Source organism: Balaenoptera musculus, chromosome 6 (assembly GCF_009873245.2).
Source record: "Balaenoptera musculus isolate JJ_BM4_2016_0621 chromosome 6, mBalMus1.pri.v3, whole genome shotgun sequence".
Lineage (NCBI taxonomy): Eukaryota > Metazoa > Chordata > Mammalia > Artiodactyla > Balaenopteridae > Balaenoptera > Balaenoptera musculus.
In genome coordinates, this window is record NC_045790.1 from 10,123,927 (window position 1) to 10,412,284 (window position 288,358).

The window sequence follows — 288,358 nt, forward strand, 5'->3', positions numbered from 1 at the left end:
TGAAAATTTACCTTCTTTTATCTTTATGGCAACAAAATTTTTACTTTCTAATTAGAGATCACAGAATAAGAAAGATGCTTAATAACTTATTATATTAAATCTTTATGAATCAACCAAATAGGAATGTCTCCAAAGATGGCTGGTTTTGGATAGACCTTAACATTTTCTTTCTCAGAATACTTTGGATCCTGAGAGAAAATTATAATCCTATATCAATTTGGCTATTAAAGAAATATAGAATTTACATTAGAAAAAAACCCAGGAGACTAATTATAGTCAGATGGAAGGTAAAGGTTGCTTAGTCTTCCTACTCCTTTCTCAAAACTCATATAATTGGAACAAAAAAGAAGGGAAGAGAATTAAAATATTAAAAGATGTCAACACAATTTTTTCATATAAAATAGATAAAAATGATATAAGAATAATGTATAAAATCATACAGCTACCAAGAAACATAGCTGAATTAAATATAAACACTTTTTCTTATTTTAATCAGTTGTAAAAAAGGCATAAAAGAAGTTTAAAAGAATCATGAGTTCCTTTGTAAATCTAGGTTCTATAAAAATGCTCTTTTGTGTGCTTATGTGTGGAAAAGAATGGAAAAATCCTTACTTTATGCAGGTTTAAAAATTATATATGCAAATATACAAACAAGATAATATTATCACTTAAAATGTAAAGTTTTGCTACGATGAAAACCAACAAGTTACAGTAATCACATTTTAAAAATTGTTCTTAATTGGAAAGAACTGGGCACATGAAAGTCCTCAAAGAAAGAAAAATAAGGCTTACACTTCTCTTTATATTTTTCTTATAAATTTCATTGAAACCAAGCTAATGTAGTTATATCATTCTGTATCAAAGAAAACATATAATGGAGATCCCCAAATTTCTGATGAAAGTGACCTACAAATTCAGCTATATAAAATTTGAAAGCATATTCTGGTATAACATATAATAAAGAACCAATACAATCTAAGGGCATAGCCACTCTTGAAAAAGAACCTAATTTTTAAAGGATTAATTGGATTGCTGATTTAAAGGTTATACCAAATGAATACTGGTCTAATTGCCTATTCTGTTGTCACTGCTAAATACCACTGAAGACCATTATCCTTGCTTTCTGTAATCCCAAAATTCTAACAAAAACAAATACTATCAGCAGGGGAACTTACAGGTTAAAGAGTACTATAATTCCTGTTATCTCATTTGATCCTCACAATGTCCAGTGAGGTAAGTTTCGGGGCCCCAAATTACCTTATCCTTATTTTACATCAAAGAAATTGAGACCAAGAGAAATTAAATGAGCTGTCTAGTTTACATCATAATTATGGGTCTTTTGATTCCAAGTATGATAATATGTAAATATACCTTTGGCATGTCAAAAGCAATATAAATATCATCACAGCGAAACTTTGGTATATTAATGTTTTCTAAGCTCAAGCCAATGATCCACTATTTTATCAAAAAATTTTAAGTAGTTCCTTTTATTTCATGGGGATATAGCCTAAACCAATACAGTTACAACTTCAGTTATTGCCAACTATTATCACAAAGAAACTAATGAGGTAGGTTAAAATGTAGTAAATTTTTCTAATTTGAAGAGATTCTTAGAATTTTCATAAATCTGCTCTAAGAAACAGCTTTTAGAAAATCATCATTAATCAAGGTTTACTTGAATATTCATTTACCCAACTACTACACAAAGATCTAACTTCACATAAAACCAACAAGAACCTAAATACTTACTTCTAAGAATTGCTCATCACCTTTTAAAATTAATATAAAGTGTTGGTACAAGTTTGTATATATATTTCTTTAATTAAAATAGTAATATGGACTGTTACTCTAGGAGAAGTACACTTTATTTGGTGCAATTCACATATTACTAATTGCCGCATATTATTCTGGTAAAGCAGAGACTTCACTTCACTTAGTTTAAATTTAGACTCTTCAAATTTCTTTGAAGTGAGACTTCACTGCTAGAGTGAAAGTGAGTTGCATAACATGAGTTATTCATTCATTTAAATATTTATTGAAAACCTACTATGTACTATGCCCTTTGCTAGTTGTTGAGTTATTAATCAATTGTTCTTTGAAACTAGCTACTGTTTCGAGCTTAATATTGTCTTGAATTGTTCGCTTTAATCACTGAAAAAATTCAATACAATGTTGCTGAAATCAGAGTACTTCTCAAAAACCTTTCAGTTGTATATTAACATTTTAGAGAGAACTATTATTTTCTCAGTTGTCAACTGAACAAATAAAATACTAAACATTATCATATGCCAATCACAACACAAATTAAACATATGGTAAGAAAGCTGTCCAGACTTGCTCATGTTGGTTTAAGCTAGTTGAGACTTGAAATTGTTTTGCTATAGTTCTTCAACTGTTTCTTTAAAGAAAAAAAATCTTAATTTGGAGCACTAGTTTGATAAATAACACAACCCAAATGAAATACGGTTATTTAAAACAATAGATTAACAATATTAAGTAAATTTTGTGGAGCGAAACTAAGATACTGAAAGTAACTGAAAGGCCAATATAGCCTTTACAAATACATCAACAGTTTAGTAGAGAAGATACAAATGAATATATAAAAATCAGGAAGCACAAAGTTAAGATTTTCATAATGATGTTCACTTAACTGTCTATACTTGGCCCACAAAGAAATCAATTAACATTTTGGCAATTGATAATATAATGTAGATGGCGATGGATGACAACATCTTTGAGCTGAAACTGGTACCTTCTATATTAACTTCTTATTTTTCTGTCTGAATGTTTGTTTTGGTCTCTCATGCTGTTCTCAGGGGAAATCCTCAGACAAAAGCCTCAAGAATTACTGATTTATTTATAAATGAGTTGTTATAAGTTTGGCTTTCAGAGTAAAGGTTTACTAAGTGTCAGATGTGAGGGAATTCAGACTCGACTTGTCTTGAGTATTAATTCCAGTTTCAAGGGAAAAGACAATGAAGATGGAGGAAAAAGTAAAGCATTTGAGCCAAATGTTCAACTATATCTTAAGAAGAATTAATAATAAATATTAAGAAATACATACTTTGAAAGAAAAAACATGATACACAAATTATTATTATCAGAAAACTGACTTCTGTGCCTGATGAAAGCTTCTGTCAACACCTAATTTCTTGGTACTTTTTGTTTTAAAGAAGGAGAGGAAAAAGTACACATGAATTAAACACGTGTCAAGGAATGTACTATAGTAGCCCTCAAACAAATCTCTTAAATCCTCAATAATCTTAATCCCTTATAGTTCATAACACTTTAAAATTTTCAAAGAGCTTTCATATGATTTTCCATCTGATACCTATTTGACAACTTTGTGAGGTAGGTATTTATCTTCTGTCTTCATTTACAAACAAGGGAACTGAGGCTCAGAGAAATTGACCTGTTAAAGGTCAAAAATTAGCATATGGCAAAGCCAGGCCTCTTTAGAGTCTAGAATATTTTTTGAAGTGTGATTCTTGGATACTAGCATAACAACCACCTGTGGTATTTTTTTTTACAACTACAGATTTTAAAGGCCTACCATCACCTTTGACTTAATGAGTAAGAATCCTTAGAAGTGGGGTCCAGAATTCCAGTTGTATATCAGGTAATGATATAAAAGCATAACACTGAATCCAGCTAGATTTTCACGTGATACAACATGATGCCATCACATCATCATCAGGGGCAAGTCAGCTTAAAACACCTTGCAGCCAGCTTGCAGATTAGAATCACCTGGAAAGCTTTTTAAAAAACTACCAGTTCTCATCTGAATGAGAGGAAGGTGTCGGGTATCAGAGGTTCCCCAAGTGATTCTTATCTGTAGTCGGGGTTAAGGATCCCTTGTTTAAATATACTTTTCTATAAAACACATCCAGCATTTTCCAGAATTTTTCTTTCCTTTCCGATCAGTTTCATGCCTAATAAAGTTCACAGTTTTTATTATAAATTATTTAAATTTTACAAGACAAAATGTCAAACATTTTTGAGTTGATATTTTTAAGATTAAAAGATACTTCACAGCAGGACTAATCATGCTCCATTTAGCTACAATGATTTTCAAATACCCCAAATTAATCACCTCTTTGGACTTAGGTTATATATATTTCAGCTATAAACAAGAATGATCCAGAATGTGAAAATAAGGGTGTGGGGCAAAAGCTGTAGCCTATTGGCTACTGGGAAATGCAAGTGCAGACAATCAACTCACTGATAGGAGGGGCCTGGATACCAAGATCTGGTGGCTTTGGTAAGATCACATCTCACTGTAGAAAAATACAACAACAAATACAGAGGAAACATTTTGCCATTTTGTAATTATGGTTACCACAAAAAACCTTATAATGTGTGATGCTTATTCTATTACATGCTTTCACAGAACATATCTGAACATGAAGTTCTCTATGAATCAATACTACTACATGGGAAAACATGGCTACAAAGTAAAAATTTTCCATCATGCATACGGATAAGTTATAAAAACACAGCCAGTAAAAGTAATATTTACAAAAGTAATAAAAACAGTACAATTACTGGGAAAAATGCCCATCTCCGCTTTTACTCCGTCGCTAATCCTGCTCCTGTATTTCTCTGAATAAAGATTATTTTGATAGAATTTCAAAAGAGCCTTCAATAGACTAATCAGATTCTTCTGTTGATTTTATATTCTATTAGCTAAAATACTCTTGCTGATTTATTAAATTCTCCTACAGTTTAAAAACACAGTTCTTTTTCACTTAGTGGAAACTACAAAGTCCTACTATTCATCTGAGAAATAAACCTTGCATAGAAAATTTCTTTAATTCTGAAATTTTGTTTTATTAACAGAACTACCAGAATGTTATCTCACAACTAGTTGATATTATATGAAAGTTCACTATAAAGCAGTCACCACACATTTAGGATTTTTCTAAATATAAAACAAGTGGGTTTATAAAAATGCTTACCAGACAAATAATTATTTCTTCATAACCTAGAAATAAGAATTATTTATGCGATGATATAATTCTTAGCATTGTGGATGCCTTGATGTTCCAAGTTTGTTGCATTATAAAAAGCAAAAATTTACTTTTCAATGGACACAATCTGCACCTGACTGAAAGCGTCATAACAGTGAGTTATGGCAATCAGTCATGCAAAGGCAAAGAAGAAAATCTGCTTTTCAAACAACACAAGTTTTCCATCTTAGGACAATTTAAGCACTGGTTCCATCTTCTTCAATAACCCGATTCATGCTGGTGCCATGTGTGATGTGAGTCATAGGATTATTACTGAGATCTCTGATGCTGCTATGTCGTGACTGTTCATTGAGCCGATGAGAACTACTGTGCCTGGAGTGATCCGTGAGTCGTGACATGCTGCCATGAGGTAGTCTCTCCTCCATTCCTCTGTAACTGCAGGGAGTGTACCTAATATAGGAGAGTTTATTTTGAAGTAGGTAACAGAACACACTAGAAAATAACACTAAAAATTTTCATGAAAATACCTCATCAAGTGAAATAATTAGGAAACTAACAAGTGAAAAAGTAACAACCAACTTTTGATGATTTACACTCTTGAATTATTCAAGTGGCCAAACAGAAGGGAGAGAAAATCTACTAATTAGGCTCAGAATTAAGGTATGCTTTGCAAAAGGACAGAAGCTGAAGTTAAGTAGAGCTGACTGATCTGGAGCTATGCTAAGTAAGGATACTTTTCTCATTCAAATAAGTTTTGGGTTATGAGGTGGGTTCCAGGAGAGGAAGAACAGCAATAGAAGAAATATGGCATTGTCCCAGGAGTTTAGAAGAGTGGTTATAATCAGTAGGACAGCAAACTCCAATTTTACTAAAAGAGTAGCATTGGAAAAGCAAGCAAATGAAATTAGAGGAGAAATTACCATGACCTTAAAAAAAAAAAAAAAAAGTGAGGGAATTGGCAAGCAATGATGACAGCTAAGTGCCGACAGCTTCTTTCCAGAGAGCCCAGCTAACAGCTGAATTAACTACCTGTAAATGGTCTTAATTACTTTTCATTAGGGCTTCAGGCTGTGAGAATGCTATTTTGTAAAAGCTACATCAACTTAAATACACAAGTAACAAACGCCTAACACTTTGTAACCCATATTCCTGCAAAAGCAAATTCTCTCCTTATCCCTAGCCCAAGACACAGCTTTTGAGTATGTCAACTGGGCTACATTGCTTATTGCAGGCTGTCTTCTCTGTCATTCTACTTACCTTGAAAGGCAGCAGTGGGAGCTGTTAAATTTTCTTTTGTTGCAATTCTGACTCACTGAGCCCCCATCAGAGGTAAGAAAACTAGCATTCAAACATACTATACACTTTTTGTAAAGAATATTTAATTTAGAATAACAAAGATCAAAGAAAACAACTGAAAATAATTTATAATTTTAATTAATACATTAAATTTTAAGTAGTATTTCTAAAAATAAAAAGGTAGCAGGCCATTCCTTTTTCAAATAGTCATCAAAACAACTAATCACAAGCAGCTGAAGACCTATTGGCTGTCAAAAAGCATTAATTTATCATTTCCCTCATTTAATGATTATAACAAATTTCATGACACAATATGAATCATTTGTAAAATTTAAAGATTTTAAAGATTATTCATATACTACTGAGGTGATCTAGTATTATAGCAGTGCTTGTCAAATAATGTTTTCATTAGATCACAGAGTTTAAAAATTAAGTCCTTTAAAATTATAAAAGAAAGCATGTCTTTTTTTCCAGTTTGCATAAAGCAAAAAAGAACATTTAAGAATAAAAAGCTACATTTAAAATATTTTTTAAATTCCTCATGTTAACAGAATGGATAAAAGAGCATTTAATTCTTATTTATTAAAAGAATTCACATTCAGAACACAAAGGTTTTAACTTTGGTTTGCAAGTTTTGGTAAAATAATTACAATGTTTGCAAATGAAAATATTTCATAATAAGCCTGTTATTCTAGTTAATTATTTTACATAATAATCATTGCCCTAAACTGAGTGAAAGATTTCTCCAAATATGATTTGCCAGCCAATTTGGAGACCTTTCACCTCTCAATGACTTCGTATCTATTTCAAACAAATATGGCAAATGAAAAAGAGCAAAATATGATGCAGTGTTCTAGGAATGATATCAAGGTAATTAAAAATATGAATTGAGTATTTTCTAAAATGAAATCTGTCTTTGAGTTTAATTTAATGAATAAGACTAAAAGAATACTTTTTTTCATAGAAAAAATTGAGTTTTTATGTCTAATTATTTAAGTGAAATATATGGCTATCCACAAAATTCTAGAATATGAACCACCTGCCCATGGATAATTAGGACTCAACTACATAGTAAAATGTAACCTACTTACCAAACTAACCACTCTTTTTCAAACCTCCCCCTACCTACTCATCCACTTCCTTTTTTATATCCTCTCATCTAACTACCAATTACTTATTCTTTGAAGTTGACATACATGTGAAGGTATATTTACCCAAGTCTATTTTATTTTACGTAGCACTGAGATCAGTAATTATCCATCAAGGAGTCTGGACTAGAGTGAGTACTGAGAAGCAGGAATGTGTGTATACGTGTGATCTCATAGCCAAGATACCACGAAATGTTGAGAAAACCATGGCCAAAATATAGTGTTCACGTGTAAACTTAAAAACTGATGCCGAAAGAAACCACCATGAGATGGCATGCCCACATTATTTCTAAAGTTGTTTGATAGATTTATTTGTCTCCTAATATGCACCGGGCTAGATACTGTGGGGGAATATACAAATGTCTGTCACCAAGTTCACATCCTCCAGAAACTGCAAACTTAGCCAAGGAAAAACGACTGTATTGAAAATAGGTCACACTGAAAGAATGATTAAAAAGCAGTTAAGTAACTGCCATGGATATGGGAATCAAGCAGGCCTTAAAGGATGAGTATGATTTTAATTAATCAGAGATAAGAAAGGCCATTACAGGAGGTCATAGTCTATCCCCTAGTTTCCATGACACTATACTTTCATAGATTCCTTCATGTCTATAAGCACTTTCTCTGAATCACATGCTAGGTTATTCTTATTGTATTATTATTACTTTTTTTTAAAGGCACTTTATTTTTTTTTTAATTTTTAAAATTTTTGGCTGCATTTGGTCTTCGCTGCTACGCACAGGCTTTCTCTAGTTGTGGTGAGCGGGGGCTACTCTTTGTTGTGGTGTGCAGGCTTCTCATTGCAGTGGCTTCTCTTGTTGCGGAGCACAGGCTCTAGGCACGTGGGTTTCAGGAGTTGCGGCACACAAGCTCAGAAGTTGTGGCTCGCAGGCTCTAGAGCGCAGGCTCAGTAGTTGTGGTGCATGGGCTTAGTTGCTCTGCGGCATGTGGGATCTTTCAGGACCAGGGATCGAACCCGTGTCCCCTGCATTGGCAGGCGGATTCTTAACCAGTGTGCCACCAGGGAAGTCCCTCTTATTGTATTATTATCATTACTGTATTTACCAAGGTCTTGTTCTTGGTCTGTTCTTTTTTTTTATTAAGATTCAAGGAATTCTATCTCACAATTTTAATTACCAACTACCTTATATTAAAGATTATAAACTTTCTTATCTAAACTCCCATTCCATTCAGATTACTGATGCTGAAATCCCCCTATATTTAATTGCCTTCAGAAATTCTCTACTCATTATGAACTTATCTTGTATTACCATTCATCACCCTACTTATCTCCTCTGAGATGTTTTCATGGGCCAATCTGATCTTCCCCTTTTCTGAAGTTCTATAACACTGATCATCTCTAATACTCACTGTTTTAATTGTATGCTGGCTTGCACTGTTTTTTAGTGGTTCTTATGTATATGTCCTATCTTTCTCATAAGGTTATATTCTCCTAGAGCGCAGAAATTATACTTTAGCTTTCTTCTATATATCTCTTTATACACAGAATGCCACATGCATAAGAGCTGTATTCTAACTGTCCATTCCTTATTGAAAAGGATGAGGCTAATAATGTCAAACATCACATAATGCTGAGAGTCAGTTCATGGAGGGTGGTGTTGACAAAACATACTCTGAAAGATTCTCTGATTTCCTCCCTCTTTATGAGTGTCTTAAGTTAAGACCTCTAAATTACTCTAGAAACTTCCCAACTGGGCTTACTTACAATCTCCTCTCCTATGCTGTTGTCAAAGTGATCTTCCTAAAATACAGATCTGATTTTATCACCCCAATGCTCAAAGTCTTCTAATAGTTTCTCATTGCTGAAAGGGAAAAAACCCCAAACTTCCCAGCATGTTTCATCTCCTACAGTTGCCCTGGTACTTAACTGCCCAAGTTTGTCCTCCTTCCCTCCTCATATGCTGTTTCCTTGTCTGAAATTTCCAACTGCCTCCTCTGAATCCTATTCAAATTAAAGTGCTATCCTGTTTGTGAACAAGACTTTCCATGGTGACTTAAATGGTTTTCTTCTCTGGAATCCCAAAGCACCTTGTACATGATTTTATCATACCCATTAAAGTATATTATAACTGACTGTTTACTCTTCTGTCTTCCATCTCTGTGTCCCTAGCACTTAGAAGAATGCTTTTTATTTAGGAGTGCTGAATGGAAGGAAAAGGCAGGAAAGAGAAGATCTTTGAATGTGATTAAAAAACAGGTCATTGGTGATGTTAGAAGTGGGCAAGAAGGTGAAAAAGACTAGAAATACAAGGAATGAAGGATGCAATTGGCAGAACGGAAATATTCAGAATATTCATTTCAAAAATCTGGCAAGGAAAAGAAAAAGAAATGGATAAAGATAGAAAATATATGATAGTCAAAGAAAGGCTGCTCCTTTTTAAAACATAGGGTAGCTGACCAAGTTAGAAGGTGAAAGAAAGCAAGTTGAGAGGACAAACCAGAAGGACTAAAAAGACAGTAAGTATAGGAATCATATCCTATACTAGGAGGACAGGGAACACTGAGAGAAAGGCTGGAATGAGACTGGAAGGATACAGGACAGCTGTAGAAACAGAGATGTTTCAAAGTGAACAAAGAATTTCAGGCATTATAATTTTCATTCTTTCAGTTTCCCAAACTAGAAATCTTAAAAAAAAAAATCTTTGGCACATTCCTTCTCCCCAATTGCTTTTAGTCCATCTCCAATTCCTATCACTTCATTTCTTCTTTTTAAATATCCTTCAGATCAGCTCTTCCTCTCTTGCCACTGCCACTGTTCTTCCATAAGCCTTCATCATCTCTCAGCTGAATTAATGCAAAGCTCCTAAGAAGTTTCTAATTCTAGTGTCTCCACCATCAAATTTAACAGGAAAGCACATCCGGCCCACTCTCAAACATTCCCTGTGAAGCTTTTTCCCATCCCCTTCCCCACCAGAATTAATCACCCCCTCGTCCAAGCTACTAAACAGGGGTTGGCCAACTATGGTCTGCCAGTCAAATGAGGCCCCTTGCTATTTTTGTAAATAGTTTTACTGGAACACAGCCATTCCCATTTTGACTACATATTGTCCATGGCTGCTTTCATGTTACAACAGCAGAAATGGATAGTTGCCAACAAAGACCATATGACCCACAAAGACTAAAGTTATTTATTATGTGGCTCTTTATAGAAAAAGTTTGCCAACCTCTGGACTATACCATTATATTTGCATTTTACTTTAATTATTAACTTATAATAATGATAATAAAAGTTGATATCAGGCACTTACTGAGAAGGGCACTGTTCCAAACAATTAGGTACATTATCTCATTTATTTTTTACAACATTGCTAAAGGGGCAAATATTATTACTATTTCCATTTTACAGATGAGGAAACTGAGGCTTATCATTCCAGACTCCATGCTTTTAACCACAACACGAGTAATGACTACACTATCTTTCTTGAGCTTATTAAGAACAAAGATCATGCCTAAATCATCTTTGTATTCCCAGAGCCTAGCACAATGCCTGACATGGTAGGTATTCCATAACTGTCTGCCAAATTAATCTTACTAAAATAACCATTTTTACCCTGCCTTCTCCCTGATCAGTAATACCCGTCAATGACTCCATATTGCTTGCTGCATCAAGTCTGAACTCTAAACTCCTCTGACTGGCATTAAGTCTGACCATAATCTGGGACAACTGTACCTAGGAAAGTTCAAAAATGTTAATAATGATCAACTTCTTTTTCAGAATTGGCTACTCTTCCAATAGTAGTAGTCACATTGGCTACTCGCCATGTGACTCTAATTCAGCACACAAAATAAACTAAGCTACCAATAAAACTCACCTGCCATCACGGGATCTGTGGAGGCTGCCATGGTAGCTGCTCACTTTGCTGTGGACACTCCCTGCTTTGCTTCTCTGATCATCCACCATGGCCAGCTGAGTTGAAGAAGCATGTGTGGATGTTCCTTGAGTGGAAGTTCCTCTTGATTTTCTTATAATAGGAGTATTTGGATCCCTCAGGAGGGACTGAGCAAAATCAGGTTCCTGGAGTACCTGTCGACTCTCATTCACTATCCTAGACAACAAAATACTAAGTTTAAGATACAGACTAACATCTCTACTTTTTTGACAAACTGATGTTATCCTTGAAATTAATTTCTTCCCAAATAATGTCTTTAGGACAGATATAAGGTAACATTGTTGACTGAAGAGAGAATATAACAAAAATCTGTGTCAGTCTGTTCCCAAAAGTGGTATGATAGAAAGAGGTTCGTATTAGAATAAGGAAATCAGGATTTTAGTTCCAACTCTGTCAATAAATATGTAATCTTAGGCAAGTCACTATCCCCTTTTCTTAATTTTCCTCATCTATAAAATGAAGATATACAATTTCATCATTTCTAAAAAGTCCCTTTCAGCTAAAGAAATTTATCATTCTCAAGGACACTGAAATATTACAAAGGTACTACTATAAAGTAGAAATACTATTTTCTTGCATGGTTTATGGAAGTAGTAGAGGCCTCATCATAGCATAGACACATTTTTTAATTTGTAAGAGCAGTTGTTTTAAGGTTACAAGTTGACTTTATGACAGAGCATTTGTCTAGTGCTGGAATAAACATGAATGATCATAACTAGAACAAAACATATGAAAAATTAATTTAAGCAAGCATACAATTAAGTCCCAGACACATTAAAGGCTTAGGAAAAAAGAATTAAGGGGATGAATTATGTCCAGAGCAAAAGTTTTTAACTGCTATGAAAGGGTTAAAAGCAGACAGATGTTCATGATGATGAACAAAGTGGTAATTAATAAAAAAGCCAATTAAATAGTTACAAAGGTCAGTGTATCAGTTTGTGTAAATAATGACTATGAGAATCATACATAAAGTTAAAATTAGACAATTTCATTTAAAAAAAACCCTCCAACATGTAAAGATTGGATCATAAATTGCGGAAGTGCATATATTCTAAGTTTTCGAATTACAAAAAGATCATTGTTGTTACTGCCGTTGTTGTTTTTAGTGCTGGGGTAGAAGGGCTGAAAGAAGACTAATATTTGTTGAGTACCTGCATTGTGACAGGTATTTTACATATACTCTCCTTTAATCTTTCTTAATAATGTTTTTATTATAGAGATTAAGTCCTAAAAAGATATTAGATATCCATTAAGAATAAATATTGTGATCCCCATTTTATAGATGAAGAAACTGAGGTTCTAAGGGATTAAAGGACTTTCCAAAAGTCATACAACAAAACAGCAGTTGCGGGTGGGAGGGAGGGAGATGCAAGAGGGAAGAGATATGGGGACATATGTATATGTATAACTGATTCACTTTGTTATAAAGCAGAAACTTTGACACACCACTGTAAAGCAATTATACTCTAATAAAGATGTTTAAAAAAATAAAACAGCAGTTGGGGATCAAACCTAAGTTTAAATGGCTTCCAAGACAATCATAAAGTAATGATAAAACATAATGTTTACGTATATGATAAAAACAAAATGTCAAAAACTAAATAGAAAAAAGAACAACTCAAAGATAGTTAAAACAACATTTGTTCTTGTGTTATCAATGGCCCTATTCATATATACATACATCCCAAGTCACTCTGGATTGCTGAATTTGTTTTCTAAACTTATTTTTAAAAATTGGTTCAAACTGACTTCTGGTCATTCCAAAAATTTAATCCACCTTCAAATGGTGAAGGTCTGTCCCCTCATTTTACAAATAAGAAAACAGAGGTCCAGAGAAATTAAGTGCTGTCACCCAGATAATTCCAAAAGATTTCTAAAAATATTTCAATCAGTGTCAGAAATATTAGCATAAGCACAGTCTTAAATGTGGCCTCACTCAGAGGAAGAACACTAATTTGATTGGCATAATTTTAGAAGCCAGTCTTTTGACACACAGTATAACACAGGGGTTAAGAGCAGACTAGAGGCTAGAGTCAGACTGCTTGGGTGTGAATCTCAATTCTGCCATTCACTAGCTATTAAACCTTGGTTCTATGCCTCAGTTTCTTATCTGTAAAATGACGATCTCCCTCACAAGGCTGTTTAGAGGATTAAATGATTTAATAATACGTAAAATGCTTAGGACAGTGCTTGGAGTATTAAGTGTGCTCAATTAACTGGTAACCATTATTATGATTACTCTATAGTCATTTCTCAAAGGCTCAACCAGACAAATGCTAGAAATGGCTGTAGGGTGCTCACACTCTTGAAGAGTGGCACTCTAGCCCAGAGCACAGTCCCAGCTTGGAGGGTCACAATGACTTTGTTGGGTTGCGGGGTGGTCCATGGTTCCAGAAAACCAAATAGAAGGGTTCTTGGGAGTTCTAACCAGTTTCAGAAGGATTCTGACCCAACCAGGATCCCCCAAATAACTAGGAAAATTCCCCAAAAGGGTAGCTTGGGCTTAGCTCTATCTGGAGTTTCTAGTACAACAGAATTGTTGTATTACAGAATTGTTTGTGTATGGTCCGGAGGTGACCAGGAATGTTTAATTCAAACCCTCAGAATTATGTTTTACTGTGATTAAAATATATTTTAAAATTTCAAAAAATATACAGATAAATCCCCCAAGGAAGGATGTTCCACAAAAAGCAAGGACTTGGCCTGTTTTGTATGCTACTGAATCCTTGGCATCCCAATATAGTTCAATGCACACAGTAAACATTCATTAAAGACCTTCTCAAAGGATGAATTCTTAGGAAATACATTTTTGTTGCTGAATTCATCTTTCCCCTTCTTTCCTTCTCTGCCCTATGAAACTGTATTTAAAGGGGTAATGCATTATCTGATATTACTAGCAGTAGTCTCAGATATGGTAATAAGAAATGTACATTTTAAAACTGTGATTTTTAAAAATCTCAATCTAATCCGTGTAACAGAAGCTGCTAATTACTGGTATTTTAGAAAATACAGATCCTGCTAATGCAGTACTTTAAGTTGTATTAAAAAAAGTACATTAACCCATACAAGACACAATAACATTTTAAATATAATCTTAAGAGTTTTACAGACTATCCCACCAAATCCATTTTCCATGGAACTTAGGTTAAGTAAAATCATAAGAATATAGACTCCACTAACTTAGAATTTGTGATAATTCAAATACAGTATACATATAATACTTATACTTAGTAAAAACTTTGAAGTCATTTGTTCCTTTGTGAATGCTGCAGGGTCTTATTTTGTTTTGTTTTGTTTTCTTAATTATGGGGTCAAATAATTTAAGATTCCTCAAATATGCCCTGAGAAGACTGCTTTGGCAAATCTTATATTTTACCATGACACTCTAATATGCAATGTGGCCAACTATGAATTAAAATAATTTCTTTAACATATTCCATTTTATCTACTAATATCATTTTACTATTTTGGCTTTAACGTGTACCACATGAGAATGGAATAACATGCTATCTCTTTAAATAATTTATGGTATAACCTGGAAAAACGATGGACAGTTGGAAATGGAAGTCTAATCTAATACCTATGTGACTTCAGCCAAGGCACTTAACCTCTCTGTGCCTCAGTTTTCTCATCTGTAACACTGACATGATAATACACACCAGTCCTCAGAGAAATGTCAAGAAGATCAAATAAGAATATATATAGAATCATTAATTTGTTTTTAATTTTAAGAAGATTATAATTTGGATTTTTCAAAATAAAGATTGGTCTTCCCTCAAATATTCTGAATTAGTAAGGAATAGGCCTTAAGCCTGGTTCTACTTGGCTATCTTTTCTGAATAAGTTTTTAACTGTGATTTAAGTTTTAATCATAACTGTTGGAAGCTGAGGTTACAATCTTTTTGGAATACTTCCTTCAAATCCAAATTATTTTAACACAGGAAACACAAAAAAATTGCGTAAATGTGAAGTTTGTGAACACCATGATAAGTTACTTCAACTTACTCTTTTTTCCTACGACCATGAAAAAAACTGGCCCATTCAAAGCATGTCTTTTTGCTTCCAACCCAAAAGATGGAAGGAATACCAACTATGAGAGCCATCAGGTATTTCATCAGAAAGACAATCAGGTCTGGACGACTCATTTGAGTAACCTACAAGAAGAGAAAGAAAAATATCTTACATATATAAATAGAATTTTCTATTAAAGGCCATTATAAAATCTTTTAAACAAAATAAATAGTAAAATAATTCTACAAGTCTGATATTTTCACTTACACAGTTCTATAGTTAATTTTCTTGCTGTATGGAAAAGACACACTACTGAAAATTTGACAACAAATTTATGTTCTATACTTTGAGTTCTATAGTCTTATTAGCTCATATTGGATACCTTCTAAAGAAAAAGATTACTAATATAGAAAATAAACCATGAATAGGAATAGAGGCTCAAATAATACCTATATTCTTCTTGGCCAATTTCACTCATCCTATCATTGGTCATCACAATATACAATTAGGAAAGTGTTAATCTTTCCCCCCCATTTTATTAATTTCTGTTTTTATATTTAATATGCTCTTCCTTCTACCTACTTTCATGTTTACTTTGCTGGCTGTTTTCAAGCTTCCTCGTTAACCTATGAGTGAGTTTTTTAGTTTCTATTCAGATGAGTTTTTTTAAAACTTCTCTTTATTGTTGATTTCAAGTTTAGTTACTGTGGTCATAGAATGTGGTCTATTTGATTCTGGTTACCTTAAATTTTGGGGACTTCTTTTGTGATTTAGGACACAGTCCATTTTTTAAAGTATTCCTTGTGTGCTCAAAAATAATGCTTACTCTCTATTTGTTGGGTACAAAATTTTCTATATGTATTAGATCAACTTTATTAGTTGTGTTGTTCAAATCTTCTATATAGGCATCCTCAGAGATATTGTAAGTCTAGTTCCAGACCACCACAATAAAGCAAATACCACAATAATGTGAGTCATGGGGATAATTTTGTTTCCCAGTGCATATAAAAGTTATGTTTACACTATAATGTAGTTGAATAAGTATGCGATATTTACTCATAAGTGTCTAAATAACAATGTTCATACCTTAATTAAAAAATACTTTATTGCCAAAAAGTGCCAACCATCACTTGAGCCTTCAGTGAGTTGTACTCTTTTTGTGTGGAGGGTCTCGCCTCGGTGTTGAAGGCTGCTGGCTGATCAGGGCGGGTGGCTGCTGAAGGCTGGGTGGCCGTGACAATTTCTTAAAATAAGACCACAGTGAAGTGTGCCTCATCCATTGACTCTTCCTTTCATGAACAATTTCTCTGTAGCAGGCAATGCTGTTTGATAGCATTTTACCCAAAGTAGAACTTCTTTCAAAACTGGAGCTAATCCTCTCAAACCCTGCCACTGCTTTATCAACTAAGTTTATATAATATTCTAAATCCTCTGTTGTCATTTCAACAATCTTCACAGCATCTTCACCAGGAGTAGATTCCACCTTGAGAAATCAGTTTGTTCATGGTCACCCATAAAAAGCAACTCCTCATCCATTAAAGTTTTATCATGAGATTGTAGCAATTTAGTCACATCTTTAAGGCTGCACTTCTAATTCTAGTTCTCTTGCTACTTCCACTATATCTGCAGTTACTTCCTCCACTGAAGTCTTAAAGCCCTCCAAGTCATCCATGAGGGTTGAAATCAACTTCTTTCAAACTCCTGTTAATGTTGATATTTTGACCTCTTCCCATGAATCATGAATGTTCTTAATGGCATCCAGAATGGTGAATCCTTTCCAGAAGGTTTTCAATTGATTTTGCCCAGGTCCATCAGAGGAATCACTATCTATGGTAGCTATAGCCTCAAACAGTGTAATTTCTTATGGGAATTCCCTGGTGGTCCAGTGGCTAGAACTTGGCGCTTTCACTGCAGTGGCCTGGGTTCAATCCCTGGTAGGGGAACTAAGATCCCACAAGCTGAGCAGCGTGTGACAAAAAAAAAAAAAACAAAACAGTGTATTTCTTAAATAATAAAGACTTGAAAGTTGAAATTACTCCTTGATCTGTGGGCTGCAGAGTGGATGTTGGGTAGGCAGGCATGAAAACAACATTAATCTTGTACATCTCCATCAGAGCACTTGGGTGACCAGATGCATTGTCAATAAGCAGTAACATTTTCAAAGGAATCTTTTCTTTTCTGAGCAGTAGATCTCAACAGTGGGCTTCAGTAAACCATGTTGTAAACAGTTGTGCTGTCATCCAGACTTTGTTTTTCCATTTAGAGAGCACAGGCAGAGTAGATTTAGCATAATTCAGAATGGTAAATGAACATTAGCTTCAACTTAAAACTCACCAGCTACATTAGCCCCAAACAAGAGAGACACCCTGTCCTTTGAAGCTCTCAAGCCAGGCACTGACTTCTCCCCTCTAGCTATGAAAGTCCTGGTGGCACCCTCTTCCAATATAAGACTTTCATCTACATTGAAAATCCGTTGTTCAGTGCAGCCACCTTCATGAATTATCTTAGCTAGGTCTTTTGGATAACTTGCTGCAGCTTCCACATAAGCACTTGCTGCTTCACCTTGCACTTTTATGTTATAGAGATGGCCTCTTTCCTTAAATCTCATGAATCAATGTCTGCTAGCTTCAAACTTTTCTTCTGCAGCTTCCTCATCTCTCGGCCTTCATAGAATTGAAGAGAGTTAAGGCCTTGCTCTGGATTAGGCTTTGGTTTAAGGGAATGTTGTGGCTGGTTTGACCTTCTATCCAGACCACTAAAACTTTCTTTATATTGGCAATAAGGCTGTTCCACTTTCTTATCATTAGTGTGTTCACTGGAATAGCACTTTTAATTTCCTTCGAGAACTTTCCCTTTGCATTCATAACTTGGCTAACTGTTTGGTTCAAGAGGCCTAACTTTTCCCCTGTTTCGACTTTCAACATGCCTTCCTCACTAAGCTTGATCATTTCTAGCTTTTCATTTCAAGTGAGAGATGTGCAACTCTCCCTTTCACTTGAACCCTTACAGACCATTGTAAGGTTAGCTGGCCTGATTTCAATATTGTTGTATCTAAGCTAATAGGGAGGTCCAAGGAGAGCCTTTTATATGCACATGGAAACCAAAAAATTTGTGTGACTTGTTTTATTGTGATATTTGCTTTATTGCAGTGGTCCAGAACCAAACCTGCAATATCTCTGAGGTATGTCTGTAATGTGAGAATTACCAAAATGTGACACAGAGACAGGAAGTGAGCAAATGCTGTTGGAAAAATGGTACCAATAGACTTGCTCAACACAGGGCTGCCACAAACCTTCAATTTGTAAAAAATGCAGTATCTGCAAAGCACAATAAAGCGAAGTGCAATAAAACGAGGTACACATGTTTTCTTGACTAATTTTCTGTTTACCTATCCATTTTAATAGAGGTATGCTAAACTGTGGGCTCATCAGTTTTCCTTCTAATCCTGTCATGTTTCTCTTTTAAGCCTATGTTAGGCATTATATAAATGCTCTAGCTGCCCAATTTACTTTTTTAGTGCTCTTCACCTTTAACAGTATTTTATGTGACGTTAATATTGCCACATCAGCTTTTTACTTCATCATACCAGCACATCTTCAAGGTGTATCTTTTCCTATTTACCAATGTATTTCTTTCAAGTCTGTTTGGGTTATACTGTTGCTTTTAAACAATATATAGTTTACTCCTTCTAAAGTATAAACTCCATGAGGAGTTTTTTTCCCCAATGGTTTTATCCCCAGAGCCTAGACCAGTGTCTGGCACATAGTTAAGTGCCCAATAAATACTCACATACATTACAATATATACTTATACTTCATTTTATGAGAAAAAAATTACATTGAAAATTATTCAGCACTGCTAGAGACTGGTTCAAGATGGCAGAGTAGAAGGACGTGCACTCACTCCCTCTTGCGAGAGCACCGGAATCACGACTAACTGCTGAACAATCATCGACAGGAAGAAACTGGAAATCACCAAAAAAGATACCTCACATCCAAAGACAAAGGAGAAGCCACAATGAGATACTAGGAGGGGCGCAATCACAATAAAATCGAATCCCATAACTGCTGGGTGGGTGATTCACAAACTGGAGAACACTTATACCACAGAAGTCCACTCACTGGAGTGAAGGTTCTCAGCCCCACGTCAGGCTTCCCAACCTGGGGGTCCGGCAACGGGAGGAGGAATTCCTAAAGAATCAGACTTTGAAGGCTAGTGGGATTTGATTGTAGGACTTCAACAGGACTGGGGAAAACAGAGACTCCACTCTGGGAGGGCACACACAAAGTAGTGTGCACTTCGGGACCCAGGGGAAGGAGCAGTGACCCCAGGGGAGACTGAACCAGACCTAACTGCTAGTGTTGGAGGGTCTCCTGCAGAGGCAGGGGGTGGCTGTGTCTCACCATGAGGACAAGGACACTGGCAGCAGAAGTTCTGGGAAGTACTCCTTGGCGTAAGCCCTCCCAGAGTCTGCCATTAGCCCCACCAAAGAGCCAGGTAGGCTCCAGTGTTGGGTCGCCTCAGGCCAAACAACCAACAGGGAGGGAACACAGCCCCACCCATCAGGAGACAAGAGGATTAATGTTTTACTGAGCTCTGCCCACCAGAGCAACACCTAGCTCTACCCACCACCAGTCCCTCCCATCAGGAAACTTGCACAAGGCTCTTAGATAGCCTCATCCACCAGAGGGCAGACAGCAGAAGCAAGAAGAACTACAATCCTGCAGCCTGTGGAACAAAAATCACATTCACAGAAAGAAAGACAAGAAGAAAAGGCAGAGGGCTATGTACAAGATGAAGGAACAAGATAAAACCCCAGAAAAACAACTAAATGGAGATACAAAACCTTCCAGATAAAAGAATTCAGAATAATGATACTGAAGATGATCCAGGACCTCGGAAAAAGAATGGAGGCAAAGATCGAGAAGATGCAAGAAATGTTTAACAAAGACCTAGAAGAATTAAAGAACAAACACCTCGAAGAATTAAAGAACAAACAAACAGAGATGAACAACACAATAACTGAAATTAAAAATACACTACAAGGAATCAATAGCAGAATAACTGAGGCAGAAGAACGGATAAGTGACCTGGAAGACAGAATGGTGGAATTCACTGCTGTGTAACAGAATAAAGAAAAAAGAATGAAAAGAAATGAAGACAGCCTAAGCGACTTCTGGGACAACATTAAATGCAACAACATTCGCATTATAGGGGTCCCAGAAGGAGAAGAGAGAGAGAAAGGACCCGAGAAAATATCTGAAGAGATTATAGTCGAAAACTTCCCTAACATGGGAAAGGAAATAGCCACCCAAGTCCAGGAAGCGCAAGGAGTCCCAGGCAGGATAAACCCAAGGAGAAACACGCCAAGACACACAGTAATCAAATTGATAAAAATTAAAGACAAAGAAAAATTATTGAAAGCAACAAGGGAAAAACGACAAATAACATACAAGGGAACTCCCGTAAGGTTAACAGCTGATTTCTCAGCAGAAACTCTACAAGCAAGAAGGGAGTGGCATGATATACTTAAAGTGATGAAAGGAAAGAAACTACAACCAAGATTACTCTACCCGGCAAGGATCTCATTCAGATTCGAAGGAGAAATCAAAAGCTTTACAGACAAGCAAAAGCTAAGAGAATTCAGCATCAAGACCCATATATATGCTGTCTACAAGAGACCCACTTCAGACCTAGGGACACATACAGACTGAAAGTGAGGGGAGGGAAAAAGATATTCCATGCAAATGGAAATCAAAAGAAAGCTGGAGTAGCAATACTCATATGAGATTATTAAAATAGACTTTAAAATAAAGAATGTTACAAGAGACAAGGAAGGACACTACATAATGATCAAGGGATCAATCCAAGAAGAAGATATAGCAATTATAAATATATATGCACCCAACATAGGAGCACCTCAGTACATAAGGCAACTGCTAACAGCTATAAAAGAGGAAATCAACAGTAACACAATAACAGTGGGGACTTTAACACCTCACTTACACCAATGGACAGATCATCCAGACAGAAAATTAATAAGGAAACACAAGCTTTAAATGACACAATAGACCAGATAGATTTAATTGATATATATAGGACATTCCATCCAAAAACAGCAGATTACACTTTCTTCTCAAGTGCACACGGAACATTCTCCAGGATAGATCACATCCTGGGTCATAAATCAAGCATCAGTAAATTTAAGAAAACTGAAATCATATCAAGCATCTTTTCTGACCACAACGCTATGAGATTAGAAATGAATTACAGGGAAAAAAACGTAAAAAACACGAACACATGGAGGCTAAACAATATGTTACTAAATAACCAAGAGATCACTGAAGAAATCAAAGAGGAAGTCAAAAAATACCTAGAGACAAATTACAATGAAAACACAACGATCCAAAACCTATGGGATGCAGTAAAAGCAGGTCTAAGAGGAAAGGTTATAGCAGTACAAGCCTACCTCAAGAAACAAGAAAAATCTTAAATAAACAATCTAACCTTACACCTAAAGGAACTAGAGAAAGAAGAACAAACAAAACCCAAAGTTACCAGAAGAAAAGAAATCATAAAGATGAGAGCAGAAATAAATGAAATAGAAACAAAGAAAACAATAGCAAAGATCAATAAAACTAAAAGCTGCTCCTTTTAGAATATAAACAAAATTGATAAACCATTAGCCAGACTCATCAAGAAAAAAAGGGAGAAGACTCAAATCAATAAAATTAGAAATGAAAAAGGAGAAGTTACAACAGACACCACAGAAATACAAAGCATCATAAGAGACTACTACAAGCAACTCTATGCCAATAAAATGGACAACCTGGAAGAAATGGACAAATTCTTAGAAAGGTATAACCTTCCAAGACTGAACCAGGAAGAAATAGAGACTATGAGCAGACCAATCACAAGTAATGAAATTGAAACTGTGATTAAAAATCTTCCAACAAACAAAAGTCCAGGACCAGATGGCTTCACAGGAGAATTCTATCAAACATTTAGAGAAGAGCTAACACCTATCCTTCTCAAACTCTTCCAAAAAATTGCAGGGGAAGGAAAACTCCCAAACTCATTCTATGAGGCCACCATCACCCTGATACCAAAAGCAGACAAAGATACTACAAAAGAAGAAAATTACAGACCAATATCACTGATGAATATAGATGCAAAAATCCTCAAAAAATACTAGCAAACAGAATCGAACAACACATTAAAAGGATCGTATACCATGATCAAGTGGGATTTATCCCAGGGATGCAAGGATTCTTCAGTATACACAAATCAATCAATGTGATACACCATATTAACAAACTGAAGAATAAAAACCATGTGATCATCTCAACAGATGCAGAAAAAGCTTTTGACAAAATTCAACACCCATTTATGATAAAAACTCTCCAGAAAGGGGGCATAGAGGGAACCTACCTCAACATAATAAGGGCCATATACAACAAACCCACAGCAAACATCATTCTCAATGGTGAAAAACTAGAAGCATTTCCTCTAAGATCAGGAACAAGACAAGGATGTCCACTCTCACCACTATTATTCAACATAGTTTTGGAAGTCCTAGCCAGGGCAATCAGAGAAGAAAAAGAAATAAAAGGAATCCAAATTGGAAAAGAAGAAGTAAAACTGTCACTGTTTGCAGATGACATGATACTATACATAGAGAATCCTAAAGATGCCACCAGAAAACTACTAGAGCTAATCAATGAATTTGGTAAAGTTGCAGGATACAAAATTAATGCACAGAAATCTCTTGCATTCCTATACACTAACGATGAAAAATCTGAAACAGAAATTAAGGAAACACTCCCATTTACCACTGCAACAAAAAGAATGAAATACCTAGGAATAAACCTACCTAGGGAGACAAAAGACCTGTATGGAGAAAACTATCAGACACTGATGAAAGAAATTAAAGATGATACAGACAGATGGAGAGATATACCATGTTCTTGGATTGGAAGAATCAACACTGTGAAAATGACTATACTACCCAAAGCAATCTACAGATTCAATGCAATCCCTATCAAATTAGCAATGGCATTTTTTACGGAACTAGAACAAATCATCTTAAAATTTGTAGGGAGACACAAAAGACCCCGAATAGCCAAAGCAGTCTTGAGGGAAAAAAACAGAGCTGGCGGAATCAGACTCCCTGACTTCACACTATACTACAAAGCTACAGTAATCAAGACAATATGGTACTGGCACAAAAACAGAAACATAGATCAATGGACCAAGATAGAAAGCCCAGAGATAAACCCACGCACCTATGGTCAACTAATCTATGACAAAGGAGGCAAGGATATACAATGGAGAAAAGACAGTCTCTTCCATACGTGGTGCTGGGAAAACTGTACAGCTACATGTAAAAGAATGAAATTAGAACACTCCCTAACACTATACACAAAAATAAACTCAAAATGGATTAGAGACCTAAATGTAAGACCAGACACTATAAAACTCTTAGAGGAAAACATAGGAAGAACACTCTTCGACGTAAATCACAGCAAGATCTTTTTTGATTCACCTCCTAATGGAAATAAAAACAAAATGGAATGGAAATAAAAACAAAAATAAACAAATGGGACCTAATGAAACGTAAAAGCTTTTGCAAAGCAAAGGAAACTACAAACAAGATGAAAAGACAACCCTCAGAATGGGAGAAAATATTTGCAAATGAATCGATGGACAAAGGATTAATCTCCAAAATATATAAATAGCTCATGCAGCTCAATATTAAAAAAACAAACAACCCAATCAAAAAATGGGCAGAAGACCTAAATAGACATTTCTCCAAAGAAGACATACAGATGGCCAAGAAGCACATGAAAAGCTGCTCAACATCACTAATTATTAGAGAAATGCAAATCAAAACTACAATGAGGTATCACTTCACACCAGTTACAATGGGCATCATCAGAAAATCTACAAACAACAAATGCGGGAGAGGGTGTGGAGAAAAGGGAACCCCTCTTGCACTGTTTGTTGGTGGGAAGGTAAATTGATACAGCCACTATGGAGAACAGTATGGAGGTTCCTTAAAAAACTAAAAACAGAATTACCATATGACCCAGCAATCCCACTACTGGGCATATACCCAGAGAAAACCATTAATTCAAAAGACACATTCACCCCAATGTTCACTGCAGCACTATTTACAATAGCCAGGTCATGGAAGCAACTTAAATGTTCATCAACAGACGAACGGATAAAGAAGATGTGGTACATATATACAATAGAATATTACTCAGCCATTAAAAGGAACGAAATTGCATCATTTGTAGAGATGTGGATGGATCTAGAGACTGTCATACAGAGTGAAGTAAGTCAGAAAGAGAAAAACAAATATCATATATTAACGCATATATGTGGAACCTAGACAATGGTACAGATGAACCGGTTTGCAGGCAGAAATAGAGACACAGATATAGAGAACAAATGTATGGACACCAAGGGGGTAAAGTGGCAGGGGGGGTGGTGGGTGGTGTGATGAATTGGGAGACTGGGATTGGCACATACTAATATGTATATAATGGAAAACTAATAAGAACCTTCTGTATAAAAAATAAATAAAATTCTAAAATTCAAAAAAAACCAGTCTAAATGAGCAACAACAGCAAAGGGGACAAGTAAATACGGATTATTTTGCAACCGCTAAAGATCGTAAATATGGAAACTATGTAGCAACTTGGAAAATAGCTTATAGGGTAATGTTACTTGACGTAACCAGGATACATATGTATGCATACACCATGATTCAACTATTTTAAATTATGTTTTCAAAATGAGACAAAAGGAAAACTAAAAACAATATGGTTAGAGTGAGACTTTGAGGCTTTCATTTCTTTTTAAAGTTTGCTCTAATGTACTATTTTGTTTGTGCTATAAATAAAAATCAAGGTGGAGTAGTATAAAAAAAAAATTATTCAGCACCTCCATCTCCTTGAACAAGATTATGTTCCTAGCACACTTTAGCTACCTATACTCCTTGTTATTATGTTCCAGACATTCAGAACAACCTTTACAAAAAGAACTGGTTCTGTTATTATTATTGTTAATTAACTTTGCCAAAAAGTACACTCCACTCCTGTCTTTGGGGTTCTCTTTTCTTCTTGCTAAAGGATGCCCTTTAGAAATTCTTACAGATAGGGTATGCCAGAGATAAATTATTTTAGTCTTTCCTCAAAAATGTCTTTATTTTGTCCTCAATCTTGAATGGTGGTTTAGATGGATAAACTCATCATCTCTCAGCATTTTAAAGACATTAGTTCATTATCTTCTAGCTTCTATGGTTGCTGTGGAAAAGCTTGTGTAATTGATAATCTTTTTGAGATTTATTTGTTCTCTCTGGTAGCTTTTAAGTTTGTCTCTATCCTTCTGTCTTATAGTTGCAATGAATGTTTCTCATTGTGATTGGTTTTTATTTGTCCTGCTTAGTATGCAGACTGTACTTTTAATCTGAGAACTCAAGTTTTCAATTCTGAAATATTCAGACATTAGCGCTTTAGTTATCACTTCTTAGTCATTCTTATGGCCCCCTGTTCTAGAACTCCCATAAGATGTATATGAAGTCCCTCAACCTAATTTTTTAAATATCTTTTAATGGCATAATTAGATAACTTTGAGTATTTTATGTCTCTCTACATTCTGCATTCTGGGTGATCTCTTCAGGACAATTTTCCATTTCACTAATTTGCTCTTCAGTCATGTCTACTTTAGAGTTCATTCCATCTATTGACTTAATTCCCATAACTTCATTTCTAAGCTAACTGGTTTTTATATTTGTCTATTTTTATTTCATTTCTGCTAATTTATCATAATTTCTTATTCCTTTAAAGTGGTTTTTATTATTTACCTTTTGAAGAATCCTAAACATACTTACTTTAAAAATAAGTCTTTAAAAATTTTTTTTATTATTTTTATTTCATCTGGGAGTTAATCCATCTTCTGATTGTTTTTATTGGACGTCTTTCTATGTTTTGCTTTTTTGTTTCATTGTGCTTTGGAATTTTAGTTTACAGATCTTGCATGAGAGAGTTCTCCCTCTGTCTTTCTGTCTCTCTCACTCCCTCCATATATCTCACCTGTTTCATTCCTTTTCGTCTTCACCAGTACCCATGAGGCCCTAGTTAAAAACCAAGTCTAATATTCTTGACTGCACACTCCAGACATTATCAGGTACTGCAGGTTCAGGTACTGAGTCATTGCAGTTTGGCCCTCCCACATCTCTAGATAAGTATTTTAAGTATTTTTATACTAAATACAGCTTCAGGGAACAGTTGTACCTTTTAAACAACTTCCTTTCATGAGCAGGAGAGTCCCATTTCCAATTCCTACTTTTAACCAGTGCACCTTGTTCTGGTCCTGACTCCCATGTGACACTTTTACCTCCCTATATCCCATAAAAACTGAATGCCCTAGCCACCTCCAGCCACTTCAGAGCTAGATTCTAGTAGCCCCTGTTTTTATCTCTAGTCATCATTTTGCATTTCTACTCTACAAATTAGTTTATTTTGCCTTTTAGCCTGACTCTGTTTAAAATTTTTTCTTATTACATTTTATCTCTAACTGGCACATGATTATAGTTGGACTGGTAAGTTCAAAACATGGAACTTAAACCACAGTCATAACTGGCAGCTAAGGTATAGTTCCTCTAGGATTTACATAAAAGTCAAACAACAAATATTTATGGACTATCTACTACTCTAAGAATAATGCTATTCAAAAAGCCCCATGAGACTTATAAACAGAAGTAAGGTTTGACAAGTGTTCACATAAGGTTTGACAAGTGTTCATACCAAGCTGATAATCTAGATGAAAATACAAATTAAAGAAACCATAGAATAGTTAAGAACCAAAATTAAGAAGAGTCACTAAAAGCATGATCACCTAATCTATGACAAAGGAGGCAAGAATATACAATGGAGAAAAGATAGTCTCTGCAATAAGTGGTGCTGGGAAAACTGGACAGCTACATGTAAAAGAATGAAATTAGAACATTCTCTAATACCATACACAAAAATAAATCAAAATGGATTAGAGACCTAAATGTAAGACTGGATACTATAAAACTCTTAGAGGAAAACACAGGCAGAACACTCTCTGACATAAATAGCAGCAAGATCTTTTTTGATCCACCTCCAAGGGTAATGAAAATAAAAACAAAAATAAACAAATGGGACCTAATTAAACTTAAAAGCTTTTGCACAGCAAAGGAAACCATTAACAAAATGAAAAGAAAACCCACAGAATGGGAGAAAATATTTGCAAACGACGTGACCGACAAGGGATTAATCTCCAAAATATACAAACAGCTCATGCAGCTCAATATCAAAAAAAACAAACAACCCAATCAAAAAATGGGCAGAAGATCTAAATAGACATTTCTCCAAAGAAGACATACAGATGGCCAAGAGGCACATGAAGACATGCTCCACATCACTAATTATTAAAGAAATGAAAATCAAAACTACAAAGAAGTATCATCTCACACCAGTTAGAATGGCCATCATCAAAAAATCTACAAACAATAAATGCTGGAGAGGGTGTGGAGAAAAGGGAACCCTCCTACACTGTTGGTGGGAAAGTAAACTGGTACAGCCACTATGGACAACAGTATGGAGATTCCTTAAAAAACTAAAAACAGTGCTATCATATGATCCAGCAATCTCACTCCTGGGGATATATCTGGAGAAAACCATAATTCAAAAGGATATATGCACCCCAATGTTCACTGAAGCACTATTTACAATACCCAGGACATGGAAGCAACCTAAATGTCCATCGACGGAGGAATGGATAAAGAAGATGTGGTACATACATACAGTGGAATATTACTCAGCCATAAAAAAGAGCAAAATAAAGCCATTTGCAGTGACATGGATGGACCTAGAGATTGTCATACTGAGAGAAGCAAGTCAGACAGAGAAAGACAAATATATGATACCGCTTATATGTGGAATCTAAAAAAATGGTACAAAGGAACCTATTTACAAAACAGAAACTGAGTCACAGATGTAGAAAACAAACTTATGGTTACCAAGGGGGAAAGGGGGGGGAAGGATAAATTGGAAGACTGGGATTGACATCTACATACTACTATATGTAAAACAGATAACTAATAAGAACCTACTGTATAGCACAGGGAACTCTATTCAATACTCTGTAATGACCTATATGGGAACAGAAAATGAAAAAGAGTTGGATATATGTATATGTATAACTGACTCACTTTGCTGTACAGCAGAAACTAACACAACATTGTAAATCAACTATACTTCTATAAAAAAAATAATTAAAAATTAAAAAAAAAGAATCACTAAAGTAGATCACAAATAACCTTCTCATTAACAAATACAATGGCTTCTTTTTGGCTTGCTTTTTTTTTTCAAACACTTCTACATAGTATCAGTTATTGATGACCATCTCATACTTTACAAAACTTTCATCTTCCCAGCTTCTACGATACTGCATAGTCGGGTTTAATCTCCTAACCAGGCATTACCCTTTCTTCTTGACCTCTTACTCCTGCTCTACTATCCTTTTGTCCCCCACTACCCTCTATATAGGTGTTCTTAAAGTCACTCCTTGATTCTCTCTCTTTATACTTTCAACTTATCATTTAGACTTAGAAGTCATCTAGTCTTACTCTTTACCTAACAAATTAATTTGCTTTTAATTTAGTTTTCTATGAATATAATCAGTACAGTGGTTATGATAAAATACAAAGTTGTCTCTTCCATGTTCAAACAGCTCTAGCCATTCTGCCCATCTGTCCTAGTTCTGTCCTCTGGAGCTATAGAGAGTAAGATTAGTCAATTTAATAAGATACCCTTAAAAGAAAGAAAATTTAAAAAAAAACAAAACACTAGTATAATAACTGGGAACAAAGAGACAAAAAGACTATCCAGAAAATCCAAGAGAAACTGAAAAACAAAAAGAAACAATCAAAGGATTCAGTAACTAAGTTGGACAAGATTAATATGCAAAAATTGAATGTTTTCCTATATACCACCAATAACCAGAAAAGAAACATAATGAAAACAATTTCATTTATAATATCAACAAAAACTATAAAACACCTAGGAATAAACCTAACAAGAAAGAAAAAGAAAATAATAAAACGCTATCAAAGGACATAGAAAAAAACTGAAGTAAATGGATAAATACTCCATATTTCTATATGGAAATATTCAATGATTTAAAGATGTCAATTCAATTTTCCCCCAAATTAATCCTATAAAGTTGATGCAATCCAAAAAGATCAGTAGGATTTTTCACAGAACATGGAAAGTTAAGTATATGATAAAAGTATTTCAAATAAATGGGGAAAAGATAGACTATTTAATAAGTGACGTTGAAATGGTTGGCAGTCTACCTGAAAACAAAACAATTTAGATGCCACCTCACACAATAAAGAAAAAATAAATCTAGACGATAAAAGCAAATTATAAAAGTATGAAAAGAATTAAGAACATTTTTATAACGGGTGCAGAAGGCCCTTTTTAAAGAGTAATATGAAATAAAGAAGTTAAAAAAGGAAAAGATGGACAGTTTTGATTATTAAAAACTTAAAACTTCTGCAGAACAAGAAACCATAAGTCAAATTAATAGACTAATAGTTATCTAAGAATATTAACTGTGTTATCCATCAATAAAGTAAAAAGAAATGGAAGGAATTAATGAAGATAAAAGAAGAAATTAAGTAATTTCAAGACCAAAAAACAAATTAATAAACCCTAAACTTCAATATTTGAAAAAAAAATTCTCTAGCCTGATCAAAACAACAAAGGGACAAAAACAGCAAATACACACACACACATGCACACACATATACACGCACACACACACAGAGAAATGATAATAAGTACAAAATTACAAAGAGAACAAAACTAAAATAATCTTAAGAGATTACATTGCTCAATGCCATTTCAATAAACTTAAAAATTAATGAAAACAAATGACAGAAAAATATTTTAAAAACTGATTCCAGAAGCAAGAACACTGCACCTAACTCAACATACTCTATAAAACAATAAAACTATATATGTCTCATTTATGAACTTGTATGCAAACAGAATTCAACAGCAAATTCAAAGAATAAGTCATGACCAAATACAGAAATGCAAGGACAGTTCAATATTAGGAAACTGATTTATAAATTCAACACATTGTTGGATCAACAGGAAAATATATACAGTCATTTTCACGTATGCCAAAAAGGCGTTTGATAAAATTAAGAATCTATTCTGGGCTTTTAAATACTGTAATAAAATACATACAGATGATGAATAAGCTCTTAAGGTGACAAAATAATTCTATCATGCTTAACGGGAACACCAAAGGCACTAAATATTTGCATTAAAGTCAGGAATACAAGAAGAGTATTTACCACCACCACTCTTTCGTTTTTTTCTGGTGAGCTTATTTTCTTTTTCCTTTTTAAAATTTTTGTTGGAGCATAGTTGCTTTACAATGTTGTGTTAGTTTCTACTGCACAGCAGAATCAATCAGCCATATGTATACACATATCCCCTCTTTTTTGCATTTCCTTCCCATTAGGTCACCACCACCACTCTTAACCTTGTTTCAACAGTTCTAACAGACTGCAATTAAACAAAAGAAATAAATTAAGGGTATAAAAACTACGAAGAGGGAGATACAATTATTATTATTTATAAATAATAACAATTTTATTCCTGGAAAAGCTGAGAATAAAGTAAAAACTATTATATATCATAAGCAAGGTCACTAGGTAAAAAGTAAAATACAGAAATCATATATACATATATACGATCATATATATATCAGTTAGTAGGTAAAAGAAAGAAAAGTCTTCATTTGCCATTGTTATGGGTCCTCCTAAAATTCACATGTTGAAACCCTAACTCCCAGTACCTCAGAATGTGATTTATTAGAGATAGAGCCTTTAAAGAGGTAATTAAGGTTAAATGAGGTTATATGGGTGAGCCCTAAACCAATCTGATTGACGTCCTTATAAGAAGAGGAAATTTGGACACATAGATACCAGGGATGCACCATGTGAGAAAAGATCATGAGGAAAAAAACCAGCAGAAAAAACCATGTGAGGAAATACTAAGAGAGTGGCCCCCCACAAGCCAAGAAGAAAGGCCTCAGAGGAAATGGACTATGCTGGCACCTTGATCTTAGACTTCCAGTCTCCAAAACTGTGAGAAAATAAATTTCTGTTGTTTAAGCCACCCAGTCTGTGGTACCTTGTTATGGTAGCCCTAGCAAACGAATACAACCATAGTAACAAAAGAGATAAAACACCTAGGAATACATTTAATAAGAAAAATAAGTGATGTATTTGAAGAAGCTTTAAAACATATTTCCTTTAAAATGTTCTTTGCTAGAAAGAATCACTATCATAAAAATGCAAAATCTCCTTGATTTAGTCATAAATTTGAACACAATTCCAATAAAAATACCAACATAGTTATCTGAATTAAACAGGATGATACTAAATTTCATACAGAAAAACAAACAAGCAAGACTTAACAGGAAAATGCTGAAAGAGAAGAGAAATAGATCATTAAGCTTTAATAAAATTGTGTTATACTGGGGCATAGGCAAACAGTTTTAGTATTTATTTTATGTGATATTTCAAACCATTCAGAAAAAGATGAATTATTCAACAAACGGATTCTAGATAAGCATCTAGAAAAAAATAACACTGAAGCCATACCATATCTCATACCAAGATGAATTCCAAGTAGATCAAAAATTCAAATATAAAAAAAAAAATTAACAACAAAAAAGAAGCCATTAAGTTCAAGATGAAAGCACTTATATACTTGGGGTGGAGAATAACTTTCTAGGTATGACACAAAATCTAGAAGCTGTAAAAGTAATCATAGCCAAATCTGTCTACATAAAGTCCCAACATTTCTGCATGGCCACAACACTCAAAAGACAATTTAAAAGCTCACATAAAATTGCTGTGAAAAATTGTTGCAAAAGATATATTGTTAAATTATGGTAGATAAAAGGGCTAATTTTGTTAATAAATAAAGAACTACAAATACAGTCCCCTCCCTTGGTATCTTTGGGGGACTGGTTTCAGGACCTCTCATGGATACCAAATTCCGCAGATGCTCAAATCCCTCATATAAAATGCACAGTATTCTCATTTAACCTACACACATCCACCTGTGTGCATTAAATAATTTCTAGATTACTTATAATACCTAATACAATATAAATGTCATGTAAATAGTTGTAAATACAATGTATTGATAAATAGTTGCTGGTGCACGGCAAGTTTAAGTTTTGCTTTTTGCAACTTCCTGGAATTTTTTTTCCCAGATATTTTTTATCTGGGGTTGGAGGAATCCACGGATGCAGAAGCCATGGATATGGCGGGCCGACTATAAATATAAGTCCACCACCTAAAGAAAAATAGGCAAAAGATATCGATAGCTTGCAGAAAATGAAATCTAAATATAAGAGCTCAGTCTCACTCACAGTTTAAAAAAATTAAAATTACATGCTAATTCTATTTTTTAGCCTATCAGATAAGTCTCATAGGCCATTTTATTAGCAAATGTGTGGTAAAATATACAGTCGACCCTTGAACAACACGGGTTTGAACTGCACAGACCACTTATACACAGATTTTTTTCAATAAATACATACTACAGTACTAAAGAGTTATACAGAGATTTTCCACTACATGGGGGGTCAGCATCCCTAACCCTTGCATTGTTCAAGGTTCAGCTGTATTCTCATATATTGGAGATGGTAACAGAAATTCATACAACCTCTATAAAAAACAATTTAGTAATGTTTATCAAAATTATACCTTTTATGAAACTAATACATATCAACTATATCTCAATAAAATATTACAATCATTGATAAAGCAATCCTTCTAAAAATTTATCATACAACTATATCACATATATGTAAATCTGTTCATACATAAACAGATTGTTTGCAATAGCAAAATATTAGAAACAATGTGGTTTATTCAGTCAGTGGCATATTATGAGGTCATAAAAAACATTAAGGAAGCCTTTTCTCTTTAGGTATTGATCTCTAACATATACTGTTAAATGACAAAAGCAAGATGAAGTGTGTAAAGTAGTTACTACTGAGTAAAAAAGAGGGAGACAAAGAATATACTTGCTTTTCAGAAACAGAAATATAGATCAATGGAACACGATAGAGAGCCCAGAGATAAACCCACGCACATATGGTCACCTTATCTTTGATAAAGGAGGCAAGAATATACAATGGAGAAAAGACAGCCTCTTCAATAAGTGATGCTGGGAAAACTGGACAGCTACATGTAAAAGAATGAAATTAGAACACTCCCTAACACCATACACAAAAATAAACTCAAAATGGATTAAAGACCTAAATGTAAGGCCAGACACTATAAAACTCTTAGAGGAAAACATAGAGAACACTCTATGACATAAATCACAGCAAGACCCTTTTTGACCCACCTCCTAGAGAAATGGAAAAAAAAATAAACAAATGGGATTTAATAAAACTTAAAAGCTTTTACACAGCAAAGGAAACCATAAACAAGACGAAAAGACAACCCTCAGAATGGGAGAAAATATTTGCAAATGAAGCAATGGACAAAGGATTAATCTCCAAATTATACAAGCAGCTCATGCAGCTCAATATCAAAAAACTAAACAACCCAATCCAAAAATGGGCAGAAGACCTAAATCAACATTTCTCCAAAGAAGACATACAGATTGCCAACAAACACATGAAAGGATGCTCAACATCACTAATCACTGGAGAAATGCAAAACAAAACTACAATAAGGTAACACCTCACACCGGTCAGAATGGCCATCATCAAAAAATCTACAAACAATAAATGCTGGAGAGGGTGTGGAGAAAAGGGAACATGCTTGCACTGTTGGTGGGAATGTAAATTGATACAGCCACTATGGAGAACAGTATGGAGGTTCCTTAGAAAACTAAAAATAGAACTACCATATGACCCAGCAATCCCACTACTGGGCATATACCCTGAGAAAACCATAATTCAAAAAGAGTCATGTACCACAATGCTCACTGCAGCACTATTTACAATAGCCAGGACATGGAAGCAACCTAAATGCCCATCAACAGATGAATGGATAAAGGAGAAGTGGCACATATATACAATGGAATATTACTCAGCCATAAAAAGAAATGAAATTGAACTATTTGTAGTGAGGTGGATGGACCTAAAGTCTGTCATACAGGGTGAAGTAAGTCAGAAAGAGAAAAACAAATACCGTATGCTAACACATATATATGGAATTTAGTAAAAAAAAATGGTTCTGACAAACCCAGGGGCAGGACAGGAATAAAAACGCAGACATAGAGAATGGACTTGAGCACATGGGGAGGGGGAAGGGTAAGCTGAGACGAAGTGAGAGAGTAGCACTGACATATATACACTACCAAATGTAAAATAGATAGCTAGTGGGAAGCAGCTGCATCGCACAAGGAGATCAGCTCGGTGCTTTATCCCACCTAGAGGGGTGGGATAAGGAAGGTGGGAGGGAGATACAAGAGGGAGGGGATATGGGGATATATGTATGCATATAGCTGATTCACTTTGTTATATAGCAGAAACTAACACAACATTGTAAAGCAATTACACTCCAATAAAGATGTTAAATAAAAAAGAGAAAAAAAAAGAAACAGAGACACAGATGTAGAGAGCAAACATATGGACACCAAAGGGGGAAAGCGGGGGGGGGGGGCGGCAATGATGGTGGTGGGATGAATTGGGAGATTGGGATTGACATATACACACTAATATGTATAAAACAGAATAAGAACCTGCTGTATAATAAATAAATAAATAAGAAAAAAAAAGAACCTATTTGCTTTTATATACATAAACATCTCTGAAATGATACACAGATTCTTTGTAACATTCAAGTTACCCTTGAAAAGGGTACTGGTAAACTGGGAAATACAGGTATAAACAGAGGGGAGACCTTTTCCCATATACTTATGTAACTTCGGGGTTTTAAACCACATGAATATATTATCTTTTTAAAAATTTTAAGAATAAAAGAAGTACAGAGAACTTTTTTTTTTTTTTTAAGTATGAGCATTCCAAATACAAAAATAAGAGTTGGGTGGCATATGAGGAAATATCTTCATTGTTGGGGAGGGGGAATACAAATTGGTATAATCTTTCTGGCACATAATCTTGTAATACTTATCAAAAATTTAAATGTGTACACCACTTAATCCAGAAATTCTATTTCAAGAAATACACCCTAAAGAAATAATAGATTAATAATAGGGGATTACTTAAATATGGTGCATCCAAATAACCAAATAAGTAGCCATTCAGAAATGATAATGTAAAGTGAAAAAAGGAAGTAACAGACAGTGGTGTGCTGGTAAATGTTTAACTGGCTTTCTAGATGAAGGGAAGCCCTGGTTTGTAGCATCTGCCACTTTCTGTGGTATAAATACACCAACCATGGCTATTTCAAGCTACCAAAGTGATATCACTGAACGTGAAGTCATGTAGAAATGTGCACAACTGTCTCTTGTGAGCCAGCCCTAGTATGCTACTAGGTGTCGACTACTGTATCAAATATAATCACATTTTTGTTTTAAGATTATACGTAATATCCATAACACAACATATTATTTATACATATATCAAATATGACTTTTTGGTGTGTTTTGTTACATACCACCATGCATTGTTCTGGTCATCTATTGCTGTGTAAGAAACCACACCAAAATGGTTTTAATGGCTTAAAACAAAAATTTATTATCTCTAACAGTTCTGTGAGTTGACTAGGCTCAGCTGGGTGACTTTCACTTGGGTTCTCACATGTAGTTGCAGTCAGACGACAGCTGGGGCTAGAATCATCTGAATGTAAGACAGAGCTGGACATACATATAAAGATGACTTCTTCACTCAAATGTCTGGCATCTTAACTAGCACTGCTGGAAAGGTGGGAGCTGGCTAGGGATCTCTCTCCATCCCTCCCTCCCTTCATGCAGCCTTTCCATATATGATTAGATTGGGAGTCCATACATCTTGTGGTTTAAGAGCAGTCTGACTTCTTACTAGAAGCTGGTTTCTCCCAGAGCAAGCATTCCAACAGACCTGGCAAAAGCCGAAGTCTTTTTATGACTTAGTCTCAAGGTCATGCAGAATCACTTCTGCTGCATTCTACTAATCAAAAGCAAGTCACAGGGCCAGCCCAATTCAAGGAAAGGGACCACACAAGAGCAAGAAGTGTGGTTCACTGGCTGGAGGCAAGGGGTGGGGTGCATATATAAACAGTAGCCACCAAAATGATACAAAAATATACAGGAGGGGCTTCCCTGGTGGCGCAGTGGTTGAGAATCTGCCTGCCAATTCAGAGGACACGGGCTCGAGCCCTGGTCTGGGAGGATCCCACATGCCGCGGAGCAACTGGGCCCGTGAGCCACAATTACTGAGCCTGCGCGTCTGGAGCCTGTGCTCCGCAACAAGAAAGGCCGCGATAGTGAGAGGCCCCTGCTTGCCACAATTAGAGAAAGCCCTCACACAGAAATGAAGACCCAACACAGCCATAAATAAATAAATTAATTAAAAAAAAAATACAGGAAAATGTAAATATTGATGGGGAAGTGTGTTTTTCCTCTGAGCATGTTCTTACAATAATTTTTCCTGATATTTTGAAATTTCTTAAAGTGGAGAAAACCATATATATATAATCAACATTTACAAAACATATTTAACCAGGAAAAGTTTTATCATATTAACAGAATGCCAAAAGCTTATGATACAATGTAAATTTGGATTAGCAGATATCAATAAATGTTCTGCAGATGAATCACCCTAAAACTATCAAAAAATTATATTGATATTTAATACATAGTATACAGTGAGTATCACAAATATTTAAAGTAAGCTATATAAACAGATCAATGATCAACTGGATGGAAAACATGATGAATTAACTGTAAATGAATCAACGCACAGGACTTATATTCTGCACTGACACACACACACACACACACACACACACACACACACACCTTCTTGTGATTTCTTGCATTCTCTGCTTTGGCACACTGCTTCTTAAAGATAGATTTTCACATAGTGTTAAGAAAGAACAAATACATATAGTATATAAAATGGGTTAAAACATGTAAAGTACTTAGAACTATGCTTGACACCTCATAAATGCTCAAACATGTGGTCCTACATGAAGCACTACTGTCCCAGAAGATACTAAAAGGTAATCCATAATAAGATAGTCTGTGGTAAAATAAAATTTGGATATTATAACCCCCTCTTGGAGATTCACATGTACATTCATATAATATTAAAGGCTCTGAGAAGTGCTGAAGGAACTGTTTATCCTTGTTTATCCTAGTGTTTCCTATGCCGCTATACACTTAAATTTCCCCATCTGAAAATTAAGGGGTTGGAATAGGCAAAGTCATTCATCCTATTAATCTTGAAAAAGCTTCTAGGGGAATTAAAGACTAGTTTTTATTATGTCCGATTTTACTCCAAAAGTTATTTTCCTTTTCCATGATTTAAAAACCTGCAGTACTAGCTAAGATGTACATGTGAACATGATTATATACATTTTTTTTTATTGTAAACATTTTTTTGACTCACAAAAAAGAAAAACTTCCTATAAAAGTTGAGGGAGGGGGAATTCCCCAGTGGTCTAGCGGTTAAGACTCCAGGCTCCCAAAGCAGGGGGCTGGGGTTCGATCCCTGGTCAGGGAACTAGATCCCGCATGCCGCCAACTAAAGACCCAGCGCAGCCAAATAAATAAACAAATATATACTAAAAAAAAAAAAAGTGGAGGGAGGAAAGGGGAAGAATGTGACCATTGAGAAGCATTCTTCAAATCACATCTGCTTATATTCAATGAACAGTGATAAAACAATGAATGAGTGAAGAAAAACAATTATTTGTAAATGTAAAGATGCGGCTTACAGAAACAATATAATGAAAAGGAACGTCAAGAATCTAAAAATTAAAGCTAGTAAAGTTGTAATCAAAGAAGTATAGAGGGAGATTTAATCAGAGTTGAGCACTGAATTAGAGGTACTGTGTGATGTGAAAAGAGCACTGTCCAGAGCAATGTGACCTCTATATATTAAATAGGGGGTCTGAACTTAAAGACTTCGGGGTTGCCTTCAATTCCAGATGATTGATCATCTGTAGTCTAAAACACTCTTCTTCAGAGATCTTATAGATACAGTCAAATCCCTTTGTTTTATATACGTGGAATCAAAGTCTAGGGAAGTGAATTGATTTGCTCAAGGTCACGTAGCTAATTAATATAGTCACTTAAATACTGAGTGCCTACAATGTCCTGGTAAAGTGATATAACTATAAATGAGTCAGAAAATTCCCTGTCCTTTAGAGTTTACATTCTAGGGAGGGATGGGGGCAGGGTGACAATGGAATGTTGTCAACAAACAAGGAAATAAAGAAATCTTTTAATTTCAGGTAGTAATAAACTCAGAACTAAAGCAGGGTAGGGAATAGCATTTAGGATGCAGTATAGTAGATGGGGCATGTATCAAAGTGGTTAGAAAGGTTTCTCCAAGGACTTAACAATTAAGCAGGGATTTGAACTATATTGTGCAGTAAGAGTATTTCAAGAAGGAACAGCAATAACAATAATCCTGAGAGAACAAATTTGTTGTCTCTGAAGAACAATAACATGGAAACCAGCGTGACTAGAGCTGAAGATGCAAGGAGGAGAACAGTACAAAATAAGTCAAGGAAGTAGGAAGGGGCCAAATTACATATGGCCCTGCAGGCAACATTAAGAATTTTGGGTTTTATTCTAAGACTAATAGGAAGCCCAATATTGGAGAGTTTTGTTTAAAGGTGCAACAAAATCTCATTTATGTTTTTAAAAGATCGCCCTGGCTACCGTGTTGGAAATAAATTGTAAAGGAACAAGAAAAGAAGCAAGAAGATGAATTGGAAGGCCACTGTGGAAGTATCAGATAGCTTGGACTAAGGTAGAAGTGGAGGTGGTGATAAATTAATGGATTGAGTGTGATGAGGTATGTGAGAAAGGGAGGCTCAAAGATGGCTCCAAATATGAGTCTGAGCAACTCATGAATGGTAATACCATTTACTGAATGGAAAGAACTGGGGATAGGATGCAGGAAGCAGGTTTAAGGAGAAAAATTAAGAATTCTATTTTAGACATGTTAAGTTGGAAATGTCACATAAATAGATATACGTCTGGAGCTCAGAAACAAAGTTGAGCTATATAATCTAAAATATGGGACTGGATAAGTTTACCCAGAAAAGGAGGAGGGGAGAAAAAGAGAGCCTAGGGAAAAACCGCATCTTGTAACTTCTACAGTGCTTTTAAACTGCACTGCATTGTCTTTCATAGATTAGAAATACTGTCCACATAACAGAAATGCTTGAATTACAGGGAAGGAGTGCTAAAAACAAAATCAGTAATAACAGCAACAACCAAAACCATCAATTAGACAAGACAGTACAGAGGAGAATTGGAGGACACAGGGTTGCAACATGGAACATTTTGTATTATAAGGTTCTGGTTAAAGTCAAACTCCTAGGGAAGACAAGTCAGTACCTGCCATGATAAGGATACAGTGAGAAAGCAACTCAAGCAACACCTATTTTGTGAATGTGCTATTGGTAAAGAGTGTTGGAGCCAGAAGGCCAAGATACTGGGGAAGAATGCAAGTTATTGCTATAAGGAAAGGAGTTTTGCCTTATAAATAAGGAAAAAGAAAGAGGAAGGAGAATGCATTATTATCTGGTTGTAAGTCACACAAGGAACACACAAAAATGCAGGCAGTTGGTATGTAAAACAGAACGTGTACTAGCTAGAAAGGCAAAACCCACTAAAGAAAAATATTTAAATAAAGGAAAAGGAATACAACATTCAGTTTTTATTTTAAAATATCCCTATAATGAACTGAATGCCTATAGACCTTTTTTTGGGGGGGAGGGGGCAGAATCCACTAAATATCTTAGTTCCTTATATAATTAATATGGACAAATGAAAAACTTCAAAGTATTCTTTTGTAACTGTCCTTTGAAAATACTATATTCCTATTGATGTTAAAATATACCACCTTGCACATGAAAAGATGCTCAACATCACTAATTATTATAGAAATGCAAATCAAAACTACAATGAGGTAGTAGTTCTCACACCAGTGAGAATGGCCATCATCAAAAAGTCTACAGACAACAAATGCTGGAGAGGGTGTGCAGAAAAGGGAACCCTCCTACACTCTTGGTGGGAATGTAAATTGGTACAGCCACTATGGAGAACAGTATGGAAGTTCCTTAAAAAACTAAAAATAGAACTACCATATGATCCAGCAACTCCACTCCTGAGCATATATCTGGGGAATACCAAAATTCAAAAAGATACATGCACCCTAATGTTCATTGCAGCACTGTTTAAAATAGCCAAGACATGGAAGCAACCTAAACGTCCATCGACAGAGGAATGGATAAAGAAGAAGTGGTACATATATACAATGGAATATTATTCAGCCATAAAAAAGAGCGAAATAATGCCATTTGCAGCAACATGGATGAACCTAGAGATTATTATACTAACTGAAGTAAGTCAGAGAAAGACAAGTATCACATGGTATCACTTATATGTGGAATCTAAAAATATGATACAAATGAACTTATTTACAAAACAGATTCATAGACTTTGAAAATAAACTTATGGTTACCAAAGGGGAAAGGTGGGAAAGAGGGATAAATTGGGAGCTTGGGATTAACATATACACACTACTATATAAAAAATAATCAACAAGGACCTACTGTATAGCACAGGGAACTCTACTCAATATTCTGTGATAACCTATATGGGAAAAGAATCTGAAAAAGAATGGATATATGTATATGCGTAAATGAATCACTTTGCTGTACACCTGAAACTAACACAATATTATAAATCAACTATACTCCAATATAAAATAAAAATTAAATTAAAAAAATACCACCTTAACAATTGAAAAAACTCATCTGATATATTTTTTTGCTCTATTTACTGGGAACTGAAGGAGAATCCCAGGCAGAGAAAGGAGACAATCAGCATCCACCACAAGCCCTATACTTGATCACTGTCCTTTTTCTACAACAGCCTGGCTAGCTGTGAACAGCCTATATTCCCTATCTTCTGAACAACGGATCTTCACTAACACCGCTCTAATTTTAATCAGCAGAATTTTGCAATATGACTTTATTCTGTCACAACATGGAAAATATTTTCCTGACTTTTGTTTTCCCAGTTTAGATCCATAATCCACCAAAGACCCTGGGGCTTAAATTCTTTTTAATTAAAAAAAAAGTCTTGCAGAAGAAGAAAACCACCAAGGGCATATTTATGGTCACTGTGGTGCCCCAATTATTGTTTCTGAGATTCTGGCTTTGCATCAGGTCAGCAGAGTCCCTGGCTTCTTCCCCTATCAAGTGGAATCTATCCTTTACTAATGGAGACACATATTGTATTAGATTTGTTTTCATTAAAAAAATTTTTCATTACAAAATGTTGTCTTATATTGAGGCTGTGGTCATCTAAAGCCCACATAAAAATAAACTATTGATCGGGCTCATGCAGAGTCTGTCATGTTGATAAGTGACAACAGTTCTGGAATGGAGGTCTTTGGATTCCAAATTTTGTGCCCTTATTACACTATATAGGCTTTATCTGCCTTTACTGTTATTCTGCTTTGACAACTCACATACTCACCTTATCAGATATAAAGACCTATCAGAATTAAGACCTACAGTAATTAAGACAATGATAGAAGATCAAGACAAGGATAGAAAACAGACTGTAGAACAGCAAAATAAGTTTCACAGATGGAAACTTGATACTGTCTGACAGAGGCAGCATTACAGATCAGAGGAGAAAGGATGGACTAGTCAATAAATAGTGCTAACTACACATCTACATATTTTAAAAATGATATTGCCTCCTCACTCCAGATCTGAAAATAAATTCTATAGACTAAAAATCCAAATCTGAGAAGAAGCAAATCTTTAAAACTGTTAAAACAAAGGAGAATTTTTTTTTTAACAAGGTAAGCTAACTCACCATCTATTTTTAAAAATTTATTTATTTATTTTTATTTATTTATTTGGCTGTGTTGGGTCTTCATTGCTGCATGCCGGCTTTCTCTAGTTGCAGTGAGCTGGGGCTACTCTTCGTTGCCGTGCGTGGGCTTCTCATTGCGGTGGCTTCTCTTGTTGTGGAGCACGGGCTCTAGGGGTGGGGGCTTCAGTAGCTGCGGTACGTGGGCTCAGTAGTTGTGGCGCATGGGCTTAGTTGCTCCGTGGCATGTGGGATCTTCCCAGACCAGGGATCAAACCTGTGTCCCCTGCATTGGCAGGCGGATTCTTAACCACTGTGCCACCAGGGAAGTCCCAGAGGAGAATATTATTTACAACCTTTGGGTAGAGATTTCTTAAATAAGATACAATTAAAAAAAAAAAAGAAAAAGAATAAATAATATATATATTAAAATTGTAAACTTCTGCACATCAAAGGACACCATTAAAACAATGAAAAACCAAAGTTATATGGTATCTGTAATGCATAAAACTAAGAAATTATAATCCAGAATATATGTGTGTATATACAAGCAATTCACAGAAGAGGAAATCTAAATAGCTAATAAGTTATTTAACTTATTGTAAGTTATATAAGAAAAGAAGTTCAATCTCACTAGTAATCAGGGAAATACAAATTAAAATAGCAAAGAGGATTGTCAATAAGACTGACAAAAATTTAAAAGTCTGACAATTGGTATCAATGTGATGGTGAGGATGTAGAACAATGAGAACTCACTGTACTTTCATATGAGGTTCTAAATTGGGACGACTTTGGGAAACAATTTAGCAACATCTGGTAATGCTGAAGATTCACAAGATCCAACAGTTCCATTTTTAGTTATACATTCTAGAGAAACTCACATGGATGCACAATACTCACAGCAGTATTATTTATAATAGAGTAAAAACAATGTGCAACCTAAATATACATTAAGAGTAAAATAAACAAATGTGATATATTCATACAATAGAATACTGAACAGCAAAGACAGCAAATCAACACATACTGTACATATTACCATAGATAAATCTCACAAAAAGAATGAATGACAAAAGCAAGCTGCAAAAATACATACAGTTTTGACACTGTAAAGTTTTTAAATACTTCAACTAATATATTGTTTAGGTAAATATATATATGAGTAAATATATAAGTAAATACACAATAACACCGAATCCTGGATAATGATAGTTTAGAAGGGAGATTCAATCAGGGAGGGGGACCTGGTGTTTTGTTATTGTTTTATTTATTAAATGAGTGATAAATCTATTGTTGTTCAATGTATTATTCTTTATAATATACATGTATATGACATACAAAAATACATATAAATACCTGTATGTCAGAAACAGTTATAATACCTTTTAAAAATAAAGGACAAAAAGGAAGTCAAGGCTCCTATAATTTCAAAATACTTTGTTCCTTTCAGAGAGGCAATAATTTTGAAATTAAAGAGGCACTAGGTAGGGTAGAGAACTAATTAGTAATTCACCCCTTTAACTAGATCTTTATCAAGCTATCTTCCTTTTACTTCTAAGTTTATCTTCTGCCATCCTTGGCCCACTGATTTATTTGTAACCCTGTGAAAAATATGTATAGTAAGCTGGTATTTCAATTCCCAAGCTTTCCTTCAATCAATAGAGGAAATGATAAAACAAACTCCACATTTCAAATATTTTGCAAATAATCTCATTTTCTTTTCCAAACACAAAGACTACCTTAAAAGAATGCTTTCTTCTAAATTCAAGAATGGCTAATGGCAATGAGGAAAGGTAAACAATTTAGATCCTAATTAACTTTACCAATGACCGCTGTAAAACTCTGGGTGATGTCAACTTTTAGATAAATAAAAAATAAAATTTAATGATTAAAGAACAAATTTTTAGGGGCTTCCCTGGTGGCGCAGTGGTTGAGAATCTGCCTGCCAATGCAGGGGACACGGGTTCGAGCCCTGGTCTGGGAAGATCCCACATGCCGCGGAGCAACGGGGCCCATGAGCCACAACTACTGAGCCTGCGCATCTGGAGCCTGTGCTCCGCAACAAAAGCGGCCGCGACAGTGAGAGGCCCGCGCACCGCGATGAAGAGTGGCCCCCGCTTGCCGCAACTAGAGGAAGCCCTCGCACAGAAACGAAGACCCAACACAGCTAAAAATAATAAATAAATAAATCTATAAAAAAAAAAAAGAACAAATTTTTATCCCATTATTTAAGGGACACACAACTTTCCAAGTGACAGACTGGTCAGGGAAAAAGATGAGAAAATGGCTTCAGTAAACTGACAGGAAATAAAGGAGAGCATGTCTGGTTAGAAAGGAATTGGTACAGAGCACATATACTCAGAAGAATAACCACAGAATATTAACATCTCAAAGATTTATCATGACATCTGGATATATTGTGCCTATTATTTAATTAACCTCATGGAAAACTCACATATTAGGTAAGAAAAGGCTTAAAGCCAAAATTCACTCAAGAACTTAAAATGAACACAGAAATAAGTTATCTCAATTCTATTCCTTTGCTTTGATGACATTATGAAACAGAAAATTCTACTTCTTCAGAAGTTACATTTGATTAAGCAAAGGACAACATCTTGAACTTTCATCCTAATTATACTGAGGGAAAAAATGATCATTACTCTTATGTCACTTTAATCTTAAGAACTAGAAATAGCTAGAAAATGCAACAGTATTCTGCACACATATACTTTACAATAATGGATGCAATAACTGGGAAACAAATAATTTAAAACTCCGTAGAATTTATGCTTAATCTTGATGCACACAGAAAACTCTTAATCAGAATTCACAGGATAATGATGCTCATTCATCTGTGAAAAGCATAACCTTTTTTTTTTGGATTAAAGTAATAAACTATCTTTTTTTCTCAAACCAAATCAAATTAAAGGTAAACCATATTGAAAAGTTCCATTCTTTCTTCTATATATGAACTGAAGAATAACCAGTAAAAATTTTAAAAATTAGTTTGTTATTAAGTATAGAATAATGAAACAGAAAACATGGCTTAGACTTTCCTAAGCATTACAACAAAAGATCAACTTCCTCAGCCTGGAAAAACTATTTAGGAGATAGACCATGTTCAGAAATGAGTTCTTTGAAACTCCACAAAATTGTCCTGTAATCTCATGATTTACAACAAGAAAATAAGATATTAAATAAAAAAATCTGAAGACAAATAAATGGAAAGATAGTCCATTCTTATAGATTGGAAAAACTAATACTGTTAAAATATCCATATTGCCCAAAGCAATCTACAGATTCAGAGCAGTCCTATCAAAATTCCAATGGCATTTTTCACAGAAATAGAACAAATCCTAAAATGTGTATGGGACCACGAAAGACCCAAATAGCCAAAGCAATCCTGAGAAAGAAGAACAAAGCTGGAGGCGTCATTCATGCTGTCTGATTTCAAACTATATTACAAGCTACACTAATCAAACAATATGGTACTGGCACAAAAACAAGACACATAGATCAATGGAACAGAATAGACTCCAAAAATAAACCAGTGCATATATGGTCAATTAATTTCTGATAAAGGAGCCAAGAGTACACAATGGGGAAAGAACAGTCTCTTTAATAAATGGTGTTGGGAAAACTGGACAACCACATGCAAAAGAATGAAACTGGACCCCTATCTTACACCACACACAAAAATAAACTCAAAATGGATTAAAGACTTGAACATATGAGCTGAAACCATAAAACTCCCAGAAGAACACACAGGTGGCAAGCTCCTTGACATCAGTCTCAGTAATGATTTTTTGGATCTGACACGAAAAGCAAAGGTAACAAAAGCAAAAATAAACAAGTGGGATTACATCAGACTAAAAAGCTTCTGCACAGCAAAGGAAACCACCAACAAAATGAAAAGGCAACCTCCTGAATGGGAGAAAATATTTGCAAATCTTACATCTGTTAAGGGGTTACTATCCAAAATATATAAAGAACTCAAACAGTTCAATAAAAAACCCCAAACAATCCAATTAAAAAATGGGCAGAAGATCTGAATAGACATTTTTCCAAAGAAGACATACAGATGGCCAACAGGTACTTGAAAAGATGCTCAACATCTCTAATCATCAGGGAAATGCAAATCAAAACCACAATATCGCCTCACAACTGTCAGAATGGCTATTATCAAAAAACAAGTGTTGGATGTGGAGAAAAGGGAACCCTTGTGCACTGTTGGTGGGAGTGAAGAGTGGTGCAGTAACTATGGAAAAGAGTATGGAGATTCCTCAAATAATAAAAAACAGAACCACCATATGATCCAGCAATTCCACTTCCGGGAATTTATTCGAAGAAAACAAAAACACTAACTTGAAAAGATACATGCACCTCATGTTCACTGCAGCATTAGTCGCAATAGCCAAGACATGGAAACAAGCTAAGTGCCCACTGATGGTTGAATAGATAAAGAATATGTGGTATACATATACAATGGAATACTATTCAGCCATAAAAAAGGATGACATTTTGCCATTTGTGACAACATGGATGGACCTTGAGGGCTTATGCTAAGGGAAATTAAGTCAGACACAGAAAAACAAATACCTTATAATCTCATTTATATGTGGAATCTTAACTGCCCCCCCCAAAAAAACCCACCAAACTTAGAACAGATTGGTGGTTGCCAGAGGCAAATGGTGGGTGATGGATGAAATGGGTGAAGGTGGTCAAAAGGTACAAATTTCTAGTTACAAAATAAATAAGTCATGGGAATTTAATGTACAGCTTGGTGTCTGTAGTTAATAATACTATATCGCATTTCTGAAAGTTGCTAAGAGAGTAGATTTTAAAAGTTCTCATCACAAGGAAAAAAATTTTTTTAACTATGTATGGTGATGGATGTTAACTAGATTTATTGTGGTGATCACTTTGCAAAATATACAAATATTGAATCATTATGTTGTATACCTGCAACTAATATGTTATATGTCAATTATACCTCAATCAAAAAAAAAAGAAAAAACTAATCTCACATTCTACAATACTTGAAATAATAAAACAATTTGCATCTTAGGAAATATAGGCACAACCAAACTTTCTAATTTTATGAATATCATATTCTGAAACACCAGAATCACTTTTCAGAAAACACACAAGGTTCTATTAATCATATTCACTTTAAAAAATATTTTGCCTTTTCAGTTTCAGTTTAGCCCAAGGCTAGGAAAGCTCTATGAACTTTTCATTAAGGATATGACATGTATGAAAACATGGTTTTATGGTTCTAATTTACGTTTATGGACATAAAGCAAAAAATATGACATTCAGCCGCAAAATAATTGCACAACTATCCTTTCTGGGTCTTAAGGTCATAAGATGGTTATGGAGAGAAGGGAATTAAATTTAGTGACCTCCTAGTGTGTGCTGGGCTCTTTTAAGTATATTATGACTTACTTCTCAAAACAACCTTATGGAAAAACAAACTCTGGAAATACATACAAGAAACCATATATGGCAGTTACTGGTAGAGATGGAGAGGGGGTGAAAATTGAGAATACGAGGAACAGGAGTAGGAATAATGCTTCACAATATATATTTTTAACATTATAAACATTACAAGTCACCTATTCAAAAAATTAAATTAAAAAACAGAATCAGAATTTTAAAAAACCCTAAAGAACAAGAGGCCTATGAGAAGAGCAATAAAAGGGGGTGGGGAGGGCATCTGTCAGGAGTTCTAGATCATCAATTCATATCTGATGCAGCTGATTATAGCATTAACCCAATTCTGGTCTATATATACATTTTGCTGTATTTTTTTTTCTACAGGATTTTAGATGTCTTTCCAAATTACACATTGTTATTGGTATTTTATAGAAACAATATTTGTTTAGTTGTATATATATGTTCACAACTTTATTTCCTCATCATTCCTTCTTGCATCTCCTACTATCTATGAGGTCATTCTTCCTGAATTTATTACATCTCTGTTTTTGAGAACAAATTTGAGTTTTCCAGAACATGCAAAGATGAAGTTTGCAGTGCAAGATCTTTATTAGGGAACAGTATCTGTGAAGAAAAGAGTGGAAGCGGGATTGGGCAGAAGAAAATGACCTGCTGTGCATTCTCAGAAAAGCCTTTTGCCAAACTGGTAGGGAGTTGTGGAGTGAATAAGGACCTTCAGAGGGTCCCATGCTGGGCCAATGGCCAGGCCTTCTTAGCCCACCTAACAATCGCTGGTTGCAGGCCACCCCAGATACGGCCTGACCTCAGATAAGGCAGCTCTCTGCACCTGAAGGGTGTCTGCTGACCCCACTCCCTGCAGCTGAGCAGCATGCCTTTCTTTAAAGGGCATCTGGCAATGCATCCCCAGGTCTACCACAACAGTTTTACAAGGTACAAAATTCTGGTTGAAAAGTTTGTTTTTGTTTTTGTTTAAATATTTATTTATTTGGTTGCACCAGGTCTTAGTTGCAGCAGGCAGGTTCCTTAGTTGTGGCATGCGAAGTCTTAGTTGCGGCATGCATGTGGGATCTAGTTCCCTGACCATGGATCGAACCCAGACCCCCTGCATTGGGAGCGCGGAGTCTTATCCACTGAGCCACCAGGGAAGTCCCTGAAAAGTTTTTTTTCTCTCAACATTTAAAAGATAATATATCATCTTCTGGCTTTCACTGTTATTGTTAAGGACTCTGCTGTCATTCTACCTGTTGGTCTTTTTTAGATGATGTCCTTTTTTGAGACTGTTTTCAAGATTCCTGTCTTTGGTGTTCTACAGTTTCACTAAAGTGTGGATTTCTTTTTATTTATCCTGCTAGTGGTATATAGAACCTCCTTGGTCTGTGAATGCGCATGTTTAGCAGTTGTGGAATATTTGCAGCCATTATCTCTTGAAATATTGTCTCTCCTACATTTTCTCAATTCCCTCCTGGAACTCCCTCCTGGGACTCTATATTCCTATTAGGACTTCTCATTCTGTCCTCCATTTCTCTTAACATCACTTTCATATTTTCCTTGTCTCTCTTACTGCATTCTGGATACCTTTATTTTCACCTACTACTAGTTCATTAAATTTCTCTTCAAACAGCAGTCTAAACTGCTGTTTTATATTTCAGAAATTCATCAATTGAGTTTCTATTTCAAAAATTATCTTTCTGGATGCTTAATTTTTAAAAAATCTTCTATTCCAAGTAATTTCTTGTAGATTTGTAATCTTTGTGACTGTATCTGTTATTTCCATAAATGTTAAACACTTATCTATTCTATTATTCAGTTTTGACAATTTCAGTATCGACAGTTCTAAGTTTGATGTTGCTATATCCAATGACTCTCAGTCATAGTGGCTTGTTTTCTCATGTGTTTGGTGTCTTTATATTGTGAGCTATTTGGTTAATCAGTCAGTGGGAATCCTGGAGAAAGAATTTGTTCCAGCTGATTGCCAGGAGGTACAACTAACCTGCAAACACTTCAGCCTATGACCCTGATGATTTAGGCTAGCAAGGGAGTTCTGGCTCCCTTTCTCAACTTCCCAGCTGGCCCAAGTCTCAACTTCCGCCAACAGCAACCACACTTAGGTTACCTTTCCCGTCTCATCCACCTAATTGACTCTGTTTGACGAGCCCTAGCCCCTTATTGTGCTGGTTCCAATTCATAATAATTTTTGAATTGGGGGACTCTTTGGAGATCTCCCCAAATATGTAAGACCTGTGATGTCTCAAAGAGTGTGTTCTTTCCAGATTTTACTGGTTCAGACTTTAATTGCTGATGTTCCTATTTAGACATATTGTCAGAAGTCATATTGTCTGAAGAAACCTGAGTGTATTTTATTATTTTCCTAATGTTCTACGTTAAGACAAACTTCTTAGCTCTTTAGCAAACTTACAATATTAATGAACTCAATGACCTTAACACAGCTTAAAAAGTCACTGATAGAATGTTTGTGATTCAGTAGAGGAAATAAAATGGAAGATTTCACATTTGACATGATCAGGTAGGTGGTTAGTAGTCTCTGGAATCAGAAATACAATTCACACCCCAGCTCTAGCACTTACTGTAAGAATTTGGATAGGCTGGGGCTTCCCTGGTGGTGCAGTGGTTAAGAATCCGCCTGCCAATGCAGGGGACACCAGTTCGAGCCCTGGTCCAGGAAGATCCCACATGCCGTGGAGCAACTAAGCCTGTGCGCCACAAATACTGAGCCTGCGTTCTAGAGCCCACGGGCCACAACTACTGAGCCCACATGCCACAACTATTGAGCCCGTGCACCTAGAGCCTGTGCTCCACAACAAGAGAAGCCACTGCAATGAGAAGCCCTCAAACTGCAATGAAGAGGAGCCCCCGCTCGCTGCAACTAGAGAAAGCCTGCGTGCACCAACGAAGACCCAACACAGCCAAAAAAAAAAAAACGAATTTGGATAGGTTGTATATAATTATGAGACTCAGTTCCTCATTTATAAAACTGAATACAGTCTAACTTAGTGGGTTATTGTTAGGATTAAAGGAAATAATGTGTATAAATTTGCTAAGTACAGGACCTGATACATAGTATATACTTAATAACTAGAAGCTTCTCGGATTATTGCTTCTGTTTTACTATTCCCATAAACTAGTCAAATTATTTCTTTAAACTGGTGTGGTGATGACTTCAAAGACAACTGGAAATAAGATTTATTGGCATGTCTTTATTACAGTGATGTACTAGAATTTATTTTATTATCATGATATAATACCAGATTTTATTGAATATTTTTAATACCATTATGTGATAGAGTAAAATGATGATCTTCAGAACGCCGTAATGAGAATGAAACAGTGACAATTTCCATGGGACAGAAAAGTGCCAGAGGTTATGAAAGAATTCTCAAAAGTGATAGAGAACCACTGGTATGAAGGAATTCTCAAAGGTGATAGAGAATAATGTTTGCTGTGGTTCACGGGTTGGCAAACTACAACCTACAGACCAAATTTGCCCCAATTACGTTTCTGTACACAAAGCCTTATTGGAATACTTCCATTTGTTTACGTATTGTCTCTGGCTGCTTGTGCATTGCACCAGCAGAGCTGAGTAGTTCCAACAAAGACCACATGGCTGGCAAAGCCTAAAATATTTACTGTATGACCTTACAAAGGGAGTCTGCTGTGCCCTGCTGTAGACTGTGGAAAGTACATTGAATTTTTTCCTAAACATGTGTAAACCATTTTATACCAGATATATCTGCAGTTAAGACTTAAATTGAACTCATGGCTTAGGCTATTTATTGTTTAGCAGATGCCAAAATAATAGCAACCTGTATATTTGAAAATATTAGTATTTATCCAAAAGTGCCATTTGACAGCATTTTACAACCTGTACATAATAGTATGAATAGTTTTAAAAATAAATTTAATATTCTATATTTCTAAAATATAATATTTTAAAATATTTTCCTACAAGAGACTTAGAATATTTTTTCAGGAATTCTCACTCTTTCCCTCTATTACAGACACTAAAAAATTTTGAGGAAAAATCAATTTGGTGCTAGGAAGTCACAGGCAGGATATTTACCACTTTAAAGATAAGTAGCAGAAAACAAAGATTAGTAGTATGTACTATATATTTTATACAGAATTATTTGTTGCCAGTAATGTTGGAACTGCAAAAAACATACCCATTTCCTTATGGTCCTTTCATAAACAATGCTGATTCCTTTTGGAATTGTCTGGTAAAAGGAAACACTCTTATCAGAAAATGAAGCTAAAATCGTTAAGTTAGATTTGATGTTATTCTGCTATTTTTGTATGTTTCTGAATCAAGATTAGATAAACAACAGATGGGTTGCCTTGTGTGGCTGAAAGAATACAAATAATGTTTTTTTGTTTTCTACACAAATAATTTTTTTTTAATTCTACAAATGGCTCTAATGTGAATTTGACAGTCTTAGCTCGGCTGCTTCTATTATGCTAACGCATTTATTTATATTTTGAAACACAGGTTCTAGTGTTTGAAAATCAATGTTTAAAGAAAAAAATGATGATTCTAGTACAGAATTTAAGAACAATCCTTTTTTAAACCTCAGGAATTATGTACTTGTAACAAGAGAATACTGAAATTTTTCTTTGTGCAAGGCACTCTAGTAGGAGGTTTAAGTTTATTTTCTCATTTAATCTTCTCTGCCACCCATGAGGTAGATATTACTATATTTAACATATTATTTCCTACATTTTACACGAGGAAACTGAGGCTCAGAATGTTAGAGACAGGACTTTAAAGCCCATGTTTTTAACCAGTATTTTACATGTGAATGGTTTTCCAGAAATATCAACAAACTTTGAAACTTGTAAACTCTTTCATAAAATGCTTTGAGCCTCTTAGAAGCCCCTGAAATAAATAAAGGGAATTACTTTTAAAGAAAACAAAAAACAAAAAACAAAACGCTAAGTACCTGTTAAATTACTAATGTGTTATTTAAATAATACATAAAAATAAATAAATAAATACATAAATAAATGATTAACACATAAGATGAAACATAGTCTAGGAATAAACTTTACTGATTTTAAACTGTAAAATATACATTATTCTGAAAACTCAAGCTATATTTCACAATTAATTCTTGATTCAGGCATTAAATATTACTTTCTCAAGTTTCATTTAATATGCACTTTTTAAATAGACTGTTCTTGAAAAAACAGTTGGTATAAAGTATTTTAAAATCCAAACAGCAAATTTCTGTTTTCAGCAAGGACACTCATTTTAAATATTTTAAAATACTTCACACAAGTCCATTTTTCTTCAAATTATGGACTTAAATACATGCAATTTACATTAAACCCAATTGGTATTTTTAAACAATGTGATCAGCTACTTCACAAGCTGATTTTTCAAATGTTTTAAAGCTTCAGTAATATAAGAAATGACTATAACGCAACCTCACTGATTTTCAAGTGAATATATATTCAAATATTACGTTCTCTAAGTAACCTGAGGAGGCTACCTCAAGTATAACATCATTGCTTAACACATTTTAAAAACTTCTCATTAGGAATTATCATCAGAACCTGCTAAGCATTCTTTTAGGTATGCTCAGTAATAGCAAATCTTGTTCAATTATGTGTGGATATTACTTCAAATAGAAATTTAACATCTCTAATGCTCAATTCACAAGTCTACATAAGATTCCCCTAAAGTAAAATTCTGAATGAAAGTTAGTATTAAAATTCTAGTATTTGAGGGCTTCCCTGGTGGCGCAGTGGTTAAGAATCCGCCTGCCAATGCAGGAGACACGGGTTCAACCCCTGGCCCGGGAAGATTCCACATGCTGCGGAGCAACTAAGCCCGTGTGCCACAACTACTGAGCCTGCGCTCTAGAGCCCGCGAGCCACAACTACTGAGCCCATGTGCCACAACTACGGAAGCCCACACTCCTAGAGCCCGTGCTCTACAACAAAAGAAGCCACGACAATGAGAAGCCCGCGCACCTCAACGAAGAGTAGCTGCCGCTTGCCACAACTAGAGAAAGCCCGCGCACAGAAATGAAGAGTAGCTGCCGCTTGCCACAACTAGAGAAAGCCCGCGCACAGCAACGAAGACCCAATACAGCCAAAAATAAAAACAAATAAATAGGGGCTTCCCTGGTGGCGCAGTGGTTGAGAGTCTGCCTGCTAATGCAGGGGACACGGGTTCGAGCCCTGGTCTGGGAGGATCCCACATGCCGCGGAGCAGCTGGGCCCGTGAGCCACAATTACTGAGCCTGCGTGTCTGGAGCCTGTGCTCCGCAACAAGAGAGGCCGCGATGGTGAGAGGCCCGCGCACAGCGATGAAGAGTGGCCCCCACTTGCCACAACTAGGGAAAGCCCTCGCACAGAAACGAAGACCCAACATAGCCATAAATTAAAAAAAAAAAAAAAAAAAAAACAAAAAAAAAAAAAATAAATAAATTAATTTATTAAAAAAAAAATCTAGTATTTGAGTTCCACTTATAGGAGGTACCCAGAGTAGTCAAATTCATAGAGACATAAAGTAGAATAATGGTTGCCAAAGGCTGGGAGGCAGGGAGGAATGGGGAGTTACTGATTAATGGGTGCAGAATTTCAGTTCAGAAAGATGAAACTTCTCTCTCCTTACTTCAAAGATACCATGACAGAGGGTTTTTACAGGGGGATATACCAGCCCTTTCAAAGAGCAGACAGACCCTATTTATTGTAAAAACTGTTTCAATGAATAGAAGAAAAAAACCTCATTTTATGAAGCTATTATAACCTTGACACCAAAAAGGAAAAAGACAGGGCAAGAAAGGAAAAATGATCACAATCTATCTCACTCATGAGTATAGATGGAAAAATCTTAAATAAAACATAAGAATTGGAAAGCAAGCAAGATACGATTTGTCCTTACTTGAAGACAACAGGATTTCTACAAAGAATATCTAAGAGAACCGATATGCAGTTAGAACTAATACAAGAGTGTAGCAGGGATGCTCAATATAAGGTCAATATGCAAAAATCAGTGGCATTCTTGTACACCAGCAATAACCAAATGAAAAGTGTAATACAGAAAAGACCTCATTCACAACTGCAACAAAAACTGTACGGTACCTATGAACAAATGAATGAATACATACATAAAGAAAGAAACTAAAAGATACTAAAATTCAGTATTACAAAGATAGCAATTTCTCCCAGATTCATTTAAAACCTAAAACAATTTCAATAAAAATCCAAACAGTGTTTTTCATGCATAAATTATTCTAAAATTCATATAGAAAAGTGCCAAGATGGTTAAAATAATTTTGGAGAAGAATAAGGTAGAGGAAATGTGGAATTGTTACAAGGCTATACAAACAGACCAGTGCACAAAAGAGAGAGCCTAAAAATGGAACTTGTATGTTATAGCTGTTGCCTTACAGTTCAGATGGGCTATTTGATAAATGGTACAAAAAGCATACTGCTTATTCACATGAAAAAATAAAATTATGTTACTCATAACATACATAAAAATAAATTTCAAGGGATTAGAGCTATGAATCAAAACATCAAATTTTAAAATCTGCTAGAAAAAATATGGCAGACCATTTTTATGACTTTGAGAGGCAGGGAAGGACTTCTTAAAAGACAAAAGGCAAAGAAAACACAAAGTGAAAAGACAAGGTACAGAGCACAATAAGATACCTGCAATGCGAACAACTGACAAAGAATTAAAACAACAATGACAACAAAAGGCAAATAACCTAACAGAGCAATGGACAACAGTAGCAAATTGGCAAATCACAGAAGAGAAACCCCAAATAGCCAATAAACATATGAAAACATACTGAACCTTATGAGGAATAAGGGAAATAAAAATCATGATAGACTCGAGATATTGTTTCAAAGGTTGGCAAAAACCTAAAAGCCTGAGAACACCAAGATGGGGAGAAATGGGGAATTCATACTCTATACTGGGAGTGTAAATTAAAATAACCACTTGAGTTGAAGATGCCTATATGTTACAATTCCACAATTACACTTTTGGGTATACAGCCCATGGAAACTCTTGGTCATGTACAAGGAAGACAGGTATTAATTGCAACAGCAAAAAAACTTGAAAACTATATGTCTGTCCATGAACAAAATAATGAGTGAACGGGCTTCCCTGGTGGCGCAGTGGTTGAGAATCTGCCTGCCAATGCAGGGGACACGGGTTCAAGCCCTGGTCTGGGAAGATCCCACATGCCGCGGAGCAACTGGGCCCATGAGCCACAACTACTGAGCCTGCGCGTCTGGAGCCTGTGCTCCGCAACAAGAGAGGCCGTGACAGTGAGAGGCCCGCGCACCGCGATGAAGAGTGGCCCCTGCTCGCCACAACCAAAGAAAGCCCTCGCACAGAAACGAAGACCCAACACAGCCAAAAATAAATAAATTAATTAATTAATTAAAAAAAAAATGAGCGAACAAACAGCAGTATATTTATACATTAGATTACTGCAGTTAAAATGGACAAGTTAGTGGTACACATATCAGCATGTATATTCTCAAAAACTTAAAACAAATATAGCATTTCCTAAAGTTTGGTATTGGATGGTTTAAAAAAAATTTATATATGTATGTATGTGTGTGTGTATACATAACAATAACAGCAGCAACAATAAATGAAAAAAATGAATAATAGAGCTAACATTTGAGCCCTTATTATGTAGAAGGCACTCTTCTAGTGTTTGCATGTAGACTCCTAAATACAACCCTAGGAGACAGATTCTACTACTATTTGTATCTAATACGATTACTCTTTTATTACTATTAGATTCTATTACTCATTTTACAGATGAGGAACTGAAGTAGAGAGAGATGAAGTTGATCTAAGGTTATAAAACTAGTAAACAATGAGAGTTAGATATGAAGCCAGGATTCCTAACCCAGACTTTACAGCTTAATAACTATGCTACTGTTATTATACCATTCTCTATTCTTTTTAAGATGTTGGAAATCCAACATTAATTCTGTAAGTTGGAAATAAAAAACTCTTTTAACCTGACTATAAAGAGATGCATACACACAATCACACACGTTTTTGTGCAACTCAAACTGGTTCTAAAGATGCTAAAAGAATTCTAGGAATGTCTTGAAAATAGCAGCAGCCCAACTACTCTAATTCACTAATTCACATGTTTGAGGTTTGGTATGTTTCAGATCATTATTTCAGAGCCAAACATTATTTCTTCAATAGCCCTAAGACAATATATATTTGGAATCCTAGAAACCTTATATGGAGAAGCGCACAATGTAATTCAACCATCTCTTTCTCTCTCGTTAGAGGCAAAATTTGATTACTTAGCTTCAGGTCTGAAACCTCACATTAAGAGTTTTTAATAAGTAATTCTGTCAAGAAGTGTAATACAATTTCCATTATTCATTTTTTCTGGTCTTTCAATTATAAGTTGGTTTTTTTAAAAGCCAGTAGCTAATATTTATACAATAAAAATATAATTTTGTATTGGACTATTTATACCACAGAATAAAAAAGGGGGAATTGGCATTCTCAGTCATCAAATATTTATGAGCATTGACTATGTGTTAATCACACACTCCTTGTCTGCAGTACCACTGTTACCATTTCTTAAAAATGTCTTTTCGGGGCTTCCCCGGTGGCACAGTGGTTAAGAATCTGCCTGCCAATGCAGGGTACACAGGTTCGATCCCTGGTCCGGGAAGATCCCACATGCCACAGAGCAACTAAGCCCATGTGCCACAACTACTGAGCTTGTGCTGTAGAGCCTACGAGCCACAACTACTGAGCCCACGTGCCACAACTACTGAAGCCCGCGTGTCTAGAGCCCATGCTCTCCGTGACAAGAGAAGCCATGACAATGAGAAGCCCACGCACCAAAACGAAGAGTGGCCCCCACTCACTGCAACTAGAGAAAGCCCACCCACAGCAACGAAGACCCAACACAGCCAAAAATGAAAACAAATAAATAAATAAATTTATAAAAGTAATATATGTATTTAAAAAAAATGTCTTTTTGAACGTCCCTGGCGGCGCAGTGGTTAAGAATCTGCCCGACAATGCAGGGAACACGGGTTTGAATCCTGGTTCAGGGAGATCCCACCTGCCGTGGAGCAACTAAGCCCATGCACCACGACTACTGAGCCTGCGGGTCTAGAGCCCGCAAGCCACAAGTACTGAGCCCGCGAGCCTAGAGCCCATGCTCCACAACAAGAGAAGCCACCGCAATGAGAAGCCCGCGCATCGCAACGAAGAGTAGCCCCCGCTCGCCGCAACTAGAGAAAGCCCGCATGCAGCAACAAAGACCCAACACAGCCAAAAATAAATAAATGAAATAAATAAATTTATTTTAAAAAAGTCTTTGCTTCTCAATCTACACATTCACATTCTCAATGCCATCATCTACTAACCTACAGAACATGCTTTCAAAAAATATGAAAAAGTTCTTGCTTTCAAAGAGTTCACTGTCTAGTAGGGAAAAGAGACAAGTAAACAAAAGTTATCTATAATGCATAAGTACTTTAATAAAGGTATTTAAAAGGTATTAGAGAAACATAAGGGTTGGGGGAGATGAAAGGGTGGCTGGTGCACTTCGAGAACAGGGAAGCTGGAGCACAACGAACATGAGACACCAAGTGGAGGCAATTCTTTCAAGAAAACTTGTCTTAAAAGAAAGAAGAGAGGGTAATAGCTAGGAGCATAGGTTCTAGAGAGGTTTTAAGATGAGAGAGAGAAATACTTAGCATCAATCCCTCTAAACTGCTTTCCTTGTTCCACTCCTCTCCTAGAACTAAATCCAAGCAGAGTGTGAACAAGTCACTTAGTAATTCTAAGCCTCAAAAGAGATAGATGTTTAAGAACTCTAAATTATAGAGGGAACCTGAATAAATGATCTCTAAAGTCCTCTCTAGATCTAAAATTCTATGATTCTATGATTATCTGATCTCTTTAAACTCAAAGGTAGAACACTTCAGTATGCAAAAAAGAAAAACCAAGACTAATTAAGAGATGAACTTGTTTGTATAACTGTGTCCTTTTTTTGTTTTTTGCAAAACTGTTAAAACAATCCTTACTCTGAATATCAGTAAAATTTCCACAGAAAGACACTGCCTTTTAATCAACAACTTCCCCATAAACCTGCAGACTTCTAAATAATCAACAAGCAACTATTTTGCGATAATAGAAGTAAAGTGCTTAAAAGCCCACAGCTTGGACTTGTAAAAGTCATCTTTTAAAAGGAAAATGTTTATAGAAACATGTGTGTGACATTCTTACTACAATAAATTTGTTCATTATCTTCACTTTAAAATTTTAATGTACAGGTCGTTCATGAAAAAAAAACAAAATAACAACAACAAAAAAACAATCAGCTAAGGTTAGCTCTTTTCACTGTCACATATTCTGAAATTTAGAACAAGGTTTCCCTTACCTGATATGGACATGGAATGTGATATTCTCTGCAGCGTTCTTGTATCCATGTTGTTTCCCAGATGCCACGGTAAGCTTGCTCATAAAAGTAGCATCCAATTACAACCAAGAGTGGTACAAGATAAAGAATGCTGAAAACACCAATCCGGATCATAAACTTCACCAGTTTATCTTGGTTCTCCTTTTCTAATGGAATCTCAATTCGAACTCTGTTTAGGGATATGATGCCAGCTAAGAGAAGTGAAACCCCAACTACCACATACAGGCAGAGGGGTGCAAGAACAAAATACCTCAATGAATCAACATCGTAGAGGCCAACAAAACACACGCCACTGATATTGTCACCTTCAATTTTATTCATCGCTAAAAGGATGATAGTTAGAGTTCCAGGGATGCCCCACGCGCTGGCGTGAAATAGCAATGCCTTCTTCTCAATAGCTTCACTACCCCACTTTGGCACAGCTGCCAAGAACCACGTGATGGTAAGAATTACCCACCAAACGCTGCCAGCCATAGTAAAAAAATAGAGTACCATAAAAAGCATGGTACAGGCTTTATTATGAGATCCTTGGGTCACTGTGGAAGCCTTATACTGTGCAGGGCTAGATGCATTGCAGGCTACTCGGTCCTCAAGCAAAAACCCAATAAAGAAAATTAACGATACCATCATGTAGCAGACTGCATAAAATATAATAGGTCTTTCAGGATAACGGAATCTTGTGACATCAATCAAAAAAGTTAAAAAAGTAAATAATGTGGCAGAGAGGCAAATGATTGAAATCAATCCTATGAAATATCGAGCAAATGAAAGTTCTTCTCTCCTAAAGTACATATTTGGACAAGGAGGTGAACAATCACGCACGTGCAAAAAAGAATAGCCAAGATCAGGATCAATTTTCAACTCTCGGGGACACCAAAAACCATAGTCCCTCTGCACTGCCACTGGGGCTCCTTCAGTAGGATCTCCAGCTAAATTCAGATCCACAAGTCGAGGATACGGCTCATCACAATCTGGGAACCTAAAAATACAAGATGAGAACCATTTTTACTTATTGGGAACCTAATGACTTGGATTTCCAAATTTAGCACCTGTGGTTTATTCTTATGTCCTTGGAGCACATTACAATTAAGTGGAAGAAATAATGCAAATGGTGATATTTTGTTTGCGGGTCATAAAACTAGATTTTCCACAGCTGACCAAAAAAATGAAAAATTTATACTTAATTTTGTTTTGGCTTCAAAAAGATTACTCTTTATTAAAGCAGTGAGGCATAGACATCAATAAGTAGTGTATTTATATACTATTTATTTAGGACACACAGTTTAGAGTAAGATTTCAAAATATAAATTAAAAATATATATATATATATAATAAATATACATTAAAAAAAAAGCTCCAACAGAATAGTAGCTAAAAGTTACTTCTTTCTAAAGTTTAATTACAATATAGTCCTCAATTTACCCTAGACTCAAATAGAACTTTCTTAAAAATAAGAGTTAAAAATCTTCCCTAATTGCATGGCCCAAAGTGTTTTGAGTTAGATTAGCACTAAAAATCCTTACAAGTGGCTTAGTTTTAGATCTTTTCCTCCCATTTTAAATTCACTCTCTGCTTACCATATTGGTTAATTAAAGTCCTCCTAAGGTCTCTAATGTCAACTAGTTCTTTCCTACCATTACTAATGTCTCTCCAATCCACTGCATTCTCTATTCCAGTTATTCTCAAACACTGACGTGCATGAGAAAAACTTAAGGTCATTTTCAAATACAAATTCTTGGTCCTCACCACCTCAAGTCCTATTTCAGTATGCCTGTGTTAGGGCCAAAGAAATCTGCATTTTGACAATTTTCCAGACTTGGGAAAGCGTCATAACCATAGTACAGAAAAAACAGGGCTGTGCTGCAGACATACACTATTGAGAGCACTAGTCTCATGAACTTCCTGCATCTTCAATTTTCTTGCCAGCATCAGTTTCTAAGCCTTCAGACTCCCACCAACTAGATATTTAGCAGTTATATGCATCAAATAGTTTCCAAGAAACTATCACTGATATTAAGTTTGCCATATATATGTATAACCTTACACTGAAGCTGATTAATCTTTTATTTTCTAATACAAACCATTTTCTTCACAGGGCTTGGATTATAAAGCCAAATGACAGAAACTTATTGCATGTAGGCATTTACTGGAATTCTACAGTATGCCAGGGCTTTAACAGAAAAAGACCCAAAAAACCAGGATCTCCATCCTTGAGTCCAAAAGGAGGCAAAAACTTGTAAACACAACACAAAATACAGCAGTGTGATATATGAAGCAATCAAAACCTATATAAAATATAAAAATGATATAAAGAAGGATTAATTATTTCAGGGGAAGAGGTTATGAAAGACTTCATGGAGTAAGTCCCTCAACACAGGATCTCTGAATCAGTATTTGCCAGTATTGGCAGTATGGCAATCAGTATTCTAAGCAAGAAATGGGAACAAAGGCAAGGAGGTTTGAACAGGGTGTGTTTAGCATTGCTGGGGCATGAAGAGTACATGAATTGTGACAGGAGATAAGGTTTGGAGAGGTAAGCACATTCCAGAAATATATGTGCATGTGTGTGTATGTATGTATGTATAAACATTGATATAAATATATCAATGGCTGTATCTGTATATCCAACTGCCAATTCACCATATACACACTCCTCACTCTTTAACCGTCCCAAAACCAAACTCTTGATTTCCACTCCTTAGTTTCTCCATTTCCACAAATGGTAATCCCATTCTTCTAGTTGCTCAGGCCAAAAACCTTAGGGTCCTCCTTGAAATCCCTTCTCCCTCATATCCACCTTACAACCTACCAGCACTTCCTGTCATTCTATTTTGCGATGTATCCAGAATCTGACCACTTTCCATTTCCTCTACTGCGGCCACCCAGTCTGAGCCATTAGTACCTCATCCCTGGACTTCTGGAGTGGCTTCCAGTTTATCTCCATCTCCACACAAGAGCCAGAGTGATCCTTTAAAGACATACCACTCCTGTGTTCATGATCATGTCTCTTCTGCTCAAAATCCTCTAATGGCTTCCCTTCTCACTCAGTCAAATCCAAATTCCGTAAGAGAGCTCTAAAGCCCTACCCCCAGTCCTTTTCTGATCTTATTTCCTTCCCTTCTCCCTTACTCACTTGGCTCCAGCCTCTTGGGTGTCTTGTGAATATACCAGCATGCTTCCACTTCACAGCCTTTGCACTTGTTGCTCTGCTTCTTCTGCCTGGACTGTTCTTCCCTAGATATCTACATAATCTGTTCTCTCATTTCATTCAGATTCCTGTCCCACTGCCTCCTTATTAAAAAGGACTTCCTCATAGAAAATAGAGTCCTTCTGCTTCCCCATATTGTATCACTATCACCTAACTCTATTCTTTCTTATTAGCATTCATTACCATCTGACATTATCTATTTATTTATCTCCTACCACTACCACCACAACTAGAATTTTAACTCCATAAGAACAGAGACTATGTTTTGTTCACTACTCACCTTCACTATCTACAATAGTGTCTAGCACACAGAACACATCCAATTAATATTTACTGAATTGATGATAAATTGAATACATTTATCATATAGCCCTCATATAGTTGAATAAATATTCATATAGCCCTCACCTAACTAATTAGAAAGATGACTAGAAGGAGTGTGGAAGACACTTGAGCTGGGCAAAAATGAGAGCAGAGATATCAGCTGAGCCATAACTAAAACCAGATAAGGCAGTGAGAATGAAACAGCTATGAAATTATTTAGATAAAACCAAGAGAATTTATAACTGACTGGATGTGGGAGCTTAGGTCAATGAAGGAGGACTATGCCTTCCAGGAATAAAAAAATGAGCAAGGAGTAAAATCAATTTTAGACATGTTAAAATTGAGGTATTTGAGACAAATTCAGGTTACCAATGGCTGCTGGATATGCAGATTTGGAATTTAGCAGAAAGATGCCAAGGCTACAGATTTAGATTTAGGAGCCATCAGCATATGAATAAGAACTAAAATCAGTGAGATGGGATTATCCAGGGAAAGCATGCAGAATCAAAAAAAAAACAGGAACAGAACTCTAAGAAACACCAGAAAGAGGAAGAGGATGCAAGAAAAGAAATTGAGAAGGACTGGTCTGAGATGTAGCAGACCACAACAGTTTGCACAAAATGGCCTAACGGATTTTCAGGAAAGGAGGACAGGCTAAGGTTGAGGGGAATAAGGGTCAAATACAGAATAAAGGTGAAATATGGGTTTGAAATGAGTGACATAGATTTGGCATAAGTGCTGAGGAGAATGAGTAGAAATTTTCCTGTTGACCAAATTGGAAACTGACGAAAGACAAAGAGCAAATAGAGTTGCTATGGTTTAAAATGTCTATCAATAGGAAAATGGATAAGCAAAATACAGTATATTTATACAATGGAAGACTACTCAGCAAGAAAAAGCACTACTGATGAACACAAAAACATTAATGAGTCTTGAAAATAGAGCAAAGAAGGGCAATCTCAACCTGAGCAAAAGAAGAGTTACACAACAAGTACATATTGTATGACTCCATTTGTATGAAGTTCTAGAATAGACAAAGTAATTACTGATACTTTGGAAGGATGTTAAACATCCTTCTAGAGGATGTTCCTTCCAGCGTTCCTTCCAGAGGATGGTATAGACAAGGACTGACCAGCAAGGAGCATGAGAGCATGAGGTAATGGGAATGATGATGTTCTACATCTTTCTGAGGATTTGGCTTACTCAGGTGCAGGCACTTGTCAAAACTCAGATATCTTTAGATTTGTGCATTTCCTTGTAAAGTTTTAAACTGAAAGAAAAAACTGTAGACAAATGTTGAATTCTAGTTAGTGAAAGACCTGATAAAATATTTGTAAGGGCAATAACTGTTGTCTCTAATATACTTTGAAATACACACAAAGAATAAGGTAGATTAATGGATCAATAGAGGGATGGACAAATGTGAAAAGCAAACATAAAACAATGGTAGAAATCTGGGTGGTAGTTAAAAAAAAAAGTTGCTATGGTTTAAATCATTAAATATGCAGCATAATTAATTTGTAAGAAATTAGTTGAGCTGGAGAGCTGAACAAGTACAGTGGAAGGAATGAGTTGAAACTGCTAGCAAAAGTATTATTTTATGTGATGGACCACAAAGCTTAACCTAAGTAAGAAAATAAATAAGATCAAGAAGGGAGCTATTAGGAGAGGGGGGGAAAAAAACCCAAAAGTCTGTGGGTGTCCATGAAGTTGAAAAACAGGTACAGTAGGAACAAGGATATGAGAGACGTGGAAGAATGAAAGATTATGAAAGATCTGTTTGCCAGAATTTAAGATTTAAGAGTTAGACAATCCCAGGCAATACTGAGGACATAAAACAGATTTAACCCTATCAAAACCAACAAAGATAGATCATAATGACACCTCTATACTTGTATATAACCTATTAAAATAAAAAGACCACTAAACAATAGGAGTTAGATACAAAAAACATAAAATAGGGTTCCTGCCCAGGTAATTCATAACTGTTGTTATAAATACCAAGAAATTTACAAACTTCTGAAAGAGGGACTATAAATATTACCAGGTTTTGGGGAGAAAGTGGATGAATGGTTTGATGGGGCTAGATAAGAGAGTATGTTAAATAGGTAGGAAATAGAGGAGACAAATATGAGAAAGCCATAATGCCAGTGAACTGACTACAAGTAACTAATACATGTTTTATTAAGTTCTTCCATCTGTCAAATGAGAGTAACAACACCTGCCTTTCACCTGTCTCCAAGGGCTACTGTCATATGATAAACAACTTAATTTTAAACATGAAGGAGAAAAAAGTGTTCTGTGCAGCACTGCCCATAATAGCAAAAACCTGGAAGTAACTTAAATGACCATCAGTAGGAGATGGCTAAATATCTATAGGATGGTAATACAATTGGCCATTATATAGCAATTAAGAGGAATGAACCAGAGTTACAGATATAAACACAGATACATGTAAAAAAATTTTAATGTTGTTTATGGATATGTATATATGTAGTAAGAGTATAAAAACAAAGATAGGAATGATTAACAAAAAATTCAACATAATGATTATCTCATCTCTAGGGAGAAAAGGAGGAAATGAAATCAAGATGGGTACTAAGAAAGGAACCTTCAACTCTATCTGTATTGTTTTATTTCTTAAAAAAAGAAATCTGGGGACTTCCCTGGCAGTCCAGTGGTTAGGACTCGGTGCTCTCACTGACAGGGCCCTGGGTTCAATCCCTGGTTGGGGAACTAAGATCCCAAAAGCCATGTGGCACAGCCAAAAAAAAAAAAAAAAAAAAAGAAAATCTGAAGCAAACATTGCAAAATATTAAGATTGGACAAAGCTAGGTAATAAGAGTTATATAAGTGTTCATCTAATTCTTTATCCTTGAAACATTAAGAATACAAAAGGCACAACATTATTATATAAGAAATGCAGTATTACTACTGTATATGTTATTACTAATAATAATGTTCTCTCGTACAAATCTGTAACACTGTCTGGTAAATATCCTCAAACCTTTAGGAAATGCTTACAATCTATATATTGGAAGTGATTTGAAAAGTATCTGACATTTTCTGGGTCTGGGTATGTTAATACATGACAAAAACGGAACTGACAGGACTACTGTATTCATTAATGCATTTAAATCATAAAGATATTTGAGTCCCATTAAAATCATTAAACATATTTAATAATGAGGTAACAAATGATTATGTTCTCTATATTTTCTAATTTTTTTATAAATGGCATTACTTTTATAACCAGAAAAAATCTGTAAGGGAGAGAAATCAACAATCAATATCTTGATTACGTTTTTCTTAATTTGATTATTTAAAAAATTTCTTCATAGAATGTTTTTCTTTTCCCATCTTTTTCATTTAGTGCTTCCAAATTCCTAAGGAAATGAACAGCTCTGAGGCCATGAAACTGCTGTTCACAATTATGACTAATATACACACTTCAAAAAAGTTCTTAAAAACTGATGAACAAGAAGACAAATAATTTTAAATATACTGCAACATAAGTAATGGTCCATGAAAATCTATGATTTTCGCACCTACTGCATTCCATATCTTCAGGCCAAGGAACACCAAACATCTCCATGAGCTTCGAACACTCACTGTAAGCCCGCTGACAGAGCCTACGGCAGGGAAGTGTGACACGTCCGTATTCCATACAAATAGGAGCGTAGAGTGCACAAAGAAATGGCCGGAAATCCCGAGAACAATCCAAATTCACCATAGGGTGGAATGGCTAGGAGGAAGTTAAAATCAAATCATTAGATAAAGAGTTGCATACAAGTTAAAGATTTCTACATATAATACGGCAATATTCTTTTTTTTTTAATCTGTTTTAAAAGATTTCTGAAGGCAATTAAAATTTTCTAAAGGGGAGTTTTTGTTTTTTTCAACAAAACCCTCTTAGCCCTATCCCTGGAGATTCTGATTTGGTTAAGTATGAGGTGTATCCCAGAATCTACACGTATATTTTAATTGTTACAGGTGATATTAACAAAAAGGCCTGGCTGAGAACCATTAACAACAATATGATCCATTTTACATAGAAAAATCCACAAAAGATATGTGTCAAACGCTCAGAAGTGTGATTAGTGCTTGGTGATGGGATTACAAGAGATTTAAATTTTCTTCTTTTTATGTATTTCAATTTCTATATTTTCTTCAATTAACGTGTATCAATAGGAGAGAGAGGACAAGAAGTGAAAGGAAAGGGTGGGGGAGGAAGAGAAGTAGTTATGCACAGTAGTACATATTTTGAGGGTGGGAGGTAGGGAAGAGATCTCACTTTGGTCTTACATTTTCTTTTTCTTTTTACATTAAAAATTTTTTTTAAAAAAAAACGGAGTTCTTTCAACTCTGAAATCACATGATGTAAACAGAGCTCACAATGTTAAGCTGATATTAAGGAAACAAAAAGAAAAAACAGTGGCCCCAAACATAAAACCATACTAAAATCATCATTATAACCATAGGAATAGATCAGTTATCCCAAGAAATGTGCATTTGGGCTTTTGACTACCAAATATTTTTTCTACTTGTTTATATAACAGTTTCAGAGTCACTGCTGATTTTGAACTGATAACAGATGTTCTCACCACCAGGCCTTTCCATTAAGACTCAATCAACTTATTTCTACATCGATATAAAACATTTTCCAGAGTCCTTCTATACACAACACAGTCAGAAAACCAAGTCTCTTAAAGAAACTGGTGTCAAAGAAGTTAACTATAATGGATGTGATAACTGATATATAACAATAAACTATATGTGACTATCACTTCCAAGTATAAAGAGGTAATTTGTGTTAAATCAATGTTTCCATCAAGAACAACTTCAAAATACAAGAAAGAAAGTTTTAAAAATACTATTTAAAGCTATTAAAGAAGTAGTGAAGGAAAAGAACTAGAGAGACCAAGAATCTAGAGAGCTCGGAAGCATGGAGTGGTGCCCTGATAAGTGCAGCCACTTTTCCAAGGAGCTATCTGTTGAATCTGGGTATAAGGCAAGAGGCTGAGAATCAAGCTTTGCCTAGGCTGGTGCTAGAGAACCAAGAAACCAGCAGAGCTCTGGTAGTCTTGCAAGACTAGAGACAATACATGTACATGTGTAACTGAATCACTTTGCTATACACCTGAAACTAACACAACATTGTTAATCAACTATGCTCCAATTAAAAAAAAAAAAAGACTACAGACAAAATTAGAAACAAAAGGAACAGATGGGTGAAAGGGGAAGTACCTAGAATTGGGCCTGACAAAGAGCCAGTTTTCCCTTCAAGATATTTGAAAATTCTGAAGCTACACAGGGAAGGAGGCTAGAAAGCTAAGAAGAAAGCCTCTGAAAAGCAGAGTGGAGATTTTGGAAGTTTTATCAGTATGAGGAAACGTGGATTAGAGGTTCAAGTCTTGCCAGGGGAAATGGGAAATGAACATACCACACTCTCAGCTGGAAGCCCCTGAGTGACTACACTTCAGTAGCAGGGGCAAATGACAGGGAGACAGAGACCTATGAAAAATGAAACCCAGCCTCAACTCAGCTCAGTCCCTCACTGAATTAAGGTGATCAGCCCCCATTTATCTGCTAAGCAGAAGAAAGGGTGAGCTTTCTCTGGAGTAATAATATAACATCATGTAGAACCTCACCAATATTTTGTAATGTCTACTACTCAATAAAAAATACTAGGCATTCCAAGAGACAGGACCATATGACTGAAAAACAAAAGAAAAAATTACAGTGGTTTGGTAATCCCAGCTATTGGACTTAGTAGACAAGACTGTATATAAGAAATATGTTCAAGAAAATAAAAGATGAAGAATTCCAGAAAATTGGAATCTATCATAAGAGGAACCAAAGAGAAATTCTATAAGTGAAATACATAAATGCTGAAATTAAGAACTTATTAATATGTCAGAAGATAGAACTGGCAGAATGGAAAACAAGGCAATAGGAAATATCCAAACAGAAGCACACAGATCAAAAAATACTGAAAAATACAGAAAAGAGCATAACAGACATGTAAAACACATGAAAAAAATCTAAAATATGCATAACTGGAACCTCAAAAGAGGAAAGAGGGAATGAGAAGAGGCAATATATAAAAAGATGATGGCCAAGGATTTGTCAAAACTGATTAAAGACAACAACCCACAGATTCAAAAAGTTCTGCAAATCCCCAGAAGAATAAATACAATTAAAAAAACACACCTAAGCATATCTCATTTAAATTGCTGAAAACCAAAGAAAAACTTCTTAAAAGCAGCCAGTGGAAAAAAAGACACCTTACCTTCAACAGAACAACTGTTGTTGGACTTTTGAATACTATAAAACAATAGAATGACTTACTTAAAGAGCTGAGAGAAAACAACTGCTCACCATAATTCTATGGCCAGCAAAAACACCCTTTATAAGTGAAAGCAAAGTAAAGACATTTTCAGACAGACAAAAAACTGAGAAAACTAGTCACTAGCAAACCTGCACTAGAAGACAAAAGAAAAATAATCTAAGATGAAAATTCAAAAGGAATTAAAAGCAAGAAAAGAGGTGAATATGTGGGAAAATATAAATAAATATTCTCTGTATAAACAAAAAATAATGGGGGTTTCCCTGGTGGCGCAGTGGTTAAGAATCCGCCTGCCAATGCAGGGGACATGGGTCTGAGCCCTGGCCCAGGAAGATCCCACATGCCACAGAGCAACTAAGCCCATGCGCCACAACTACTGAGCCTGCGCTCTAGAGCCTGCAAGCCACAACTACTGAAGCCCGTGCACCTAGAACCCGTGCTCTGCAACAAGAGAAGCCACTGCAATGAGAAGCCCGTGCACTGCAATGAGAAGCCCGTGCACCGCAACGAAGAATGGTCCCTGCTCACCGCAACTAGAGAAAGTCCGCGTGCAGCAACAAAGACCCAACACAGCCAAAAATAAATAAATAAAATAAATAAATTTTTTTAAAAACCCTATGCAGAGACAAAAGTATGAAAAGTTTAAAAAATAAACAAAAATAATATCTTAAAATACATACAAAATACATGTAAATTAATATGAGTAATAATAAAATGATAAAGATGGGGGTCAGAGGAACACTAATGGGAGAGTGATCAAAGTTATTATTTTACTAGAATATTACAAGTCAAGGGTACATATAATTTCTAGGGTAAGCAATAAAAGAATGCACAACTAACAAGGTAATAAAGAGAGAAAAAGAATAATACAAAAGAAGTCAAGATAGGAGAGAAAAAAGAATGCAAAACAGTTTGGAAAAATTGAAATCAAGTAATAAGATAGTAGATATTAAACCAAGTACATCACTAATTGCATTATATATAAATGGCCTAAAGACTATGTAAAAGAGTAAGGTTGTTGGACTAGGTACAAATAAAAACAAAACAAAACAAAAAAACCCTATGCTGTTTACAAAGACACGTTTTTCAATATAAGGACAGAGATAGGTTAAAACTAAAAAGATGGCAAATAAACAATGAAAGAACCAACCAAAAACAAGACTACACTTTATGACAAGGAGTGTTCCCAGAGATAAAGAAGGTCATTTCTTAAAGACAAAATAAAAGAATCAATTCACCATGACTAAAAAGTAAATCTAAACATGTATGTACCACTTAACACAGCTTTAAATTATTTTAATAAAAAACAGAAGTAAAAGGGGAAATACACAAATCCACAATCAGAGTGAGTTTGATACACTTCTCTCAATAAGAAGAGTGAGACAAAAATTCTATGAGAATACAAAAAATCTAAACAAGTCAATTACAAACTTGACCTAAACAACATATTTATAATCATGGCACCCAACAATGAGTGGAACCTATTTAACATACACGTGGAATCTTTACCAAAAGTGGCCATATTGTAAGTCCTAAAATAAGCCACAAAAAACTTCTTAGTACTAAAACCAGACTGTTCTATGACTAAAATGGAATTAAGGTAGGTATCAATTACAAAAAGAACCCTAGAAAATCCCCAACTGTTTGGCTGTTTGGAAATTAGACAAAAAAACTTCTAAATAACCCATAATCAACAAAGGAAATCATAACTGAAATTTAAATTGTATATAATTATATACCATATGTATTACATTTTAATGTTTATATATATATGTATAATCTACATATAGAATTAAGTAGTAAAGACAATAAACAAAATGTCAGCAAAAGCTATACTCAGAGGAAATTTATGACCTGATATGCATATGTCAGAAAATAAGAAAGCCTGAAAAACAATCAATGGTAAGCTCCAGCTCAAGAAGCTGGAAAAAGAATGGCCAATCAAACCTAGAGAAAGTAGAAAAAAGGCAATAACAAGTAAAAGAGGAAAAAACCCACAAATTACCAATATCAGGAATGAAGGACAGAAAATTACTAGAAATATAATGAGGATACTATAAATAATAAATTCGACATGTTAGGATGAAATGACCTAATTCCTTGGAAAAAGATCACAATTTACCAAAAATCATAAAAGAAGAAATATAAAATCTAGTTTTCTATCAACATTTATGAAGAAATTTAAGCCACCATTAGAAACTATCCCCCCAAAAAAACTCCAAGCTAAGATGGTTTCACTAGAAAAAATTTATCAAACGTTTAAGGAAGAAGTTACAGCAATTATATACAAACTCTTCCCCAAAAAAGGAAACTTTCTCAACTCACCTCACACCTCACAAAACCAGCATAATTTTTATAACAAAACCCAACAGGGACTATATAAGAAAGGAAAATCACATTTCATGACCATAGATGTAAAAATCATATCCCAAATTAGTAAATTAATCCAGAACAATATAAAAAAGAATAATATACCACACCAAATAAAGTTTTGTTCCAAGGATACAATGCTGGTTAACATTTGAAAAATCAGTTAATGAAATTAATGGCATTCACAGAAAAAGGGCGGGAAATCACACAATCTATTCAACAGAGGCAATAAAAGCATTTGATGAAATACAACACCCATTTATTATGAAAACTCTTAACAGACTAAGAAGGGACTTTCCTCAATCCTATAGAAAGCGTATATATCAAACCACAGCAAACCTCATACTTTGTAGTAAGTGACTGAAAGCGTCCCCTGAGATCAAAGATGAGGCAAAAAGTACCTGTTATCACCACCCCATTAAACACTGTATTGGAAGTCCTCGCTAGGGCATCAAGAAGAAATAAAAGGTAAAGGATTAGAAGGAAAGAATTATAGAGAGCAGTTCTCCCGGGTTCCCTTACCCTGCTGTTCTCCACCCAGGAGCCCCTTCCTAATAAAGTCTCTTGCTTTGTCAGGGAAAAAAAAAAAAAGAAAGAAAGAAAGAAGAAATAAAAGGTATTTGAACTGGAAAGAAACTGTCATTATTCACAGATGACATGTGCTCCAGTTACCAAATTTGTATCTCTCAGTTCCAAACTCACCCTTCAATACATGCTCTATGATAATGGATGGGACTCCTTTCACCATTTCTTCTTTACAGTGAGCATGATTTTAAACTTTCTCAATAGTGTTGGAGAAATACTGCAGGATGAAGGGGGCTTCTCTTGTTGGTTGGGGCTGCTGCATAGCCAGCAGTGTAAATGTGAGGAAATCTATGCCCATGTGCCTAGAATGATCCTTCAGCAACCTCACAGTATCAGCCCAGCCTAGTAAACACCTTCCTGTAGCCCCCGCAAAATAGACACTGTAGGCTCAAGGCCTCCTGCCTGCAGCAGTGCCCTGACTCTCTCTATTTACCCAATACTTGCCTATGCCCTGAAGGGTTGCGTCCTGCTTGCCTGGTAACTGTGGCCCAGCTCTGGCCCAAGCAACCCTGTGATGTTCTCTGCTACCTAGTGAGCTGTAAGTATATCTTGTACAACTAAGGTCTTAGCCTTGGGGTGTGGGCCCCTTCTAAGATTGTCCCTCAGCCCTAGAGAACCCTGTAGAGCTCTCTATATATCTTAAAATTATTCTTCTTTAATAGTTTATTAATTCTTCATATTACACTTCCCTTGTTTAAATCACTGAGTGGTTCTGTCTCCTAATTGAACCAGACTAACAAAACATGGTTGTTACAAAGAAAATCTAAAGTAATCTATAAACCATCAAATAAATAAATTTAGAGTCACTGGATACAAAGTCAATATAGAAAAAAAAAATCAACTGTATTTCTACATTCCAGGAGTAAATATATTAAAAATAAACTTCAAAAAAAGCCAAAAGAAGAGGAAATTTAAAAAGTTCCATTTATAAGAGCATTAAAAAGAATAAATACTTAGGAAAAAATTTAACCAATGTGATGCAAAACAGAAAACTACAAAATACTGTTGAAAGAAATCAAAGAAGACCTAATAAACATAAAAACTTCCCATATTCATGGATTGGAAGACTTAATGTTGTTAAAATGGCAATACTCCATAAACTGATCTACAGATTCAATGTAATCCCTTCAAAACTCCCAATGGTCTTTTTTTGCCAAAATGGAGAAGCTGATCCTGAAATTCATATGGAATGCAAGAAACTCCGAACAGCCAAAACAACCTTGAAAATAAAGAACAAAACGTTCCCATTTAAAAACTTATTACAAAGATATAGTAACCAAAACAGTATGGTACTGGCATAATGCTAGACATACAGACCAATGGAATACAACTGGGAATCCAGAAATAAACCTTCACATGTGTGTCAATTAATTTTCACAAAGGTACCAAGACCACTCAATGGGGGGAAAATAGTCTCTTCAACAAATGGTGCTGAGACAACTGAGTATTCACATGCAGAAGAATAAAATTGGCTGATTGCCTCACATCATATCCAAATTAACTCAAAATGGATCAAAGGCATAAATGTAAGAGCAAAATCTATGAAACCTGTAGAAGAAAGCATAAGGGTAAATCTTCATGACCTTGATTTGTCAATGGTTTCTTAAACACCAAAAACACAAGCACAAAAGAAAAAACAGATAAATTGGACTTCATCAAAATTAAAAGTTCCTATGCAAGAGGGAAGAGAAATGGGAACATATTGTATATGTATAACTGATTCACTTTGTTATAAAGCAGAAGCTAACACACCATTGTAAGGCAATTATACTTCAATAAAGATGTTTAAAAAAAAAAAACAATTAAAAGCTCTTGTGCATTAAAGGACACTATCAGAAGGAGAGTGAACAAGACAATCCACACAGTGAAAAATATTTGCAAATCATATATCTGATAAGGGTCGAGTGTCCAGAATACATAAAGAATTCCTGTAACTCAACAAAAACAACCCAATTTTTTAGATGGGCAAAAACACTTGAACAAACATTTCTCCAGAGAAGTCATGCAATGACCAAATAAGCACATGAAAAGATGATCAATGTCATTAGTCATTAGGAAATGCAAATCAAAACCACAATGAGATAAAACATCACACCCACAACCCCATCTAAAAAACAGAAAATAGCAAGTGTTGGTAAGAAATCAGAACCCCCATACATTTGCTGATAGGAATGTAAAATAAGGCAACCACTAGAGAAAACAGTTTGGCGATTCCTCAAGAAGTTAAACATAAAATTACCACATGATCCAGCAATTCCACTCCTAGGAATATACCCAAAATAATTTAAAATCATGTTCAAGCAAAAATTTGTATATGAATGTTCATATCAGAGTAACATTATTCATAATAACCAAAAAGAGCAAAATAAACCAAAAGTCAGCAAAGGGAAGGAAATAATAAAGAAGAGAAATCAATGACACTGAAAACAAAGAAGGGCAATAGGAAAAAAATAAATAAAATCACTCAACCCAAGAGCTGGTTCTTTGAAAATATCAGTAAAATTGATAGGCTTCTAGTAACAATGATTAAAAAAAAGAATGAGAGAAAGGAACACAACTTACCAATATCAAGAATGAAAGAGGATATCACTAGAGACTGCTGACATTAAAAATACAATAAGGAATATTACAAACAACTCTATGCACGTAAACTAGACAATTTAGATGAAGTGGACCAATTCTTCAGAAGCCAGACTACCAAAACTCACCCAAGATGAAACTGATAATCTGAATAGTCTTCTAACTATTCAAGAAATTGAATCTGTAGTTTAAAACCTCCTAAAAAAGTTATCCAGGCCAGATGGTTTCACTGGTAAAATCTAACTAACAATTTTAAAAGAATACCAATTCTACACAATCTCTTCCAGAAAACAGCAGAGAACTAATCCCACCAAATTCTATGAAGTCAGGATTACTTAATATTAAAGCCAAAGATAATACAAAGGAAGAAAACTACAGACCAATACCCTCAGTGAACAAAATGCAAAAATCCTTAACAAAATAGTAGCAAATCAAGTCCAAAAATATATTAAAAGCATTACATACCACAACCTAGTAGGGTTTGTTTCAGAAATCCAAAGCTGGTTCCATATTCAAAAATCAATCAATGTAATCCACCAAATCAACAGGCTAATAACAAAGAAAAAAACCACATGATCATACCAAATGATGCAGAAAAAGCATTCATGATTTTTAAAAGTTTCCAGCAAACTACATACAGAAAGTAACTGCCTCAACTTGATAAAGTACATATACAAAAACCCTACAGTTAACATCATACTTTGTGGTGAAACACTGGATTCCTACCTTTAAGATTGGAAACAAGGGAAGAATGCCTGCTCTCACCACTCTTACTCAGCATAGTACTGGAAGTCCTATCAGCACAATAAAACAAGAAAAGGAAATAAAAAGTAGAGAGATTGGAAAAAGAAAACTGTCCCTATTTGCAGATGACATTACTGTCTACATAGAACATCCCAAGGAATCTCAAAAAACACTTTTAAATTAGTAAAAAATAAATAAATAAATAAATAATGTATTCATCCTAGAATTAATAAGTTCAACAAGGTTGCAGAATACAAGAAAAACATACCAAAAAATTGTATTTCTATATACAATTGCATTTTTATATATAATGAGCATGTAGAAACTAAATTAAAACAATATATTTATAATCACATTATTTTTAAAAAAAGAAACACCTGGGTATATATCCAACAAGACATATATAGGGCTTGTATGCTGAAAACTATAAAATGCTGATGAAATCAAGGAAGATACAAATAAATGGACAGATACACAGTTATACTGGTTTGCTAGGGCTGCTGCAACAAAGTCCCACAAACTGTGTGGCTTAAACAACAGAAATTCATTGTCACATTTCTGGAGGCTAAAGGTCTGAGATCAAGGTGTTGGCAGAGCCATGCTCCCTCTAAAGGTGCTAGGGAAGGATCTGTTCCAGGTATCTCTCCTAGCTTCTAGTAGTTCCTTGGCTTGTGGCAGCATAAATCCAATCTTCACACAGCATTCCCCCTGTGCCTCTTCACATATCTTCCCTCTATGTGTGCCTGTGTCCGAAATTCCCTTTTATAAGGACACCAGTCATACTGGAATAGGAGTCCCTCAGTACTCCACTACTCCAGACCCTATTTCCAAACAAGGTCACATTCTGAGGTACTGGGGGTTAGGGCTTATTAGGGGGACTCAAGTCAATCCATAACAACACTGTTCATGGACAGGAAATTCAACATGTAAGGGTGTCAATCTTCCCCCAAATGATCCCTAGACTTAACGAAATTACTGTCAAAAGCCAGCATGCTTTTAGTAGCTAAAGACAAGCTTATTCTAAAATTTATATTAAAAAAACAAAAGAAGTAGAATAACTGAAACAATTTTGAAAAAGAAAATGGGAAAAATCATGCTCTCCAATTTTAAGGCTTACTATATAGCTAACAGTAATCAAGACACTAATGGTTGTAAAATAGACAAAAAGATAAAACAGGACAGAATAGAGAACACAGATATAAATCCACACAAGAATAGCCAACTCATTTTTCACAAAGAAGCAAAAGCAATTCAATGGTGGAAGGATAGTCTTTTCAACAAATAGTGCTAAAGCTAGTGGATATTCACAGCCAAAAAAATGAAACTTACTTTACACAAATTAACTCAAAATTGATCATGGATTTAAACGTAAGACATAAAGCTATAAAACTTAAAAGAGAGAGAGAATCTTCCAGACCTAAGCTGAAGAGTTCTTAGAAATGACACCAAAAGCACAGTCCATAAGAGGAAAAAGAAATTGGTAAATAGGACTTCATTAAAATTTAAGACTTCTGTTTTCCTAAAGACCTTGTAAAAGGATGAAAAGGCAAGCTATAGACTAGGAGAAACTATTTACAAACCATATATCCAACAAAGGATTTGTGTCTAGAATTTATAAAGAACTCTCAAAACTCAAAAGTAAAAAACAAATCAATTGAAAAATGAACTAAAGACATGAACATTTTATCAAAGAGAATATATGAATGGCACATGAAAAGATGTTCAATATCATTAGCCATGAGGGAAATACAAATTAAAACCACATGAGATACATTACATTATGAAAGCTGAATGAAAACTAGTGAAAATAGCAAATGGCGGTAAGAATGCTGAGAAAGTAGATCTCTCAGGCATTGCTGGTGGGAATGTACAATGGTACACCCATTATGGAAAATAGCTGAGCATTTTCTTAAAAATCCAAACATATCAGGGCTTCCCTGGTGGCGCAGTGGTTGAGAATCTGCCTGCCACTGCAGGGGACACGGGTTCAAGCCCTGGTCTGGGAGGATCCCACATGCCGCGGAGCAACTAGGCCCGTGAGCCACAACTACTGAGCCTGCGCGTCTGGAGCCTGTGCTCCACAACAAGAGAGGCCGCGATAGTGAGAGGCCCGTGCACGGCGACAAAGAGTGGCCCCCGCTTGCCGCAACTAGAGAAAGCCCTCGCACAGAAACGAAGACCCAACACAGCCAAAAATAAATAAATAAATAAATAAATTACAAAAAAAAAAAAATCCAAACATGTGCTTATCATACGATCCAGCAATTACACTCCTGGGCATTTATCCCCCCAAAAGGAAAACTTATGTCTGCACAAAAACCTGTACAGGAATGTTCATAGCAGCTTTATTTGTAATAGCAAAGAGCTGGAAACAACTCAGTATCCGTCAATGGATGATTAAACAAATTGCAGAACATCTATATAATGGAATACTACTCAGCACTTAAAAACAATGACTACTGGGGCTTCCCTGGTGGCGCAGTGGTTGAGAATCTGCCTGCCACTGCAGGGGACACGGGTTCGAGCCCTGGTCTGGGAGGATCCCACATGCTGCAGAGCAACTAGGCCCGTGAGCCACAACTACTGAGCCTGCGCGTCTGGAGCCTGTGCCCCGCAACAAGAGAGGCCGCGATAATGAGAGGCCCGCGCACCGCGATGAAGAGCGGCCCCCACTTGCCGCAACTAGAGAAAGCCCTCGCACAGAAACTAAGACCCAACACAGCCATAAATAAATAAATAAATAAATAATTTTAAAAACAAACCAATGACTACTGATACATGCAACAACTTGGATGAATCTCAAGGGTATTATGCTAAATGAAAAATAGCCAATCTCAAAAGATTATATACACTGTATGATTCTATTTATATAAATTCTTGAACTGACAAAATTATAGGGCTAGAGAACAAGTTAGTGGTTACTTGGAAATAGGAAAGGGGGGAGGGAGAAAGGAAGCACAAGGGAGTTCCTCGGTGGCGCTAAAACAGTTCTGTATCTTAACCAAAGTGATGGCTACATGAATTTATACGTGTGATGAAACTGCAAAGACAATATACACACAAGTACATATGCATTCACAGACACAAAAATGACTACATGTAAAAACTGGTGAAATACAGGGCTTCCCTGGTGGCGCAGTGGTTGAGACTCTGCCTGCCAATGCAGGGGACACGGGTTCGAGCCCTGGTCTGGGAAGATCCCACATGCCGCGGAGCGACTAGGCCCGTGAGCCACAATTGCTGAGCCTGCGTGCCTGGAGCCTGTGCTCCGCAACAAGAGAGGCCCGCGCACCGCAATGAGGAGTGGCCCCCACTTGCCGCAACTAGAGAAAGCCCTCGCGCAGAAACGAAGACCCAACACAGCCATAAATAAATAAATAAATAAATAAATAAATAAATAAAATTTAAAAAAAAAATAGGCAGAAGATTTTAAAAAAAAAACAACTGGTGAAATATGATAAGGGCTATAGATTGTACCAATGTTAACTTCCAGGTTTTGATACTGTATAATAGTTATATAAGATAGGAAGACTGGAGGAAAACTAGGTACAGTACAAAGAATCTCTCTGCACTATTTTGATGTATGTACATATATCATACATATATGCATATGTATGCCTTAAGTAAGTCTCAAACTTGCCTGGTCTTCAGCAATGCATACAATACCAACTAATCCAATATCTGATGTTACTATGTTAGTAAAACCTCCATTTGTGAGCCCCATCATGAATTATAAAATTGACTTGAGTGACTATTTTGTGCTGCTTGCACTGAGTCTAAAGCTGTAAGTTTATGCTTCTGCCACTTGTTAGCTATAAGTACCTTGTGCTGTATCTCAGCTAGCATTTACTGACACTTACTACAGGCTAGGCAGTGTTGTAAGTGCCTCACACATCTTATTTAATCTTCTCAACAATCCCGTAAGGTAGGTACTATCATTAGTCACCCCATTTTATAATACACATGAAAAACAATGAGACACAGAAAGTTAAGTAGCTTGCCCAAGATGACATAACTACAAAGACAGTCCCAAGAGTTAAACCTCTGCATTCTTATCCAGAACCCTTGAGCTTAACCAATTTGTTCTATGTAACCTCTGTAAGTTTCAGGTTTTTCCTCTGTAAAATGGTCTTATTACATACAAATAAGAATAGGGACTTCCTTGGTGGTACAGTGGTTAAGAATCCGCCTGCCAATGCAGGGGACACCAGTTCGAGCCCTGGTCTGGGAAGATCCCACATGCCGTGGAGCAACTAAGCCCGTGCGCCACTAAGCCTGCGCTCTAGAGCCCGCAAACCACAACTATGGAGCCTCAGTGCCACAACTACTGAAGCCCACATGCCTAGAGCCCGTGCTCTGCAACAAAGAGAAGCCACCGCAATGAGAAGCCCGTGCACCACAACGAAGAGTAGCCCCCGCTCGCCGCAACTAGAGAAAGCCTGCGTGCAGCAATAAAGACCCAATGCAGCCAAAATTTTTTAAATTTTTTAAAAATTAAATTAAATTTTAAAATATACATATAAAATAGAGTACAGAACCCAGTAAATGACATTTTAAAAGGAGATTAGGAAAGAGTTGCAAATGAATAAAGCTGCAGAAGGCCTATTTGATGGGCATGAGGAACCCTGCTGATTTCCCATTCTCAACCCCCAAGTGAGAAAGTCAATTGTCAATTGGAATGGTGTTTTTAAAAAGCAAAACAAAACACGCATGAATCTCTAAATCACTATGCTGGGTGAAAGAAACCAGACATAAAAAAGTAGATACTATATTAATTACATTTATATAAAACTCAGAAAATGAAAACTAATCCATAATGACAGAAAGCAGATCAGTGGTTGCCTGGAGCAGGGAGCCAACTCAGGGAGGTGGACTACAAAGGGACACAAGGAAGCTTTTGAGGTGATGGAAACGTTTTATATCTTGATAGTGGTGATGGTTTCATGGATATATACATCTGTCAAAACTCATCAAATTGAACACTTTAAATGGGTGCAATTTATTGTACACAAATTATACTTCAATAAAGCTGTTACATAAAAACAAAAAAAATTAATATTTTTCAAATAAGCAAACTGCCTTGATTTTTAACCCTAACAATTTTTAACCTCAGCAAAATCAAGACTAAATGAGCTAGCCTGAATACTGCAAAGTTGAGAGTATGTTATGACAAGGAATACTATCAAAGCTCTATAAAGGAAAAAAAAGGAACTTCAGCTGATTAAATTTTTAAAAGATTCTTACTGAGTACTTTCCTAAGCAGTAATACTTTTATTCACTAAATTAAGACCAGGGTATACAAAGTTTACAAACTGAAAAGTAACTTTCTAAAATGAAATTTCTGCTTTCTTCAACAAAGGTGCAAGACATGGAACCTTCTATTCTTTGTTCAGATTCAAATCAACCAAACCTTTGTGCTCTCATTCTCTTTCTTCTTTGAAATTTCCATTCCTGTTACCATAGGAACCTGCTAGCTGACAAGCCCTCAAGCATAGCAACAGCCTAAGCTTATCAAGGAGTGTGAAAAGGGGACAGAGTCAAAGGCCAAAATTTGACTCAAGAGAATCAGAATTCCAATCTTTGTCACTCTACAAAGGGTCTGATAACCATAGAAACTGTATCCTACTAGGTTTGGGAATATTATGACTAAATTCACTAAATGTGAAACCAAATGTGGAATGGCATTGAAAATTCAAAAATGTATTCATTCTATTTCAGATCCAAATTAGAGTGAGAAATTATTAAAAAACAACTTTTTAGAATAATTTTAAGTGATTAAAAATAAGATCTTTTAAAAACTTTTTGGTAACAATAAAATTCCTAATGAGAAAAGGTCTAAAACTTTAAGAATTATACTTTATATATACATATTAAAAAAATTCTAGGTTTGCAATAAAATACCTTTAATCCCACAGATTTGCTTTTCTTTTACAAATCTTACTTTTTAAAATGTCTTATGACAGCATATTAAATACTTTCCAATACTCTTTCAGTGCGTTGGTTTGCAGAAAGATGACATTATCACAGGTGTATATTTATCTTAAGTCAAAGGGGAGTTTCCAGAGCAGCCCATAAAATTTGACTTTTCTTCAGGAAGTAAACTTTTTTCAAATATCATGAACAGTTGTGAATTATGGTCTGTCTCAAAAGATAAAACTTTACAAACCAAATTCCATCACACTTAGTAATTTAATTTAAAGTAAGTATTTTTAAGGCATTCCTTTAAAGTGATTTGTCACACAAGAAAATCAATTAAAATTTTAAAAGCTATTTTTTCCTATAGTCAGAAATAACTAAATGCAATTAACTCTCCACTACTTGTGTGTACATTTTTCAATTTAGAAGTTTCTTAATTCCTGGTTGGTTTCCCTGTCACACAATAGGCTTCTCAATCCACTTCACTAGATTGTTGTTTGCTTAGGGAAAACCACCTTCTTAATATTAACCTAAACAAAAGATAATAAGAGAGGTAAATCTGCTGGATAATGCATATATTCTAAAGATATAAGCAATGAATTTCAAGAATAAACATAATCAAAGAAATTTCATTTCCTAAGAAGCCTATCCACAAAATGTTAATTATTGGTACAAAGGGGTATATTATTCTCTTAAAAACAAACAAAAAATCCACCTGTCTTTCAAGGTCAATTCAAATATGATCTGCAGCTAATCTCTTCCACATATGATCCTTCTCTCTTTTGAATCCTCTTAGCACTTTATGCCTATTTATGGCATTTGCCAAGTTCTTCCTTAAGTTTCAGTCATTCAATCAAAATACACTTAATAAATACTAAGTCTTAGACACTGCAACTGGGAGCTAGACAAAAAAGGACAGCTGAGATTTTTAAAAATAAAGTTTCTGTACTAATTTTACTATTTTGAAAACACAATGTGTTTCTTACAGAAAAATCAGAAAATACTGATACAAACATTAAATGAAAAACATAGAAAACACAAATAAATTGTGCTAATTCAGGAATAATCACTGTTGGCCTTGGCAAAAATCTCTCCAGATCACTTACTCTACATGAACATGTTTTTCTTCAACAAAACAGGATGATACTACACGAAATGTTTTGTTATCCACTCCTTTTTTTCCTACTTATTAATGCATCAAGTACAACCATTAGAATATGACAGGCAAAGATGGAGATGAGACTATTAAGGCAGAAAGAACATGAGAGGTCTAGAGATGAGAGAGTTGGTTTGCTTTATTTTTTTCTTAATTACCCCACTTACAAGTGTAAACACAATGTTGAAAGTTTCAAGTCATTTTGATCTCCCCCCCCCCCCCCCGCCCCCCTGCGCCAAAGAAGGGCAAAGTAAAATACTAGTGTTCACAGGAAAGTGGTATCTTTGGTACTGGTATGAGGATTACCATTACCATCACCAAAAAGCCCATCACTATTTATCAATTACAACTCCAAGAGATTAAGTGCTTAGGTACAGCACTATAACCACAACCATGACTACCAACACCTCTTACGGAAGACACAGTTTATAAAGTTCATTAACTCACTCAAACATTTTTTTACCAATTATTATGTGTTAGGCATTATGTTAGCTGCTGGCCCTACAAAGATGAATAAGGACATCAACAGCAAGCTCTGCTTTCAAAAGCAAATGTCCTTCAGTAAGAACTGAATTTAAAAAATGAGGACAGGGGCTTCCCTGGTGGCGCAGTGGTTAAGAATCCACCTGCCAAGGCAGGGGACACGAATTCGATTCCTGGTCCGGCAAGATCCCACATGCCGCGAAGTAACGAAGCCCATGCACCACACTAACTGAGCCTATGCTCTAGAGCCCGCGAGCCACAACTACTGAGCCCACGCATCTAGAGCCCTGTGCTCTGCAACAAGAGAAGCCACTGCAATGAGAAGCCCACGCACCGCAATGAAGAGTAGCCCCTGCTCGCCACAACTAAAGAAAGCCCATGTGCAGCAACGAAGACCCAATGCAGCCAAAAATAAAATAAATAAATAAAATAAATTTATTAAAAAAAAAAATGAGGACAATCTCATACCCATTAGAATGGCTATTATTCCAAACAAAACAAACAAAAAAACCCAGAAAATAACTAGCATTGGTAAGGATATAGAGATATTGGAACCCTCGTGCACTGTTGGTAGAAATGTAAAATGGAGCAGCTGCTATGCAAAACTGTGGTGGTTCCTCAAAAAATTAAACATAGAATTATCATATTATCCTGAAATTTCACTTCTGGGTGTATACCCAGAAAAAGTTCAAAGCAGAGAAACAGATATTTATACATCATATTCATAGCAGCTATATTCACAACAGCCAAAAAGTGGAAGCAACCCAAGTGTCTGATGAATTAATGGTTAAACTAAATGTTTTGTATATACATACAATGAAATATTATTCAGCCTTAAAAGGGAAGGAAATTCTGACACATGCTACAACATGGATGAATCTTGAAGACATTATGCTAAGTGAAATAAGCCAATCACAAAAGGACGAATATTGTATGATTCCACTTAAATGAGGTACTGGAGTAGTTAATTTTTTTTTGTTTTTGGCCAAGCGGCCCAGCTTGTGGGATCTTAGTTCCGCGACCAGGGACTGAACCTGGGCTCGCAGCAGTGAAAGCACAAAGTCCTAACCACTGGACCCCTGGGGAGTTCCCTGGAGTAGTCAAATTCAGAGAGAAAGAAAAAAGAAAGAAAGAATGGTGGTTGCCAGGGACTGGGGAACGGGAGGATGGGAAATTATTGTTTAATGGGTACAGAATTTTAGTTTTGGAAGCTGAAAAAGTGCTGGACAAGGATAGTGTGATGCCATACCAAGGCAACTGTACTTAATGCCACTGAACTGTACACTTAAAAATTGTTGGGATGGGGGAATTCCCTGGCGGTCCAGTGGTTAGGACTCTGTGCTTTCACTGCCAAGGGCAGGGGTTCAATCCCTGGTCAGGAACTAAGATCCCGCAGGCCACACGGTGCGGCCAAAAAAACCCAAAAAAGATCGGAATGGTAAATTTTATGTTATGTATATTTTGTCATAATTAAAGAAATCTTTTTGAGGAATATCTATAAACGCTACTATGGAATATCCAGGATATACTGTTAAGTGAAAAAAGCAAGGTAGAGAAAAACAAACAGTATGACACTATATCAAAGGAAAGTGAAAGAATATATAAATATAGACAGATATTGTATAAACATTTTATATAATTGTTATATTTATAATTTTTAATGGAAGGATAAACAAAAAAATCTTTAAAAAAAAGACTACTCCCTAAGGGAAGGAAAGAATAAGGTAGAGGGGAGAGGGCCAGAAACTAGACTTCTCTGATTGTACCTTGTCCTATATATAAAGTTCTGAACATAATTATAAAAACAAACTTAAGCAAAAAAAAAATTTTTTTTAAGTCATTCTTTAAAATCAAAATGAAACACAACCTAAATTGTGCATTGAATTAAACCAAACAGAGAAGTACTTAAGTAACTTAAAACACAGTAATTTGACTGTACATCCTTGGTGAAATACATCCCTAGGACTAAAGAAGTAGAAAGAAATCTAAAACTGTTTCAGTTAATTACATTGTTAGTAATAATATTGCTATTATTCTGAAATTACACAATGTCTCTATATAATAAGGTTTCAGTATAAGAGAAGAAACAAAAATAAAATTTAAAACTGTTAAATAAAAACTCTGCAATATTATTTAATTGCAAGTATCAGTATAAACTCATGATGTACTTTCTTTTTTTTTTAATTAATTAATTAATTTATTTATTTATTTATGGCTGTGTTGGGTCTTCATTTTCTGTGCGAGGGCTTTCTCTAGTTGCGGCAAGCGGGGGCCACTCTTCATCGCGGTGCGCGGGCCTCTCACTATCGTGGCCTCTCTTGTTGCGGAGCACAGGCTCCAGATGCGCAGGCTCAGTAGTTGTGGCTCACGGGCCTAGTTGCTCCGCGGCATGTGGGATCTTCCCAGACCAGGGCTCGAACCCGTGTCCCCTGCATTAGCAGGCAGATTCTCAACCACTGCGCCACCAGGGAAGCCCTGTACTTTCTTTTTAAAAAAAGTATTTCCTAGCTCTGTCTATGAAAAGGCCTAAAAATGACTAACCTAGTATCAATCAGTGTAACACCCAGATAGCAGTCCGTGAAAATCCTTTCCAACTAAAAGGAACCAGTGCTCCCTAAAGAAACTGATAATTCAAGGTCTAAGGCAGAATTTTATGAAATGAGGTTGGATCATACCAGAAAGCAAGGAAGCTATTAGAAACCACTAGGGTAGTGTCAAATACACTTAGGAGCTACCTTGAAGCGGCTCCCACTACCAAAGACAGAACAATTTGAGCCCTAATAAAATAATAATTGCAATGGACTGAAACACATCAAATATGGTAAAAATCCATGAGTTCATAATGATACTTAAAAAGAAAAAAAAGACCTCATTAGTCACTTTTGAAAGATTCTTGTGAATCAATTTATTATCCTAAAAACTAATAAACAAAGGAAAACAATCAAATATTTATCCTGTCTTTCTTATAAAAACTGAACACAAGAGTAACTTAATAGTCCAATAGTCAAAAAGAGGAAGTTTCTGTTTATAAAGTAGTCTGGCTGAGAAATAAAGAATGACAGAATTAGAATATCGCCATTTTGCAAACCCGTAATAAAATTATCGACCTAAGAAATGATCGATGGCTGCTAAAATTACAAAGAGTAACAAGCAGACATTATGTGCCTACGAAGTATTCTTCCAAAACAAAAACAAAAACAAAAACAGAGACAGAGGAACATGGTAAATAACATCACAGGGATGCAATCTGCAAAATAAAAACTATGAGAAATAGGGCAAACATATTACAAGAAAAAAGGGAGAGGGGTAAGGGAAGGAGAAACTATAACTGAGACATCAATTGAATGCACTGCATGAACTCTGATTTGCAAAGTCAACTATAAAAAAAATTGTGAAATTCTAAGAGTAATTTAAACATTAATTGTATATTTGATGATACCAAGGAAGTGATACAGGTATGATGTTTACATATTTTGAAAGAGTCCTTACTTTATAGAGATATATATGGAAATATTTATGGATGAAATTACGGTGTTTGGGATTTGCTTTAAAGTAACCCAGGTGGGTGTGCAGTCATAAATGAAACAAGACTAGCTATGTGTTGATAATTTTTGAAGCTGGATGATGGGTATATGGTGTTCATTATATCACTCCATACATTTCTATCAATATATAACTGAAATTTTCCATAATAAAAAGTTATGGGGAGGGACTTCCCTGGTGGTCAGCCCAGTGGTTAAGAATCCGCCTTCCAACGCAGGGGACACGGGTTTGATCCCTGGTCAGGGAACTAAGATCCCGCATGCAGAGGGGCAACTAAGCCCGTGCGCCACAACTACTGAGCACACGGGCCACAACTAGAGAGCCCAAGCACTTTGGAGCCCACGCACCACAACTACAGAGCCCGCGCACCACAAGGAGGAGCCTGCGCGCCAAAGCGGAGGATCCCACGTGCCACAACGAAGATCCCGCGTGCCGTAACTAAGACCTGATGCAGCCAAAGATAGAATAAATAAATACATATTTTTAAAAAAATGTTAGGGGGAAACAAAAGGCTAAAATTTGAGCTTGGATAACTGGGAGAATGGTTCAAACATGCTTTGTTCTTAATGAGCCATAAAGGATACCAAGAATGTTCAGGCTTTTAGGCTGTATGTTCCCACTAGGATCTATGCCCCTGCCAGTTTCCCATGCTATAAGAAAATCTTTAATGAGAATTACAAAAGAAAACAGGAAATGGAGGCAAGCAAGAACCATCCAGGAGTTTTTCCTCTGATTATCCTACAGTGGTTTAGTTTCAATTAAAAAAAAAAAAGGACAAGCAATCAACCCCTCCCAAAGAAATTAAAGATTGCTTATTCCACAATCTAACTGAAATTAAACAGGGTGACAAGCAACAAAGAAAAATGCTCTGCATTCACACAGCACTTTAACTTTTCAAAGTTCTTTAATATACACATCACTTGTACCATCTGACCTTAAAACAACTTTGAAAAATGGACAGGAAAAATATTCACTTCCTAGAAGAAACTAACACAAAGGAGTTACAAAACTAGTTAGTGGCAGAATACAAGTCTTCTATCCCTGTTTTAGTGCTTCTTTCACTAAACTGTTCTTTCCCATTCAACTGGGTTTAATTATTCAATATAGGGGAAAAAGCTGCTCAGATCTCTTTTATTACCACTAAAGTCATAAATACCTGATAACGTGTAGGTTCGTAAAGATAGTTACTGACAATCTGCTGACAATTCGTTGTCCGTGCTGGACAGCTCCCAAAAATTTACTTAGTCATTTGGACAGTTCAAAATGGTTTGGGAAACTCAGGAATGAGAAAATATTTTTTCTATCAAAAGCCACAATACTCAGAGGGAAAAGAGAGATATCAAGTTAAGAACTTACAAAAATTTAATGTGTGTGTTTGTGTACAGATGTACATGTTTTGTAAGGTAGGGTAGAGAAATAAACATACTAACAAGGATCTTCTTTTACAACTTAATAAACCCATTTATTTGAACATGCCCCAATTTCAATGAAAGTACAGACTAGGAATTCTCTATATGCAATGAAAGAACATCTAACTTGTTGATTGTGAAAAATAATAAGCAAATTTGAAATAACCCAAATTATGCTGTTTCTCTCATCTGTGGCATCCCTAGCTCAATACCATATGCTGTTTCATTCCAAGCACTCATTCTGACTCACCAAACATCAGTAAAGGAATGGACGCTAGGCAGGCTTGAAGCCTGGGTCTGCTGAAAGATGCTACACCTAGGAAACTGTCTTTCAATTCATCCATTCCCACAGTAAACACTCAAGAATGTGCTGGGATTACTTGTTCCAATTACTCACTCCCACTAAAAGTTGGCAAGCTGATCCAATTTCCTGGATCAGAGATGGAGGGTGTCATCAGCAGATATAAGTCCTTGTAAGGACGCAAGAATCCTTTCTTCCATTTGGAAGTATGCTGTGTTGACTGAATTTCCACATCCTTTGCAGTTACAGAAACTTTACACTCTCAAACTGTCAGATGATTCTGTCAGTGGCATCACTGTCCTGATGTGACAACCAAGCAACTATCCCCGACATTAATTACTTCATATCACTAGAGCCTTCTCTTACAAATTATTACTCATTTAGGCTCTCTCCCTAGAATGCGTGGAATTCAAACAGATGCAATCTCACTACCAGTAAAATATCTAGACTATATGGGCATGTTTGAGAAGAGAGCAGAGACAGCTCACCATGCCATCATTATGAATGCCCCAGGAGCCCACAACTAGAGATGCAAGTTCCTCTGAAACAAATACATCATCTTTCTAGTACTTTCTCTCTAGGGTCACTTAGAAATGAAATTTGGAATAGAATTAACATTTGTGGATCACCTATTGTGTGTCATGCATTGTGCTAGCTACTTAAATCTCTCATTTAATCCTAACAGCCCTTGAAAGTATTTCTGTTATTAGTGCCTTTTCACAAATGATTTTCACAGGGATGTTAGGTGACTTAAGCCCAAAGGCTGAAAGCTACTATATGGCAGAGCCAAAAGTTAAACCCAAGTCAGTACATATATGTTTATGACTTATTTCTTACAACTCTATTTGCCTTCCAAAGGAGTTCTACTGACTGATAATGATACTAGAAACAAAGGTATTCCTACTTCAGTTTTTTTGTGAGAGAATTGATAGCTTTAACACCCAACAGGGACTACCATGCCTGGAACCTAATTACTATATTAAACCAATATCCATTTTCATATATCCTAATCGGACAGTCTATACCAAACCTCTCTTTACCAGTTAGACTTTGTGTGGTCAGAGGAAGAGCAGAAATGTTTTATTCAACCTCTATAATATTTTCAAATATTTGGAATATATAAGATGCCCTCCACATTTCAAAATCTATGAATAATAATCTTTCTACAAAATTTCCCAGACAGATTTATGTTAGTCTACTTGGATGTAATGAACCTTTGAATTTTACTATAAAATGAAGAATTCCAAAACACGTAGTCTTCAATTTGTTAAAAGCACTGTAACAATGGATTAAAGACTAAAGTACAAAAAACATTCTCTCTAAATTCTATGTATTATGTAGCCACATTAATATTAGAATATGGGAAAATGGTAAAAGTTATCACCTTTAAGAGAACTTACTCCAAAAGTACTGTGCCAAGTACGTTATACATGCTTCATTTTGTACCTTACGAACTGCTAACTCTATTTTACAAGCAAAGTAACTACGGTAAGCAAGTTCACATAACCTGCCCAAAGTAATACAGATAGAAAGTGGCAGAGTTAGAATTCAGACCCAGGTTTGTACAACACCAAAGCCTTCACCTCTTATTGCCACAGTTTACTGCCTCCTAGTTCTTATCTGGTAAACGTATCTTTGTCCATAATTCTAAAACCACTACTGAAACATATATGTACTTACTTAAACCTATTATTAACTATATCCATTAATTTGTCATAGTTTCTAAAGTAAAATAATTAAAAAGTGCCTAAAGAATTATCATTAGAAAAATTCAAGTAAGGCAACCAATTTTCATAAAGTCCTGACGCGTCAAGAACAGATAATTCACACAAGAAAACCTTTTTCATTGCTCGGAAGTTACTGTTCTTAAATTGATGTGAACATGGTAAGACCAGGAAATCATTTTAAGTATTTAAGAAAATTCAGATACTGTAAACCACCAGCCTTAAGGCTGAACAAAAGAACGCATTTTCAAAATCATGTTACCTTCAACGTTTAGTAACTGAATTATGAGTACTATTAGTATAGTCTGTTCTTTAAAGTTTTATTATCAAATAATAGAAAAGATGTAATCATATCATAACTTGGACAGTTTTTAAAACTTCTGAATGGCTTATTATCGCCCAAGTTCCAGTGTTTCAAATTTCTTTATAAAAGAATAATGTCTGAAAAACTAAGATGAGTAACATTCCCCCAAACATGAAATTTTCAATCCATTAGAGTTTGAACCTAAATACATAACTTTGTAATGTACAAGATGTAGTTAAAAACAACATTATTTTCCTGCTGTCTATCAGACACATTCATTAGATTGGTTTAACAGGGCAATACAGAATCATTTTCTACAACATGTCAAATAATAGATCAAGTCTTACCTCCATTGCAAAGCTGCTGTCTGTTGGTCATAATGATTCAGAAGATTAGGCATGAAGGTAGTATTATAAGGCAAATCTTGCACATTCTCAAGGTAATAGGTTCACAAGAAAAACAAACTGTGCCCACCTATATGCCCCACAAACATAGTCAAGGGCCACAGAATGAAGACGATCCAACTCATAGCCATGCTTCCTCGACTGAATGAGACTCAGATGATCAGGCCTTCTCAATATGTATTTTGGATCTTTGTACACTTGCAGGTCTCAACTTGAAAGTACTTCTTCTATCTTTCTGTTAAGTTCTTCAAACAGAAATACTCTTTGCACCGTCAGAGGTTTGTTAACTTGGTCTCACAAAAGGCATTTGTTTTTGGTTTCACAATATGGGAAAATGACATCATCTTGCCTCTTCTTTTCATTTTATTACACAGGGCACCACTTGGCCAACATATCAAGTTGATCAACCACATTCCCAAACAACAGATTCCATCTTAGGAGAAGAGCTATTTCTTCCTTTGATTGAAATATCTGAAAGAAATTTTTTTTAAAAATGGGAGAAATTAGTCATTTCCTCTCAAAATATTATGGACTTGATAGTAAAATCTTTGATTAGCTCAGTAAAGTTGCAGGATACAAGATCAGTACACAAAAATCAGTTGCGTTTCTATACACTAACAATGAACTACCAGAAAGAGAAATTAAAAAAAAAAATCTTTGATGAGAGATATAATACTGACCTAACAGATAAAATACATGGGTATTTCATAAAGATATAGTATAGTTTTTCTACTTTATCATTTATGGTATAGATATACTAACATAATACATAACCAAGGCAAATTTTCTTCCCTCAGTTGCCTATATAACATATAGTTTAATTTCCCATCTATGATGGGAAATTTCCCATCTATGATGGCAATTTTTCATTTGTCACAAGACATAATTGATCCATTTTGAAAAATCTGTATGCTGTTGTCCTAAATTTTATTTAAATATCTGCCACACTTATAACCTAAGTTATTTAATTTAAATTTTATTATATGTGTTTTAATCATTAATAGTGCAGTTTTTACATTAAATGATTTGGCAGATGGTATCTGTGAAAGATGTAAAATATAAATAAATAGAAAGATATGGATTCAAGCCTCTTTATAGCTCTTTGAGTCGCTTAACTTCTCTGAGCTCAGAACTTTCCTTCCCGAAAATAGCACCTCCCAAAGATGATTTATGAGTGAATTATGAAGTAATGAATGTAAAAGTACTCTATAAAAGGTAAAGCAACATCAAACATTAGGTAGTTTTATTGCTGAATAACAGCTGATACAAAGACTACTATCAACCAATACTGAACTGGCAAATAGAAGATTCTAAAAGTAGTATCAGGACATTTTCCCAACGTTACTTCATCCTTTTAGACAGTACAAAAATTTAGTACCATAGATGTAGAAACATTTGACCAACAAATGCTTCATTACACACAGCCAAGTTGCAGAGAATAGAAATCATCCCTAGAAAGTTATAGCAGGAACAGGAATGATTCCCAGTTATAGTTTCTTCCAAGTTTTAGAATCTTTGACTTGACACTACTTTTCCAGGGGCAAAAATATGCATCTCATTTGGGGCTGGAAGGGTATAGGTGGAGTGGAAGGCAGGTCTGGCAGGAAAAAAGCATATTCTAAGCTATCATACTTTCATTTGGTTTCATAATGGTGTTAAATTTGCTTTTATTTCATTTTGTTTCATAGATATTAGATATTTCTGTTTGCGGTAGACAGCCTAGATTGGGAAAACATGAAAAAGAAAGGTTCAGAAATTCTCAGAGACCCGGGTTAACAGACAACTTAAATATATACTACGGCCCGTGACAGCTTAGACCTTGAGACCTGGAACTGGTTTGGCTTAAGCAGGGAAGGAAACTGTCCTTTGTGCACTGACTATCGATGACTGGGACCTCTGCAACCCAAGCTTTAATTACTAGGCAGAAAAAACTATTTGGAGAAAGTAAAGCAATGGCTGAATCGTCCCAATTTCTCCCCCTAGTATATGGTCTTGAGTAGTGGAAGGGAAAAGGAAAGTCTGTGGCCTCCAGAATTAGGAACACTAAAGATACGAGCAATCCCGGCCCCAAACATCTAATCTCTCTAATACTGAAATCTCTAAACCAGAAATATTTGCAAAAGCTTCTTGGCCTGCCATATATTTTCCTCCTTCAAGCTGGTCCCAAAAATGTGATGTCTGGCTATAGAAAACTGATAATAAACACAGTCATTCATATTTAAGCTTAATTACCATGCAGCACAGTAACAATTATGCATATCATTAAATGTGTCAAATAGCCACTGAAAGCTTTATTTGGTTACAGTATTAAAACATCCATGTAAGTTCCATCTTTGTAGTTTGCTGCTTATGCAGCATGTTCATCTGCTTGCATCTAAAAAAAAAAAAATTAAAGGGAACATTGCTCCCTACTGAATATGTATATAACAATAAGAATTTCAAAAATTTCATTTAGACTAATCTATTTTTCAAGCAGTATGGGTTTCAAATATATGGTTCAAAGAAGACTACCACATAAAACTTGAGGGAGAAACTAAGCAATAGCTCACTGAGTTTTTGAAACTAGATGAGAAACCCCCTTATACTTCTGCCTACTCTATTTACTTGTTTTTCTCTCAATTAATCCTTTTGCCTCATTTACAAGCAAGGCTTCCCACCACCTTACAAAAGTGCTTTCCTTTATGTACTACGACATTCAAATTTCCATATATCAGGACTTCCCGGGTGGCACAGTGGTTAAGAATCCACCCGCCAATGCAGGGGACACCAGGTTTGATCCCTGGTCCAGGAAGATTCCACATGCCACTGAGCAACTATCCCGTGCGCCACAACTACTGAGCCTGCACTCTAAGGCCTGCGTGCCCCAACTATTGAGCCCACATGCTGCAACTACTGAAACCCACGCGCCTAGAGCCCGTGCTCTGCAACAAGAGAAGCCACCACAATGAGAAGCCTGCGCACCACAACGAAGAGTAGCCCCTACTCGCCACAACCAGAGAAAGCCCGCGCACAGCAACAAAGACCCAACGCAGCCAAGAAATAAAAAAAATATTTCCACATATCAAAACATTTTTGTAAAATTATTATGTTAGGCTGGGGTATAATCTTAACACATCAAGAGTAGTTTATGATTATTAAAATAAATAAGAAAAAAAAAACAGTGGAATGCCGTGAGACAAAAAGAAAAATAGGAATAGTAAAAATCTTAAAGAATTTATATTTCCCCCAAATCAGAGGTGCCCTAATCTTAATGTGTAGCAGATTCATAGATTCCCCCATAAGTCTAAGAAATCTGAACCTCTGGAAAATGATATGCATTCTAATGATTATCTCAGGTTCTGTTACAGGTGATCTATAAGTCATATTTTGAGAAATGCTATCCTAAAATTGAGAAATTTAAGAGTATAGGATATTTGTACGTAATTGTGTACTTAGCAAAAGTAATACATACAATGAATTTTTTAAAAAGCAGATAAAGAATACTTTAATAGAAAAATGGGAAAAAGACATAAATTTACAAAATACAAATAGCCAACAAACACATGAAAAGATATTCAACTTTACTACTAAAAACATGTGAACATGATATATAACATTTTTGCCAATCAGATAGGCAAAATAAGAATAATAGAACACAGTATAGGAGAGGGTGCAGGGAAAAGAACATTTTCAACATTCCAACACTTTCAAACACTATGGGTTTTTTTTTGGCCGTGTGGCTTGCGGGATCTTAGTTCCCCCACCAGGGATTGAGTCCAGGCCATGGCAGTGAAAGTGCCTAACCTCTGGACTGCCAGGGAATTCCCCACTTTCAAATACTACTGGTGGGAATGTAAACTAGTTGGTATTTCAAAAAAAACAGCTACGTACATCAAAAGCCCTTAAAATGTGTACAATCTGATAAAGCAAACCTATTCTATAATTTATTCTAAGAAAGTAATAAACACAGGGACTTCCGTTGTGGCGCAGTGGTTAAGAATCTGCCTGTCAGTGCAGGGGACACGGGTTCGAGCCCTGGTCTGGGAAGAACCCACATGCTGCAGAGCAACTAAGCCCGTGCATCACAACTACTGAGCCTGCGCGCCCTAGAGCCTGTGCTCCGCAACAAGAGAAGCCACCACAATGAGAAGCCCGCGCACCGCAAAAAAGAGCAGCCCCCAGCTCGCCACAACTAGAGAAAGCCCGCGCACAGCAACGAAGACCGATGGAGCCAAAAATAAATCAAAAAAAAAAAAAAAGTAAACACAAGTACACATGATGTATAACCAAAATGTTAGTGCAACATTGTTTATAAAATAAAAACCACAGGCAACCTATAAGTCTACCAATAAGTAACTGGTTAAACTATGGTACAACCAATACATGATATACTCACTAAAAATGATGAGCAGGATCTGTATATGTTGACATGGTAAGACAGTAACAATAAGTAAAAAATAAAATTTAAAAATGGTTTGCAAAACAGCATATATATATATATATATATATATATATCCCACTTTTGTCAAAAAGATACATACACAGAACAGAATAAAACTATTTCAGTTGTTTAAAAATAAAATATTATAGGGAATTCCCTGGCAGTCCAGTGGTTAGGAGTCCGCGCTTCCACTGCAGGGGGCACAGGGTTCCATCCCTAGTTGGGGAACTAAGATCTCGCATGCCGCGTGGCCAAAAAACGAAAACAAAAAATAAATAAATAAAATATTATAAATGCTAAAATTTTATTTAAAAATCTGTCGTATATTATTTGTGTATGGGATAATTTAACTCTGCTAAATCTATAAATGTGTGCTGACTAGCTGACAAGAATACTAGCCGAATCACTGATTTATTGGCTGCTAATTAAGCAACAAGCCAAGGGACACAAAACTGTCCTACTGTAGGTAGTAAGGAAAGCAAAAAACTGATGATCAACATAGTATGAGTCAAAAACTGATTTTCAATATTGAAAAAAATCAGATCACTTATCAGCTGAATCAAATGTTGTTATACACAGTTTTAAAAAAAACTTTTGATATGTATTCTAAACTGCTTTTAAATAACATAATGAAATACCTGCTTCTAATCAGGATCATGTGAGTATGGCTAGCAACAGTCATTTTTCCTAAGGTAGAATCATCCTTGGAAAAGCTGTAAGTTGAAGTTCCAGACAGCAGGACACAGAGAAGATTCGGGACCCCAAGAGATACTGCCAAAATATAGCAACTCATTAAATAAAGGTTAAAAGTCCTTCTGGCATTCTTACTGATATTATATTTTTTTACTGTAAGAATCTGCAGAATCTCCGCTGAATAAAGGGAACTGTTGGATTAACATAACTGGAGTGAACAGCCTCAGGAGGCAGGGCCCAGTAAAAAGTGAGCGATATGGCAACAGTTGTTCATGCCCTAACCCTGAGAAAAGAGGCACATTCCCTTCTCTACAGAGCAATATAAGATAACATGGAAAACTGATTTCAGATTAAGCTACTTGATTATCATTTCATCACAAAACAAAAAGGAATAGATACATTTAAACATACACTTCAATTTTTATCAATGTGTAACATCAGGAATCTGGTATTACCCAATTTACCAGTTTTCTTTTGATGATAGAAAGTAAAAGCCCTTAAAATAAGCTGAGTATTTGTCCTGAAGAACAGCAATAAAGGGGATGCAATCTTGGAAGACTGTCTTCCCAGGCTGGCTACAAAGCCAGACCCAAAGAACTCAAGTGGGAAAAGCAGGAGATGGCAACTGTGAAGAGGAAAGCAGGCTGAATCCCTGAAGAAACAATGACAACAGTGGGCCCTGAGGGCTTGTCAAGAGGGTCCTGCAACAAAAGATTATGTTCAGCAATTCTATTCCAATTCACACTTTCTGTACAGAAAGTGATCTGGTTCATCATTCTCAGCTTAGATTTAATTTTCTTGACACTCTATAAATGTAGATAACATTTTGCATTTCCAATTCAGAAATACCATCTAAAGGTTGCCTCAAATACAGTGGCCACAATGGGAACATCCTTTTCCTAAAACCCATGTAGTTTTTGGCCTTTTGTTTTCCATATCTTATTACTTAAAAAATAAATTCATTCTCGAAATACTGTTTCCTGGTTGCAAAAAGAAAATTTATACACCTCCATATTTAATTCATAGGTCCTAGATTCCTATTAATCTCAGAGTATCTCCTTCCTACTTCATCTCTGTAATTTTTAAAGTTCATCTTGTCATCTACTGATTACAACAGATAATCTAATCTTCCAGTGTGCTGAGTGATAGGGCTTAGAAAGAAAAACAAACACAGGAAAAACAAATACATCTAAGTTCAAAATTAAAATGAATGGTAGGCATCAAAATCCAGTCCATTTTACAAATTATACATTACTTTTAAGACTAGAGAAAGCAGAAGATCTTTTAAAACTAATCTAAAAACAAAACTGGAAAGTTAAAAAGATGGCCAGATTCTGGACTAAAAAAAAAAAAAAATCAGGTGACATTCCAGCCTGGCTTCCCTTTTCAATTAAAATTTGTTCAGAAAATGCTCTAATATCAAGCCCCTGATTTTTTTTTTCCCCTTTAGCGTGGTTGTATGCTTTGACTATAAAATTAGTTCAGTGAGATAAAATTTGGGGACCAGAATTTTTTTTTAGCCGACTAGCCTAGTTATATTTATCTCAACCTTCATTTGCAGTGAATTCCTTGGATCCACCAAAACTGTCGCTAGTTCTCAGTATAACAAATTGGAATTCAAAGAGAGATCCATGATTTTTGATGCAATAGTCAGTTAAAACTGCTTCCTAGCCAATGAAGAGTTGTTACTCTTCAAACATTTATTCCTAGCCTTATGGAAATGCCACTATTAAAAACTTTCATTTCTTTTCTCAAGACCCTGCTACACATCTTTTCGCAAACCTACACTGAACAATCTCTCGTACATATTTCAAAGTCTTGCTTTACATTTGCACTATTGCTCTTTATGTGGGCAGCTGCAGCTTTAAGCAGCCCTAATTCTAGAGTTTTAGGGGTTAAAAAAAAAAACAAACCTGAGGCCAACACTGCTCTCCCCTGCGAAAGAAGGTAAAGATGTGGTAAGAACTGTTTCCTACCACCTGTCTCTTAAAGAAAATAAAGTCAATAGCAGCCTAACATCAACAAACTAATATGCTCAGAATAAGTTTTCAGTATAAAATCTCATAGTTTTACTAACAAATATGAAATTTAAGTTGGGGAGAGACATTTTTTCCTGTCAAGTGGGAAACAGAGGACTTATTGTGAGTTAAAAACTCCCCTCTCTTTGCCCAATGATGAAGCTTTCACATTGTACTATACAAAGAAAGAATGTGCACTTTACTATTATATTCCCCTCAACCCTCCCTACTTCAAATATCTCAATTATGGGACTCCCAAGAAAAAGCCACCTAAATGTTCACAGCACAGAATAAAGCTCAGAGAAATACAGTAGCTAAGATGAAAAAAGGAATGAAAGAGCCTACGGTCCTTTCTTCTTTTATTAATGGGACACTGGTAGATTCAAGAGAGATGTGGAGGTAGAGAATATTAGTGGATGAGAAAAAAAAAGAAGTAGGAGGAAAGAGAAGGTAGGATGGTAGGCTTTACTAATTACCTTCTTATGTTCCTGATAGTTTCAAAGCCCTTGGGGGGCAGAGGAGGAACACGTTATTCCACTAAATAAAAGGCAACCCGGTAAGAGAAGGGCTGCATCTCAATTATCTTTTATCTTCAGCTCTATCCTTGCAAGCCTGCCCCCTTAAGCTTTTACACCACTTTCCTGTCTTATTACCTCTATGTTGTGGTTTGGTAGGTAGTTCAAGTAAATGCTTTTTTTTTTTTTTCCCCTGGAGGAAAAAGATGGTATTGATTTGCTTAAAAGTACGGATGGAAAGCGTTATCTTGAGGAGTAAATGCTTCTTAATAACAAAACTACTGATTTATCTATTCCTTTGACTGTCAGCACACCACTAAAGGCTAAAAGAAGGCTGAAGAGGGAGGTAACATCCCCAATGTCAGGTCTTTGTTTCCTTGCTCTTGCGGTACTGGCTTTGCCAAGTAACCCAATTCCTGTAAATAAACATGACAGGTCTATGAGAACTACTTCTATAAAATAAGATCTTGCTTGGCTGTTTCTATATAGCAGTTATTCATTTCCATAGCTGCTAGTCTGCTCTGCTGCTCCAACCGATTAAATTTAGAAGGAAACCAAAATTCAAATTCTCATTTTAATTCTGGGCCAAAAACCGGACCTCCTTCCAACAGCAGATATTTTGCAACTTTAAGTTGACTCCTATGCCTGAATTAGTGGCATGTGCTTTTGTTCTAAAAAAAAAAAAAAAAAAGAAAGAAAGAAAAGAAAAAGAAAGAAGCAGCCGTCTTTCTCTTATTGAGGAGGCACCTAACTCTTCAAAAGCCTCTAGGAAGCTGCTAAAACGTCTTGAAGTATTTTAACAGCAGCTTTATTTCAGAGGCTATGGATGAGCTGCCCCGCGGTACCCCAGGGCAAACACACGGAGCATCAAAGCGGGCAGCGGGGGAAGCTTCGGGGAGGGAGCAGCAGACTTTGCGAACTGATGGGAGGGAACAACTTTTAGGACTGGAAACAGGAGGCCGGTCAGATGCTGAGACGCCGCCCGGGCCCGGGGAAGCCTCGACGCGGGTCTCGGGCGGACCCCCGCGCCCCGACGCGCAGCCCTCGGTACATTGTCCTCCCAGCCGGCGGCCGCGTCCTCCACCCACGCCCCGGGCGGCCCCGGAGCGCCACACGCCCCCGCGGCGCCCACCGAGGCGGAGGGCTGGGCCGGGGGCGGCGCGGGGGGAACGCGGGCCACACTCGCACAGGTTGCCCAGCGCGAGCTCGGGACCGAGAGGGTTAATCCTGTCCGCGAGCATCTGTCCGCCTCAACCCCCAGCCCCAAACCCCGATCCCCCGCGCCCCGCCGGCCCGCCGCCCACCCCGAGAAGCCCCGAGACACCCCGCCACAGCCCGGCACCCAAGGCTTTTGTTTTGGCCGCGACGAGAATAACGATCCCTGAGGAGGAGCTGCCGGGGCTGCTGGTGGCTCCTCGGCATAGGGTTAGACAGAGGAGCGGGCAGCCGCGGCGGCACCTCCTCAGTCCCCACACTCCCCGAGCCCTCTTCCCGCTGAGCCGGACGGGGGAGCCGCACGCTCCGGGGCTCACCTCACACCTCGGGGCCGGGCTCCTGGGGGGCTGCGGCGCCGGCCGTGGGTGGCCGCGGGTCCCTCAGGTAAACGGAGCGAAGGAGGACCGCCTGCGCGCGCCTCGGAGCGACCGCGAGCTTTCGCGAGCACTGGGGCGCGCGGCCAGGGGAGCGAGCGCGCGCGCGCACGCACGGCGCAGGCGCGCTGCGCACGCGCGACCGAGCATTCCCATTTTGAGCCCAGCTGCCTGAAACCCGCTCCGCTCCCCTCGTTTTTCCCGGCTTCGAGCCGCGGGTGATGCCTGGCGCTTCCTACCCCCCGCGGAGTCGTTCCGAGCTCTGGAAGCGTTTTTCTTAAATAAACCCCTTTGCAAAGCCATCCCTCTCTTCCCTGCTGAGACAGCGCGCCGACTCTCATCTCTCAAGCCTGGGATGCTAGTATTGGGAAACTACCAGACCTGTTTTTGAGAAACCAGTGTGCCCCCGGGGATCCGAGAATTGGAGATGGTTAAGAGGCGGGTCACCAGCTGCTGAGGGTGGCACTGGGTTCAGGTGGAGGTAGTCAACTGGCCTGTTGCAGAGCTCCAGGCTGAAACAACAGAGCAGACAGGATACCTGCCCGTGAACAGTTTATATCTTCTTTACCAACACCTTAGAGAGCAGGTGGAGCTTGTGGTTGATTGGTGGCATTCCCCCATCTTTTGCTGCTTAGGAAACGTTTCTCCTCGCTTTTTCTACATAAGTAATTTTAGAACTGAAAGATTTCTTAGAAGTCATCTAAACCCAACCTCTCATTTTTCAGACGCGGAAAAGAACGGTCCCGAAAGGTTAAATGACTTACCCAAAGTCACACAGCGTTTGAATGGCTGAGTTTGGATTCATTTCAAGCCAAAACCGTTCTTCTTTTTGCCTACATTATTTTACCTACCTTTCTCTTCCTTTTCGTCCGTTTTCAACCTAGACTTCACAGGCATCATTTTGATCTGTGGTAGCACACAGGGCAAAGTAATATTTTGATCTGTCGCACAATATGAATGTACTTAACTGTACACTTGGTTAAGTTGGTAAATTTTGGTTCGTATACTTTAACATAACATAATTTTTTTAAAAGTATTCCATAAATGATAAATAAATGTTGAGCTGAGGCAGCCGTAATAAGTTGAACGTCAGAAGATGAGCTATGGGAAAGCGCATCATAGAGAGATCTGAAGAGACATTTTCAACTTCGTTAATAAATAACGACTCGTGCAGTAACATTTGAAAAAAAAAAAAAAGTAGTATTGATCCTTAGGCTGATCTTATTTAGCAAGTCATTGTGTCCTGTGGAGCCAACACTGCCTCTACCGAGAGTGAGTGAAGCAGCTAAGAGCGTTTTGTGAAAATCTGTGTGGACCTGCTTCATGTACTTTTCCAGATCCCTTGTACCTGCAGATCTTCTGGAGATGTGCTGCTAGCACATTTTGTATGCAAATTTTACACACGGACACACTGAAGCTGTCAGGCATAGAACATATCTTGGTTCACACCGGGAGGTGGGAATGATGTAGAAATTATCACCGAATGTAGCAACATGATCACATCTCAGAAATAGAACACTGAGTGGTAAAACCAAACTACAAGATATGTAAATTATGATAGCTCTCTAAAACCGACGTATTGTTTATGAGGTCAACCATGTATATACAGTAAGCATAAAAAGTGGATTAGTGGGCTACACACTAATTTCACGATAGTGGTTGCCTCTAGGCAAGCAGGGTGGGGAATGAGATCTGGGAAGCATGCAAAAGGGGCTTCAACTGTTAATCACACCAGGAGCAAAATGTTAACATTAAAAAAATCTCTGTGGGGAGACAAGGGTGTTCTTACACAAGTCTCTAAACTTTTCTTTGTGGTTGAAATGTTTCATTTAAAAGTAATGTTGAATTATCAAGGATATTGAGCCAATGCGCTCACCATGAACACAGCGTGAATGGTGGTGTTCAGCCTTGGAGGGTCAGAAGTCAGACTGATGAAGGGCTGATCAAGGAGAGGTCTAGAGGGTGCTGGTTGAGAGGATCGAAGAAAGGGACCTTATTTTCATGGATAAAAATACTCAGCTCTAACAGGGATAAAATGTTCTGCTCTCTTTAAACCCATCTCTCTTTTCATTCAATGCTGTAACCACCAGTAGAAAATCTTTAATGAGCGGGAACTTCACCGAGACACAGCACTCTACCAGCATGTTGTTAAAACTGGTCTCTTTCTGGATGAACCCGTCTTGAAACCATACATGTTAACTGGTAATACACGGTGATTTAGTACTGCATCTACCTACCTCCCCCAGGCCTCTGCCCCTGCAAAAAAGGCTTTGTTTATTCATTTTACATACAACCTGATCATGTGGAAAAACCACTAGGCTGGAATTCAGACAACCTAGGTTCTAATTTCAGTTTGGCCACTTACTGATCCTTTGTCAACTCACGGAAAGCAACAACCTCTATGAGCTTCACTTTTCATTTTCTTTTTAAATGGGAGATATACAAATGCTGCCTATTTCAAAACTATGAAACGATACAAACAGAGTTTACATTTGTTTGCATAGGAGTACATTTTTATCTATTTTAGGAAATATTAGTGAAAAAGTCTTTTTTGTTTTTTTATTTGGTTTAGCTGCTGCCCATAAGAACTGCTTTACGTTTACCAGAGAAGCTCCGTTCTGAAATGTTGAATGTTTTGTTTTTCTCTAACACTTGTTTATAGTTCTATCACAGTAGTTATCACTGTGGTCCTTACGGTAGTTATTTCTACATTGCATTTTCCAGGTTTCCTCATTAGATTTCTTTTTTTATCCTTGCATTCTCACTCCGCCTCTCATTACATGGTGGATGCTCCACAAATTTAAATTAGACTGATCCTAAAATTTCCCAAATTTGGAGCTATTCTTATTAAGGCATGCCATCTGCTGGTTCCCTGGTGTATCCGTCAGTCGGCCTGAATTCTTTAATCCAATAAATTAAAAGTCATGGTGAAGCATTTGCGAGTTTGTGTGTTGGGCAATTTTCCCACGTTCTTCCACTTCCTGTGTGCAGGTGCTATTCTTTCACTGAACCTCTCTAGAATTCTTTTTCCTCCAACCTTCTTTTACCTGTTGGCCACTCTTAAAACCCGGAGAAATGGAGTTGACATTTTGGAACCCTGGAGCGACCAGAACGATATAACTGGGCATGCTCAGTAGGTTGGCCTGATTTGGAACACACTTATGTCTTGAATGAGGGCTTTTAAGGCTGTTTATTTCAGGATCGGCTGCATCTTCGTACTAGCATTATATCGGGAGATTGCAGTCCCTTCCACCCTCTTGGCGCTCACACTTTTTCTTTTTATCCGTGTGCCCAATTTTGGAGCCAGCCCTCCAGGATCTCCTGGCCAATCAAGAGATCACACATTGTTGCCTAAGAGACCCCGGGTGCCAGCGAAAAGATTTATAGACGGTGATTGGACTACTGAAAGGGGTGGGGGCTAGACAGAGTCAAAGAAACAGCAACTACGGCAACACCAGTGCTGGAGGCTTGAAGAGAAAGACGAACCCAAAGAGGTGAGAGCAGTGGGCAGTGCATGAAAAAGATGGAGGCTTTCGTTTGAGAGCTCCGCTCTCAGATCCTCCTGGGTCTCTCACAAGCCTTGGCAGTGCCCCCCGGGAATTACATTTTGCTTCGTTTCAGCTGCAGTTCAAGTGACAGATGCTTCATATTTCTGAAATTAACAACCAACAAATAATTGTTTCTATGCCTATCAAGCACTAGCTCTTTGCACGGTATTACAGTTTTTCTTTGTTTCTACCTAGTTGAATATCAGATGAATTCATATTTAAGTCTAACCATACCCTCTTTCCTGATAATTTCCTGATAATATCTGATCTCCTCTGACGATACTGCAATGTACAATGGGTGAGATGTATGCTAGTATAGAAACTCAATCCTCTTCCCCTCTGTAAACTCCAAATAAAAATCCGATCGTCCTGAGTTTAATTCCAGTGCTCAGTTCCTAATGTTGAGTTTTATCCTTCCTTTCCACTAGTTTTAAGCCTTAAACCGCCTCCCCTCCACTGTTGTATTCATTCATTCAGTTGACCTAACAAATATTTATTGAGCACCCATTACGTACTACTGAGATTAGGATTCAGGTGAGCAGTGTCAGGAAACCACCTAAGCAAAGAAACATCAGTTTTGTACCATGTTCTCTGATCTGAAGTTCAGCGTGTCTGGGCAGATAGTGCATGAAGGGAGAGAAAGGAGGATGAGGATGAAAAGGTAGGTGGAGGTAAATTCATAGTGGACCTAGATTTGCATGCTGAGGAGCCTGGATATTCTGTAGCCATTATCAAGCCTCTGAAGGTTTTTGAGCTGAAAAATGACAGGTATTTTTAAAAAAATACCTCCCAAGGAGAGTGGTGATTAGCAAAGGTTGGGGGGTGGGGAAATGGGGAGATATTGATCAAAGGGTGCAAACCTCTGGTTATAAAATGAGTGAGTTCTAGAGACCCTATCTACAGCATTGTGACTATAGTTAATAACAATGTATACTTGAAATTTGCTAAACGAGTAGATCTCAAGTATTCTCATCACACACACACACACACAAACGGTAACTATGGGAGGTGATGGATATGTTAAATAGTTTGATTGTGGTAAGCATTTTACAATGTATACATGTATTAAAACATCACGTTGTACACCTTAAATATATACCTTTTTATTTGTCAAAAAAACAACAAACAAACAAACAAAAAACCTCTCTAGCAGTAGACTGTTAGCTCCATTATAGCCAAGACTCTCGTCTTTGTACCTCTAATACAGGCCTAATAAGGTCCTTAGTGAAGTTGAATAATGGTGACAGTGTGAAGAATGGCTTAGAAGATGGAATTGGAGGTACGTGGCCACTGGAACTTTACCAGAGGACCTATCTTTGCCTTTAAACATGGAACTAGAACCACACACTGGGGGCAAGGGCCATAAGCCCTTTTTCTTCCTTTTTATCCAAAGAAAAATTAAAGATGAATGTTCAAGGACAGCCATTAAGGGGAAAACAGGTCATAAAAAAGCAACAGCAAGCTTTGTATGTTGAAGGAGGGAAGACAACTTGCTTTGTCTTGTTACTTTTATGTATGTTGTATAAAAGTGTCTGAGTGGTCTATACTGTGAACCGGTGTGGGCATGCAAATATGCACGGTGCCCATCATCTAGAATGGATGGAGGAGGAAAAACTGTAAAAGGATAATGACAAAAGACAGAGCAGGGCACCTCCATCTGCCTGCTTCAGCAAGACTATTACCAAGAGGGCTCTTTCTCCCGGCCTGGCCCAACTCCTGAAAACCAAACTTTCCTCAAGTTGATTTGAAGAAAGCCTAATTCAAATAATTTCTAGCTCTGAGGACCCAGGAAAAAGAAACCAACCAGCGTAAGGCCTTGGGGAGGCCCTAAAAAAGCTACTTTGTCCTAATCAGAAATTGTGCCTAGAATCAGTCAGATTGTTTCCTACACAAACTGGAAAGAGAGAGAGAGTTTCTCAGCTTACAGCAGGAGTTTTCATCATATTCTCAAAGAGTTTTATGGCCCTGAAAAGAAAAGATTAAAAACAATCGGTTTAGGGAATTCCCTGGTAGTCCGGTGGTTAGGGCTCCGCACTTTCACTGCCAAGGGCCCGGGTTTATAGAATTTTTTGTTTTAATTTTATTTATTTTTGGTGGCATTGGGTCTTCGTTGCTGAGTGTGGGCTTTCTCTAGCTGCGGCGAGCGGGGGCTACTCTTCGTTGTGGTGCACAGGCTTCTTATTGCGGTGGCTTCTCTTGTTGTGGAGCACTGGCTCTAGGCACGCAGGCTTCAGTGGTTGCAGCACGTGGGCTCAGTAGTTGTGGCGCACGGACTTAGTTGCTCCACGGCATGTGGGATCTTCCCGGACCAGGGATCGAACCTGTGTCCCCTGCATTGGTAGGTGGATTCTTAACCACTGCGAGGGCCCGGGTTTAATCCCTGGTCGGGGAACTAAGATACCACAAGCTGCACAGAGCAGCCAAAATAAATAAATAAATAAATAAAAATTTAAAATAAAACAAAGAAAAAACCAATTGCTTTAAAGAGAAGAAAGGTCAAACATGAATAAATAACAATAACAAAAAAGAAATATGTGATTTTTAACTGGGCAGATCTAGATTCAGTGACCATGCTTTGTACCTATAATTTGCCTGCTCACGTACTTTTGTAGCTGCCAATTAATAATACTGTAATGAAATCATTTCTTACACCTTTTGCAACTTAGCTGTTAAGAGCTAAGAATATGAGAACTGATCTGAGCCCCCTTATTCCCCCTTATGCCAGTGGAGTGGTGACAGCAAAAAACTGTAGGAAGATACTGTCTACTGTTTAAAACCCTGAGATTTTAAAACATTGGCTTTATCTTCAGCTCTAACTTAAACCTGAGAGAGAATATTACATGTCAAGTGAGAGCCTCAAAATTTCAGATCTAGCATTTGGGGACTCCTCTATCAGCTAAAAACTAGTGATTTTTTTTAAAAGAACTGTCCAGTATTTGTTGCTGTAATTTTCGGAGGCCAGAGGTCAGGCAGGCAAGTAAGTCCTAGCCCCCTCACTCAGCACCACTTCCTTGGATATGAAACCTACCTACAGAGAGGAAGAAAAGCACAAATAAGCAGAAACATTGAGGATACATACTGAAAATACCATCAGTCTGCTTTAAATATTTTTCACCTTAAAATATTTTGTTGTGGGCTTCTAAAGGACAGGCTTTGAGGCACTCTGTAAATGACAGGAAGTTCTAAGAAAGGCTGCAGGGATTCTACTTATCAAGACCACTCATCTGTCAGGCATTCTGCTTGAGCCTTTTTTCTCTAACCTTTGCAACAGCAGTTGAGGGTAGATATGCACATCCTTATTTTACAAATAAGGAAACTGAGATGGATTAAATAACTTGCAAAAAGTTACACAGCTAGTAAGTTTTAGAACCAGGATCCAAACTGTATAAGGTAAAAAGTTTTGGTTGCAAACAACAGAAATAGATTCTAGCTAATGGAAGCGAGAGAGGAGATTGATTTATTGTATCAGCTGGCTTACAAAATGAATAAGAAAGGACAAGGGGCTTCTGAAGGTTGAGGCAGCAATAACAGCTTATTAGCCTGCTCAGAGCACCTATGGTACTTTGAATGACCACCTCAGCTGTAAAGTAAGGATAAGCCAGCATCAGTAAACTGGCCTAGGGGAATTCCCTGGCAGGTCCAGTGGTTAGGACTTGGCTCTTTCACTGCTGTGGGCCTGGGTTCAATCCCTGATCAGGGAACTAAGATCCCACAAGCTGAGTGGTACAGCACCCCCCCCCCCCAAAAAAAAAGTAAACTGGCCTAGCTTGGTCTCATGACTGGGGAGTGGGAGGCCACCTTGATTAACCGACACAGCAGACTCTAAATAATGAGGGAAAAGTAATTCCTAATGGAAACTAGAGTGCTTTAATCAAATGAAGGAAGATATATTTAGTACTGGGCATCTAAAAACAGCACATTTCCCCCATTAAACCCAAATCTGTCTGTATCCAAAGTCTTGGCTTTGTCTGTTGTACCATTCTACCTCTTAAATATGGTATCAAGCTAGAACCCTTGTTACCTAGATGTCAGAAAGATAAGAGGGGAGGAAGAAGGTCACAAGGGACAAAGATGGAGTGGTTTTATATTGCACTGTGATTTTATAAGTACTTCTTCTTTCTGGCCAATATGGTATGTTCTTAGCTAGGAGTGATTCTGGATTTCCCCCCATGGTTCAATGAAAATCAAGCAGAGTTAAATAGACCTGGGTCTGATTTCCAGTTCACCGCTTACTGTCTGTATAAATTTGGGCAGAGAGTGTTATTTCAGTGAGCCTCATTTTCTTCATCTGTAAAATGAGCTGAAACCCACCACCTCATCAGATTGTTATGAGGTTTATTTATTTATTTATTTATTTATTTTTGGCTGCGTTGGGTCTTCCTTGCTCTGCGCGGATTTTCTCTAGGTGCGGTGATCGGGGGCTACTCTTCGTTGCGGTGCGCGGGCTTCTCATTGCGGTGGCTTCTCTTGTTGTGGAGCACGGGCTCTAGGCACACGGGCTTCAGTAGTGGTGGCATGCAGGCTTCAGTAGTTGTGGCTCACGGTCTCTGGAGCACAGGCTTAGTAGTTGTGGCACATGGGTTTTGTTGCTCCGTGGATGTGGGATCTTCCCGGCCCAGCGCTCGAACCCGTGTCCCCTGCATTGGCAGACGGATTCTTTTTTTTTTTTTTTAAAGACACCAATTGTACTTGAACATTTGTTACTTTTTAAAAAAAATTTTGTTTATTTATTTATTTTTGGCTCTGTTGGGTTTTCGTTTCTGTACGAGGGCTTTCTCTAGTTGCGGCAAGCGGGGGGCCACTCTTCATCGCGGTGCGCGGGCCTCTCATTATCGCGGCCTTTCTTGTGGAGCACAGGCTCCAGACGCGCAGGCTCAGTAGTTGTGGCTCACGGGCCTAGTTGCTTCGCGGCATGTGGGATCTTACCAGACCAGGGCTCGAACCCGTGTCCCCTGCATTAGCAGGCAGATTCTCAACCACTGTGGGCAGGCGGATTCTTAACCACTGCGCCACCAGGGAAGCCCTGTTATGAGTTTTAATTGAGCAAACATAAAAGTTCCTGACATAAAATGTTCCCAGTAAATGTTATCCCTCCCATTCCCTGGTCCCAACGTACTAAAAGATTATATGGTATTAGTATTTTTAGTATTCTGAAGATTATATGATTCATTTCTTCTGCAGGTGTAGTTTTTCTTATGGAAGAATATCCAGTTATTTCATGATGGCATTTGCACCTCCAAAAAACATAGGTGGTCCCAAAATGCAGACAAAGATGAGTACCTGGACACCCCTAAACCATCAGCTTTTGAATAACCGGGTGAGTGATAAGAGCTATTTTATCAGTTGGGTCCACGCCTTAAAGAAAAAAAAGTATTAAAATCTTGGTTATCAAAATATAAACATTAATTGTTTAGGACTGTGTAATGGATGAAAAAACAAAATGAAGGACTTTTTCAGAAACTTTAACTGAACGCTTGCTACATGGCCAGGGTTGGCAGTAGACAGAGTTCCTGCCTAGAAAGAAAGGTCTTAGATTTGCTCTTTCCTCCACTGTCACTCCTCCTCTCTCTCACCCCAAATGCCTTTTCTTTGCAGGAACCACTGGAAATGAAAGAGGAGGGGGTGATGTGTGAGGAGTTCCCCCCAAAATAGGTTTTCTTGCTAGAGTTGAGGTTACTGGATAATACTGTACATTTACCCAAGTAAATAAAACGAGTCAATGTCAGCTGATTACTCACATTACTCAGATTCTCCTAAGAAGTTTATTTGCCACCTGCATTCTGGGGAGGTGCCAGCAGAATACACCAGAAAAAGCATTGCAAGGGTGGAGTGCTGGGTATCATGCGGGCATGTGAGATTGCCAACCTCTGGGGATTTCTACTCCTGCTTCAATTAGGGGCAGAATTTCCAACAGGTCTGTGAGCTCCTATATCAATACTTATATACAAGGACCATATCTAGTTCACAGTAAATTACAATCAACATCAATAAAACTGACCTCATTATCTTGCTCCTACACACCGGTTCCTCCCCCTAAGGAAGGGCATCACTTTACACCAAATCACTCAAGCTGAAAATCTTCCTTCTCCCTCTTGGGTCCAGGGTTTGGTTTTCCCCAACTTACAGGCTAATAACTTAGCCTGTTACTTATGGCAAAGTCACTACTGTTTCACAGTAGAAGACAAGAGATGCTTGGGTCAGAGACAAAGAACTTTCTTACAATGCAGCAAGGGGCGTGAGCATCATGTTTGCACAGGTTCTCCTGGCCCACCTTCTGCCACAGGGGTGACGCAGAGACCCAGATGAATACTACACACACAGTGGGTTTGCACCACAGCTGAGGAACAAGGAGCCCAGGGAATCCACTGCTTTCATACTGAGCATTAGCAAGGCTGCTCTTGGTTCTAAAGGGAGTTAGTACCTCACCCCTCAAGGTTCCTTGCTGCCAGCACAACCTGGAGTAATGGCCCAAGAAAAGGGCAGTCAGGACCTTGCGCTCCTGGCATTTCAAGCTATTTAGGAGATGAGAAGCTCAGGAAGGAGTGTCTCCCAGTGCTCCCCCTCACCCCCACATCCAATTCGTTTTGAAGTTCTCTGAGTCTTCCTCCTAGGTCTCTTCATCCGGACCCCTTTTCTCCTTTCACCTGTGTACCTCCAGCTCCACATTCTCAGTTCACGCCCTCATCACCCTTTGCCTGGCACATTGTAGTAACCCCCCCCAACTGGTTTCACTGCCTCTATCCCTAGCAATCCATCCTCTCTTCTGGTCCCAGAATGATCTTTCTAAAATACCAAACTAATCCTATTAAGTAAGACTGATAACACGCTGCTCCAAATGGTACATTCCAACCCCCGCCCCACACATTGCACTGAGGACCCTTCATGAGTTGACTCAACCAGCATCGCAGTTCAAGCCCTGCCTCTGCCTCCTCTCATCCTACATCTGGGCCAAGCTCTCTCATCCCCTCCACGAGTCATGCTCTCTCATCCCCTCCACGCCTTTGTAGGGCGCTCCTCACGGCCTCCTGTAAGAGTTATCTGAAATGACATTTCTCGGGGAAGCCTAATCCCCCTTGCTTTTCTTTCCTCTCATCACTGTTTACCGACTTCCCCACTTGACTCTAATGTGTTTTTATATGATTTTTCTTTTTTTTTTTTTTAGGCCGTGCCATGCGGCCTGCGAGATCTTAGTTCCCCAACCAGGGATCAAACCCGTGCCCCTTGCATTGGGAGCGTGGAGTCTTAACCACTGGACCACCAGGGAAGTCCCGACTCTAATGCGTTAAGGGTTGCGATTCTGTCTTTTCTCTCTGCATCTCCAGAGGCTGATGTGTTTCCTGAAGCACAAGGAATAGAGTCAGAGGTCAACTGTACTCCCTGAGACCTCCTTCATTGACTCTGACCTTCTTGTCCCCACGTCTCTCCTTCCTTAGCCTGGATTTGACCCTTTGCCTCTCTGAACTAACAGATATGCTAATCGCTCTGGCAAAGCTGGAGCATCCATCCTGACCCCTTCTGCTCAGGACTTTCCTGTTTCTACTCATTTGATGCAGAACATGAGCAAATTTGGGAGAGAGACAGAGGAACCAACATAGCGATCAAAATACTCAGAAGTAAAAGGGAGAGGTACTGGAAAGGAAAAAGATAAAGGAAGTGAGGAAAGGAGATCGAGAAATAGGAAAAAAAAAAAGGAGGCACCAGGAGAAACAAAAGGAGAAGCAGAGAAAGAGAGAAATCCAGGCTTCATCCAGCCATGAGCAACAAGCAAGTCTATTGACAGTCTTTTTAAATTCAGCTCAACAATTATTTATTGAGCACCTGTTTGCAATGCTCTTAGTTCTCCAACAGTTTATATAGCAGCTTCTCTGCTTTCTGCCCCCAGAAACTTCAGTGTTTAGTTTTGAAGTATGTTTTCTCATAGAATTGTAAAGGTTTTACGCACGTGTGAAAAAGTGACAAATTGAAATACGTATTCGTTGGATGTCTTGATTTTCAGAAATTTTCTTTGAAAAATGAGAAGTCCTCATCGATTTAGCAGCCATGGAGAAAAAGTATCTTGATTGTCTGATTGTCTGATTGCCTGTTGCAGGTTGGGTTACTGGAGAAGCAGACTCTGAGATTGGCATGTAGGGCGTTGATGGGGGAAGGCTCTCAGGATCGATACCTGGGGAGGTGTGGGGAGGGAAGAACAGGATGTAGGTTTAGGGCAGAAGAAGAAGCTGGGCTGTCAGGCAGTTGCAACAAGGCCTCCATGGACCCTGTAGGACACCCGAAGATCCTTCAGAGTCTTGCATTGCATCAGGGGGCCTGGCCTTTATACTTCCACACTGAGCATTCGGTGGATGCGATCTTGGTCAGGGCAGATCTCTCCAGCTCATGGCTGTCAGCCAGCAGCATTCCCAACAGTTAGGGGGAATAAATCCTTCAATCCTGGAGGGGGATCTGGGCCGCGCATCATAGCAAGCACGACACAGCCTTATCTTGGTTCCTGAATCGCTTTTGTCAAATTTCATGATAATTTCTAAAGATGATATTTATTTTGTTGTTCAGAACTCCCATTTTATTCCAAAATTGTTTTATTTTGGTTTGGTTAGGTTCTAGTTTGGAGTAAAATTATTTTTAAAAATCTTGGGGGACTTCCACTGCAGGGGGCACGGGTTCGATCCCTGGTTGGGGAACTAAGATCCCACATGCCGCGGTGTGGCCAAAAAAAATTAAAAAAAAAAAAATCTTGGCATGTGTATATACCCATATGTCTGTGTATTAATGTACATAGACACACCCATGGAATTTGGATATGTATATACCAAACTATTAATAGTGGTTTCCCCCAAAGAGTTGGATGGCATGGGAAGGTGGGAGGGAGGCCTGTTAGAAGAGTTTTTGGTTTTTACTTTATACAGTGCAATAATATTTCAAATTTTAAAACAATTTAAAAAACAAATATAAATAAAAGCAAACAAAGAACAAAAACTCTGAGAATTGAAAACACAGGTTCCAGATCAGCTGTACTAATAATCTCCTGCTTGACTTCAGTGAGTCACTTTCATCTCTGGTCTTTACTACCTTCCTTTGGAAAATGAGTGGGTTGGGTCAGATGACCTCAAAGGTCCCTTCCAGATCTAACATTCTGACTGTGTGAAAAGGTTTAAAAATAGATGGCCAAGGATACAGCTCGGCAGAAGATGTCCATACAATAACTTCAAGGGCTACTGTGTATTTCTAAAACAGGGCGTTTGTCACCAATGATCAGCGTAATTTTGAGGTTCTGTTTTTGGTTTTTAATTTTGCCTTTTTTCTACTCTGTAGTAAAATGTGAAATACGTAACTGTCTCAGACTGAAAGTCACAGGGTTTTAACTTCACAGCAGGCTTTAAGCATGGAGATTGAATTCAATGTAGACGCCTAAAAAAAATAGCATCATCAGTTTAGGCAAATATAACAGATTATAAAATAATTCAGGCATTGTGAACTTTGAGAGAAGGAATGTTTTCAAAGTATGTATTTCTTTGCCATCCAGTGTTTTAATTGAAAATGATCAACATTTCTTTTTGAGTATGGTTCACACATGTAGTACAGTACATGTTAAAAGGGTGTTCTGAGAAAAAGCACCTAACTACCATACATCTGTCATAATTTAGGAGCCCCGAAATGTCTTATTCCTAACTTTAATGATGTCACATGGTAAAATATGCAACTGCAGTGTCAACAGACTAAAATAACAACCGTGGGATTTTGACTTAACAGCAGGCTCTGAGTAAACTGTGATGTGTAAACAGACTACAGCACTCTGCAAGGAAAGAAGACCCACTTTAACGTTTCCACTTGAAGCGATACGTTTCCCAGCTCTTTTTTTTTTAATGGAAGTATGGTTGATTTACAATGCTGTATTAGTTTCAGGTGTACAGCCAGCTGATTCAGTTATACAAATATATATATATATATTCTTTTTCAGATTCTTTTCCCTTACAGGTTATTACAAAATATTGAGTATAGTTCCCAGGGGTATACAGTAGGTCCTTTTTGGGTATCTATTTTATATATAGTAGTGTGTATATGTTAATCCCAAACTCCTAATTTATCCCTCCACCTGCTTCCCAGCTCTTAAAGATGAAAAACCTGATTGCAAATCCTTGGAATGAAGACTTGCTCCAAACCAGAGAATATATGATTCTGAGTCTGACTGAGGACCTGACAATTAAATAATTTGTCCCCAATTACATTTCTTGTCAAGGGCAGAGTCAGAACCAGATCTGAGTTTGTCTAGTGTTTCTCCTCTGCCCCTTTACTCCCATCAGTTTCCACTTGGGTCTAAATGACTTTTGGTAAAGAACTGGATTTGCTTGGACCCTGCTTAGACTTGGTTGTTGGCTCTCTATAGACTCCACCTCCCACCCTGTTCCTTTCCTGCCACCTTCTTGCTGACTCTCCTCTCCCCTTCAAGTCAGTGGCCCTTTCTTTCCAATGCCCCCTGTTACCATTGGACACCACGATGGTCATCCCAACCTCCTTTTGAAAGGAGGTTGTGGTCTTGGGACCTGATCTTTTTTCCTTCCCACTGTCAGGCTGAAGTGTGAGCAGCGGTTCACTGAGAATATAGGGCTGGGACTTCCCTGGTGGTCCAGTGATTAACACTCCACACTCCCAATGCAGGGGGCCCAGGTTCGATCCCTGGTCAGGGAACTAGATTCCGCATGCTGCAACTAAAAGATCCCACGTGCCACAACTAAAGATCCCACATGCCGCAACAAAGATCCCACATGCCACAACTAAGACACGGCACAGCCGAATAAGTTTTAAAAATAAATAAATAAATAAAACATGTATCAATCTGCCCAACTAAATATAAGCTAAAAAAAAAAAAAGGAGAATGTAGGGCTGGAGGTCGGGATAGGGAAGACCAGGGATCTAGTGAGGAACCAAGTATAGAGTTGAGCTGAACAGACAGTCTGGAACCAATGATTAACTCTTCGGGCCTCTGCTTATCCCCTCTAAAATCAGGGAATTGAACAAAAAGATCTTAGGATGCCTTTTAGCTCTAAAATTCTACGACCTCCGAAACTTTTGTTGTTGTTCCATCAGCAGGTGTTTGTTGAGAGCCTGCCGTGGAGCCTGTGGAGCGTATAAGGGAAAGTGGTTGTAATCTACATGGGAAGATGGAATGAACAGAATCACCTGGCAGGCAGTAGCAAACCCTAGAAAGTCCAGGTGGAGCACGGGCTGCAAGTGGGGGAGGAGCTGGGAGAAGCGAGGTCAGTGGGTGCCGGAAACGTGCTGGTGCCAGGGACTTGGGCTGGGAATTAGATGATTGATAGGATTTGGTTAGACACAAGAGAAGGGTTCAGGAAATATTTGAATCCTGATTTTTCAATCTTCTGTATTCTATAGGTTCTTTTCTATTTTTGTTGTTGTTTTGTGTTGTTTTGTTGTTTTGGCCACGCCTGGGGCATGTGGGACCTTAGTTCTCCAACCAGGGATCGAACCCGTGCCCCCTTGCAGTGGAAGTGCAGAGTTTTAGCCACCGGACCTCCAGGGAAGTCCGCTCTTCTATTTTCACTTAGAAATTCTGAGTTTATCTGTTGCCGTTATTTGAGGGTCCTAGTAGCCCAGGTGGCAGTTAATTAGGGGGAAAGGGAGAATGGTATTCTTTTTCTTCTTCTCTAAAGTATAAAAAGTGTCTGCCTGTGATGTATGAGGTTCTGTGGTTAGTAGCAAAGATGACATTTTACAGACCTGGAGGTTGTTGTTGCACCAGTTATTTCAATCTCCGTTTCGTATGCCCTTTGAAAGTAGAGTTCGAGAGTCTGAAAAAGGAAGGAAAACATATCTGCTGGAAGAATGAAATTAGCTCCTCGTCCTCCTCCACAAAAGGGAAGAAATAGGCCTGAGCTACTTTCCAAATAGGAACGATCTTAACAGTGCAAGAGAATTTAGATAGTGCCAAGAGGAAGGGAAAAACATCAGGCCCAATTTTGAAAGCTGACAGAGGGTGTAGTGTAGGAGTGAGAGAGACATTCACGTCTGTTCACTGCTGTCTCTTCTTCTCTCCCCAGAACTCCCTCCTCCGCCAAACATTCTCACATTAGTTGTCCCTTCCTCACTCATTCAAATATACAAATGACTGATGCTCAGAAAAACACCTCTTCACCAGTTTAGAAATACACTCACATTGTACCAATACATCCATAAGGATATTCATTTGTCACGATCACTTTCATTTAGTCCGGCAAACATGAGTCCCTGTAATATGCCCTGTACAGCACTCTGCACTGGAGAAGGTGACTAAGACATGGTTTCTATCCTAAATAGTGTATAACGACAAACCTATACGGATAAACACTGAGCTGTAAGCCCAGAGGCGCACATATGCAAGTTTCTAATCCTACAAACATATAAGTCACGTACACCCCCCTGATATGTGAACTCATGGAAATATAAAAACAGAGTCGCTCACTCATAAATTTCACAGGTTCTTATACTATTGATGCTGAAATATTTGGGGGAGGTTCTCCATTTTCCTGTTTTTCCTTTGTCAGTTTTTTCATCTCCTTTCAAATTCCAAAAATGATTTCACTTCACAATTCCATTCTTATTTCTTTTTTTTTTTTTGGCCATGCCGAGTGCCTTGTGGGATCTTAGTCCCCAACCAGGGATTGAACCCGTGCCCCCTGCAGTGGAAGCGTGAAGTTCCAACCACTGCACTGCCAGGGAATTCCCAGCTTTTCTTATTTCTTGCCTTTAAAAAATTATTTCTTCTTTAAGATGAATTATTTCACATGGAGAAACTGAGAAAAAAGAAACTTTGCCCAAGTTAAAAATAAGTAAAGGTATTTCCCCAGTGGTCCAGTGGCTAAGAGTCCTCACTCCCAATGCAAGGGGCCCGGGTTCAATCCCTGGTCAGGGAACTAGATCCCGCATGTGGCAACTAAAAAAAGATCCTGCATGCCGCAACTAAAAAAAAAAAGAAAAGGTCCTGCGTGCGGCAACGAAGATCCCGTATGCCATAACTAAGACCTGGTACAGCCAAATAAATAAATAAAATAAATATTAAAAAAAATAAGTAAAATACCTTTTCAGGTACAAAATCTGTTTTATACTCAGTAGATATAATGAAAAGCCTGTCAATATTTATTGATACTTTAATGATGTCTTTTTTGTAACGGGTATTTTGAACCATGAAATATGAAATCATTCCATTCTTCTTTTTATTTATTGTAGGTATTTGAAGAAAGAAGAGCTCTGCTTGGAAAATGGGTAACTATTTAAAGTATACTTACTTCTCAGTCAGAAAGGGAAAGACAAATACCATATGATATCACTTATATGTGGAATCTAAAGTATGGCACAAATGAATCTACCTACAAAACAGAAACAGACTCAGAGACATAGAGAACAGACTTGTGGTTGCCAAGGGGGAGGGGGGAGGGAGAGGGATCGACTGAGAGTTTGGGGTTGGTAGATGCAAACTATTACATTTAGAATGGATAAACCACAAGGTCCTACTGCATAGCACAAGGAACTATATCCAATCTCCTGGGATAAACCATAATGGAAAAGAATATAAAAAAAAAGAATACAGGTATATATATATATATATATATATATATATATATGTATAACTGAGTCACTTTACTGCACAGCAGAGATTGGTACAACATTGTAAATCAACTATACTTCAATAAAAAAATAATTTAAAATAATTAAAAGGTGGGACTTCCAGTGGTTAAGACTCCACACTTCCACTCCAGGGGATGTGGGTTCAACCCCTGGTTGGGGAACTAAGATCTTGCATGTTGGGTGACACTGCCCCCCACAAAAAAAACAAAGTATACTTACTTCTATATTGTGTTATGTTATCATGGAGCCCAAAGAATTCAGTTTGGACATAAGGTAATGAGCAATTGCTCATTCCCTCAGAAGTTTGACTGGTACTTTCTGTATGTATCAGTTAGGGTTGAGTCAGAAAAAAAGAAATCATGCCAGTTATTTTAACAGACATAATTTAATAAATAGAACTGGTTTTAAAAATACTAGAAGACAGAAAAGACAAAAAGGGAACACTGAGGTACCGTGGAGCTAGAGATGCAGGAAGTAGCTACCACCAGCTTCACTGATACATCAGGAGCCCAGAGAAAGGACTCTGGAGCTGGGACCATCCCTGTAGGGGACGTCTACAGAATAGAATAGAGGATATCATGGCCAGCTGATTCTTTTTTTTTTCTTTATTTTTTATTTATTTATGGCTGTTTTGGGTCTTAGTTTCTGTGCGAGGGCTTTCTCTAGTTGTGGCAAGTGGGGGCCACTCTTCATCGCGGTGCGCGGGCCTCTCACTATCGTGGCCTCTCTTGTTGCGGAGCACAGGCTCCAGACGCGCAGGCTCAGTAATTGTGGCTCACGGGCCCAGTTGCTCCGTGGCATGTGGGATCTTCCCAGACCAGGGCTCGAACCCGTGTCCGCTGCATTGGCAGGCAGATTCTCAACCACTGCGCCACCAGGGAAGCCCCCAGCTGATTCTGATATATCTGAGGAAGCATGATGGTTCTGGGAGTGTGGAAAAAACAGGATTCAGGAATCAACTGCTACTGCCAGGGTGAAGACCTAAGGTGATAACTGCCAGGAATAGCAAGGAAACAGAAAGGAGTGAGGTTCTTCTCCCTCAGTTTCCCTCTAGTGACCCCTCCCCATTGGCAGTATTTAACAGGGAGCCCGCCGTCAAAGGAGAAATTTGGTTTGCGGAGCCCTAGCCTTCCATATTCACAGAATATGGGGTGGGTTTGGATCTGAGAGATGATAGCTTAGAAACCAGCGCAGCTTATCCACTTAACTCCTTAGTATCCATATACACCCCTCTACACATACTTAAACTTCCAAAGGAAAACTGTAACAACGTTATGCTTCTACCTAACAAGATATGACTATCCTCAGCACAAAGACTTTCACACTCTTCCTCAAAGGAAACATGGTCTCAGTGACTATTGTCCCTCAAGATCAAAGTACCCGTCTCTGAGCAATGCGTATGACTCCTCAAATTCCTCTTCAGTCTCACCTGATAGTCTGTCTCTTCACCCAAGAGAACTGAAAACACGGCTATGCAAAAACTTGCGCTTTTAGGTGAATAGTCTTTTGTACCTTTTGAAGTTTTAACCATGTGAATGTTTTTAATCATGTGAATGTATTACCTATTCAAAACAGTACTAAAATTTTATAAAATAAATTCACTAAAGGAACTTCCCTGGCGGTGCAGCGGTTAAGACTCCGTGCTTCTAATGCAGGGGACGTGGGTTCGATCCCTGGTCAGGGAACTAATATCCCACATGCCGCGTGGCGTGGGCCAAAAAAAAAATATATATATATATATATTCTAAAATAAATTCACTAAAAATTAATTTTAAAATACTGCAATCTAGCTAAGTTTTTCTCATATTCTATTTATGTTTTTAAACTAACTTTGCATCTGTTACCAGAAACTTAAAAAAGACATTTATTTAGAATGACTATATTTGCACTGTCATTCCACTTACTATTAGTGGAAGTCCCTAAGTTAATATAACCAGGGCTAATGTTCAGCCAGTGCTCAGTGGTATGGCTGACCAGCTGCTGTCTGTTTTGATTGGTTGGTAGCATTGCCAGTTGTTAAGTATTTTCAATATCACCCTGGATGAAGTTCAAGGTCTTCAAACTTTTTAAAAGGTCCTGTTTATTCTTTTCTTTTACCATAACTAATAGAAACATATATTTGCAAAGATCACTAATTATCTATCTACTGCAATTGGCTAAACTACAGGGGGTAGGCATGGTTCTATCATACTCCTTGTTATACATTTCTTGATGCTATCAGACATTTAATAAACATTTTCTAAATGATACTCACTGGTTTTTCTCTTTTGCCTAACAACAAACTTATTCCTTAAATTCACTAGATCACATAGTAATCTTTATACCTCCATGAAAGCCACATCAATTAAGTTTCAAGGGGATATTTCCAATTTATTTTATTTTATTTTATTTTTGCCTTGCCCTGTGGCATGCGGGATCTTAGGTCCACGACCAGGGATCAAACCCATGCCCCCTGCAATGGAAGTGCAGGGTCTTAACCTCTAGACTGCCAGGGAAGTCCCTCCAATTTACTTTTATTCAATTTTCTCTCTCCATTTTAGTTTTTAAGTTTTTTGTTTGTGTACTTTACAAACAACATAAGAGATTGATAACATAAGAAATGCATTTTCCAAAAAAAGAAAGGAGAAATAAGGATGTTGATTTAAACATAACATTACTTGGGATGTTCATTGCAGGGACTAAGTATTGGTTTTAAAGCTCAATCTAGTATTAGAAATAAAGTCATTTTTTAAAACAATCTGGATAGTAAGAGGCAAGATGTAATATGAGACCTATTCAATGATAAACAATTCAAAAGTATTTTATATTTAGCCATAGAATGTCATTTTTGTTCATACATTTGCACATGGCAAATGTCTGATGTTCTGTACAGTTACAAACAAGATGATTAAGAGAAACTGAAAAAAAGCTCTTCAACTTTGCTGTTCCGTGCTATTACTTAATCCATTTTCTCTTAAATCTTCTCTGCCCTTCAATCCCTGTTAGAAAAGGCAACTACTTCCCAATGGACAGAAAACACCAGCAGAAGTATTTTAGTTGAAAAGATAGTGTTTCAGACTTTTTCTCAGCTTCTGCTATGTTGTTAGAAATAATTGTAATGTTATAAAGAATTTGATTAAAGTAGATGGCATCACTTTTAACTTGCTGGAAACAACCATAATCAGAGTTAAAATTCAAAAGAGAAACAGGAAAATATTTTGCAAGTTGCTTGATGAAGATTAATATCTGATGAATGGATAAAGAAGATGTGGTGCATAGATACAATGGAATACTACTCAGCCATAAGAAAGAATGAAATAATGCCACTTGCAGCAACTTGGATGCAACTAGAGATCATCATACTAAGTGAAGTAAGTCAGAAAGAGAAAGACAAATACCATATGATACCACTTATATGCAGAATCTAAAATATGGCACAAATGAAACTATCTACAAAACAGGAACAGACTCATAGACATAGAGAGCAGACTTGTGGTTGCCAAGGGGGGAGGGGACAGGGAGAGGGATGGACTAGGAGTTTGGGGTTGGTAGATGCAAACTATTACATTTAGAATGGATAAACCACAAGGTCCTAATGTATAGCACAGGGAACGATATTCAGTATCCTGTGATAAACCATAATGGAAAAGAATATAAAAAAAGAATGTATATATGTCTATAACTGAGTCACTTTGCTGTACAGCAGAGACTGGCACAATATTGTAAATCAACTATACATCAATAAAAAAATTGAAAAAACATTAATAGCTGAGATATATAAAGTTACTACAAATCAATAAGAAAAATACAACTACCCCTACAGAATAATGGGCCAATAGAAGAATGAGAAATACACAAAAATATATGTGGCCAATAAACATGGAAACTATATTCTTTTTACTAAAATTAGAGAAATGCAAATTAAAATAATGAGATTCCCAACCCCTCTCTTGGTCTATGGGGCAAAAATTGAAGAGATAAATAATATCCAGTGTAAGTAAGCATTCAGTGGGGAGTAGTAGGATATGCTTAAGACACAATTAGAGGGAATATAAAATAATAAAGACTTTTAAAAGACAATTTGACAGGATCTATTAAAATTTTAAATGCAGAATCTTTGAACCTATAATTCCAGTTCTGTTTATCTGGACTAGAGAAATATTCACATGGGACATGAAAAAATGTGCACAAGAATATTGCAGTGTGTGTAGGCACGTGTATGTGTGTGTGTGTGTGTGTGTGTGTGTGTGTGTGTGTTGGAAACAACCTAAATGGTATCAGTAGTATATTGAATAAATAGATCATGGCATATGTGTACTTCTATGAATGACTGTAGAAAATATCATGCTCTGAAGTTCATTGCATATCTGTATGTTTATGGCTATATTTTGTTTGTTTTTAAAACTGTTGTGTAGTATTCCATGGGGTGGGTATACTCTAATTTATTTAACTGCTTCCCTATTTTTTTAAAATAAATTTATTTATTTAATTATTTATTTTTGGCTGCTTTGGGTCTTCGTTGCTGCGCGTGGGCTTTCTCTAGCTGTGGCGAGCGGGGGCTACTCTTTGTTGCGGTGCACAGGCTTCTCATCGCGGTGGCTTCTCGTTGTGGAGCACGGGCTCTAGGCGCGCAGGCCTCAGTAGTTGTGGCATGCAGTCTCAGTAGCTATGGCTCACGGGCTCTAGAGTGCAGGCTCAGTAGTTGTGGCGCATGAGCTTAGTTGCTCCGCAGCATGTGGGATCTTCCTGGACCAGGGCTCAAACCCATATCCCCTGCATTGGCAGGCAGATTCTTAACCACTGCGCCACCAGAGAAGCCCCTATATTTTTTTTTAAATTTTATTGACGTATAGTTGATTTACAATGTTGTATTAATCTGCTGTACAGCAAAGTGATTCAGTTATACATATGTATATATTCTTTTCCATTATGGTTTATCACAGGGTATTGAATATGGTCCCCTGTGCTATACAATAGGACCTTGTTGTTTCAACTGCTTCCCTATTGATGGCTGTATGTATATGTAAATGCATAGAAACGCATGAACATCAAACTGTAAACAGTGGTTATTACTGGGGAATGGAGTGAGATTTGATGGGAAGGAATAAAGAGGATTTTCATGTTTAATTCTACAAGTACCTATTTGAAACTTTTAAAACAATAATGTATTCATGCTTTTATTGTGAAATTAAGTGTTTGATAATAAGATTCAGAAACTCAAGCAGATTAAGATAATATAACCAGTAAGCAAAAAATAACAAGCCTCTGTCTTCGTCTTGCCCCTCACTCCCCGGGAACTTTCCTTGCTATTTGGTGTAAGATGAGTGGCACTGACGCTCTAGCAACTGTCCTCACTTCCTGAAAATGCAGCAAGAATCGTTGTAACAACTACTCTGAAAATAGGACTTTCACAATTCTATTGTCAAGAAAGCCCTATAAAAAGGCATTAAAAAATTATAAAATATAATATGATATGATATAAGATAGTATAGCATAATATAATATAGCATAGTGTCATATAATATATAATGTTAAAAAGGAACTATTTTAAAAAGGATTATTTACTTTTTGGATTATTCCTAGCACTTTTAAATTCCAAAGGGATTTTCCCCAACTGTTAAGCATTCTTCTGAGTCTTCTACCCACCTTCAATTGGTAGGAGTTCAAGGAATGCAAATTAGTTTTCTTTTAGCCTAAATAAACACAATTAGAAAGGAAAAATCCCTCGAGGCAAAGAACACCAATCAAAGCCAAATATAAATTATCTTTGTTGTAATCAGGGAAATAAATGAGGAACCAATGTAATGATCTTTTTAATCCCTAGAGGAAAATGTTTTAATGTTTTCTTTTATAGATTTCTTCAGCATTTTATAATCCTAATGTTCTTTTATATTCATTCTAAATCACTTGTTCTTCAATCTGAGCTCATTCTCTTTTTGTGGGCGTCCATGAAAGTAATTGAGCTAACCTCAGTGATTTGAAATGTACTTCCCGTCCTTGTCAATGTACAAACGTGGTAATTTTATGCTTTGTAATTTAATTGTTTGCATATCTATTCTTTTTACATTGATTTACCCCACATACTTATTATTTTTAACATCACTATGATATTTTATAATATTAACTGCCATGACTACGAATCATGCACCGTATTAGGAATTTTATACATATTTTATTTAATCCTCCGACAATCCTGCAATTTAGATATAATTATTCTTAATGTGTAAATGAAGAAATTAAGAGGTTGTTAGTGAGACTCAAATGGCCTCACTCCCAAATCCACCATCCATCTGTAATGCCATACTTTCTCTTATCATGCTGATATATTAGTTTGCTGAGCTGATCCACTCTTGTTAGGCATTTGAGGTTATTTCTGATTTCTTGCAGTGCTAATAATATCCCATAAAAATTATTTTGTAAGCATAATCATCCTGGGTCCCCACGTAGCTCAGTTTCTACAGAGCCACATAGCACTGCCCAAAAGTAATTTAAAAAATGATTACCAATATTCATTTGGTCTCTCAAAGAAAAATCACAGGGGATCCAATTCAAAACTCATAACAATACTTCCCACATCTCCTTCCTTCATTCCCCAGTTCTCTCATACTCTATAACTGCTGCAGAGGCAATTACAGTCTGAACCCCCCAAACTCCCTACAAGCCCAAGCCCTGCAGCTCTTCTATCTCCATATGCCTCCCCGTTGGCTCTTTATTTTATAGATCAAAGCAGCTTCTTGGGCCTGATCCTTCCCCTGGCCCTGGCCATTCTGGTCCGACTTCTCTATATTCATTCTAATAATCCAACCCCAAAGGAAAGAAGTCTCATTTTGTGGGAGTTGGAAATATGGACTGTGCAGAAACAAACATAGAAGAAATCTGGGAACACTCACACGTGAATACATTTTATTCACTTATTTGTAAGTTAAGGTTTTTTTGGGGTTTTTTTTTTTCATTTTAGGATTCTCCATCCCCCCAACCCCACCCCCTGCGCATGAATTATAGTCTCCAAAGTGAGATTCATGGGTCACTGAATAGATCTGTAACAGTGAATAGTTTTAATCAAGAAGTATTCCTACTAATTAAAAAGATACATCCTATGATTATAACAAAGTTGACTTGTCATAAGGCTTATAAAAATACATTTTTACTTTATATGCCTTTTTAGGTGGTCAATGTATTTTATGATTACAACTAAGGTTTATTATAAAATTCTGATTACTTTATAATAACTAATAAACCTCTATATGTTAAATGCAATAGTATACAAAATACAAGTAGCCCCAAACTTCCCTGTTTTCTCTTCTCTAATGGCCTAAAGAAGAAAAGAGATTTAGAGTCTGGTAATGGCCCCTTCAGCTGCTAGGTGTTCCCCTAAGAGGCTTTCTTTTGGTTTTGGCCAGCCCTCAATTTCTTATCTCTGATCAGTCACTGGTCTTGGGACTGGTTTGGGGTTATCTCTGAGGAAAACTGTGAAGTAACCAAAGCTTTTGTTTGGCATGCCCCAGATGGCTTTGGCATCTACTTCCTATCTCTGGTACTTTTTTCCCAGGTCCCCCTATCAACTTTTCCTTTGCAATCATATCAATCATTTACATATTAGTAGAACTTTAACCCTGTATATTCCCCTTCTCAGGGATATTTGCTTGCTATACCTTATCTCCGATTGTGAACACAAAGGTTTGTTTCTCGTCCTGGCGTTTTAATCTCTAACGAGTTAATAGAGAAACTGTTGGGGGAGTGAGGCTGCCCAAGTGTCTTCTCTTGAGGTTGTACAGACGGTCCCGACTTAGGGTGATTCAACTTAGTGAATTTTTGGCTTTATGATGGTGCAAAATGATAGACATTAGGCAGAAACCATATTTAAAATTGTAAATTTTGGGGTTTTTTTTCAGGCTAGCTGTGTGCAGTAGGATATTCTCTTATGATGCTGGGCAACCAGCAAGCCACAGTTCCCAGTCAGCCACGTGATCACGAGGATACATAATGAATACACTCACAACCTTCTGCACCCAGACAACCATTCTGTTTTTCACGTTCAGTCTAGTATTCAATAAATTACATGAGATAGTCAACACTTTATTATAAAGTAGGCTTTGTGTTAGATGATTTTGCCCAACTGTAGGCTCATGGAAGTGTTCTGAGCACGTTTAAGGTAGGCTGGGCTAAGCTAGGATGTTTGGTAGGTTAGGTGTATTAAATGCATTTTCGACTTATGATATTTTCAACTTATGATGGGTGTATTAGGAAGTAACTCCATCAGAAGTTGAGAAAGATCTGTATTTTATAAGTATATATATTCTCAGTTTATGAATATGGCCAGCTCTCAACTTACTGTTTTTATGTAACTCCAAGTTTTGAGGTCAAGTGCACTTCTGTGTCCACACCCCAGTCTTGCACGGGCTCACCCACGCAAACATGAGAAAGGACAGATAAGTGGTAAAACGTGGAATTTACTAGTTAGGGAAAGAAATACATGCTATTCATTAGGAATAAATTCCTAAACTCACTTTCTATGCCATTCTTATCTCTTCTTTTTACAATGCATCTCTGGTGTCAGACTAAACCTGGAGCTTTTTTTTGTTTTCTTTTCCTTTTTTTTTTTCCCCAGTTTGACAAATGGACAGACTCTCAAAGGAGAAGAATCCTGACAGGGCTGTTAGAACGCTGCTCCCTGTCACAGCAAAAGTTCTGCTGTCGAAAGCTTCAGGAAAAAATTCCAGCAGAAGCTCTGGATTTTACTACCAAGCTTCCAAGGGTGTTATCTTTATATATCTTTTCTTTCCTGGATCCCCGAAGCCTTTGTCGTTGTGCACAGGTAAAGACAAAGAAGCAGTGTATGGCATCTTGTAAAGACAGCCTAGAAAACGCTGAAACTTGAGGAAAAAAACAGCACGTACACAAAACTAAGAAGTAGATGAGATGCTTAGTATGACTAGTCTGTACAGTTTGAATTAACCCTCATCTCCTTTGTGTCTGACTCTGCATTTAGTGCTCAAGAGCGGGAAAAAGTGTAAGACACTACTAAGTGTCCACAAAATAGTATTAACTAGCTGGGGAAACAAATACACATATATGTAATGGTTCATCAGCAAAATAGTCTTATATTGCACAGCACAGAACTACAGTAAAATCCTAAACTGTGGAGTGCAGGCCATTCATAAATAGAAAAGCTTAAAATAAGGTGCTCAATAATTACAAAAGAATATGAGACTAAAAGTCTTCAGAGTGGGCAGATGTGCTCACAGGGGTGAGGTTGGGAAAGGATCTGACCATTATTTTCTTACAAGTAATTCCATGGTGTATTAAAGTATATTATTTAAGATATAAAACTGATAGTCATTTTGTTGATTCTTTTCATAGTCTAGTAAGACCAGAAATTACCTGTTACTTTGCATTCATATACGTGTAACATGGTAACTTTAGTTTTTAAGATTAAGAAAATGAATGCAGTAAGATATGTGAATTATTCAATGAATGGTGTTGAGACAATTGGGCAGCTATCTGGAAAAAAATTCTAGAAGGATAAAAGATTGATATGAAATTAAAGGAAACCATTAAAGTACTCAAAGGAGGGAATTCCCTGGTGGTCCAGTGATTAGGACTCTGCACTTTCACTGCCGAGGGCCCGGGTTCCATCCCTGGTCGGGGAACTAAGATCCTGCAAGCCAAAAATGTACTCAAAGGAAACATAGGGGAGGAGGCCTTTGTGAGTATTCTATAATATTCAGGGCCTCAAAAGAAAATATATAACTTAAAATCTTTATTTATTTTATATATTTTGTATATATATTATATATGTTTTATAAATAAGAATAAAGAAAACAGATTTTAAGTTGTGACTATAAAAATTAAAATTTTCTCCATGGAAAAGAACACTATAAATAAATCCAAACAGTAAACAAGAGGGAATTCCCTGGCGGTCCAGTGGTTAGGACTCTGTACTTTCACTGCTGAGGGCCCAGGGTTCAGTTCCTGGTCAGGGTTCAGTTGCTGCAAGCTGTATGGTACTGCCAAAAAAACCAAAAAAAAAAGTACACAGGGAGAAAAACATATGGCCAGCAAAGAGCTAATTTCCTTATTTTTTAAAGAACTACTATAAATCTACATTAAGAAAAAAAAAAAAAACAAACCCAGCAGAAAAATGAGCAAAGGAAGAGAACAAGTAGTTTACAGAAAGAAAAGCAAATATTTCTAAAATATGTAAAATGCTTAGCCTCATTATCATACCATCTTTCATGACTCAGATGGATTGAGTCATTTTTTTTAATGATACTATTTTATATTGGTGGAGGTGTGGGCAAACAAGCACTTTCATATATTGTTGGTAGATAAATTGATGCAACCATGACGAGAACAATTTGTAGTATTCAATTTTTACATAAAGATTCCCTTTGCCCCAGCAGTTCCACTTCTTGGAATTTGTCTGATGGGTATACTTCAACACATGCAAAAATTATGTCTGTGTAAGAATATTGCAGCATAGTTTGTAGTAGCAAAATGTTGGAAACAATGGAAGTGTCTGCTAATAGGGGACCGGTTGTAACCATCTCCACAATATATCATCAGTGAAAAAAGCAGAGGTGCAGAGTTGTCTTACCATTTTGGAAAGAAAAAAAATAGTATATCCATATCTGTTAGTATTCTGGAATGACACACAAGAAGCTGGTAACAATGGTTACATCCAGGCAGGGAAATGAATGGCTAGATGACAGGGATGAGAGAGAATTCTTTTTTACCGTGTGCCCCTTGGTATCTTTGAATTTAGTATTAATGTACACATATTACTTATTCCAAAAATGAAACAATTTTTTAAAAAAGCATAGCGGGACTTCCCTGGTGGTACAGTGGTTAAGACTCCGTGCTCCCAAAGCAGGGGCCCCAGTTTCGATCCCCGGTCAGGCAACTAGATCCCACATGCATGCCACAACTAAGGAGCCCACCTGCCACAACTAAGGAGCCCACCTGCCGCAACTAAGACCCGGCACAACCAAATAAGAAAATAAATAAATAAATATTAAAAAAGGAAAAAAAAAAAAGCATAGCATTTTTTAAAAATAAATTTATTTATTTATTTACGTATTTTTGGCTGTGTTGGGTCTTTGTTGCTGCGCTCAGGCTTTCTCTAGTTGCAGCGAGCGGGGGCTACTCTTCATTGCGGTGCACGGGCTTCTCATTGCAGTGGCTCCTGTTTGTTGTAGAGCACTGGCTCTAGGCATATGGACTTCAGTAGTTGTGGCTGGCAGGCTCTAGAGCGCAGGCTCAGTAGTTGTGGCACACAGGCTTTGTTGCTCCGCAGCATGTGGGATCTTCCCGGACCAGGGCTTGAACCCGTGTCCCTTGCAGTTGCAGGCAGATTCTTAACCACTGCGCCACCAGGGAAGTCGCCAACATGGCATTTTAAATGCCCAATAATAGGAGAGTATCATACAGTCATATGATGAATTACTATGCAGCCATTAGAAAACATGTTTTAGAAGAACAGAGATGCTTATTATGTGTAAAATGAAGAAAGCATGATTTTAAATTGTATACAGAGTTTCCCAGTTTTGTTTCGTATATGCCTAGAAAACAGATAGCAAGGAAAAGAACTCTACCAAGTTGTTAATAATGGTCATCTCTGATTGATGGGGTTATGGGTCTTGTTTTTCTTCAAGCTTCTCAGAATTTTCCAAATGTTTCACAATGAGAATGTTATCATTCCAGGGAGATGTTATTTTAAATAACTAATCCTCTCATCTATGTGCACCATATGTCAGTCTTGCAAGATTTCAGCATCGTATTTTATTCCCAGAACTGAGTGTGAAGCAGTTGTTCTTCAGCTAGATTTAAAGTAAACAGTAAAGTCATTGCACCAAAATGAGCTTTGAGCTGTTTAAAAATATGGTGGGGGATGCTTTATAGTTTTTTGTTTTGTTTTGTTAACTTTTTTTTTTGTGGCTGCATTGGGTCTTCGTTGCTGCGTGCGGGCTTTCTCTAGTTGCAGCGAGAGGGGCTACTCTTCGTTGCGGTGCGCGGGCTTCTCATTGCGGTGGCTTCTCTTGTTGCGGAGCACAGGCTCTAGGCGCGCGGGCTTCAGTAGTTGTGGCACGTGGGCTCAGTAGTTGTGGCACACGGGCTTAGTTGCTCCTGGCATGTGGGATCTTCCTGGACCAGGGATCAAACCCGTGTCCCCTGCATTGGCAGGCAGATTCTTAACCACTGCGCCACCAGGGAAGTCCCTGTCTTATAGTTTTGAAAGCTCTTACCTACCCTTCTCCTCATTCCTGTTTAGTTTAAAAAACAAAAAACAACGAAAAGAAAACTTTATTTACCCCGGTGGGGGGACCCCCAACTTAAATACCCAGGTCTAAACCAGATCTAAGGTTCCTCTTTTCAGAGGAAAAGAGTGAGAATTGAGCAACTTTTCTCCCCATCCCCTCCTTCCCAAACCTCACCTCTCTATTGAATTGAGTTAACTAACCACATGGAGATTAAGGTCTGCGTAGTTTCATGTCTGGTTGAACAAAGTAGATGTGATTTCTGTTTCTGCCCGCAGGGCTCTATCAGATCCTCTAAGCTTTTTCCTCCTTCCAGCTCCTGAACCTGTCATTACTTCTAATTGTGCCCTCTCCGGCATGCCTCTCTCCTGCACGTCTCATCTTCAGCGCGTAAAACAATCCTAGACATGATAGGACGGAAGGAGGGAGGAAGAGAGGGATAGATAAATGGATGGATGGGTAGCAAGTTCCATTATAGAGTGTCCTGCTTATTTTTGGGGCACTCAAACATTATTCATTATTTAGTTAATCTTGAAAAAGAGGCCAGTTTTCCAAGGATGAAATTTGAGTTTGAAGGTTAGCTGTCATCTTTGCAACTCTTGATAAGAGACATAGAATGCCTAGTCTCAACTTTATATATGGACTCAACTCTAGTTTCTAACAAGACTTACTCAAAACCTGGAGTAAATTATTGTAAGTACTACTACACATAGTAGGGTCACCTCCACTATTTGCTGGATGTGTAGGATTGACACGAAAGCTATGGAAATGGAATGTATAGAACAAACACTTAATGCTCTATTGAATCTTAAAGGCTATTTAGGACATTCCAATATAGTATTAGCAATGGTGTTCCCTTTATAAAATTTATATTTAGTTAAATCATAAGAATGGAGGGAAAAAAGGAAGCATATCATGAAAAGAATAAGCAATGTGCCAACTGGAGTTTCTGTAAGTTTCATATAACTTTCATATGGAGACCTTCAGGAGCCTTTAGGAAGTTCCAAAGTCTATCTGAGCCTCAGTTTCCTCATTTGCAATATGAGAATAATAATTATACTTCCCTCCTTAGATTGCTATGAGAATGGTTAATAGGTGCTCAATAAACATTAGTTGACTCTGATTCTAAGTCTGAATTAACATTAAAAAAATCCTTCTGCCTGGCTAGGCAGCACTTGAGGCAGGAGGTAACTAAGCTGTGATTTGGAGAAAAGGGACAGCTCAAAACCTAGAGAAAGTGAGCATGTAAACTGAATAGTTTTTTGTTTTTTAAAATTTTTGTTGTTTTTCCAGGTGAGCTGGCATTGGAAGAACTTAACTGAACTGGATCAGCTCTGGATGCTCAAATGTTTACGGTTTAACTGGTACATAAATTTCTCTCCAACTCCCTTTGAGCAGGGTATATGGAAGAAACACTATATTCACATGGTGAAAGAACTCCATGTTACCAAGCCCAAGGTAAATTTGGGGAAAGAAGCAACAAAATTACAAACATCCACTATGTAGGAATTCTAGAACTAAGACTAAATGATCAATCTGGAAGTTGGGGAAGGCAGTTGACTCAAAGGAAATATACTATTGATGTGACTTTAAAATTCTCCTTTTCTGAGAACTTGATGGCGCTTTTCAAGGTATCCATGTGAGTTGAGAACTGTCACCTGACACTGCCAAACCACAGTTCCACCCAGGTTAGGACTGGGAGCTTCTCACTCTGTTCAGATTCCTGGATTTCTGTGTCTCTGACGCCTATACCACAGAGTTCTGACACTGGGATTCTGGGGGAGTGTGCAGTCCTTATTACCTGTGGGTCATCACACTTTACGTAACGGATTCAAATTTTCTGTGATTCTACCAGACGAGCTGTAGTTTATTTTTGTATCATTTATAAAGAAGAGTTTTGCAATAAATTAGTAATTAGGGAAGGGCACAATGGGCATGTTAAAGTTCTCTTTACCCTAGAAACTAGCAATGTAAAGCATTTACATATAATCATAAAAAGTAAATAATGTGAGCATAATATTTTCTAGGGGTTTTGCATGCATTATAACCAATGTTTATGTTCATTCTTTTAGTCACAGTTAATTAGGTAACTTATGGGAAATTTTTATGAGCTTTTTCTTTATGGCATGACCTAATATATACTTACAGAGTTATGCATTGTTTTGTACAGTAGATGAGTTCCTGAAAAATTATGTGTAAATTAAAAATTTTGAATGATTTTAAAAACCACAGGGGTTTTCTGTAAAAAAGCTGCCGTGAATCCTTTTCAAATTGAAGAATCCGTTTGAAATATGAATAGTCAGCTCCTGAGCTGACTATTTAGCGTGCTCATTTAGGTTTCGTTTTATTGTTTGCTCGAAGAAGAATCCATCTACATTTAATATAGTAATAAACTATGCATAATTAATATTGTTATAATTGCAATGATAAAACTAGTCTTTCTGAGTTCAATAATTGTTGTTCTCCCTGAGGATTTCTTTAAAAAAGAAATTTTTAAACTGAACTGGTAGACAGGTTATTTTAAAAATTACAATAGCTATGACTTTTTTTATCAAAAGACTTTTTTTTTTTTTTAATTATTTATTTTTAGTTTTGGCTGCGTTGGGTCTTCGTGGCTGCGCGCGGGCTTTTTCTAGTTGCCGCGAGCGGGGGCTGCTCTTCGTTGCCGTGCACGGACTTCTCATTGCGGAGGCTTCTCTTGTTGCGGAGCACGGGCTCTAGGCATGTGGGCTTCAGTAGTTGTGGCTCGCGGACTCCAGAGCGCAGGCTCAGTAGTTGTGACGCACAGGCTTAGTTGCTCTGCGGCCTGTGCGATCTTCCTGGACCAGGGCTCAAACCCGTATGCCCTGCAGTGGCAGGCGGATTCTTAACCACTGCGCCACCAGGGAAGTCCCCATGAGGCTTTTCTTGACTCTCGTTCTCAATTGTAGGCAGGAAATGGCATTCAATGGCTGAAGCATAGGCTGGTCTGAGGCAGAGGAGAGAAAAGTGATTAACCAACTTGTAGAATGAAAAAAGGTTTTGAGTATTATATATAATACTGACTTTAATGCTTCGACTTCAGCAATAACTCTTTCTCCACAAAATATTTATGCATAACTATATTTTAAAATAATGAATAGTTCTGATGCAAGAAAATTGCCACATCTTTGCTTAGTATTAAATTTCTGTAGGTAGTACTTTTTAATATACCAATTTTAATACCAGTTCTACATAAACTCTTTCAGAAAATAGAGGAAGAGGGAGCACTGCCTAACTCATAACCTTTATACCAAAACTAGATAAAGACTTTACAAGAAAACAAAACAAAACCACAGACCAATACCCCTCATGAACACAGACATAAAAATCCTTTAAAAATATTGGCAAATTAAATCCAGTAATATATTAAAAAAAAATAATAAATGATGACCAAGTGGGATGTATCCAAGGAGAATAAAGTTGGCATAATATTCAAAAATCAATCCATGTAATTCACAGAATAAAAGAGAAAAGATGTATGGTCATTTCAATATATGCAAACAAAAGCATTCAAAATTTTTTCAACATTCACGATTTTTAAAATTCTCAAAAAGATTTTGGGTAAAGGGAACAAGATTTTTGTTTACTTAACAGAAAAGTCATCAGTTTTCTTTATTACCTATTCTGTTAATGGGTCAAATATTGTATACTTTTCAGAATTAATGATGCTTATTTATATATAGTTACTAGCATGCACGCCTAAATTTTCTCCCCTGAAATTGCTTTTTATTATCATGTATTATTTATTCCCAGTGGTGTTAAACAAGACCTCGTCCAGCAAAAACAGATTTCATTCAATATGAACTCAGAGAAATGAAATGAATGTCCATTTTATTTACTTTATTTTATTTTATTTTTTTGTCCGCGCTGTGTGGCTTGGAGTTTTAGTTGCCTGACCAGGAATCGAACCGGAGCCCTAGGCAGTGAAAGCACAGAGTCCTAACCACTGGACCACCAAGGAATTCCCTGAATGTCCATTTAAAATGAGATCTGCACAAAATATTGAATACTAAACCAGTAATGAGTCATCAGTTATATAAATGTAAAATGTCTTCTTACTCTATTAATTACAATCACTCACTAAATGAGTAAATATTTATTAAATACTGTTGTGTGCTAGGTGCTAAGAGTACAGTGGTCTTAACCCTGCTTTCTGGAAGCCTAGTCTAGTGGCCCAGGACACAGACAAGCAAATAATTACGACATTGAATACTAAGTGCTATCTGGTAATAGAAATATATACAAAGAACAGTTGAAACAAGGATAAGAAATTAACTGATTTTGCTTGGAGGGACTAGGGAATTTTTAAATTTTCACAAACAAGTCGAGCAAACCAATTTACTGAGCAAAGCTTCCCTAATCTCTTAAAGAACAAAAATTAAACCTTTAATGGCTTCTCAGCATACCACTACCACTTCCCTTAGGCTACAACCACATAAAAACCTTATGAATTTTATACACAAAAAATAGACTTTCATTTTGGGCAATTAAAGCAGAAGTATTCTTTGCGAATGGCTGAAGTTTTGATAACTGATAAAATCTATGAAGTCTGCCCCTACATAATCGAAATTGTCTCTGTGTTTTAGGTATACTTAGGGCTGGGGTACTTTTTTTTTTGGAATGTGTATATTTTTATGAATAAATTAACTGCAGTTGTGGAAAACTGTACAATGATATTGTAGGAGAGGGGGCAGTTCAGGATAGAGAGGTTCAGTGTGTGGACTTGAAGCAGGATAGTCCTGGATTCAAATTCTGACCCTGTGTCAATACTTATGTAGTAGTAGTGAGCAAATTAATTAGTTTATCCTATTTCAGTTTCCTCTTCTGTAAAATGGGAGTAGTTACAATTGCCTTTTAGAGTTATTGTGAAGGTTAAATAAAGTAACGCATGAACACTTCTGAGACAGTGCCTGGCACATAGCAAGTAGTCCTGGGTTGGTGGCTGCTATAATCATTGTCACCATTATCATTGCCGTCATGGTAATGATGATGTTCCTTGTTTTACTTCTGTTATTATTATAGTATTTTGAGAACAGAAATAATTAATTTTCTTCTTCTAGACACCTCCAAAAGATGGGTTTGTGATCGCTGATGTTCAACCAGTTACAAGCAGTTCTCCAGAGGAAAAGCCGTCCCCTTCATCAGCTTTCCGGTCCTCTTCCTCTTTAAGAAAGAAGAACCACCCAGGGGAGAAAGAACTCCCACCCTGGCGATCCTCTGACAAACATCCAACTGATATCATTCGCTTCAATTACCTGGACAACTGTGGCCCCATTGAGCAAAGCTGGCAAGGGTGAGAGTCATGCCCTTCTCCACTTCTTTGCTTTTATTTATTTATTTATGTTTTATTACACAGCCATTTTATTTATTTATTTATGTTTAACATCTTTATTGGAGTATAATTGCTTTACAATGGTGTGTTAGTTTCTGCTTTATAACAAAGTGAATCAGTTACACATATACATATGTTCCCATATCTCTTCCCTCTTACATCTCCCTCCCTCCCGCTCTCCCCATCCCACACCTCTTTGCTTTTAGAAACAATCGACTGGCACTTCAGTCTATGAAAAGATGAAAACAGAACTTACTGTGAAATACAAATGCTTTTCACTACGTAGAAGCAAAAAGTAATTGAAACGTAAATGAACTATTATTGGTAATTTTGCCCAGTTCTTTAGGATTTGTTTGCATTTTGTAGCTGTAATGCTTTCCTTACAGCTTCTTTTAATATTTTAATACCTCAAATTCCAATCCAGTACCGTAAGGTTCATTCTAGTCTTTTCCTTTTCCTTTTCCACATTTGTATCTCCCTTCTGTGATAGAGGGAGGGATATACAAATATGTACATCTCCATATACATATCTCCATATATATATACATATATAATTTTGATTATATATTATATGTACATATATAATTTTATATAAAATGTATTATATATAGTAAATACACAGAGTATATATTTACTTAACAAATTCTGAAAGTAATTTCAGAATTGCTAACTCATATCATTATTGAAACAAATCTACTAACTAGAATTCAATATTTGTTTCTGGTTCTTTTTGCCTTTAGCCTGGGTATATACTCATACTACTGTGTTCAAAAGTCATGTGGGTTCTTTTCTTTAAATATCCCCTTCAGTGTGAGTATGTTACGTGATTCTAGAGTTAAAACTATGTAAAACTATACAAAAAGCGTACAGAAGGTGGACTCAGAGAATCACCCCCTCCATCTCCTCCACTCTACCATACACTCATCTTTTCCACCCCATTCCCACTTACAAATCTCATGCGTTTCTGGTTTATCCTCCCAGTGTTGCTTTTTGCACAACGTTACAAAATATGCCGTTTTTCAACTCTCTGATCGGCAAAACTTCAAAGTTTGACAATATATTCTGTTGGTGAGGCTGTGGGCAAGCAGGCACCCTCATACACTGCTGGTGGGAATACACATCGGCGCAAACCTTGTGGAGAAAAATTGTACAACATCCAGCAAAAGATATCTGTATTTATTTTGACCCAGCAATCCCACTTCTAGGAATCAACCTTGAGTACCAAAAGTACATCAGCACAAGGATATTTATTGCAGTATTGTTTATGATTTTGAAATATTGGAAATAACTTAAGTGCCCATAAATAGGAGAGTGTTTGTTGAATAAACTATGTATGGCCCATTCACACAATGGAGTATTAGGCAACTGTAAAAATGAATGAGGAAGATCTCTATGAACTGGTAAGGAGTGATTTCCAGGGTACATAGTTAAGTGAGAAAAGCAAATTGCAAAAGAGTGTCTCTAGTATCCTACCCACAATGTAGAAAGAAAAGAGAGTAAGAAAATATACATCTGTATGTACATATGTATCTGTTCATTTGTTCACACACACACACACAGACACACACACACACGCACACAGGATAAACAAGAAATTAAGGAAACAAAATTTGAAATTTTTGAAAATGTTTTAATGCATTTTTCATAGTCTGAGGTTCTATTTCAACAGATTAACATCAAGGCAGCATAAGATAGTGACAGTGTACAGGCTCAGGGGCCATACTGCTTGGGTTCAAATCCAGACTCCCACACTTCTAGCTGTGTGACCCTGGGGAGTCCCTTAACCTCTCTGTGCCCATTTCCACCTCTGTAAAATGGCAATAATAGTAATACCTAAGTCATAGGATCACTGTGAGGATTAATATATGTAGCATGCTTATAATAGTGCCTGACACATAGTAAGTAAGCATTTTGTTTTAGTAGGATGGCTTCTAAAAGGATATTATTTGGCTAAAAAAGGAAAGGGTGATCCCAGAAGGCTTGCTGACTTGGCGACATTCAAATTACATTGGGGTCCTTTGGAGGTGAGATGAGAGTGGTATCCCTAATTCAGCAAGAATTGAGCTCTTTGAGAGCACAGACTATGCCTTACTCATCTTTGTTACCACTGACTATCATTGCAATACTCATTAAATGGTTGATTTCAAAGGAAGTGTAGCCTTTTGATTCATGAACTTCACATTCATCTAGTTGTATCAGAAAAAGTCTAAATAGTTTGCTGAATAATTTAGAAAGTTTGAGGGGGGTGGCGGCGAGACAAGGTACAAAACAGAGTTTGAAAGAAATACTACTGTTTACATTTAAATGGGTGGAGGAGGAAGATACATATATACACATTCATATTTTTATATACATACAATATCTCTGGAATATACACAAGAAACTGATACTACCATTTGCCTTCAAGGAGAACGGTAAGTTGGAGACAAGGATGGATAGGAAAGTTTCACTGTATATCTTTTTGAACTCTTGCATTTGGAATCACTGTGAATGTATTAACTGTGTATTGGTCAGTGTATCCCTGGAGATAGTGTCTAAGTTTGTATGTGGCCCTTAGTCTGGACTAGGTTGGTAAATTAGAGAGAGGCAAATTTAGATACCTAGGCATATGAATGGTACATTAACCTGAGAAAAACCGATAGTCTCCTGAGTTTTCTGTGAGACTCAAATACTATTTGTGAAAGGCAATAATTACATTAAATGTACTTAACACTCCAATTAAAAGGCAGAGATTATCAGAATGGGTAAAAAAGGCAAGAACCAACTATATGCTTTTTTTACAAGAGCTACACCTTAAATACTAAGGCACAGTTAGGCTTAAAAATAAAGTGATAGAAAAAGAAGTACCATACAAAGAGGAAGCATAAGAAGGCTAGAATGATCATTAATACCAGTTAAAATAGACATCAAGACAAAGAGTATTCCCAAACAAAAAGAGGGACATTTCATAATGATACAGGGATCTGTAAACTAAACAGAAAGGCATAACTGTTGCAAATGCATATGTACGTAATTACAAAGCCTAAAAGTACAGAAGGCAAAAACTGAAAGATTTTAAAAGATAAACATACAATTCCACAAACATTTTTTTTCAAGTGCAGATGCTACATTCACCAAAATAGACCGGATGCTTGAACTCTTCCAAGAGTCAGTGCCAGAGGGGGAAAAAAGAGGTGGGGGAAATGTTCTAGACATAAGAGACATAACAAACCAATGCAGTTGGAATCGAGGCAGGATCTGGTTCAAAAAAGAAAAACTATAATGGGCATTCTTGGGATAATTGCAGAAAGTTGATATGGACCATATATTAAAATGATGTTAAAGAATTACTGCTCATTTTCTAAGGTATGATGGCACTAGTGTGGTTAGGTAGGCAAATGTCTTTATCTTAGGAGATGAGTGAAGTATTTGGGGATGAAGTGTCCGCAGTTTACATTTTTATGACCCAGGGGAGGGGAAAATATATATACACATACACAGAGATGAAGCAAAAATAGCAAAATGTTATCAGTTGTTGAATCTAGTTGGAGAGTATATGGGTAATCACTTTACTGTTCTTTCAACTATTCTGTATGTTTGAAATTTCTTAATGAAAAGCTGGTGGAAATTTTTGAAGATTAAGTATCAGGAAATATTTGGGCAAAGCTGGTCTTCTTTTGTTTTGTTTTGTTTTTTGGCCACGCAGCTTGAGGGATCTTAGTTCTCCAGCCAGGGATTGAACCTGGGCCCCCTGCAATGGAGGTATGGAGTCTTAACCACAGGACTGCCAGGGAAGTCCCAATAAAACTTTTTATAATGAAAATTCAAATATATGCAAAAGTAAAGAGAATAGAACCTCTTATAACCACCATCGAGCATTAACAGTTTTCAACACATGACCTGTCTGGTTTCATTCATACCTCACCCACTCTGCTGTTCCCCCTGTTTACTTTGGAGACAAATCCAAATGTCATATTATTTCATTCATACATATTTCAAGGCCTCTCCTTAAAAGATAGACTCTGTCTAAAAATCATAAGATGATACCATTATCACTTCTAAGTCAGTGAATGATGCCTTAATATAATCAATCAAGTATCAAGTCAGTTTTCAGGTTTCCTTGAATGTCTCATAAGGGTTTGATATTTTTAAACAGTTGATTTGTTTAATCAGGTCCCAAATAAGGTCTACATATTACATTTGGTCCATGTGTCACTTAAGTTTTTTGGGGTTTTTTGATCCATAGGTTTCTTCTCTGCCCTCTTTTTTTTCCCCTTGCAATTTGTTTGTTATAGAAATCAGGTCATTTATCCTACAGACCTTCTCACCTTCTGGTTTTTGGGGACTGTACTCCCAGCATGTTCCTCTGTCTCCTGTACAAGTACCAGTCGTCAGATCTGGAGGCCTGAGTGTATAATGCTCAGGTACTTCCATCATGAGGCACATGGTTTCTGTTTGTCTCTCTTTTTGTGATGTTAGTGGCCATTGATGATCATTGCCTTGGTCCATTATTTTAGGCAAACTTTTTCCGGAAAGGGCTGAACAGCAAATACATTAGGCTTTGCAGGACATATCTCTGTCATAACTGCTCAACTCCAACATTGCAGCCTGAAAATCGCCATTGATCGTATGTAAGAAGTAAGCATGACTGTGTTTCAGTAAAACTTTATTTACAAAAACAGGCATGGGTCTGCATTGGCCTCTGGGCTGTAGTTTGTGGATCCCTACTTTGTCCTATTACATACAGTAGTTTTAGAAAACAAATATTAGTATTAATACAAACAACAGGATTACTAAAAACAGTTTAAGATTTCTTTGCCTGTGTTTTTGTCCTTAGGATATATTCTACTAAGACTATTCAGACAAATTACTATGTTAAAGTCCCACGAAGTAATTCCTTTGTGTGGGGTAATGCCACCAACTGGAGAGATAAGATCATTTGTTTCATTTTGTTTTTAGATTTTTAGGAATTTTCTTCCTTCATTTTATTTTATAATTTTGACATGGTTCCAAAGTCAGATACACAAAACAAAGTGTATTTGGAGAAGTCTAGCTTCTGTTCCGACCCCTCCATACTGTTCCCTGTTCCTAACTGGACCACAAAGGAATCCTGCTGATAGGTAACTATTTTTCAAAGTGTCGTGGTGCAGTCCTTCCATTTAAAAATATATAAACAAATACACACACACACATCCCTTTCTGAAAGAAATGGTGTCACACAGTACATACCACTTTATCCCCCTTTCTTTTTTCATGTAACAATATATCCTGGAGATCACTCCACAGTTATATAAAGAAATATTCTGCCTTCCTTTTTTTTTTTTTTTTTTTTTTTTTAAACCTAATGCCTGCCTTGGTAATCTCATTTCTTTTTTTCTTTTTTAATTATTTATTTATTTATTTATTTTGGGCTGTGTTGGGTCTTTGTTTCTGTGCGAGGGCTCTTCTCTAGTTGCGGCAAGTGGGGGCCACTCTTCATCACGGTGCGCGGGCCTCTCACTATCGCGGCCTCTCTTGTTGCGGACCACAGGCTCCAGACGCGCAGGCTCAGTAGTTGTGGCTCACGGACCTAGTTGCTCCGCGGCATGTGGGATTTTCCCAGACCAGGGCTCGAACCCGTGTCCTCTGCATTGGCAGGCGGATTCTTAACCACTGCGCCACCAGGGAAGCCCCTCTGCCTTCCTTTTTACAATTCACAGTCCTCCATTGTGTGGATGTGTCAGAGTTTATTGTACCCATTCTCTATTGATAGATATTTGGCTTGTTTCCAGTTGAGTGAAGACAATCTTTTAAACCAGAGGTACAACAAAATGAAATGGACAAACAGCTATGCCAACCACCAAAGCTTTAAAATGATATTTATAATTTTTCCAATGCTTTCCAATTTACAGAAGAAGGAAAAGACACGAAATGACCCCAGATTTCAACCGACAGTCACATGATAAGAAAAATAAATCACAGGACAGATCTAAACTCAGAAAAGCACAGTCACTGGTAAGTATTTCTTACAAAAGATTCCCCAACATAATGTTAATGATAATTGCTGGATCTCTAATCCTATTCGCAAGATTGAATTTGGTTTTTTTGTTTTAATTTTTTTATTTTTAAAATTTTTTATTTATTTATTTTTATTTATTTATTTGGCTGTGTCGGGTGTAAGTTGCAGCATGCGGGGTCTTTGTTGCGACCTGCAGGATCTTTCGTTGCAGCGTGTGGGCTCAGAAGTTGCTGCGCAGGCTTAGTTGCCCTGGGGCATGTGGGATCTTAGCTCTCCAACCAGGGATCGAACCCGCGTCCTGGGCGTTGGAAGGCGGATTCTTAACCCCTGGACCACTGGGGAAGTCCCTGAATTTGTTTTTTTTTTAATCAGAATCATCAAGTGGTGGTTTAAATCCTAGTCTCTGACACTGACTGACTAACTGTGTGACCTTGAAGATGCCCTTTATTTTATCTCTCTGAGCCTCTGTTTTCCCACCTGTTTAAAAAAAAAAAAAAGAGAAAAAAGCTTGGATGAACTGATGTGTATGAATCTGCTTTGAAAACTGTACAGTATAAAGGGAGCATTATTATCATTGGTTCTTTCTTCTTCTGTGAGGCCTTTGGGGTGGGGGGGGGAGGAGAGCCTATAGAAATTTCTCTATAGAAATTACTTATCTGTAGAGTAAAGATTCCACTAATCTAAGAAAAAGGCATGATTTCCATAACTTTCCTGCCACCAATGGAAGATGATTATAAAAGTGCATTTCAAATAACTTCAGAAAAAATGAATTAAGAACTTTTCTTTCCCTAATTAAAAAATAGCTAATTGACTACCTAATAAAAGTCAGTGATTGTGACTAGGGAGCATTATTATTTCATAGCAGACTTTCCCAAATTGTGGTTTTGTACCCCCAATAGATCCCTTTCAGCACATGTGAGAATCTTTGGAGCAAAGTTGAAGGGAATAAGGGTGGAATAAACAGTTTCTATTAGTAGTAAAGATTTAGAAAAAGGCTGTGGATACACACTCAAGGAAAATTAATATAAAATGGGTGTCAATTGGGAGAGGAGTAAGTGTGTACTCATGAGTAAATCACTTTTATAGTTCTCCTTTAAAGCTCAATTACTTTCTGTCTAAATGCATTTTCAAGTGTTATGTTCCAAAAAGAGAGATGAGCATTTTAAGATAGGGTAGTCTGTATTCTGAGGAGCCAGTTTTGTTGGATTGGATGAGGCTTATCACAGACATATGTACAGATGCCCAAGGGAGTGGGGAAGCTTAAAATAGAGCAGTAAAATTGTCAGTGAAAACCATTAATTGAGAAAAATAACTTTATGAGGCTTATCACCCAAGCCATTCAGGCATGCTTCTGCCTAGTTCCCTGGCCCCTCCTAGGCCAGAAGTAGAAGAGATATCTGGGGGAGAACAGGGAATTTGAAGGAAGATGAAAGTTGGTGATGTATGCTTACAAATTATCAGCACAATCGAAGCTTTCTCTGCCTTAATAAAAACAAAACAAAAATCAAAGGCTAAACAGAAACCTTCCCTCTGGGTTTTTGATGTTCACCATCTGGCACACACTAGCAGGGCTTGCTTAAGTGAAAATAGTCATTATAAATTAACAACTTCAAAAGTTGTGCTAATTAAAGCTGAAAGGGAAACCAGGGCAAATTAAACAATGATGGAGAACCATTAAGCTATTAATAAGTGAAGTGTACAATTGTATCGATCTACTTGTATTGTTTCTGTAAATGTGCTAATTAGAATCACTATTTCTGGGGACTTCCCTGCTGGTCCAGTAGTTAAGACTCCGCACTTCCTCTGCAGGGGGCGCGGGTTGGATCCCTGGTAGGGGAACTAAGATCCCACATGCCTCATGGCGAGGCCAAAAAAAAAAAAGAAAAACAAGGTTAAAAAAAAAAAAAGAGAATCCCTGTTTCTGCTTAGGAGTTCTGAGTAGCACAAGGCATAATTAAACCCTCCAAAAGTGAGCCAGGATTTTTGACTCTGTAATGGTGTCCGCGATAAGCCTGCTGTTTGGACCACAGGCTGCAGCTGGCTAAGGCCCCCTCCCCCCCGAGGTGCCAGTTTGCCCCACTGCCCACCACATCCCTCAGAGGAAAAGAGCAACCTCCTAGATGAGGCAAGGTGATTGTGAAAATGAAGAAATAGTGGCAGTGGGGCCTGAGAGGAGAGGAAATGGGTATTGAGGAAATTCAGCTGGGGACATAAGAAAAGTAGGGAGTAAATAAAACTCCGACAATTGCAGCTGTAGAGAGAGTGTGGTAGACACAGCCTGGGTGTGATTGCAGTGGAGAAAATCCCGTATTCATTAGATAGAAAATCCTTGCATCATTTAGACAGGTTTATCTAGGAAGATTCAGGAGGAACTCGAGAAACAGGTGACTAGGCAAACTTACGGGAACACGTTATAAAGCCAGGATGAGAAGGACAGATCACCAAAGCCCAGGAAGGACCTGAGGCCTGAACACTGAAGTATTCCTTGCCCCTCTAAGTGTCAAAGGGGTATGTGATACTTGGAGAAGTTAAAACTTTGTGAAATGCAAGGGTTGGGGACTTCCCTGGTGGCGCAGTGGTTAAAAATCTGCCTGCCAATGCAGGGGACACGGGTTTGAGCCCTGGTCCGGGAAGATCCCACATGCCACGGAGCAACTAAGCCCGTGCGCCACAACTACTGAGCCTGCGCTCTAGAGCCCGCGAGCCACAACTACTGAGCCCACGAGCCACAACTACTGAAGCCCGTGTTCCTAGAGCCTGTGCTCCGCAACAAGAGAAGCCCCCCACTAGCCACAACTAGAGAAAGCTGTGTGCAGCAACGAAGACCCAACGCAGCCAAAAATAAATAAATAAATGTATTTTTCTTTTTTTAATGGAAGGGTTGGAAGAAAAAAAAAGCACGAATGTAAAGTACAAAGAATATTCCTTAGGCCGTCTCTCCAGGGCATGGCTGTCAGGCCACTGAGACATTTTCCCTTTTTGCCTGTCATTACTTATAGCCTTCAGATAGGAGAGTTCTCCCCCATATCAGAAACATTCTCAAGGAAACAGTTTCAAATCCACGTATATTGCTGTGAGTTGGTGATGTTTTCCATTCTCATTAGGCTTGAGTTCTCAAAGCCTGCCCCTCACAAGGGTACCTGATTTCCCTTTTTTTTTTTTTTAATTAATTAATTTATTTATTTTTGGCTGTGTTGGGTCTTTGTTTCTGTGCCAGGGCTTTCTCTAGTTGCGGCGAGCGGGGGCCACTCTTCATCGCGGTGCGCGGACCTCTCACCGTTGCGGCCTCTCTTGTTGCGGAGCACAGGCTCCAGACGCGCAGGCTCAGTAGTTGTGGCTCACGGGCCCAGTTGCTCTGCGGCATGTGGGATCTTCCCAGACCAGGGCTCGAACCCGCGTCTCCTGTATTGGCAGGCAGACTCTCAACCACTGCGCCACCAGGGAAGCCCCCTGATTTCCCTTTTAATTCTAGCACTGCCTCATCATAGCTGCTTCATTGAACCACCTTTTAGTGTGAATCACTGATAGAAGATGGGAATAAAGCCTAGATCTGATCACTAACGCTTTGTAATTTTGAAGGTGGTTTATTAAAATTATATAAATATCAGGAAATGCCCATTACCATTAGTTATTATAACAAAATTCCATACAGAACAAAGCAATGAAAAAATATAAACACCACAGGACAGCCGGGTACCGTCTTAAACTTCAGAGATGTTCCCATCTTGTGTAAAGACGTGAAAAAAAAATTTTGTTTAAATCTTAACAGCTGACCCCACGATTCCTCTTCGGGAAGGGGAAGGAGGGAGCTGTCTCCTTGGGGGAAAGCCGCTGAGGGGCTTGTAGGGAGGGATGACACCTCGAGGGCTTGGATACTGCAGGCACCTGGGCTCCAGAGGAGGAAAGCCTGCCGAGGCTGGAGGTTAGAGGAAGACCTTGTTGCTTCTGCTTCTGCAAGGGGAGCGGAGGGGAGGAGAGAGAGGGGAGGAGAGAGATAAGACCAGGAAGGAGAAGCCAGCCCGATGGAGAGAAGCTGAGACAGGGAAGGGGAGAGGGGCCAGGTTAGTGCTGGATAGTAACCCATCCATTCCCATCAAATTTATTCCCTATTACTGGGATGTAAACCCCGCCTTCCATCTCTCTAGTAAATTCTACTCAATTTACACATGGAAGCAAGGTCTCAAAAGTCTAGAAACTGGGGACTTTCCTGGTGGTCTAGTGGTTAGGACTCCACACTTCCACTGCCGGGGGCACGGGTTCGATATCCCTGGTCGGGGAACTAGGATTCCGCATGCCGTGTGGCACAGCCATAAGAAAAGGGGGGCGGGCAAGAATGGAAACAGGGGAAGAAGTTAGGAGAGATACTGGTAGCTCAGACCAGCATGTTAGCAGTAGTATTGGTGAGGAGTGACCATATTCTGCATTGTGGTAGATTGGATGTGGCATGTGAAGAAAAGAGGAATAAAGGATGACTTCACTTTCTAATATTAGAAAGAAAAAAAAGAAGTCTAGAAACCTAGAAAGCCCTTCAGGACAATTCACAAAGACCAAGGGGGTGAGCTTTGGTCTTCCCAGGGCCTGGAATTGGGACCCCAGGGACCCCAGCTGATAACTTGTTTCTCATCTGTTTTTGTTTTTGTTTTTTTCTTTTTTCTACCAAGTTAAGTATACAAACAACTACCTTTTGTCTCACACTCAACCTTTTCTTGGAAGTTAGAAGTCCTCACTTTCTGGGTTCTGATTTGGCCAAGAATTTCAAACAGCTTGCTATTCACAGCATTCAGCTAAATACAAGTAATAAAAGCCTCTAATTGCCAGCTTACTGTTAATTGCTTTAGATAAGACCTTATCTTTTCCTGCGCTTTGCTAGCTCCAGCCTCTGCAGTTACCTTCTTGACCTCTTTCCAGGAGAACTTGATTCTTAGTGTCTTGATAGTTTTGGGATTTTTTTAAGGCATATTTTACATAACATTTAATTCACCCATTTCAAGTGTGCAATTCAATAATTTTTAGTGAAATTAGCAAGTTGTGTATCCATCAACGTAAATCAGTTTTAAAACATTTCATTTTAAAACCCCAATAAGATCCCTTATGCCCATTTACGCTTTTTTTTTAACATATTTATTGGAGTATAATTGCTTTACAATGTTGTGTTAGTTGCTGCTGTATAACAAAGTGAATCAGCTATATGTATACATGTATCCCCATATCCCCTCCCTCTTGCCTCTCCCTCCCACTCTCCCTATCCCACCCCTCTAGGTGGTCACAAAGCACCGAGCTGATCCCCCTGTGCTATGCAGCTGCTTCCCACTAGCTATCTATTTTACATTTGGTAGTGTATATATGTCAATGCTACTCTCTTACTTCATTCCAGCTTACCCTTCCCCCTCCCTGTGTCCTCAAGTCCGTTCTCTACGTCTGCATCTTTACTCCTATCCTGCCCCTAGGTTCATCAGAACCACTTTTTTTTTTTTAGATTCCATATATATGTGTTAGCATATGGTATTTGTTTTTCTCTTTCTGACTTACTTCACTCTGTATGACAGACTCTAGGTCCATACACCTCACTACAAATAGTTCAATTTCGTTTCTTTTTATGGCTGAGTAATATTCCATTGTATACATGTGCCACATCTTCTTTATCCATTCATCTGTCGATGGACACTTAGGTTGCTTCCATGTCCTGGCTATTGTAAATAGAGCTGCAATGAACATTGTGGTACATGACTCTTTTTGAATTATGGTTTTCTTAGGGTATATGCCCAGTAGTGGGATTGCTGGGTCATATAATAGTTCTATTTTTAGTTTTTTAAGGAACCTCCATACTGTTCTCCATAGTGGCTGTATCAGTTTACATTCCCACCAACAGTGCAAGAGGGTTCCCTTTTCTCCACATCCTCTCCAGCATTTATTGTTTGTAGACTTTTTGATGATGGTCATTCTGACTGGTGTGAGGTGATACATCATTGTAGTTTTGATTTGTATTTCTCTAATCACATAATGATTAGTGATGTTGAGCATCCTTTCATGTGTTTGTTGGCAGTCTATATATCTTCTTTGGAGAAATGTCTATTTAGGTCTTCTGCCCATTTTTGGATTGGGTTGTTTGTTTTTTTGATATTGAACTGCATGAGCTGCTTGTATATTTTGGAGATTAATCCTTTGTCCATTGCTTCATTTGCAAATATTTTCTCCCATTCTGAAGGTTGTCTTTTCATCTGGTTTATGGTTTCCTATGCTGTGCAAAAGCTTTTCAGTTTCATTAGGTCCCACTTGTTTATTTTTGTTTTCATTTCCATTTCTCTAGGAGGTGGGTCAAAAAGGATCTTGCTGTGATTTATGTCATAGAGTGTTCTGCCTATGTTTTCCTCTAAGAGTTTGATAGTGTCTGGCCTTACCTTTAGGTCTTTAATCCATTTTGAGTTTATTTTTGTGTATGGTGTTAGGGAGTGTTCTAGTTTCATTCTTTTACATGTAGCTGTCCAGTTTTCCCAGCATCACTTATTGAAGAGGCTGTCTTTTCTCCACTGTATATGCTTGCCTCCTTTATCAAAGATAAGGTGACCATATGTGCATGGGTTTATCTCTGGGCTTTCTATCCTGTTCCATTGATCTATATTTCTATTTTTGTGCCAGTACCATACTGTCTCGATTACTGTAGTTTTGTAGTATAGTCTGAAGTCAGGGAGCCTGATTCCTCCAGCTCAATTTTTCTTTCTCAAGGTTGTTTTGGCTCTTCGGGGTCTTTTGTGTTTCCATACAAATTGTGAAATTTTTCTAGTTCTGTGAAAAATGCCATTGGTAGTTTGATAGGGATTGCATTGAATCTGTTGATTGCTTTGGGTAGTATAGTCATTTTCACAATGTTGATTCTTCCAATCCAAGAACATGATATATCTCTCCATCTGTTTGTGTCATCTTTAATTTCTTTCATCGGTGTCTTATAGTTTTCTGCATACAGGTCTTTTGTCTCCTTAGGTAGGTTTATTCCTAGGTATTTTATTCTTTTTGTTGCAATGGTAAATGGGAGTGTTTCCTTAATTTCTCTTTCAGATTTTTCATCATTAGTGTATAGGAATGCAAGAGATTCCTGTGCATTAATTTTGTATCCTGCTACTTTACCAAATTCATTGACTGGCTCTAGTAGTTTTCTGGTAGCATCTTTAGGATTCTCTATGTATAGTATCATGTCATCTGCAAACAGTGACAGTTTTACTTCTTCTTTTCCAATTTGGATTCCTTTTATTTCTTTTTCTTCTCTGATTGCTGTGGTTAAAACTTCCAAAACTATGTTGAATAATAGCGATGAGAGTGGGCAACCTTGTCTTGTTCCTGTTCTTGGAGGAAATGGTTTCAGTTTTTCACCATTGAGAACAATGTTGGCTGTGTGTTTGTCATATATGGCCTTTATCATGTTGAGGTAGGTTCCCTCTATGCCTACTTTCTGGAGAGTTTTTATGATAAATGGGTGTTGAATTTTGTGGAAAGCTTTTTCTGCATCTACTGAGATTATCATATGGTTTTTATCCTTCATTTTGTTAATATGGTGTATCACATTGATTGATTTGCATATAGTGAAGAATCCTTGCATTCCTGGGATAAACCCCACTTGATCATGGTGCATAATCCTTAATGCTTTATTAAGCTTTCTCACTTTTTCATCCCTGTCTGGGTCAAAAGAGGAGGAAAAAGGAATATTCTCTAAAGTGATTCCTGGTTCATGTCATGGAAAGAATAATGGTTTAAGAATCAGGACACCCAGGTTTCTAGCCTCAGCTCTACTGTTAACTAGCAGTCACTCAAGCTATTTGAGTTTTCATTTCCCCGTTTATAAGTTTGAATTACATCTTTAAAGTCCATTCCAGGCTAAAGTCTGGATCTGTGGGCCCCCATAGTTTCCTACCGCATTTACTCTCTGCTCTCTCCTTATACCAAAAAAGAAGCCAGTATATTCATGAATTCTGATTGTAAACCAATAAAAACTGGTTTCTGTTTCCCATCTTTCTCTTTGAGCTTTAGAAAATTAATTAAAACAGAAGAATTTACAAAACACAGTTTATGCAGTGGCTTCCTTGCAGGCAATCTTTAATAGATTCCTTTCAAATTCTGACGAAACCCCCAGGTATTCGTTTTATAACATCTGTTTGGTTTGGATGTGCAGAGGTGAAAATATCTAAAGGAGAGATTTTTATTCATTTAGTTCAGTGAAATTCCTGAGAATTCCATTTGGAAGGAAGAATAAGAAAGAGTATGGGCTTTGCGGTCTGAGAGACCTGGGCTTTTTTACTTAACAGTGCAACTTTAGATAAGTTACTTAACCTCTCTGAGCCTCAGTTTCTTCATCTATAAAATGGGAATAATGATACCTCCCTTGCAGGACTGTGGTGAGGACTAAATGCTGCCAGGTATATATTAAATACTCAATACATGTTCGTGTTCTCCCCCATTAAATACCATCTTATTTTTCACTTTGCTGAACAAGAGCACAGGCTAGGGACTGAAACAGCCTAGGTTCAATGCCTGATCTCACAGTCTTAGCAGCTCAGTGATTTGGGCCAAATTGTTAACAATCTCAGAGGCTCTGTTTCCTCGTCTGTAGAATAGAGTTAGTAACAACAGTGCTCAGCTCAAAGTAAGCGTTCAGTAACTAGCAGAAGCTGTCAGAGTCACACCAAATCATCATGGAGACAGCAGGGACCAGTGAGAGAGTACTGATGGTGAGCAGCTGCTGAGACGCTGATGAGCGGTCAGCCACGTGGCCAGGAGGAGGCGCCAACCTGTGGAATAAGCTTTGTTTCTCGCTTTTACCTTACTTTCCCCACTTTTCTTTGTCTTCTTTCTCACAGTTTCCTCTGTGTAAAAGATAGTTGCAGCCAGAGCTACATGAAATGTAAGCCATATATTTTCTTTTCCTGCCCGGCCTCCATAACATCTTCTGCCTGCTCATTACTCCTCATTGGCGTGGGGTTGTTTTTTGTTTTGTTTTTTGCTTTTTTATTTAGCTGCGCCGGGTCTTAGTTGTGGCACGCAGGATCTTTAGTTACGGCATGCAGGCTCTAGTTCCCTGACCAGGGATCGAACCCGGGCCCTCTGCATTGGGAGCGCAGAGTCTTAACCACTGGACCACCCGGGAAGTCCCCAGTGTTGGGTTTTTGATTCCACGCTCCCAGATGGAATAGTGTGTGTTAAACTCAGTGCTGTGAATTCTGTCTTGTGCGCCCTCAGCTGCCTACTAACTACAATATGGGCTTTTGTTAATTTCTGATACGTACAAGACCAAAAGGCCTAATTGCTAAGAATCCTGGGGGCAAAATTAACTCTCAGGAAGGGCCACTGCTTAGAGTCTTTGCATTTCTCCTTTGCCTCTGAAAGAGCATAGTTTACTTGTTCTGTCTTGTAGCCTCTTGTTTGATCATGCTACTCATAATAAATTACCCTGGCATTTCCAACAGGAGTGATTCTACCTGCTTCTCTTGCCCTGGGGCCAAATGGCTGCTTGTTTTTACTGAAGAGTTAAACACAAAGTATTTGACAAAAACGGGCTTCTCTTGAGGATCTACCAGAAAAGAAGAACCGTGTTTATGAGTTATGTGATATTTTTAGTTATATACATATTAGTTATGACGGGTATTTTAATCACTGTTATTACTGGGGTTTAAAATATATATGTGTATATGTAGTATATATGTATGTGCACGTGTAAAACATTTTGTAACACGGTATTTTACCACAAACTACAGTAGAAGCCAATATTCTAAGACATGGATGTTTTGAAGTATGAATTCATGATCCCTACTAACAAACAACCATTGGAACGTTTTGGAACACATCCCTACTTTATGCCACCTACTTGGGAGGCTGAATGGTGCCATCACATAATCTTGGATTTATTTATTTATTTTATTTATTTTTTAAGTTTTTGTCCACCCCATGCAGCCTGTGGGATCTTAGTTCTGCCACCAGGGATTGAACCCATGCCCCCTGCAGTGGAAGCATGGAGTCTTAACCACTGGCCCACCAGGGAAGTCCCACAAAATCTTGGATTTAAATTTCAAAACCCTGGCTACAATTTTCTGCCTAGCCTTCCTCCACAGCTGACAGTTTCACCCCGAGTTAAAGACAAACCAAGAACAAAGACAGGCCTGTGGCTTCTTTAAAGCTGTGTTGATTATTTCTCTCTCACACCTTCCTCTCTTTCTCATAGAAGCAGAGTAAGCTAGGAGGAAAAGAGAGCAGCCTCTTCGTCGGTGTCACCTGGAGGGGTGATCAGACCGTCTGCGCAGTCTTCTGGGCTCCTAGGCAGACAGAGGAGAGCAGGGGTTTTCTGCACAGAATCCCCAGATGGAAAAGTCCAGGGAGCAGCTCAATCCTGGGGGTGAAGCATCCACTCAGCTGAAGCCAGGATGAGCAGTCACCCCGCTTAGACTCTCCTCCTGGAAGGAAACCCTTCTGGGGGAGGTCCTCCCCAGACTTTTTTTTTTTTTTTTAATTATTAGCACCTTTAATTATTATTTATTTATTTATCCATTTTTTTGGCTGTGTTGGGTCTTCGTTTCTGTGCGAGGGCTTTCTCTAGTTGTGGCAAGTGGGGGCCACTCTTCATCGCGATGCGTGGGCCTCTCACCATCGCGGCCTCTCTTGTTGCGGAGCACAGGCTCCAGACGCGCAGGCTCAGTAGTTGTGGCGCACGGGCCTAGTTGCTCCGCGGCATGTGGGATCTTCCCAGACCAGGGCTCGAACCCGTGTCCCCTGCATTGGCAGGCAGATTCTCAACCACTGCGCCACCAGGGAAGCCCCCCAGACATCTTCATCCCCACCAGTGGCCGTTAGTTGTCACTCAGCTCCCAGCCTACGCTTAGGCAATTTACAGGGGTGAGTCGAAGCTGTGTTTATATGACTAAAATGAAAAACTCCTGATTTTATGACTTTCAAACACAATAATCCATATTTACATACAGTATTACCACATCACCCCTGAACTGGGAGTCATCATAAAGTGTTGAGGGTAGATTTTTTTTTTTAAGTCCTTATTGAATTTGTTACAATATTGCTTCTGCTTTATGTTTTGGTTTTTTGGCCACGAGACATGTGGGATCTTAATTCCCCGACCAAGGATCGAACTTGCACCCCCTGCAGTGGAAGTGCAGAGTCTTAACCACTGGACCGCCAGAGAAGTCCCTCTTTACCTTTTTTTACCACATCACAGGCTTGGGAAGATTAAATGAAGTAATATAATGCCCAGCAACCAGATATTTGCAATTATTATTGGTGGTGGTGGTGGTGTTTCTAGAAGAGTGATTGGCACCCTGCAGGGCTATCATTGTTGTGATTCTATTTATCTGTTTTCCATATCCACCTACAGTACTCCTTTACGTGATCTAGTCTCTTAAGTGATCCATGGGTTTATCGAGTGGTGTTGTTTGTATCAGTGATCATTTGCAAATGTCTGCAAATAACATAAATGGAGAACAAAAAATAATTCAACTGGGGAGCGACAGACACAGGTGTATAGTGTACACGCTGGTATGCAAATTGTTCCCTGTAACAGCCCTTCTTGAGCCTTAGCCTCCCGAGGGGCCCCCCTCTTTCTGGGGTCACTCAGCCTCAGTAGCCTGTTGCCTTTCTCACTCCCTTCTCTGTGCCCAATAAAATGACATCCAGCCGGAAGATAGGAATTTTCTCTTCCTGCTTCAAAGTTCCCCTGCAAGGTGGTTTCAGCCATTGCCCTGAAATGAAAGAGAAGAAGTCATTCTTATGTGTATTCATTTATCCAACAAGTATCTTACAGCCACTGGAGGGGGCTCGAGGGATGTGTGACCCTAACAAGACCCAGTCGTGCCCTGGAGGGACTTAACAGGCTGAGGGGGAGGCTCCAGCCGCGTAGGGTTGACTCCTGGGTATCTGGATTGGGCGATTGTGTAAAGGTTCATGTCATCTCCTAATGAGACTGGACATGCTTGGTGTGAAGTACCTGCGGGATAACAAGTAGGCACATTGAGAAGGGAGCTGAATGTGTGAGCCAAGAGCTTGGCGGGGAGAGCGGGGCGAGAGATATAAATCCAGCAGTTGAATATTTAGGCATTGATTGCCCAGGAAGTGGGCTAAGAACAGAACCCCAGAGAGTTCTGATGTGTAAAGCATGGCCTTCCATGCATCTTCTCCCATGTCCTTCCATTTAAAGACGTGAGAGGAACATGGAGAGAAACTATTGTGTAAATATCTCTAGAAAAAGAACAGTAAGTTCAACTGATGAAAAAAATACATTTAAATTACCCGATTCTGTCTGTCTTTGTAGGAGCAGGTTGAGGAAAGGAATACTCTATGTGAAGATTCTCTGGTACTGGGATTACTGGTAGATTGCATGGCTGTCGACACCCTTAGCCCATCAGAAAACAGGCGACGGCAGACAGACCTGCACATATGTAAAGATAATTTATATCAGGGACTTCCATGGAGGTCCAGTGGTTAAGACTCCACACTTCCACTGCATGGGGTGCAGGTTCAATCCCTGGTCAGGGAACTAAGATCCTGCATGCTGTATGGCACAGCCCAAAAAAAAGAAAATTTATATCAGCATCGTTTCTAAGAGCAAAAGATTGTGAACAGCTCAAATAGCTATAAATTTGGCTCATCTATAAATGGACTATAATACAACCCTTGAAAGATTGAGGAAGTTCTTTTTTTTTAAGTTCCCTTATGCTTCTTTCTTTTTTAAATTTTATTTATTTGGTTGCGTCGGGTCTTAGTTGTGGCAGGTGGGTTCCTTAGTTGCAGCTTGTGAGCTACTTAGTTGCAGCACGTGGGCTCTGTAGTTGTGGCAGGCAGGCTCCTTGGTTGTGGCTCCAGGCTCCTTAGTTGTGGCACACAGGCTCTGTAGTTGTGGCATACGAACTCTTAGCTGCGGCATGCATGTGGGATCTAGTTCCCTGACCAGGGATCGAACCCAGGCCCCCAAGGAAGTTCTTTAAGTACTGTTCATACAGGCGGGCACACACACACACACACACACACACACACACACACACACACACACATACACATACGCATACTCTCATATATATAGTGAACAGAAAGTGATGGTATACTACCAATTGTATGAAAAAGGAGAGGGGGAGAATATATTTGCATTTTATGTGTATATTTGCTTGCAATGTATAAAATATCTCTGGAAGGATACAGAGGAAAAAAAGATCATCTTGGTTGACCTTGAGGAAGGGAACTGGAGGGCTGGGAGGTGAGGTGGGGGGAGATTTTTTTCACTGTCCCTTTTTGTATCTTTCCAATACTGAACTATGTAGAAAAGGACCCTGTTCAAAAATAAACAATTATTTTAAAAAAGAGAGAAAAGGGAAAAAAGTCAGTGGAGTTGTAGGCAAAAGCTCTTAAGAGAAGAATCCCATGTAGGATAGAAGTGTAGTAAAATATGTCTTGCCTGGTCTCCAAGTGCTCAGAAGTGAAAATAAACCACTTGAAATAGGGGTTCAGCTATCCTGCTAAGATAGGTCCTTGTTAAGTCTCTGCACTGAAAAAATGGACTTTTCTGGGGGAAGGACCGAGACGGAGTTTCACAGCAAGGCAGCAGCGAAAGATGAGTAGGAAGTAAAAGGTTTGATGAGCCCCAATGTGAAGGAAAACCCTAGTCTTTCCCTCCTGTTGTAGGAAAAAACCTCAGCTCTGTCTATCTCCTAAGTGCTTCTTTTACTTCTCACACAAAACACACGTTTCTGGCACTTCTGGTCACCAACTGTGTGGGAGTTTTCCCCACACCAAGCAATTCTCTGCAACACCAGCTGGGTGGCCTGCAATTTAACTCAGTTCTGGCACCATCTACCTGGAGACGGCATCAGAGCCCACAGGATAAGGGCTCAGTCCCACAGGACTGCTCTCCGCCCTCCTCCCCCGCATTTCAGTCACCAGTGTCACCTGTGCTTCTGACCAAGCAGCTAGAGATCAGAGGTTCCAACGACCCCCTCCTTGGGTTTGGTTAATTCGCTAGAGCGGCTCACAGAACTCAGGGAAACACGTTCACCAGTTTATTAAAGGATGTGATAAAGGACACAGGTGAACTGCCAGATGAAGAGACACATAGGACGAGGTCTGGGAGGGCCCCAAGCACAGGAGCTTCTGTCCCCGCAAAGTTGGGGTGTGTCATCCTCCCGGTGTGGATGTGTTACCCAAAAAACTGGATTTGCCTTTTGGTGGGTGTCGAGCCAAGAAACATGGCCAAACCAAAGAATGGGAGAAGGAAGGAATTATTATCTGCAGCAAGGAAGGAGAGGGACTTCCCTGGTGGTCCAGTGGTTAGGACTCCATGCTTTCACTGCCTGCTGAGGGCCCAGGTTCAATCTCTGGTCAAGGAACTAAGATCTCACAGCACCACCAAAAGAAAGGAGAACACCAGGGATCTTTCCCAAGCTGTGCCTCCCCGAATAGCAAAATTGGGGAAGTTTGAAACTAAGGATACACACATATTCGTGAAGGGTCTTAAGCAGTGGAAAATTCAGTGTAGAATTGGGGCAAAGGTTGACAGAGTGCAAGCTTCAATTGATTGAAGTCACGAGGGTCAGAAAAGGTCAACATCATCATTCCATCCTCCACCTGGGTGGCGGCCTTACTTTCTGCCCCCAGAGATATGTATATACTCAACGATATGTATCAGATTGTTATGTACATCTTTTTTTTTTAACATCTTTATTGGAGTATAATTGCTTTACAATGGTGTGTTAGTTTCTGCTTTATAACAAAGTGAATCAGCTGTACATATACACATATCCCCATATTTCCTCCCTCCTGCGTCTCCCTCCCACCCTCCTTATCCCACCCCTCTAGGTGGTCACAAAGCACCGAGCTGATCTCCCTGTGCTATGCGGCTGCTTCCCACTAGCTATCTCTTCTGCATTTGGTAGTGTATATATGTCCATGCCACTCTCTCACTTCGGCCCACCTTACCCTTCCCCCTCCCCGTGTCCTCAAGTCCATTCTCTACATCTACATGTATCTCTTGAGGAGAATCTAGGACTCTTCTATCACAGAACCATTGTTTCTTGACTGCTTTTTCTTTGTTCCTGCATTCTTTTGTTCCCTTAAGATCATTAATTACTGAGACCTGTTCAAGGGCAAGCATCGTGGCCAGGCTTAGATCACAAAATGGCTTAGGCCAAAATGGGTTCTCTTGTGTCAAGAAAGCCATGCCTGGTTCTCTTTTCTCCGGGGACCCCCTACCCTTTCTGCTTATAATACCCAATGTTGGTGTAAAAGAAATTTCCAGTTATTTCAACCAGATCATCAGATGCTCTGGACCAAGACCCAAGACTGTCAGATTTGTACCCTTTTATATAACTTCCCCATATTTTGCCCTTAGATCTTGTCTTTTCTCTTGTAATATGGACATTAAAGTCTTAAAATGAAGAGGGCCTGCAAACTTGCTTTCAGGGACAGCAAGGAAGCCTGTATAGTCAGGCCACTCAGGATGGCTGTTCTCTTGCTCTCCGTATGTCCCCTGCCCTACCAGGGACTGCGTCACCTATTTCTGACGCATGAGACTGACCTTGCTATGTACTTGCCTCTGCCCCAGCTAGTGATTGTTCTTATCAAAGGGGTGGTGAGGGGCGTGCCCCTCTGCTGGTTTCCCTGGTAACCAATGAGCCCACCTGACGTCATTTCCCCTATAACTGGTAATCTCCCCCCCCACCCCCGCCCTGGGAGCAAAGACTGCTGCCATGTCCTGTCTGCCGCCTGCTGCAAATGGGGGGACCTTGCTTCAGACATGTAAACTCCCCCATCCATTAAACCATTGATGTCTCTGTTGTTGACTTCGGACTCTTTCTTCAGTCTTGAACCTGGGCCCATAGGCTTGTGGGGTGCAGCCCAACAGGTGGACATAAGGAGACCATCTTCGGGAACCCATCTAGGAGGGATGAGAAACCCACAGTCTGGGTAGGTGGTGACGGTTACCAGGGGGAGAGGAGGGGGGCGGGGGAGTCCCTGGGACCTGCCAGGGCGGAAGAGGAAAGCTTGAGGGGAACCTGCCTGGGCCTGTGAATCTCCCTGGGGGACTTAGGAGAAAGGGTTCCTCCAATACAGTGATAAATTATGCTTTGCACTGTAATAGGATTAAATTTGGAACTGTTACAGGTAAGGTGTTACTAGCCCATTCTTGTATCACAGAAAGCTAGGCTTTGTCTCCATTCAACAGGTATTATTTTATTTTCATTGTTCCTAAAATGATACAAAGGAAGGCTTCTGTTTGTTCTCTTACCTTATGCTGATGTCAGAACAACACAAAAATGCTGACTGTACGCTGATCTTGAAACAACACTGAAAACTTCAAACACGGGAAGATGATTTACTCCCCATTCCTTCCCCCTTTCCTCTTGGATTCGAACAACTGGCTATGTTTAACCCCAGTTTTGCCTACTCTTTCCCAGAAAAGTCACCAGCAAACATGGATGGATCTACTAAAGGCAGGACTGTAGACTCAACAGGGTGTGGGATTCCAGCTTTGTTCTCGGAGACCTGACAGTCTCATCAGGAGACAGATCATTATTGGGTTGGCCAAAAAGTTCGTTCAGGTTATCTATGTCACGGAAGAACCTGAGCGAGCTTTTTGGCCAACCCAGTACATTCAGAAACGGGTACTAACGCCCGAGAGCGTACGTTCAGTGCTAAGTTAGGGGTCTGGATAATAATGGCTTCAGGAATGCAGCTGAGGCAGAAATCCCTGAGGGTCAAGACACTGAAGCTTCTAGGAGAAGGGGGGGCCTCCAAGGACAGATTTAGAGAAGGAGTAAAGAGCGCACCTGAGGCAGGTGGAGGGTGTGGGCGAGACCAGCCCCTGCGGCACATCTCTGTGGAGGAAGAGGGACCTGGTTCGCTGGAGGCAGCAGTCATGGCGGAAGCAATTTCTGATTCAATGACAGTCTAAAGCAGGATTTTCCCCGGATTAATAGAAACCCTGTGCGTTGCAAACACAGCCGTCAGAGCATCAGAGGGATGGAATGGATGATCTGACTGCTGGGACTTGGCCGCTGAATGTGGAGTCGGGGGGCGGGGGGACCGTGTTTGAGGAGGTTCAGCATCGGTACATCTGCCAGCCCTCCTATGTCGCTCTGCACACAGCCGGGGCCAAGGTAAGGGTGAGTGTACATCCCTCCTGCTCCCTGCAAGCTCAGCTCGTATTATTTCTCTTGCTCTCTCCATTCTTTCCTCTTTCTGCTTACGGCCAGATGTCGAGGAGAAATCCTTTCTCGCTGTGAGTTTTGGTTGGAGTGTCAACCTGTGACATTTGCCCTTTGCGTGCATGCCCAGATTAGTAGGGAGGATAAACGATGGGAACTCTACCGATACCCACCTGGTCTAAGAATCACGAGTCTCCCGACTCAGCTCTAATGCCTTTCAGCTCCATGAACTTGAGCTGGCACTTAAACTACCTGTTCTTCGGTTTCCTTTATTTGTAAAACGGAGATGTTAATACCTCCCTACCTACCTCGCAGAATTTTCTTGAGAGTCAAATGAAATATAGTTGTAAGAGCACTTTGGAGACTAAGGAACTTATTATTAGTAACTCAAGGTGAAGATGGTGGGAACGGGGGGAAGGTGGTGAAGTTGGGAAACTCAATACATCCCATCCAGCCCGGTGATTTTATAGAATCGTTTTTTATCATTTAAATAATGTTAACTGTATAGCTTTTTTGGATGTTTTAATGACTCTCACTCTAGTGATATCTTTTTCCTCCCTAGATATCCCTAAATGCAGAACCCAGCACCCCCCTACACATTCCAGCTCATCTTGCTTGCCTTCCACATCGACCAGTGGGGCTCCCAGCCACTGAAGCAGCAACGAAAACTCTCATGCAGCATCTCCAGAGACACTCTGGGCTTCAATCATTACCCCAGGCCTTCCAGCCAAAGTTGATTTAAAAATGTGAAAGGATTTTTCTAGAAATGACAGGCTGCTCTACATGGAGAGTTGGATGTTACTTGGCTCCTTGATTAGAAACAGTTTAGGTACCTTATTGTGAAAGTGAGTCCTACAGTATTTCGGTAAAAGGTATTCATGGCACAGATGTTGACGTATTTACAAACTGAGAAAGAAATGTGATGATAGATACCATGCGGTTGATCAAGGGACATATGATAGCACCGTTGGTGAGACTGGGTGTGTGAGGCAGGGTCCCAGAAGGATACGGCCAGCACATTCCCAAGGCTACTTGAGCAGTTTAATGACGGGAGCGTTTACCATGGTGTCTTAGTTTTCTAGGGCTGCCGTGACAAACTACCGCTGTCTGAGTCCACGCAGGCTGCTATAACAAAAATAGCATTGACGAGTGGCTTATAAACAACAGATGTTTATTTTCTTACAGTTCTGGAGGCTGGGAAGTCCAAGATCAAGGTGTGGGCAGGGTTGGTTTCTTCTGAAGCCTCCCTCCTTGGCTTGCAGATGGCCATCCTCTCCCGGTGTCCTCATGTGGTCTTCCTTCTGCACGTGTCTCTGTCCTAATCTCCTCTTATTATAAGGACACAAGTCAGATTGGATTAGGGCCCACCCATATGACTTTGTTTAACCTTAATTACCTCTTTGAAGATACTCTCTCCAAAGACAGTCACATTCTGAGGTCTCAGGGGTTAGGACTTCAACATAGGAATTGGTGTGGGGCGGTTACAATTCAGCCCTTAACCCACACTGTGGGCGGGGTTAAGAGAATCAAGACGAGATGGTGAAGCCCCTGGAAACTAACAACAGCAGAAGCCTTTATCTTCCTTTGGCCTGAAGAAGCAAAAGAGAAAGGGCGTGCTATTCCTAGAACCCAGTGAGAGCTGTAGCCACGGGAGAGGGACTGCCCAGCCTATGGTATATGGTGGAGGAACGCAGCCATGATGGAGACCGGGGCCTAGCAGGGAGGGAGGGAGAAGACCCACCCCTCTCTCTCACCACTCTTCACACTCCAACAGCGCTTCCCTTTGGTCAAACCCACCTGGAAGTCAGAGAACAGAGAAGCCTGGGGGATGCAGCTCGCAGGTGTCAGCCTTTGAGGCAGGGAACAGGCCGACAGGTGTGGCCAGGAGTGGGCGGGGAGGGATAGGATGTGAGTGGGACGATGAAGAATCACCAGCACGGTGGCGGAAACGTAGACATTTCCAAAGGAGGAATTATGATGCATATTCAGGCAACGTAAATGGGCTTTAAAGAGTTACTGGAAAACAGAAAATGCTACTTAACTGCAAAAATATTAGTCATACATTCTAAACTAAACCACCTACTCATGTAACCATTTCCAGGTCCCAAAAGTGACCATTCTAGGATACTTATTTGCGTAAGTAAAGCAGGATGGTAGAAAAACAAATATGTTTGTCAATCTTGTCACGTTGAACACTTACGTTCTTACTTTATATACTGTAATATAGGTATTTTCGAATGGTTCAAAATGGTGACCTGGGGCTTCCCTGGTGGCGCAGTGGTTGAGAGTCTGCCTGCCAATGCAGGGGACACGGGTTCGAGCCCTGGTCTGGGAGGATCCCACATGCCGCGGAGCAACTCGGCCCGTGAGCCACAACTACTGAGCCTGCGCGTCTGGAGCCTGTGCTCGGCAATGAGAGGCCGCGATGGTGAGAGGCCCGCGCACCGCAATGAGGAGTGGCCCCCGCTTGCCGCAACTAGAGAAAGCCCTCGCACAGAAACGAAGACCCAACACAGCCATACATACATACATAAATAAAAAGAATGTAAGCAGACAAGAATAGCATTAAAAAAAATAATAATAATTAAAAAAAAAAAATTAAAAAAAAAAAAAAAAAATGGTGACCTGGCAGCATGGCCCCAGATACAGTGGTTTGGATGCCCAAATGATCGGTGGGGGACAGAACATGACCAACTTACAATTGATTGGTTTGCATCACCCAGGATGAAGCCAATATGTGGCTCTGAGGCAGGGAAGAAAGAAGACGCACCCAGGATGAGACCTTGTGTTCTTCCCATGGGCAAAGCAGATGGCTGTCAGTTAGGGTTTCCTCTTCCTGGGGCCTGAACCCTCATGGTCAGCCCCCAGGAGCCAGGGGCAGCGGTGTAAGCTGGGGTGGGGGGATCTGCAGCTCCAGGATCCTGCCCCGCTTTGTCCCAGTGAACGCCTGTGAATATGTCAGGAACCAGTCATGTGGGAGGCCTATGTTTGAATGGGCCAGTCTGGAGTAAGTCCCCAGCCCCTTCTGGAATAAACCAGGATATCCTGGGGCAAGGACATAATCAAGAGAAAGAAGGGCTCGTCCAGTACAAGTGGCTCCATCTTGTCTTAAGCTGTATTGGGTTATCTATTCCTGTGAAACAAACCGACCCCAAACTTAGTTGCTTACAGCTGTCTGTTATTCTCCTTTTGAATCTGCCTGGGGGAGAGCTTGTCTCTGATCCACACGGCATCTTCCCCCCAGCAGAGGGCTGGAAGGTCCACCTCCAAGATGGTGCAGGGACATGGCTGGAAAGTTGGTCCTGGCCGTCCACTGGGCACTCAACAGGGCTGAGGGTTGGGGGCCTCTGCTCCTCTCCACATGGGCTGGGATTCTCATCGCATGGGGGGTGGGTTCTAAGGCCAAAAGTCCCAAGAAAGCCAGGTGAAAACTGAATCACATTTTTATCCTAGCCTTGCGTTGGGCTGCACCCCACAGGCCTGCAAGGCCTGCACTTGCCAACTTCAAGACTGAAGAAAGAGTCCAAAGTCAACAACAGAGACATCGGTGGTTTAATGGATGGGGGAGCTTACACATCTGGACCAAGGTCCTGGGGCAACACCTCACCGTGTGTGGTGCACGGCAGGCAGGATGGGGCGACAGTCTTCGTTCGGGGTGGAGGCGGGTGGGGAAGTGGAGATAACCAGTTATAGGAGAATTGATGTCAGGTGGGCTTATCGGTTTCCAGGGAAACTAGCAGTGGGGCACGCCCCTCACCACCTCTTTAATAAGAACAATCATCAGCTGGGGCGGAGGCAAGTACGTAGGAAGGTCAGTCATGTGTGTAAGACAGGGGTCCGCAACCCCCGGGCTACAGACCAGTACCAGTCCGCCGCCTGTTAGGAACCCGGCTGCACAGCAAGAGGTGAGTGGCTAGCTAGCGAAGCTTCATCTGCTGCTTTCCATTGCTCCCCATCACTCGCGTTACTGCCTGCACCGTCCCGCCCCCTCCAATACGTGGAAAAATTGTCTTCCGTGAAACCGGTCCCTGGTGCCGGAAAAGTTGGGGGCCGCCGGTGGAAGATATAGGTGAAGCAGGCACTGGTCGGGCAGGGGGTGTACAGAGAGCAAGAGAACAGCCATATTGAGTGGCCTGACCATACACCTTGGAATTCTCCAAGTCACCCCATCATCCCCTGGTGATCACGAGGCTTGTCCAATTTCAAGCAGAGGGGTTGTAGACTGAGGAGAGTTGCAAGGTTCTGGAAGAACACGTGGGATGGGAAATATTATTAAGGCTGTTTCAGAATAGAAACCAAATCTCTGCCTCAGGATGGTACCTGTGTGACCCGTACCTATCATTGGTCACAGCATAGTTATGTGAACTAGGTACATCCCCTGTGTTAGTCTGCTTGGGATGCCATATAAAATACTATAGACTGGGTGGCTTAAACAACAGAAATTTATTTTCTCACAGCTCTGGAGGCTGGAAGTCCGAGATCCAGGTGTCAGCAGGGTTGGTGTTTGATGAGAGCTCTCCTTGGGTTGTCTTTTTTCACTGTGTGCTCACATGGCCTTTCCTTGGTGCCTCTGCAGAGGGAGAAGGAAAGGGAGAGAGGAAGAGAGATGTCTCTCCTGGTGTCTCTTCTTATAAGGACACGAATCCTATCAGATCAGAGCGCCACCCTTATTACCTCATTTAACCTTCATTACATCCTTAGAGACCCCATCTCTAAATACAGCCCCTCTGGGGGTTAAGACTTCAACATATGAATTTGGGGGAACACAAACATTCAGTCCCTAACATCCTCCATAGTGATATGAAATAGATGACACTTGATAAATTTATATTGATATTCATTAATTCAAGAAAACTTCATTGAGCACCTATTGTGTGCCGGACTCTCTACTAGGCTCTGGGAATACAGGTAGGAGAAAAAAACTGTTCCTGTCTTTAATGAGTTTATAACTGCGAGGGAGACAGAGCAGCCGTTACAATACAGTGATCGCTGCCAGGAGAGCTTGCTGTGACAGCTGCTGGAAGGAACAAATATACCGCTCCGTGAGGCTGCAGAAGTGATGTCCAAGCAGAAACCGAGGATGAGGAGTATTGAGTAGTAAACGGGGTGGGACAGACAAGGGGATTAAGAAAGAAGATACACGGAGGCCTGAGGTAGAACTAGGGGAACCACGATCCTGGTTTGCCCAGGGCTGTCCTGGTTTTAGCACTAAAAGTCCCATGTCCGGAAAACGCCTTGGCCACTGTGCCTTCTCTGTGGAACTGTAAATAGTCCAGTAGAGCTGGTGCACAGAGGAGTGGGTGTTGCCACAGGATTGGCGGGAGAAACGCTGGAAAAGTAGGAGGAGCCCAAACAGGAACTGAGACACACTCAGGAGTTAAGACTTTCTCTTGGAAGTAGTTGAGGCATCAATAAGTGATCTTAAATAGGGGAGCAACTTGCTGAGACTTGCATTTAGAAAGAGCTCTATCTGCTGGATGATGAAGAAGAGGGACAATACTGAAGGCCCGTCAGGAAGCCATGGTGGTTTTCCAGGGGACAGAGATGGGGACTTAAAGTAAAATAATGGAGGGAGATGGAGAGACCCAGAGGATTCAGAATGTCTTAAGGAGAAGTAACAGAACTTAGAAATATACGTGTGGGAGGTGAGAGAGAAGGAGAAATCAAGGATGACTCCCAGATTTCTGGCTTGGGCAACTGGAAAAAGTCTTGGGAAGTCATTAAGATGGTTTGGAAATACCTTCCCCACTGCACCTGACATGAGAATACAAACAAAGCAGCCCTTCTTCTGCTTCCCATACAGCTCTTGTTGACCTAAAATCTCTGTTATTGTGCAACTGCCCCAGAAATCTCAGGTCCATACAGCCAGGAGACTGTGGGAACATCGGGATAAGGAGGAGGCTTGGGGCGAGAGGGGGAAGGAGAGGGGGCTTTATGACACTAGATTCTTCCTCAAGGTTTACGTACACTATCTTTTTTAAGCTTCACGAGAATCTTACGAGGGAGGTAGGTGGAGACCATTATTCCCATTTCAGAACTGCCGGATGGGGATAAAGTAGCATTCCCCCGGGGCCACTGCCACAGAGCTGCAGAGCTGGGCTCTACAGTGAGCTGTGTCTGACTCTGAAGAACTGCTCTTTCCACCATGCTGCTTCCCTAATTAGCGCACTAGTTTCTACCGATTGGATATGTGGTCACATCTACTGCCATGCCTTCATTCTATCTTCATTCAGCATTTGAGAAGGATGCAGGGAATTCCCTGGCGGTCCAGTGGTTAGGGCTCCACGCTGCCACTGCAGGGGGCATGGGTTGGATTCCTGGTCCGGGAACTAAGATCCCGCGTGCCTTGGCGTGGCCAAAAAAAAAAAGAGAGAGAGAGAGGAGGATGCAAACCAAAGTAAGGGCTCTACCTCCTTCAGGGCCCTAAGAGGCTAGCTGAAGGCTGCTTGCAGGAGCAAAGTTTGCAAGAGAGCTTCTTAATCCTCTGTAACTGGTCCCCGTGCTGATGATACCTGCAAAACTCCGAGAGCCATACTTCCTGTATAATTATCTTTGTGAACGTCAAGGCCAGACGAAGCTTTGGAGACGGTGTGCCCGTCAACAGCCTGTTTAGGGAGGGAGGGATGGGGGGGGGAGATGAAACTCAAGGGATAGGTAGCCATGGGCGGGACACTACAGGGGAGAAAGGAACACAGGAGGAGTCCCCAGGGCCTCCCTCCCAAAGATGGGAGTGCACAGTGAGCTTGTCTAAACCTCAGAAGGGGCTCTGGAAACCTGACAGCCATGTAAGTGGCCCCTACATGGAGGCTGCCCTCTCAGGTCCCTCCAGGACCCTGGAACTGGAGCCTTAAGAGAAACCTGAGAGCCGACTCAAGCTCCTTCGTAACCAGCCACGTTTACACTTTGATGCGAATCTTATCTCCTGTGGAGTCTTAATAGATAATCTATTCATTTTGCTTATAGTAAGCTAATCCATTTTGCTTTTAGTCTTCTATTGTTATTTCTGCATGGATTTTGTTCCCATCCCCCTTCTAGATTGGTAATTCTTCAAAAGATCCTAGTTTTGCTCTCTCCATGTTTTCACGTTTTCTTTTATGCGGTAGGCATGTGTCTGGAGTTTGTTGTCATTGGAAATGTCATCAGAAGATCTGAAATGTTCATTTCTCAGCTGGCTTCTTTATTCACTGACACTGGCACAGAAAGGACACAAGAGGGCGCTCCTTCCCCTCTTATCTGAGTTCAGGGAGCTGCACGTTTTCTGCCCCTTCAGATCTCTCTTGAAAACTTAGACACGACTGACGTTGGTGAAAACATGTTTTTTACTACTACTGGGGAGAGGCTTTGGGGAATTTTGAATATTTATATTGACACACTTAGGGAAATATTTATTCAGCTCAAGTCTTTGATTCCATTTGAATCAAACAAATATTCACATAGTCAGTTTTGGAAGAACTTATAGTCTAAGGAAGAAACATCTAGTTTAAAAATTAACCAACCACTTTATACCCATTGGGATGGCTATTATGAAAAATGCAAAATAACAAGTGTTGGCAAAGATGTGGAGAAATTGGAAGCTTTCTGCATTGCTGGTGGGAATGTAAAATGGCAGCTGCTATGGAAAATGGTATGGTGGTTCCTCATAAAGTTAAACACAGAATTACCATAAGATCCAGCATTTCCACTTCTGGGTATATTCCCCAAAGAACTGAAAGTGGGGACTCAAAGAGATATTTGTACACCCATGTTCATAGCAGTATTATTTGCAATAACCAAAAGGTGGAAGCAACCCAAGTGTCCATTGACAGATGAATGGATAAACAAAAATCTACTTAATTCTACTAAAGCATACCTTTAAAGATGGAAGAAAAAAAAAACCCAGACCGAGAGAGATGTATCTTTAAGCCCTGTTTCATATACAGCCTTATCTCTTACCAAGGTGCCTTAGAATAGTGAAGAACCTCATGGCCGTGCATCGCCATGTCTGTCAGGGAGAGAGCCGAGGTTTCTGAATATGGCCCCTGCTAAGACCAGTGTCCCACCCACCTGGGCTCCTGGTTCCATCCCCTTTGGTCTCCTGGGACCATGCTTTCTCAGTTTAGCATCTTTCGGATGCCTACATTTTTCACCCCACAATTGACCACTGGTCTTTAAAATGTTATCATTTAACCCAGCCTTGTTCCTCTCCTTCATTTCGCTAAACACTTTCCTGCAAGTTACATGTGTGTCTTTCTTTTGTTCTTCAATAACTACTCTCCTTAACCTGGTCTCAGCCTTAACCTCATGGCAATTGTACTCTCATGGTGTCTTAGTCCATTTGGGCTGCTAAAACAAAATACCATAGACTGAGTGGCTTAAAAACAACAGACATTTATTTCTCACAGTTCTGGTGGCTGGCAATCCAAGACCAAGGTGGGGGCAGATTCGGTGTCTGGTCAGGCTCCTCTCCCTTGTTCACAGCCAGCGCCTTCTTCCTGTGTCCTCACCTAGCAGAAGGGGTAAGGGAGCTCTCTGGGGTCTCCTTTATAAGGGCACTAATCCTACCAAAGAGGGCTCCACCCTCATGTATTAATCACTTCCCAAGGGCCCCAGCTCGTAACCCCAGGATTTCAACATGAATTTTGGGGGGACACAAACATTCAGATCATAGCACATAGGTTACCAGGACCCTCCTCATTGCCAAATCAAATGGACTTTTCTATGTCTTCATTCGACTTGACATCTCTGTAGCATTTGGTCTAGACGAGCATTCTTTTCTTACTTTCTTTTTTTTTTTTTTTAATTTTTTGGCCCCTCGGCATGTGGGATCTTAGTTCCCCGACCAGGGATCAAACCCACACCCCCCTGCTGTGGAAGCGCAGAGTCTTCACCAATGGACCGCCAGGGAAGTCCAAGTTCTTTTCTTTTTAGAAGTCTGTCCCCATCTTGGTGACTGCTGCCGAAGCCTGTTCTCTCCTCTAGCTACTGTCTTATTTGACTTCTACCCACTACTGGCTTCTCCAACCCTGGTTCTTCTCCGTCCCTTAATCGACATTGTTGTGGTCTCGCCTTAGAGGTCATCAGATCTGTGTCTACTTTACCAGATTATGATGATGACTGCCAAATCTCTATCCCCAGTGCAGACCAACCTCCCTCATTTAATCCCACTCTTTCCCCAGATTTACAGGGTGTTTGCGCTTTGGATGTTCTGCCAGTACCTCATACTCAGCAGCCAAGGATGTTTCGTTTATTTCTTTTTTATTTATTTATTTATTTGGCTGCATTGGCTCTTCATTGCTGTGTGGGCTTTCTCTGGTTGCAGCAAGCGGGGGCTACTCTTCGTTGTGGTGTGCAGGCTTCTCATTGCGGTGGCTTCTCTTGTTGCAGAGCATGGGCTCTAGGCGTGCAGGCTTCAGTAGCTGTGGCTCATGGGCTCAGTAGTTGTGGCTCACGGGCTCTAGAGTGCAGGCTCAGTAGTTGTGGCGCACGGGCTTAGTTGCTCCACGGCATGTGGGATCTTCCCAGACCAGGGCTCGAACCTGTGTCCCCTGCACTAGCAGGCAGATTCTTAGCCACTGCGCCACCAGGGAAGTCCCTCGTTTATTTCTTTTTTTTAAATTTATTTTTGGCTGTGTTGGGTCTTCATTGCTGCGCGTGGGCTTTCTCTAGTTGTGGTGAGCGGGGGCTACTCTTTGTTGCGGTATGCGGGCTTCTCATTGCGGTGGCTTCTCTTGTTGCAGAGCACGGGCTCTAGGCGCGCGGGCTTCAGTAGTTGTGGCACACGGGCTCAGTAGTTGTGGCACGCGGGCTCAGTAATTGTGGCTCACGGGCTCTAGAGCGCAGGCTCAGTAGTTGTGGTGCACAGGCTTAGTTGCTCCATGACATGTGGGATCTTCCCGGACCAGGGCTCGAACCCGTGTCCCCTGCATTGGCAGGCGGATTCTTAACCACTGCACCATCCGGGAAGCCCCCCTCGTTTATTTCTTAAACATAAAATGAGGCGGGAAGGATCTTAGACACTTCTGACAGGGCTCCCCCACTCGGCTTCATGATTGTGGGGATCATTTAACTTCTGTGAGTCTCAGTTTCTTTACTGGGGAAGAGATTTACTTCCCCAAAATCCTATCTGTGAGGAATAAGAAAAAATATCTGAGTGCGTGTGTGTGTGTGTGTGTGTGTTTGTGTACTAAGGTAAAATAGGGACTTTCCTGGCGGTCCAGTGGTTAAGACTCCACACATCCATTGCAGGGGTCACGGGTTCTATCCCTGGTTGGGGAACTAAGATCCCACATGCCATGCAGCACAGCCAAAGAATTAAAAAAAAAAAAAAAAGTAAGGTAAAATATATAGGTGCCAAGGAGTGTCAGAGCAGGGAACGAGAGGCCGTGCCTTCTCCTGATCGCACCATCGCACACAAATGGAATCTCAGGTGGGCTAGAGATGCTTGTACCTGAGCAGGTGCGCTGTCAGGGTGGTCTGCCCTGCCTGCTGGCATGGAAGCACATGTCATTCCTAGATCCGGCATATTCTTCCCCACTTTGTCTAGCAGAGTCTCTTACTCATCAGTTGTCAAGGAACTAAGAACTGATATGCTCCCAGAAAGATGCAATTCTAACCCAGTACAATCGAAATAATCTTATTTTGATAAATACCACTGATACCTTCAATTTTCTGTCATGGTGGTTCTCAACCCCAAAACACTTGAGGGAAATGACTCTCCTATTATATCAGTGGCTCTCTGTGCTGATGATTCTGGGAGACTGCATAAATATCGGGGCGTGTCATGAGTGTGATTTAGAACTCGGGAGAGCATGCACCCTGAGTTGAGAATCGTGGCTCTATTATAAGACAGTCTTACAGAAAAGCCCAAATAAATACTCCCTTGCTAATATCATTGAAACACCAATAACTGATTTTTCATGAGACCCCATCCGCTTGTCATCGGTGTGTTTAACAAAGATAGCAGCCTTTTGTACTAAAAAAAAAAAAAAAAAGTTGTTTCTCTTCCAGATTCCATAAAGGATTCTAAAGGCTGTAAGACAGGATCCCTGCAATCAAGGAAACTATAATGTAGCAGGAAGGTTTCTTATAGAAAAGAAACAACTGGAGGGCCTCAAAACTCTAGTCTTCATTTTAAAGGTGTTAAGCGTAGTTGTAGTTCAAAGAATATAGTCGGGGGGCTTCCCTGGTGGCGCAGTGGTTGGGAATCTGCCTGCCAATGCAGGGGACATGGGTTCGAGCCCTGGTCCGGGAAGATCCCACATGCCGCGGAGCAACTAAGCCCGTGCGCCACAACTACTGAGCCTGAACTCTAGAGCCCGCGAGCCACAACTACTGAAGCCCACGTGCCTAGAGCCTGCGCTCCGCAACAGGAGAAGCCACCGCAATGAGAAGTCCGCGCACCACAAGGAAGAGTAGCCCCCGCTCTCCGCAACTAGAGAAAGCCCGTGTGCAGTGACATAGACCCAACACAGCCAAAAGTAAATAAATAAATAAGTAAATAAATGTTAAAAAAAAAAAAAAGAATATAGTCGGTGTGGGCCGGGATCATTAAAGACTTTTGTGACAGTGAATCTTGCCCCAAGCCCCAAAGGAAGGGTGAGGCTTGGATAGACAGAGAGGAGGAGACAACAGTAGGAGCATGAAGACAGAGGTAGGAAAGTTTGCTACCAGGAGGGGTGTAAAGGCTTGACCCTTACCCTGTGAGGGCAGAAGAGGAAGGGCGGATGGGGAGTGTGGGGCTAAGGGTAGGCAAGACCTGAACAAGATGCAGTAAGGAGCCTTTGTGGGTTCTTGCATGGAGAAATGATATGACAAAATAAGTAAAACGTAGAAGGTGAGATATTGGTCTGGGGAACGATTTTTTGGATTTGACACGAAAAGCAAGGGCAACAAAAGTAAAAATAAACAAGTGGGACTAAATCAAACTAACAAACTTCTGCCCAGCAAAGGATACCATCAAGAAAATGAAGAAGCAACCTACAGAATGGGGAAAATAATTGAAATCATATATCTGATAAGAAGGGGTTAACATCCAAAATATATAAAGAACTCATACAACTCAGGAGCAAAAAAAAATCTAATTTTAAAATGGGCAGAAGAAGAATAAAATAAAATGGGCAGAAGAACTGAAGAGACATTTTCCCAAAGAAGACATACAAATGGCCCAAGAGGCACATGAAAATGTGCTCAACCTCACTAATCATCTGGGAAATGCAAATCAAAACCACAGTGAGATATCACCTCATATCAGTTAGAATGACCATCATAAAGACATTAAGACAAGCAATAACAAGTGCTGGGGAGAATCTAGTGAAAAGGGAACCCTTACACACTACTGGTGGAAATATAAATTGGTGCAGCCACTGTGGAAAACAATTTGGAGCTGCCTCAAAAATTTTAAAATATAACGACCATATGATCCAGAATTCCACCTATGGGTATATATCCAAAGGAAATTAAACAGAATATTAAAGAGATGTCTGCATTCCTGTGTTCATTGCAGCATTATTCACAATAGCCAAGATAGGGAAACAAAGTGTCTGTAAACAGATGAATAAAGAAAATGTGTATATAAACATGGAATATTATTCAGCCATGAGAAAGAAGGAAATTCTGACATTTGTGACCACGTGGATGGACCTTGAGGGCATTATGCTAAGTGAAATAAGGCAAAGAAAGAAAAACAAATACTGCATGATATCACTTATATGTGGAATCTGAAAAAAAAAGTCAAAACTCATCGAAACAGAGTAGAAAAATGGTTGCCAGGGGCTGGAGGGGGGATGGGGGAAATAGGAGAGGTTGGTAAAAGGGTACAAACTCAGCTGTAAAATAAAAAAGGCCTGAGGATCTAACGTAAAACATGGTGATTATGGCTGATAACACTGTGTGTATAATTGAAATTTGCTAAGAGAGTAGAATTTAAATGTTCTCACCAAAACAAAAAACTGCGTTTTAAAAAGATTCCCAGGTATTTCTTATGCACTTTGATGTTTGAAGAACACTTTTCACAGTAACATAGTGAGTTAGAAGAGATTATTATGATTTTAGAAGTTTTCACCAAGTAGAGAGTTGATTTGTTCCTTTAAGGCTGGACGGGGTTTGTATGGATAGGTGTGGGCCTAGACAGGGTTCCAGGGAGATAAAATTGTTTATGCAAAGGAGGAAAAAAAAAAAAGCGAATGTGAACAGAGATTAGACAACTTTTTCTGAAGTCAAGGATTCATGAAGGGGAGTAGTAGTGATAAGATTGGAAAAACCCTGAAGAAGAGGCCTCGGTATTTATTCGGGAGTGCAGTGTTTTCTCTAACGTGTTCATGATGAAATTTTGATATATTTCCTTCCATCATCCCAAAGAGAAACAATTTTAAGAAAGAAAATGACTATACCTTTAATATCATAATGATTACTACTACCAGCACGTGTGCCCAGGAGAAAACCAAGCTGTTAAAATAAACACGATGCGCAATTGCCAAATCTTTGTTATTATTTACTTGCTGCTGGTTCATTCAGTTTGTCATCTGCTAGTGCTAGCAGATAAAAGTTTGGATCCTTACTACTACGGAAAAACAAATATCGGGGGAAAAAAAAACATTACAAGTTGAGGAAATTCTACCTGTTAAATGTTCTTTTCTCTATGAATTGGGGAAAGGTCAAGGTTATTTGATACGAGGGCAGACCACCTTGGTTCAGCTCATAGAACATCAGACTTCCCAGGGAATATGGATTAAGTCCCACTGTCAACCGTGGGAAGTAAGGACCTGAAAGGATAAATGTGTGCTTTTAGGCAGATTACTTTGGTAACTGTATACACGCTGGGTTGTTGAAGGGAGCAACCAAAGACAAGAAGACCAGTTAGGAGATTAGAGCAGTAAACAGCAGTAATCCAGACTTGAGATGGAGTAATAGGACCTTATATTTACCCTACTTTATGTTATACACATTCTTTTCACAGGCACTCCTTAAAATGATTATGTGAGGAAGTGTCATTAAAAACCAAAAAAAAAAAAAAGTGGACATTTAATTTAAAAGGTGGTTATGTGAGCAATATTTTTTTTTTTAATTGACAGGACTTAGTGAGTGGTAGGTTGGTGGGGGAAGGGATGGCAGGGAAGAGAGGAATCAACGGTGATCCCAAAGTTTTTGAACTTGGGCACCTAAAAGAATGTTATTGCTACTAACAGAACCCTAGAGGAAAAGCGAATTTGGAGGGGGGTTTGTAACGGTAAATTTTCTTTTTTCTTTTTCTTTTGAAATAATTTCAAACGTAAGAGAAAAGTTATACCAAAATAGTACAAAATAACTACCACATTCCCTTTACCCAGAAACTCACTCAACTGTCACCCGTCTCAATAATGTCCTTTTCAGCAAAAGGATCCAAAATAGGACCACGCAGCGCACTCAGCTGTCACGTCTTTCAAATCTCCTTCCGTCTAGAAAAGTGCTGTGATTTTCCTTTACTTTCATGGCTGTGACTTTTTTGAATATTACAGGCCATTTTGTAGGTTTGTCCCCCAGTTTGGGTTTGTGTATTGCTTCCTCCAGATTAGACCCAGGTGATGCACCTCTGATTGGACTGTCACAGAAGTGACCAGTATTCTCACTGCATCAACAAAGTGATTTATCTCATTACTTGTCATGTTAACTTTCCTAGTTTGATTAAGATGGTATCTGCCAGTTTTCACCATGGTAAAGTGACTCCACCCTCCCTATCTAATTACTAAAATATGTAGTGAAGAGATACTTTCAGACAGTGCTGACAAGGCTGGCTTCCTGGCAGTACCACCAATGAAGTTGTACTGGGCCCTGCACTTAGAAGGGTCCCAGGTTTGGTTTACTTTTTGCTCAGTTCCCACAAAGAAGGAAGGAAGGAGGGAGGGAAGGAAGGGGCAAAGAGGTTCAAGTTTAAAATTTTTTTAAATTATTTATTTATTTATGTTTTGGCTGTGCTGCTTGAGGGATCTTAGTTCCCCAACCAGGGATTGAACCCAGGCCCTGGGCAGTGAGAGCTCAGAGTCCTAATCAGTGGACCGCCTGGGAATTCCCTACATTCAAGTTTTGACTTGTTACCTTTGAGTTGCCCGGACACCTAAGCGTTAGAAGAGCAAGGCTAGGGCTTGGGAGTGAAATCTGGGCTGAAGATAAAGGCTGGAACGTTACATGCACAAAGGTGGTGATTGAAACGGGGAGGATAATCTCTCCAAAGGAATGAGAAAGAAAAAGAACTGGGGACCTCACCTTAGGGAACGCGCACAGATGCGGTACAGAAGGAAAAAGGGAGCCCGCAGAGGACCTAAAGGAATGCATCAAAGAGGGAGGAAATCCAATGGTGCCGCATCAGAGAAACCAAAGGAAAGGGGGGTTTTGTAAGGAAGAGTAGTCAGCCATGTGAGTACTGCAAAGAAGATAAAGGAGACGGCTGACCAAGGAAGGATCCCTAGTTCTGATAACCAGCCACAAGGAAGACATTATCCGTCTGTTCTTGTATGCATCCGACAAACTTTGGTGGCGGAGGGGGGATGGTTAGCGCATAGGCTTGATAGAAAGGGTGTTGGCAAGACCGCCGTCCTGGGGGTACCACCTGTGTAGGCACACAGGTCCCGCGCTTAGAAGAGTCGCAGGCTTGGTTTAATGCTCTTGAAATTCTTAATTTCTGAGCAAGAGGTCCTGCATTTTCATTTTGCACTGGACCTTGCAAATTACGTGGCTGCTCCTGAGTGACCCCGCAAGTGTAATCTATTCTTTGGGAATCTGTGTAGGTGACAGAGAGAGGTCAGTACCTTGTCCCAGGGGCAAAGCGCAGGTCAAATTTCACTTAGCCTTGGGCATGTGTGTTGCGAGAGGGTAGTGGACAATGGGAGGAGATTACCGAAGCTGCCGAGTGAGGGCGGATTTACAGGAAAGGCGAAAGAGGGGTTCGAGGCCTTTGGGGCGGCAGACTTAGCCTTGGTCAGGCAGCGGGACGCGAGGAAAATCGAGGTAGAAAGACAGCCAAGGCCAGAAAGGTGAGGGGACAGACTGAGGACAAGCCAAACGCTGCCTTAAAACCTTGTCCGGTGCCTAGGACTGAGCGGGCCTTAACGATCGGGCTGGTGGAGAGCCCGCAGGACCCGACGGCGGGGCGCGGGCGGGGAGAGGCCAGCCACCCCGGCGCAGAAGCGCGCGCACGGCCCGGGGACGCGATTTCCATCCGCGGGCCGAGCACGACTCGGGGACCAAGAGGCCGCGCAGGCCGCGGGGAAGGCAGCGCGTCCGGGCTGCGGGGCTGCCCGGCCTCCACGCTCCTCCTCGCGTCCCCTCCGCTCTCCCCGCCCGCCGGCCTCGCGCCCGGAGCGGCGCAGGGAGGCCTCCGTGGGCCGGGGCACGTCCGCGCCGCCGCCCTCCTCGCCCCGCGCGCCCGGAGGCTGAGCTGGCGGGGAGGGGCCTCGCGCTGCCTCCGGGCCCGGGCGCTTCCGCCGGCCGCAGCCGGGGCTTGGGCGTTGCGCCCGGGCAGAGACGGAGCGGGGACGCCGGGCGGCCCAGGGCCTTGGCAGCCGTCGCCCCGCGCCGTCTGGGGGCGTCCCGGGCGCAGCTCCTCCGAGCGCTGACGAGCCGGGACGCACGAGGCAGGACGGCCCGGGCGCTGCTCGCGTCTGGGAAGGAACGTGCAGAAGCCCGCCTCCCCGCTTCGCCCCGGCCTCTCGAATCTTCTTTCTCCAGCCTCGCCGAGCTCGCCTGAAGGGCCCTGCGGGGGCTTCCACACTTTTAAGAGGGGGAAATTAAACTGGAGGAAATTAACCTTATTCAAAGAATTGGGAAGGAAACTGAGAGGGTTTGAGGTCGGTTTCAACCTCCGCCTGCCACCATAATTACAGAAGTGTAACTTAATTAGACCAAATAGAAAAAAAAAAAAAAAACCAGGAGCACCCATCGTTCCACTAACCACAAGAAACACTTGACATATTGGGATATTTCTTCATATGAGGCTATGTATATTTTTCTTTACATAATTGATAATTCTGTGCAAATTATTTAGTATCTTGCTTTTTGTGCTTAATAACCTTACAAACATTTCCCATTTCCTTGAACACATTTTCTGTGCTAACATAGAGCTGTAGCAAAATGTAACCATTTTCCTTTTTTAAAGGTCCAAAGGATAAAAATATTTTTAAAGTTCCTGATTCTTAATACTAAATTGTTCTCCACAAAGACTGTACTAATTTATTTTTCCAGTCGCACTGAATGAATGGCCAGTCTTAGTACACCGGTATATGTTGATCAGAGAAAGACACCGGGGCCTTGATCAGGTAACCCCATCTCTCCTCCGCACCAAACCTCTGCTCTACCTGCCTCCTTTCGTTAAAAATGTAAAGAAAAATACAAAGCCTTTTGGACTCAAACATTGACTACTGGGGACTTTGGCCAGTTCTTGTTTTTCAGTTTCCCCCATCATTTTCTATTCCCCTAAAGCTTTGAAAGGATACCACCCAATCAGTATCTTAAAGATGGAAGAGAAATCAGCCAGAAGTCTCTCTTCTAGAACCCTGCCCTCCTGCCTCCAAGTGAGGTTACTTCAGTGTGTTTCCTCAGGGTCTCAGCCTGCTAATAGATGCAGTGGCTCCCATAGGATCAGGTCAATAAGAAGTCAAAGCTCAGGTGTTAAGTAATTATTCCTATTAAGAATTCTCTGATTCCCTGAGAAACAACCTAAGTACCAGTAGAGGGATGAATGGCTAAAGAAGACGTGGGATATATATATCACATAGATACCAGATATATATAATTTGACCTTGAGGGCATTATGCTAGGGGGGATAAGTCAGACAGAAAAAGACAAATACTGTATGATATCACTTACATGTGGAATCTATAAAAAGCTGAACTCATAAAAACAGAGTAGAATGGTACTTACCAGGGGCTGGGGGATGGAGGAGTAGGGGAGATGTCATTTAAGGGTACATACTTGGAACTAGCACACTGGGGATAAGTCCTGGGGATCTAATGCTCAATACAGGGATCATAGACAACAATATTGCATTATAAACATCAAACTTGTTAAGAGACTAGATCTTAATTCGTCCCACCACGAAAATGAAATGATAATTTTGTGATGTGCTATGATCAAAGTGCTAGCTAATGCTACAGTGGTAATCATATTGCAAATGTATCAAATCAACATGCTGTGCACTTTAAACTTACACAATGTTATATGTCAAATGTATTACAATTAAAAAAAAAAAGTCCCATATAGCGGGAGACCTTAGAGAATAAAATAGAGAGAAAAGAAGCAACATTGTGCACAGAAATGACCTCACTCTCACCTCATCCCATGAAGAATTAAAATCTAAATGGACAAGTGCTATAATAAAGGTGAATGCAAAATGCCAAGAGGGGGAAAAAAATCTCGAAAACTGAGTGCCTCTCCATTCAGGACTGCTTAGCAAGTCACAGTACTAGATTCCCCAAATCAGAGTGGCTGAAGGGACTCTGAGTGACTTTCTGGAGCTTTGGCATTGCATAATAAATAATAATAGAATAAATAATAATAGCCACTCTATTGAGCATGAGTTTGCATGCTCTGAGTGTTAGGTCATAATCACCCTTTGAGGAAGGTAGTATTATGGCCCTCATTTTACAGATGAGGAAACTGAAGTCAGAGTGGTTTGTCTGATTCCTTGATACTCTGTAACTGATAGCATATGTTGCTTTCTCTTTTTTTTTTTTTAATTTATTTATTTTTATTTTTGGCTGCGTTGGGTCTTTGTTGCTGCGCACGGGGTTTCTCTAGTTGCGGTAAGCGGGGGCTACTCTTCGTTGTGGTGCGCGGGCTTCTCATTGTGGTGGTTTCTCTTGTTGTGGAGCACGGGCTCTAGGCACGCGGGCTTCAGTAGTTGTGGCACACGGGCTTAGCTGCTCCGCAGCATGTGGAGTCTTCCCAGACCAGGGCTCGAACCCGTGTCTCCTGCATTGGTAGGCAGATTCCTAACCACTGCACCACCAGGGAAGTCCTGTTGCTTTCTCTTTTAACCCTTTGCACCAGTGGAGAGAGAGAGTGAATATGAACAAGATCTGCACTTTTTCTTAAATTCTAAACCCTTGTGTACCGTGTCAATCCAATCATAGTACAGCACTGATGGGAGCAAACCACAAAGCTGCAGCAACCACTTTTCATGTTTACTTCTATTTGGCTGCAAATTTGTCATCACGTGGTTTTACCATATTCTATCCACTAAGCTGGCCTGCATTCCCAGCCCCATAAATTTAGCTCACTCCTGCACCCAGAGCCTCCTGTTCTGGCCTTACCTTTGAAGTTAGTTATATTCATGTATTTGCCTTGCATCTCCCATCTGGGCCACTGGCCTTGTGATGTTCTTTTTTTTTTTTTTTAATAAATTTATTTATTTATTTTTGGCTGCATTGGGTCTTCATTGCTGCGTGCGGGCTTTCTCTAGGTGCAGCTAGTGGGGTCTACTCTTCGCTGCGGCACACGGGCTTCTCATTGCGGTGGCTTCTCTTGTTGCAGAGCATGGGCTCTAGGTGCACGGGCTTCAGTAGTTGTGGCACGTGGGCTCATTAGTTGTGGCTCGCGGGCTCTAGAGCGCAGGCTCAGCAGTTGTGGCACACGGGCTTAGTTGCTCCGCGGCATGTGGGATCTTCCCAGACCAGGGCTTGAACCCGTGTCCCCTGCATTGGCAGGCGGATTCTTAACCACTGCGCCACCAGGGAAGCCCCCTTGTGATGTTTTTAAAGACTGCTTTAACTATTCTTTCCAGAGTGGATGTGTTGCTTACTTCTTCTTTGGGGTTTCCTTAAGACAATTAAACATTCTCTTAGCATCACTAACTCACAAAATGATTGAATCTTCAAGCTAGAAGAGACCTTATCCAGTGTCTACTCATCATTTTCAAGAGGAGGTACTCTCTGGCCACTCTGCTAGTTGAGTCACCAAGGCTAGGACACAGGCATCCCATGCTCTTTCCTGCAGCCTCTGATCACTGACTGTTTCCTTGGCTCCAGGCTCTCCTGAACTAGCTTCACAATGAGAACAGGTAACCCATCAATGCCCTTAGATTGAGCAGAGGCCTCTGCCTCTTGGCTACTCAAGGTGATTGCTTAGCCAATCCTGAATTCTTGAGCAATGTGGATTTTGCCTATATTAACTCTGCAGAATATCCTGATAAACTTTTTTTTTTTTTTTTTTTTTTTTTTTGCTGTGCCACGAGGCTTATGGGATCTTAGTTCCCCGACGAGGGATTGAACCCAGGCCCTCAGCAGTGAAAGCGCAGAGTCCTAACCACTGGACCACCAGGGGATTCCCATAATGGGTCTGCACTGGACTGGCTCAGCATCTGACCCTCAGTAGCATGACAGGGAAAAGAGCAGGGACCAAAGAGGACCTTTCAAAAATCCCACTCTTTCATGCAGAAGGAAAGGAGCACCCCTACTCCTGGCCCAAGGCTTAAAGCTTCTTTGGAGCTGGCAAGAGTTTTATTTTATTTTGTTTTTCAAATGCTTTAAAGTTTATTTTAAAACCTTACCACAAACATACAGCATACTAACACCTTTACAATTTATTCTCAGGGTTTTTTTTGTTTTTGTTTTTAATTTTAAAAGCATTGTTTGGGGACTTCCTTGGTGGTCCAGTGGTAAAGAATCCGCCTTCCGATGCAGGGGACGCAGGCTCGATCCCTGGTCGGGAAACTAAGATCCCACATGCTATGGGCCAACTAAGCCTCGCACCACAACTCCTGAGCCTGCGCACCTCAACTAGAGAGAGAAAACCCGCACAACACAACTAGAGAGAAGTCTGTGCACCGCAACGAGAGATCCCGCATGCCTCAACGAAGATCCCGTGCGCTGCAACTAAGACCCGACACAGCCAAAAAATAGAAAATAAATAATGAATAAATATTTTTTAAAAAAGCATTGTTTGTGTTATATTTTTATGTAAGTTATATATCACTTCAATTCTGCAATTTACTTTCCTCCCTTTTTGTAAATTATTTATTTATTTATTTATTTATTTATTTATTTATACAGAGAGATGCAAATATCAAAAGTCTATAGCTTGATGAACTTTCCCAAACTGAACACACCCAGTTACTTGTATTCAGATCAAGAAACAACATTTCCTTCACCTCAGAAGCCCCCCTGTATAGAGCTTCTTATTGTTGTTCTTTCTTCCCTCTTTTCATAAATTTGCCTGACATGAAAATGGATTTTTATCTGATTTAAAGATGGCACATTCCCCAGTTTCCTTGCATGCAGCACGTGTACAACAGAAGAACTACTTCTTTCCTTCCTAGTCTTGAGGCCAAGTTAAAATCAAGTGCATTAAAAACTCTGGCTTCTCAGGAGAAAGCCTGAGGGTAGATTCATAGATTTATACATACTTAAACCTGGAAGGGACTTTGGTAAGAAGAGGTTATGGTCAAGGTGTTGGACCTCTCAAGTGGCAGATCTAGAACTGGAGCCCAGGACTCCCAACAAACCACCATCATTCCTTGCATTGTTAATGTCATGTAAATAGCCACAAGGCAGAGTGGAAAGGCAGCAGGAAGGGCAACTTCTGGAAAATTCCCTGTGGATAGCTGAGTAATAACACTGTGGCAAACCTTGAACAAGGGTATGTGAGTCCCCCTCCCCCATTCTCTGGGAGAGGACTCTGCTGCCCTCTGGCTGCTTCCTTAAATAGTCTCTAACACAGTCCTCAGTCCCAGGTTCCCAAACTGTGTGCCATCTCACCCCAGGGTGCTGCAGAAAATTCACAGGGGCACCTTGGGATATTTTACGTTGTTGAGGGAAGCACACTGATGGGTAACACCGGTTCCACACTGTATGCGTTACTAGTTAAAGGAAATCCACAATTTCAACATAAGGTTGCATGACATTGTTTCGATGACATCCTATGTTTATGGAGTTGGGTTTTCTGCGGCTGCTGTGTTAAAAAGAAAATTGACGAGGAAAAGGAAAAGAGGGTGTTGTGCACATTCTGATTCCAAGGTTTGAGAAGTTTGCAGAGCTCCACGGGTGAACAAATTTCATGAGTATGTGATTGTAGCTGGGGAACTAACATCCTACATGCCGCACAGTGTGGCCTGAAAAAAATGAAATAAAAGAACACAAAAAAATTGAAGTGTTAAAATCAGAAAACAAGAAGCTAGAAAGACAAAAAGGAGAATTAATGATAGGGTTCAAGAAACAATTAAAATTAATTGATGTTTTAAAAAGGCAGAAGATGCATATTGAAGCTGCCAAGATGTTGTCTTTCACTGAAGAGGAATTTATGAAGGCACTCGAATGTGGAAATTAATAAGTGATCTACTTTTTAACCTATAGTGCGTGGTGGATATACCCTTTATTTAACTTAAGTTGTAATGGTTTGAATTATTTTTGCTCTAAGAAATGAAGATACTTGATAATGAAATCAAAATAATTCCAAATTCCCTGTGTAGATCTGGGGATGTAAAATTGATATCTAATATTACAAAATGGAAATATTTTATAAAATAAAGCAATAGGAATTAAAAAAAAATAGATAGGCCAGAGTCTAGGATGATTTTTATATAGACAAGGAAATTAAGTCTCAGAAAGTAACTTGATGGAGGTCATCCAGATGAGGCAGATCCAGGTTTCACAGGCTCTGAAGCGCATACAATTGTTGAAGCTCTCTGTACAGACAATAATGCACAATTAGGGGTTCAGAACTGGGTAGAGGGCTTGCCAGGGGCCTATGCAAGGAGGGGTCCTGATGCTTAAGATAAGAATAAGACTCGAAATGATCAGAATAGGAAGATAAGAATGGAAAGATAAAAATAGAAAACCAGGGATGTGAAAGCACTCCTAGAAATGTCAGCCTAGCTGGGGCATCTCCGCACCTGACCCTCTGTAAGAAGGAACCTGAGAATGGGAACGCAATTTCTATATCCTCTCACTGGAAAGTTGTGACAGGGGACTGGAAAGGGCTTTGGCATCAAAGCTGAGTTTGAATTCCGGCTCCACCACTTCCAACTCTGTGATCTGGGCAAGTCACTTACCATCTCTGGTGTTACTGGAGCAATAAAACCCACAACCCACAGGACTGTGAGGGTTACATGAGATATCACAGATGAAAGTCCCTGTTCTGTGGCAGGCACACAACTCAATCTCCCTCTCTTTCCTCTGCTCCCACACAGATATCATGTATATTTGGAGACAAAACAAATATAGACAAGCTAGTTGGTGGCGTTTCCCTTCTTGTGTGGGTAAATTAAGTAAATGCACATATATGGCAAGCAACTGTCTACGAAAGATGCAAATCAGACCAAGTTGGCAGATATTTGTCTGGTGTCTTGCCTTGGTGCAGCGCCTAGCTCAGTGTCTATTTTCAGGGGTTCCCAATCATCCACAGAGCAAGGCTGAAACTCCTTATCCTGGTATTTGAAATTTCCCCACATCTCAAGTTAACCTTCTGGGAATTCCCTGGCGGTCCAGTGGTTAGGACTCTGCCCTTTCGCTGCTGAGGGCCCGGGTTCAATCCCTGCGGAGGGGCTGGGGGGGAACAACGATCCAGCAAGCAGTGCTGCCAAAAAAAAGGATTCAACTTAAACTTCTAGCATCCCCCCCCTCCCCCCCACCGCCTTAACCCAACCCAAACCTGTCTTCTAACCAGAGTGGTTTCTTCACTGACCTTTAAATATCCACCACGGCCTCAGGGAAAGCCAGGAATTGTCTCTCGTCTCCACAGTCCTGAATCCTACCCATTCTTCAGGACTGGTCCCCTCTCTTGGAGTGAGCATTTTCTGACTGACCCCAGGCCCTGGGGATTGCAGTCGTCCCAACCCCTACCACTCCTCCGATTTGAACCCTGCATTCAGGAATTAACCACACACTGCCTTATTTTGTTTTATAGCTTTTAGGGAGTTTGTTTTTCCTTTCAATTGCGTTGTAAGTCCAGTGCAATGTCATGGAAATAACATCAGACGGAAAGCAGAGACTTGGCTTCTGTTTCTAACTTTCTGTATAACCCCGGGGCAAATTAACTCAGAAGAGAGGGGGTTGGATAGCGAAACTCTAAGACTCCTTTTCTTAAAATTAGGACCCTCCGGCCAAGGCCCAACTCAGTGATAGGCATGTTATACTTTCATTTAAAAAACATTCAAACATTTGTTGATCACTTCTTTCCAAAGCACTGAGCTAGGTGCTAAAGGATGAAAAAAGGAGACCAAAACACAGAGCTTGCGCTCAAGAAATTTACAAGGGAGGATTAGATGCACATATTCACTTGCGGAATTTATTGAATGAGGGGTCAGGAGCTAAAAGGTCAGCAACTGGTGGAGTATCTATCTGACATTCTCTCTGGGAGTGGCCTTTGTCTCCCCACTGCACTGTTTGAATCCCACCTCTGAATCGCAGCGTTCCCCCTATTCCAGCACCCCACCATGTACACCCTATAAGGGCAGAGCTCAGAAGCTCCCTGCCTCTGTGCTCACTCTGCCACACATCCTGTTCCCCTCCTCAGAAGTCAGCGTGCTGCTCTTAACCTGGGGCGGCCCCAGCCAACATGGCTCCCCTGTCTCTGCCCTCCCAGTCACTATCTGCTGGCGCCTGAAGTCACTCCTCTAAAGCTGAGCCTGGCCTGATAGATTAACCTGCCTGCAATACATAGAGGGAGGCATCGGGAAAGAGAGCTAGGACGTAAAGAAACCCAGCACAGTGGCTAGCTCAGAGTGATTTCTTTGATGGCTTTATTATATGACAGGCGCTGTCCTAACTCTACTTATATTAACTCATTTAATCCTCACAGCATCTCTATGAGGTAGGTAGTGTCATTATCCTCGATTTACAAGTGAGGAACTAGAGGCAGAGAGAAGTCACATGGCTTGCCCAAGATACCTAGTAGGGGGAAGAGCTAGGACTGGAATTCAGGCTGACTGGTTCCAAGTCCACGCTCCCAACCTCGAGATGAAACTGCCTCTCGGTAAAGGTTTTCTTTTTTGCCAGCTCTGATCTATTTCCTGAGCTACCCTGAGACGGACAGAAGGTAGAGGGCGGATACATTTTCCCCGGGGGGTGTGTGTGTGTGTGGGGAAATCTAGAGGGTATTAACTGATAACCAAGGCTGGAACTACCGGTTCAGGGTAGTCGGTTTGACCCTGAATTGCAGGAAAGGATCAGGGCAGAGAAGGCCCTGGCCACAGGAGGTCTGGTCTTGGTTCCGGATCTAGGAAATCTTTTCACCTTTTTGAACCTCAGGTTTCCCCACCTTCAAAGTAAGAGGAAGGAAAGGGAGCTGGGCCGGGATAGTTAATGAATGGAGAGGTGTCGGAAGGCGGTACAACACAGGTCTGTGTGTGCAGGAGGACTTCTCTGCGGGTGGAAGCAGGAAGGCGGTGTGTCTGTGCAGCAGGGGGCTTGTGAGTACGCAGGGCGCTGCGGACGGGGCAGGAAACTTCAGAGGCTCTGCCGAGTGGGGACTTGGGGGCGAGGAGTCGGGAGCGAGCCCAGCGGCCGGGCTGCACGGGGAGACTGCGCGAGGAGGAGCAGTCACAGTGGCAAAGTCACTGGGAGGCCTAGCGCAGCGCTCGCCGGGCGAGGGGCCAGAGCGGGGCCCCAGCCCGGCCGGAGGAGGGGCTGGCGGCAGGCCGCGGCCCAGGCGGGCTCGCGGGAGTGTGAGAGGCGAGGCTGGACCCGCCCTCCCGGCCCCCGCGGCCGTCGCCGCCTGGGCCCACGCAGGCTCCGCCCACAACACGAGTCACGTGTGCGCCACGCACCCTCCCTCGGCGCGGGCTGGGGGCTCGCGGGCGGGCGGGGAGCGGGGTCCTGAGGGAGGCGGCTCCGGGGGCGGGCCGGGGACTGGGTCGGCAGCCCGGACCCGGCCGCGACCGACGGACGCCGAGAGGTGGAGGGCGGGCGGTCCGGGGCGGGGCCTGTCGCGAAGGGCGGGGCCTGTTGCTGGGGCTGGCGCAGGAAACGGGGAGAGGGGGCCGGTCCTACCGGCTGCCTGTCGGGCTGCTTGTTTACTCCTGGCGGGGGAGCTTTAACCCGAAGGGCGGGAGGGCGGCTGGGAAAACACGGAGCTGGATCTGCGAGCTCCCGGAGCGGGAGTGGGGCGTAGGAGGGGCGAAAGGCGGGACTGCAGCGAAGGTGCCAAGGCCGCTGCGTTCCTGGAAGGGTCCAGCTAAAGACGCCCAGGACAGTTTTGTTTTTTGTTGTTTTTTTTGGTGTGTGGGTGTTTTTAAATTTCCTAGCCTGTACAGCTCCCGCCCCCCCCCGCCTACACACACACACACACACACACACACACACACACACACACACGTTGGTGAAGGGTGCTCGCCCGCAAGCCTTTCGGCCCTGAAATTCCTTAAACCTAGAATGGGCTCCCCTCCCCGGAGGAGAGGGCTGTGCAGACGTGCTCGTAGGGCTCCCTGCCTTACGAGGTGGATGTCTGCGTGCGTGTTGTCTCGGAGTGGGTCTCTGCCACTTTTCTTAATCCAGGAAATGATTCAGTTGCAGGATCGTCATATATTTTTGCGTGTCTGCGTGTGGCTACAGTTACGCAAATAAGTTAGTTTATATTCTAGGCATTCCAGCCTCTTGAACTTCATTTTCCAATTTGCACGGTAGATGAAAAAGCTTTTGGTAAAATGTAAAGTGCTCCATAATGTATTCGTATAAAATGCCTTCCTCAACTAAGTCAGTTTTCCATTATCTGAAAAATCACCTGGTACCACACAGAGATACTGTCACATATAATTTGATATTGTACTAGTAACTACCATGTAACCATTTTATACCTGAGGAACTGTGGCTCAGAAAGACGAAGTGGCATGTCCGAAATCACCCAGCTGGTAAAAGAGCACAGGAACATGAGTCCTTTGTCTCCTAAATGCTATCCTTCCTTCCCTCCCTCCCGTTTGTGTAGTGGACATACGTGATGTCTCTCTCCAGCGTTCATTCCTCTGGGACATCAGTCCTCTATTCCCTGTGGTTTTACTTAGGCTCAAAATCATAGTAACCCATCCCTCTGGCAACAGTAGTCCAAAGTGGGGCATTTTAACTAAGCAGAATCAATTAGAGTCTCTCCCTGGAACTAATATGTGAATAGTGAGAGAGAGAATTTTGTTTTCTGCTGGTGTTGCTAAATCGGGATGTCATAGTTGGTAGTTGCCAGCAACAGGCTTCCCAAGTGTATGAAGGAAGCTCTTTTTTTTGCGGGGTGGGGGTGGTTCTTTTGAAATAGGAAAGAAGGGGACTCGTAAAAGGGGGCAAGCAGAAAGGAGAGATTTAGAGCACAAACCCTGACAACTTTGTTTAAACCTGAGGTCTGGCTGTGTCTGTGGCCAGTATAAACTCCTGGATTTCCCAGTTAAGTGAGCCAACAAATTCATTTTTTTGCTTAAGTTAGCATGAATTCAGTTCCTGTCACTTGTCTCCAAAGAGAGGGCTGACTAATAAGTTTGGCACAGGATTATTTCTTTATCCCTCAGAAAATAATGGAAGTTGGGTTCTGGCCACAACTATCACTTCTTAAGTATTCTAGTTCCCATGAGTCATACTAAGTGTCCCATGGATATGGGTAGACAGAAGAAAATAGAATTCTTCCTCAGTATTATTGTATGGTAAACAGGACACCAGCCAACAAACCCAAATTAGAAGTTGGATAGATAACATTTAACCTTGGGCTATTGTAACAGTCTGAATCATGAAGAGGATAAGACTGAGATTTTTGAGATGAGATTATTAGAAGGCTTTTAGTGAAAGGGTAAAGAAAGAGGGTCCAGTAACGACTACTCTATTAGTGGATTCAAGCTGAAGTGTGGGAAGGGGACCGGTCGGTTTCAGAGATGCAATGAAAAACGACACTGAACTACAAGGAGCAGGGGCCTTAGGCATCACGGGATCTTAGAGACAGATGGAGTCCCTGACAGATCATTCTTCTTCCTCCTGAACGATTCTGGTGATGGACAGCTAAGTAGGCCATTGAGCAAAAGGTGGTCAGTGGTCCAAGGAGAGCAGGGAAGTATGAGCAGGTCCTTCACATACTTTTTCAGCTACTCTAAGGGTCTGGGGATAAAACTATAGAGGCACCAGAGAGACTGGAACTGGTCTGATACTGATACTGTTGTCATGAGAAGAAGAAAAGAAAAACATTAAAATTTCAATATATACGATACCAATCCCTTGCCACTCCCTGGCTTCCACGGGGAGGATTCTTGGCTGGCTCAGTCAGCTGCTAGGTCTTTGACAAAGTTCAGAGACAGAAGTCAGGAGCAGGCTATTTATCCATTTGAAGAAGGAGGAGAAAGAGAGGAAGGGGTAGTAAGGAGACGAAGAGAACAAGGTGAGGACAGTGGAAGACAGAGGAGGAGGAGGAGGAGGGGAGAGAGACAGCTGCTAACGGGGGTAGGATTTTTGGGGACAGAAACTTGAAGAGAGGATTTTTGGAAGCTTTGTTATGTGTGGTGAGATGAAATTCCTTCTTGGCTTCCTCCTAAAGAAAATGTCAACAAAGACATATTATTTTTAAGGGTTTTTTGAACTGAATTGGTTTTTCTCCTGGCTGTGTCACCCAGATTTCACAAGTCTGCCATCAGCATTTCATCACCCCTCTAACTCTCTGAAGGTGCTATAGCATCTCACCTCCTGCACCTTTCCCAATGCATAGAAGAAATCAGTGACAATGATAACTTTCATTTATCAAGTGGTGGGTTAGCATGTTGGCCGTGGGACCAGCGGATGCCAAAGTATGTGATAGTAATGATTTCCCAGCCATTTTGGCTTTTAGTATTCATGTCAAAGAAGCTTGGCAGGTTATTGGCTAGTGAATTTTCTCTTTGGGTGATTAGTTTGGATTGGGAGGTCAGCCGTGAAGGAAGAAGAGAAATATCAGACAAATAACAACCTAGGGTGGTCTGGGACTGGATAGAAATCTGGTTCCTATATATGGCAGATCTTCACTCCCACGTTTGGATGCTAAATGGCTGAAAACCTAGGTGAGGTGCCAGCCACTTCTCTTGCCCTCAGGAATCATTTAAAGCTTATCAGGGGTGACCTGAGAGGCAATCAATTATACTGTCAGATGGAGAAAGTTGGGATTTGGTGATTCAACAATTTATAAGTGAGAAGATTGTGAGTGGCCATGTCGAAAACAAGTACTGGCAAATCGGAGTGCTCCCAGGTGGATAACGCAAAAGGGTAATTGAACAGGATTTTGTTAACTCACAGGATTTCTACTCTAATGTATTTTTTTAAAATATTTATTTATTTATTTTTGGCTGCGCTGAGTCTTCATTGCTGCGCGTGGGCTTTCTCTAGTTGCGGCGAGCGGGGGCTACTCTTCGTTGCGGTGCGCAGGCTTCTCATCGTGGTGGCTTCTCTTGTTGCGGAGCACGGGCTCTAGGTACGAGGCTTCAGTAGTTGCAGCACTTTGGGCTCAATAGTTGTGGCTCGCGGGCTTTGGAGCACAGGCTCAGTAGTTGTGGTGCACTCGGTTGGTGGCTCCGTGGCATGTGGGATCTTCCTGGTCCAGGGCTCGAACCCGAGTCCCCTACATTGGCAGGCGGATTCTTAACCACTACGCCACCAGGGAAGCCCCTACTCTAATGTATTATAAGGATTATTAAGGCAGGATGTGCCCTAAAGCTAGATGAATTGTAGAGAATCACCGTGAAAAAAAAAAAAAAGAATCACCATGGTGACTATATGGATATATTATCAAGGTAAGTTATAGGTTTCCTGGGCAAGCATTTGACTGACTTTCTTCAGAAAACCAAAGATCAGGAAGGCTCACTCTTTTCATCTAAGTTAGTTTAGGCAGGTCTATGGAAAGAGGAGAAATTTTTTGTCCGTAAATGATTTCAATTTGAAAAAATTAAATTTGAAGGAGAAGCTAAGTTTCAGACCTTATGTAGGGCTAGTGAACAAAATGGCATGTATTTGAGGGGGTTAACAGCTTGGCAAAATGAAACTCTGGCAAGTTCTCCAGAGAAAAGGCCACCAGCCCCTTCTCTGGGAAGCTGTGGACTGGGGAGAGTACTACCGCCATGGGAGGGAAAACAAAAATAGAAGGCTTAAGAGCAAAATCACATGACAAAAAACACAGGGCAGGAAAGTAATTATTGTTTTTGTGGGGTTTTTTGGCCATGCCACATGTGGGATCTTAGTTCCCAGACTAGGGATCGAACTCTCGCCCCCTGCACTGGAAGCACGGAGCCTTAACCACTGGACTGCCAGGAAAGTCCCAGAAAAGTAATTATTGTTGATTGGAACCTAAGAAACTAAAATAAGGGGTGGCATGGAGGTGTATTCACAACGCACACTTTTCTGGCGCTGCTTTGCTTCTTACTGGCTGTTTTGCCTTTGCTTGATCTCTCTTTTCTCCCAATCTGCTTTTCTCATCACACTTGTTATCTCGGGGGTGAGATGACTTCAGCCCCCAACCCCACTGGGGTGTGACCCAGTCCCCTTCAGTCTCACAGTCTAAGTTCTCCCGTCTGTTTCCACCTCGTTTAATGTTGCGTATCTCTTAAACAGCTCTGTGTCATCTCCTGGAGTAGGAAAGCTGCTTCAGCCCATTGTAAGGACTTTTATGAGAAGACTGTTTTTACAAAGGTTACACTGGGAAAGCCGAATGGAGAAGGACTCCCAGTGAGATTGGGAGCGGTTCCAATAGTATTTGTTGAGTTGACGGAACTGGTATTTACACCACGTGGTATTTTCCTGTACCTGGTATGCTTCAGCGTGAGAGCCATGCCTAGATAGTCTTAAGCCTGGGCAGAAGTTTTTTCCTAGGCCTCTCGTTCCTGTGTCTCAGTTACTAGCGTCTCCCCTGGGGCACCATGTAGGATGAAGCTGGAGTTGGTCCACCCTCAAATTGGTACTGTTCTGGATTTTATCTTCCTGCCCTGAACAGTGAGAGGAACATACTTTTAATCCTCATTTTTTATGTCCTCACTAGAAAGCAGACAGGGTTGTTCCAGAATGGATTTCCTGTGTCATAGAAATCACAGAAGCATAAAAGGAAAAACCAGATGTGCACAGAGAGCCTGCCTGGGCTTACACATTCTTTCATACCCAGAGTTATAGGGCTTTATGATCTGTCTTCCCAAAGTCAGCTCATTTTTTCCCCTTGTGAATATGCACTCTTTCTTGTATTCCCAGTTTCAGAGCTAGGAAGAAGTAAGCAAGGATCTGGGTGTTTATGCACTGGGGTGTGTCTGTGAGTATCCTTACACATGTGGGAGCTTGTTTGTTAAAAAGTATGGCTGTGCAGATCTAAGCAACTACTCCAGGGATACCCTTAAGCTTTGAACAGCCTACTTGCAACCTGTCAATCCTTTCTCTTCAATGAAATGCAAAGCCCACCTTCTCCAGGAAAGCCTTACAGATTGGGTAGATCAGAGAGAAGATGCCAGTTGCCTCAGGCATAACTGCAACCGACTTTCTCTTTATTATTATTTAAATTTTTTTTTTCTTTTTGGCTGCGTTGGGTCTTCATTGCTGCGCGTGGGCTTTCTCTAATTGCGGCGAGTGGGGGCCACCCTTCTTTGCCGTGCGCGGGCTTCTCATCCCGGTGGCTTCTCTTGTTGAGGAGCTTGGGCCCTAGGTGCGCGGGCTTCAGTAGTTGCAGCGCGTGGGCTCAGTAGTTGTGGTGCACGGGCTTAGTTGCTCCTCGGCATGGGGGAATTTTCCAGGACCAGGGATCGAACCCGTGTCCCCTGCGTTGGCAGGAGGATTGTTAACCACTGCGCCACCAGGGAAGTCCCTGACTTTCTCTTTAGAGTTCCTGAGTCTTGTGCCTTTTAGAATGAAAAGCTTCAACTAGGTGTTGGGTCTGTTTTGGTCACTAGGACACATTGTACTTTTTCTAAATCAAAAGAAAAGGATAAAGTCTGCTACAAATGCAAAATTTGCAGTCTTATCCTTTTCATTTGAACTCATAGCCTGGTTTGAGGTTGTGATATGGAAGCTGTGTTTCAAACTGTGTATCATAGAGGTAATAGATGTCCCTGGTCTAAGTGGATAAGAAGCAGGGTGGCAAGCCATTGGGCTGCTGGTGTCCTGATGCCCTAATGTAGGAGAGCTAAATTCTGGAGGGACTAGTTGGGATTAAAGCAGTGGATAGGAACCTGTTCAGGGATAACTTTTTGGTAGTCTAACCAGATCCTTGATTCGTGATTCTTTCTTTCTTTTTTAAAAATATTTATTTATTTGGTTGCACCGGGTCTTAGTTGCGGCTCTCAGGCTCCTTAGTTGCAGCACGTGGGCTCCTTGGTTGTGGCATGCAAACTTTTAGTTGCGGCATGCATGTGGGATCTAGTTCCCTGACCAGGGATCAAACCCGGGCCCCCTGCATTGGGAGCGTGGAGTCCTATCCACTGAACCACCAGGGAAGTCGCTCGTGATTATTTCTTGAATGTTTACCATATGCTAGACACTGTTCTAGAAGCTGGGGATACACAGTAAACAAAACTACAGTCTCTACTATCCTTGAACTTATAGTCGAGTGGGTGGAAACAGGCTGTCAGGTGGTGATAAATGCTAAGAAGGGAAATAAAGCTGGGCCAAGGGATGGTTGGGTGGTGCTATTTAGATAGGTTAGTGAGGGAATGTCTTTCTCATAAGAGTGCTTTTGAGCAGGGACCTGAGTCAAGTGACGGAGCTGGCCATGTGGATATCTGGAGGAAGATCATTCCAGCCCAAAGGAACAGACTTGAAAAGACTGAGTTGGAAGTGGGTCTGAGGAAGAGCAAGGGGGCCGGTGTGGCTGGCACTGGGGGACCCAGGGGAGAGTGGTGGGTGGTGGGACCAGAGAGTTGACTGGGGGCCTTGCAATGAGGGAGGTGGGAAGCAGTTGAAGGTTTTGAACAGAATGGTAATGTGATCTGACTTAGGTTTTAAAAGGATCATTCTGGCCGCTATGGTGTTGAGCAGAGTGTAAGGAGGCAACAGTAAAAGCAGGGAGAGCCGGTAGAAGTCTATTGTGGAAATCCAGCTCAGAGAGATGGTGGTCTGCCTAGTGATGGAGGGCTGGAAATGGAGGGATGTCACTGATTCTGGATATATTTCCTAGATGGAATCAACAGGATTTTCTGGTGGATTCGATGTGTAGTAAAAGAAAAAGAAAGGAGTTAAGGATTAAAGAAAGGACTCCAAGGTTTTCTTGTTTCTTTGTTTCCTGAGCAACTAGAAAAATGGAATTGCCATTTACCGAGATAGGGAGAAGCCGATTTGGGAGGGAAATCAAAGTCTGGTTTTGGACGTGGATATTTGAGATCCAATCTGACATCCAGGTGGAGGCGTTAGGTAGATCACTGGTGTTCAAGAAGCCAGGTTAGGTATAAAGTGAGGCTCTGGTGGAACCTGAAAACTCAGTTCATTCCATAGACTGCGTCCTGTTCTAAATAAGTGGTTAGAAAGTCTTCACCAGCCCTGACATCTTCTGAACATCTGAGGCACGCTTCCAACTAGGGATTGCCTGGACCATGGATGGAAAAGCTCTAGTCACTCCCCAGGTTTCAACCAGCAATTCATTACCCACCAGTGTTTATCAAGTGCCTACCCCACGCCCAGCACTCTGCCAAATGTTGGGTATTCCATGGAGACAAGACACACTCCTTGTCCTACTAGGATGTTCAGTGTTGTGGGGAATTAGGACAAGGGAAGGGAGATTTCGGTACAATGCACTGGGCGGGGGAGTGAGTATAGGTCCTACTGGACGTAAAGGAGAGGCACCTAATCCAGCCTTGGAGGCCAGAGAAAGTGCTATCTAAGCTGACTCTGAAGGCTGGGTAGGGATAGCCAGATAAAGACATGAGAGAGGGGGCGGAGGGTGTTCAGGGCGGAGAGAAGAGCATGGGTCAAGCAACGAAAACGTCTGTTCAGGCAAAGGACAGAAGTTCAGTTTAGCATGCGTGGAGTGCAGAGTGAAGGGGCTGGAGGCTGAGAGCCGCAAGTAGTGGCTGGAGAACTAATTAAGAGCCCCACCATGAAGGATCTTAATGAGCAATGCTGGGACTTTATTATAAAAGCTACAGGAAGCCTTGGAGGAGTTTGAAGCAGAGGAAGGAGGCTGGTGTAAAGCATGGATTGGAGGGAGGCAAGCCTGGAAAGGGTTACATCAGGGGATGGGAGACTGTGGCAATTTCAGACTCACAGTGCCCTGAAAATCTCCTCTAAATGTGTCCATATAACATGAGACGAGGCCTGGGTCTGCTTTGCTGAACCCCAGCTTAATGGGAGATGCTCTCTGAGAAGCTAATGACTTTGATGGAAAGGAGGTACCAGATGTCTACATTTTAATAGGGGGCCACGGTAAGGGGCAGTTCTAGGATGGGACAGCCTCCAGGGAGGACGAGCTCTACTCTGGGGGGTGGGGCTGGAGCCAAGATTGTAAACCAACCAGTTAGAGTTTTCTAAGCACCTCCTGCTTTATGTCCCGTGTGCTGCGCAGTATGTGTTTAGGACAGGGCCTGGAGCCCCTGTGAAGGTTCTGAGAGCCGGGTGTGTGTTTTGGGAATGGATGTTTGTGAGGGAAAGTTCTCAGTCTGTGTTAATGTGCAAAACTCTGGAATGCATACTGACAAGTACATACCTGCAGTCAAAGGGGATATTCATTCAATATATGCTGTAAGAGAGCACGTGCCTTTTGATGGCCTGTCTCAGACAGAACAAGCTCTGGGTTCTGTTCAAATTTAGAAACTCTTTCGGTTCACGCTGCACACAGCAGGCACTCACATAGTTGTCAAACGAATGATTGTTTCCATTTTATTAAAGTTTGATCGTTTTAGGAAATATATAGGTTGGGTTACAAGTTTGAACTGGATGTTTTAAGAAAAATAAACTCACAGCCAGGCACCAACATCCATTTACAAAGTCTAGCAGTTTAAATCCTGGAATGGAATTTATATACTAGCTGGAGTCCTATCTCATGTCAAAAGCTTTCGCTATTTCATTTCATTCAACAAACATTTACAGAACACCTCGGCCAGGCGGCACTGGGTGTTGTTGCTGGAACTCATTTCCCTTGCCTCTGTGCCACATTAGTCTGGGTGCTGCAATTAAAGCTTAATTATATGCTATCTTGTATTGTTCCTTAATTGTTGCATGTGCATTCATCTACTTCCAACTAGGCTGGATGTTCCTTGGGGGCAGGGACTATGTTATAAACTTCAGGATAGGTGAGGGACTTAGCAGAGAGCTGAATCTGCGGAAGTGAGTAAACACCCACTCTTTGAGGAAAAAGGGAAACAGAACCAAAAGCTATTTGTGACTTGTAGTAATACATAATATATCATAAGATACCTTAATAATTAGGGCACATACATTGGTTGTTAATTAAGTAAAATATGCCTTTAATAATAAAATGTAAAATTCGAATCTGCATTTTCATGTTAAGGGCAGGCTTTGCATATTAATATAATTGCTGTGGTCCCCCAAATGCTTTCATTCTTGTGCTCTTGAATGTAAAACAAGAATGTTTCCTTGAGGATGAGAATTAAAAGGTAGAACCAGTCTTTGGTGAATTATTCGATGGCAGAATTAGCCTATAGCAGGATTTCTCAACGATGTCACTATTGACAATTCAGACCAGGTAATTCTTTGTTGTATGGGGCTGTCCTCTGCATTGCCGGACGTTTAGCAGCATCGTTGGGCTATACCTATTAGATGCTAGGAACACCACTACCCCAAGTTGTGACAATTAAAAATGTCTCCAGACATTGCCAAATGTCTCCTGGGGGCAAAATCACCCCCAGTTGAGAACCAATGTCCTATAGGAATTTTTTTTTTTTTTTTTAGATTTTTTTCTTTTGTAACAAATGGTGGACGTGGGGGAAGGGAAATAATATCTAGTGTTTATTTGGTGTGAGCTAGGCACTATACCTATGTTTTTTATTTCATCTTACAGATAAAGAAACTGAGGTTCAGAGACATAAAAGAACCTGCTGAAGATCATAAAACTAGTTCAGCAGTAAAATCAGGATTGCAAACCAGTCTTGTCTGACTGCAAAGCCTTTAGTCCTTTCCTACACACTCCCCACTGCCTCTCTGCAGGAAAAACAGCATACCTCAAATTGAAGGTGAACGGACTGCAAACTCAACAAGTATGTCCAAAAATATTTTAAAACTTCTGGGGGGAGGGGATTTATTTCTTTTATCCATTAAACTTATTTGAATATGACTCTATATGCTCACACATATAGGTACTGGGGCTCCTCACTACCGTTGGGGCTCTGGTGTTATCTCTGAAAAACACAGAGCAACACAATGGATCAGCTTCAATTCTCCTTGTTACAAATTATACAAAAGCCAGAGCCTAACGGTGCCAAAAGCAACTGGTATTGTTTACATAAGGGCTGAAGGCTAATAGTTAACTTTCTCTCAAGTTAATTCCAGAAACAGCAAATAACGCCTCACTTTACAACTACAAACGAGTGAGATCGAGTAAAATGTCATAAAATGGAGAAGACAACATTAAAGCAAAGGAAGATGGAAAGGTTGGTTCCAGCGTTCCCTCCCTCTCGCCTTTCGCTCATGCTCGGCGGGTTGGGGCGGCGCGGCCTGGGTCTCGATCGCCCCCGCCAAGCGCCCGTCGGAGGCGCCCGGAGCCCGCTGGCGGCATTTCCCGCCTTGGGGCGAGCTCGGCCTCTCTCGGAGAAGCCTGTCCCAGAGCCCGGCCTGGAAAAACAACAGCAAGAAACTTTGGCTCGGTTGCCGGTTCAGTGAAAACAGGCTAAGACTCAAGTTTGGTTCGGGGCTGCAGCCGCCGGGTCCGATTTGGGGGTGGGGGCGGGGGCTTCACCACTCGGTCAGGTTCAAGTGCGCATGTGCGCGAGGAGTCGCTCGGGCACTTATTGAGCGCCCACTGTCTACGAGCGGCCGGGGGTGTGTACGCCGGGCGCGCGCTGGGGGGGTGTTGGGGCGGGGGACGCGGGCGCGCGTGGCCGGCGAGGCGCGCGCAGGCGGCGTGCGCGCGCGGCGCCGGGGGAGGGGGGCGGGGGACGGGGGGCGGGGGGCGGGGGGGGGGGAACGGAGGGAGGGCGGCGAGGGGGTGTGTCCCCCGCCTCGCCCCGGCGCTCGCTGGCTGGCGCGCGCCTCCGCTCCCTTCCCGGGCGGGGAATCCGGGCCGGGTTGTGGCCGCGGCCGCGTACGTGAGCGCAGTGTCCCGGAGAGGGAGGGCAGGCCGGCCAGGTGGGCGCGAACGGAGCCTCGGCGGGCGGGCGGGCGACCGGAGCGGAGCCGGGCGGTGGGCCGCGCCGGGTGGGCGGGGGCCGCGACAGCCGCAGCCCCGAGCCGAGCCGAGCTGTCCGAGCGGGAGCTGCCCGGCCCGCGCCACCGCTCGTGGCGGGGCGAGGTGAGCTGCGCGGGGACCTCGCGGCGCTGCAGCCCGGGGACGGGGGCGGCCCGGGAACTTCCCACGCTCCGCACGCCCACGGGGGCCGGGCAGGCGACAGGAGGGCCCGGGAGGCGGGCGCCGCCGGGGCAGCGGCCGGTCAGGGCGCGGGGGCGCTGCGGCAGTGGCCGAGCCGGCCGGGAGAGGGTGGCCGCCCGCCCTCCCGTGCGCCGCCTTGTTTATCTCGCCCGCCGCCGGCGCTCGCCGAGGAATCCCCTCCCCAACTTTGAGCGCCGGCCGGGAGTCGCCTCTCCGCCGGAGGGTGACCTGCCCCCTCCCTGACCCTTTCCGGCCGGGCCGCCGGCCCAGTTCTCCCGGCGCCCCGCGCGTTCCTGCCCGCTCCGCCGGGCGGCCGGGCGGGCGAGTGCCGCGCTCCGGGACGCGCGGCTCGACACACCCTCCACCTCGGGGGCTGGCCCCCACCCTCCCGGTCCCCTTCTGCCCACCCCCGCTTCCTTCTGCGCGCCTTCACCCTGCCTCTCCTCGCCGGCGGCCCCTGACCCTCCTCAGCACTGGCACTGTGGGCATGTGGGGTGCCCGGGTGGGGACCTGGACGGGGAGTTTGTCATGTGCAATTTCAAAGGCAGCATTTTCTTTCCTGCCTGGGAATTCAGGGCTCAGCGCCTTCACTTTGGGACGGACGCAGTAACCTAAAGAAGCCCACCTGCCAGGCGGCGAGGGGGGTCCCGCTGCCCCCTTGATTGCAGGCAGCCTGGGCCAATGTTCGGTGGCTTTGGAGCGCTTCTCGCAGGCCGGCGTTCTCCTGATGCCAGGCGGCCAGGTGCAGGGGTTACCTACAGGCCACCGGTCCGTTCTTTACACTCCCTTTTCTAGAAAAGTGTATTTGGTGCATTTTGCCTGGAAGTGAGTGATCCACAGGTATTGAAGGCCTTTTTGACACCCTCCTAAGATGTTGTGTAAACAGAGGTTCTGGGTCTCAGGGAACTTGAAACACCAGGAAACATAGCAATTAAGTTCAACTCCACAGGTACCTCTGGGGGGCTGCTGCGTTCTCAGCACCATGCCAGCTTCTCTGGGAGATAAAAGACACTCAAGAAATCTAAGGCCTCAGAAAGCCTACTGACCAGGTAGAAGTGATTTGAGAGCTCAAGTTCAAATTAATGTGCGCAGACTGCGTAAGTGACTGCAAATGCTGGGGGACAGGGGGACTATCAAAGGCAAGGTCAGAGTTGGGGAATGGACTTAGAGTCCTAAGTTAGGAAATAAGTTATGAACGTGAAGGATAACCGGCAAAGGCCAAAGGCAAGGGAGAAAGAAGTAACGGGTGTGAGAGGTCAGAAAGGGACTACGGAGTAGAAGAGGTTCAAACAGTTATCTTAGTGAGGAGGATGCAAAAGATACATGAGATGATTCCCTCCAGGGTTTATAACCTCGGGGGGCGGGGGGACAGAAAGACTTGAGCATGGGAAATAAGACCTCAAGATAGGGCACAATGACCTGGCAAACTGCGAGGTGTAGAATAGGTGCTGTTGGCGTTCAGAGAAGGACTAGGGTAGGAACCACCAGAACTGTATTTCTGGAGCGTGAGACCTTTGAGATGGGCCATGAGGTGCAAATGAACATGACTTTTCCTGAGAGACAAGGAGATGGCCTTGGCCAGACCGGGGGTGTTTCCTGAACAGTAGGAGATAAAGATAGAGAGGAACAATGGTTGAGGTTGTGAACGTCCTAGAAAGCCAGACTGGGGGATTGCATTTTACCCTGTGTGTACTGGGGAGATAGTAAAGGTTTCTGAGCCAGAGACTGATGTAAGGAAAGGGTATTTGGAAAGATTTTTAAAAGTAATGTTAGGAGACAAATCAGTAGGCTGTTACAGTTGTGGAGTGCCCAGGGCTTGGACTGGGATAACTGGAAATGGAAAACAGGGTGGATTTTAGAAACATTACTGTTGAAATAATCTGTTGACAGGGGCAGGGTGAAGGAAGGAGATGAATGGAAATTAATTCTTTGTGGAAATTGATTACACGCCAGGGCCTTGGAGCTGCTGTAGTTGGTAACTTGAGAAATCGGAAATGTGTGTTTTGGAGAGAAGTAATTGACACTCAGGCTGCAGGGAAGTTTCTTGTGTTTGCCAAGAGGTCGAAACATAGGTGTCCTGCTAGCAGCTGTGGCTCTGAGGTTGGTGGGAAACCAGGGTGTGTAGGGTGGAAAAGGCTGCCAAAGCCGGGGAGGGAAGGCACTCCGAGGAGTGTCTTCTTGGTCATGGGGTGGGGGGCAGTAGAGGATGCTGTTGAGGGGGACTGGGGGTCTGAGTTGGAAGGTTCTGTTCTGTCTTGCCATTCAGAAGATACCACCTGGTCCTGAACATGAATTTGGCAAAGTAACTCGGAGGAAATGAGGCTCCAAGGAAGATGGACCACTTCTTCTGCTAACCAGGAGGGTGAGGGTGGGATTGGAGATTTGAGGGAAGTAGAATGGAATTCAATAAGCACATACATTGCTGGGCTTTGAAATACGTTGAATTTTGCTCTCCACTGAGACCTTCAGTCTAGTCCTGTTGTCCCCTTGTAGATGTGCATGGGGGAAGCAACAAGATGAGGGGGCAGCAAGATGATCTAAAAGAGGAAGGAGAAGATTGTGGGCCTAGGGATAGTGCCTTTCCCTGGGCCAGGTCCCTCCGAACCAGAGCCCTTGCCAGTTTCCAGGAAGCCAGCGACCAGCCCGCAGAGGGGAGCTGGGGCTTCTCCTGAGCTCTGAATTCTGCTTTCCTGTTGCAAGGGTGACTTAGGGTGATTTGCTGAACAAACTCCCTAAGCCTCAACTTGCAGCATCCGAGGGCTGGTGAATTTGAAGGGTGATTGCAAAAAGTTGCAGAATGAGTGAGAATGTAATTGCAGTTACTTAGCCTCCCTGTTTCTCTGAGTTGCAGGACCAGTGAACTAGCAGGGGAAGCTGACTCGTGTGGGGAGAGGTAGCCGTCAGATAGTTTTTTCTTTTTAGGGAATATGTGACTGTCAAAAAAAAAAAGCAAAGTTGCGTAGAGCGCTGGTGGAGCTCATCTCGTTAGCAGTGTTTTCTACACTTCCGACCATGACCTACATTAGGAAATAAACTTTGTATCATGACCTAGTATACTCAATCATGTATGTAAAAATCTAATTTAAGTTCATGAGTACTACCTCTTTTGCTTGGTGCAATCTCCTCTGGTACTTTTATTTTCTATTCCATTATTTTTCATTTAAAAATGCTTATTGTTTCCCACTAAGTCGATGTAACCGGTCTGTAATGGATCATCACTCACAGTTGGGAAAACAGCTATAGAGCATTTTCATATCTAGGAAGTATTTAGTAAGCTGCACCAGGGCAGAGCTACCCTTATTTGTGCTGGAGGTGGAAGGAAGCATGAGGAAGGGATTGAAAGTTTACAGGCTCCATGGAAAGATAGGATCCACCTGTGATTAAGGAGCAAGGCAAGATGACGAAACGCCAAGATGAAAAATAAGTAGCCATAGGGCTCAGGAGAAGGGGCCACGCTTGTTTGGCTTGGAGAAACTTGCTGGAATAGGGAAGGAAGTCTGGGAAGAACCCTTTGGGGTGTCTCATGGTGCCACACAGGTGGGGTGTGGATCACGGGCCACAGCTTGGAGTTAGGGGTGTACATAGTGTGCGGAAGAGTGAAGAACAGAGGTCCTTGTGAGAGGAGGGAGCGGTCAGGCTGGAAAGGTCGGTTAGGATCAAAGGGTAGTGGAAGGGTTGTAAACGGGAGGCCCGAAGAATGTATTCAACCTTCAGATGAGTTGTCATTGGGACCACGCAAAGGTTTTCAAAAATTAGGAGCAATCCAGAAAACCTCTGGAGTTGGGACTCTGGTAAAGAGAGCAGGCAGGTCTGTGCAGCTGAGTGGCAGCTGCCCCCTGTGGGCGGGATATGGCCCGGGGCTCCCAGCCGTCCCAGTTCCCATTCTTTCTGTTGCCTCAATCCAGTCGAAGTCAATTCCCTGCTCAGCCCTGCAGGCCTTTGGGTTTGTGACCTGAGTTTTCAAGAGACTCGAAGGCCAAGTAGGGACTTTGGGATCGCGTCCCTGGCTCTGGGTGGCCTCCGCGGGGATTCGGGTAGGAGCGTGACATGGAATCTGAGAGCCTTGTGTGCAAATGATTTGTTTTGGGCAGGTGAGCAGCGCTTTCTGAGTTGCTGCCGGCTGGCACTGTGAAATATTTTTCTGATGACTGGAATGGTACTAATTAGAGACGGCTTTGGGCTGTATTCTCTATGGTGAAGCCAATTTCTAGCGACCCCAAGATCTCTCAGGCCTTGCCATTTTCCACTTCAGGCTGACCTGGTTAGCTGGTGGCTCCTGTCACGTATCCTCTGAGAACGATGTCGGGGTAATAACTTGGTGAGATGTGAGTCATGGCCGCCAAGTGCCGCAAGACATTAGATTCTCAGGAGCTTTGGTTCTGTGAGTCAGTAATAAAGGAACGGCAAGGAGAGGGGCTGTGTCACTTCTTATTTCCTTCTTCCTAGGATGGGCCCGGGGGTAGGCCTCCAGGATGCAGAGATTGAGAAGCCAGGATTCGTAATGACTACGGAATAATTGGTTCAAGGTGTGAATGCAAATGACTCCTGGAAAACTAGGCTGATTTGGGACCAGCTGAAATGAATAAGTTCAGATCTCTGTGGTCTGGAGACAGTTTGGTTTACCCTGGGGGTCCATAACCGCCTGTGATTCAGAGCCCTTCCCTGGGGGAGCCACAGGTGACAGGGACTGAATAAGAGCCACCCTGCTTTATACAGGTACGCAATCTGATTATTTTAAAATACAGGTTTTGGGGAAAAAACGTAGAAACTGAAATGCTTTTTGCTTAATTGCTTGAAAAAGTGTGCCCTTAGGATGCAGGGATAATCAGAAGTCAGCCAGATCGTATCAAATTAAACCCATTTCCTGTTTTATATGATGGTTACTATATCAGAGAAATGGTGCAGCAGCTATAGTACACTTTGTCTTTAGTAAAGTACTTAACAATTTCTGAAGATATGAAGGTCCATATTAAATAAGTGGTAGAATGTGGGCTGGATGGTGTTATTATTTTAATTTGATTGTCATATGCAAAAACTGTTAATTAGTGGCACCGAGTCAGCCTGGAAAGGGGTCTGAAAATGAGTGCCATAGGGTTCTATTCTTGGCCTTGAGCTGTTCAACATTTATTCCAGTGCCGTGGATCAAGATACAGAAGGTATGTTTGTCAGCTTTGTTGATGGCGTAGAGGTGGGAGGAATTGCTTATTTAGTAGATAAACCAAGGTTCAGAGATATCCAGAATAAGGGCCCAAATTTAAAAAAGAAATTCAGTAAGGGATAAATGTAAAGTCTGATTTTAGTTTTTAAAATTTGAATTGTAATGTTCATACATTCTGGTAAGATAATTCCACTTCTGGAGACCACATCCAAAATGTAGATGATGCTTTGTGCACAGAGATTATTTAGAGGTTTTTTTTTTTTTCCTTTTTTTTTTAAACTATAATGGAAAATTGGAAACAACCTAAATATCCAGTGGTGCGACTGGGCTGGAAGTAATCCGAAAGTGATTCCACTAATATTCCGTAATAGTGGAATATTATGGCCATTAAAAATAATGTTTAGGAATAACTTTAAAATAACATGGACAGATGTTTCTGCTAAAAGTTAAGGTGCATCTACAATATGATTTCAAATCTTAAAGGAACGAAGTGCATAGAAAATGACTGGAAGGAAATATATTAAAAATTCTAATACCAAAATACTAATATTGGTTACTTCTAAATGGATGAGTTGAGTGACTTTCTTTTTTTACATTTTAAATTTACTATTTGTATTTTTTGTAGTGTGTATGTATATCACAGTGGAAAAAACACTACCATATATGTAAGTATATTTTTTAAAATATACTTTATTTTTTAGACCAGTTTTATGTTCACAGCAAAACTGAGAGGAAAGTGCAGAGAGTTCCCACATACCCCCTGCCCCCTTCACATGCACATCCCCCTACCATCAACATCCCCTACCAGATGGTACATTTGTTATAACTGATGAACCTACACCGTCATAATCACCCAAAGTCCATAGGTGACATTAGGGTTCACTCTTGGTGCTGTACCTTCTGAGTTTGGACAAATGTACCCACCATTATAGTATCATATAGAGTACTTTCACGGCCCTAAAATCCTCTGTGCTCTGCCTATTCATCCCTCCCTCCCCACAACCTTTGGTAACCAGTAATCCTTTTACTGCCTCCACAGTTTTGCTTTTTCTAGAACGTTATACAGTTGGAATCATACAGTATATAGTCTTTTCAGATTGGCTTCTGTCACTGGGTAATATGCATCTAATCTTCCTCCATGTCTTTTCGTGGCTTGATAGCTCATTTCTTTTTAGCACTGAATAATATTCCATTATCTGGATGTCCCACAGTGTATTTATCCATTCAGCTACTGAAGGACGTCCTGGTTGCTTCCAAGTTTTGGCAATCATTATGAATGAAGCTGCTATAGACACCCGTATGCAGGTTTTAGTGTGGACATAAATTTGCAACTCCTTTGGATAAATACCAAGGAGGGCAGTTGCTGGGTCATATGGTAAGAGTGTGTTTAGTGTTGTAAGAAAGCACCAAACTGTCTTCCAAAGTGCCTTCACCATTTTGCATTCCTACCAGCAAAGAATGAGAGTTCCTGTTGCTCTGTATCCTCACCAGCATTTGGTGTTGTCAGTTATCTGGATTTTGGCCATTCTCTTAACTGTGTAGTGGTATCTCATTTTAATTTGCATTTCCCTAATGATTTGTGATGACATCTTATGTGCTTTTTTTGTTATCTGTATGTCTTCTTTGGTGAGGTATCTGTTAAGGTCTTTGGCTCCCTTTTTAAAATTGAGTTGTTTGTTTTCTTATTGTTGAGTTTTAAGAGTTCTTTGTATATTATGGATAACAGTCCTTTATCAGATGTGTCTTTTGCAAATATTTTCTCCCAGCCCGTGGTTTGTCTCTTCATTCTCTTGAACACTGCTATTTTAAAAACATTTTATCGTTCAAGGACAGGATGGGTAAAGGTAGATGATTCATTTAGTGACTAATCTTGAGTATTTACCTGCATGTGTCAAGCACTGACTAGGTACTGGAGTCAAAAAAAGAAGACTCAGTCCCTGACCTGAAGTTGATGATCTGATTGAAAGGGGGAGACTGACAGGTAAACAGACAAGCACAGTGTAACCCTGGTGGTCCTCCAGGTACCGAGGAAGGGGCAGATCATGTGGGAAAAAAGTTTTGAGATTGTTCTGTTCATGAGTTAAATGTGAGCCCTGAGTGGGATGAAGCTTTTTAGAAATTGAATCCCATTAATTACTGGATCAGAAATTCATCAGTCCAATCACAGGGTCTAGTTTTAATGACCTCTGCTGGTCATGTGACATTCGGACCACTGGGGGGGGCATGATTTAAAAGAAACATGAACAAACAAGGCTTCACCCACAGGAAGGAGACTAGGATGCTGTGGGATCAGGAATGACCGGAGTGCATTCATGGGGTGGGTACACAATAGCCCTTTTCAAATATTTTCTTGGTTATGAGGTATAGGAAGGAGTCGACTTGTTCATTTCTGCTCTGGTGTTGGAGTATGACCAATGGCTAGAACAACTGCTTTATCCTCTCTAGCTTCAGATTCTTCTTCTGTAGAGTGATTGCATTACATGATTCCTTATCCACTGAATGATTACACTGAAGGTGACGAGCTTTAAGGTTCCTTTTAACCCTAAAGACTGGGAGAGCAGATTTCAGTTCCATCAGAAGAGGAATTTTCTAGCTGGCAGGTCTGACCAGCAGTGGAAATGTCTGCCCGTGGAGTAGTGAGCTCCCCATCATTGAAGGTATTCAGGTTGGGCTGAAAGCTGTGGATTAGGGGTGCTGTAGAAGAGAACAGGAATTAGGCTGGCCTCCAAGGTCCTTTCTCATTCTTGGGTTATTGTGTGACTTGTCAAAGCTGAAAGATAATGTGGAATATGGAATATACCTCTAGTGTGTAGTACTGGGGTCAAATCATCATTTTAAGCTCTTTAAAAAAATGTTAATAAGTGGGTCCTAACATTTTCAAGAGATCTTCTGGGGTTATTTTAGAAAGGAGGAAGAGAACTATTCCAAGGTGGGTCAGGACTCAGTTTGTGGCCCCAGGGCTGCTGAAAATGGAATTTTGTCTTTAGGGAAAGCAAGAAGGTGGGTGTGGGGTGGAAAATGGCAAATAACAATAAATAAAACAGATTGACATACGGAGGACTAATGTGTTTATTGGCCGGTTGTATTCAGTATAATGAATGAACCAAGATGGGGACCTTTAACTAACTCCTGGGTCCTCTGCTTGGCTGCGGAGGATCTGGGAGTGTCCTTGACCATCTCCTCCTTCATTTTCTCCACTGCAGATTTATATCACCAGGTGTAGCACGTTAAAAACCATCCCAACATCAGGGACGAGTCTGAACCTTGTGGTTGCTCTGTAGGCTTAGGGACAGAGGGAACAAGAGACAGATTTAAAGAAACTTTCGGGTGGGATTTTCCAGGAATGCATATATTTAGTTGCTATCCGACAGTAAATTTGTGGTTTGAATGAAAATTTTTTTTGTTTTTGCATTTTTATTATTTGTACCTTACATGTGGAAGTTTAATTTTGCCTAAATTTTACTTAAATATATGGTTTATTTAGAATCCACCCTGATTATTTAAAAATTTTAGATTTTCTTCCTGATATTTTTGGATTACTTCTTTTGCTGTTGGGGACACTGCAAGGGCTAAGTCACTTAGCAGACATTTCTTAGAGAAAATCCACAAGGAGAACAGAGGTTTATCTCATCTTTTGGAGAAGAACACAAGATTTCTGTCACCAAGTGATTCATGCCTACATTTTGGCATTTGAAAAAAGTCAGTATTGGGCAAGGAAGTGCTCTCTTCACGTGGAGTAGTTTCAGGGTGCACACCTAGGGGGCGTCAGTTTTCGATGTATGTAAAAAATGTAGGCAGAACTTGGTAATTGGAACTAAAGTTGGAAGTCTTTGTGCACTTGATAAAGGGCCCAGGCCGCCTTTATCTCAGCATCATTTGGACCTCACACAGTGTATGGCACGTCATCTGTGCTTGTCGCATTGCTGTGAATCGGCTCCCTGGGCCACAGAACAGTGGGTATGGGAAAAACTTAGGGTATCATACTTTTTTTTTTTTTTTTTAAGGCAAAACATGATAAGAAGTAACAGCTCTCAGCCTTTTTTGTCCTTTGAGTATTGGGAAGCCATAAAACTCTTTTAGTAAAAACAACCACACTCAGTGGTTGTTTTTCAAAGTGCAGGGGGAATGAAAAACTCCCTGTCCTCTATTTTTCTTCTGCCGAAAACGAATTGCTCCTGGTGCGCCGTTCTTAAATTCCTGTGTCCTCTATCCATTTTAATCTTGTTATCTATTTTTATGGTGACTGTCGCCATGGTACTTGTGCTCTTTACATAGCACAACAGAGATTTCAGATGTCTGATAGGACAGCTCAAAGTTCTGCTGCAGCTAGCAGAGAAACTGTACTGGGGTAGTTTTTTTTTTTTTTTTTTTTTTTAAATTGAGGTGTAATTTGCATACAGTGGAATGCTCAGATCTGAAATGTGCTATTTGATCAGTTCTGACAAATGCATTTCGAGACAGAACATTTCCATCACCTCCGAAGTGTTCCACGTGACCTTTTCCAGTGAATCTTCCCCCGATCGGAAGGACCACAGCTCTGTTTTCTATCACCCTAGGTTAGTTTTGCCTACCCTAGGTCCTTAATATTAGAATTTTGTGTTTCTAAGGACTTTTCACGTAGTGTCTTGAAGAGGTGGAGGTGGAGGAGTGTCTGTGTTTAAAAATCAGCGTTCTGTGTGGTTAGGTGCCCCTGGGGGAGTAAATGATATTTTGGAGCTTTTCTAATGTGGTGGTCAGATTCTTCCTTCTCATTAGCCCACAGGATCTGAATTTATGTTAGAAATCCTGATTCCCGGATGGAAGAGTCTGAGGCACAGCCGGCTAGGCCTGGTGTGGATTACGTGTGGTTGGGCGAGGGCTGCCATTATTGGCAAGTGCGTGTGTGCGTGTGCATGTGCGTCTGTGTGTGTGTGTGTGTGTGTGTGTGTGTGTGTGTGGTGGAGAGCTGGAACGCTCAACTAGAAGAACTGAAATCGCTCCTTGGACATCCCTTTGAATTACCCAGAAGTCCTCTGACATGCCTTTCTCTTTTTTCTTGCCTCTTCCTTGAACTAGTGTATAAATTGAACGGTCCACAGAGTCACAGAGTTGGGCTTCTAATATTGAAACAAGATCTGTGTTGCAGAGCCCACTGCTTTGTACTGCTGAGCGCTCAGCCTCCCGGGAAGCGTGTGTGAGATTCGAGTAGAAATTGCCCCCAAACACGTGACTGAAATGTACGGAGCAGGGTCAGTTTCTTTCTTTTTTTAAAAAATTACATGGTGAAATGAAATTTTCATTACACAAGTAGTACTTGAACACATTCTCTGTAGGGGGAAAAAAAATGCAAACCTTCCAGAGCAAACAAAATCTTCCTTGACAACCACTCCTAATCCCAGCCTTTCCCCAGAGGTTAACCACTGTTAGGAGTTTGTTGGTATTCTCCAAATGCTTAACATACTTGCATTTATACCTAAAGAACTTAAAAGAAGCCAAGTGCACTCACTAGAGTAGTAGTGTGCTGGCCCTCCCCCCCCCACTACATCTCAGGGATGGCTTGCTGTCAATATGTATAAGTCTTACTGATTTTGTTTAACTCCTGCATAGCCTTCTTTAGAATCACAAGGCTAAACTGTTGGTTGATTTAGCCTAATTGATGGCCATTTAAGTTATTTCCAAATCCTCTGCTGTTACAAATGCTGTTACAATAAACATGGCCGTACATGCCTCTTTGTCACACACGTGAGTGTTTCTCTAGGGTAGATCCTGAGAAAGGGGACTTGCTAGGTAACAGGGTACATTAATTTTAAATCTTAATAAAGACCCATTACAAGGTCAGTTCCAAGCTTAGATTTAACGTAGGCCGGGCATACATGAGGTGGGCTCAGACACGAAGCAACTGTTTTCTAAGAATGGGGCAGGCTTTAGGGTGTGCGAGTGTGTGGCCCCCATGCTTCAACACGGTTTGGCTGGAAGGGTGGGTGTTGGGAAGGGCTTCGCTGAGCCCCATAGTCAGTTCTGTCTGGCCCCCTGAGGACTTTGGCCTGCGTGTTGGAAAGGAATTACCGGATGGATGAACAGAAGTGGTGGACTCTGGATGGTAAATTCTAAACCCAGTTCATTCCCTAGCTGGACATCTTCAACGCATCTGTGAGTCTTCTCCGTCCGTCTTTAGAATACAAAGTGTGGCCTCACGCTAATTATACAGCACAGATCTATGAACGTCACTCTGGAGCGTATTAAGTGCTTTAATAAACAAGTGCTGGGTGTGGGATGCAGGAGGAGCTCAGCGAGGCCTAAAGCTCTCTAAAGGCAGGTCTGAAGCTGAGGCTCCGTCATTCTTCCGTTCAGTTCATCGGCAAGAGCCTGCACGTGTGTCGAGTACCGGCAGATTGTTTAGAACGCTGGTGTTTTGGTTCTGCAGCTCCCCTTGCCCTGGGTTTCTGGTGTGTCGGTTTTGCCCTGTGTGCTGTGTAGGTCTGCACGGGTGAATGTGGATCCAGATCTGGGACAGCTGGAACTCGGGACTGAAGCATCAGATTTGGGGGGTTGTTCTCACAGAGGCTGGTCACGCTCTGCCTCGGGAAGGCCTGGCAGCGGGCCTTGAACCGCCCTGGGCAGGGTACCAAGATGGAGATTTCAGCTGAAAGAGGAGGGCAGGGTTGGGACCTGTGTGCTGAGAGCGAGGTGAGGGGCCAGGTCACGTGGGCTCTGCTTTGGGCCACAGGGCAGAGCCGGCCGGCTGGGTGTTGAGCTCTCGAAGCAGGGAGCCCTGGGGTTGGTTCACTGTGGCCAGCTGGCCTCTAAATGGAATATGCTGGACTTCTCGGTTCCCCTGTCTTGCCGAAATCAGTTCTGTTTGGAATTTCAGTTAATCAGCGGCTCACCCGTGGTCAACTTCTTGATTCTCTTTAGAGTCAGTAGTTGTATTACTGGTTCGGGTTGAATATCCTTTTGCAACCTCAGTTTCCAGATGCCAGCGGGACACTGGCTCCTAAGCTCTCCGAGTGGCCCACCGTGTCATTTAGCTGTCTAGTGCTGGTCTGAAATCGGGGAACAGGGGAGGCAACACATCTGTTGAGATCCTTTCACATGCTGGGCACTGTTCTCATTTTTCACGGTGAGGCAGGAAACTGAGGCCCCGAGGTGGTGGCTTGTTCCCGAAAGTCACACAGGTCAAGGTGACGGGCTGCCACGAGCCCCTTCCCTGGAGAGGCGTCCTCGGCAGTGTGCCCGGGGTCAGCTTCTCTTGCACGTTCTGTTTCCATTTCGAGGAGCCAGTTTTAGTTGCTCAGGTGTAACCAGCCTTTTTTTTCCCCCTCAGCCACAGCATTCCTGGGGGATGGGAAGCATTCCCGTTGGTACTGGGGGAGATGCTCCAATCCCAGGAGATCAGAGCAATCTCCCGGGAGAAGGTGATAGAGTGACAGCGTGAGGAGCCACTGCCATCCTGAGACAGAAAGCCTGTACGGTCAGCCGGGAAGTCAGAAGGGAGGGAAAAGTTGGATTAAAAGTTGATCCGTGGAGGCCCGTTATCGCCCTTCTGGCTAGACACATCTATTCCCTTGGCTGGTCAGCCATCCTGGTCTTGGAACGAATTCTGGCACCCAGCTCTTATTTCAGGTTTTTAAATGTTATCAGCCACTAGAATGTTCTGTCATCCCAACAGCACGTGTTTCTTATCTCGTGACTTATAACTGCCAAGATTACACTTTTATTTCCCACTGGCTGGTTTGGCACCGGTGGCTCCTAGATGAGACTTGGATTCCGGAGGGGTATCTTGGGCACCTTGATCCCTTCCCGTACCTGTTTCTCTTTCCTGGTTTGGTGTCTCCAGTTGACTCATCCTGTCTGCGTGTGCATAGTTTCTCATCTATAATTTTGCATCTTCAACTCCTGGCCAGGCCACTCCGGGCCACTCCCCGGACCAGGTGGTTCCTTTCTTGGGCACCTGCAGCCCTGTGTGCTCTGATTATCCACCCCTGTAGAGGGCTGCTACCTTTTTATTACCTATTGATTTCAGCCAGGAAAGTCACCAGGTGGCTCTCACCTTCCCTACAACTGCCGCCCCCCACCGTCTGTTTATTTAGCATAGTCAGGGAATGTGATTATTCATTCAAATGACTGTTGAGTTCTGAATAGTTTTTCTACTTTAACCACTTCAATGAAAAAATAGAGAGAGCCTGCATTTCTCTGCCTTCAAAGTGGGGGAGAACATAAGGGGCCCTTTTCTTGCATCTCGGGGTTGGCACCTCAGGCATCATGATCACAGAGCTTTTCTGGCGTGTGCACCACTCAGGGCCTTACACTAATGGGTCCTGGACTGTTAGGCGTTTTAAATTCTCCCCTCTGTGTTTTATATTTTGGGGGATGGTTCTTTTATTGCCAGCTTTCCCTTTTCATTACTGTAAGTGCCTCTAATAGATCCCTTCTTCCCAATGAAACTCACGCCTTCTTCCTCACAGCGTTCATTGTGAGGATCAGACAAGGCAATGTGAAGGCATTGGGGCTGGGAACTCTGGAGCCCTTCCAGCCCCGAGCCCCTGTCCTGCTGCTGGGTCTCCCGTTGAGGGGAAGAGAGAACGAGTCCAGGGAGGGGCCAGGAAAGCTGCAGGCACCCCAGCTGGCTAGCTCGGGCAAATCAGTGGCCTTCTGGAGGAACCTCAGTTTTCTGAGCTATAAAATTGGGATTAAATTGTCCCTCCGTGTTTCCTTGAGTTGCCAGGAGGTCAGAAAAAAAAGGAAGCCTCGAATGTGTGTATCACAGTGACTGTAAACCCAAATGCCATTCAGGCATTCATTGGCGGTTAACGTTCAGGTTGGAAGCTTACCCTGCAAACTGCTGGAGGGAACTGTCAGTTCTCAGAGGCTTGTTCTCGCGGAGATACTCAGCTCCTGGCTCCCTCCTTCCTGCTGGCTCTGGGTAGGATGCTGAGTCAGCAGTCGTGCATCTCCGTGCCTCCTGCGTCTCACGTAGTTTTGGTACAGCCAAATCAGGTTTAACCACAGTGCAGGCACCCACATGTATACACATGCGTGCGTGCCCCGTGCGTGTATGGAAACAGCGCCGGATCATCTCTCCCTCTCGCGTGGCACGTTTGTAGGCATGCTTTTACTTATCCCTGCTTCCTTATAAAGCATTCTCTACCTGTTTTCAAGAAAACCGAGTCTGAACACTGAAGCGCTACTAAGACGCTATGACTGTTCTTCATTTTTGGGCGAGCAGCAGGTCTTATTTCTTACAACATATTTTTTATTTTTTTTAAAGTAGAGGGATTTTTAAATTTATTTTATTTTATTTTTGGCTGTGTTGGGTCTTCGTTTCTGTGCGAGGGCTTTCTCTAGTTGCGGCAAGCGGGGACCACTCTTCATCGCGGTGCGCGGGCCTTTCACTAACGCGGCCTCTCGTTGCAGGGCACAGGCTCCAGACGCGCAGGCTCAGTAGTTGTGGCTCACGGGCCTAGTTGCTCCGCGGCACGTGGGATCTTCCCAGACCAGGGCTCGAACCCGTGTCCCCTGCATTGGCAGGCAGATTCTCAACCACTGCACCACCAGGGAAGCCCAACACATTATTTTTTAAATCTGGGGCTCTCCTCACCTATGGGAATAGCATCTCTTCAAAATCATAAATTTGATGGGATAAGCAAGGGCTTGCCGTCTAAGGGAGATGCAGTCCGTCGGAACTAATAGAAGTAGTTACAGATCACTGAGCCCTGTGTGCCCAGTGTTGTGCTAAGAATTGTCTTGTTTCATACAGAGTAGTGTATGCACAACAGAGCAATGAATAAAGGGCACTGGTGGTTTTGAAAGCAAATGGGGAGCTAGGTGTGAAGGAAGGGGAAGTATAGTTCTGGGCTGAACTGTGAAAATGCTTTCCTTCCCTGCCGGCAGTGCAAACAGAATGGTCTCTTTTACTTGATTGAATGGCTGTTGTGCAGTCAGACCAACAAAAGTATTTGTTGATCAGGGTCATTTGTTATTTGCTGGAGAAAATTCAGTGTAACCAGATCAGGTGACCTATTTCTGTGGCCCATCTGCTGGGATATGAAAATAGCATGGCTATTTGGGGCCCTTATTTTCTCCTTCCATTTTTCTGTTACATCTAGTACTCAGTGATGGGAAGGCTGGACACTCAGTTATAGGAAATGCTGTGGAGAGGATCCAGCCCCGAATGGGGGATGGGCAACCTTTAAGATCCCTGCCAATCCTGATCGTCTAATTTTAATTTTACCGGTAGTCTAAACTATTATACATTGAGGCAGTGTAATCCAGTTTTTAAAAACCTTCAGACGTGCCACAACTAAAGATCCTGCACGTGGCAACGAAGATCCTGTGTGTTGCAACTAAGACCCGGCACAGCCAAATAAATAAATAAATAAATATTTAAAAAAACCCAAAAACCTTCAGAAGAAGACAACAATTAGAATGACCTGAGAATCCAAATGGTCATTCTCTGAACAGCTGATTTAGAAATCTTGGTATTGAATCAATTACTAATATGCTCAGTGCTGTGATCTTAAGCTCATATCATGAAAACCTAAAATGCATACCACACATTTAAAAAATGGTGTAACAGGACCTGATGTATAACTTGAGAGACCTAGATGTTTTAGTGCAGGCCCTTGGCTACCCTTGGAGGTTTTTCTGTCCAAAGCCAGGCTGGGAAGAAAATCCTCTGGGAAGAAACGGTCAATATATGCTCAGTGAAGTGAATTTTTTTTTTTTACTTTTTCTGGAGAAGTCACCCCAGAAGAAAATAAGGCTTAAGAAACTACCAGGCAGCATTTGGGCGGTGATGGTGGAGTATGACAACTTACATCTTTCTGCCAAGGTTCAGATGGCAAGGACCACAGACATATTTGCATATAGTCATCAATATGCTGTGGATGCACATGGCATCTCTCAACAGAGATCGCCCCTGGCCAAGAATTGCTGAAAAATGAATTGTTTTGGACAAATGAATTGTCCCATTCTCCACTGAATTCTGTTATAAAATAAAAGATGTGGTGTGCTGCAACATTTTGACCTTTGCATGAGCTTAGAATGTCACATTGAAAAAAGAAATTAAGTTAAAACTTTACAGATTTAAAAGAAAACATTAGGGACTTCCCTGGTGGCGCAGTGGTTAAGAATCCGCCCGCCAATGCAGGGGACACGGATTCGAGCCCTGGTCCGAGAAGATCCCACATGCTGTGGAACAACTAAGCCTGTGTGCCACAACTACTGAGCCCACGTGCCACAACTACTGAAGCCCACGCGCCTAGAGCCCATGCTCCGCAACAAAAGAAGCCACTGCAATGAGAAGGTCACGTGCCACAACTAGAGGAAGCCCGCACACAGCAATGAAGACCCAACGCAGACATAAGTAAATAAATAAAATTAAAAAGAAAACATTAGCAACTTTCTGATAAAAGATTAAGAATGATATGCAAAATATTAGCCAAAGAACCCAAAACTCAAATCGATGTTCTGTGCAGTGGTTACCAGGGGAGATCATAGAGTAGAAAGCTGAGGGTTAGTGGAGAACCTGAAACTCTTGGAAGAGGAGTAATGCCCGGCACCTTGGTCCCTAAATTGTTCATTAGAGAGGCAGCAAAGCACCCATGCTTCGGCAAATGGGAGTCTTACTCCAAACTTCACCCTCCTTAACGACAAAAAAAAAACCCATCGCCAAAAACCCCATTAGTTGTGTAATCAGTTTGACTTTATGACCTGTGTCCTGGAAGTGCTACTCGGTGACGTCATGGCCTGTTGCCACAGGAGGTAGGAGAGAGCGCCTGTTGAGCATGGGCACATGCGCGTGTGCGCACACACACATGGATGTGCTGAGACCTGGGATTGTCTGGCAACAGTGACATGTCAAATGGCAATTTGCAACTTAGAACCACAGAGAGGGTTTGTTTTCCTCTTCTGTCTGTCCCAGTTATTTAACTGATGGCAGATGTCCTCATTAAGGGCTATTAGCGCATCAGAAGATGTTTGCTGAGCCTGGAAAAGGGCTAACCCCTTTTACATGGACCAAAATACATCTTCTCGGGTAGCCAACCCCTCCCTGTGGGTGACAGTGGTGTGGTGAGAAGCAAAGAGGACTCGGGATATCTTAAAACTGTACATCAGCCAGGAAGTCTTTTTTAGCTTGAGTTTATGTTTTGGTCAAGGACTTCAGTAAGTCGAAAATGTAACATTGTAAAGCTGGATTTGACTATGTGTTGAAACACTGTTATTGTTACCCTGAAATAGATGTTTCTTGATTTCTCTTTGCAGTACCAGAACCATATGGCAAGTTAGGGGCTGGCTGGTTATTATGGACCATCAATAGCTCCCAAGAAAGAAACCAATAGGGGGGTGAGTTGAAAGTAGAGATCAGGGAAGAAAGATTTGAAGGAAGCGGTGGTTACATTGGTAGAAACATGCTGGGAGGGGGTTGGGACCCTCGAGCTAAGGTATAAAGTAACAGACCGTCCTGGAAAGTCCCTCTAGAGTCCAGATTACCCTGGATCCTCTTCCTGCCTGCATGGCAGACCTCTGTAGGTGCTTGAATTCACTTCTGAATCCCCGAAGGACTTGAGGGATGGTGTTATCTGTTGAGCCATGTTCCTAATGTAATGCTGATCAACAAACCTGGCCATCCTGCCCAGCCTACATTTAGTCTAGATTCATGTTTTTTCACTTCCATGCTATCAATCCGCAGTGTAAATTTGGCTAAGATTTCCCTTAACTTTTGGGATTGATTACATTATCTCTCTGCACCCTCTCAGAGGGCAATATTGTGTATAAAGGTCTTCCCAAACTGCTCAATGATTAACAGTGACCTGGACTGCTGAACAAGGTTGGAGGAAAGCATTGACCTTTATTTTGTAGGTGGGAGGCTAGGATGCAAATGGAGAATGGGTTTTCAAGGAAAGAAAATGCGCACAAGGAGACTTGCAGGATTGGGAGCTGGTTTTTTGTTTGTTTGTTTTGCTTTTGCTTTTTTTTTTTTTTCCTGTAGAGGTTCACTGACATAGGGGAAAAAAATACCACGTAGATGAAAAGCAACTTGAGTGTTTTATTTTGAGAGATCTCACACCTATTGGAATAATGGTATTTGACATTGACACCAGATAGACATGAGTTCAGTCCCTAGTGGCTGCCTTTCCTGGTTGTGTAGCCTTGGCAACCTAACCTCTCAGTGGCTCAGTTTCCTCATCAGAAATAAAAGACCGTATGTTTATCTTAAGTCGCTCTGAGGATTAAATTAGGTACAATTTGCGAAAGCTGGTGCTATTAGGCATTTAATAAAGGCAGTTTCCCTTCCTTCTTTCTCTTCTGCTTTTAAAAATTAAGATTTGGGCGCACTATAAATAAATAATAAAAGGTATTTCAGGGTGGAATTCAGGCCAGTTAAAGGTGAAAGGCCAGAGAACGCATGTGGGAAGAAGCCGGAAGTGGGCAGGTTCACCAACTGTGCAAATCCAGCAGGCTTTGGAAGGTGCAGCTTCACAAACCAAGTAAAAAGCGTTCTTTACATTTAAAAAAAAAAAAAGACTTAACAAAAACATCGTCAGAGTCTGTTAGCCAAATATTTCAGGCTCCGTCTGGAAGCCCAGGAATTTTGGAAATACTACCCTTTCTTCATTTTCAGTGGTAGAAACCTCAAACTTCCTGCTGTGGAAAGTGGGGGTGGCCACTGTGTTTTTTTCTTTCTTTCTTTTTTTTTTTTTTTTTGGGTCAAGAGCAGGATTGTTTCTTTCTCTGGATGGTTGCCGCCATCTGATGTCTCTAAGTGGCACTGTGGCTTCACTTCTAGCTCAGCGACATTAAACTGAGGGTTAGAGGTTCTTGTTTCTGGCTTGAGGCTTCGAGGATGGCGGTAGGTGACTGAGTTTTTAAACGCAAATTAGCACCAAATTAGCTTGGACATTTTTTTTTTGGTAGTGGTAAAGAATTTACTCCTTACGTTTTTATTCCTTTTGATGACATACATAGTAAAGCTTTCCAATAGAGTGTTACTAAATATAAAGTCACCAGACACCTAGAGAGGAACTCTGTAGGATGCTGTGATTTTGACCTTTTTCTTATCTCTTTGCTCTCTAGGGAATTCATGGTGGAGATACCATACTCTCTGATTCTAGCCCTTGAAGCTCTGAGTAAAACACTGATAAAAATGTGCCAAACCCTTTTCCTCTATATTTGCGACTTTATTCTTATCTTTTAAGCTTATTTTTACCCTTCACGTTTTGTTATTGTGGAGATGTTTGCTGAGCATACTTTCCTGGGATGGTTGGGAAGGAGGCCAGGAATCGGGAGACGTGAAGATGGCATGGGACCCAAACGAAGCCCCGAGGTACTTCTGGACAAGGGTGAAAAGTAAAGAAGGTTTATGGGACTATTCAAAGAAAGTTTGAACCCATAGCTGTGGTGCAGTTTTCTCCTGGCGTGGGTGCGGCCAGGGGCAGAGGGGTGGGAGGGAGGGGAAAGGCCGCTGGAACAGTCTCTGGGAATGCCAAGCTTAATAGACAGGGGTGGAGTTAGCCTGATGGGCATTCCAGGTAGGGAAATGGTGTTGGTATGGAGTCCGTGAAAATCCTAGTATTTTACACCTGCCACAGCACCGGGGATATGCTCTGTACAAATCAGTTCCTCGGCTAAATACTGACTGGAGAAGTGAGTTAAGAGGGAACAGAGGACCTGGGGCAGCAGAGATTCGGAGTGTGCTAGGGTACCCGGAGGGAATGAGCCGCAGGATGGCTGAGGAGCCACGAGCGCTCTGGAGAAGGGGCAGCGTGAGTTCGCAGGGTGCCAGGTCTGATTCTTCCCCTTCGCCAGCAGACCCAGCAGGCGTGGGAGCAGCTGTGCCCCCTGGTAGCGATCCACTCCTCGAGCCCTGTGCGGATGCGAGGGATTCTGGTTTCTGGAGGTGAAGGGACTGCAAAGTTCTGACCTGTTGTTGGGTGACCAGTGAAAGTCAGTTCTTGGAGAGGAGCTGGTGGGAATGAAGCTGCTGAGAAGGGCAACCAGTAACCTGAGGACTGGGAGGGGGAACCAGGAAGGAGGGTATGCCTGGGGTTGTGAGCACAAAGCTTGACCCTCTGGTGCTGGGCAGTGCCTTGTGACCCAGGTCACGACATGGACAGCAGAGATGGAAGTCAGTGGAGTCCAAGGAGGTGAGAATAGGGAAGTAGAGGCCATAGGTCATGGGCCCCAGGCAGAGGGTATTTGGAAAGAGGAGGGGGAGCGTGGTGTCGTCCTAAAAAAAAACACAGACTTTGAAGTCAGTAGGTCCTGAGGGGCCCTGATTTGGCCTTTTACCCTGACCTTGGTCAAGTCTTTTAATCTCTCTGGGTCTTTGTTTTTTTGAGAACAGAATAAGGGTGGACGCTAATGGTACCTGTGGAATGAGAGAATGCCAGTACCACACTTAGAGTCTAGCACATAGGAAATGCTCTTCAGTGTTAGGTATGGATACAATGTCTACACATAAATGAGGTGTTAAGAGGTGAGCTGTCCAAATAACCTGGGGGTTACATCTTATTACCTAATGGGGGAAAAAGGGATTATGCATCATCTTTTTAAGAACATGAAAGGTTAGTCTAATACAGAATTATTTAGAAGCCTGTGTCCAGAGGGCTTCTACTGGAATGTTCTGATTGCTCCTTGAAGGTCGATAAGGGGAGTATTAGCATTGTGACTTACAGATGAGGAAACAGGCTCTGAGCGGGGTCCACAGTGCGGCCGGAGGCAGATCTACCGTGTTTTCCCTGCATCCTGCTTAGCAGGGAGGCTGTGGATCCCGGCTGGGATTTCCCAAGAGCAAGCTCGTTGACTGTTTTGAATCTCTGAGGTCCCATGAGATTGACTTCCTCTTTTCTGGAATGGTGAAGGCACCTGAAGGTCAAGGGGTATCCCCCGCCCCCCCCCCCCCCCCCCGCCGCCCTGGGGCTTATAGAGTGCCGGCTGGTTAGAACCCCGCCTCTCAGGCAGGAGGATTTTGACTAAAGGAGCATCACACCAAGCCTTCTGGTGTTATCTCCTTCCTAGCTCTGCTTCCCTATAAAATGCAGAGGACAGCGCTCCCCAGTGCCCTGCTTTCTGGAGTAGTATACGTGGGGGTGAGCTGATGGCTCTGAGCACGCAGAGATGATGTGTGCGGTTTCCAGAGCAGCTCCTGCCCTTCGTGGGGTGACCGTGCAGAGGCCTGGAACGGTTCTCCTTGGTCCACGTCAGGGCTGTGGTCCTGGTTTCCATCGGCCCTGAATGCTCGAGTGGCCTAAGCCCTGAGCCTGTCGGGGGCAGGGTGCAGACAGCTGGGAGGCGCTGAGAAGACCTGGGTTTGGAGTCAGGAGACCAGATCCCGTTCAGGCCCTGACACCAACTACCTGTACCGCCAGGAATAAGTGGCTTAAGCTCCGCACATGAGTTCCCTCAAGTGGAAAACAAGGATAGTTAGCACGGCTCACTTCTGTGGCTGCTGGCAACTTTGAAGCCAGCTGAGCTTGAGAATCTGAGTGTCTGACAGACCCCCTCCCGCTCTGACTTAGTGCTGTGGTAATAGCATCCTGACCCGGGAAGCGGACGTTGGTGTGTGTGCTCAGATGCTCCCTGCGGGCAGAGCAGTTTCAGCAACACAACCCTGGGTACAGCCCTCAGGAAGAAGAATAAGGAATTTGTTAAATTGGCAGTGATGCATCTGCCTAAGAAAGCACTGTGTGACTTATAAAAGTGAGATTGTAGAATAACATTTAGTGATGCAGTATAACGCACACAGGATAAGTGTAAATTCAGTTTACCAAACCATGATCCCATTTTTGTAGAAATAGAAATATATAAATCTATGTGTAGAGGACTTCCCTGGTGGCGCAGGGGTTAAGAATCCGCCTGCCAATGCAGGGGACACGGGTTCAAGCCCTGGTCCGGGAAGATCCCACATGCCGCGGAGCAACTAAGCCCGTGCGCCACAACTACTGAGCCTGCACTCTAGAGCCCGCGAGCCACAACTACTGAGCCCATGTGCCGCAACTTCTGAAGCCCGCATACCTAGAGCCCGTGCTCCACAACAAGAGAAGCCACCGCAGTGAGAAGCCCGCGCACCGCAACAAAGAGTAGCCCCCGCTCGCCGCAACTAGAGAAAGCCCGCGCACAGCAAAGAAGACCCAATGCAGCCAAAAATAAATACATAAAATAAATAAATTTATAAAAAAAAAAATCTATGTGTAGAAGAAAGCTTGGAATGCTGTATAGGAAACATGGGTATCTCTGGGAGGCTGCTTCTTGAGGGATTTGTTTTTCTTTGTGCTTATCAGTATATTCTAAATGTCCTACTAGTAACAGGTATTACTTTTGTAAAAAGAAAAAAGTTGTAAAAGTTACTTGAAAGTGCTTCATCCTTTTTAACGGACGCTCACGGGTTCCGGCTGTGTGTATGGCTTCCTGATGCCTGCAGATACGGGATAAAGGACTCTTTGTCCCCTTTGCCTCCCAGGAAAGGCAGCGGCATGGCCAGCGTTCTGTCCCGGCGCCTTGGCAAGAGGTCCCTCCTCGGCGCCCGGGTGTTGGGGCCACCCGGGGCTGCCCCACCCTTGGAGCCTCAGGCAGAGCTGCTTGAGGGGGCGGCTCCCCAGCCCTTCCTTGCCTCTAAGGACACGTCCTGCCAGGAGCAGCCCAAGGAACTCCTCAAGGCTCCAGGCACCTCAGGCCTCCAGCAGGTGGCCTTTCAGCCCGGGCAGAAGGTAGGTTGATCCCCGAGTGGACAAATGTCCGATCTCCCCAGGCTTGCGTCTGGCGGCCCAGTGGTGCCCTGAGTGAAACTCTCTGGGCACTGGCTTTAGCATAGACCTTTCCCCTGCAGCCATATGAGCCCTTGGGCAGCAGGCTTCCCAAGGGAATGAGCAGACCCAGGGCTCCTCCACGACAGTTCTGGGCTCAGGCCTGTTCAGAACCTCAGTTCAAAGCATGGCCAGAGCTGTTTCTCTTAATCTGTCTCAGTTTGCAACTTTACAAAAACAAGGGAAAGAATCTCAGACTTACAGGAGACAGATAAGATTGCATCTTTGAATTACCTTTAGATGTTTTCAAGAGATGAAGGTGTTTGTTTAGTTAGAATGCCATTTGGAGTCCCTTTTCCAGTGTTTCCTCCCCTGTGGCAGGGCTCAGGCATCACCTGTGCCTGATATTGTCACTAGATCCAGATGCATGGGCTTCTCTTTCATTGCCTTCTCAAGAGCTGATAATAGAGGCTCTGCTTTCTGCCTCTGTTTCAAGGCTTGTGTCGTCCAGACATCTCTTCCCATGAGGTGAGGCCACCTGGCAACTGCTAGGCACCCTTGAAAGCAGTCAGCCTACTTCTTCACCACTACCATCTTGCTCCCAGGTAGACTCAGGATTCTCTGAAGGGAAAAATGCAGGGTGTGAGCAATTCAAGGCAATAGTTGGGGACCAGCAGATATATAGGACTTCAGAGGCTAGTCAGGGCAAGAAATCAGTAGGAGGGACACAGATTCCAAATTTGTTTGATTTGAGAATTTAATCCGTTTACATTTAAAGTAATTAGTGATAGGTAAGGACTTGGTATTGCTATCTTGTTAACTGTTTTCTGACTGGTTTGTAATTCCTTTGTTTCTTTCTTCTTCTCTTGCTGTCTTTTTTTTGGTGATTTGTTGATTTTTTTTTTTTTTTTTGGAGTCCTGTGCATTGATTTATCTTTTGTGTATCTCCTAGAGGTTTTTTTCTTTGTGGTTACCATGAGGCTTACAGAAAACGTCCCATAGTTATAACAGTCTATTTTAAGATGATAACAACTTTAATTGCATATAGACTCCAAGTTAAAAAAAAAAAAATCCCAGAAACTGACACATTTGCTCTCTCCATCTAGAGAATCTATAAGGATTTGTTTTGGGAAGAACCAATCCACTGTAGCTAGTCTGGGTGTTCAGGTGGGAAGCAGGTACCTGGGAGCATCTGCGTGAATTAAAGATGAGTCAGAGCATGCAGTTTGTGGCATACGGCTCCTGGCTCCCAGAACTTGGGACATGTGGAGTGAGAACTCCCAAGTACTGACCACTGTTTGCTGTTTTTCTCTCCCCAGGTTTGTGTGTGGTACGGGGGTCAAGAGTGTACAGGACTGGTGGAGCGGCATAGTTGGGCAGAGGATAAGGTGACTGTCTGGCTGTTGGACCAGAAGTTACAAATCTGCTGCAAAGCGGAGGAGGTGTGGCCGGCCGAGCTACAGAGCCCCATCCCCCAGGCGCCACCTCCCGAGCAGGGAACCCAGGCGCCAGCCTACAGGCCTGTCTCCAGGAACATTGATGTCCCAAAGAGGTTTGTGTGACAGAACCTGGGCTCTGAAAGACACATGGGTGGTGAGGTATGGGGTTTTGGGATGCCTTGTGTTGGGGAAGGGATGTGGAACTACCAGGTGTCTAGTTGTCAAGATATTGGACAAATGGGATACAGTGAGAGGGCATCCTTTTGAAAAGACCCAGAAGGGCGTCTTTTCTTCCCCGTAACTCTATTATGGGTGATATAGCTTTGTCTGGCTAAGGGCTATTTTTTTCCCGTTTCGTGCTCAAACTAAAATTAGGTCTTAGTTTTTCATGATGAGAGAGAAAAAATGGCTTAGATCAGGAGTCAGCAAACGTGTTCAGAATGGGCCAGAGAGTAAATAACGTAGGCTTTGTGGGCCAAATGGTCTCTGTCACAGCTGCTCTGCTTGGCTGTGGTCACGTGAAATCAGCCACAGATAGTATGTAAACAGGCGGGCGTGTTGTGCCCCAATAAAACCTTACTTACGGACACTCAGATTTCAATTTCATGTCATTTCCATGTGTCATGTCAAGAAGGAATATTCTTCTTTTGATTTTTAAAACCATTTAAAAATTGTTAAGCCATTCTTAGCTTGTGAGCCAGGCTAAAACAGGCGGAAGGCTCAGTCTAGAGATTGCAGACCCCTGGCTAGATATTTAAAACTATTGACGTTGAATGAAGAATGCTTACTTTGCTTTAGAATTTTTTTAAAAAATTATTTTTACTTTTCTGGCCACACCGCACAGTATGCAGGATCTTAGCTCCCGACAAGGGATTGAACCCGCGCCCCCTGCAGTGGAAGCGCAGTCTTAACCACTGGACCCCCCAGGGAAGTCCCTGCTTTAGAATTTTATGACATGATTTTTTTCCCTGAGAATATGTATATTCTAATTTCTATGTTATATACTTTATGCACATTGATATTTTAAGATTAAAAAAGAAAATCTGCCAATGAGATTCTTTTTTTTTTTTTTAATAAATTTACTTATTTTTATTTATTATTTTTCGCTGTGTTGGGTCTTTGTTGCTGCATGCGGGCTTTCTCTAGTTGCAGCGAGCAGGCGCTACTCTGTTGCGGTGCGCGGGCTTCTTATTGCAGTGGCTTCTCTTGTTGCGGAGCACGGGCTCTAGGCATGCGGGCTTCAGTAGTTGTGGCACGCAGGCTCAGTAGTTGTGGCTCGCGGGCTCTAGAGCTCAGGCTCAGTAGTTGTGGCGCACGGGCTTAGTTGCTCCGCGGCATGTGGGATCTTCCCGGACCAGGGCTCGAACCGGTGTCCCCTGCATTGGCAGGTGGATTCTTAACCACTGCGCCACCAGGGAAGCCCCTGCCAATGAGATTCTCGTATACAGGATGTGTAAGCAGTTGAGCCCTGCCCCCCGCCCCATCTGTGTTTGTCTGTGAGTATTACTGTTACTGACAGTACACCCCGTGTCTTGAGACCAGACCAGAGCAACAACATTTGTGATTGTCAATTCAATGGAATACTGGCAAAGAATTTGTCTTTCTATTCTGTGGAAATAAAAATACAAATAATCATATAAAAAGGGGGATGCTGACACATTTAATATATTACTAGTTTTCGTTTAGCTGCTTCAAGCCCAGTCGTATATTTTAGTGGATCTGAATTGTAAAGAATGAATTGTATAATACAGTCCTTTGAAATAGAGGAGCCACCTAGAAATTTATTTCAGACTGACTTTTCATACTTTAGCATTAACTTATAGATAACTTTAATTTTATTTCCAAATAATGTAACTTTATATGGATTAAAAAAATTATGTGTAAAATTTTATAGAACTCTGCTGTATAAAGCATTGAGATTTACACTGGAAGATTTATTTTAGTATTTCTGGGTTTTTTGCTCATTGGCTTATGTACCAGGTTCTGTTCACATTCAGAAGCTATCACAATACCTCATCATTAATCTTGGGGGGAGGGGAAGGAATTGGTTAGTGTAATTGCTCCCTCTTAAATTTAAATATAAAACGAGGAAAGGAAGGTAATTTTGGTGATTTTGAATTCTAGCTGGCCGTCTTTTACGCCCATGCTTTATTTCATTGCTTGGACTCATTTTCCTTTCCCCCAAATAAAATTCTTGATTTTAAGCTGCAGACTTAGAGTTAGGAAGGGAATTCAAGGGAGAGTGGAACTGCCTCCTGGTGTCAGCAGTGGGATGGGGACCAGCCTGCTTCTGCGGGCATTGACTGATATTATCAGTGTAGCTCAGAATTGAGTATTTTTCATGAAGAATGAGGAGAGGTCTGCATGCTTTATTTAACGATATTACTTGAGCACACACTGACTGATTGGAGTCAAGGCGTGGAGGGGACAGTCTAGGAATGTAAGATGCTCCCATGACCAGCTGTGTCGGGAAGTAACCTTTGGCTCTCACCTGTCTGAATCCAGGAAGTCGGATGCAGTGGAAATGGACGAGATGATGGCAGCCATGGTGCTGACGTCCCTGTCCTGCAGCCCTGTGGTGCAGAGTCCTCCTGGGGTCGAGACCAACTTCTCTGGTGAGGAACGGGGCCCGGGTGGGTTCTGGGCGTGGCAGAGGCCCACGTCCGACCTCTTCTGCTTTGGGCAGCTAATTGCCTAAGTCGCTGGCTTGGCAGCAGGGTTTCTGGAGTCTCTTCTCCCTGGCATCCCAGAGTGGCTGAGTGACACGGAGTTAGCCGCTTCCATTCTTTTTCCTCAGTTTCCTCCTCTGGGGAGAAGCTTCCTGGTGCATTGTGAAGATGATTGAGCACGGGACTGAGCCACACTGGCCACTTGAGTAAGTTCTTCAATGGGAGTAAGCGAGCGAGGCACTTGTGGGGCTGAACATGGCCAGTGGAGGAACATTGAGTTCTAAAGGTAGAAACTTACCAAATGGTCCCCTAGTGGCCTCAGCCGATTCACTCCCCCGTTACAAGTGCCTGATTCAGCCTTGTAAATTAGTGTGGAACACATGAGCTGAAGTCTAAAATAAATCTAATTGAGTAATACAAATCGATAGTAAGACTTCACAGCAAATTTATAAATTAAAAGAAAATTCTAGCACAACCCCCAAAATACATCACGAGTAATATGGGAGGAAGGAGGGTTGCTGGATATTAGTAGCTTGATAAGACTGGTAGTGAACCTGAATGGGTTTTTTTTGAAACTTGTCATCAGGCTGGCCTAACTTACTCCCAGGGAATAACTTTTTCATTGGTGAGATCTAACTGAATTGCAAGCTCCTTAAAAGCTTATAGGAAAATACGGAGTCAGCTCTGAACACATACCAGGAGGAAAGTGGCCTTTATAAGCATCCCTCATAAGTAATCTCCCTACATAGAAAATCAATTTAAGGGGGTGATAAGGCAGACTGACTTGTTTCACCCAAGGCCTGTCGTCAATGGCTAGGCTGCTAGAGGAAGCTATTGCAGTCTGATGGTACCAGTTGTGAGGCAAAGCATCGCACACCTGCTCTGTGAGCACCTGGGGGCCACACAGGCAATGCAGGGAGGAAAGGAGTCAATTTTAAGTTCTTAGGAAACTCTATGAGTTTAGGAGATGCAGGAGGTTGGTCAACAGGAAGAAGATCCAGGAAAGTGTCATAAAGGGAAAGAAAATCGTTGACTGCAATTCCCATTAGGTTGTGTGTGTGTGTGTGTGTGTGTATAATCCATCTACATATGTTCACACACACATCCCAACACCAGCATATATGTATCTTAACTGATAATATGCCATGACATCTTAAGTCCACTTTGATAAACATTTTTCATTGTCTATTAAAGACTTTTTTTCCCATTACAGTATCTTTAAAAAAAAAAAATTTGTGGATTGACTGATTGATTTGGCTGCCCCAGGTCTTAGTTGCAGCTTGCAGGATCTTTAGTTGTGGCATGTGGGATCTAGTTCCCTGACCAGGGATCGAACCTGGGCCCCCTGCATTGGGACTGTGGAGTCTGAACCACTGGACCACCAGGGAAGTTCCAATATATTTCTGATCTTACGCTGAAGTCAGTGGAGAAATAAGGCCCCCTTGGCAGCTAATTACGTTGACGTATTCTGCAAGGTGAGGTCTGTACAACAACCAGAACCTTGTTCTAATCGTGGATACTCTTTGTGCAGAATCCACCCATTCCCTCTGGTCTCCGTACTGTTAGGATGGCTCTGCGTGGGCGTGTAGAGAGCAGAGGGAATCACAAGGATTTCTTAGACGTCCACCACGCGTTTGCAGGGGAGCACTTTGCTTTCATGCTCTGTTGACCCTGCCCTAGAAAATCTTACGACCTAAGGTAGAGTGATTTATGTTCCTCTTACAAGGTATAGGTTAATTTATGAGATTCACTTTTTGCTTTGTTTCGTATTTTTCCTTGTGTGCCAATTTGCCAGTGTCATTGTTGAGCCACTTGAATGGTTCCTCGGTGGAAGGCTGCTGTATTGTAGGGCGGGCCTGCCATTTGACCTGCTCTCTTCTCCTGTCCTGATGCTAGATGTAGCACTTCCGCTCCCTTGCCCTTCTCTCCCTGATAGGTTTCTTGAGTGGACGTGTGCGAACCGTTGACCTGCTGGCAGCTCCTGAGATCTTTCCTGAAGGGCTACCCTGTTTTTAGCCCCATGTGTAGATGTCGTAAACTCTTTGGTTTCCAGGAAGTCATTGCTTTGAGACTTGACAGTGACACTTAGGAAGGGCAGAGTTCATCTGTCCACTTCTGTTTGGGTGGGCTTTTCCTAGCGTGTGAGACTTAAGTAAGGAGAGCCTGCATTGGAAACACGAAATGCTGGGTGTCTAGATTAGCCTAGAAGGGGTTTGGAATATGGAGGAGGATGAGAGAAAAGCAGTGGGATGTTTATCCTGCCACAGGGGATGTGGTAGACCGTCTCGGAATCCAGGGTAAGGAGGCTCCGTGGAATGCTGCCCATGTTGGGAGTTGGGGCTTTTGGGGACAAGGCCACCATACCTGCGTGTGTCACAGTGTTCCCCCCTTTTCTTGCTGTTTCCACATATCAAAATTTCAGATTCTCCTATAGTAAAAATAAATATGGATTTATGGTGTCGGCATGGAAGAATCTGGGTCGGGCCTAAAGCAGCCCGAAGAAAGGCAGCTTAAAAACTGAAAATTTGACATGTCTCACCTGTGACCTTCCTGTTCAGACGCATTGCTGGGAGCAGGGCAGCGGGTTTAGGCCACGTCGGCTGTGTGGGCCTCCTGTCATCTTGTGATGAGTCTGAACTGCTCTCAGAGCTCGTCTTTCCTTCTCTAAGCGTGTTGCCTGTGGATAAAAGAGGAGCCACCTGGGCCACAGCTAGCTCTGGTAAAGGCTACACCTCCTGACAGCTGCGAGAGCTGGCTGGCTGGTTTCTTTTCACACGCCGGTTTTGATGTACTTGCCTGGGTTTAAGTGATCAAACAGGCATTTTTCAAGAAAGCCTGGTTAACAAGCCCTTAACCTGGCCTCTCCATTCCTACTCTGCTGCAGGGAAAGCTTCCCAAGTGGTACCCAGCCCGCTTGTCTGTGCTTGGGAGGGAGGCAGGAGAGGCTCTGCCCCTCCCCTCTCCCCGCTCTCCCCCTGCCTTTAAAGTGACAAGTACATTTTAATTAGGTTATCTTTCCATTAATAATACAGGTTTCCCCTGCTATCTGAAAGTAGAACGTTTCGATGAAAGCTGAAACGGTATAAAGCAGAGCAATTACCTTAGGACACATCTTGCTAACAGATGCACAGAATAAATCGAGATAAAGCACGGATGCTCACAGACACAGTTCAAAGCTGTGGTGGCTAGGTGCTGAGGCGCTGAGTGTGGTTCCCAGAAAGGAGCTCAGCGGGGCCACTCCTACTGCTTGGGGCGCGCACTGCCTCTGTCACAGCTCGCTGCAAAACCAACATCGAACGCGATTTTCACCTTTTTTCATAAAGTGAAAACCCTCCTTAGATTTCTTTTAGTTAATGAGAACAGGTACTAATGTACGGTTGTCACTTGGTATTTGTGGGGGATTGGTCCAGGACCCGTGCGGATACCAAAATCCATAGATGCTCAAGTCCCTTGTATAAAATGGCATAGTACTTGCATGTAACCTACGCATATCCTCCTGTATACTTTAAATCACCTCTAGATTACATTTAATACCTAAAACAATGTAAATGCTGCGTACAATGTAAATAGTTGTAAATACAATGTAAATGCCTTTTAAATGTTGCTGTTTAAATGTTTAATTGGTGTGTGGCAAATTCAAGTTTTGCTTTGGGGAACTTTCTGGAATTTTTTCTTCCCGAATATTTTCAATCCACGGTTGGTTGAATTCTTGGATGCGGAAACTGCAGATTCGGAGGGCCGACTGTGGGTCTTTCATCAAACGGAAATGGTGTAAAGCAAACTTTCGAAAAGTGGGGGACACCTGCACACAAAATGCAGTTGCAGCGTGTGTCCGGCGGTCAGATTATCAGCATGGCTGTTGCCAGGAAGTGTCCACTACAGCGGAGCAGGGCCACCCACAGACAGCGCTGCGATGAATGGACCCACTCCTCATTTTTACTGAAGCTCAGAAAGGGGAGGGGCTTGTTGGGGGCAGGGCGACATTTTTTTGTCTTTTTGTTTTTCCCCCTTGGAGTGGCAAAGCCAGGCAAGCCAGAGCCAGGAATTAGATGCGAGAACCCAGACTCCAGACTAGAGTTTCCTGGCCTCTGCCCTGGGCTGTCCATGCGGAATCTGGAGTGGACCCAGGGACAGGCCCCTGAGCATCCTGTCTTGTCTCTGCCCAGCTTCCCGCGCGGCCTGTGACCCGTGGAAGGAGAGCGGCGACGTGTCGGACAGCGGCAGCAGCACCACCAGCGGGCACTGGAGCGGGAGCAGCGGCGTCTCCACCCCCTCGCCCCCCCACCCCCAGGCCAGCCCCAAGTATTTGGGGGACGCCTTTGGCTCTCCCCAGACTGATAATGGATTCGAGACCGACCCGGATGCTTTCCTGTTGGATGAACCAGCTCCCCGCAAAAGAAAGGTACGCGGCGTGAGTGGGGAGCTCAGCCGTGGACGGGCCCCGGGTCCTGGGCCTTCTCAGGCTCCATCCCGTTTCAGCTTTCCTTTGCCTCTTCTCTTTCCTCCTGGCATTCCCAGGAGCCTGCACCTCCTCTCCAATGCCATGTCCTTGGCCTTCTCACCTCTGCCCCAACCCTGCCTTCGTTCCTGCTCTCCTGCAGAGGCCTCCGGCAGGCCTTCCTTCCTCCCCGCCAACCCTCCCCACCCCAGGCGCCAATGCCGGACCCCGGGACCAGCTGCCGAGTCCAGGCTCTGTGCCCCTGCTTGTCAGTGTCTTTGGTCCCTGGGAAACCCTTTCCTCGGCCTTCTGCTGTGTCCTGTTCGAAGGCAGCTAAAGCCCCCACTGGGTGAGGCTGGGAGGGGGCTGAAGGGGAGGACACGTCCCCCTTACCACGTCTTCCTTTCCCCCAGAACTCGGTGAAGGTGATGTACAAGTGCCTGTGGCCCAACTGTGGCAAAGTCCTGCGCTCCATCGTGGGCATCAAGCGCCACGTCAAAGCCCTCCACCTGGGGTAGGTACGAGCCCAGGGCCCCTCTGCTGAGGGTGCCGTTCAGGCTTCCTCCACCTGCCGATTCCCCGAGACTCGCAGTCCTGAATGCCTCTGAGAAACTGGCCGGCTGAGGATGCCACCTGTCCCCGGCCTTGTGCCCTGCAAAACAGCCCCTTGGAAAGAGATCTTTGCCGGGAAGGAGACCCCTCCTGCAGTAGTGGATGTTGATGCTGTTGATGGGAAGGGAGCTCTCTCCACCTTGCCGTTGTGTCTTCTCACCTCACTGTAGGAAGGAAGGTGTTTCAGTTCTGGACAGATAGAGGGCGATTGGTGAGAGCTTGTAGCTTCCCCTCGGGAAGCCAGGGCTCCCTTTGCACTGACTCCCTGGAGCTGGGGCAGCTTACGGCCAAGGAAACTGACTCAGAGCCCTTTCCCTGAAGGAGAGCAACTGCGAGTGGGTGGGGCCTGGAGAGGACCCGGGGCGGAGATCAGAGTCAGGTCTTGCGGGAGGAGAAGCCTTCAGTGATGGGGAAAACAGTTCCCGTTGACGGGCCAGCATGGAGTCCCCTGCGAGCCCACGTCAGGAGCAGGGCTCCCGGGTGTCCTGCTGGCCTTCTTCCCAGACTTGCCAGGTGGCCCTGGGCAAGTGCTCCCCTCGCGCCTCACTCTCCCCTGTGTTTGGACCGAGGCAGCGTGTCCCTGGTCATCAGTGCGTCTCCCTCCCGCGCAGGGACAGCGTGGACTCCGGCCAGTTCAAGCGGGAGGAGGATTTCTACTACACAGAGGTGCAGACGAAGGAGGAAGCTGCTGCCGCTGGCGGCCCCGCCGCCGACCCGGCTCCCAGCCCCAGCCTGACCAGCCCGCCCCTTGCCATTCTCCCTCCGCCTCCTCCCAAAGCCCAGTCCTCAGGCCCAGATCACCCTGGCCTGGAGTCCTACCTGCCCTCCGGTGCTCTCAGCAAGTCAGCTCCTGGCTCCTTCTGGCACATTCAGGCCGACCATGCATACCAGGTACAGGGTGGGGACCTGCTGGGAGCTCAGTCTGGTGGCCGTGAGGACATTCAGCGTCCGACTGTCACTGGGCAGCCTGATCACGGGCCGCTGGCCACCCCGGCTGAAGGCCGAGTCCTTTGGCTGCATCACTAATCTCTGACTTCTACAAAGAAGAAAAGAAAAATGACTTCACGCTCGATAAATATGGGGATTCCAGAGTTCTACCTCAGTGGCCGTCATGAGCGGTTATGAGAAATCTGGATGAATCCCTGGGTAACCAGGCTGATGGATTTGGGCTGGGGAATTGGTACATCGCTGGCTATAAAAGGGGATAGAATAGTGTAGTTGGGTTTCCCAAAGCAGATCCCCAGTTCCTAGAATTGTGTTAAGAAATAACCTGGCACTGAGTTTTTTGAATACCTACTAAGCCTCGGGCTAAGCTTTACGGTTAGAATAAGACATAGTTCCTGACCTTGTGAAGTGTGTGCTTTAGCTGGAGAGAGAAATGAATGGGTAACTATGGTTAATTATAATAAGTAATCAAAGTATCTTACTGGAGGCATAAGAAATTGTTGTGGGTACAGGAAAGACCAAGCTACTATGCCTGTGGGGTTGGTAAAGCTGTCATGGAGGGAGTGGCATTAGGATGGTCTTTACTGCACGTAGCAGGTACTGAACACCCTGCTTGCCACGTGTTGGTTTTTCTTAAAATCCTTGTATGCCTACAGCTTGGTTTTATCCGACTCTAGGCTGATCTGCAAGTTTGTAATTAAAAAGCAGTGTTTCCCATCAGAAAGCCTTTACAGATCGAGGCATCTCTCCTGCTCATTAGAATGAGTGGCTGCTTAGCTATTTCATGTTGGGCCAACCTCAGGTGGCCCTTCGGGCAGCCGGCCAACTCTGTGAGATGGGGCCTGGAGAGGGCGGCTGGTGTTTTTACAAACAACCCTCAACCTGGACCTGCCGCTTCCACGCGGTTGCCTGGGGACGCCAGACCCTTAGCGCAGCCCCAGAAGCTCCCACTCGGAAGGCTTTTGGACTTCTTGGGGGAAACTGCCTCGAGCATGTGCTTGGTGGGTGATCCAGCCAAGAAATTAATCCGCGGAGATGATTAAGTCATGAGGCTGGCATGTGCACCAGCTCCGAGAGGAGGGCTCCAAAAAAGATTGGAGCCTGAGACTCAGGCGACTCCACGGAGTCGGTACTCTCCTGTTTCTCTTTGGAAGAGCATTTCGGGGTGTCCCAGAATTTCCTGGTCCGAGGTGCACCTGCTGCTGCAGACCGTGAGGTCACGGGGGGAGGGCTGGGCCCCGAAGGCTTCCTGAGCTGCGGCCCAGGCTGACGCTCTCTGATCTCCGGCAGGCCCTGCCGTCCTTCCAGATCCCCGTGTCACCGCACATCTACACCAGTATTAGCTGGGCCGCTGCCCCCTCTACAGCCTCCTCCCTCTCTCCGGTGAGTGTGCCCAGCTCTGAGCCCGTCAGCACTTCCAGGGACCCGGTGCCGGAGGCTGCCTCCCCGCGCACGCCCCCTGTACCCCAGCTTCTCGAAGGTCTGTGTGCCCTCGCCCCCCAGCTCGCCCCCCCCTCCACCCCCAGCGGGTCACAGGCTCCTGTAGAAGGTGGGAGGGGGGCACCTGCAGAGGAGCACGCAGATCAAGCAAGTTGATTGCCAAGAAGATCACGGGGCCGGGCGGGGTCCGTGCCCTATTTAGCCGTGAGCATCTGTGCGTGCTTGGTAAGGTTTTAATGCTGAGAGGAGAAGGGAGAGAAGGCGGGAAAGCTGGAGAGGAAGAGGGCGGGTGGGAAAGGAGAGAGGAGCTTGTGGGTGGGCTGTGCGGGTGGATCAGAGGTCCCCAGGCTACTGGGGACCAGCGCCTTAGGTGGCTCGCCTCTGAACTAAAATACATCGGAAGTCCTTTTGAACCACGCTTGGTGGGTTCCAGTCTGAAACATCTCCTGCAGGAAGGCATCACACGTTGTAAAACCCACGTGCCTTGGAGGTGCCGTTGAGGCAGGGCCGTTCCTCCTTTTGTCCCACATATGGTGGCTCCATCCACATCTGCAGGGAGCAGTCCGCAAGGTGGCCAGGCCAAGTGGCTCCTTACTCCCAGCGGGAGTGTGGCTTTCCAGGCCGGCTCCTCCCTCTCCGCCTCCCCTCCCTAGCTGGTCCCTGCTCACCTCTGCCCGGAATGTCCTTCCAGAGAAGGCCTCCTGGCACAAGGCGGGTGTGGCCGGCTGTCCCTTGGGATGGTCGTCTCACCTTGCACGTCCGCCCTCGTGCTCACGGCCCTTCCCCCCTGTGCCCAGGTCCGGAGCCGGTCGCTCAGCTTCAGCGAGCCCCAGCAGCCTCCACCCGCCATGAAATCTCACCTGATTGTCACTTCTTCACCCCGGGCCCAGAGCAGCACCAGGTGAGACCGTCTGCTCCCGTGGCCTCCCTTCTGGCTTCGGTCCCCGCCCGACCCTCGTCCGCAGGGTCAGTCCCAGGGAACCACCCTGGGTGCGGGGGGTGGGGAGGCAGCTGGTCCTCTGGTCCCGGTGGCTCCCACCCCTTCCCGCCACCGCTTCTGGCTCAGCCTCGGGCCCGGCCGCGCTCCGGCCAGCACGTGACCGTCCCCTCGTTGCTCCGTCTCGCAGGAAAGCCCGCGGGGAGGCTAAGAAGTGCCGCAAGGTGTACGGCATCGAGCACCGGGACCAGTGGTGCACAGCCTGCCGCTGGAAGAAGGCCTGCCAGCGCTTCCTGGACTGAACTGTCCCGCAGCCCTGCCCGACGGCCAGAGGACAGAGGCAGCCGCGTCCTAAGCCCTCAGCAGGGACCTAAAAGCTAAAGCGTGGACATTGGGAGTTTGGGCTCTATTGGCTAAGGTTTAATACTTAAAACGTTTTTCCCTCCCTCGCGGGAACGTTTTATTCAAAAAAAACAAAAAAAAACAAAAAAAAAACCCACAAAAATATTTTTTTCCCCCTAAAATAGAAGAGAGCCAAAACTGACCAAGGGTATTCTGCAGCGAACCAGAGACCAAAGAACTGATTCCGCTCCCCTCCCCCAAGCCCGCCTCCCTAGGGGATTAGTTTGTACGTATGGAACAGCTCGTTCTGTTTCCTGCTGAGGTGGTGAATTCTCTGCTTTCTCCACTCTTCCAGAAGGGACGGTGAGCAAGATGGATTTACTTTTCTTTAAAAAAAAAAAAAAAAAGGAAGAAAGAAAGAAATTTCTGGCTGATGACTCAGAGAGCAGGACCTACCGAGGCTGGGGGGGGGGAGAGTGGGGGGAATCTGGGGGCTTTGTAAGGTGCAGCCGGCCCTCTTCTCCGCCCGAACCTGGGGGAAGGGAGACCTCGTCCTCGCCAGTCAGCTTCCGTGGAAGTCGAAGGAAAACCATTTTCCTGGTGACGACTGTTTGAATCTGGGCTCCCTGACGCTGAGTTGCAGCCCAACAGATATTGTATGGCTTCCTCTCCAAGCCCAGACTCCTCGTAGGTTTGTAAAGACTGTCCCCAAATAACTGAGCCAAAAGGCTCAAACGAATTCACGTTGTGCGGTGTGGCAGTTCAACACTACCTTGATCACTCTTTCCTCTTTCCTTGAGGAGAGACCAGAGGGTATAGTATTTGTGAGAGTTGTCCCCTGTTCCCCGAGTGAATCAACTCCCCCCAGCTCTGGAAGACACCCCGGAAACACTTTGTTTTCTGTTACGGTGTATTCAGAAGCCTCTTTCTGAGTAAAGATCCCTTCTGTTTGGCTGAGAGACCCTGCCCTGAGGTAGGTTCCTCTTTGTCTCTGGTTTCACCAGGGATTTTCCCATGTCCCTCCAAGGCCGCAGGGCTGGGCTGGCAGAGAGAACAGACTGAAAGGTAGGTGGCAGCTTCCCCCATTGTGAGAGGGTGTTGAGTGGTCCCCAAAGGGTCCACTGGCTCGCCTGCCCCTTTGGGGACCATCTGGTCTCCTTCCTGAGGTGACAAGTAGGACCGGACTCTTCAGTCAGTGCAGGAGACTTCTGGTTGGTCCAGTCAGTGTGATGGGGAGGGGCACTTGGATACAGTGTCACCTTCCCAGATACCTGCTGAGCGCCGTTTCTGCCTGCCGGCAGGACGCAGGAAGTTAGGATCCTGAGGAGGTCACGTGAGGGGCACCAGGGTTGATTTAGCAGGTGCTGGCGCTTCTGGAGACCTCGGGAACGAAGGGGAGCCCGGATTGCGATGCTTGGGAGGTAAATAAGCCAAGCTCTTCTTGTTGAGGGAGAAGAGGGGGGTTCCGCGCCGTGCCAGCCAGTGATGGATCAAGGCTGGGTGAGCTGGGCTGAGGGGAGGGCGTGTTTTTGTCTGGAAGCCTCACCTTTCTTCTGAGCGGGGCTGGTCTGGGGACTCCTCAGGGCCTGCGTCCCAGATGTCAGGGGCTCAGGGAATCCCAGCAGGCCACCCCTCTGGGGCCTGCACAGCGGCGTCCAGCCCTTGGCTGTGAGCGAGGCTGTCCTCCTGGTCCAGGTGGGATCATCTGGCTGCTGAAGCAGGAACCGTGCAGATGCCTTTCAGTCCGAGACACACCTGCAAACGTGCAGGTTTCCGAGTGTTGCAAACATGAGAATAGGGCTGTGATGTTGTGAAGGGTGATAGTGACCTGGGTTTGGTGACAGAAGGGAAAGACACTCTTATGCATGAGTGTTTTTGGTGGTGATGGGGTGTATTTTTATCATTTAGTCAAAAAAAGAAAAATGTTATGTGGAATTCTGTCCCTTGGTAAAGCTTGAAACCAGGCCAGCAAGAGGTGCCCTGGGTTCTTCCTGCTGCCCCTTCAAGCTCCCTGATTAAAAGCTAATGCAGGGTGTTGCTGTGCTGACACCTCACTTCCCACCCGTGTATCTGCAGGTCCTCCCCGAGGGGGGAAGGGGCTTCTGAGATGGGCGTGGGGGGAGGCTCAGCCCAGCAGCCTCTTCCCTTCCCTTCTTAATCAGAGCTCTTGCTGGGTCTCGCCTTCAGAAAAGCTGTTTTAATTTCCCCCTCAGTTTGGACCGTGTAGATATAACTGGATATAAAGATTTTGTCTAAGTAAGGCAGGCTTCTTATGTCACTGGTGCACAGGGCAGAAAAGGAAGAGAGAAGAAACTGATGCAACGATTTAAAAGCTGAGGTCTGTTTTTCTTTAATGTTCTGGTGCGGCTTTCCCCGTCAGCATTCGCTCCTGCCTCCTTTCTGGAGGCGGTGGCCTCCTCTGGCCGCCCTCCTCCAGCTGCCCCATCTGTGGCTATCGTGTTGGTTCTTGACGTGTGGTCTGTCCTGGGGTTGTCCCATTCGTCTCTTCTCGGGGGTGGGGGTGGGGGTTTGTGAACTGATCCCGCTATCACGCCTGTTTTCTTCATCTCTGTATCTCTCCCTCCTTCCCGGCCCACCCGGGCGGCAGAATCTGATAGGAGGTAAGAGGCCACAGGTGCGCACTGGAACCTAACAGGACGGATCGGCAAAAGCAGGTGTCTTGGGAAACTCTGTATTCCAGGGACGTTTCCCTTATTCAGAATATTTCTGGAAGTACCTTTGGAGTCTGTGGTGCCTGCTCTGAACAGCCTTAATGATACCAAATCTGCACACGTGCTTGTGCATTCAGTGCAGAGAGAGACCGGCGAATAGTAGCTGTGGGCAAATGAGGTCACAGGTGCAAAGCATAAGGACCAACGTGCTAGTAAAATGGCTTGGATTTAATGATCTGACTTCTAAGCCGGCTGTGAAAGCAATTGTGTAATTTCAGGAGGCATTCTGAGCGACGTCCTCATTGTTGCAGTCGGCCCACGGCTCGACTTCTTGGAGGACGTAATGAATTTGGATGTGGAAACTCTGATTTGTTTGAAGAAATCTGTCCTGTTACTTTCTGGTCCTCCCAGGTTCTGACTTTACCAGGGGCAAATAAAAAAAAAAAGGAGAAGAGGGAGACAAATCCCATCTGTGAACTTGTCTTATTGGCGCCTTTTCCCCCAGCTGTCTTCCAAGTATTATTTTTACTGTCAAAAAATTTTTTTAAAAATGTGAAATGTAATGTTTTTACAGCAACAATATGAAATATATTTTATAAGGAATAAAATGGTACATTGTCTGATTTAATGTGTGCCTGTCCCTTTGCCCTCTCCCCCTACAAAGGATAAGATATCATTGTCCTTGGTGTTAAACAAGTGATAGCCCTGGGGGCGAAGCATACACACTCATTTGCTTATAATAACAACAGGCAACATTATCAGGGACCCAGCCAATTGCTTACATGGATTACCTGAATAACCCACTAAAGAGTTACTATTGTCAGTCCCGTTTTTATTTTATTTAATTTATTTTATTTTATTTTAAAAATTTTTTATTTTTAAAATTTATTTTATTAATTTAATTTAATTTATTTTCTTCTTTTCATCATTCCCATTTTACAGATGAGGAGGGTGAGGCCCAGAGGTTACAAAACTTGACCAAAGTCGTCATCTGGGAAATAATGGCACTAGGATTATAATCTAGGAAGTAACCATTTTCTTTTTTTTTTTTCTTTTTGGTCTCCAATTTTTATTTTTACAGTTTAATGATTTATCACAAAGCAAACACCAAAGTATCTACCAGTCATTCAAGAAACAGATCACTGCCAGCATTCCAGAAATTGCCTTTGTACCTCAAGCAAAGTGCCACTCCTCTCTTCCGCATAAAAGCAACCACTATTCTTTGACTTTCTATGTCAGTTACTTTCTTGCTTTAGGAAGTAACCATTTTCTCTCCTGCTTGTATTGACAACAGGGAGATGTTCCTGGCTGTGTACCTGAGTTTGTTGGGGAGTGGGCAAGAGACTAAGGAGAAAATGAGTCACATTCGGCTTATGGAGTGAGCTCTGACGCTAGGGAGTGACATGGGCTGCTCCCTGAATTCATCGGTTCCGTGTCCTATGATGGCCCACGTAGCTGGTTCAGAGCTGGCGTGGGTGGGAGGGGAGCTGGTGCAGAAAGCTATGTCTCGTTCTGGTAGCTCAGGGACTGCTTTACGAAATTGGAGGCGTTTCTGGGACGGTGAGGCATCTCTGGGAGGGGGTTCTAGGGCCCCCTAACAGCACCCAGTGGGGAGGGTGAGGCCACTTGGAGAAGACCCAGGGATTAGATTACCGCCGAAGTCCGTCAAGCTCAGCAGCCTGTGGAGGAGGTTGTCCTTGGCCTTTTCCTCACCTTGGGGTAGAACAGAGGGCTCCTTTCTCCCCCTTCCCTTGTCCTTGCCCCACTTCTCTAAGAAAGCCCCAATAGAATCATTGCTCTGTTGCAGTTTGACCCCCTTCCCCCATCCCTCCTTTAAATCAGTTTACTGCCTTTGGGCTGGACATTGTCCGATTGCGGCCCTGGGCCCTCCCAGGCCTACCTTTGTGGCTGCATCTGAGGACTCCCTAACTTTCTGGCTTCCAGTTGGGTTTGACCAACTGGAGACAACAGGCTGGAGTTGGAAGGGACGGAGGAGAGGAGTTGGGGTATTTGGATCTCGCTGCCCTTTACTGCCCTGCACAGTGAGTGGCTGTTTCCCTACTGACCGCTAGAGGGAGCTACAGTTCTCACTGGGATCCAGTAATCGCTCACCAGGGCCCCCCAGTTCCCCAACAGAGAGCCTTATCCTCCCTCCCTTACTGATTTCCCACGGCCCCGTCTACTTCTGTAGATGTTTGACTCTCTGCAGGCACTCCGTTTGGGTGGACCCGAGGTTTCTTGGCTGAACTGATTACACATCGTAACATGTTTCGTGTTAATTGCGACCCAATCCGGGGGTCCCAAACCCGCAGGCTCTACATCACCTGGAACTTGTTAAAAATGCAAATTTCTAGTGAGTCAGAAACTGGGGGTGGTGCCCAGCAACCTGGCCCCCGCCATCCCGCCCGGTCCAATCACGCAGCTGTGGGCTTGCATCTGGGGACCCAGCACAGTCGCGGCGTTTCTGCTCATGTATCTCGCCCGTCACACTTTACATAAAGCAGAGCCTCTCTCTTTTTGCCTCTGCCTCCCAGGAGAGGCAGCTCTGACCGTGTGTCCGGCATCTGTGCTTCTCACTTACTTCACTTAAAAACAGCCAACCAGGGCCTCCCTGGTGGCGCAGTGGTTAAGAATCCGCCTGCCAACGCAGGGGACTGTGGTTCGAGCCCTGGTACGGGAAGATCCCACATACCGCCGAGCAACGAAGCCCATGCACCACAACTGCTGAGCCTGCATGCCACAACTACTGAAGCCCGCACACCTAGAGTCCATGCTCCTCAACAAGAGAAGCCACCTCAATGAGAAGCCCGCACACCACAACTAGAGAAAGCCCGTGCGCAGCAACGAAGACCCAATGCAGCCAAAAATAAATAAATAAAATAAAAAATAAACACATTTATAAAAAACGACAACAAAAAAAAACAGCCAACCAGTTTCTGCTGTGCAGCGGGGTGATCCAGTTATACATATATATATATATATATATTTTTTTTTTTTTCATATTCGTTTCCATTATGCTTTGTCACAGGATACTGAGTGTATTTCCCTGTGCTATATAGTAGGACCTTGTTTATCCATCCTATATATAATAGTTTGCATCTGCTAATCCCAGCCTCCCACCCCTCCCCCCACCCCTCCACCCCCTTTGCATTTTGGATCATATTCCTGGGTAATTTCTGGATTTAAACATTTTGTCTTTTCTTTTTTTTAAAAAAATATTTATTTATTTATTTTGGCTGTACCAGGTGTGAGTTGCGGCATGCATGCGGGGTCTAATTCCCCCATCAGGGATCAAAACCCAGCCCCCTGCATTGGGAGCGTGGAGTCTTAACCACTGGACCACCAGGGAAGTCCCTCTTTGTCCCTGTTTTTATTCTCACTAAAGGCTCTTCAGGAATAAAAATGCTCACTTTTTAAGAAAAAAAAACCAGCCAACCAATTTGCTAACCATTTGCTCAGTAGAAGTTTAATGGAGAAATATCTGTTTAAAACAATAGGTCAAAAAGAACAACTCTTTTACAAACAAGTTATGGCAGTGACGAGTCAAAACCCCACTCTTGATTTCCTGTTCCTTGAACCCACCCCTAGAAGAGGGAAGAGGTGGGTGAGAAGGAAAGATGGGGCTTTTTAAATGTTAGCTGGAAGAATTACAAAAATACACTCTGATGTAGTAACAGGGTGGTCATGAAACATGCCATGGGGGGAGGGGGCAGGAAGGAGGGGGGAAAGGAAAGACAACCAGATGCGGCTGGGCCCTGGGGGTGGAGGCCTGGAGACAAGGCCTTCCTCAGGGCCTTGGGGAGGAAGGAATCCTGATTCCCAGCCTGCAGGTCTGGGGCTGGAGACATGCTGATTTGGGGATCACCCGGACACCTGGGGAGACAGAAATGATTACAGTGGCAAATCTGACAGTTTTTCTGACCCTTCAGTTCTGTTTTCCCTAGTGCCTGAGCAATAGACAGGAGGCAAAGAAAAGCTATCATTCACATAATTAGCCCCAAAAGCAGCAAGAAGGGTTCCCTGTCTCCCTCTATACACCTGCTTTCCTGGCCCCCGGTCTAGTGGCAGGACCAACAGAATGAAGGGAGGTCTGTGGGCTAGGGCTTGAAAGGCAGAAGGGGAGAACTGCCCAGAAGCAGTTCTCTCATCCCTGGAGTTTGGAATCTGTGTGTGGTAATTCATTTCTTCAGGCTAAATAGAGCCCTCATTTATGGCTCTCTTTTATAATACAAGTGCTAACTTCACTAATGTCTCACCAGGAATGAATCTGCTTACTTTCCACAGTCTAGAAGTTCAAGGCCAGGGACAGCAGAAGAGAGGAGGGAAGTATAGGGCCAGGGAAAGGGACGGTATATACCACGACCAGTTGTGCACTTTTCACAGGTCTGTCTAGGACTGGTCCTGCACCCCAGTGTCCTTCCTTTCTAGGACATCATTATGTAACAGGGAAGAACTTTAGTATTCTATTACATGTTAATCACTAAAGAGATGCTGCCTATAAGCTTAAGTTATACATAAAGGCCCATCTCTGGGAATCCTGCCTCCCAGGTAATGAGCATTAAGCTAAAATACCTTTGTTTAGCTCCCAGGAAACACCCTGACTAGGCCCACCTGTGAATGACTGCAGGGAGGAAGAAATGAACACATACCCTCTGGAGGCTGATGGGAACCAGGAAGTGTTTGACCTTACGCCCTCCCCTTTTAGTATAAAAGGAGCCTGAATTCTAACTCAGGTAAGATGGTTTGGCTCTCTGTCTTCTCGGTTTGCTGGCTTCCCAGTAAACTCATTATGCTTTGTCCCAACAACTCATCTCTCAGTTATTGGCCTGTCGTGTGGCCGAGCTTAGACCCAGTAACAATTATACTTTCTGAATAAGGTTTTTTTTTTTTTTTTTTTAATATTTTGGACGCACCGTGTGGCATGTGGGATCTCAGTTCCCTGGCCAGGGATTGAACTCACACCCCCCCTGCGTTGGAAGCGCAGAGTCTTAACCACTGGACAGCCAGAGAAGTCCCTGAATAAGGGCTCTTTATCCCGTGTGTTAGGTGGCGCCATTTCCTCCAGCCTTCTAAATATAGGTTGGTGTTGGATGTCTCAGGAGTCCAGAACAGCCTGGCAACAGGAGTCCCCCAGCCTTGGAGAAATCTCAAGCATGTGTGGGGCTGCTTGGAGTATGTGTAGGCGAATAAAGACAGGCTTACGGGACTCATAAATACACATCCACACTGGAACTCAGCAACCATGAATGCGTGGAAAAAAGAATGAGTGAGATGGTCACAGGAGGAGAGCAATCAATAACACCCAAATGAGCTGGTTAATATCTGCAGTGTTTCCATCAAGAACTTTACATCTTGAGCAAAGCCACAGACAGAAGCTGGTTACCAGTTATGTTTCAGTGCCACTCAGTTGGAAGCTTAATAGGTAACTAGAAAAACCAATTACCTGAATAGGGGCTCAAATAGTTTTTGTTTTGTTTTTTTAAATAAATCGATTCTTGCTAATGTGACTGATTCTGAACTGTCTTTAGGTAAAGAAAATGGTTGCAGTTCAGAGTTAGACATGTCTTCAGTGTTCCTTGAGGGTCCCTTTCAAGAAGAATATCTTTAAGATTTGAAAGAATTCAATCCATGCTAGTTCTGAAAAATTTACCATTAGGTCCTGTGCAGGTATGGCTTAGGAAAAACAGAATGCTTGTTAAGGATCCAAGAATATGACTTCAAAAACAGTGCAGGTTAATTCAGGGCCTTCGGAGATTAGTCATTCTGCTAAAATAAACACGGCGTCCTTCGGCTCACAACTTAACACCTATACCCGTGTTTGGCAGTGGATGTTTTGCAAACAAGCCAGCCTACCTGCAAAGCACTACGTGGGCTGCCTCCCTGCTAAAGTGTGGTTGCCAAAGATTCACACGTGTATTAATATACTTTGGAGGAAGATTTTTAACAATCTGGCTACCTTTGACGTACGGGAAGCAAAATAACACAGCACATGCAGACTTTTTCCTCTTATGCCTCTGAGTCAGGGAAAAGCCCCCACCTGGGTAACAATGTTTGGGGAAAGTTTTTGACCAACTGATTAGTTCTTTCTGTTAGGGGAAGTTTCTAGACTGTTTAAGGAAAGATATGAGATACTGCAGATAATCATATTCCCACACATGAATTAAGGCATATATGCTTGGTGGTTGCGATTTTCTTAGATTTTCAGACAATTCCACTGTGCTGGTTCCCTTTGCCACTCAAAGTTACGTGTAAGTTGATGGGCTGAGGAAAGCTGAGTTTGTAATGACTGGGCAATAAATTAGCATCTCTGATGTTTATCATCTGGTCCGCATTATAGGCACATGTATAAACATGTCTATGGGGGTAAGAACATACCAGAAGGGAGAGAGGAAGAAGGGCAAGCAAGCAAACAAACACAAAACAAAAATGGCACCTGGAAAGAGGCAAAAACTGAGGAAAGATGATGATCCCTTAGTCCCTCTTCCAAAAGCGACTCAGGCCATTTGGGCCAGATTCTCAAAGCCTTGATCAGGTACCAGTGGCTGCAAAGAATCAGCCCATCTCTGACAAAGTGGTCAGATGGACGAGTGATGTGTGGAAGAAAGAGAAGCAGAAAGTGTCCTGACAAGAACTGGTCCTAACCAGAACTCCTTGACTGGGGGAGATTGGGAAAGTTTAATGGTTTCCATGGAAGCCAGTCACCTTGAGATACAGGGGGGAAGGGAAGGGACAGCTAAGCCATCTTTGAAGGTGAAATAGCAACATCACAGCCACAGAAATCAGACTCTCTGCGAATGGCTAAGTGTAGGTCCAGTTCTCGGTTCCTAGTCTCGGAGGAAAGGTGAGTGAATGGTTTCTATGGCAACCAGATAGGAGGATTGGTCCACTTAACTGTCCCCATAGAAACTAAGCTCCTGGAGAGCTATAGAGGAATTAGTTATCTCAACACACTACTATTATCCCCATGGTAACCAGTCTCTTAATGGCAGTGGTCAGCGTCGAGAGCACTCCCAGGAAAATCTTTGCTCCCAGAGAGAAGGTGGGCAGGAGGTAGGGAGGTGGCTTTACCTCCCAGGCCTCCCAGGAGCTGAACCCCTGGAGGTGGTGTAGGGTGTGTGCATGTGTTTGGGGGCCAGCGTGCTTCCCCAGGCCAGGGAGGATGGCTAAGACAGGGGTAGAGGAGGTTTCTTTTTGCCCCCAGCTCATTCGGGCCCCACTCACTCATGGGTTGAAGTGGACGGTACAGCTGGGAGGGGCTCCCCTTCCGGCTACGCATTACCATTCTGGTGCAGGGTGCGCCGGCGCTGGCTGGACCGCAAGCTCAGGACCAGGTACTGCCTCATAAACTCACTGAACCGCTTCTGGTTGGCCAGCTTCCGGGCCGACTTCCGGGCTCCGGTGAAACCCCCGAACCTCTTCTGCAGCTGCCTCTGCTCCATCTCCCCTACCTCCTCCATGCCGGGCTCTGTCCCTTTCTGAGCTTGGAAGAGGCTCCTGACACGGGGCATTCTCTTCAGATGCTGCATCTCAGAGGCTCTTGGCTGGTCAAGAGCAGCTGCCACGTGCTCTGGGTCAGCAGGGCTGAGCTGCCAGGAGCCCCTCGCCATGACCTTGGTGCACGGAGTCCAGAGAGGGCCGGAGAAAACCTTCCCTTCACACTCGAGGATGCACACCTGCAAAGATGGAGGTGGAAGAGGGAGAAAGACCAGGGACAGCTATTGGTCCAAGGCAATGAGATCAAGTCCGTGAGGAGATCAAGTCCTTCTGTCGTCTACTTTGGTGCCAATGCAAGTGCTCCTGAAGCACCTATTTATCAAGTACCGTGCAGCAGTTTTACATGCGGTTATTTAAGTTCGTAGAATTTCAGAATTGGAAAGAAGCAGAAAACTAGCCCAGCTCTGTCATTTCACAAAGAAAACTGGGGCTCAGGGAGGTGAGGTTAACTCACCACAGGAGACACAGCGAGTTAACAGAATGAGTGCACCAAATCTGCCCCGCGTTATAGCCTTCGTCGGGTTTTTGGAGCCAAACACAACTCATCAGGGTCACCCATAAAGAAGAATTTTATTTTGTTCTCTTATCAAGCTTAGGAGAGGTCAGATCGGTTTAAGAAATTGGAGATGTCAAAGTATGTAGTCACGTAGTTAAATCTGCATGGTTATTTTAAGGTCACCAGGTAAAGGTCAGCCTTGGTGTGATTCATTTTTCACCTCACATACACTAGTCATCACTCTCTGTGCATCAGTTATAGAAAATGGGGGTCAAACGGACTTGTGGTTGCCAAGGGGGAGGGAGAGTGGGGGAGGGATGGATTGGGAGTTCGAGGTTAGCAGATGCAAACTATTACGTATAGAATGGATGGATAACGAGGTCCTACTGCATAGCACAGGGAACTGTATTCAGTGTCCTGGGATAAACCATAATGGAAAAGAATATGAAAAAGAATGTATATATGTGTATAACTGAGTCACTTTGCTGTACAGCAGAAATTAACACAACATTGTAAATCAACTATACTTCAGTAACATAAATTAAAAAAAAAAGAAAATGGGGGTCAAGACTTTGGGATGTAGGCAGGTTGGGCATTCGGGGAACATCGGACACAATCCAGTAGACGCGCCAGCCCCCGAGGAACTCCTGCTGCTGCTCTGCCTCTCCAGGCGTCTCCGTTTCTCATCTAGACGATCAGCCTGACCATGACATCTCCCACCCTCCTGACTGGTCCTGGCCTTGGCCCTTTCCTCCCACGTTCCAGTCTCCGATTAGGTCTCCTGGAAGCCTCTGCCTCCAACTTTTTTTTCCTATTTGCTGTTTTGACTTCACCCTGAATGCTCCTCTCTGTGTTTCTGGCCTTAGCCAGATGGAAACCACCTTTCAACCTGACCTTGACATCATGGTCAGCAGGAAGCTGCAGAGCCCTTCGTCAGACCTCAGAGTCTTTGCTTGGCTTATAGGGCATCAAGAGTTACAGCTCTGCCTGGGCAGGTGTGGGACGTGAGAAGATGTGTGTGTGCCTCATCGGCCCTACCTGGGGAGCACGAACATCCACCCAGGTGTTCAGAGTGGCACAGATGCCTCTACAGGCAAGGTTTCCAACCTGATCTCTAACCAAGGAGTGAGATATGTGTGCAGCTTAAATCACAGACCTCACAGGCTGTTCCACCAAACCCTCAAAACGTTCCCTTCAATCCGACTTCTCCTGAAGCCTTTGCCACCTCCAACCCTGCCCCTCTTTTGTCACTGCCCAGGTCCTCCAAGATGTGGTCATATGCCCATGTCTCTATCTCAGCATCTTCCACTTTCTCCTCAACTCCTTGAAATCTGCTTCCCACCCTCATCCCTACTTGAGGGACCTCCAGCGACTTCCCAGTCACCAGATCCAATGGTCCTGCTTAGTCCTCCTTCTCCTTGACCTGCAGCATTTGGTAATGGGGACCACACCCTCCTGAAAATTCTCTTTCTGATACTGCACTCACCTCTCAGACTGTTTGTGCTCCTTCCTCCCGTGTTCCTAAGATTCGGTCTTTACACTTCTCATCTCTCTTTACAATCTGCCCCTTGGTGACTTTGTTCATTTCTGTGATTTTGGCCATCACTTCTGTCAGGGCACCCCAGGTCTCTATATCCGGTACCTGTTACCTCCTACAGTCCAGACACTTCTCTGATCCCTGTCTTCTATCTCCATCAAAATGTCTGACCAACGCATTAAGTGCAATTTGTTAAGAATAAAGCCTACCTTCTCTTCTGGGGCAGAGGTTACCAACTGCCCATTCTGTACCCATCTCCCCTCTTCCTTACTAAGAGAGCACTTGTGGGACTTCCCTGGTGGCGCAGTGGTTAAGACTCTGCTCTCCCAATACAGGGGGCATGGGTTCGATCCCTGGTCGGAGAACTAAGATCCCACACGCATGCCGCAACTAAGAGTTCACATGCCACAACTAAGGAGCCCGCCTGCTGCAACTAAGACCAGGTGCAACCAAATAAATAAATAAATATTAAAAGAAAAAAGAGAGAGAACACTTGTTTCCTTCCTGAGGGCCACATATATGTTTCCCAACCTCCTTTGTAGCCAGAGGTGGCCGATGACATATACATGGAAAGGACCAGGTGGGGCTTCTGGGAAAGTAGGGAGCTGATTTATCCGGGAAGAACATCTTTTTTTTCCCTTATTCCTCCCCTTCCTCCAGCCTCCTGCTTAGAATGTGGACATTTTGGCTGGTGTTCAATGGGCCATCTTGAAATCTTGAGGAGACTCAGAGGATGGAACCATATGAGGGTGGCAGCCGTAGACAGGTAAAGCAGAAAGCGAAGGAGTCTGGTGACGTGATGGAGCTTCCATACCAGCCGTGGACTGGCCACCTCCTGACTTCTTTGTGAGGAATCAAATCTCCATCTTTTCATCTTTTTTTTTTTTTGGTTGCACCACGCAGTCTCAGTTCCCGGATCAGGGATTGAACCCAGGCCAGGGCAGTGAAAGCCCGAAATCCTAACCACTGGACCACCAGAGAATTCCCAAATCTCCATCTTATTAAAGCTGTTACTTTAGGTGTTTGTTACTAGCAAGTGAATTTAATTCTTATCTGATATACTTTCTCCACCCCAAGTCTGTCCTGCTCTGTCTCTTTGTCTCTCTCTGAACAGCACCTTATTCCCCAGTTGACTCAGGTTTAGAACCCTGGGCATCACTCTGACGTCTCCCTTCTCAGGACCCCATTCCTCCATCCAATGAGCATGTGAGTCTGCCTCCTCCTTTCCATCCCCTCTGCCTAAGTTCCTCTTGGGGTGCAGTGGCTTCCTAACAGATCTCTTCATCTCTGATCTTTGCTTTGCCTTAATGCATTTTATATCCCTGGCAGAATAACCTTCCTGAAGAATGGATCTAAACATATTGTTACTTACATATAAACATATCGTTACTTGGAGAACTGTCCAATATCTGTCTTTGTCTATAAAATACTGTAACTCCAAACTCCTGAGCAGAGCATTCAAGTGACTCCACAATCCTGTCCTTGCCCCTCTTTCAGTTTTTTTTTTTTTTTTTTTTTTTTGGCCGCGCGGCATGCGGGATCTTAGTTCTCTGACCAGGGATCGAACCCGTGCACCCTGCTGTGGAAGCGCAGAGTCCTAACCACTGGACCACCAGGGAAGTCCCTCAGTCTTATTTCTGAATCTTCCTCTCAACACCCCTCATTGCTTCAGGCATATGAGGCTGCTCCTAGTGCCTCAAACACAGCGAGCTCCCTCGCCTTCCCCGCATGTCTTTTCTCACTCTGTTCCTTCTGATGGAATAACCTCCTTCCATCCATCCTTTGGGGCCAGCCAGGCTCCAGAGCTACCCCTCAATGACACCTGCTCCTGGCTCCCTGGCTGGAATTGCTCTCTCCTGCTTCTGTGCTCCCACAAAACTTTGTTTTGCGCTTGTGGAAATTTGAATGCTTAGTATAATTGTAACACCTTATAAGACAGAATATGACAAGTTAGGGACCACATCTTACTCACAGAGGAATCTTCTCCATCCAGTAAATAGGAGAGTTTCAAGTAGAGGTTTGTTGCCCTGAGCTGTATTAATAAAGAATTCACTTTATATTTAGCTAAGCATGACAAAGGGAGAACTTTTTAAAAAAAAAAGAAAAGAAAAAAGATGAGAAAGGGAGTCACTGGAAGAACAGGAGTTGCAGCTAGTTGCAACCAGACTCGAACTCCTCTGGCATTTAGCACACGCTTCTGATGTAGTGCTTGTCACCCTGTTGCAGCTCTTTGTCTTGTCTGTCCCATTAGACCAGGGTTCTTCACCTTTTTTTGGGTCATGGACTCTTTTGAGAATCTAATGATTCTCCATAAGGGATTCCCTCCCTTTCACTGTATAAATGCACATTCATGTCACATTTGCATATAATTTTAGGGGGTTCATACATCTTCTAAAGCCTAGCCACGGACAGGCACCCGTGGACTCCAGGCTTAGGACCTCTTCACTTGGCTGCTAGCTGTGCTGTAGGGAGAACGTGTATGCATTCCAGGCATCTCATAGCTGGAAAACAAAGTGGAGTCCATAGTGAGGATGTGAAATGAAGAGAAACAAGAGGAGGAAGAGGGGGTCTGCAGCTGAGGTCGCCCAGTGGCCACACTGGGAGATGCCTCAACTCTTCTCGTGCATCATCAAGGCATTGCATAGACTCCTTGGGCAACACCTGGTCCAATGGGTCCTACACCTGGGTGTGAATCTGAATCATCTGCAGAACTTTTTAAAACACAGAATTTCATAACCCAGTTAAATCTCTGAGGAATAGAACCAGGGTTTAAAGCTTATTTTTACAAAGCTCAGGTAACTGTGAGATTTGCCTAGGTTTGGAAACGACCAGTGTGGTCCATGTTCGCATGTTATAATGAGGTTCAGTAATGGGTCCAAAACTACATGGTGAAATAACAGTATAACCTGAACGGAACTCCAATGTTTCAAATCCCAACCCAGGACACCTCCTAGTCAGCGACTTCTCTGGTCTTGCAATACGAATTGGTGGAAACTAATGGGAAAATAAGGATTCTATGAGACCAAAAAGTAAGGTTCTGATGGGGAGATTGCTCATTTTCCGCTGGACCAGAGAGAAGAAAGAGATGGTATCCAGTGGGAGTGTTACTCTCACTCTCCTTCACTGGTAAGGTTTCCAAGGAACACCTTTGCCCAGACCACCTGCTGGCCAGAGGTGGTGAGGTTGGCCCCTACTGATACACAAGGTTTTTGCGAGTATGTCTTTTCCATTTAGAGTTTCCGCCGAGATGCTGACAACTCAGTGAGATACATAGAGAAACCAGTTTTTCACACCCACAAACTCACTGGGTAAGAAAGAATGATGGGCAAGTTCCACAGATGGGGAGGGTGGACTCTAGAACAATGGAGCTGCAGACTTGAGTGGTCTTTATGAACCCCTACTGGGGTTTGTTAGAATGCAAATTCTTAATCTATACCCCTGGAGATTCTGATGCAGTAAACCGAGGGTGGGGCCCAGGAATTTGCATTTGCAAGCATCCCAGGCGATTCTGAGTCTGGATTACACTTTGAGAAACCCTGCTTTGGAACTGGCTCTGAGGAGGAAGAAACCATCATGGAACATGGTGGTTGGGGACTCCTTCAGAGAGTCACTTGGGTCTGTGCTTCGCCTGCTCCTGAAACACTTTGAAGAAAACTGAGTAGAACCAATTTGTAGTTTGTTCTTTTAGATCATCATCCTATTGGGTTATTGCTCTACAGCAGTGGGTCTCAATTGGGAGCAATTTTGCCCCCCCCAGGGGACATTTGGCAATGTCTGGAGACACATTTGGTTGTCACACAGTGGGTGGGAGCAGGGATGTTACTGCTATCCAGTGAGTGGAGGCCAGCTGTTACTGAACACGAGGTTGTGTGCCCGACGCACAGTGATGCCAGACAAACCGAAACACTGGAGTCTGGAGCAGAGAAAGGTTTATTGCAGGGCCAAGCAAGGAGAACAGGTGGCTCATGTTCAAAAATCCCAAAACCCCTGATGGTTTTCGGGGAGAAGTTTTTAATAGGCAAAATTTGGGGTGAAGGCTGCAGGGTGTGTGACTTTGTTCTGATGTGTTGGTGGTGAGGTAACAGGTGCTCCAGGAATCTTGTGCTCAGCCTGGAGTTACCATCCTCCTAAGGATGGGGGCCTTAGTTCCCGCAGAAGAACACAAAGGTATTGTTATGTGTATCCCTTGAGGAGGAACCCTGCCCCAAGGCTGCACTATTGTTTGATTGCTCCTCCCTTGTCCCTGATTAACAACTGTTTGAACCTACCCTTTGGAACTCAGGGAAAGTTCTGGAGGCTGGATGAAGCCTATTTCCTACAAACAAGAAATGGGAGACACAGAAAGGATTTGTACCCAGGAGGGCCCCACAGAGTCCTGCTCTGTTTCACAGGGACACTAGCAAACATCCTACAATGCATAGGACAGCCCCCTTCTCCCCAACAAATCATTATCCAGCCTAATATATCTACAGTGATGAGTCTGAGAAACCCTACACTACAGGGTCAAGGAGATAACAGGAAAGCATGGGTAGCACTGGGAAAGCCAGTAGAAGTGAAACAGGAGGGAAGGGGGCAGGGCACAACCTCTAAAAGAAGGACATAGCCCTAGAAGATATGACATAAACAGGTTAGAACCAACTAGGTCCAAGATGGTGGAAGATTCGACTTCCAGTGGAACGTTGAGCCTCATTATACACTCACTGTAATACATTAACATCTAAATGACACACCTACAGGTGCCATGACAGTTCCGGGGCTAACCATAAAAGGTCAAAAAGTGGGTGGTGGTCCAATTCCTGGAAATCTCCTCCCCCTCTGCAAAATAGTTGGAATAATCCTCCCACTCATTAGCCTGTGAAATTACCCAGCCCATAAAAACTAACCACCCCATATTTCAGGGCCTCTCTCCTTCTGAGATGGCCCACACTCTGTCTATGGAATGTGTATCTCTCTAAATAAATCCACTCTAAATAAATCCACTTCCTACCCTTCACTTTGTCTTTTACTGAATTCTGTCTGTGATGAGACATAAAGAACCTGAGCTTCATTAAGTCCTGAGACCAGGTGTGTGATCTCAATTAAAAGACCGTGGGTTCAAGTCCCAGTCTGGGTTTTGGCTGGGTTCCAGTCCCAGCCCCATTGGTTCAAGTCCCAATCTGAGTTGTGCGGTTTCAGAAGTGTAGAAGTGTAGAGGTGAAATGGACCTTTGGAGCACACTGGGTCCGATCCTCACAGAATAGGAGCCTCAAAGTGCTGGTTGTATTGTTCTGCTCCTTCCATTTACAGAAACAGGTGGAAGCTGTTAAGCCCAGAGGCTATCAGATCTTCTGTGAGCCCCTGAGTTTCTAAGCCCAGATGGTAATTAGGTTGTGTGTCAATCAGAGAAAATGAAATTCTACGATCAAACCAGATGCAGAGCCCGCACCGGGACTCAACATACTATTAGATGAATTAGGTACTAACAAAATCATCTCAATTCTTGATTTAGGAGAAGGTTTTGGGCAAAAATGAGGAGTCCAAATTCACAACAGCATTTGTAACACCAGATGGGCATATGAGCTTAATGCCTAAACTCTCTGGTCTGAGGGACCCACCAGCTTCTTTCCAGAGATGGGTTAATGGCCCGTTAAGTGAGCTGGACACATTTTCACAGCCCACACTGATGACATTGCTATATTAAGCCACAGTACGGAGGAGCATCTGGAAAGTCCCAGATTGGTGCCAAATTGATCTGTAAAGCTGGGCTTGGGAGGAAACTGAGCAAAGGGCCATTTGGATGTCTGGGATCGAAGATTAGGGAAACAGGCCCACGAGCCCATTGGAAGGAAAAGAAGCAGCTCATTGAGTTTGTCACGTTTCTGCCACTAAGGAATCCAACCACTTCTGACAGAGAGACATTTGAGATCTATTTGCTTTAGGAGGTTCTGCCAGGATACCTGAGGGCCAACACTAGCAGGCCAGCAGAGGAATAGAACAAAAGAAAAACGTATTAGGAACTCCTACTGCAAGTCAACTACTAAGAATTTTCATGTAATGAAGACAGAAAGTACTAGCAGAAGGTAGTCTCTTCTGCTGTTAATAGAGTTTTAGGGAATTTAAATAAATTTCCCCAGACCTTTCTTGGGAGTTACCTTCTTCTTTGTCTCTAAAACAACTCAGTGAATCTAGTTTTTTTCTTCTTAAGCCGTTGGTGTAAGTACCATTCACAATTTAGCTGAAAGCCCAGGACATTGCAATGGTTTGGGGTGTGTGTGAATCATTTACTGACCAAAATGATAGTCTAACAAAAAGACAACCATACTTGGACCATTGCCCTGGAATGAAAAATAAAGAAATTCTTGATGAAGCCAAGGGTCCAGAGGGTCCTGGGAATAGCTCAGGATTACATCATTTGGTGGAGGGATTGGGGAGGTGACCCTTGCCTAAATATCTGAGTCCCCCATCATTCACAGAGTGGACATACTCAAGGGTTGAAAGATTCAGAAATGAGATGTGGTTGCCTCAATTCTAGGCATCTCATAAAACTTTAAAAAATAGGTTAAACGTGAATACAAGCTAGAAACCAGACAACCAGGCAGCCAGGTCCTCTGGGGGTCGGCAGGCACTGGCGGGGATTATCCCTCACTGTGAGGCCAGAACTGGTCATTTTCTAACAGTGTTGTCTGGACCCCAGAGACTGAAGATGCTACGGAGAAATGGAAACAGGCTCCAAATTCTTTCCTGGCTTTGAAAGACACCAGTGTAAAAACTGTGCAGTGCCTGCACCTCTTAGGAGACTAAAGGTCTTGCAATTTTACAGTTTCCATGGGACCTCTTAACTGAGTACTGCTCTGTGCCGCACACTGCAACATGCTGGGGATACCCAGAATAATCAGCAAAGAAAGCTCATACCTGGTGGTGAGAGACTAGCCGATGCAAGTAATCATCAGAGAGCAAAGGAGCTAGGGGCTGGCTCAACTGGGGCCAGGTGGGGAGAATCAGCAAAGATTCTCCTAAGAGGGGAAACCTAATCTGGATTCTGAAGAATGAGTAGGATTTATTGGCTGGGGGAGGAGGGAGAGCCACGAGCAAGATGGCAGGTCAGGTTCTTGGAGCCGTGGAAAGGGAAGGGAAGCCTGGATTTCCCAGAAACTATGGAAAGTGATGGAAGCCCAGCAGAGAAGAAGTGAGGAGTGTACCTTTGGACGTTACCTGCTGTCTGGGGAGAGTGGACGGCCTGGAAATTGGGTGCGGCATCTCAGAAGGAGGTAAGAAGCAGGGAATCTTGGCGATTGCTTATGTTCAGGGGGCAGGAAAAGGAACAGGACCCCAACAGGAGGCAGAAAAGGAAGAGTCATAGTGGAGAAGAGAGCCGGGTTCACCCAGAGAGGATGAGGAGAGGAAACCTGCACATTTGCCGGGGGTTCTGTGGTTAGGAGCTGCTGGTGACCTCCGAGAGCAGCTAAGGAGTGAGGCAGAGGCAAGGGGCTCAAAGTCACAAGTGTAGATACTCTTTCAAAAACCTGACAACGGAGGGAAGGAAAGAGCAAGTGGGAGAGGGGAAAAAAGGAAAAATTCCCAGCAGGAAAATCAGTGGTACAAAGGAAGAAGGAAGAAGAAAGGGCTGGAGGACAGATCCTGAGATGGCAATAAGGAGGCTGGAGAGAGTCTGTCCCTGGTGGCCTCTGTTGTCTCAGAATAGAGCTCCCAAGGTCAAGGTGTCCTGGGAGTGGGAGCATTATAGTGCTTCACAGTCAGGTGCGATGTTTGTTACAAACAAATCACCTAAATCCGTGAATGCTTTACTTTGTAGAAAATAAATTAGAGCAGACTTAGGGTTATCCTTACAGCTGAGGTCCTAACGCTTTTTTTTCTATTGTGAAATACACATATCATCAAATTTAGCATTTGAACCCTTTTTAAGTGTACAGCTCAGTGGTATTAAGTATTGATATATTCACATTGTTGTCCTACCATCACCTCCCCCAACCATCTCTAGAACTTTTTCATTTTCCCAAACTGAAACTTTGTACCCATTAAACACTAACTCCCCTTTCCTCTTTCCCCAGCCCTTGGCAACCCCCATTCTACTTTCTGTTTCTGCGAATCAGACTACTCTAGGAACCTCAGGTAAGTGGAATCATACAGCATTTGTCCTTTTGTGACTGGCGTATTTCACTTAGCGTACATCTTCAGGGCTCATCCATGCCGTAGCATGTGTCACAATTCCCTTCCTTTTTAAAGCTGAATAATATTCCACTGTATGCATAGACCATATTTTCTTTATCCATTCATCTCTCGGTGGTCAGTTGAGTCATTTCCACCTTTTGACTCTTGTGAGTAGTGCTGTTATGAACATGGGTGTACAAATATCTGTTCGAGTCCTAATGCTTTTTTGAGTGGGAGATAAAGGGTTGCAGTTAAAGCTCGTGATTCAGGAATTGTTCACAACTTTCAGTCTTGTCTAGGCTGCAACCTCAGAGCCGTAAAAGTGTGGCATTTATGAGATTATTGCTTAATCCACTCCTTCGCTGGTTTACGTGTAAACTAGTTGTCTGCTCTGTTTACTAAGACCAAGGGAAAGCGTTTTGTTTTGGGTGAACTTTTAAGCCTCTCTGGGCTGCACAGAAAAGGCAGGTGGGCCTTCTGTGTTCTAGCCGAACTCAGCTTTTCTCAGTTCCTTAATTGCCGCTCTCCTCCCCGGAAAGGCATTTGCACATGTGCCGCCCTCCCCTCCCCCACGCCTCCCTCCATTACCTGGGCACCTGGGGCTCTGGCTCCCTGCCTCTTCACTCCCGATCCTCTTTCGGTTTCCTTAGAGACTGAGTTCCTCCAAAAGCCCCCTCTGCCCCTCTAGACTAGGTTGGGGTCCCCTGTTCTTGCTTCCCCAGGGCTCAGTAATTACGCTCATGGAGGGATTGGGGGTTCTTCTCTCCCACCAGTTGCAAAAGCCATCCATCCACTCACCTCGGGGCCCTTGGCCTAGCCCAGTGCTCAGCACATAGTAGGTGCTCAGGAAACCCACCATGGCTGAATGAGGAGGATGGATGAACTTTGAATGGGTTCTCTGGGGACGCACTTCATGATTCGGTGGTTATTACCGTTCAGAAAACAGACTTGAAAACCACTGAGCTGGCACAGGAGGAGCTTGGTGTTTGGGTGCGTCGGGGGCTGTGTCTGCTCACGTTAGGGTGTTATCCCAGCGTGAGTACTTGGTTCCTATATTTGTATGCTTGCCTTAAGAAACAGTACGCTTGCCTTAAGGAACAGTAGGCGAAAGTTTGTTCTTAAAGGTTGAGGAGTTTCAAACTCTTTTGAAAAGAGTTTACTTGACTACAGAGAAAAAGTAATTGAGTTATATTGGATTTAATAGGAGAGGAATAACTAAACTGTAATGAAAGCAGTTGAGAAAGCAGCTTATTTAGTAAAAAGAAATTTAGTGCTCAAATCAAAATTTAAAATACGAGAGAGCATTTAGGTGTTCATTGTAGAACTGTCTATAATATCAAAACGGAAGGGCAACATGCATGTTCAACAGGAGGGGATTGGTTAAGCAAAGTATACTGTATTCATGGGAAGAAGTAATTTAAAATAATGTTAATAACAGGGGAAAATTATCCTTGTGTAACATAGCAAGTGAAAAAACTAGGATTCTTTCTCTGGTGGGATTAAAGGTGATTTAAATTTTTTTTATAGTTTTTGGAGTTTGCCAAATTCACTAGAATGAGTATGCGTTATTTTAATGATGGGAACAAAATGGCAGCATGGGTGGGTCTTTATATGAACGTGGTAAAGTGGAAAGATGACAGGGTTTGCTTTCAGAAGATGCTCAAGTCCACATCTGTTTCCTACAGACCCTCTGACACTGGGAGAGTCACGTGGCCTGGGGGGGGGGGAGGGAGGAGAAGACAGGGTTGCTCCTGGACCTACCTCAAGGTTGAAGCTGTCAAGAGCTGGGCGGAGCTTCTCTCTGCAGGTCATACAGTCCTCCTGACAGCTGCTGGACACGCTGGAGAACAGGCTGAGCAGCAGGAGGTCACAGAACAGGATCTTCATGGTGCAGGAGCTGGAAGCAGGACGCTAAAACACAAGTGAGGGCGGGTGGCAATTAGCACAGCCCTTCTGTGGGGGCCGGTAGGGGCTGGAGACCCTCACACAGGGGATGCGGGAAAGACTCTTCTGAGGGGACTGTGCAGCCGGGCCTGAGATTCCACCTCTCAGGAGGGAGTGGGCTGTTGAGAGACCAGGTGGCCCGGGGCCTGTCTGCCAGGCATAATGTTCAGGCAGGGCTAGTGTCTGGGCTCCTGGGGGGAGGACCCCTGCAATTCCTGCCACTCAGCTGACCTCCACGGGCATGAACCCTTCCAGGGAGCTAAAGGCCTCACTTTGCAACTTACCAGCGTGCGGCCTGAAGACAACCTCTCCCAGCCTCAGTTTTCATAACTCTAATAGGGGAATAGTGGTACCCACCTTGTCCCAGGGCTATTACAAAGATTAGACCCATAAGGGACATTTTGCAAAGTGCGGTGATGAGTGAGACGTGTAAAGTAGATTTATGTGCGACTGATCCTCCCCAAACTCCCCTGCCTCTGCCAGGAATGCCCCGAGGCCCAGAATTCACTCTTCCGGGACGGTTCTGCTAGGTTCCTTGTCTGTTTCCCCTGCTAGACGTGAGCCAGCTTCCTGAGCACAGAGCTAATATGTTCACCTTGCTAAGCCGTGCAAAGCACAGGACGAGGCTTTGCAGAACCAGGCTTTGGAGTTATCTATTGAAAAATGAACAAAGAAAGACTTCTCTGGTGGTTCAGTGGTTAAGACTTCGCCTTCCAATGCAGGGGGTGTGGGTTCCATCCCTGGTCAGGGAGTTAAGATCCCACATACCTCACAGCCAAAAAACCAAAACATAAAACAGAAGCAATATTGTAACAAATTCAATAAAGACTTTAAAAATGGTCCACATCAAAAAAAAAATCTTAAAAAAAAATGAACAAAGAGACTATTCTAAGGTAATAGCTCTAATGATTATTAGTTAGATCAGTTGTTTATATTCTTTATGTAGGATTGTCTCAAAGATGTACAGTTCTTCCTGTTTCCCTTTAAATTTTTCCTGTGATCAAGTCTCCTGAATCAGAAAGCTATTTTCTTGGACTACCTCACTTTGGGTCCCTGTAGAACCATCTTTATTTGGAGGATTAAATGGAAAGGGGAACAAGGGAACTTTCTGGAAATGTGAATGTTCTTGATTGAGGTGTAGGTCACAGGGGTGTATACGTTTGCCAAAAACCCACTGAATTGTACATTTAGATTCTGTGCATTTCACTGTACGTAAATTTTATCTTAATAAGAGTTGAGCATAGGAAAACAAAACTAATTGCCTTAATTGCTTTTTCATCAGACTGTACTGAGAAAACGTGAAAGCCTTGCTGTTCAAATGCGGTCTGCAGATCAGCAGCACCCCCTGGGATCTTGTAAGAAATGCAGTATTTCAGGCCCTACCCCAGAACCACTGCATCTGGATCTTTTCAGTAAGATTCTCAGGCGATTCATACACATGCTGAAGTTTGAGAAGCAGTGGTAGAAGAGGGATGTGAAATGGAGCAAGTCAGTGGGAGAGAGAGGGGGATCCCGTGCCAGTGGCCATGTTGGGAGACCACCCCAGTTCTTCTTGGGCGTCATCCAAGCATTTCATACCAAGAGGATGTCGAATGAAAGATGCTCAGTCAATGTTTAAGTCAATGAGGTGACGTTTGAGATGGGTTTTGAATAATGAGTAAGAGTCTGCCAAGAGGACAAAGAAGAGGGCATCTGAGAGACACAGAACTACCTCACTTTTAACTAGTGACTCCACCTTTTCAAAGGCGTATTGGAATCGGGACCACAGCCCGGGATCGGGGGGTGGGGGGGAGATAAGCAGGCAGCTGCACTGGGGCCCCCTCCCTAAGGGAAGCACTTGCTTAGAGAGAGAGAGGCTCCGTCTAGATGAAACAGGGTCATGTTGGCCATCCTAAAGGGTCTGACCTTTACCCTACAGATTGGGATGTCTGGGGTTAATGAATAATGAACTTGAACATCTATTCAGATGAATATATCTCAAATGCATTTTTCTCCTGTACCCCGAGGGCTAGTGCCTTAGCTGAGATTTATTGCCTTGGTTACTGTGATGGCCCCCTAATTAGTCTGCCTAATGATCCCCCTCCCCGACCAAGCCATCTCTACATCTGATGATGTTACTCATACTTAAGATAATTCTGTAACCCCCAGTGGGAGGCGGCGCGGCTCCTGCCCAGCTCTCTGGCTTCAGCTCCTGTCACTCACCCTTGAATCTCCTCCATTCCTAGTGAATCACACATAATTCCCAACTCTATCACGTCCTTCACGCCTACTGCGCTTTGGCCCTTGCTCTGTCTTCTGCCCAGAATACCCGCCACCAGCTCATACTTCATACACACCTCAGGAATTATCCCCTCTGGGAAGCCCTCTCCAAGCCCTGGTCTGAGTTAGATGAGTCTCCTCTGCTCCTGTGGCTTCGCTAAGCAGCACATCACACCGGGAGGCAAGCGAGGCCCAGGGGCCTGTCAAATAGGCACAACAGACCTCCCGAGACGGGGTTGTTGGGATTCACGTTTTCTCAGCTGCTCATCGCTACGGACGTGGGTTCAGATCCCACGCTTGCAAGTCACCCTCTCAGGTTCTCATCTGTAAAACTGGGATAATAATAGTACCTATCTTATTGGACGATTAATGGGTTGATGTTTTTAAGCAGTTAAAATAGCACCTGGCACAGAACAAGTACAACGTAAAAGCTTGTCAAAGAAAGAGCCTAGGACATAGCCTTCACTCTGTGATACTATCATTGTCTTTCACGCGGCCCTTAGCACTCTACGTGGTAAGCTTGGACTTATGTGTCTATGTCTCCCACTGGCTGTGAGTTCCTGAAAGGCAGAGATCTCTTTGTATGGTTCTCTGAATTTCCAGCACCCAGCACAGGGCCAGGCACTTAGGAGGTGCTCAAGAAAGTTTGATAAGTGACAGTGGAGTATCTCGGGAGCCCTCTCCCTTCTCCTTCACAAATTAGTGAGAAGAGAACTGGGGAGTGTCTGGGATCACCGGCCCCCCGGGGGCCCGGGATGCCCATGGCACAGGAGCCACTTCAGGACCTGTGTCACTGACAAAGTGTCCAGTAGCTAACTGTTCCGCTTGGCGGGGGGGTTGGCAGGGAGGGGTGGGAATGAGTTTTGCTCCAGAGCAAGGCAAGATGCCATCCTAAGCTGGAACCCCATGCCCGTTCTGTAAGAAGACTGGTTGCTAGTGGCCGGGAGGCATGGTTGGAATGGTTAGCTACGTGCTAAGTTTGCTCTGGTGCAACGTGTTGGTAGACAATCCAGGGAAACCCATCACCACTTACAGGCTCTTTTGAAGAGAACACGTATCTTGAGTTCCAAACAGCCACCATATAAGCAAAGGTCTTAAACTGAGGACTGCTTGGATAGATCTTTTGTTTAATTTGGTAATTGCCTTTACGTTTCTTGTTCTACTCAATTTCATTCTAGGCAGGAGACGGTTTTGTAGGATTTGTCCAGCATGCTATGCTCTCTTTGGCCACATGATGGCAGTGTCTGTACTTCACAGAAGACGGAAAGGCGGGGAGAAAAGGGACTGCTTCCTAATACAAAATTGCAACACATGTTTGCACAGGCTGAGCTGATAAGTTGTGGCAGATGTTAATGAAGTGCTCTCCTGCTGAGGTTTTCCATGAACTTCATTAACCGTGGCAATTTGCACATTCAGGAAATGTTTGATGGATTGACTGCTCCTGTTATCTCAAATTCTGGGTAAATGGGTTTTTAGGATGAGTTGAGGAAAGAAGATGAGCTCCTGGGACATTGAGCATGTGTTCCATTTGATACGTTTCCTGCATGTAAAATGTGGGCCTTTGTTGGTCTGGCACTTGGAAAAACCTTATCAAATCTACTTGGCATTAGCCTGGCCCTCCTTGCTGGTCCATGGTACACTTACCTCTCTTCCCATCTCTGACCTCCCTACCCCTCCACGTCCTACCCCGCACTTTTATTTATTTAAAATTTAAAAATTTAAAGTTGTATTTTTTTCAGAAAGAAGAAAGTCATTTTTATTCAGCCGATTTGCTTATTCCATTCCCCAAGGCTAATCAAGGCATGTGATTAATAATATTCCCTTAAAATTGCATCGTGGGAAGTGTTTTCACTTAGATTTAATGAAAAACACTTGGAAGCAATTGAGTGCCGGGGAGGCATGGTTGGTTATTATCCTTGCTTATGAATTAGCATGAGTTTAAAGAGTAGTTGATGCTGAAGGCTAAAGGTTTTCTTTCTTTTTCGTAACAATGTTCCAGCCACACTGAAACAGAAAGATTGATGAATTTCAGTGGGCATTTAGCCTGTAAAAGAAGCCGGAAGACAGAGATTTCTACCCCTTGCTTTTAACTAGTGACTCCACCTAGTAATTAAAAACCAGTCATTACTCAACGTTATTCATTCTCCTCTGCAATTCAAAGAATCCTTAAAATGGGAATCACCACACAGTCCAACTCAAAGATGGTTTCTGATATTTAAATGAGATGAATATAAATAAAAGCTCAAAATATATGTAATAATCCTCATAAAGGGGACAACGCCTTGTCCTTTTTGGTACTCCTCACAACCCTCGAACAATTGTGTTCTAGGTTAAGACTAAACTTTCTTGAAAACTCAATAGAAGTTTTTCATTTTTGAGAAGACTTGACAACATCTGTGTGCTTTGTTGCTCTGTATATCAGTTAATGTGAAGTAAAATGAAGGTGAGGAATTAGTTAATTCCCGAGTTATATTTATGTTTGATCTTTGCACTTTGTGTGACTTTGGGAAAGTTGTTTCCCCTCTGAGAGCCTCAGTCTTCTCACCTGCAAAATGGGGGTAACAACAGTTTTTGTTGTTATTGTTGTTCTAAATTGTACAATAGAGACCATCAGTAAATAACACTACCCTAAGTGTGTTTGAATTTTACATGGCTTGTATTCACTTAGTGAACCAAACTCAGCTAACCCTTCTATGTGGGGATGCTATGCGTCTGGACATCTTGTATTGAGTAAAGAAATGTTTAATTACCTTTTATTTCAGTAATAACACCTCATAAATTAATCGTGCCTCACTCTTTACGAAGATAAAATACCACTGTGTTTAGGTTAATCTATTTGCTTGTAATCTTGCTTCCAAGGGCAATGTAATTAGTTGCTTATCTGTTTGGAGGATTACATATGAAGATTTAGCCAAAGCTAAAAGTTAATTGGGTTTTGTCTTATGACCTATGAGAAAGCCTGTAATTTTAGTGCTTCTAGTGGAGAAGGGAAGATGACAGATATGCCTTTCTGCTAGAGGTATATCTGTCCCCATTCTTCTCATCAACCACATATATAAATATTGTTCTTGTAGGTTACAAAAGAGTTTTATATTCTTACACAATCCTATAATCTACGGTTAACATTATCCCCCCTTTTGAGATGAACATATGTTCATAGAGGTTAAGCAACTTGCCTAAGATCATCCAGCTTATACAAGAGCCAGACAAACTCAGGTGTTTTGACTCTAAAACGTGTTCTGGGAAACCATAAGTTCCACACACTAGACCTGCTTTGGAAAGGTTGGCAAATTCTGGTGGAATCTCGTTGGGATGGTCTCTGTATTTAATAGTAATCACATAATTATTATATTTAGCATCTTCTGTGCCAGGCACTGTGCTGATTGCTTTATAAGCATCCACCCTATGGGGTAAATGCTGTTGTCCCCATTTTACAGTTGAGAATATTGAGTCTTGAAGAGGAGAAATAACTTGAAGTGGCAGAGCTGAGAACCCAACCCATCTGATTTGCAAGCTCATGCTCTCACCAGACCTCTCAGTGATCTCGGCAGGGGAATTCCCTGGCAGTCCAGTGGTTAGGACTCTTCGATCCCTGGACAGGGAACTAAGATCCCACATGCCGCGGCCAAAAAAAAAAAAAAGATTTCGGCAGTTTTCTGTCTGTGTTCATGTACGTGAATTCATTGTAAGGAGCTCCTTTTGTCCTGAACTCTGGGCTCCCCCTCTCTGATGACACCCTCATTATTGTTGCCTCTCCCCAGTTCCTGGAGGAGTGTTTCCTTGCCCACCAGTACGGGGGTTTGTCTTCCACACGCCTCATTTCTTTAACGCAGACGTGACTCCTACACTGAGTTTTGCTTGTTCACCAGCTATGACTGAGGCCCCTTTATTTCTTTTCCTCCTCTAACGAATACACTTACATCCAAAAAGGTCCCTCTTCTGCTCTAAATTTCCACCTGGAAGGAGGGGGTGGGCGCAGAGGAGGTGGAGGGCAAAGCACGCCCCCGCCCTGCACAGACCGGGTGTGCCTGGAGCTGGTGGGCAGTGAATGAACAAAAGCCCTCTGCTTGGAAGCGAGAGGCCTGGCCCTGCCCTCACCTGTGGGATCTTGAACAAGGCCCTTTCTTTCTCTGGGGCTCAGTTTCCCCTTCTCCAAAAAGAGGCAGTTACAATAGATTAGATGGTCAATATTTTTGATATTATAAGTGGCCAGATATTTGTTACAGTAGCCCAGCTGGGGCTCAGGAGAGGGCCACATTTTCTTTCTTTCTTTTTTTAAAGTCTTTGTTTTTATTTTATTTAAAAATTTTATGTTTATTATTATTTTTTATTTTTGCTTCTACCCTCCTCCCCCTGCCCCCCCGCCAGGGATTGAACCGGGGCCCCGTCGCTGAGTCCTAACCACTGGGCTGCCAGAGAAGTCCCAAGGGACACATTTTCTACCAGGGCTGCCACAAAAGTGGAAAGGTGTCATCGCTCTTAACTTGGATCTTCCTGATTCTGGCCCACGGTTCCACATATACTGTCAAAATAACTTAAATGGAGTTTTCAAAGCTTTTATTTACTTTTACAATAAAGCCTCTTAAGGTTCCTTTCAAAAAGATTAGAAAATACAGATAAGCAAAAGAGCAATGGATCTAGACCAATAATCTTCAAACTTCTTTAACTTTATACTTCTAGAAATCAGACCGTTTTGAGCTCACCTTCCCAATTTATTTATAAAAGTTACATGCAATATAAAACCCACTAAAGTGCAAATTAAGAAAGACAAGATAACCACATAGAAAATTAAGCCTCAGTTTCCCAAAGCCCAGTGGACTGTTGGGCACCCACGCCCCTTTTGGAGACCACTTGGCCTAGACTCGTTCACATCTAGTGACATTGGCCAGAGCTCTGAGGACAGGCTGCCAGGTCTGTTTTCCTGACACTCAGCACTGCGGGCTCCTATCAGTAAGCCAAGCACGTTTCGCGGCTGAATGAATGAAAGGATGAATGGGGACTTGGTGGGGGAGGGGCACAGGATGCGTGTGAGCTGAGGGGAGGTCGGCTCTGAGCCCTGGTTGCAAGGCAGAGCCCTGGGTGTGTGCGGGTGATCCGCTGACATTTTCACCGAGACCCAGGACTCCTCAGAGGCCAGCTCCACAAGTCACATGCCGAGCCAGGCCCTTCAGAGCTGGCGATTCTGTGTTTCTGCAACACTGAGGCAGCAACCAGTACTTGAAAAATCACAGGATGGCAGAAAATCAAAACCGAACGTGATCACTGGCTATCTAGGGAGATGTCCAGAAAACCGGCTTGCCCCCCAAACTGGTGTGCCCTAAATCTCACAGCCAGTGTGTGGTGAGAAGGAAAGCAGCATGTTGGTTAGTGGGAGGACCTATAGATATTTACATAGAAGTGTTTAGAACATCCAGTTTGCCTAATGAACTCCCAGCCATTCAAGCCACTGCAGGCTGTCATCACTATGACTCCTGTTCTCTGGGCGGGGGGCCCATCCCCTCCCTAGGATATCTGATGAGTAGTTCCACCCAGATTCACATCAGGTAGATTTCCTTCATGGGAGCTCTGGGGCTGGGGGCGTGAGGCTAATTGAACCATGTGGATAAAAGCGTAGAGAACACTCACCCTAAACCTGCCATCCCTACTGTGCGTGTGTATATTAGCATGAAATAGGCATGTAGACAAATTTAGCTCACTACCTGGCACATAGTAGGTTCCAATAAAGGTTCATTTCTTTGCCCTCCTTTTGTGCCCTTGTCCCGGCTGCCACCTCCCTCTCCAAAGCCCTTGGCTCTTCCAGATTCTACCTCCTTCCCTGCCCGGTTCGAATCCCTGGAATCTCTGAGCAAGGACTCCTTCCCCCAAATTCCTCCAGCACTTGCTGTCTGGACCACGCAATTCAGGACTTAATTACACCCAGCCTCGCATCATCCGCGAGTTGTTTCACTGTGTGTGTTGCCCCAAGCCCACCCCGTTAGTTTGTAAGCACCCCTGGCCCGAAGAGGGGGATGCAAAGGAACCAGCAAGGCTGGACTCAGTCCCCTCTCTGCCACGTCCTCAACAAATTATTTAATCTCTCAGCTTCAGTTTCTTCAACTGCAACATGGAGATAATGACACCATCTCTCACGGCTGTTGCGGGGGCTAGTGGGTGTGAAAAGCGCTAAGATGTCAATCGTTGTATGAGTGTAAAGGACTGTTATTATCACCTCTGTTGGATCCACCCTGCCTGGTGGAGTGTAGATGATAAATACCTGATTGAATGCAGAATAGCTTTGTGACAGCTCCTGTCTTGGGCTCCAGAGAGCACCGGTTTGCGCCTAATCCTGCAATTATTCCCTTCGTTGACAATGCAAAATCGGCATCCTCTCAATCCCCCAGTACCCTCAGCCTTCAGCTGATAAAGCCAGGGCTGCCGCCCCTGGGAGAACAAAACTGCACCCTCTGAATGACCCCAGGCTGCACCACAGCGCCCTCGATGGGCAGCACAGGGAACGGTGGAAGCTGCTCCTTTTACCAAGATGGTGGTTGGGGGCAGTCTTTTCAGGGACCCTCCCCTGCAGAAGACTCAGCAAGGCCAAAGGAACACGCATGCTTTTTGTGAATGGTATCACAGCAGCGGTGGAAGCGTGCAGACTTTTTCCCTGCCACACTTTATAAATGAGAGAGAGGAGTGTCCGCAGTAGCCAGCTACAGGAAGCGAGAGAGCAGCAGTTTCCCTGGGAGGTTTTGATAAGAAGCCAGGCACTTACTTTCCCCCCCTCTATGTTGAAAACTCCGGTTTAGGCTTGCTGGCGAATGCCATGCAAAGCTCATCTTTTGTTCGTCTGCCGACCAATGTTATTGGTTATAATTGGGACAATTATGGGCTGCTCAAGGAAACGAAACACAGATGTTGAAGCCCAGGATCAGGGTATTCAAGTCCAAAGCTGCTTGCTTTAAATAGTCCATTTCCCGAATCATCCTGCCTTACTTGAAATTCCCCCAGAACTTGCCCATGTTCAGAATGAGATGGGGGAGGATGGGATGGGTAGCGGTGGGAGGGGAAGCCAGACGCAAAGGGAGAGCCGCACAAAGAGAGAAGGAGGAAAAAGGCTGAGCCAGAGAGAGTTTGGATGACTTCTGAACATCGTATTCCACAGGACCCCGGCAGAGACCTTTAGGTGGGAGAGACGGGCGGGAGGAAGAAAGATGCAAAGAAAGAGAAGAGACCTCCAAAGGATTCAGCGTCTGGAGACCAAGGTCAACCTTGCAGAAATCTACGCGGAATTCACACACAGCGACCGCGATCAGCCACGTACTGGTGGAGCACAAGGCAGGGTCCGGTTTCCGCCCCCCGCATCATTACTAGCGATTTGTATTCGGTGCCTAGGGGAGCAGGGTTCCCTCAGGATTAAAAACCCCAATCCGAATCAAGTTCAGTGATATGCTGAAAACAGCCTGCACGCCCTATGAAAAGAAGTCAGGCGCAGAGAGAAATCACTCACAAGGGTGCTTGGAGGGCTGGGGGCTTCTGGAGGGTTGCCTTGAAATGCAAGCCCTCACTCCCACCCCCAAGTGCCTGCCGGTCCCCTAACCTCACACCTCTAACCACCTTGTCGCCACAGACAGCAGTGACAAAGTAGGGGCCACAGCTGGGGAATCAAAACTTTTCCTCATTTCCAAGTTCAGCTCTTCTTCGGCATCTCTCTTCGGGATAAAAGCCTCAGCCCTCCCCTCCACCCCCCCATCCGAGCCCAGAAAAGAAGACGAATGAAGGGATAATCTCACAGGAGGCCAGCAGCATCCACACTGGACAAAGGAGAGGGGCTGGGGAGAAAGCCCTGCCGCCCGGCTACTTCCCCAGGCTCTCAGCAGCGAGTCTTGGGGCTGGGGCTTGCTTGCAGTCGCCTACCTGGGAGCTGTCAGTAAGCCAGGCTCCTTCGGATGTGAGGCTCCACGGTATCAGCCACACCAGCATATATACGCTCCCCCCCCCCGCGCCCCACACAGCCCTCCCCTTCCCTGCCCACCTCGATGACACAGACACACGCTGACCCCCTTAATCAAGCGAGCAGCAGAACCTACCATCCTTCCTGGCTGTTCCCCGCCCCCCTGGCTCTGTGCTCAGACCTGTGACATCCCAACCTCCCCATCAGTCCATTCCCAAGCCTGCTTTACCTGGACTCAGCTCAGCCAGGATCCCACAGCTGCCTTCCCTTTGCTTCCAGAGGCGCTGCGAAGACTGACGGGGAGCTCTGGCTAGTCAGGAAGAAAAAAAGGCTCCTGGTGACAGTGACAAGGCAGACCCCAGTCCTGGAGTCTCCTTGAGCAACCTTTGTGCCTGAGGAATGAAGAACAGGGAGTGGGCAGAAAAGGGGGGAGCTCCCACCGGCACAGAGAAGCCCAGAGCTGAGCTCAGATGAGCCCCCTCCTGCTGTCACCGCCCCACAGGCAGCAGCAACTAGGCCACTCAAGGGAGTGGCTCCACCTGCCATGGGCCGGGGCCGGAGATGCCTCACAGGTGCCCACCGTGCAGCACAATGGAAGATGCTGAGGTTTTAGACTCAGCATGAAGTGTCTGAAATTCTGGTTAGAGCAAGTTCTCTGTGTGAACCTCAGGTCCTCCTTCTGTAAAGGGGTGAAATATCTCCCAGGATGGTTGTGGGTAGAAAAACGAGATTCTGTTTGTATTTGGAACCTTTGAGACATTTAATAAATGCGAGTTCGGCATCCTCTCCATCCTTTCACAAAAATCATTCCGACTGAATCTGAAACTCCTCTCCCGACATCTACCGTCACAGTAGAGTGCTTTTAAAGCTGCTGCTCTACTTTAGGGTGTCACCACCAAGCACCCACCCCTCAGCGTGCAGCCTCCTTCCCTTCCCTTCCTTTCCCTGTGGGAAGGTAGCCTCACGGTCAGCCTAGGCAGGGAATGTTTAGATTCTGCAGTGCCCTTGTGGATCCCTCCTTTCCCAGCTGTAGGTGAATTACACCATGACCTCCTCCTTGGCTCTCCCAAGAAGATCCACAAATATTCTAGAATCCCAGGGTTTGAGCCTTAGTGGTCCAAGGATGTTCAGCACTCTCTCATGTGGCGAGTCTGGCTCTCTGATGGACCTGAGACTTGGTGGAGAAGGATTAAAGAAAACATCTGCTCTGACTGCTAATGGATATGGGGTTTCTTTTTGGGGTGATGGAAATGTTCTGGAATTAGATAGTGCTGATGGTTGCACAATGTAGTAAATATACTAAAACCCCACTGAATTGTATGCTTTAAAATTGTGAATTTTATGTGAAGTATATCTCAATAAAAAAAAAAAAACAACAACAGGAAGAAAGCAAGGAAGAGAGCAAGCAAGCAAGCAACACCTGCCCCAGGTTAAGAGCAACACCTTCTAAGAACAAACTTCGCTTCCATCTGTATTGACTACAAAAGGGCCCAGGAGACCGGCACACTCACGATTTTCCACTTAGATGTCTATTGCCCAAATCTTACACTTTGTTACTACAGGGCAAAGCCACCACTATGAACTCTGAGAAATCAGCATGACATGTGGTCAATTTTGCATCCTGTTGTATGTTGGGGCCTGGAGCTTGATTTTACACACGCTGCGGCAGATGTTGCTGGTTGCCTACTCGACACCCATTCCCCTGTTCCTCCTTACTACACAGTATACTTGATTTTATTCTAGGTGGCAATGTGCTCCACTAAAAGGCTACCTTTCCCAGCTTTCCTTGCAGCCAAGGGTAGCCAATAAGAACCAAACTGCCAGTCATTGGGTAGGGCTTCCAACTCTTTTAAAGAGGAACAATTCAGGTAGAAGAGGCCTCTTATTTGCCTTTCTTTCTTCCTCCCTGCCTGGAACACAAATGTGATGGCTGGAGCTTCAGCAGCTATGTTGGATCATGAGACAGCTTTGAGCGTGAAAGCCATGAACTAAAGATGGTGGAGCATCAGGATAGAAGCATTCTGGGTCCTGGTTGACTATGGAGCTGCCACACCAATCCTGGATTTGAAACCTCCAACTTTTTTTAAGAGAAAAAACTCAAATATTTATTTCAAATGTCAGGATTCAGTTCACTGTTGCTTAGTAACAAACCACACCAAAGTCAGAGGCTTTGTTAAACAACAAACCATTTATTTGGCTCTGATCCTTCAGATTGGCGACTTAGGCTGGGATCAGCAGGGAAGTCCTGGTCTCAGGCACCCTCGTGAATCTGCAGTCAGCTGCACGTTGGCTGGCTGTCGGTTGGAGGCATCTTGGTTCTTTCCCAAGTGTCTTATCCTTCCTGTGTTTCTCACATCCCCTCAGCAGGCCTGGTCTGGCATGGTCTCATAGCAAGGCTGAGGTGCGAGTGCAAGCAAGTACAATCAAGCAAGGCGCCAAGCAGAAGCACGTAGAATCCCTGGAAGCCTAAGCCTGGCGCTGGCACTCCGTTTGCTCTGGCTGCATTTATTGGCTAAAGGTCATCACAAGGCCAGTCCAGAGCCAGGCTGGGTGGAGACCACAGGGTCAGAGGACAAAGGGGTGGCTATACCGAGGCTGTTCACTGGAGCCATTGCTAACTTTTTTTTTTTTTTTAATAATTGATAATATACTTTTTAAAAAATTAATTAATTTATATTTTTGGCTGTGTTGGGTCTTCGTTTCTGTGCGAGGGCTTTCTCTAGTTGCGGCAAGTGGGGGCCACTCTTCATCGCGGTGCGCGGGCCTCTCAATATCGCGGCCTCTCTTGTTGCGGAGCGCAGGCTCAGTAGTTGTGGCTCACGGGCCCAGTTGCTCCGCGGCTTGTGTGATCTTCCCAGACCAGGGCTCGAACCCGTGTCCCCTGCATTGGCAGGCGGATTCTCAACCACTGTGCCACCAGGGAAGCCCCATTGCTAACTTTAGCCACCACATTTTGTTTAAACCCTTCTTGGGTTTTCTGTTACTCGCAGTAGAAAAGCATCTTCCATGATCTCCCTGCCCTCGAGCATCTCATCATTCCCTGGGTGTTGGGGGACCAGATGCTTTTCTGTCCTTGCAGTGGAGGGAGAGAAAAAGCAAGAGTGAAAAGCCACTTAACTTCTCTGAACTTTTCTTTGCTCCTTTACCAAATGGAAGCGTTGAACCGAATGAGCCGGACGTTCCTCCTGGGTTGAATGAAGCTGCTTTTTGTGGGGGGTTGTTTCCTGTACCGCCTGGAGGAGTGAACTAGCAGGGGTGCCAACTGTGGGTGCAAACTGGGTGGTCAGGGTCACTTAAAGGCTTTCTGCTCTGCACTTGGTGGCTGAATGAAGACACCCTGAGGCCCGTGGGCTTCCCTCGGGGGTGGGACCTGGTCTTGGAAAAGCAAGCTGCCCTCTGCTCTTCTGACTGACAGCACCTACTTATTCAGATCATTGGAGAGGAGAGGTCACCTCTGCCCGTCCCAGCTCCCCATCCTCTTGCAGCCAAGGGGCCCGAGCCAGGGTGGCTGCAAGCATTAGACTCCATTGAGTTCCTTTTTGAAAAAAAAATTTTATTTCATATTGGAGTCTAGTTGATTATCAATGTTGTGTTAGTCTCAGGTGTACAGCAAAGTGATTCAGTTATACATATGCATGTATCTATTCCATTTTTGTCGTTGTTTTAATTTTTAAAATTTATTTATTTATTTATTTGGCTGCACTGGGTCTTCGTTGCCGCCTGCGGGGTCTTTAGTTGCGGCATGCGGGATCTAGTTCCCTGACCAGGGATCGAATCTGGGCCCCCTGCATTGGAAGTGCAGAGTCTTAACCACTGGACAACCAGGGAAGTCCCTATATCTATTCTTCATTCAGTTCTGACAGGTAAGTTTGGAAGCAGATCTAGAAGCTCTTAAAACAGCCGCTGGCAAATTTCGGTGGAGGGAGTGCAGGGGGAAGGGACAGCCAGAGCTGGGCTTCCACCGTGAACATCTCAACCTCCACCTACCCAGCACTTGTCCCTCTCGAAGGAAAGAGGCCCTCATCACCGGGGATTTGGCTGCTCAGAATTTAGTGATTAATTACAGCACCTAGGCCAGTTGGTCTCCTTAGTAACCATGCGAGCAGGGTCCCAGCTGGAAAAGCTGCTTCATATTTTCAAAGAGGGCAAACCCTCTTCACACTGTAAAACACCCTAAATCAGAACACAGATAGCTTTTGAAAATGGAGAGACTCCCCTGTTTCTCCCCAACCTTGCTTCCCCAAATGGATGGGCTTTTGGGGGTATTGGGGGAAAGTTGAGTGGTAGTGATCGTTTTAAATGAAGAGTTAGGCAAATCCAATGTCAAGGCAAAGAACCCGTTGTTACTGTCACAAGGGTAGGTTTTGTGACCCAAAGCATTCAGCCCAGTGCTACTCCAGGTGACGGGAGAGCAAAAGCGAGACGGACTCAGGTGTCCCGCCCTTGAGAAGTGAGCCTGCGGGACAGGACAGCACACACTCCGGTGGCTTAGAAATGAGAGAATGAGAGCGCACGTCATAAGGGGCTAATTGCAGATCTGCCTGGAAGTGAGAGAAAAGTTCGGGTGAGACGGGAGAGACAGGATGTTTGTCTTATTTTTTGAACGAAATGTTAAGAAGCTGAAGATCAATTGCAGGTTCTGAGTGGGTAGAAAAGGGGCAGCTGGGCTTCAATCTGGGTAAGTATCAGGATTGGGGGTATATTGGTCCGCTCAGGCGGCCACAGCAAAGCACCACAGACCAAGTGGCTTAACGACAGACATTCATTTTCTCACAGTTCCGGGGGCTGGATATCTGAGGTCAAGGTATCAGCAGGGTTGCATCCTCCAGAGGCCCCTCTCCTGTATTCTCCTCCCTGTGTCCTCACGTGGTCTTCTCTCTCTGTGTGTCTGTGTCCTCATCTCCTCTTCTTATAAGGACACCAGTCATATGGGATGAGGGCCCACCCTGATGATTTTATGTAACCTTAATCACCTCCTGTAAAGACCCTTTCTCCAAATACAGTCACATTCCGAGGTCCTGGGGATTAGGACTTCCACATACACATTATGGGGATGGGAGAGCACAATTCAACCTGTAATGGGGGAAATGATACTGTACCCATCAGATAATGGGGATAAAGCCCCAGAAAGGGAACTAAAGGTCACTATGGGACACCGGGCGACTCATGTGCACAGTGGGTTCCTTCCCCCACCCAGACCCCAAGACCCAGACCCTGGTAACCCCAGACACCAACCCCTGACCATACATGTCCCGCTTTGCCGTATCATGGTGCACCTGGCACCCGTGCCGTTCTCAGGGCCATGTCTTAGAGTCCCATCCCTATAGGGAGGTGTATCCTGAAACTTGGGATGTGAAGATCATGGAAGCTTAAGGAGTGCCATGCTCAGAGGAAGAAGGCCTGCAGCCACTTCAGGTCAGTATCTGAATGCCGGGGCATGGCTCCAACATCCTTATGTTCCATCGTTTCGTGTAAATAATGCTACGAAACCCCTCTCGAGCTGGTTCCTCTGTTAAATTAGGCACAAGTTTCGTCAGTGAGCTTATTTCCTTGACCCACTGGGGGGGATCCTTAGGTCTCCCTCAGCCCAAAGCTTCCCTTGGACTTCTGGTGCCACGTTGCCAATGCCTTCAGGAGTTCTCACTAATGTCACCTCGATGCCCACAGGGACACTGTCCTATTTACTCTAGCCCACCCCCCTCACCTTTCCAGTGTCGCAAACAACACCCTCACGTCCACTCAGCCCTACAACCTGAGTCGTCTTCCGTCCCCTTCTTTCCCTAGCCTTTGTAACCAGGGTGTTATCAAGTGTCATCATTTCATCTTTATTGCCATTTGTCAGAGCTCCCAACCGGCCCCCCCCACTTCAATCTATCCTATACAGAGCAGCTTGCCCAGTATTTTTTATTTTTATTTTTAAAAATTTATTATTTTTATCACTTTTTATATTGAGGTATAATTGATTTACAATGCTATGTTAATTTCTGCTGTACAACAAAGTGACTCAGTTATACATACATATCCATTCTTTATTTAAAATATTCTTTTCCATTATGGTTTCTCATAGGCTATGGAATATAGTTCTCTGTGCTACACAGTAGGACCTTGTTGTTTATCCAGTTTATATATAAAAGCTTACATCTGCTAACCCCACCTCCCATCTCCATCCCTCCCCCAAACCCCTCCCACCAGTCTGTTCTTTATGTCCGTGATTCTGTTTCTGTGCCCAATATATATTTTTAAAATTTATTTATTTTATTTACTTTTGGCTGTGTTGGGTCTTCGTTGCTGCATGCGGGCTTTCTCTAGTTGTGGCGAGCGGGGGCTACTCTTCGTTGCGGTGCGCGGGCTTCTCATTGCAGTGGCTTCTCTTGTTGTGGAGCACGGGCTCTAGGCACGCGGGCTTCAGTAGTTGTGGCACGTGGGCTCAGTAGTTGTGGCTCGTGGGCTTTAGAGCGCAGGCTCAGTAGTTGTGGTGCACGGGCTTAGTTGCTCCCCAGCATGTAGTGTCTTCCTGGACCAGGGCTCGAACCCGTGTCCCCTGCATTGGCAGGTGGATTCTTAACCACTGCGCCACCAGGGAAGCCCCCAATATATATATATATTTTAAAGATTTATTTATTGATTGATTGATTGATTGCTATGTTGGGTCTTCATTTCTGTGCTAGGGCTTTCTCTAGCTGCGGCAAGTGGGGGCCACTCTTCATCGCGGTGTGCGGGCCTCTCACTATCGCGGCCTCTCTTGTTGCGGAGCACAGGCTCCAGACGCGCAGGCTTAGCAGTTGTGGTTCACGGGCCCAGTTGCTCCACGGCATGTGGGATCCTCCCAGACCAGGGCTCGAACCCGTGTCCCCTGCATTAGCAGGCAGATTCTCAACCACTGCGCCACTAGGGAAGCGCCCCCCCCCCCAATATTTTTTTAAATGACGTTTTCATTTTGCTTCACTACCTTGCTCCAAAATTCTAATTTAAAGGCAAAGGATGATAGAGTTGGAAGGCAGTGGGGGCCCAGTGAACTTGAACTCCAAAGACCCAGGTTTGAGTCCTAGCTTTGCCCCTCCCCTGCCATGTGACTTTGGCCAAATCACTCCTGCTTCCAGGACCTTGTCCTCTTATTCTTTAAAATAGTAATCCCTAACAACAGCGGTGTGACATTTATTCAGCCAGTGTAAGTGAAGGGGCTTTGAAAACACTAAGGTACCACACAAATACTACAAAATATAATTACCCCTCAAGACCATCTCAAGCACAACCACTTCTTACAACTAATTAAAAGCTGGCCTTTTTCTTTCCTGAGCTTCCCTAATGCTTTTCCTGACAACTGCTTGTGGTATTCAGATTTGCAGTTTGCATTGCATGGTGCGCCCCCTGCTGTTCTCTGCCGGTGTCACTTCTTGCCTGTCCAGGAGGATTGTAAACCACCCGAGGGACGCGCTTACATTCTCTCCTGTTCCTCTCCAATGGAGCACGGTGTCAAGCACACTGAAGTCAACCAATCCCACGTACACTGACTGAGCATCAGATATTTGATTCACACAAGGCACATATGAATAAGCAAGAGATTCAGTGAACTATAATAAAAATCCCTGCACTCAAAGAGCTTACAGTCTGGCTTGGAAGATGACCTGCAGGAATGGAAAAAGATGCATAAGACTGTTACAAAAGACACGTGGGTGTTTAAGGGTGATGGATCCCCCTCCAGCTGGGGTGGTGGGAAAGACTTGGCCAAAAGGCAAGATTTGACCTGGCTCTTGGACGATGGGTGAGATCCGGATAGATGGAGATGCGGGGAAGTGGGTTACAGCGAACAGGCCAGCTCACCTGCAGTGGAGGAGGCTTTGCAGAAGACGGTGGTCAGAGAAGGGGCTGGACAGGCCCGCTGGGTGAGACAGTCGCAGGCCTGGAATGGTGGCCTCAATGATTTGTGTTCTGTCTTGGCGATCGGAAGACATGGAGAGTTTTTGCTCAGGGAGTGAGGGGCTCAAGGCAGTCTTTGGGGAGCGCTACGCTAGGGCAGATGGGAAATACTTACTGATTGGGAGAAAGTGGGAGAGTGTCTGGGCCCCTTCTTCCTCCTTCTCCCCAAAGTTCACAGAATGCCATTTCACGAAATTGTGTTGTTTTTCACACAAGATGATTATCTTCCCAAAGCTATTTCATGGTTTCGGGAGAGGAGAATACAAAACAGATATATATATATATATATATATATATTTTTTTTTTTTTGAGAAAGGAAATTGTTTTCATTCTTTGCAAAATGAAATAATAGATCTCCAAGTCCAAGTTTTCTGCATCAATTAAAAGATAGTTCCTAAGAACCTCGTCGTGACTGTCTCCCTCCCTCATGTCCTCTACCCACCCTGGGCCTCTGCTGGCCGCACGCACTCTCACACAGCTGGTACCTCCAGCTCTGTCTGCCATCATTACAATCAAAAAGCTTTTCCCAAGCACCCACATGAGCTGGCACCATCAGAATTACTCGCAAAATGTATCTTGTTGAATCACACAAGCCCAGCGCCTAAAAAAATCCAAAGCCACATGGTCGGTTAAGATAATGGAATTGTTCCTCTGAGGGAAAGGTAGGAGATTAGCCTCTTGTGTCATATATAACAAAACCCAGTGCAGACCTCCAGGAGGGGAACTTTTCCAGACACTAACTGGGGCTGGCCAAAACTTGGCTCCGTTTTACCCTCCGATGGTGAAGAGTTCCCCAGGCCTGGCTCGGGGGCTCAGGCTCCTGCCCTAATGACAGATAAGACTAAATGAGAACGGGACTCCCTCCTGAGCCAGCACATCTGTATTCTGGGCTGCCACGTGGCCTCCACGGGGCTGCATCCAGGACCTGAATGTTTTATGGAACCATTAACAGTGAATTTTCTGCTTGGATTCCCTGCAGCTTGGAGACAAAAGACACCAGAGGCCTCTGAGTCAGGGCTCAGGATTGGGGTGGAAACGTTCTCATTTGCAATTCCATAGCTTTGCACGTGTGCTTGGTCTAAACACACACAGACCATCCCCTCCCCCGCCAACACAACTGTCCGTATTCCTGTTCATGCATTCGACAAACACAGACTACTGACCTCCTCTGTGCCGGCACTGTGCTCGGGGCTGGGCACACAGACAAGGAGACAAGATCCCGTCTCTAGCACACAGTAACTGTCGAAGCTTGAAAAATGCGTTTAGAATGAACACAAAACAGAACATGCTCCAAATATGAATAGATTCCGGAGGGTTTTAAATGAATGGGTTGATAGATTCTGAAGAGAGAATTAAAAGGAAGGCCAGGTGATTACAACTGGGTAAAATGATACGGACACAGATGGGGGGGGGGGTGGAAACAAGAAAGAAATCAACGTGGTGATTTTTCCTCCTTTTCAAAGTTTTATTTCACGTTCTTACAGTAATATTTATAGAGTAAAACAGGGGGAAAAAACATAAGTTTAGATGAGAAAACCTTCAAGATATATCCAGAGTCTTTGCAAGCAATACAATATTCTCTCATACTGAAATGTTTGCTAAATGAATGAATGTTTCATCACACGGACAATTATTCCAGTAATTTTCAGGGATGGAATGACCACTTATGGAACAGAAAATGGTATTTCCCCCAAAATGAAAATAGTTTTTTTTCTCTGACTATATAAGCAATGTGTGTTCATTATAACAAATAATATTTAGACTATACAAAAAAAGCATAAAAATAAAAGTAAAAATTTATCTGGAGACCCACATAGATATAGTCAACTGATCTTTGACACAGGAGCAAAGACAGTCTTCTCAACAAATGGTGCTGAAGCAACTTGACATCCACATGCAAAAAAAAAAGAAAACAAAAAAAATTTAGTCACAGACCTTATACTCCTCACAAAAATTAACTCAAAATCCATCATAGACTGAAATGTAAAACACAAAACTATAAAACTCCAAGAAGATAACATGGGAGAAAACTTAGATGACCTTGAGTATAAAGGTGACATTTTAGATATGATGACATCAAAGGAATGATCCATAATAGGAAGAATTGATAATCTGGACTTCATTCAAACTAAAATCTTTTCTGCAAAAGACAATGTCAAAGAATGAGAAGACAAGCCACAGACTGAAAGAAAATATTTACAAAAGACTATTGTCTGTAATATGCAAAGAACTCTTAAAACTCAATAATAAGAAAACAACCAGAATAAAAAATGAGCCAAAGACTTTAAGAGACACTTCACTGGTGGGAAAGCAAAATGGTACAGCCACTTTGGAAGTCAGTTTGGTGGTTTCTTATGAAACTAAATACACTCTTACCAAATTATCCAGCAATTGTGCTCCTTGGTATTTATCCAAAGGAGTTGCAAACTTATGTCCACACAAAAATCTGCACACAGGTGTTTATAGCAGCTTCGTTCATAATAATTGCCCAAACTTGGAAGCAACCAGGATGTCCTTCAGTAGGTGAATAGATAAATACACTGTGGTATATCCAGGCAATGGAATGTTATTCAGTGCTAAAGAGAAATGAGCTATCAAGCATGAAAAGGCATGGAGGAAGATTAGATGCATATTACCCAGTGACAGAAGCCAATCTGCAAAGACTATATACTGTATGATTCCAACTGTATAACATTCTAGAAAAAGCAAAACTGTGGCGGCAGTAAAAGGATTACTGGTTACCAAGGGTTGTGGAGAGGGAGGGATGAATAGGCAGAGCACAGAGGATTTTAGGGCAGTGAAAGTACTCTATATGATACTATAATGGTGGGTACATTTGTCCAAACTCAGCATGTACAGCACCAAGAGCGAACCCTAATGTCACCTATGGACTTTGGATGATTATGTCGTGTCAGTGTAGGTTCATTAATTACAACAAATGTACCATCAGGTGAGGGTTGTTGATGGTGGGGGGATGTGCATGTGAGGGGGGCAAGGGGTGTGTGGGAACTCTCTGCACCTTCCTCTCAATTTTGCCGTGAATCTAAAACTGCTCTAAAAAAATAAAATCTTAAAAAAAATGTATCTCTACTTCTATCTCTTAGAGATAACTACTATTAATATTTGATTGCACAGACTACTGAACTTTTCTTTATGCATGTATCGTTAAAACCCTACCACCATGTTCATAGCAGCATTATTCATAATAGCCAAAAGGTAGTCTATCAACAATGAATAGATAAACAAAATGTGTATATACGTACAATGGAACATTATTCAGCCTTAGAAAGGAAGTAAATGCTGGCACAGGCTACAACATGGATGAATCTTGAAGACAGGATACTAAGTGAAATAAGTCAGTCACAAAAGGACGTATACTGTAGGATTCCACTTATATGAGATAACTACAGGATTCAAAATCATGGTAACACAAAGCACAATGGTGGTTGCCTAGGGGGTGCAGGAGGGGAGAATGGGGAGTTGTTTAATGGGTACAGAGTTTCAGTTGGGGAAGATGGAAAAGTTATGGAGATGGATGGGGGTGAAGGTTGCACAAGGTGAATGTATGTAATGCCACTGAACTGTACACTTAAAAAAGGTTAAAATGGTCAATTTTATGTTATGTATTTATATATGTATTTTTTTCAAATTGAAGTATAGTTGATTTACAATATTGTGTTAGTTTCAGGTGTGCAGCAGTGATTCAGTTATGTATAAGTATATATATTTCCATATTCTTTTCTATTATAGGTTATTACAGGATATTGAATATAGTCCCCTGTGCTATACAGTACCTTTTTTTTTTTTTAATTAATTTATTTAATTTATTTTAGTTTTGGCTGCGTTGGGTCTTCGTTGCTGCACGGGGGCTTTCTCTAGTTGTGGCGAGCGGGGGCTATTCTTCGTTGTGGTGCGTGGGCTTCTCATTGTGGTGGCTTCTCTTGTTGCAGAGCACAGGCTCTAGGTGCACAGGCTTCAGTAGTTGTGGCGCACGGGCTTAGTTGCTCCGCGGTACGTGGGATCTTCCCAGACCAGGGCTCGAACCCGTGTCCCTTGCATTGGCAGGTGGATTCTTAACCACTGTGCCACCAGGGAAGCCCCTATACAGTAGTACCTTGTTGCTTATCTATTTTAGTAGTTTGTACCTGTTAATCCCACAGGCTATGTATACTTTACCGCTATAAAAAATGTCCAATTAAAATAAAACCCTACCACCTTCTCCTCACCACATAACCACCACCCCTACCAGCACCACTTGGTTGCAGGTAACAGAAAAACTTGCTCAAATTAGTTTCAGCAAAAGGAGGACATTAGATATAGGAATGTCTCCGAGAACCCAATGGCAGGCATGCGGCTGGCTTTTTAGACTGGGACCAAGAACTAAAGCTTCAGAAACAAGGAGATGCTCTTATCAATCTCTCTGTCTTTGGGATTGCCTGGTCTCTCTTTTCTGTATCCTTCTGGACGTCTGTTTCTTCCGTTTCTTCATCTGGGCTGTTTTCTCTGTTTTTCCGAGCATGTGGTAGAAGGTGGTTGTCCTTAGCTTCTGGATTTACATACTTGTCTTCTTTGAAAAAAAAAAAAAAAAACCAAAAAAAAACACCCCAAACTCAATTTTTAGGTTTGATTGATCAACCTAGAATGACATTTCTAAATCCGAATCGCAAATTCCCAGGAAAGAGATTATTTGCTCCCAAGTGTATCTTGAAAATTTTCAAGCCCATAGAAAAGTTGAACGAATAGAACGATAAACCTTCAATCAATCAGATTCATCAATTAACATTTTGCCATGTTCATGCGCTTTCTCTTTCTCACCCTATACACACACACGCGCGTGCTGTTTTTTGACTAAACCATTTGAAAGTATGTTGTAGATATTACGATGCTTTCCCCCCAAATTCTTCAGCACGGCCTCCTAAGGTAAAGATTTTCTTCTTCTGAACCACCATACCCTCATCACACCTAAGAAAATTAACCACAATTCAACCATATCATGTAATGTCCAGTATATATTCAAAATTTCACAAGTGTCCCGGGCTTCCCTGGTGGCGCAGTGGTTGAGAATCTGCCTGCCAATGCAGGGGCCGCGGGTTCGAGCCCTGGTCTGGGAAGATCCCACATGCCGCGGAGCAACTCGGCCCGTGAGCCACAATTACTGAGCCTGCGCGTCTGGAGCCTGTGCTCCACAACAAGAGAGGCCACGACAGTGAGAGGCCCGCGCACCGTGATGAAGAGTGGCCCCCGCTTGCCACAACTAGGGAAAGCCCTCGCACAGAAACGAAGACCCAACACAGCCATACATACATACATACATACATAAAAAGAATGTAAGCAGACAAGAATAGCATTAAAAAAAAAAAAAAAAAAAATTTCACAAGTGTCCCAAATTTCCCTTTATAATTTTTAAAATCGAGGATCCAATCAAGGATTTAAAAAAATTTTTTATTTTATACTGGGGTATAGTTGATTAACAATGTTGTGTTAGTTTCAGGTGTACAGCAAAGTGATTCAGTTATACATATACATGCATCTTTTCTTTTTCAAATTCTTTTCCCATTTAGGTTATTACAGAATATTGAGCAGAGTTCCCTGTGCTATACACTAGGTCCTTGTGGGTTATCTGTTTTAAATATAGCAGTGTGTCCATGTCAATCCCAAACTTCCAGCCTATCCCTCCCCCCTACCCTTCCCTCCCGGTAACCCTAAGTTCCGTTCTCTAAGTCTGTGAATCTGTTTCTGTTTTGTGAATAAGTTCATTTGTATCATTTTTTTTTAGATTCCTCATAAAGGGATATTATATGATATTTGTCTTTCTCTGTCTGATTTACTTCATTTAGTATGCTAATCTCCAGTCAAGGTTATTATGCTGCGTATTTTTGGTCATTTAAAAATCTAGAACAGTCATTCTGCCTTCTTTCATGTTTCTCGACATTGACCATTTTGAAACCTTCTGGCCAGTTGTCTTATAGGATGTCCTTCATTCCGGATTTGTCTGGTGTTTCTTCATGATTAGATTTAGGTTAAACATTTTTTGGTAAAACAGTGAACTCGGTGATGTTGTATACTTCCTATTTCACACATCAGGAGGCAATTTCTGGTGAGACTAAACTTGATTATTTAGTTAATATAGAAACCACCAAGTTCTTCTATTGTAACGTTACATTTGGCTTTTCTAATCTGTAAGCAATCTGTGGGGTGATAACTTGGAGGCAGTGTGAATATTCTGTTTCCCTGCAACTTTTACCCAATATTCTTTCATGATCTTTGCCTAAATTAATTACTGTGTTGCAGGTTGCAAAATGATTTCCTATCAATCCTTCCTTAGTTTTACATGGCAGTCTTATAAAGAAGAGTTTTCCCCATTTTCCTTCTATTTCCTCCTCTTTCTTTAGGAGCACTATAGAACTTATATCTTAAAAAAAAAAAACCCTCAATACTTACTGTAATTACTCTTTTTTTGATACGTTGCCCCAGATTTGGCCAGTGGGAGTCCTTCAAGTTGGCTCCTGTGTCCTGAGCTAACCCCATGAATACTTTGTGTCTTCTGGCACAATATGTTCCAGAATTATCTTGGACTTCCTCACCCCAGATCTGAGACCAACCAAAAGAGAGAATCTGAATGGTTTAACACGAATATGTTACCCCCCATCCTCCACCCCAGTGGCTATGGAGGGGGCTGAGGTGCAAGGTGAGGGGCCCATGGAACAAACCTTCCTGCCTGTGTGTGTGTGTGTGTGTGTGTTAGAGGGGAGGGGATTCCCTTGGGTGCTGGAAAAATCTGGAAGGTTTAATACTCCAGGACATCAAGACTGGGACTAAGGGCCTAGCCCAAGCTTTCCGCATGTTATCTTTTTGAGACACGTCCATCCCATTTTTCTACTTCAAACCTACCTTTGATGTTTGTTTGAACCCAGGTTTACCCATATGAATATGTTGGTGGGAGCAAACAGTTTTATTTATTGGGCCCCTTACCTCCCTAGGGGTGCATATGCAGACAAACTCTCAAAATTCACCTAATATTTACTGATCTCCCATTATTTGCCAGGATAGCTGATGTCACAGGCAGTATCTCCTTTATTTATTTATTTTTAAATTTATTTATTTATTTTTGGCTGAATTGGGTCTTCGTTGTTGGGTCTTCATTGCTGCGCGTGGGCTTTCTCTAGTTGCGGTGAGCAGGGGCTACTCTTCGTTGCGGGGCGCGGGCTTCCCGTTGCGGTGGCATCTCTTGTTGCGGAGCACGGGCTCTAGGTGTGCAGACTTCAGTAGTTGTGGCACGTGGGCTCAGTACTTTTGGCACGCGAGCTCTAGAGCGCAGGCTCAGTAGTTGTGGCGCACAGGCTTAGTTGCTCTGCGGCATGTGGGATCTTCCCAGACCAGGGCTCGAACCCATATTCCCTGCATTGGCAGGGGGATTCTTAACCACTACACCACCAGGGAAGTCCCAGTATCTCATTTATATTTCAAAACAACCATGCAAAATAGATACTATTATTCTGTTTTTACAAAGAGGGAAGGAATGTCAGGTTAGGAAACCTGCTCCAGGTCACATGCTAGTAAGTGTCAGAGTCCAGACTTGAACCAGTTCTTGAGACCCCAAAGGTGGCACTTTCTCTCTGTGCCGTATAACCCTGTACATGTAAACAACTGGTACCCTGCTACAGTCAATCAAGTGCGTCCTGAGTACCTACTATGTATTGCATCAGGCATGTTCAAGGATGTAGCATTTATTAAGCACGGACTGTGTGTTGAGTGTTAAACTCGTTAATGTGCAAATGAATGGAAGACATGCTTCCCATTGTTCAGGAGGTTATACTCACACTTGGAAGTGAGGGGAAACACCGGGAAAGACTTGTACAGAGGAATAGGTGCATGTTGGCTTGAAGAATGTGAAAAAAAGTGCCATATAAATGTCAAATGAGTCAATTCTGTAACAACTGTGAAATGTCATTTCAACTTGTTTGAAGGACTTTGTGAAAAAAGTATTGACCCAGGGGCTAAAAGACTTTAATGATAATTCATACTTTTAAATTGAGCATCTACTGTGTGCCAGGTATGTTATATATGGTATATGCTCTAATCCTCATAATGCTTTGTTACAGACTGAGTTTTGTCCTCCCAAAATGTATATGTGGAAGCCATAACCCCCCATGTGACTATATTTGGAAATAAGGTCTTTAAGGAGATAATTAAGGTTAAATGAGGTCATAAGGGTGGGGCCCTATCCAGTATGAGTGGTGTCCCTATAAGAAGAGGAGGAGACACCAGGGATATGTGCACAGAGGAAAGGCTGTGTGAGGACACAGTGAGAAGTTGGCCGTTGGCAAGGCAAAGAGCAAGGCTGCAGGAGAAACTTTGCCACCACTTTGATCTTGGACTTCCAGCCTTCAGAACTGTGAGAAAATGAATTTCTGTTTTTAAGCCCCCCCCAGTCTGTGGTATTTTGTTATGGAAGCTCTAGCAAAGTAATACACACTTATTCAAGGAAGGAACTAGGACCACCACTTCTCAGATAAAGAGAACAAGGTTCAGAGAGGCAAAGAAACTTTCCCAAGTTCCTGCAGGTAGGAAGTGGTGATACCAGCATTCAAATCCAGGTCTGTCTCACACTGAAGCTATGACGTTTTTCACTGCGCTCCCCCTTGGTCAGTTTCTGGCATTGCCACAGCCGAAGTAAGCACCACCATAAAGGCAAGGATGATGTGTAATGTGCATACTGTTGTGTCCCTATGGCCTGCTGCAGGGCCAGTCACAGCACTCAACTGTTTGTTGGCTGAATATCTTTGCCCTAAAGAGCATTATTATTTGGTTTAGGTAAGAAACCAAGCAAATGTAAAAATCACATGAAACTATTGTTATGGTGGAAGTTTGGGGACAGCAATTCTAGAAAGGGAATATCAGGGTGGGCTGGAACAGAAGGGAGTTTTCCAGGAGGTAGATGGAAAAATAGTCACCATCAGGGTCCAATGGTTTATTTATTTGTCTTTTATATTTTAAGCCCCTCTATGAATACTTTATTGAAGTGAACATAAAGGAATAGTGAAAAACAACTTCATTAGAAATTTTAATAAGAATTCAAACATAGTAAACGTCTTTGTATCAAGTAAATTTTGAGTCACAAACATCATAAAAAATGAAACTGCTATCACATGTCCTTTTAGCAAAATGGGATAGGCCAGGTGCTTGTAACAATTATCCATCCTTTGACAGACTAATGATGAAAATACTGTATTCCCTTCTGTCCTTAAAAATACATTGTCCACACATTGGTTCATAAATTTGAGAAGAATCATCAGGGTACCATCATCTGATGACCTGCAGTCTGAGATTTCACTTACAGGTTACATTTTCCCATCATGATTCTAGTCTAGAGTGCTGCTGTCTGTCGCTTTTCATTTCGTTTTCTGGTTTGTCTAATAATTTAAAATGTCTTTCTCTGTTCGTTTTATTTTCTTTGCCTTCAAAGGTAGGAAGTTGAAAATTCCAAATTGTCATTTGTGTTTAATGAAGGCTGAGAGCAGACTACAAAGATTGTGTCCACTGCCTTCTTCTATACCGTCTTAAAAGATGATGTATTTCTTTTGGCAACAAGAAAACAAAAGAATGATGATTTCTTCACTTTGCACCATCTTCCTAGGCAATGCCGTCATCCTTCCATTTAAAAATTATTTTCATCTTTTTTAGCATAGTTGGGAACAGTCGATGAGTAATGATGGGGAAAGATGAGCAACAATATCCCAGGTAATGGAAGAGTAACATGTTTTAAGATGTAGGGAAAATAAGATCATTAAGATCCCACGTTGTATCTTAGACACATTACCCTTAGATAAAAGGGTCCATATGGTAATGGCAAGATAGAAGTTTTTACTTAATTAAAAATATGGGAATTCTCTTTTTGTTCTTTGGAAGACCTCTAAGAAAGAAGATAGTCCTAAAATATCAATCCTTATAAATAGTTAGGACTCAAAAAAGAAATGCAAAAGGGGATTTGGAAAAGTGGGTGAAGATGGACAGACACTCCAGCTGTGGAGGGAGGGTTGGCAAACAGATATGACGGGGAGAGGCAACGTAGCCCTGTGTGTATGGGAATCAGTAAGTACATCCTATTTATCACATCTGACATTTTGTTGAGAGCATCCGGTTGGAGGTCCAATTGTGGACACCATCCATTTGAGCAATGTAGACTCGATTCTGCAAGGCAAGGCATAGTAACTCTTTTTTTTTTTTTAACATCTTTATTGGAGTATAATTGCTTTACAATGGTGTGTTAGTTTCTGCTTTATAACAAAGTGAATCAGTTATACATATACATATGTCCCCATATCTCTTGCCTCTTGCATCTCCCTCCCTCCCACCCTCCCTATCCCACCCCTCTAGGTGGTCACAAAGCACCGAGCTGATCTCCCTGTGCTATGCGGCTGCTTCCCACTAGCTATCTATTTTACGTTTGGTAGTGTGTATATGTCCAAGGGCGTAGTAACTCTTAAAGGTTTTGAAAAGAAACAAAAGGAAGGAAAAAGGTATTCACAGTCCAACCATTCATAGCCAACCTGTTTATATATAAATATTCGTTTATACTTTTCTAAGTTCTTTTCTTGTTCTTTTTTTTGTTTATACCTTTCTAGACTTAAAAAATACATTTAGTTTCATAAATTGCACGACGGTATTAGTAATTATTTTCTAGCCTACTTTAATCAAGTGGTAGTATGTTATGAAGAACTTTCTAAGTATCAATTCACTTTATTTTTCTAAACAAATGAATAACATTTCATAGTATGGAAGCACCATAATTTGACCAGTAAATTGAGGGACATCTACATTGTTTTAAATACATTTTGTGCAGCATGGTGACTATAATTAACAATAGCGTATTATGTACTTGAAAGTTTTTAAGAGAGTAGATCTTAAATGTTAGCACCTCACACATAATAATTGTAATTATGTGAAGGGATAAGAGATGTTAACTAAGTTTATTGTGGTAATCACTTCGCAGTATATACATATATCTAGTCATCACATTGTACATGTTATATGTCAATATATGTACATATGCACATATGTTATATGTCAATAATATCTCAAAGGTGGGAAAAAAATGTAAAAAGTCAAACAAAAAAGAAAAGGTTTTGAGCAGGGGTGGCCTGATGCATTCAAACATTTTCTGGCTGTTTTTTATTATACTATGATTGTGATGCTTTATTCCCAAGGAAAAATTTTAGTTTTTAATGTGTAATAAAAATCACACATAAGAATCTTAACATTCAGTTCAGAGCATTATACATTTATTTTCAAGTACTCCAGTATGTATTACATTCTTTTACACAAATTAAAAACCCACATGCTGTCTTCAAACTCAATTAAAACCATACACATATTAACAAATAACCTACTTAGTTAAACTCCATTTCATTGGGCGTTTGCACTGACTTCACAGGCCTTGAGTGTTTTAGGTGCCACGTTTGTTTGCCAGTAGGAGATGTGATGAAAAATACCAGACTTCTCAGTCTGGAAAGGTTAAATTTGAGAGCGAATGGGATTGTAAGTTCTGAAATGGTTAAGTGCAGTACAGAAATTGAGCACACATTTGTTTTTCAAATTCTGGAAGTGTTTCATAGGCAAGAAGCTTATGGGACTATTATCCCAAGAGGTGGTATTGCCTGAAAATGTAATTTCAAAGATTAAAATAAATGTGGAGATGACAGTCATAATTGGCTATTAAAAAGGAAAAGAATATTTTGAGTGGCCCTTCCCTAAGACTATTGTCAGGGCCATACATTTCTAGCTGTGTAGGCAAAGTCACATTTAGTGTGCTCCTTCTTACATCCTTGGGAAGTAGTCTGTACCAAGAAGAGCATCTTGTTTTCAGAACACATGCCCATTGACTTCTTCTTCTTCTTCTTTTTAAACAAAGTGATCACTTATTGTTGACTGGGCTGAGGAGGTTCTCACTCAGGGTCTCTCCTGAGGTTGCCATCAGATAGTGACTGGAGCTGGAGTCATCTCAAAAGCTGTCTGTTTGTTAGGACCTCGATTGAGGCTGAGGATTGAAAACCCTACACTTGGGCTCTCCACTGTCACCTGGGCTTCCTCACATCATGGCGGCTGAGATTGAAGAGCAGGCATCCCAAGAGAGGGAGAGCCAGGCTAAAGCACCTTTTATAACCTAGCCTTGGAAGTCACACACTGTCACTTCTGCTGCATTCTCTTCATTAGACGTGAGTCCCTAAGTCCAGCCCAATACAAGGGTAGGGGAATTAGACTCTACCTCTTGACGGGAGGCCCATTGACTTTTAGGAAAAAATGCTGGTTTTCATTCCCACAAATTGATAATAATTATACCTAACATCTCTCCCTTGCCATTCAATCAATCAATTAATCGTTCATTCACTCATTTAGCAACTATTTATTATGTTGGGCATTTTGTTCCTACTTGACATCCGAATAGGGCTTTATAGTTTCAAAGCAACTTTACATCCATTATTCTACTTGATATTCTCAACAACCACGTGTAAAAGGCTGAGTGTACTTTATTCCATTTTTTTAGATAAAGCAAGAGGAGACTCAGGAACTCATCCAAGTGTCTGAGCTGGTGCCTGGTCCAGAGGTTACTCATTCCCAAGTCTGTCCTGGGACCATGTTCTTTCCACTCACCACCTAGAGCACCACCATCCCTCTCTCTCAGCATGGCCAAGATTGGGGGGGGGCGGTTAGACAGACAGAGACTTGCTGTGAAGTCACATGGCCTTTACACTGGGTGACCTCATTATCACCAAACTGGGACACTTGAGACTGAAACATGATGCTATTTGCTAATTATACCATGATGGCAGGCTTAAATCAGAACCGTTCCAGGTAAACCAGACCTATGGGCACTCTACCCACAAATAGGCAAACTTCACTGGAACACAGGTGTTTTTCCACCAAAATCCTGCCTTAATTTTTAATCTTCTCTTTTTAAAAAACTGTATTTTATTTAAGTATAGTTGATTTACAATGTTGTGTTAGTTTCAGTTGTACAGCACAGTGATTCAGTTTATATATATATATATATTTTCAGATTCTTTTCCCTTAGAGGTTATTACAAAATATTGAGTATATTTCCCTGTGCTATACAGTAGGTCCTCGTTGTTTACCTAGTTTATATATAGTAGTGTGTATCTGTTATTCCCAAACTCCTAATTTATCCCTCCAGCCCCCTTTCCCCTTATGGTAACCATAAGTTTGTTTTCTGTCTGTGGGTCTACGTCTGTTTTGTAAGTAAGTTCATTTGTATCATTTTTTTAGATTCCACATATAAGTGATATCATGATGTTTGTCTTTCTCTGTCTGACTTACTTCACTTAGTATGATATTCTCTAGGTCTATCCGTGTTGCAGCAAAATGGCATTATTTTGTTCTTTTTTATGGCTGAGTAGTATTCCATCGTATATATGTACCACATCTTCATTATCCATTCATCTGTCGATGGACACTTAGGTTGCTTCCATGTCCTGGCTATTGTATCAATAAATAATGCTGCTATGAACACTGGGGTGCATGGATCTTTTCGAATTAAGAGTTTTCTCCGGATATATGCCCAGGAGTGGGATTGCAGAATCATATGGTAACTCTATTTTTTAAAATTTCCTGTCCCTTAAAGCAAACCCAGCAAATGCTAAGGGAGCCATAAGTACATGAGCAATCCACACGCCCCAGGATAAGGGGCATTTTCACACGCACTTACACGCAGCTGCTCTACCAGCTCCCGGAACCTGGCTCGTCCCATGTGAGCTGAGGCCCCTGTGTATGGGTTTGGGCTGGTGGGCAGAGGCCTGTGAGGAGATGGTCCAGCTGTCCTAAGTTTCTCTTCTGCTGTGTCACTGATTTCAGAGAGGCAGGAAGACCACACACCAGAGAGCCACAGTTCAGGGTCAAGGGGAAGACTTAGGGTACAAAGTGAGGAAAGAAAGGCTGCCTGAATTGGTGGCCTACAGCTCAAGGCTAGCATTGGGATGGGCAAGTCAGGGAAGAACAAATCGAGCACAGGGGGCCGCCAGTTGAGTGTGGGGTGGCCTGGCCTGGGGTGTGGTGCGGGGCAGGTCGGGTTCTCCAGAAGCAGGTACTGAGGAGGAGTCTGGGTTGTGAGAGGTGTGTCTCAGGGATCAGTATCTGTGAAAGAAAGGGGAAGGAAACAAGATCGGGCGGAGGAAGAAGTCACAGTGTGATGTGGGTCTGATGAAACCCTGGTTAGCCCAGCAGGAAGCTCTGGAGTGAATGTTGCCTATCTGCGCTGCCCCTGTTGGGCAGACATGGCTGGGTCTTTACACTCCGCCTCGTTCAGTCAGTGGATGCAGGCTGCCCAGGAAGGGTGTGACCCTGCGTGGCATAGGCTTGTACAGCGCAGGCAGACCCTGAAGGAGCTGAAAGCCGGTGGCTGTGTGCTGACCACATATGCATCCCACAGCTGGGCCACTGTCCTTCCTGAAAGGGAGTCCAGGGGTGTGTATCCCCACCTCCATCCCAGGCGGTTACAGGAGGGACAGAAAAATAGGAAGAAAATTTCTATTTTAAATTAGGTGTGGGGCTTCCCTGGTGGCGCAGTGGTTGAGAATCTGCCTGCCGATGCAGGGGACACGGGTTCGAGCCCTGGTCTGGGAAGATCCCACATGCCGCGGAGCAACTAGGCCCGTGAGCCACAACTACTGAGCCTGCGCGTCTGGAGCCTGTGCTCCGCAACAAGAGAGGCCGCGATAGTGAGAGGCCCGTGCACCGCGATGAAGAGTGGCCCCACTTGCCGCAACTAGAGAAAGCCCTCGCACAGAAACAAAGACCCAACACAGCCAAAAATAAATATAAAAAAAAAATTAATTAATAAAAAAAAAAATTAGGTGTGGTCTCAGATTTCTTTTTTTTTTTGAAGATCATAAACTTTACAGGAAACTGAAAATGAGCAAAGCAAGATTTGTTTGTGGTGAAGGATATAAAGAACATAAAAAAGTGTCTTCAAGATTTTTCATGGAACATTGTAACTGATCAAATTAAGGTATCAATATTCTCTAACAAAAATTAACTGATCTGAGGAAGGGTAATGCAAAAGTATTCTAATGCATTGCTGCCCAGTAGAACTTTCAGTGATGATAGAAATGTTTCATCATCTCTGTGCTGTCTAATACAGAATCCACCAGCCACATGAATACTCCCAATGTGGCTAATATAATTGAAGAACTGAATTTTTAATAAGGCTTAAATTTAGCCACTTTAAAAAGTGCCTACCGGGACTTCCCTGGTGGTGCAGTGGTTAAGAATCCACCTGCCACTGCAGGGGACACGGGTTCGAGCCCTGGTCCGGGAAGATCCCACATGCCACAGAGCAACTAAGCCCGTGTGCCACAACTACTGAGCCCATGTGCCACAACAACTGAAGCCCGCATGTCTAGAGCCCGTGCTCTGCAACAAGAGAAGCCACCGCAATGAGAAGCCTGCACACCACAACGAAGAGTAGCCCCCGCTCGCCGCAACTAGAGAAAGCCAGCGTGCAGCAACGAAGACCCAAAGCAGCCAAAAATAAATACATAAATAAATAAATTTATATATATAAAAAAGTGGCTACCAATTGAACAGCATAGTTCTAATGCCTCATAGGTCAAAACAGTGGTTTCTTTGGGTGACTTCTCTAATTACCGCTGAGGGGTAGGGGGTTAGGAATAGAAAGAGAAGAAAGCTCTTAACAGATCTACTTAGTCACTTACACAAGACCTTACATTCTCCACAGCTTCCAGAAGCAGTAGTTGGCACAACCTGCTGTAAGGGGTAGGAAGGAAGGATTCTTGGGGAGGTGGTCTCAGATTTAAGGGACCCAGACCTGGAGCAGACTCTGTCACTAATGAGTTATATGACCGCAGGCGTGTCTTTCCCCCTTTCTTGGACTGAACAGTCTTGCCTGCAAAAGCGAGAGGGCCGAATTAGACTTGGAACCAGCCTCCGTCCTGGCTCACAAAGTTACCTGGGCTGGACAGACTTTTCTGCCTCTTACAGTGGGTTGAATTAAGCATTTTTGCTCTTGGTTGGGGTATTTGTCACAGGCTATTCAAGGTAAACTAGAATACCCCCACGGAGAATAATGTTTTAAATGGAACTACAGAAAATTGTGACTGTTAAGTGGCTAAAGAACAGAGAATCCCTAGGGAGTGATCAGATGCTACTTGTCATACTTGGAAAAGCTTTAGCGTTTCCGTTAATGGGAAAGAGTGTGCGGAGCTTCGGTGAATAACCGCGGAAGGTTTTTGTGTCTTTCCTGTCCTTTGGATTTTACTTCCTTTCCGAAAATTCTTCCCTGGCCTCTTTTGTGTCTTGTAAGCATCAACTTAAACTGCGCATTTGACGTGGAAGGTTTTTTGAAACTAATGGCTTATCTGTAGCTTTCCGTTATTCTTATCTCCTGTTTCCAAGGTAATTAAAAGATGGCTGCACCGCTGAGTGATTTCAAGCGCTTTATTCAGTTATCTACAGTATCTTTCTCTGCCTGGCTGAGGATCCTCTTTTCTTTAGTTGAAGAAATCTTGGCACCTTCACTGCTTCTGGCAGATTGCTGGCAGGAAGGGGATGGTAGGTCATACAGGGATCTGAGAGTCTTCCTGGCGGTCAAGTTTCAGTGAGGTTGAGGTGCCCGTGTCTTAAAATATTCTGCCCCCTGACTCCTTGGAGAACAGGTGGAAGGTAAAGGGGAAGCCAGGGACTTTGGATGGTGGACGTCTCTGCAGCATGTACAGTTCTGTCAGGAAGAGATTCAGGGAGCCTTGATTCCCACCAGGTCAGGGAGAGTAGATGGGGTCCCTTTGGGCAGAAGGGCCACCTCTGGGGCTGCTAGTCTTCAGCAGTGAGGGGGGGACAGGGAGCCCAAAGTGGAGGGCATGTCCAGTTGATAATGGTCATCTGTGCGCTACTCTCGGGTTTCCTAGGGGTGAGTTCCAGGCTGGATTTTGAAGAAGGAGAGGGGT

General features: G+C 41.9%; 5 protein-coding genes across 15 annotated transcripts; 2 read left to right on the plus strand and 3 right to left on the minus strand.

The window, feature by feature from the left end:
- Positions 1 to 3,944: 3,944 nt before the first annotated feature.
- FZD3 (frizzled class receptor 3) lies at positions 3,945 to 100,074 on the minus strand. Of its 4 annotated transcripts, none has more exons than XM_036856545.1 (7): positions 99,947 to 100,074; positions 90,712 to 91,239; positions 66,449 to 66,645; positions 59,330 to 60,347; positions 15,331 to 15,479; positions 11,248 to 11,481; positions 3,945 to 5,420 (listed from the first exon to the last, which is right to left on the minus strand). In XM_036856545.1, the coding sequence occupies exons 2-7, from the start codon at positions 90,715 to 90,717 to the stop codon at positions 5,207 to 5,209; spliced, it is 1,818 nt and encodes a 605-aa protein (XP_036712440.1). In that variant the 5' UTR covers positions 90,718 to 91,239; positions 99,947 to 100,074; the 3' UTR covers positions 3,945 to 5,206. The 4 variants fall into 4 exon arrangements, with proteins under 4 accessions (XP_036712440.1, XP_036712441.1, XP_036712442.1 ...); XM_036856546.1 differs by lacking the exon at positions 99,947 to 100,074 and adding an exon at positions 95,827 to 95,894; XM_036856547.1 differs by lacking the exons at positions 90,712 to 91,239; positions 99,947 to 100,074 and adding an exon at positions 75,250 to 75,288.
- Positions 99,191 to 100,059, minus strand: LOC118896941. The gene has a single exon (XM_036855589.1). The coding sequence runs from the start codon at positions 99,653 to 99,655 to the stop codon at positions 99,191 to 99,193; it is 465 nt and encodes a 154-aa protein (XP_036711484.1). The 5' UTR covers positions 99,656 to 100,059.
- A 3,364-nt stretch (positions 100,075 to 103,438) lies between the features above and the next one.
- FBXO16 (F-box protein 16) lies at positions 103,439 to 159,272 on the plus strand. 5 transcript variants are annotated; one of them, XM_036854227.1, is made up of 9 exons: positions 103,439 to 103,497; positions 108,733 to 108,868; positions 116,770 to 116,805; positions 125,756 to 125,962; positions 130,698 to 130,862; positions 134,486 to 134,718; positions 140,628 to 140,730; positions 149,581 to 149,624; positions 150,187 to 150,372. In XM_036854227.1, exons 2-8 carry the CDS (start codon positions 108,770 to 108,772, stop codon positions 149,599 to 149,601), a joined length of 864 nt encoding a protein of 287 aa, XP_036710122.1. In that variant the 5' UTR covers positions 103,439 to 103,497; positions 108,733 to 108,769; the 3' UTR covers positions 149,602 to 149,624; positions 150,187 to 150,372. The 5 variants fall into 5 exon arrangements, with proteins under 5 accessions (XP_036710122.1, XP_036710121.1, XP_036710120.1 ...); XM_036854226.1 differs by lacking the exons at positions 149,581 to 149,624; positions 150,187 to 150,372 and adding an exon at positions 158,474 to 159,272 and having other exon boundaries at positions 130,803 to 130,862; XM_036854225.1 differs by lacking the exons at positions 149,581 to 149,624; positions 150,187 to 150,372 and adding an exon at positions 158,474 to 158,795.
- A 34,526-nt stretch (positions 159,273 to 193,798) lies between these two features.
- On the plus strand, positions 193,799 to 234,280 carry ZNF395 (zinc finger protein 395). Of its 4 annotated transcripts, none has more exons than XM_036855305.1 (10): positions 193,799 to 194,347; positions 217,881 to 218,127; positions 219,483 to 219,715; positions 222,108 to 222,217; positions 226,438 to 226,673; positions 227,123 to 227,223; positions 227,933 to 228,212; positions 229,557 to 229,649; positions 230,504 to 230,607; positions 230,834 to 231,419. In XM_036855305.1, exons 1-10 carry the CDS (start codon positions 194,310 to 194,312, stop codon positions 230,943 to 230,945), a joined length of 1,554 nt encoding a protein of 517 aa, XP_036711200.1. In that variant the 5' UTR covers positions 193,799 to 194,309; the 3' UTR covers positions 230,946 to 231,419. The 4 variants fall into 4 exon arrangements, with proteins under 4 accessions (XP_036711200.1, XP_036711203.1, XP_036711202.1 ...); XM_036855308.1 differs by lacking the exon at positions 193,799 to 194,347 and adding an exon at positions 194,887 to 195,041 and having other exon boundaries at positions 230,834 to 234,280; XM_036855307.1 differs by lacking the exon at positions 193,799 to 194,347 and adding an exon at positions 194,888 to 195,204.
- A 2,829-nt stretch (positions 234,281 to 237,109) lies between these two features.
- Positions 237,110 to 263,620, minus strand: PNOC (prepronociceptin). Its single transcript, XM_036856426.1, has 4 exons — positions 263,429 to 263,620; positions 253,094 to 253,243; positions 240,879 to 241,330; positions 237,110 to 237,530 (listed from the first exon to the last, which is right to left on the minus strand). Exons 1-3 carry the CDS (start codon positions 263,492 to 263,494, stop codon positions 240,926 to 240,928), a joined length of 621 nt encoding a protein of 206 aa, XP_036712321.1. The 5' UTR covers positions 263,495 to 263,620; the 3' UTR covers positions 237,110 to 237,530; positions 240,879 to 240,925.
- Positions 263,621 to 288,358: the final 24,738 nt, after the last annotated feature.

Bases quoted from the DNA above. Each gene is read 5' to 3' on its own strand.
- FZD3 (XM_036856545.1), bottom strand. The intron at 60,348-66,448 runs GTGCGAAAATCA...TTGTATTTTTAG, and splicing joins GAAGATATGGAATGCAGTAG to GTTCCCAGATTGTGATGAGC. The intron at 11,482-15,330 runs GTAAGTTGAAGT...TTTGTTGTCTAG, and splicing joins CATGGTCGTAGGAAAAAAGA to GATAGTGAATGAGAGTCGAC.
- LOC118896941 (XM_036855589.1), bottom strand. From the start codon at position 99,655: ATGCTCGCGGACAGGATTAACCCTCTCGGTCCCGAGCTCGCGCTGGGC.
- FBXO16 (XM_036854225.1), top strand. From the start codon at position 108,770: ATGATGGCATTTGCACCTCCAAAAAACATAGGTGGTCCCAAAATGCAG. The intron at 134,719-140,627 runs GTGAGAGTCATG...TCCAATTTACAG, and splicing joins ATTGAGCAAAGCTGGCAAGG to AAGAAGGAAAAGACACGAAA. The intron at 140,731-158,473 runs GTAAGTATTTCT...TTTCCTCCCTAG, and splicing joins TCAGAAAAGCACAGTCACTG to ATATCCCTAAATGCAGAACC.
- ZNF395 (XM_036855305.1), top strand. From the start codon at position 194,310: ATGGAGAAGACAACATTAAAGCAAAGGAAGATGGAAAG. The intron at 228,213-229,556 runs GTACAGGGTGGG...GATCTCCGGCAG, and splicing joins AGGCCGACCATGCATACCAG to GCCCTGCCGTCCTTCCAGAT. The intron at 230,608-230,833 runs GTGAGACCGTCT...TCCGTCTCGCAG, and splicing joins CGGGCCCAGAGCAGCACCAG to GAAAGCCCGCGGGGAGGCTA.
- PNOC (XM_036856426.1), bottom strand. From the start codon at position 263,494: ATGCTGGTGTGGCTGATACCGTGGAGCCTCACATCCGAAGGAGCCTGG. The intron at 253,244-263,428 runs GTAGGCGACTGC...CTTGTGTTTTAG, and splicing joins GGCTTACTGACAGCTCCCAG to CGTCCTGCTTCCAGCTCCTG. The intron at 241,331-253,093 runs GTAGGTCCAGGA...CCATCTTTGCAG, and splicing joins TTGACAGCTTCAACCTTGAG to GTGTGCATCCTCGAGTGTGA.